The 243,793-nt window shown below is 38.5% G+C and overlaps 2 protein-coding genes across 9 annotated transcripts; both read right to left on the bottom strand.

The window, feature by feature from the left end:
* Positions 1 to 1,145: 1,145 nt before the first annotated feature.
* PDLIM3 (PDZ and LIM domain 3) lies at positions 1,146 to 24,969 on the bottom strand. 4 transcript variants are annotated; one of them, XM_054161844.1, is made up of 8 exons: positions 24,724 to 24,967; positions 18,925 to 19,076; positions 16,503 to 16,587; positions 10,531 to 10,718; positions 6,336 to 6,599; positions 4,148 to 4,275; positions 2,981 to 3,092; positions 1,146 to 2,067 (listed from the first exon to the last, which is right to left on the bottom strand). In XM_054161844.1, the coding sequence occupies exons 1-8, from the start codon at positions 24,814 to 24,816 to the stop codon at positions 1,878 to 1,880; spliced, it is 1,212 nt and encodes a 403-aa protein (XP_054017819.1). In that variant the 5' UTR covers positions 24,817 to 24,967; the 3' UTR covers positions 1,146 to 1,877. The 4 variants fall into 4 exon arrangements, 3 of the variants coding, with proteins under 3 accessions (XP_054017819.1, XP_009900514.1, XP_009900515.1); XM_009902212.2 differs by lacking the exon at positions 10,531 to 10,718 and adding an exon at positions 10,041 to 10,108 and having other exon boundaries at positions 24,724 to 24,966; XR_008462259.1 differs by having other exon boundaries at positions 1,952 to 2,067; positions 4,176 to 4,275; positions 24,724 to 24,969.
* A 12,825-nt stretch (positions 24,970 to 37,794) lies between these two features.
* Positions 37,795 to 181,317, bottom strand: SORBS2 (sorbin and SH3 domain containing 2). 5 transcript variants are annotated; one of them, XM_054161828.1, is made up of 26 exons: positions 180,700 to 181,317; positions 178,639 to 178,732; positions 161,022 to 161,146; positions 118,780 to 118,829; positions 111,240 to 111,332; positions 108,035 to 108,061; positions 106,608 to 106,732; positions 93,306 to 93,450; positions 90,476 to 90,651; positions 86,854 to 86,920; positions 85,720 to 85,764; positions 84,296 to 84,479; positions 81,089 to 81,203; positions 74,510 to 74,593; positions 72,343 to 72,399; positions 65,994 to 66,046; positions 65,152 to 65,339; positions 61,442 to 63,001; positions 58,543 to 58,631; positions 57,383 to 57,429; positions 55,992 to 56,106; positions 55,767 to 55,895; positions 54,635 to 54,838; positions 43,606 to 43,655; positions 40,587 to 40,693; positions 37,795 to 39,840 (listed from the first exon to the last, which is right to left on the bottom strand). In XM_054161828.1, exons 4-26 carry the CDS (start codon positions 118,787 to 118,789, stop codon positions 39,779 to 39,781), a joined length of 3,732 nt encoding a protein of 1,243 aa, XP_054017803.1. In that variant the 5' UTR covers positions 118,790 to 118,829; positions 161,022 to 161,146; positions 178,639 to 178,732; positions 180,700 to 181,317; the 3' UTR covers positions 37,795 to 39,778. The 5 variants fall into 5 exon arrangements, with proteins under 5 accessions (XP_054017803.1, XP_054017778.1, XP_054017810.1 ...); XM_054161803.1 differs by lacking the exons at positions 90,476 to 90,651; positions 93,306 to 93,450; positions 106,608 to 106,732; ... (4 more) ...; positions 178,639 to 178,732; positions 180,700 to 181,317 and adding an exon at positions 89,696 to 89,898 and having other exon boundaries at positions 58,543 to 58,634; XM_054161835.1 differs by lacking the exons at positions 90,476 to 90,651; positions 93,306 to 93,450; positions 106,608 to 106,732; ... (4 more) ...; positions 178,639 to 178,732; positions 180,700 to 181,317 and adding an exon at positions 89,696 to 89,898.
* Positions 181,318 to 243,793: the final 62,476 nt, after the last annotated feature.

The following is a 243,793-nucleotide window of genomic DNA, read 5'->3' as shown; positions in this document are numbered from 1 at the left end:
TTGCTTGATAAATCTGAAGCATATTCCTCTGTGGGGCTGAGAATGACAGACTTCTCTTGTTGTTGAGTCACTTGACACACTTCCTCATTTTTCATGCCAGTTGAAAAGAAATACAGAATCTTAATCATATGTAGTAGATTTATTTTCACCTTCAGTTACTCCCTGCTGAAATGATCATTAAGCAGATCTTCTAAAACACGGATGACATTTTAGGTTTGAAAAAAAATAATTATTTGTGTACCCTCACTTTGAGAAGGATTTTCAAATCCATTTTGTGGGCTTTACAAATGGAAAAGTATTAATGCTAATAGCCTCCATGATAAATGAGGAGCAGAATTATGTTTTGCGCCCCAAAATAATTCAGGAACTAACCTTTAAAGAGGGTGCAACACTTTAGGTCTTCTTTTGCTATGCAGATATAAATTAGAAATGCAGTGACACGGTGTAAAAGCATTCTGATTCTGAAATAATGCTTTGAGACATTTTGAAGAGTTTGAATATGTGGACACTGTATTTCAAGCTTTGTTACTTATCTGATTTTTTTAAAGTAGGTACAATTTATTTTGATTCCATATTTTTCTTACATCTAAAGCTTCATATATTGTAGAATGGGAAAAGCATGTGAGACGGTTTGCCACCGAGTTGTTAATTTCTGCTAGTCTTGTAGATGTACAGTTTTGTAGGTTTTTCTGCTTGGAAGTGGATTCAAGGTAAATAAATTACTTATGATTTGTGTTGATATGTTTTGGAAATTCTAAGTTTTGGGTTGTCTGGTGTGTGTGGGTAGCTGGCTACTTGAAAGCAATGTAGCCCTGGAAAAAGTTTCAGAAGTTGATGTAAAGTCTGTAGTATTTCAGGTTTTTTTTTCCCCCATTTTTGGAAAAAAAAGCCTGGACTTCACCAGGCTTTTTATAAAAAGATCTTTCCTTTCCGTGCTTTAATTAACATGCATTTTTAAAGTTGTCCAAGGTTTAGTTTACCAGCAATGAGGCTATTATCATGATGTTTCCCCATTTTCTCTGTTATGGAAATGGAAAGATGGAGATGCAAAAAACCAATACCCTTTTCTGCAGAAACGTTTTTAAATTTACTTTCGTTCTCAATTTGTGGTGTTTGTTATTTCACACCCCCCAAAAAAACGTGTGTGCATGCTTCAGAACAATTTTCTGCTAAGTGATTTGAACAGTGATTTCATTGCAAATCATTAAAACAATGTAGAACTTCTGCTTTGCTTCTTACTAATCAGCCATTTTATTGTGACTTAACATTTATTCTTTGTCACAGTTGCTGCATCAGCATATGAAGTCAATACAACCCCAAATTTGAAGTGAAGTAAGCATATCTATTTTTGGCACACATGAATGGCAGTTGTATAGTAGATGGTGGAAGCAGATGTGAACAACTTGTTTTGTGCTATCCATGTTAAATAGCGGCTTTTATAATGATCTGCCAGGTTTCTGAGTTCATTAGGGCCTAGCCTGTAACATTTTGACTTTGGTATTTGCACAGATACTTAGTTTATGTTAAAAATAGTGTCTTCATCACAGCACCTATCTGTATGCTGTAGTAATTATACCTCAGCTGTTTCACTTGTTTTATTTTTTATATTCCAGTACAGCTATTTTGGTTTATGTTGGTTTATAGATGGTTTATGGTAAGTTATACTGGCAACTCTACAGATAATGTTTTAGCAGAATTTTACTGGAATAGTATGCTACTGCTGGCTTACAGGGACTTCCACCTCCTTCAGGATCCCACAAGAAAAGGTTAAAAAGCTGCTATTATGGAATCAAGCAGGAGTCCTGACACTTGTACTGCAGTCCTAAACGGTTAATGGCTTTTTGTGTGCATGCATATATTTGTGTGTTACTGTAAGACTAGCACTTTGGATAAACTGTAACCGTTTCATATCCCTCTGGTGGCCTCATGCGAGCTCTTGCGTGAGCTTCACAGTACAGCTGGCCCTCCACAAAGAAGTAGCCTTTTTGCTTCAGGTTGAGATCACAGTCAGAGCACACAAAACATTCTGGGTGCCGGTATTTGTCGCGTGCCTTCACCACTGTTCCGCTATGTGGAAACAATGAAAAGAGAAAAGAAATTAGTTCATATGATTTTAAAGTAAGAAGGAGCTACACTATGACACAAAGCAAGTGTTAGGTATTTCTCTGAAGGCTTTTAGGCTGTTTGTCTTGTAGTTTTGCCAATTACTATAACAATTTGCAGTTGGAAGATAGTTTGACTAAGTGATATAAAATGCCACAGAGCTGATCGCGTAGTTCAGTACTTAACTTGAAAACTAGAGTTTGAAGAAATGTGTTAGTCTGCTTATAACAGGGAAAGAGCAGTCTAATCTATCAAAAGGGTGACAAAATGAGTTTTAAAAAAGAACATTTCTTTTCCTCATTGACTGTGTTCTCTGAGCTCATCATCCTCTGTGTTCTTTGCGGAAGTTAGTGATGTCATAGAATCATAGATTGGCTTGAGTTGGATAGGACCTTATCTCCAACACCTCTGTCATGGGCAGGGACACCTCCCACTAGACCAGGTTGCAGAAGGCCTCATCCAGCCTGGTCTTAAACACTTCCAGGGATCTTAAAAGAGAGCTTTTTGGATACTCCCACTGATACGGGAGAAGGATGTTTTTGAGAATTCACAGCCTGAGACAATGCAGCACAGGTAACTACTGGTTTCGGTCAGTATCTGTTAGTGATTGACTTGAAAAAATCCCTGGAAATGTTAATTAAAGCCTTGGCAGTATATTGTCAAAATGGAAATAATCTGTATCAAAAGTGTCTAAGGTATAGGTTAATAGTTTGGAATTTAGCACAATGTATTTTTGTATCTCTATTCTCTAGAAGCATTTTTACATTAGTGCAGGTGGAGACCAAGACCACCACTTGTAAAGCATTCTGTAGTCTGCAGTGGTGTTTGAGGACATGTGCTTGAAGTAGAGATTTGTCAAACTAAAAAGAAAACTTACAGAATCCCACTCCCACACTTGTCACACAGTGGCACTTTCTGGACACCAGGCATGGCAGAAGGCATCTTTGTTACAGGTGCTTTCACACTTCTGGTACCTGCAGGACGTCCATCTGAGAACCAAAACAAGGCTGTTATGTACAGGCTAATACAAAAACTTTTGGTACAGTTAAATACTTCTCCTGTGAATACAGTTCTGGGTGTGTTTACAGGCTTTCACTTATATTGACAAGTAATGATTCTCTGTAGAAGTTTAGTGGGGAAGATTCCACCTCTTTGGAATCAGGAAAATTACTGTGTGAATATAACCAAAAAGCAAATACAAAAGTAGTTAATATAGATTGTCCTCTCTATCTTATAGATGTCATCTAATTCCAAATCTGATAGTAGGTGTTGAGTATAGCAGAAGAGGGAGGAGGATTTGGCTTTAATACAGCAACATACTATAGTGAAGTCCGATTGTTAGCAAGTTTCTCATGCAACAATTCCAGAAAGATTAGTAATGTGACATGAATACAAAATTAGAGCAAAATGCCAGAAAATATTATGGAAAATCCCACAGTGATACATACAGAGAGAATCAGATGTATTTATCCTTTCTCTTCTAAATATTGAGATATAAAAATTATGTTAAATTTAGTTGCCATAGACACAGCAAACTTGTACCTTTTATTATTGGTATATTCAAAAACTCTTCATTTGAAGGCAATATGGTTGTAAGTTATATTGTCCTCTTTGATTTTTAACTAGAACAAAGAGGGAATGGGTGGAACTTATTTTAGGACCTGGTTTAAATTGCTCTTTTCCTGGGTGTGGAAGAGAGGATTTCTTTATGTTACAAATATCCACAGCTTGTTTCAAAAGTTCTCTCATGTAGAACTTATTATCATTCAATTAAAGTAAACTTTATACATTAATGACCTTAAAATCTGCAAAGAGATTCTGCAAAGTGTGGTTAACACCTTCATTTTATTCACACAGGAGCTTGCTGGCTTTAAAAGCAAGGGGCGAAAATGTTAGGATGCTGGGGTGCTCTCTGTAAGATTCAGAATGTCTTAGCCTTTCAGAGATTCTTACAGCTCTGATCTTATATTTTCTTCTCAGATTCTCTCTTCCCACATATATTTAAAAATGCTTTGAACAGGTAGAATATGTCATTATTAACCACCTTCATCGGAGACTAAATTCTGGAGCACCTTAAAGGAGCCAGACTGGCGAGGTTGACTGGGTTCCTCCTGGTTGGCATGCAGCATCTTGTACACATCAGACTGAGACAATGAGTTGGGAGATTGGTCACTGTACCATAGGGAAGAAAAGAGATAAAGTAGTTTAACAAAGATAACTTTGAAGTAATTGCTCTAAAGGGCATAGAATGATTCAGGAAACAAATGTCAAGACAATGAGTTTCTACAACTACTGAAAGACTCTAAAATGTGCTGAAAGAAAATAATAATCTGTGTAACTGTTAGTAAGGAAATATACAAACTCATGAAAGTATTTCCATCATCACCATTATGGCTCTAACATCATTTGGAAATAGGCCAGTATCTGTGTTTAACCTCAAAGCAGTTGCATTCCTGTAATCAGCTGCTATATTACTGGGTGCTCTTTGGTTAAAGTATCCAGAAGCTCAATTTTTCCATGAACTGGTCTCAAGAATGATGTTAAAAAATCACATTTCTCCAGTTTAAATTTTCTGTTACAGCTGTCCTCCTACTGTCTGTTAAACCTTAGGTAAATTTCCACTGGAAATAAGCAACAGATTCCTCAAGGAATTAGACTGGGATTTTGCTTGTATGGGTTGGTTTGTTTCCCAGTGTAGCATCTAAGTTGTCAAATGACACAGGAAAAACAGTGGCCTGTTGCTTATGTTAATTGTTTGCATCTTCATCTGTCAGTAGATTTTTTTTTTTTCTGAGCCATCTTCAAGATGGTGAAGAAACTAACCACCTTCTTCTCTTGTCCCAAGCTTTTAATGAACAGGAGGAGTTAGGTTTTACAGTTCTTACCAATGGTTAATTAGACTCTTGAATATCTCCTCTTTTCTAAGCATCAAACAAGTCATCATACATAATATATAGGGAAGGCAGAAAAAAAACAGGCACAAAGATGTGAGATAACATTTCTAAATGCATAGATTGTGAAAACCAACCTCACAACCAGAGAGACATGTATGTATAGTCAGTTCTCAAACTGGGAATGCCACAGGCATTTGTGAAATCTGACTACTCTGACTTTAATCCATGATTTCAGGGAAGAAAAAAAGTCAATTTTTCTTTTATTGTTCACTAGTTTTTGTGATTGAGGATCAGTATTCATGTAGTAGAGTTACATTGCTCTGCAAAGACTTAATGAACTATAGTTTTCATCAGATAGAGTTAGTAACAACCTAGTTTTGCAAGGTGCCAAAGAAGGCTTATTGGTGCCAGTGATTATTGTTTATTTAAAATATTAGTAATTGGCTTTAGTTTACGCCCTACATATTGTGTATTCGAAACTTAAGTTATGCAAAACTAAAGAGAGATGAAGCAATGTGGATGATGAATTGTCCCTTGAAAAAAATTAATAGTGCTCTAACATTTCTGTTTTTATGATCATCATTGTTTTCCAGAGCTATAAGGTTCCTATCTGGCCTTTAGTCATTGCAATGGGTAAAATCTGTAAGTCAGAGATGGATTGCAGGAGTTTGAAAGAGACTTAGATGTGATGCCAATGGACATAGTTTATCATCAGACTTGGTAGAGTTAAATAATGGTTTGACTCAATGATCTTAAATGTCATTTCCAACCAAAGCAATTCTATAATCAGTAGGCTTGAAAAGCCAGTTCTGGTTCTTGTTGGACAAAAGCAAGTCACACTGAGTTATCCTCAATGGGAGTTAAATGTCTACAACAGCATAAGTATCTATAAGATTTTTGTAACTTCATAACCTGAATGTTGACTGTTGAAATAAGTTAGAGTTAATAATTTATTAGCTATTAATACATGGAAATTATTAAATCGTTATGAAATAATTCTAACAATAATAAATAGGTTTGAATTTTGGAGGAAATCAGAATCTTGATTTGGAGAGGTCAGTCAAATAATAGTCCAGGTAGTCAGATCAGGTTTTATTTATTAGCTAAAAATATAAGATTATTTCCTATGAAGTCTTTATTTGTAAATTCTGAAAGACTCCTTTAATACTTTGGGCTAAAAATCATCAATTACTAATATATTAATGGTTTCAAATGACTTAGGATCTCTCTAACCCTTTTGCCCACTTTCAAAGAGAGAGTGGGGTATCATTAATGCTCCTAACTTTCAGTCTTGCAAGCGTGTGTATTCATAAGCATGGAAGATACTGCTCTAATTACCTTATTACGGGTGTTTCCCCCAGAGCTGTAGACACTTGGCCTTGCAATGTTTCCATGATATTGTCATCTGAGTACAACTGCATGGGTGTGTTAAACTGAGCATGTACAATCTTGACACCGGGAAGCTCCATTTCCAAGGGAATGTTAGGGGCCATCTTAGACACTGCTTTCAGCTCGGTGGGGCAGATAGAGCTAACCGTGCTAATTGAAGAGGGGGTGCTGCGTCCACTGCCACAGTCAATCCCTGAAGGAGTGCTGCATCCACTGTGTTAACAGCCAGATTACAGAAGAGTGTGCAGTGCATGTCGGATTATAGAGAATAAAGACAAAAGTACAGGAATAAAGTGATGTTAGCAGGGCTGGAAAGCATAAATAGAATAGCTAGAGAAAAGCAGAAACAAAGAAGGTAGAGAAAAGCAAAAGTATGTGCACTCACTGAAAAGTATTTTCCTGTAAAAAAAGTACCAATGCCAATTGTAAAGCAGTCCTTAAAATTCTGGCGTGCATTTTCTTTAAAGACAGCAAAAATTCTTTGGTAGGTTGAGTAGTTTGGAACATAGTCATCACCTTATTTTTTTTTTTATATAGCATTAATTAAGCCTCCTAAAATTCTTTGTTCTAGGTAAGTAATTCTTAACATCTGCAGAAGCGTTGCACGCACAGATGATGTGAGTTGTCCATGTCAGTGGCAGAATAAACACCTGCAGTACTAGAATCGCAGGCACATTGTTCCAGCCATGTACTTCACAATCATCTCAATCCACAGTCGAGCAGACTGCTATAAAGTAGTGTAAAATAATGAATGTGACATTTCCCAGATTTCCTTATATTCTACAGTAAGATATTACTATTTTCTAATTAATTCATAAATAATTTAAAAAATATTTATTGACTGTTTCGAAGAAGAAACAATACTACACCAGCTAGACTTACTTTTGCATTTCTTAATTACAAGTGTCTCCAGTAGCATGTAAAGTGGTCCTTCACAAGAACAATGGGTAGAAGTAATCCATAGAAGTAATTTTATTGCTTTGGAGGTTGATTTTACATATAATTTATATAAAATTTAAAAGATGCACTTTAAAAAATAAACAAATTAATGTTGCGTGGCATTACTGAAAGTAGAGTTACTGCACACCAATTCAACATCTCTGGAAAAGGATTTGGCTTAATGTTCACATTATTTTACTAAATTTTTTTCATGTCACTATTTTTGAGCACTTCATTTTTTTTCCCCATAGGACCTCAGAGAATTCTTTGTTATGGGATATTTCTTTGCTGTTGCTGTGCAACAACACATAACCCAGGCCTTTCACAGCTACTGGTTACCATTTGTGTGATATTTGGAGCTATGAGATGATAAATGCTCTATCTCTTACTTCTAACCTGCATGTCAGGGTTGTGGTTAGTTCTTTCCAAGTTAATGATTCTGTGTAAACCTTGGAGAATTTCCCAGTTTGGTAGTGCAGTGCTCTGCCAAGACACTTAATTCAGAGGGGAATTTGTGTAGGACCACTTTCACAAAAATATAATGGGAAATATATACTTTCTATCAAAGACATATGAAAAGAAAGATAAGCTGTAGCAAGCCTTAAAGCAAAGGTACATTTCTGCATCATCGCCTAGCATGAGCCAGCCAAATAATTCATGCAAAAGCAGCATATGTCTACAGTTTTTTTCTTTTAAAAGAATCAAGATCACCTTTGTGTCCTGCATTTGAGTAAGTTTTGTCAGTGTTGATAGGGTTAGTAAGTGGAAAACAATAGGAAAAGGATAGAAAAATCACAATGCTTGATATAAGCACCCAATGTTAAAACATAATAAATTAATCAGTAAAAATAAAATAAAATTTTAATTTTCCATACATTTTGCCAGAGGAGAGTCCAAAATCGTGGCTAATGTCCACTCTGTCAGCTCAAAACCACAGTTGAGTCAAGCCTACTTTTAGTCAGAGTCCTATTTAGCCTCAGCTGTTTATCCTAAAGGGGTATTTGTAGTCAAGGAGGCAGTTTGGGTTTTGCTCTATATAGAAGCAAAAATGATGGAAAAAGTAGCAGAAAAGCAGTTTGACAACCAGGGTTTTGTAGATGTAGCACCCTGTGTCAGAGATTAAGCAGTTTGTAAACACAGACTTCTCCAGTGCTACAACATCTGATAGACCTTGCCCACCCAAAGTTTTGAAACTACTGCATCAGTCAGGTTAATTTTTGCATGTTTTTTTGCCCATCTGCAATGGCCACTTATTTCAACATTTTCACAGAAAAGACTGTGTAATTGAGGTTCTGAATTAGGAGATTAACATCTTGATACACTCATTTGAATCTCCATAAATCCAATTAGATACCTATAAATGATATTTAGTGGTCCAAAAGTCAGTACAGTATGCAGGTGCTGCCTACAGCTAGAGGCCATGAATGTTTGCTAAGGACTGTTTTGTCATTCTGTATCAGCATCAGGCTGCAGGGAGAGATGGACAGTTTGCTGCAGTGGTGTTCAGCACAGGTCTTATTCAAAGGAGGGTGGGGTTCTATCCATATTCTACATTCTCTTTATCACTGTCTGAAAAATGTGACACAAATCACAAAACTGATAACCCATATGAGCTTGTCCTTTGTACACAGGAATCAATTATCATCTTGTTTTTCTGGTCTAGTTTGTCAGACTTTCATTAATATAATTGAAAAGCAGGCATTTTTAAATTGAAGAATGTAATGCCATTGGTGAAAAGTGCTACTATCAGTAAGGATAAAGGCTGGTGTGTTCACAATATATTGCATTGCTCAGGAACTTTTGAGCTTCCTTGCGTTTTTGCCACTGAGTTTGCATTGCTTTTCCCCTTCTGTGTTTGGTAATGTAAATAATGGTAGCTGAGGCATTTCATCCCCAGTTATGATAGAGGAATATTACACTAAAATGGTAGCTGTAAATACATAAGCTTTTCTGCATTTTACATATTCACAGATTGCATTGGTTTGGAAGGGACCTTTGAAGGTTATCTTGTCCAACTCCATTGTAGTCAGCAGGGACACCTTCAACTAGATCAGGCTGCTCAGGGCCACATCAAATCTGGTCTTGAATGTCTCCAGGGATGGGGCCTCAACCACATTCCTGGGCAACCTGTTCCAGTATTTGATCACTCTCAAAGAACTTCCTCCTTATGTCCAACCTAAATGCATGCTGCTCCAGTTTAAAACCATTGCCCTTTGCCCTGTGTCTAAACTTCTAAACAGTCCCTCCCGATGTCTGTGGCATGAGATAGTTTTACTTTATTTCTGCCTAGAGGTCTGCTGAGAAGCAAACTTGAAACCTCTGAGTGGCCTGTGTGCTGTTTAGCAAGTTGAAAAATCACATGTATTTGCATTTGGACTGATGAATTTCAGAGTGCCATTAATTTATAAGTATAAAATATTGGTGCCACACTGTATACTGGATCAGAGTCATGAATACAGTTACTTTGGACTCTTGTCAGTGTAACTGAGGTGGGACTGTGGATCTGCTATTCAGTTGGAAACAGAAACCTGAATTTCAAGCCTGATGTCTGCAAGTCAACCATCTATCTATTTATTTAAATTTCAGTGTTAGGCTGTATACTACTGTAAGTAAATCTCAGATGCATCAGTATGCTTAATTAATGTGAGTGGTGAGTATCCATCAAAAACCCAACACCATGCATACAAATCCAGCACAGCACTCAGAATTTATAACCTGCTTCGGCCTGAGACTATGAAAGGTTTGGGCCGAATATTATGCTTGTGTTCAAAGTAGTTCATATCCTGTAAAGAAAAGAGGGTTAAATTAACTTTCTTTGTCCTAGAAAAGTTTATTCCTAGTTAAAAACGGCTGGCAAAGTTTCAGAATTGTAACCATGATGTAACCATGTTTAGATTGTACCCTGGTACTGAAAACACAATCACTTTAGTGTTCAGAAACATTCAGACCAAAGTGTAGCTCAGAGAGGATGGTAGGTAGTTGTACAGCCCAACATAAAGGGCAAATTTTGGCTGTCTGCAGTGTTCCTACTCTGGAGCTGAGAGGATAGTTTTCTGTGCTGGAAAAAAAATTGCTTCATTTATCACAAATTTTTTTTGGTGATTGTCAGAAAAAAACAGCAAGAGCTGGACTTTTTAACTGAAAACAGAACAGATAGAGTTATACCACAAAAAAGGGTCTGGTATAAGTAAGTACCAATACTCACTTTTGCGATGAGTTAGGAATGAGACCCCTCAGTTGTCCATGAAGTGCATCTTGAATATTGCCAGATGAATACAGCCCAATTGGAGAATTATAGGAGGAGCTCACTACCTGTCTTTTGTCATCAATATTTGCTGCTGCAACAAAAGGCTGGGCCCTTCTGTTGTGAGCTGTACCAATAGGCTTGAATTCCTGTACATGATAGGCAGACAAAATACACAAAGCTACAATGCACACCAAAGCCAGTAATGAGTAAAACTGACACCAGTATTGTTAATCTCTGCATTTTTTACTTTTGCAACTTTGTTATTTTCCAGCTGGTGCAAGCATACTATAGTATTCCATGAATTTTCTGTGTTCTACTTAATACATACACAGAGACCATTTTGCTGTCCCAGGGCAAACAGGAGAGATTCCATGTTTGTAAACAGTGTGCAACTTTAAGATGGAATGGGAGGGATGAATATTATAGTAACTTCTTGTATTGTCCTCTAGATTTTGCACTGTTCATGATCATTGTTTAGAAACCTTTTATGTGTAGTTAGATTATTTGTTTTGCTTTAGTGCTAATCTTTGGCCTCTGCATTTTTGTCATATGCTGATGGAAGGACTTGCAAAAGCATGAATATTTTGTTGTAAATGCCTGGCCTAGAAAACATATTTTTTTTTTAACACTTCTTTTAACAGAAATAGTCTTGAATGTACATCAGATTGAGGACAAGCTTCTGAACTTATTCCATACTTCAAAGCATACCTGTGCATCAAATATTGTGATGCTCTACAATCTAAAGATAATGTGGAAGCATCACAAATAAGCAAAACCCAGAAATGAGTACATTGGAAATGTTGTGCCATTTGTTTATTTCTAGCATGTGGTTTTGCTTATTGTTGGCCTGTAAAAAATTTCCTTCAGCTGTGAAATCCACAGAGATAAGATCTGGAAAAATCTCTGATGACCCCCCTGAAAATTTAAATGTTCTGCTGCAGTGCTGGCCCAGGAATGATAAAGATTTTTGGCGGTGCTAAAATTAACTTGTCTTTACTATGCACATTTAGTACAGTCTCCTTTGAATCCCTGGAAGCTCAGGTCCATTCTTAATCCACAGAGGTACAGACTTTGGAAAAATAACATCAGGTGCTAAATGATTATTTTTTTCCCTTCTGTTGTAGTGCTTGAAGAATGTTTGTTGCTTGTAGTCCATTGTCTTGCCCTGATCTCTTACAGCCCTCTTTGGAGACCTGTGCCATAAGAGCACTTGATCTTCCATCCATATGGAATAAAAAAACACTTTTTCCCACCAAGCCTTGTTTCCATTTTTGAGTTGGTCTTTTCTTTATAGACTTTGATCTTGCAATGTTTAGGTTTAGCTGGCACAGGTCATTAATATTTAAACCTTCACAGAAATCTTTGTCACTTCCGATTTGACTTTGTTTTTGAGTGTGATTTCTGTATTAGGAACACATCCACAATAATAGAGACCATTTCTGTATTTATGTTGCTGTCTCACTGTGTTATATGACCTTTAGAGACAGTCTGGGTTTTGCGCTGCAGAATGAGGATTATTTCAAATGGCTGAAGCTTGTCTCTTAGGTACTGGGGCCTATTTTTAATGTTAACATACTCACCATCTTCAGCTTTAAAATTCTTTAGAGGCAGTTGTGGTTTTAATTTATGTCCTGCAAGCTGTACAGTCTCCTTGTTCTGCAGAAATGATTTGTTTGTTGTTTGTTTGTTTTAGATTACCTTAGCCTATAGGAATACTAGAAAAATTTCAGTTAGACAAAATGCCCAACTTATTACCAAAACCCAAAATAGATATTTGAATACTCAAGTCCACAGAATAAATAAGAAGAGCAAACTAGATAATCATGAATGTATTTTTGACATATGTAGATTTTTAATCATTCCTCAGAGCATAATTTCCTTTTTCAGACAGTAGTAAGTCTCTGTTCCAAGTTTTGGGGAGTAATTTATGAAAGTTAGGAAAGCCTGGATGTGATTCGACCCTTTGTTTACATCTAAACCAACAGTTTTAGAAATATATTCAGGAACCAACCTAGGGAAAAGTCATGGCTTTATAGAATGTGCAACCAGAAAATGCAAACAGGAAAAAGCAATTTTATTAAATGAAGAATATTTAGCAGCATTGCATTGTAAGAGGCTACTGAAAGCAGCAATCCCATGAATGAGCACAAAGATTTTACTTGCAGTTCCTTACTTCTGTATGACAGAACTGGGTTGCAGTTAACAAAATGTATTAGTAAAGGGAAATACTTTGCTAGTGATAATGTGCACTTAATGACAGATATTAATGTCAAAGTACTTAAAATTGATTTTAATCCACATATGGTACAACATGAGCAAAACTAACGGTGAGCATTGCAATTTCACCTGCTTTTAAAAACCAATTATTTCTTGTTGACAACAGTACAGGAGACACATGGCACCATAAGAGCAAGTTTGCAATATAACAGTGGTGAAACAAGTATTTGCAGTTAGTCAGACTTAAATTCCATTTTCTTTTAAACTCATCTATTCACATAAAATGTCAGTGACAGACCATACAGCAGCAAAAATAGTCCAGCTCTTGTGTTTCTTTGATCTCATTAAATCTGTGAAAAGTCCTCCTTTAGTTCAAAAGCTAAATGAGAACTGGAGGCTGTTGAAATGCCTAATCAGGAATATTTGAGAATTGTGGTATTTAATTTCTTTTTTTTTCCCCACCTACTGATGTCCCCTTTGTGGAGTTAACTACATTTTGCATTGGTACAGGTATCGGGATTAGAATGAATGTAGCCCCCGAAGTGCGTTGGATGCATGCAGCATGGACCATATGATGGCGTTCCTTGGGCATAATTGCTAGGACAGTACAGAGATGTTTACATTTTGGGGTTACCATGTGACCAAACTGCTTGTTTACCTCAGAGGGCTCTTATGGAAGAGTGTTTAGGTCCTTGAAACCAGACTAGCACAATCAAATTGTTTAAAAATTTGATTACAAGTGGCAACAGATTTTTAGACTTACTTTTTAGACTAGTGGGTTGGGGATTTTTATATATTTTTAGAATTATCTAATATATTTGTACCTCCTGGGAATGCATAATATCTGTCATGGCCAAAGCCTTTGTCGCAGAGAACAAAATAATCAAAGGTAAATACAGAAGGAAAAAGAAAAGCTCAAATAAAAACGGTTCAAAAAATGTGGTAACAGAAACAAAGTAATTTTAAATAAGGTTAAAAGGATTTGAACTGATAAAAATATCTACAGGTCATAGAATTGTTTTACGTTGACCACACAGCAGAAATTATTTTAAAATAATTTTATAAGATGCAGTTTGCCATTTAGATTGTTTTATTTCCCCTTCCTAATTATCTTCTTTGAGATCCTTATGTTCTAAAGTGTTTTTATGCAGGGTATGATGTAATGGTATTAGTAATACATTAAGTAATCTTTTATTTCCTGTTATTTATCCATCATGATTTGCTCCAGATGAATGAAATTAGGTGGCTGATTTTCATATGGGAATGGGTAGCTTTCAAGAGTGGCTCTCAGCCTTTTATTACTGTAAGGTATTTATTAGAATTGTTGCCTCCTCCCAGAGGAAAAGATAGTGTGAGCTTTTTTGGGATTGGACTTGACCTTAAAGGTCTTTTCCAGCCTGAATGATTCTGTGATTCTACGGCTGCCTAGATCAGCCCTCAAATGACTTTTTGGGAATGCTCAACCCAATGTGAAAGTTTGCTGTTGTGTAAATTTTCCTTGTTCCAGGGCTGCAAGTTGGCACAGAATTTAGTTGATTATCAGTTTTCACATAACCATTTCCAAGCATATGTGGAATAGTTTTCATTTACTGAAGCTGAGTAAGTGTTCTTTGGCCAAATAGCTGAACAATTTAAAGGAATGTTTTATTTTAATTTGTTACCATCTTTCATTAACTTGCAAATGGAAAATAGATACTTATCAAGAAGACTGTGTAAGTCTTCATTAATTATTGCTGTTTAGTTGGCTTATAATGTATTTTAAATTGTTGACTCCCCTTCATGAAACTTTTAGTGAACTTTAAAATGTGTATCTGGCAAGAGTGAAGAGTTGACTACATTTATAACATCTATGACCTTTTGAGAAATTTGGATAATTATATAAACGAAGGAAAAGCTTTTTATGGAACTCAGTGTTTTTCCATTTCTGCACACCACTCAGTGTGTCCAGTACTTTTGGATAAAAGGTTTTACATTTGAAATGAAGCTGCCTTTGGCTTTTCTCAATTCATGTGAGCTTCAATTCCTTTATTACTGGACTTCAGCAAACTCGTAATATGACAGCAGAGTTTATAGTTGTGCTGTAATTTGTCATCTGAGATGAAAGAAACTTTGGTGTTGTACTGTAGTTGTATACACGTTGCTGACTGTTTTGTGTTGTGACCATGCAGTAAAAGTTAAAATTTCAGCAACTGCAGAAAAATAGGCTATTTTATTTTTCCCATAGAGGGATCAGAATGATGGGTGTTCTTGGATAGAAGGATTTATTCTAAAATGTAAATCGTACTTAGAATGGTTTGACATATTCCTTTACAGGCATGGCTGATTTTCTGAGGCCTAGAATTTATTAAATATCCTCAGTACTCCTGATTTTCCTGTGAAGGGAGGAGAAAGTTTTACCAAAATGAAGAGGCTGGCTATTTAATCTAGGAAAAACAATTCTTCTGGTTGCTTTTCAGTAGTCTGCTGAGTAGCACTTAGTGAAAACTTGTGATATATTTTTAAGCAACTGACCTTTTAGGAGTGCAGCTTCCATGCTTCAGGATCACTCTCCTGTCCTACATAGTTTTCTTTATACCTTTTTTAGTGAATTTGTTCCGTGGCTATTTATTCTATGGGTATGCTAGGTATTCCACAAAAATATGCATCAAGAATAGTTTTTTCCCCTATTCTGTCTCCTACTGCTCAAGAAGATACCGTGTTTCCTGTGAAGTTTGCTGTGTCATTTAGAGCAAGTTTTTAGATTGGAAAGAATAGAACTGGAACACTGGAATGCCATCTTCATGTTTGGGAGTGTCTCAGTGAAAACAGATTTGGTGGAAGTATTTATTGCATAGGATTTACTGAGATGGAATCTGCACTTGCGTTTTTTTTCTAGCACAGAACAAATACTTTGACATACTTGCTTTGATCCTGGCTTTCCAGGATCAGCAGAATGCTCATCCTTCACCCAACTTGAGAGAACAACCAATATTTGTGTAGGTTAAAGTGTAATGACCAAGGAATAAAGCACTAGTTGCAGACAGTTTCTAGTTCATAAACAATATGGAGACTGTGGCTCATAGCTTTGCACAAGGGACTGGGAGTGAGTTTGAAGAGAGGAGGATTCCAAATGTTTGGATTTGCTTTGGTAGTATACAAGGATTAAGACTGCTGGTCAGAAGTGATGAATGATTTACTTATTGATCAGTAGATGGGTTTAGTGTAAATTTGTCTTTTGGTTCTGCTGTGTAGAGTGAAAATGTATGGAAATAGAGAGACTCATTATATATGGCTCTCTCTTTTTTAGCTGACTGTTAGATCAAAATGATTTTTGTAATGTGGAGTGAATTGCTTTGGTACTTGATATTTATTCCTTGTTGAAGAACTTCCCTATCATGAAGGAGATGAAGAATATCTAAAAGAGTTAAAGTAGCTTAAACTATGTCAGAATAAGAGGATTTGGGTTTTTGTTTACATAGAAATATGGTGATATATACAGTTTTAAAGAAAAAAAATGACACTATCTTGTAAATTTCTGATGTTTTTGTTTCAGTTTAGAAAATCAAACCCACACAGATAAAATGGTATTCATAAATATAATAGTGATGGCTTATATTAGCTTAAACTGGCAGATAATGGATGAAGTCCTGTTCAAAGAATTTTAGTGACAACAAGAGTCTTTAGAGTACCAAAAGGTGAATGAAAATGGTTAGGTAACTTTTAACAATTCATACCTGTGGTTCAGCTTCTAAATTTATCTTGAAGGGATGTGCTTTCCCATCTTCTGAAACTTGTGGGGACCACAATTTAGTCCCTGCCCTAGAAAGAAAGGAAGGCAGAACTTAAAAACCATGAATTCCTATAGAGCCCTATATGTCCTTGTAAAATATAATGCAGCTAGGAAATTTGCAGTTTGTTATATGCCTTCTTAATATTTTGACAGAAAAATACTCCCAACAAGTAGAATATGTACTAGATGTAAATAATATCCCATTGTATTAAAATTAGATGTAGAATAATGTTATGTTGTAATCTAGTACTGTTACAGAAATATGCACATATTTCATAGGAACAATTGCACTTATACTTTGAAAATGTCACCCTGTGAGAGGTGCTAAATGAATAGAATAGAATAGACCAGGTTGGAAGAGACCTTCAAGATCATCGCGTCCAACCTATCAACCAATCCAACCCACCTAATCAACTAAACCATGGCACCAAGCACCCCATCAAGTCTCCTCCTGAACACCTCCAATGACGGTGTTCTATCAACCTAGAGTTAATTAAAATGGTATCTATCAACCTAGAATTAAGTGTAGGAGTTTTTAACCGCAGTGTGTGCTTTAGGTGTGTGCACTCTAGACAATGCTCCTTTCAAAAAACCCTACACCTTCTGCATGTGGATCAGCTGCAATAAAGGGCTGTGCCTCCTTAAGGGCAGCCAGAGCTATCTGGTTCTTGGAGACAGCTGAAAGAATGTGCTAGGTAGCTCTGATTAAAGACTGAGCAAACTCAGGAGATGCAAAGACACAGGCTGTTTCTCATGCTGGCTTTAGCGGAGAGAAATGAATCAAAAAGTTTCTGGACTGCAGCTTAGGTAAGAGAGGGGCTTTTAGTTTTGTTTTGTTTTTAAAATTGCTCTGAGAATTTGGTTTAATAGCTTGTGATCAAAAAGGTTGGGTTTAAACCCCGTCCTTTGTAACCTTGTGTAGTGGTTTGAGCCTTAACTGGGACTTAAGAGCTCAGATGGGGGCAAGGCTGAGAATCCCTCCCCCACTCCCCCCTTCTCCCTCCCAACAGAGAGGAAAAAAAGAAAGGGAGGGAGCAAATCCACCAAGAAATAATTTGGAGTTGGCTTGGAAGTAGAGAGGTAGAGGTTTCTTTAAACAATATGTAACAATAACAGGTAAGGCTCACAGGGGCAAAGAACAAGAATGGATTGGGGCCGGGGGGGAGGGAAGGAGTACAAAACCAGTCTCTGAAGAGGCACAGAGGCAGCAGGGAGAAGGATCAGGCCTGACCATGTGGCAGAGGAGCAGGAAGGCAGCTGCAGTAACTCTCATTCAGGAAAGGCAGGAGCCAAAAAGAGAGCTAATGGCTGTAGTGTCCTCCCTCTTGTACCCTAGCTGGGCAGGGAGGGGGAGTGGAACAGACTCCGTTTCCCAAGGGGAGAATGCCCTGCAGGGAGGGAAAAGCACTCACAAGCCCTCCCCCTCTGTTTTCAGGATGGGCATAACCCATCACACCTGGTATGAAAGTGTGATGTAGTGTAGCTTTTCTTAAGTAGGAGGTTATACTAGCAGCTTCGTTACTGGGAGCAGGAGGCAAGGATAAGCACTTGTAGTTGAGGAATTGTTAGAAAAAGTGACAGCTAGCTGAGAGTTCTCTATTTTGGAGGAATAATAAAAAAACATGTGTTTATTGACAGCAAATGTAGGCAGAGGCAGCAGGTACAGTTCACAGCTCAATAAATGTGGTGAGTAGCCTGAGGGAAACTATTTTTGTGTTCCTGAAGGGATGTTCTGAGGAATGTTTCCTGAGCTGGAGTTGATGAGGCAGGTTTGTGTGCTCATAATTTTAAAGGTTTTGTGAAAGTCTTAAAATTATTGAAAATAACTACACTATGTAATAGTTGTACTGTGGAGTCAGTTGGGTAGTACCCTCTTTCAGAAGTAAGCAGACATGAGTGGGTCTAGAGGAGGGCTATGAAAAAGAATGGGGGACTGGAACACCTCCCCTACGAGGACAGGCTGAGGGTGCTGGGGTTGTGCAGCCTGGAGAAGAGAAAGCTCCAGGGAGACCTGATAGCATCCTTCCAGTACCTGAAGGGGCCCTACAAGAAGACTGGAGAGAGACTGTTTACAAAGGCCTCTAGTGATAGGACAAGGGACAATGGTTTCAAATTAGACAGGAGTAGATTTAGATTGGATGTTAGGAACAAGTTTTTTAATATGAAGGTGGTGAAATACTGGAAGAGGTTGCCTGGGGAAGTAGTTGAGGCCCCATTCCTGCAGATAATTCAAAGTGAGGCTCAACAAGGCTCTGAGAAACTTGCTCTAGTGAAGGATGTACCTGCTCACTGCAAGGGGATTGGACTAGATGACCTTTCAAGGTCCCTTCCAACCCAAACCATTCTGTGATTCTCTGTACACATACCTCTCTATTTTCAAACAAAGCTGATGTGCAGCTGCTTTAATTCTCTCCTGGGCTTCATTGTGTGTCATGTTCTCAGTGCCTAGACCATCAATAGCTACAATAACATCACCAGGGCATAAGTTGGCAGCTGAAGCCTTGCTTCCAGGTGTAATCTGAAAAAAAAACAACCAATCATAAATAAAAAAAATCTGCTTAAGCACCATGTATACTTGAAAACTGATAGAGAAAATAAGCTTCCCTGTATCCTGTTGGTTTGGAGGGGGAGGGAGTGGGTCTATAAACAACTGTATGATTGCTTACAAAGGAAGAGAGCTCTTGACCCTGCCAGACCCTTTGTAGTTCTGTTGTCAGATCACCATATAGAAATTCTTTATTCATCATAGCTTCAAACTAGATGAAAATTATCTTCACACTTCTGTAGTTACTGTAACTTGTCTTTGAATTTTCCATCTCAGCTCTCATTGTCTAAATTGCTTGAAAAGAGCAGTAAACGTTTTCCCCTGACAGCTCCAGGCAATAGCAGAAAAATAGAACTGTTAAGAAATTGTGCTACTTAATGGTCATGTGAATGATGTGCCATTGACTGGATAACATAGAAAGCCGCTTGTGGCCTTGAAAAGTTTAAGGACAAATACAGCAGTTAGTGTGTTTTCTGTTAGTCTGGCCTCATGTTATATTGCCAAGTAATCAGAAATATGCTAATAATACTGACATATTTATCTCTATTAATTTATAATTCAGATTCTTAACTCCTTGCAGTGTTTAGCTTTAAGTCTCGTTGAATTTGATTAACAGTGACCCTAATCCTTCAAGGTAGTCATTGTGGTGGAGTTCATGCCTCTCAGAAATGTACCACCACCAGTTACATTCATAGTAATAACCCTAAGCTTATCCTTCTATGCTTGCTTGCTAATTTATTTATTTAAGTCTTGTTGATAACCTTCCACATCATGGTTAAAATAATTGAAATGTAACATAATTGGAATGGGCTGCCCAGGGAGGTGGTAGAGTCACCATCACTGGAGGTGTTTAGGAAGAGACTGGATGGGGCACTTGGTGCCATTGTTTAGTTGATTAGATAGTGTTGGATGATAGGTTGGACTTGATGATCTCAAAGGTCCTTTCCAACCTGGTTTATTCTATTCTATAATTCTGTTTAAAAATAACTCTTGTAGAGAGGCTGTTACCTTAGATGCTACTGAGTTTGTTCTAGAAATTACAGGCCTTTATTTGCAAACAGGTGACTTCTCACACTATTTAAACAGGTCTTTGATATTGAAATTTTTGCACTATGGGTTCTGCTACTGCCAAGACAAGTACTATCTTAACTATTAAAGGTAATTGGGTATTACAGAAGACTGAAAAACATGCTAGGAGAGGTTCTTCAGTTCTGATGCTTCCCTCCAGTATGTTCTGAATCCTAGGGATGGTAAAGCTGGCAGACTCATTGCTTCTGAAGGTGACAGTACTGTCAGCATAAAAGCCAACTAGGAATATTATTTGCTATTATAATACAGTGCAACAGATACAAGAAAAATAATCAGCCAAGCATTCTCTCCTCTTTCCAGCTGCCTATCTCTGTTAGGTCAATCTGAGTGCTCAAAGAACTTTAAAGTCTGGTTTGTGGGCTTTTCCTACACTCCAGCAGGTGAACTTGGGTGTTGTGTTGGTTTTAATTTTTTGCTTGTTTGTTTTGGGGTTTTGTTTGTTTTCTTTTTAATTTCTCCATGGCAAACTGCAATGCATGTGCCCTTTTCAAGTCAGGCAAGCTTTCCAAGCGGCCAGCTGGAGGCTTTTACCCTCTCCCCCTCCAAAAAAAATAAATAATGGACTCATGTACTGTGTGTTTAGCAAAGTGTTAAGGTTTGAGTATGAATTAAGGAAATGGCTTACAAATTCTAAGTCAGAAGTCTCCAAAATCTGTCCATTTCTCAAACTTCAACATCTGTAAATGTAAATGAACTACACTGAGACCACTTACGTGATTGTGATAAGACAGAGGTAGAACTATGACCGTGCTTCTGCCTTTAACCTGGAATGGCTCCTGACATCATTTAGCATATTGTGGACACGTGTGTAATAAACTGCAGCAGAATTCCTAGTGTTTGAGTGTGACTGTTGTTGCACTAATACCCAAGATGGGCAAAACCAGCCTGCTTGAATAACCCTTATATAGGTTACTTGGTGGATTGTGTTTTACATGCCACTGCAAATCTGTGGCATACTGCAGCAAAGCACTGAGATGATCCTGCCTTATAAAGTAGTGTATCTGTCTAGCATGGTATGTTCCTTTGCAGCTGTGCTGCTAGTAGGATCTAACCCACTCCATGTTACTGGAAATAATGCACAATTGGCTTAGATTTTCTTAGCATAATGTCACCAGCTGCAGCAGTACCGCTGTATGATCGAGTGGAGTTACCATCATTTGGTGGGAGCAAGGAGGGAAAGCATCAGCAGTCTGTATGTCTATTCCTTTGCTGAAATGATTATTTCCAGGCTACTGGGATGTCTCTGCTGGGCCTTAACACCTTGATGGGGTGCTGAGCTCTATTTGCCAAGGCCTTTTGGGGTGCAGAACTGCCTGTCCTCATATAAGCTTTTTCTTCATCTGCTCTTTCTGGGTTTGATGGAAAGAGTTGGAGATCTGCTGCTTGGATGGGGTAGGAGGAATATGGCCAGGTGCCAGCTCTTCTTTCATCTCAATATTGCAGAGGGTGAAATCTTGACTGTTGCTTATAGGAAGTGGGAAGTCAAAAGTACTGCAGCCTACATTTTACAGAAAAGAAACAGGTTGTGCATTATACCATGGCATTGGTATAATATTGATATTCTGGGTTCCTCAATAATGTAAGTGATAATAATTCTTAAGGAGCCTATGAGTGACAGATTTTGTATTGTGAACACTTAGAATTGTATTATGACACCAAATTCTATTCAGTGCTTGCTCACCCTGGCTTCATGATGTAGATGTTACTGGTGCTTTGGGGTAGTTTTTGCCTTGCTCTTCAGGATGTGTCTGTATGACTTCAGTATCCTAGGTATCTCAGATTTGGATAAATGCAAGGATATATTTTGAGCATTCAGATTTTGTTAGAGACTAGATAGCTGCTTAACCACATAAGGAGCGATGTCTTCTATGAAACTTTGAAGAAAACCTCTCTGCATCTGTGATTAAGACTATTGAAGCTCATCTCAGCACACCTTCATAGATATTTCAGGTTCTGTGTTTTCAGTTATCTCATGGTCACTGGCCCTTCTGAAGAGAGTTATGAATGTCTGCAGATCAGAGTGGCTAAATACAATACTGAGTTAGTCTAAAGGTTTATAATAAAATAGAACTTAAGTCTAGAGTTGATATTTCACCATTCCTTCCAACCTCTAAAAGCTTCAGTTGTTCCTTGAATGCTTTATTCAATATAAGTTAATTTGTAGGATTGTATTCCTCTAAGCGCTTAACCCAAGATGTTATCTCCTCGACAGAATAAACTTAAATGTCTCATTGATGCAATTTTTTTGCATCTAAGTAAAGTTCCAAGGATTGCAACAAATGTTCTCATTATTTCTAGTTGACTTGTTGTTTCTGACCCTAACAGACTGTGAATATGTCTATTTTTAGTCTCCTCCTGTTCTTCCTAATCCCTCAGTGACCACAAACTGTGGTTTTTCGGGTTTTGCATTTGCTTGAAACAGTCAAAACAAACTGCAGATGAGTTTGAGGTGACATCTATTCTTTAGACAGGTGAATGATGATCTCATGTTGTCTGTCTCTCTTGACAAGTCCTGGTAAAAGCTTTCTCTTGCTGAAAAAGGACTATAGCTAACCAACCTTAATACCTCTCTGTTTATTTTATTCAAAAGGTGTTTAAAGGTGTTTTAAAACACATCTTTATTGGTGGTGGGGTTTTTGTTTGTTTGTTTGTTTTTGATCAGGACACTTAATCCAAAGGTGTTGGTAGCTTTTATGACAGGAACATCTAGGCCTCCTAAAGAAAGGCATACAGATCTTGTGAAATATTCACTAATTCTTAAGGGGTACTGCTTGTATACTCACTTAGGATACTCTTAAATGTATGCTGGGGCAACAAAATTATAAATTTCAAAGCAATCTACTATTAATATTCTTGAACTGCAGGAAAGTAAATGTAAACATGCCATTTCCCCCTATATGTATTTTATTTCATAGTTCTACTTGAAGTATGATTTTTCAAGCATTTCTATAATGTGCTGGAATTCAAAGGCTTAGGTCTTGTGAGGCATTTGGTAGGTATGAGTCAATTGCGAATCAGAAACTTTAGAAAGTTGCATTTATAGTAACACCCTTTGTTACTGCAGTTTTAAACTTCATTGCACTTAATCTAAACACAAAGAAAACACAAACCAGACACTGCTAAAATATTTTTCATTAGAGATAATGGAAACTATTTTTCTTTTGGAGGCCCATAAAAGGCAATGAAGGCCCAGAAACATACAGAGGTTTTTTTTTTTTTTCCTTCTTATTCTTTTTTTCCTTCAATGATTTTGTCTTTTGTTTCTCCAAAGGCTTTGCTATGTCCTATGAGTGTTTGTTATGAAGCTACATATAGTCAAATAATAGCATTTTGGTTTACTTCTGCTTAAAATGAGTGAAATATTTTATGCTTATGTAAATTTGGAATATGTGATTAAATGAAGTTAGGTTTTGCTAGTATAATATGTGTAATGTTGGTCCTTAAACGTCCTACAGACTGTTCTAAAGTCTTATGTTTAGAAGCATATTTGCCACAAGGCATCACCAGTGGGATCTATTCTTCATGGCTCTCGATGTTTACTTAATACCAGGCATAGTGTATATATTAAGTCATAGTGCAGGGCTTTCAAAAAGGAAAAAAAAAAAGGGGGGGGGGAGGGGGAACATGCAAAACGCCCCCCACCAGTGGAACACACAGTTGGTGTGTCTGAGGTTCTGAAAAGCAGCAAAAATATAAGGAGATGATACACACTTTTCAAAATATATACACCATCAAAATGCATATCCTGTCTTCTGAGCAGATCCATGTCTGTAGATGCAGGACAGCTGACAGTGTTTTATATGCTCCCTTCATCAAGTGTGGTTTCTTAAATAAATTGCAATTAGTAGCTCAAAAATATATGCAATATATGGATTCTTGCCCTTTATTAGGGGAGTGAGGTAAATTGTTTGTTTCTAAATATGGCAGAGACCCCTGAAGAACTCTCTCTTTCATGTTCAGGACTAGATAACTTGGTAATAGTTTGCCAATTACCAGTCATCAATGTTAAACGCTTACATATGTCAAACCAGGTGCTGTTGCCTTTTCTGCCAATAATTGGAGCTTGATTTAATTAAATGAGAGATTAATCTTGTAAAACTGGCAAGGAGTTTGCAAAGCACAAACTTCTAGACGTGAGCTGCTGCCAAGCAGTCTTCTCTCCCAGTGATCACAGGCTAGACATGAAAATGATAACAGTGGTCTTTAGTAGCCTCAAAACTTTTTTTTTCTTTTTTTCTTTTTTTTTTTTTTTTTTTTTAAATCTATATGTCTGGGGAAATCATACCAGCATTTTCCTGATGCAAGGCACAAGTGCCAATGCATTTGAAGTCTCCTAGGCCAATAAAACAGTCCCAGAAACACGTCGTACAAAACTTGTATAAACTTCAGATGGCTGTCATTAGAACTAGCAGCTGCTTGCTAATCTACTCGCACCTTCATCCCTATCTCTGAACTCCAGAAAAACAATGGGCAAAACCCACCAACTGCTGATAAATACAATAGGCAGAAAGGAAATTGAAAGGGTACATACCCTGGTTACGATTAAGGGTTGGTTAAAATCTATTCCTCCTGAGAGCCTGAATCCCCAGGGTGCCGGTCCTTGGAGTACGACATTTTGTGGCATTGTGGAATTACTTCTCTTGGTTACTGTTCCTTTTTCCTTAGGTCTGTGTGAGCTGCTGAGCTGCAGGAGGAAGGGTGCTGCCAGTAGAGCACCTGCCAGACAGGGCAGCCGTCCTTATATACCTCTTAGAAAGTTTTACTCATCCCACAGCTGCGGGCACTGCACTTTATCTCTGCTCTTTGGGTGACGTCAGCCAGTCCCTCAGCTTCTCCACCCACAGAGGGGAGTATCAAACTCTGACAAATAAAGCCTGAATGCTGGAAAGTTTACAACAAATACCTCAGCATTATTTGCTGCTTCACTGTACCCTCAGCCTGCAATCAGTAGGATTCAGGATGCAGAATCCTGGTTTCTTAAAGCAGCCTTGTTGCTCAGTTTATATCATGCTGATTACATTGCTGGTGTCAGTTTCAACTCTGCAGTGCAGTGCACTGACTGTACCTGACCCTATTTCATGCAAACAGAAATATTGATAAGGAGATTTCCCTCTCAAGCTCTTATTTTACATCTTGTCTTGCTTGTAATGTATTAGTTCATTGCACTAAAAAGTCCTTCTAGCCCTTTAGCTACAGTCACTTGAGACCGTGGCATGCACCAACTCTAATGGCTTGAAAAATCTGAACTGATGTCATGCATTTTTCTCATACTGAGGAGGAGAAATCCAATATTAGTTGATGATGTCTATTCTCTTTGTGGCAGTCTTAGCTCTTTTAAAGGTAGTTGTAGATGCCTTCTTTTGGTTGTTCATGTTACTGAATAAATACATTGCATTCCTTTTGGTTTTCTTGCACCAGCTTTATTCTGACTTCTGTGTCCTTTGTATTTTGTTAAAAAGGACACAGAGTTTTTTAGTAGTGTAGATGTTCACTTGCTTTCTTACCATGGTGTTACAGGTCTGTCTTTGTACATGATATTAACAAAACCGGTATGTGTATGGTAATGTTCTTTAAGCAACTCTGCTAATGTTTAGCCTATTCTAGGACAGTATCTACAGCTCTCATCTGGCACTGTGATGGGGGTTATTGGTTTTCTTTATTTGTTTCTTTGAGTGTTTTTGGTTTTAATTATTTTATTTTATATTTTCATTTTTTTCTCAACCCCTTACATGAGTCAACAGCAAGTCAGTGAGAGCTTGGAAAGAATAAAAACTGATTAGGATATATATATTTTAGTGTAATAACAGTACATATAATTTTTCTACCTTTGAGGAAAGTTTCTAGTTGGTGTTTTTGCGTGTTTTGTGGTTATGATGGCAGAGTTATGTGTGCCTTTTGGGGGGGGGGGGAGGGGAGAGGTGGGGTTTGAGGCTGTTTTAGTGTTTTGTTTAATTTTGTTTTGTTTTTTCCCTCCTTTCTTCCCAAAAGAGGATTTGTCCTATGTTATTTACTCTGTGCACTTTTCTTCCTTATTGGCTGTAGCATGCTTAGAAGTCTCTCTGATGGACAAGACAAAGCAGTGAGATGGAAGAATAAAATGCAGTTTTGTACCATTCAACTAATTTCTGTTATGTAAAATTTATTTATCTTTAGTTTTCAATAGAAAGTTGACTTCCATCGTTTATTTTCAATAATTGATTTCTTATGTGTGGTTAATGTCTGTATACTTAACAGTTCTCAGGAAGATATTGTGCATTGTGGTGGTGGTTGGCTGGGATTTTTTTAGGGTAGTTTGTGTGGGTTTGGGTGGTTTGGGCTTGTTAATAGTGTTCATCAGAGGCTCTTGTGTTTGTGTTCTTGTTCAGAGAATCTTTAAGATTCTGTATTTCACACTCTGAAGTAAAATAGAGCAGTAAGTCAAAGTAAACCAATGTATCTGTATGACAGTGAGCTTGCAGTGTGATAGTTGTCACAAACTTGTGAGGGCACAGCTTACATTAAGGATGTGAAGGAAGGATGGGCACATACAAAGAAACAATGCAAGGCAGGTGTTTAGATCAGGGGTATCTCAACCTTGATAGCTCAAATGTTCTGTATGTTTTGAGGCTAAGAAAAAATAAATTATCTCCTTATTGCTTGTGAGTCATGTATATACTCTGATAGTGCCTTCAATGTATTGACATGCCATGTGGTTCATCCTGATGGATTACATTGTGTAAGATCAGAATTTATCACTAAGTAGTACTTCAGTTGCTTACCTTTTCTCTTCTCTTTCTCTCTTTTTTTTTTTTTGTGTGTCTTTTTTAGTGAAAACACTCCTATGTTTGGTACCCTTTTTACCATTTCCCCCCCCTATTGAATACTGTAATGCCTTTTGATTTGTAGCTGAGAATACATGGCATATTTGAGGTCTGTGGAGACAGGTTGGACTCGATGATCCTCGAGTTAGTTATACTGTGATATTAGCTGTACTCATTTAAAGAACACTGTTATGTAAAATTTGCATTTTATTTTTAATTGAAAAGGCAGGCTTAGCCTTTTTCTAGGCAGGGGTGACTGCTGTTGATTTCAGTGGAAGTCATGCTTCTATGAGACTGAGCTCTAAATCAAGGATTTTGTGGTTTGGTTTGTTTTTTTTTCACCCTCTGGTTTACTTGCTCTCCAAGGTGCTGTTGTTCCAGACAGTGATTGCTAGATCTTCTTTTATTTATGTATTGCTGGTTGAGCTTTAGGTCTATGCTGTGTTAGTTCTGGCTGTGAAAGTGGACTTCTGTAAATATGTAGCAATGTGATATTTTAAGGGGTTTTTTGTTTGTTTGTTTTTGTTTTTTTTGGTGTTCCCCCCACTTCTTGTGCAACTGAAGCTTCTATATAAGAAAACAATTTGCTTTAATAGATGAGGAAATTTTTTTTCACTGTGAGGGTGACTGAGCACTGGAACAGGCTCCCCAAGGTGATTGTGGAGTCTCCCTCTCTGGAGATACTCAAAACTCGCCTGGATGCCTTCCTGTGTAATCTGGTGTAGGTGATCCTGCTCTGGCAGGGGGGTTGGGCTACATGATCTTTTGAGGTCCTTTGCAGCCCCTGAAATTCTGTGATTTTGTTGTACTATAAGATCATTGGTGTTACAACTTACCTGAAAATATACATTCTCTGCATTAAATGGCTGAGCTATGAATTTATGTATAAAGTAGCCTCCTGTTCGAGGCGGACTCTTGATCTCTATATTAGGATTTCCTTTGATTTTGGTGCTAAACGTTGTCTTTCTGCACAATGCAATCTGAAAGTACAACTGGTCTTTTTTTTTTTTTTTTTTTAAACTGGAGCAGGCATCAGTTAGGCATCAGAGTAGTAGCATGGTGCACAAATTCATTGTTGCATACCATTCCACCTCACTAACTTCGGACAATCAAACTCCTGTGCCTGTGGCATGGCATCACTTTCCTCTGGCATTAGTGAAAAACATGCTTCCTAACTCAAATCAGAATATTTTTGGACGTCATTTTCCCATTTTTGCTCTCAGTATGTCTTGATGAAGGAAATATTGCTTTCCTGACAATTTGTCAGACCAAGAGTTGAAAAATAAGTTGCAAACAGCCAATGTTCAAAACGAATTCGTCTTTCTGTAAGCTCCTGGAGTGCTCTGCTGCAGCCTGCAGAATTAGATAAAACCCTGGTGGAGAGAGAAGCAAGAAAACCTCTTCAAAGTATGCATTTAGAGCCACTTGGAGCTTACGGCCTGTCACAATAGACTATGTTGTACTAGGCCACTGTTTGTGAAGATTAGCAACAGCATGGGATACCAAATGGAGCTTGAAAATCAAATGTGGAACATCATGTACTTAAACTGTCTCTCCAGAGGCGAAAGGTCAAAGTATTCCCTACTGCACAATCTGTTTTCTATTTCAAAATGCAAGGGTATATGGGAAATCATCTTAATTTGAAACAATTTCCTAAAGCAGTAAGATAGGACTGTGTATGCACAGTTTGAAGTTTTTCCTAATTGCACAGGCAGGGAGAAGTAATGGATAACAACTTGGATCCTGGCAAACTTTTCATACCAGTTTTTGGTTAGTGGTTGTCTCATAAATTAGAAGTTACCATTATTTTTTCCTGGTGAAGGAGAAATCCTCTTTCCTTTTTCTGGCTGGTATGACAAGCAGCTCTGGTATTCTTCTCATGCACCTGGCAATGAGAGGAGGAGTAGGGCCCTGGTACTGCACCCCTCTCCCGGATGTTTGAGATTTCTTGACTGGAAATTCCTGTGAGGTGGAGAAGGACATTCCTAGAACTCCTGCCCACTTGCTTCAGCTTCGTAGTTCTTTTTAAATTGTGATTTGGATCATTTGTCTTTTCATTTTGAACTTTCAGTTATCCTTTTCACATAGCTCTGGTACTTTTCCCTGTAACTGATAAGCATTTCCTTAAATTTTCTGTCTGCAGGCTCAGGAAGCCAGGAATGTCCTGTCTTTTTTTTGTTGGTTTTTTCCTTCCCTCCCTTCTCATTAATCTTTCAAGGATGATAAATTTGTTCTGAGAATACTGCAGAAACTGAAAACTTAGAAGATAGGCAGTAGATGTCTTAGAGCCTTTTAAAGCCGACATTAAAAATTCTGATCTTAATTACAAGCGAGTAAGTGGAAAGTAATTTTTTTACTGAAATGGTGTATCTCAGAATTGTTTCATAAACTTCTAAGGAAGCTGAATGTAGAAATTGGAGTAGTCTTTTTTAATTACAGATGTGCTTTTTATTTGAAATTTTTATCTTATCTGAAATTTGTGCACTGATTTTTCTTGCTTCTATTTTAATTTTCAAGAAGTGTCAAGGAGGAGTTGGGATGCATACCACATAATGACTAGTGCTTCAAAATAATCTGAAGAGCATATTGAATGGCATGAGATGATTAAGTCACATGAAGGCATTGAAGAACTTTTGTTTTAAAAACTCATGTCTGTGACTAGTTTGATGACTGGCATATCACAGAAAATATATCTGGTTGGAAGAGACCTCTAAGATCATCCAGTTACACGTCTGACCCAGCACTGAAGAGTTAACACTAAACTGTGTCCCTAATTGCCGGGTCTGCATGCTGCTTGAACACCCCAAGGGATGGTGGCTCCATCACTGCTCTGGTCAGGCTGTTCCAGCTTTTGATAACCCTTTCAGTGAAGAAATATTTCCTAATATCTAGCCTGAACCTTCACTTGTGCAGCTTGAAACCAATTCTTCTAGTCCTGTTCTTTGTCATTAAGGAGAAGAGGGTGACTCCTTCATTACTCCAACCTCCAGAGCTTCAGGTAGTTGTTGAGAGCGATGAGGTCTCACCTCAGCCTCCTCTTCCCTAGACTGAACAACCCCAGCTCCCTCAGATGCTCCTCAGAGGCCACATGCTCCAGGCCATTCATGAGCCTCATTGCCTTTCTCTGGACATGCTACAGTATACCTCAATATCCCTTCTATAGTGAGGGCCCCAGAACTGAACACAGTACTTAACAGCTCTTCTGAGGGAGTGTGCTGTAATTCAGAAAACAGCAGTAATTTTAGATCCTTAGAAGCTGTTGGCTGACCGTTTCAGATGTGACCCAGCCAGCTTCTGATGTGTACATCTTGCTTAGACATTGCATCTTTAATTTTTGGGCATGCTTTTTGTCATTGCTATCCAAGCATCAGTCATGAGATATGCCTTACTGTATCCACACTATTCAGTGACTAAAACTGGTAGAGAATGCTGTGGTATGTCCCTGCTATTTTAGTGTATGGGAACATATGCTTTAATTTTAATAGTGTGATCTTTAATGAAGAGTGACTTCAAGGCCTGCAGAATTAGCTCCCCCTCAACAAATAATCAAGTAAGTGACAGGCAAGGAAATGTTTGTATGAAGATTACGTATGTTGCTACTGGAGAAGGAGCTGATTTTATTTAGTAGCCCTTGATGTGACAAAAAATTCAGAGAATTTTGTGAAGTCCACAATAAGAACAGATCCATAGTATAATTTGTGTGACTAGAGGAACCTGTCAGGCAGGAGGTAGTGGCAATACTACCTTAGGAAAAGCTGCTTTTTGAAGAGATTAACATTTCTTCTAGTCATTACTGAATGATAAGAGAAAGCTTTTTGGTTTTTTTTTGGTTCCCCAGGAGTGGAAAAGCTGTTCCACTCCAGGTCCTGTGTATAGTGTAAGTATGTCTCTCCCCATGGAAACACTGGCATGTGTGTACTTTTTTCTCCCTTCTCCTAGTTTATTTTTGTTAGTGAAGTTTATATCTGGAAAAAGATCTGAAAAGAAGTGGCAAGAAAAGAACAGTGATTATTGTAATTTTGGGGGTAAAGAATCAAAAGCTCATGCTTTTGTGATTGTGAGGAGTGCTTTATTCCTGGGCTAAGATTTAGCCTTCAAGATGTTCTTTAGAGCAGATTTGTTGTTGTTGTTTCTTTCTCTGCCTCTAACTTTTAAACCCTACTTTTGACTTGCTGAGAATGCCTTCCACTGGAAATAACAGATAATAAAAGTATTAGGATGCTATTACTATCTACAAGGTACCTTTATGTAAGACAGAAGTAAGGCAAAGCTGTCCTTTGTGACTGAGGCTTCTTGTGAAGTTTCTCCCAATTTTTATTCTAAACAGCTGTTTCTAGTCCATGTTTTTATCCTCTGCTGTAGAATAGTGCTCTTTTATAGAACTTGTCAGATTTAGCAGAGCAACGTGCTGGTATACAACTATACTCCAGCAGTGTGAATCCCATTGAGAGTGTGAAGCTGGTGTTTCCCTTTGGTTTGCTGCAGATTTTTGGAGGCATGCAGGCAATAGGAAACCATAAGGTCCGTGGTGGCTGCTTCTGTATCACTGAAGTTCACAAATCTTTCAATTAACAGCTCTCTGTGTTTGTATGTATTGAGGTGTATGAAAGAAATATACCTTTAGAAATAGGTATTTACAACTAGTTTACTGACCCCAAACCTTTACCTGGGAAGCTTAGAAGGAAGAACAACCCATTCTCTTAAGCCTGAAAGAATACATGGAATTTTCTAAACACAGAGCATTCCAATATGTGTCGAACTTTTAGATCAATACCTTGATGAGACTTTGTATGTGAGTTCACCTGTAGTGCCAAACCTTCTGAGAATTTTTCTCTAAGAAACAGGCATCAGAATGTCTTTTCATGTGCAATCATCTTATGTTCTATAAAGTAATCTATTCTACATCTATTTTCCTTTCACCTTGTGGCTTGAGTTTAGCATTTTAACAGCAGTTGCTATGGAAGAGTTAGCCATGTTTATTAGGTCATGACAAATTGCAACAGCTGAAAGACAAATATGGTATTCTGTTTTAAGTATAAGGTGGGCCCTGAGCCAGAGATTAGCAGCTTCAGAATGCAGCTAGCCACAAAGCTGGATCTTGTGGTTCTGACGCACACTGTAGTTACTCAGCCATAATGCTTAAATTTAGCTTTTACTTCAAGTATTTTCCTTGTCACAATTTTGATTACTTTCTTTCTTGTTAAAAGGGCTTGTCCACTCTTATTATTTAGTTTCTTAACAGCAAAAGACAATACTGAATGGAAGTGAAGAATTATGTATTTCACACCTTGTTCTGACTGGACATTTGACTTCCTTTTTTCTTTTTTCCCCTCTTTTCCCTCCCCCTTTTTTCTTTCCAGTGAATGTAGGAGTAAATGCACAGGTTTAAGCAAACATTTGCAAAAGCTGGCTGTATCATGAGAAAGGATACAGCTGCAGCAGGGACAAAACCAGCAGAAACTTAACTAGGACAAACTTCTCAGTTTTGTCAACATGTATTTACCTGATGCAAAATGATCAATGGGAAATCTGTCAGATATGTGTATACACAGAGAGCTCTAAATCTAGTATTCATACATCTGTTATTGCTACACTCCAGGATGCAGGGAGTCAATATAATTCATATCATAGCTGGGAACTTTTGCTCTTGTGGTTTTCTAGTACTGTAGAAATCCGGGCCAGAATATGAGTGTAATGCCTCCACAGCTTTTCAAAAGATAATCCTCTCTACAGCATGAAGACAGGTAAATCATGATATATACAGTCAGTGCTTTGAAATGTGAGTAACCCTCTCCTAACAAAAATCTGTCTGGAAATAAAGAGCTGGAAACTGTCCTACTTACAATCCTTAGCAACCCCTATCACCTGCCCTCTCCCCTCCCCCCAAAACCCGCAAACCCACCAAACCCCATGAAAACAAGAAAACATTCAGAAATGCAAAAGAAAGTCTCCCTGAAGGTCAAGGTTTTCTCTTGTCTGTCCATTTTTAGCAATTTCTGGTTTGTACTTCTCAGACCTTAGAAATAACTTTCCCAAGTCCCCTCAGGTGAGGGAATGTCAGAATGCTTAAAGTCAGGACCTTCTGATCAACACCAGCCATATGCTGTGGGAGCTGCTTGCTGGCATGCATTTTTGTGGCCTGATTCAGGAGGCCTCTTTGCACCTCTGGAAGTTCTGGATTTTCAGTAATGATGATCAAGGTACCACAGGTAATGCTTTTGATAGTCCTCTGGATTATGTTAAGGTGTGATCCATAGCACAAGACCTGGAATAGATTAGACCAGACCTCCAGTATTTTACAGCTGTAAAATGTTTCATGCTGGCTGCCATGAAGCCATGGCTGGCTGCTTTTCCTTCAATAATTCTCTTGTGTCTGGGGCTGACATGAACAGGAGTGGTAGAACAGAAGAGGTTGCCCATCACGGGAGGCAGTATAGGACCACAGATCCTGGAGAATTTCAGAAATGGCTTAACTTCTACTGAGCTTGCCATAGCAGTTTGTTTCTTCAACTGATCTTGCTCTCTTGTCTTCCTTGCCTGGTCTTACTTTACCAGTGGCCTTTCTAAGGGTTTCCTGGAGAGGCATTGCTCTTGGAAGCACAAGGTGTGTATGATGAAGGAAGAAGGCTGACAAGGCTGTTGCCTGATGTAGGCCAACTATCCTGTTTCCAGGATTTGAAACAGCTCTCCCTAGTCTTTGCCTGCATCAGATGTCCCAAATGGACTGTGCATTCTCCAGCAGTAATGACCCTACCATTTTGGTTTTGTAGGTTTTGTGCGTTTGGTTGGTGGGGCTTTTTTTTGTTTGGTTTGGTTTTGGGTTGGTTGGTTGGTTGGTTGGTTGGTTTGGTTTGGGTTTTGTGAGTGTGTGTGGGGTTTTGGTTGTTTTTTTTTTGTTTTGTTTCTGGGAAGGGGTTTAGGAGACTAACTTAACCTGTATTTCTGAAACATTTGCTGTTTCTGTGTCTGGGGTAGTGATTGTGCCTATGAGTATGTCTGTAAGTGTCACAATTTCAACTGAGGGGTGTTTTTCACCCTTACTGCATTACAGCGATGGCTAAGATCTTAAAGGACCAAAGACTTCCGAGCATGAGTTTTGTACAAATAAGTTGCAGAAGGCTGATTCCTGTCTTGAAATCTGCTCTATGACCACACTGAAATAGATAAAGGAAGACTGTGTTGCAAAAAATGAAGAGGGTTTCAGGATGCTGCCATTTATCAATGTGCTACTGAATTCTGTTTCTCTAACAGCTTAAAGCTTGGCAGTTTTGTAATTAAAACTGTGATAAGCAGAAATTATTGTCTGATGCTGATGTAGGCTTGGGCCATTTCCTTTCTATGACCATTACTTTTAGAGGTCCTTTTGACTTAAATGGTAGGTACAAAAATTTTGCACCCCTCTGTAGCAGTCTGCTTGCTAGCAGAAGGGTTCTTCTTCTGTGTTACCTAGTTGTTTCCATGTTGTGATAGCATGTGGCTTTCATACTTGTCTTCAGAATGTATGTTCCTTGAACATGGCTACAGAAGCACATGAAGTGAATCTATAAATAGGTCCTAGAACTCTTCCATGGCAGATAAGTATTGCCCTCTACTACCTCAGATGTACTGGGCACATTCATTTGTCCCCTTTTATGGGTTGATGAGGAGGGGATTTGTTTCTCACCTGTTCAAATATTTCCAGTTACACGTGAAAAAGCCCCTATCTATAACAGATGAATCTGTGGTAGTGTAAGAAAAGCTTTTAGCAGGCCTTAAGCCAGTCAGTATTTGTACATGTTTCACGTTACAGTTTGGAGCGCTGACCCGGGGAAGCATGAGTGGGGTCACTGCATGCTCGGGGTTTATCCAGCAAATCACAGCAGCAGCAGCAGAAGTGCAATGACCCACTTAGAACAACATGTTCAGTCTCTTTGGTGTTCCCCATTTGGTTTCAGTTGCATGCTTAACTCTGAGAGAGAAAAATAAACACTTGATGCAAACAGCACTCAGAGGTTTGATGATTATTTCAATATGCCAAGTCTGTTTCCTTGGTTCTGAAGTGACACTTGTAGGAAGTTTTGAAATAAAATGCCTCTATTTTACTGTAGTGTAAGATGCCCCCCTCAATCCCTCCCCCCCACAAAAAAAAAAAAAAAAAAGTCTTAAAGGACCAGCTCCTTTAAGGTATTTAAATAGCAAACTATGGTTCAAATCAGTTGGAGCTAGAGCCAGGCACCCAAAGTGGACTTAACATGATTATGGGACCCTCTTGCAAAACCAAGCAATGGTCTGTGACAGAGAAGTGTATCTCCTCCTCCTCTTTGGAGGGATTTATCAAGTCAGTATGTGTAACTATCTGGTCATTCTTCACTGGTAGGAATAGAATGGAATAGAATAGAATAGAATAAACCAGGTTGGAAGAGACCTTCAAGATCATCGTGTCCAACAAATAAATAATGACATTCCTCTTGGGGATGTTTTCTGAGGTGGTTTACTAATTTTTCTGATAGATGGAAAATGTAGGAGGATTACTTTGCTGTGCATGTATGTGAGTGATGAAATAATTGCTTCCAAGTTTGTTATTTGTGTTGGCAGCAAGAAACACAGACTGTTGAGATGCGAGTATCTGGGCTGGGGATAATACCTAGCAACGCATTTCTGGTTGTCAGTCAACACTTCCCCCCTAGCCCTGTGCCACTTGTGATGTAATGCCATTCTGCTGAGTGGAACCCTCTGTGCACCCTGCCTGCCATTGGATGTGATGTCACTGCTATACAAAGGCTGTCAGTAAATCGCCATGGGATAAATATTATAGTCTTAATATCTGTTTTAGGAAGAATGTTTTCTACTTTCTGGTAATATTAAAGAACCTGTTAACGCAGAACTTTGCTTTATCTCTGTGCCTCTTGAAGAAAGTGAAGTTATGTACCAGGAAGCATAATTCTGTAACACTTTATAAATGGGATTCAGGTTGATGCAAATGAAATGGGAGCTGGGAGTTTCAGCTACAAGCGCACAGTGTAACCAACAAGCAGCAACTAAGAATTGCACCTACAGGATTGCTCAGGCTCTTCCCTGATTTCACTACTGCACGTGAATCTAGAAGCTTCTGTTACTCTTTCTGTTCCAGAGGTGACTGAAAATACACGAATGAGAGCTTATGTGTCACCACTATCACTTTCTTTGGCCTAAATAGTAGCTGACTCAGGGTAGTGCAAGCAGGAATTAATTTCTTCTTTTGCTTCCCTTTCACTAGATTTCTGTCATATTTTGCTTTTATATATATATAGATATAGATATAGGACACAGTCTCAGGCTGCGCCAGGGGAGGTTCAAGCTGGATGTTAGGAAGAAGTTCTATACAGAGAGAGTGATTGCCCATTGGAATGGGCTGCCTGGGGAGGTGGTGGAGTCGCCAACATTGGAGGTGTTCAGGAGGAGACTTGATGGGGTGCTTGGTGCCGTGGGTTAGTTGTTTAGGTGGTGTTGGATTGGTTGATGGGTTGGACGCGATGATCTTGAGGGTCTCTTCCAACCTGGTTTATTCTATGTATTCTATATGTAAAAATATTTTTAAAGGAATAGGACTTCACTAGGTTGATAAGAATAATAGATTCTCTTGGGCAATTTTTAGCTAGGACTTAGGAACTTAAATATCTGTCCATGGGTGAGGAAGGTAAAAGTAAAATGGCATTCTTTGCACCCAGTCAAATAAATAGCATGGTGTTGATTACCTGCAGAGTTGCAGAAGAAAGCCTTATTAAATTCATCTTCCCTGCCTACTGCATATGGACAAGGTACCAATTTCTACATAGTGGTCTGGCAACTTTCCTGCTTATAAAATGTGTGGATTTGGGTCTCTGATCGGTATTTTCTGGATATAACAGAGAGTTTGGCTGTATAAATGTGTTAAAATCTGAATTATTGGCCATTTCAATATGCTTTTACAGCTTTGGAGCCAGCTAGGATTTGACTTCAAATTAACTTGCCAGTTAGGTGCTAGGGAAGGGACCTATCTGTGCAACGGGAGCACTTAAAGTGGTTTCAGGTCTCTGCCTGCACATATTCTTTTCTGGACATTGTTGCCTCAGTGCTTCTTTCTTGTGCAATTTCCTTTTCAAGCTAACATAGAAACTGTATTACCAGTACACACTGTGGGATATGTTGACTTCTGTTGACTTCAATGGACTTCGCTGTTAACTGACGCAAAGGCAGGTTTTCACCACGTAACTATAAATGCTGTAAGTGAATATACTTAGCAATGACCTAAGGTCCTTCTAGAGCTACTGACTTCATGTTTAGATTCCCATTGGGTTGTGCACTGCTTTTTGAAATGCACAGGAAGCACCTTGTGTTCCTGTCTGGGCTCTGTACATCAGCATTCCAAAGGCAACTAGTAAATACCAGGCATCGCAGAATGACAACATGCTTTGCTTTGGTGTAGGTGACAGAATGTGAAACCTGCTAGGATGACCCTTTGCCTGGTATGGGATATAGATCATTACCCTGAACTGCTCAGGGGTCGTTCTCCCTGGCTTGTTGGTGTCTTGTGTGTTTTCTTATTTCAAGAGGCCCTGGCTCCTACAGCAAACACTTGGCTTGCTGCAGGCTGGGCAGTGGAACCCACTTTCTTTTTCGAAACACACTATCTGTAATGCAGCACAACGCTGCCACAAACTTGACTTCATGTGGACTGACACAGACTCTTCTTAGTTTGCTAATTCAGCAAAACTATTTTCATATAAATTTATAAAGAGTTTAGTGCTTTGCAACGCTTGTTAGGTTATGTGTGTTTTGAGAAATGATGGGGGAAACAGTTGTGTAGTCCAAGCAAAATTTATTAGAAGTCTATCCAAGAAAAAAAAAAAAACCACAGAGACCTTTTGCTTGTAGGAATTCAAAGTCAGTTACCTGAAAGCCAGGTATGAAAAACCTGCATTTTTCTAAAATCAGATACAGAGTAGAAACAGTACTTTTTAAATATCACAGGCAACAGATATTTAAGTCTTCAATCATAAATGGCATCAAAGATAGTCATTAATCTCACAGCAAAGCTGCATGCAGATCTAGTTTAAAACTGAAAGCCTTTGAATATAAAGCTTTTGCCATGAAATCTGCAATAATAAAGGTATGCTGCACAAAGATGCTTCTTTACCTTTGTCTTAATGACATTTCTCAGTAATAAAGACATATGTACATTTAGATTTGGCTGGTAAACCATATTTTAATTAATAAAATTTTGCATAAAATGCTATCTTACAGAATTGCACTATCCAGGTGTGCTTCGGTAAATAGAGCAAGAAAGGAAAACCCATTGAAATGCTCTAGATGTGAAGAGGGCAAAGATCAAATAAGGAGCTTAATTTTTGTTTTAAAATCAACAATCAAATGGCTCTGTACAAAAAAAGCAAACCTATGTACAAAATGCTACAGCGACTACGTACATTGTGATCATTTTAATCCTTTACCCATGAGAAATGCTGTAGAAGCTTTTGCCATCTGTAAGGTGCTGAAGAAACCAAATCTGATTTATTTTTTTATTATTTTTTATAAAGCCATAGTCATTATCATCCTGTGCCTTAATTCCATTTGCTATTTATCCTTACCTTTGCACATAGAAAATGTATGCTTTCAAATACTTGGTTCATTCAGGGGGAAAAAAGAAAAACCCACCTCTACAACGTATGAGTTTTAATACTTGTGACTCTCTTTTCCATACTAAATTCCTTACAAGGGTGTGTAACTCAGGTTTTGCTAACATACATATATATATATATATAGTGAAGTAAATCAGTACATCATGATACCTGTGAATATTTTTCAGGTGGCTATGTTAGGAAAAAACCACAACCCAAACCAACCAACAACCCTTTGCACTAACACTGTTTAGTTCCTGCTTCTCAAAATTCCTGATACATAAAAACACTAACCTCCCACATTTCATGTTGCTTACTATTTCAACATTTTCATTGAAACCATTTAATTTCAGACACCAGTAACAGGTTATTATTGTCTATGCTTATATCATTGTCTGTCTCTTCATTAAATCCTCTTTTGTGAGGTTTTATGCCTCTTGCACTTCTTATCTTTTAACAAAAAAGCATTACAGCTTTATTGGGGGGAAAAAATAATAAAGGTTTAGCCAATACCATTGCACCTGCTCAGAACACTTGCAGCTCTTCCATTTTTCACTACACTTGCTCAAGATTTTACAATCACTGTGCATATGTTACAACATACAAGTGCAGGCAAAAAAATCTATATTGTAATTAGTCATACATTGTAAACCAGTACAATAGGCAAACCTGTGATACGGCAAAGTGAAAGCAACAAATGCTGCCAAGCTGGTAAGAATGTAGAAACCCAAACTACTGAAAAAGAGTAAACAGCAACTTCCCTCTGTATTACATGCATGCTGAAAAAAAATCCCATCAAACATCATGACAGTACCCCAAATGTCCAAACTATAAGCAGTTTCTCCCCCTCCCCCTGCCCCATGGCAATTCATCTGTGTACCTGTCATCAGGCTTTTCCTATTGTGTTTCAAACGAAAAGGCTTTAAAGCAGGGAGGATTTAAATGTTGAAACGATCCCTCTTGTTTCAGGAAAGCTTAGTTATTCATACCGTGGTTGTTGCTGTAACACTGGTGGAACGGTTTGGCGGGTGGGATGGGATGAGGATGAACTAGATGGCCTCTATTTGAGACTGCAAGCAAGAAAACAGAAGGCCAGTGGAGCATGTTTTCTAGCAGCCTTATGCAGATGTGTTGCAGAGATGCAGCATAAATAAGTAGGAAAAAAAATATTTCACAGCCTCTTGACATAGTTTCCAGGGAAAGTACCAAAGAATTTGGTTCTTCTTGAGGTTCCTGAAAGTAGAAGCAATAGATGAAAGATGGGAATAACAACAAGAAATCACGATGTAAGCAAGCATGGCTTTTACATTTGCATGTTTGATATTGCATAAACAGAAATATCTACAGTTCTTTGTAACTTCAGAAAGTTATTCTGAATTTTATTTGTGAGTTTCAACAAATTATAACTGTAGGAAGGAAAAAGCAAATAAAGGTAAGTATTTGATTAAACCATTAGGCCTGATTAAGAGCTGATTTGGTACACAGAAAAAATTTAATTTCAACAACATCAATTCTATTTTAATAATCTGGATTTTTGAAATGCTGTGGACTGTTTATAGATGATTGTTAGCCACTGTGTGCATGAAGGTTTATGAAAAGATGAGCCCATATCATTTAGGCCTAGGTATGAAATCTCTGTTCAGTAATACTTGGTTCTCACAAGTAGTCAGCTCATGCAGGTTGTATGTTACCTGGTCTTTATGAAGAGAGCAGCGATACATAGTCCACTTTGTACAACGCTGTTGTCATTCTCATGTGATACCACAAACTGGAGCTACATGGCAATTGTGTCCATTGATTCCAAAAGACACAAGTGGAAAATGGCCACTAATTTCAGTGGATTTAGTTTGGGATTTCTCCTGATAAAGCCAGGTTCAGGTTTGTTACACTGAATACTAAGAATTAATTTGCTTAAAAGATACCAAGCAAAGAGGGCAGCAAATGATAAAAAAGGAAAAAGCAACTGAATTAAAACATACCCACAAACCATCCATCATCACATTTTTCCATCACATCAATGACATCTCCCTCTCTGAGCTCCAATTCATCTTCATTCCTAGGAGTATAGTTATATAGAGCCTGAAACCTTAAATAGGACAAATGATGCATTTTAAAAAGAAGTAAGAGTTCTTTGCACCTTTGCTGAAGTAAAGGAGATGGTTTAAACATGAACTAGTAAGTAACACTCCTTGCAAATATAGGGTAAAAGGGTTTATTTTGCCTGGTGGACTGAAGGGCTAAGTACTTATAAGAGCAAATAAATAAAACTTTATTGTAAAAGTAACTCATCAGACACTAAAGACTGGGGGTTCCAGGCAAACTTAATGAACCTATTGCTTTAACCAGAGAATTCTAGTATTTTTATTTTAGTTTTAGCATTATTTTATATTTAAGTAACAAACCCAAAAGGTCTTCTAGAGTGAGTCTGAAGGTGTGCTATTTCCTAAGGCCCCATGATTGTACTTAAATCAGTGGCTCTGCCTTTAAGCTCTAGAAAGCTGATCCCAGTCTACTCATGCTCTGCCACAGCACAGCAAAATGCCACACAGCATAAGCAAGGTGTCTGGTGTCCTTCTATAGGTGGTGAAGGAGAGTGCCCAGGAGAGTGGCTCACAACCCTTTCTGCTGTGACTGGGGGGGGGGCCTTCCTGGGCTCCTCAGAACAACTGTTGGGATGAGACTTGGCATTATAGGAGCACTGCATGTAAAAGAGGCACCTACCTCTATGGGGAAGGTGGGGAGTATCTGCTGTTGGAAACACAGAGCTGTAACTTCTTTGGCTAAAACTACCCTTGCTATAGACATGAAAAAAAGCCCAAACCAAAAAAACCCCAAGAGATAATAATAATGGAAACTCAAATGGTCTCAGACACTGACTTGTGCCTCCACCCCGCCCAGAGGCTACAGAGTGAAGAATGTAAGTTGGATAAATGAAAAGAGGTAGGGGATTACTACATTTCTTTTCATTTCATTACATTTCATTTCTTGTCAAATTTTAACTGAATTTCTTGGAACTGAAAGAATGGCAATAAACCCTTAATAAGGGGAATTAAAGGTGCTTGTGCTGACAGTCCATGAGAAGATCTCTGTAAAAGCCTGAGAGTCCTGCAGAATCAGAATCTGCTTTTTTTCCCCCCCTCACCCCTTTGCCCCAGCTATGACTGTGTAAAGGAACAAGTAAAACTGCAGAAATTATATAAAGGAAATTGTTTTAATTTCAAAGTATTGAACCAGAAGATAATCATGTCCATTTCCCCCTCCTAACAAATTCACTAACTTTAAAACCTTAATGCCATTACTCTTTCCCCAATGAAACCAAACCCACTTCCCCTGTTTCTGTTCGCTCTCATTCAGGCAGAGTTTGTATGGCTTAAATGAGATAGATGCTTATTTCAGCAAAAAATTCCTGCTCCCGAAAGTCCCCTTTGAAAATCCTATATACAGATAGGATCATATACAATATGATTTTCTTGAATAAACTACAGTTATTTTTCACATTGCTGGCTTGAAAAGAGACTGTTAGAAGAAAGAATTGATTGTAACCTCATGTCTTGTGACTGGTAGTTATCTCCCCAAATCTGAAAAATCTATTTTTTTGTGTTTTGGTCACACTAACAAAATGGAAAGGGACTGGTTATTTAAACAACTCTGGTAACTTGTGTAGCAGGATTAGGAACAATCCGTGCAATAACATTTGTCATGTTTATCATCATTCCAGGGAAGCAAAACTATGATGATATTCTAAAACTGATAAAAATGCAGCTTCCAAAAGGTACAGGAGTTGCAGATGTCAAGTATCATAAATAGAATTCAGGCTTATTGCTTACTCAAATACAGGAATAAAAACCTCCTAATTAGCACTCTTTGTACTTTAGGTATCTAATTTTAGTCAGTTCCAGATAAGCCATTTTGATAACTCCTTTGTAATCTCATTGCTAATCTGAGCATTTCTTAAATACAAAACCTCCACTACCATTTACAACACTAACAAAATACATATGGCAATTTAAATAAATTTCTATTTCAATTTTAGGAATAAGTAAACTTAGCTACTTAAACTACATTGAACAAAACTAATTATTGCTTACAAACCAGAGCTAGGTGCTTCCGTGTGCTCAACAACAGGAGCTTGTGGTTTGAATGAGATTGAACCCAAAATGTTCTATCTGTGGTATAATTATTTTACAACTTTTTGCCCCTCTCTTTTACCATTTATTCAAGTGACTAACAGGTAAACTTTTAAATGTTTGTAGATGCTAAGCCTTAGTTACATTTAGGAGAATTCATCTCTCAGGTCATATTCTGAAGTGCACTGATGCTAGACGAAGGCTGTTGGTTTCAGTGATTGTTGAGCGCAAGACTGGCGTGGGGAGGATTTAAAAAATCAAACCAGTCTCGCACTGAACTTTCATTTCAACAGCACTATAATAGCCTTACATATTTTATCCAGGCTGCTTACATTGCTGGAGAAAATAAGACTTGAGATCTAGGTTCTTCTCCCGTTTTTGTAACAGCTTTCTTGTATCTAATTTTTAATTGCACGTGTGAATGACACCAAAAGGTGTGAGGCTGTGTTCCTGTGATCAGCATTAACAAGTTCATTTTTAACTCTGCTCACATTCAGAACTGTTTCTGAATAATTTGTGTCAAGTCATTAAAGGAGATGAGTTCAATCAATGTTATATCTCTAACTGGCAGTCTGCTGAGATGTAAAATTGGCGAGAACAAAGGAAGTAAAACTTTATAGTTTTACAAAATGGTTATCCCTTTAAGGTATAAATGATGATGAACTGTAAGTTGGCATGCCTATTTAACTTGCAATAAACTAAGGCTTTGCCTTCTGGGACCTTCTTGGATATCTTCCTACATCATGTGGCTATCTGTAAATTTCTGAAATCTCTTCTAAATTGTACTTGGCATATTAACAAATTATTTGATGATGTGCTGGCTATTGCTTAAATGTCAGGTTTTGGTTTAGTAGACAAGAAGTATACTTACGGTTTCCCCCCACCGTGTATGTTGTCATGAGCAAGCACAGGGTGTTGTGGCTGAAATGAAATGATTTGAAATGTAGTAAGGATTTATAGTCTGAGGTCCCAAAGAGTTGGATAGGGGTATGACAGACATGTAGTTGCTTGAGAGTTCATATTTTGCCTTGTGTATAATAACACCCTGCCCACCCTCCAGCTCAGAAATTCCTAAGAGACATGGTAAGCGACAGAATTTTGGCAGGTTTAAAGATCTGATTTTTGGAGGACATAACAAAACAAAAAACCTGTGAATTTCATCATCAATCTATTCTATTTATAGTATAATAGAAAATTTGAAAAGAACCCTGCTGCCTCTTCACTGTGAAACAGAAATAGCATTAGAGAAATCAGATGAAATTGATGAACAATAAACATTCCTTGGGTGAAGTCTGTACTTAGATAAGCAGAAGTAAAATCTCCAATATGTAATGGCAGAATTTAAGACTACTCAGAGACACAAAACATACCAATTTACATCAAACACACACAGAGAACTAACTTGACAAGCATCACATGCTCTGCTACAATTAATTCTGTTTCATTTCAAGGGGGAGCACAAAGCCATGCAGGCTGTTGAGAGGCAAAGAGCAGACAGAATTTTTAAAACGAATGCATGTAATTGTGTGAAAATAATTAACACTTTTACTTCTATGGAAAAAGTAGTTTGTATTTCCAGTGCAAAACTTCATGAAAGGAGCTACTTTTCTTCATGAAAATTATGCAGCATTGCCCACCACTAATCTCTACCAGCTCTGGATGCAGTGTAAATGAAAAATGTCAGCCTCCTATAGAAACCGTATCCTGCTTAGCAAGACATCGACTCACACCAATTAGAATCTGGCAGGGGCCAGAAACAGTGCGTGAGCAGCTGCTTGGGAGAGCTGTTGGTGTAAGCAGTGATCATATTCTCTGCTGACTGAGGAAGCCCTGTGGTCATGCTGTAGAGAGTGACAGTTTCATACAAGTCCGGGAACTCTATCTGTTCCAGGAGTGTGGATATCAAACACAGCTCCACAGCACTTTCTTTCATGAATTAAGTAAAATGAAACCTGCTCTCGAAGCCATGGGGTTTGTCTTGCTCTGTGCTTCTCTCTTTCCTGGGTTTGACTATGTCAGCTAATCTTGCTTCAGTTTGCTCTTGATGAAGCAGTCTTCCATTAGACAACACACAGCCTTTTTTCTTTTCTTCCCTCCCCCCGCCCTGGCATCTCCAGATGAAATTGAAGTAGTCAAATTTATTTTCATCATGTTTACACGTGTACATGCAGAAAATGCTGTGAACATTCACCAGCTCATTTTTACAGTATGTGGAGTGTAACTTTAAAAAGGTGCCTAAAGATGGCAGGCAGGTAGATTGCAGAAATTTTGTTCAAATTAATGAAAGCTAGGTGGGAAAGAGGTTTTAAAACAAAAAAAGTTTATACCCTCTGACTCTTTTGTCCCTCATTTAACTCTCCTCTGCCACTGTACAAGAAAGATAACACTGAAGCATCCAACAATAAGACTGCAAACTAGACATTTCAGTTCTCAGTAACCCCCCTTCAACAGTTGTCTTGTCAAGTAAGAAGAGAATATTCCACTGGACAGATTGCTTGGTATTTGGAGTTGAATCTGACCTTGTTCTAAGCTAATCTTTCATCAGGTCCATAACTGAGCTGAATGCTAAAGATAGTCAGAGATGCAAGAGAACTCGACTGAGGTTAAGGGTTTTTCTTGCAAACAGGGAAAGCCAGTGACCTAAAAAATACTACAAATGGTTTAATGCTTTGTACCTAGACAGAAGGAAATTAGGTATATCAGTACTATCTTCTTTTTCTGCATATGCTTCAATCCTTCAAACATTTTATTTCTAGATAGCTACTGCAAAAACAGATGACAGAAAAACAAGGTGAGTGAAAATTTTCAACTGTGTTATTGCTACAGAGAAAACTTTGATGGAATTACAATCTGGGAAAACTAGGGTGAAGTAATCTGTGCTGTCTGAATAGGGGGATCTTGAAGCTCTGTTTCAATGCATTCCTCAGTAGTGTCTCAGCTGACATCAAGAAGCTTTCTTGCCATTTTCTTTCACTAAGCTCTCATTCCCACATACAGCGGCACTGGCTAGAATGGAGACTGTTGCAAGGTCCAGCTAATTGTGCTCAAGATATCCCAAAATGCATCATCTCATGGGAAGCTCTTAATGCTTAGGGTTTGTAGTTTCTGACTATGGCTCAGTTCACTACACTATCCTCTTTTGTGGGGAAAATTGTAGGGCCTAATTCCAGGAACATGAAAAGACATGCAGTCAAGTCGTCAGTGGTCCTAGTTATTTATCTGATTTTCATGCAGGATTGATATGTGCTTGCATGTAACACTTCTGTATAGTCCTGAACATGCAAATTAGATACACAATTTGTGCTCTCGTAGTTTTGCAATTCAAGAAATAAATGCACTAAATATTGACCAATAGAGGCCTCTCAATATATCGTAATATATATTACATGCCATTCATTTGGAGTAAAACCAAAATAGGGCTTAATCCTCTTTTACTGATTTTATTCCCAGTTGGACTTTCTTTGGAATGATGTTGATCTGCCACTAGGTGAATTCTGGCCCTCCCCTTCAGTGAGGAAGAAAGTCCTGTCCCCTCACATACCTGGTAGCAAACAGAGGCCTGCCAAAAAGCCAACACTTCGGAAAGTTACACAAACCTGTCTATCCTAAATTAAAATTCAAGATTTAAAAAGGGAACCACCAGAAAGACTATATCCTAAAATCATCAGCAACAGCATGGGAGTAGTTCATCCTGTTTTCAATTTTAAGAGCTAAATGGCAAGCATAATTTAATGTTAAGCTGATAGTAAAAAATAAATTCTCATATGGTTTAGGTTGAAGGTTTTTTTTCCTTTGTACTTTAGATCATCTTTTTGTGCAAAACATGTACAAACTCGAAACTGACTTTCTGTCTAGGTAAAATTCTGTTATGTTACTGTGATACTACAGATAGGAAGGGAAAGGCTGAAGAGTATTAGAGTCTGGAATAACAGTACTTGGATAAAGATGACACTATTGAGTGAACATAATATAGCAGCAACAAAACCTTTTGCAAAGAAGGACATGAATTCAAAGCCAGGAATTCAGCCTGTATACATGCAATGAAGTATACATGTTTGACTCTGGGAAGTGGTAATCTTAATAAACTAGGAAGGTTTTGAAACAGAAGACTAATTTAGGAAAAGGAGGATGAATGTAAAGAACCTTGATCTCTTACATCCTGTAGCACTGGAAATACTACACAGTACTGCAGAGCTACAATACACTAAGGACTTTGTAAAATACATTTTGGCACAAACAGACCTGTTGGCTTTACTCAGACATAGCACAGAAGCACAACAGGGAGAAAACACAGCAAACTGATAGTGTTGAGACATCTTGGCAGGAGCAAAATACTGAAAGACTAGACACTGAGCTCCTTTTCCATGGAAATGCTGTTATTGCACACTGGGCATCCAGTACCATACCCTGTGTGAATAGCTGTGACCTCTGACAGGTGAGCTGCAGGATCTCCTAGTCATCACTGGGCTACGAGGAGGTTTACCAATAACAAATATCTCTCTCTTTAAATTAGCCTAGAAAAACCACAAAAACTGTGTCAAGTGAGAGTTTTAAGAATGAAGCATCATGGGATTGTTGTTGCTTCATTCATACATGCAAACTGAACATGCTTTCCATGACAACAAAAAAGGAAGTGTGTTACCGGTGCAAATCATGGTACTGTTAGCAGATGGTACTTTCACTGTTGCCACTGTATCTCTTTTCCAATGGCTTGCTGCTCTGGCACGTTGCAGTTAAAAGATTAATCTCACACAGTGTATGCAGTTGGAATAGGAACAGTTATTGCAAGTGTACCCACTGGAGTAGCTCAGTTAGAAATACAGAAAAGCTCAACAGCCCAGAGCAGAAATACTGTCTTAGAAACACCAATGACAAAAGTAATTCCTTGCTGTGAAGCAGAATATGGACCTTACGCTTGCATTTAGAAATCAAATAAATACTTGATGGTAAGTACTTCATAGAGAAATCCTTGCTTTGTGAATATCAGCATAAATCACTCAAAATATTTGTCAGAATCCAGCTCCTAAGTGGGGGGTATGCAGTGAATTCTCAGGGGCAGAGGTAAGTCAGAGGGAATGTTGAGAGGAGCAGAGTGGAAACATTTTCTTTGGTGTTTGACTGTTTGCTAGTAGAATGTGGAAAGAGAGGAGAACATAACCCTCTAGGAGCTGAGAGGGTGAATAAGAAAAAACATAAAAGGATACCAAGGGAGGACACTTCTCAGGAAGTGTCTTCAGAGGCCTTACTTGGAGGAGGACACATCCCTCCCACCAGCATGGTGCAAAGTGACACTCCCCACCTATATCCTCTTTTAATTCTGCTGCCCAATTCCTTGGTCATGCTTTAGATTTGAGTCACATTCCAAACACACACACACATATATATGTATGCATGTATTTTTTACATCAACAAAAATCTGGTACCAAAGTACCAGGATAAAGTTTCAAGGACATCTCCACCTGTGATACCTGAGTCTTGGAAATGTCTCGTGTTCTTTTTGCCATAGCAGTTTTGAGCAGACTTCAAGCATGGACAACATTCACAGAGAGGATAGGAGCTGTCCTTTCTTATCAAGTCTAGCCTGTAGACTAAGTAGGAAAAAATGACAGCCAAAACCCAGCTACACTTTAATCCCAATCTCTATCCTGGCAATGTAGTCATTGTTGATTGCTCAAAGAAACTTTTGCCCGCCCTTGGAAGGATATAAATCTTTACCTCCTTTTGGAAATACTGTACAAAAAAAAAGTCAAATCTGTTGTTGGCAGGAGTGTATCTAAACATTTCAAACAGGTAAGTCTAGGCTGATCAATTTATACAGGAATCTGTCCCCTAGACTTAAATAAAATTTCAAACTGGATATTGGTTTGAAAACAATAATTATGAGCTAGAACTCTGTAATCACCCCCAAGACCTCTAATTCTCAGTAATCAGTCTTTTGTCTGCAAGATGAAGTCATCTTACTTGTTTACTTAATGTCCTGCTTCCTGCTATGCAGTACACTGCCTAGGACATTCCCAGGAGCAGATATTTTAATTCTCAAACCAGGTGGTTTTTTTTTCTATTTATTTTCAGATGAGACTAACATGCCTTGTTCAAACAGATCAAGGTCACCTAAAAAGGATTTCAGCATAAAATGTTTTGAATTTCATGACTTTTTCTCATTTTCATGAGCAAGGGGACTCTGGGTGTTAGCACTGGAAACTGACTTTGTCTGTCTAGAGCAACTTTCCAGACTGCATTTTTTCTGCCCCAACACTGCAATGCTGACACAAAGTGTAGTCCTGAAGAGAGAACAATCTTTGTCCAGTTCTTGACTAACAGAATCAGTATTTAGAACATTACCCTCTGCAGTAGTGCTTTACTGTGACATTTCTGACTGCTCTCCCAGGCTTTGGATTGACAACACTAATTTACACTACAAATGTTTCTTAGTTTCTGCATATTTGAGTAAGATTCTGTCTCTTTCAATTAAATATGGGTTACTGATGTCCTGGTATGGACTTGAAATAGAGTTGAAGGTTTCGCCTTTCCTGTCACTGGTAACTCCTTAAGCTATTTCCTTGTAATCACAACTACTATAGTTTTACCTTGCATTTCATTTGAAGAAGGCCTATCTCAATACTCCATGTGCTATGTTATTTAATATTAGTAAAGGAAACAATACTTCCGAAAAGGTCAAACTCAGTGTTAGCCTTGCAGTTATTTCATATACACAAAGATTTGCAACAATCCATACTCAAGAGGTGCAGTTACCTTTAAGTTTGGTGAGTCTTTCTCCTGCTGATGTAAGGGTTTAGAAAGGAGAGGAGGTGAGAGGGAAGCAGCAGACGGGGATGTTGTAGGAACAGAGTGAGAAGTTGGTGCCTTGGCAGAATGAAATGGAAGATTAGAAGACAGGTGGAAAGGAGGATCAGAGTCTCCTGATGTTCCCCCAGAAAGCAGAGCTGGCTTAAGTGTTTAAGAAAAATTAGATGTAATTATGCTATAAACCCAGCTCTGAAGGATGTAAAATGCTCAACAAGGAGCCATGTAACCAACCTGAACAGTCGGAAACATGATGCTCATTTTATTATTTGTCTGCTTTTCTGGAAGAAAATTCTTCCCTTGAAACAAGTTGCCATTTGTGGCTGTGGATTTCACCTCTACTCTTACGGTTTCATCCTCTGTTTTTCAGGTTCAAGTAAGGGTAAAGGCAGCCTGCAAAATCTTTCTAATTAACTAGTTTTACATTTGGTCTAAAACATACTGTCCTAAGTATCTGATTGACATGTTTGCACGTGCCAGCCAAAGCCACTGCCTGAAAAGTCTGGAGAGAAAGAAATTGCAAACTGTGTAGTGATATTGTGGCATTTAATGGCTAGCACATATTTGGGATAGTTCAGTGCTGTACTGTCCCAAAGAGGAACTGGGAAGGGCTTTAGGGTAAAGCATTTGTGTAACTGCCAAACATAATCTGATCTGTTATTATTAAGTCACATTCTCGTAACAGTCTACTATAAATAAATCAGCTGGTGAAGTGACACATGTGAAGTACAAACCACTGAGTCTCTGCAGGAGGCATGTCCCTCCCTCTGAAGGCTGTTGATAGCATTTGTTTGCTGGGGCCTCTGGCTCAAAACGGGTGGTATATAATGGGACAGTGAGGAAAATGGTTCACTGGCATGTCACAGCTAAAGATCTACGGCAGCTAAGGATAGAAGGGAAAGAAGCAGTAGAATTGATACACCATAGAATTTACAATGGTGTATATGCCTGTGTATGAGAAGGAACTATCCCTTAACACTGCCAATTTTATCAAAGGCAATAGTATAAAACTGTGCCTGTGCACAATACAAACATGTCAGTACAAGAATAGGCAGAGAATTCTATTAAGTTACCTGAACACAGATGCCAGGTTTTTCAGAAATTAAAATACCTTATCCATAATTGGTGATGTGTATCCTTCATAACGTACCAGAGAGTCTCCTCCATTTGCTATTGGGAATTCTAAACTGTCACTTTCCAGATCCTCCTCTATATAGAGTCTTGTCAGTTCTTCTGTTGTGTCTTGTGGTTCTATGCAGAAATCTGATTCTTGAAGCTTTGACTGATCCCCTATATCAACTGAAAGATCTGCAGTACAGATTTCCTCTTCATTTTCAGCAGTTGCAGCTAGCACTCTGGAGATGTGGCCACCTTCATGTGGCAAAGGGATGTTACAGATAGCACCAATATTTTCACCTTCTCTTGTAGTATCTGACAAGTCTCTAGGGACTTCAATAACTAAGTCGTCAAATATACCACTCAAGTCTTTGTCTTTTCCTGATCTGGTGGTGTTGCTGGTATGCTTATATGCTATGTCAAGAGGTGAGCTGGCTGAAGATGAGACAGAGGCAGATACAAGAGTGGGTAGAGGAAGAGCTGAAGGAGAATTGGGAGACACCTCTGTATTTGGAATAAAGTGACCATCCTTAACTTGATGAAAGCTATTACCTGGAGACATTGCTACAGATTGGGATGTTGTTAATGCCAAAGAATTGAGTTCTTCTAAGTCACAAAGAAAACTGTCTGGAAATGGTGGAGGAGGCATGCTTGAAGGTGAAAAGCCAGCAGTCCTTGAAAACCAGTCACTAGTGGCGGCTGGGAGAATCTTTTGATCAGTGTGTGACCAAGAGGAGGAAAGGTGTCTGGAAAGTGGGGACAGTGCTTGAGAAGGCAACTTTGAAAATAAGAAAAACATGGGAATTTAAATAAATAAATAAGCATGACAGAGAAATAGGATATGAGTAGACTGGAGAAGAAAAATGTTTGTGGCATCATCTGGATTATAGGGTATCATTTCAGTGAGCACGAGTGTCTGAAATCATTACTACATGAATCAGAACAGCAGGAAAGACATTTGAAAGCTGAACCTGCATCAGGTTCTGGCTTGGGGCTTAAATGTCAAATATTATGACAGATCTGAATCACTACATTCATGAAGGCAACCTGCATTTGATCTGCTACATCTATGTTACTTATAGTACTCAGTTAGTGACCCTGTCATAAGTTATTAAATCATACAATTAATATTAATGTAAGTATCCCCCAACCATTGCTGTTGTTTTCAGAACAGTATTTTCAGAAGTACACTTCTGTGTCATTAAGTATTTCTTCTCAACTCTAACAACTCAGGTGATTTCTAATTATCCTAACATTAATTCTTCTACTGTTCCTTACTAATTCTGAGTAAATGTTTAAGAAACATCTTTAATACATTGCATACTTTTATTAAGGCATGAGCAGTCACAGAATCCTTTTTTTTTTTTTTCCCTTTTCAAAATGACATCAATATTTGTGGAAGGTACATTCAATTCTAACTGAATGTAGATAGTCAAATATGCTTTTAAAATAGTGACAGCACAGTACACAGGAGTATATTTTGAGTAGCATTACATAATATTGATTGAAGTATCCTTCTGGTAAAAGAAACATGCTTTGGTAAGAATGAGAGACTGGCGAGTCATACGTACACAGCATCAGTGGATATCCATTGCTTCAGTAAATACTGAAAATGCATTTTTGTTACTATTAATCACCAAAGTTAAAACTGAGTGAAAAATATTTTGATCTCATTGTTAGAGTTATCCAGAATACTTTAGCTGTACATCTCTTTACATTATCTAATTTAGACTTTAAGTATTATTCTAGAATAGGACAATAGTTGCAAAATGTCACAGAAGTGGAAGGTTCATTTACTTACCTTCTGCTTGAGTTTTCTTGAGGCAAATAGCTTTATTTTTTATTTAGACAAACCTTTGTTATAGAATCTTCTCTACCAAAGTAAACAGTATAGATTGATACAATGCAGTCTGCTAAAGAAGAGCGAGGCTGTTACAAGCAGTGTCTCTCTTTCACCTTTCTTCTTGAACAAGGGCCTCTAACCTGTGCTTTTAAGTTTAACGCTGAGGAGATGTAACCAGTTTTAGTTTCCTATGGCTACAGGCGACACTAGAGACAAAGATACAGATGGTCTAGGCCCAGTTGAGAGTGAAGTTTGCTCCTGACTTGTAGTGCCTACTTGGTTTTGTTGCCATTAGGCTGGTTTAATTTAGTGCAATTGCTCTAACAACAGGACTGGTATGTGCTAAAGAATTCCAAAGGAATAGGAAAAGTGGTATCAGTAATGATGGGACTGCTGAAGTTCTTCTATGCAGCCAGGAACAAGGTGTCTTCTTGCATGGAATTGCCACTTCTGAACACAGCTGAATTCAGAAACTTGGTGTCTGTTTAAGAGTGCCAGCAGAGGCTTTTCAAGTTTCCTATGCTACAAAGAAAGCTTTTACCACATTTTTACCCTATGGATCTGATGTAGTAGTAACTAACTTAACACAGGTGATAGGACAGTTTTGTAATCCAGGTGTAAATGGATTGAAGCATCACCTATGCTCAACAAGGGTTACAGTTGTAACACAGGCACCAGCATTAGCTATGGGGTGCATTAAGAGACAAGTGTGCTTTATGGAAAACAGGGAAGAGAGATCTCCAAATGCAGAGAGACAGCTATAATGTGGAGCACCTATGCTGACTCATGCTCTTGAATTCCCTGCAGGAACCCCTGGATTCCTGTAGTAATAAGGGGCATAAGCTTATGAATATCTCAGTTGGCAGCTAAAGAATTTGATGCTACTTCAATATTTCTTTCCAGCATGGAAAAGAGCTAGTTCTATGTTGTGACACATTCTGGGAAACTAGACAAAGCAACTACCCCAAACCAGCTAATAGGGTTTAGTTGTAAGCAGTATTTTCAGAGGCCACTGTTGTCTACAAATGACATCCTTTGGTAGCTGTCCCCAAAGCTGCAAATAAATGTGGAACTCTTCTCAAAGTTGAGGCATGCAAATGAGCACCAGTATGCAAGATTATGAAAGCAGAAAAGGAGATAAAACCGAATGAAACAAAGAAAGATTAATAGCAGGATAAGAAATTTATAATTGCATACAAAACCTACTGCCTATACTGAAGAGAGAAACAACAAAGAGGAATATTTAGAAAAGTTTTCAAAATCATTGATAGCATGTTGATGCTAGTCATGGTTTGCATGCAGAAACTTAGTTTCTACCACTCCCAAAGAGGTTAAGGTCCCTGCACAGGTGACTGAGATATCACGAGTGAATGATAAATAGGAATATAGGAATCTTTTTGCAGATCCTGTGGTATGATTTGTGGTGGTTACACAGACTAGGGAGGAAAAAAATTCAGAACCTATGAAAGACATTTGGTGTAAAAATTACAACTATAAGGGTCTGAATCCAAGTTCATTGACAATGTGATGACATTTGCCTTGCTGCTAAATGAAACAATAGTGCCACTGTTATACCACTCCAAAGAACCTCTGCTATACCAACTGCCTCCTCCTAGAGTGTGAATAGTAAGTGGAGGAAGGTTATAGTAAAGAATCATTATCTCTCTACTTTGAAAGGCACAGAACTGGTCTTGGCAAGCTGTGTGCCCACACAACTGCCCTCTCTTGCCCTTTTCATGCTTATAGGATGGCAGGCTTTTAGGACAGCTGTGCTATGGAAATTGCCTTCACATTGCACTATGAAAAGACTGCTAGGCATATCCTTAATGCTCAGATTCTAAGATTCCCAAATAAATGTTCTGTCAGTTGGTTTTTCTGCCCAGATTTTGCCTGGCCCTACTCTCAGTAATTTAAAAACTAATGAAGAGAAGAGCGAAAGTCCTGGCAGAATGTAAGATACACACTTAGCTATTAAAATACTTTAATTACAAGTTAGTCATGCAATTCTACCTATGCAGGAAAGAAAATGTAGTATACAAAATACATTAAATTATGCATTTTCTTACATTAATAAAGAAATTACATGTCCTTCTTAACCCACTCTAGGCAGGATAGGAAAGGAAAAAAACCTCCTTACCTTAGTTGAGCTTAAATGGTGTATTCTGTCACTAGAATAGCTTTGGGGGATTGGAGGATCAGGGTAGTCCTCAACACTTTTGGATGCATTCTTTTTCATGACTTCTACATAGGAAACAGGGAAGATGCCTTGTCTGTTGGTTCCTGGTATTTTACCTTCATACCAGTTTTGATCAACGCGCTTAAGAAGAATTACTCTGTCTCCCTGAAATGCATTAGGAGAATAAATTATCAGCAGATACATTGTAAGTTATTTTTTGAATAGCAGATATTTTAACACATAGCATTACTTCCCCTCCAGTGCAGTTTCCCATCAGTCTTGATAAGCATCTCTGCTTTCACATTTTTCCTCCCATTGATAAAAGTCATTGCAGCCACTTGCTGCACCATTCCAGCAAAACAGGAGGCTAGTCTTGGACTGCAAATGCTAATTGTTTTAGGTCAGGAGAATCTCATGTAGTCTTCTACTCTTGCTTGGGGGATTAACATTAACCCTTTTCTTTGGAACGTAGCCTGTTTTAATTTCTGGCCAAACTACTAGTTTACACCCTAACTTTGACATGCAATAGCATCTGCTATGCCCATTTTCCTTAAATGTGGTAAAACTTAATTAAATCCATGCAAAGACTTTCTTATAGATAAAACTGGAGTAAGTGGAGGTAGAAGCCTACTATTCCATGATTCTATCAAACTTATAAGATGAATTCATAGGAAATATAAGAGAAAGAGTAGCTCTTCCAACCTGGTTTATTCTATTATTATTCTATTCTATTTTCCTCTGCAAAAGAGACAGCAGTGGCTTCCTATCATTATGTTGCTTTGTGCACAGCAAATATTGAACACAGAGTGCACCAAAGAATAGAATAGAATAGAATAGACCAGGTTGGAAGAGACCTTCTAGATCATTGCGTCCAACCCATCAACCAATCCAACCCACCTAAACAACTAACCCATGGCACCAAGCACCCCATCAAGTCTCCTCCTGAACACCTCCAATGATGGTGACTCCACCACCTCCCCGGGCAGCCCATACCAATGGGCAATCACTCTCTGTACACTGTTTACCTCTATATTATTTCTGCATAGTAGTTGACTTGTAACAGTATTTTGATAAAGATAGTTCTAAGCTGTACCTTTCGAAGTGATAACTCCACATTTGTGTCTGCATTGAAATTGTATTTGGCAACAGCTTCTCCAATCTCTCCAATCTGTGCAGGGGGAGGTGGCCTGGCAGGCTGTGCTTTTTCTGGGGGAGAAAGTTTCTAAGAAACAAAAAAAGCCACAGATTTTAATAAATATCATGAAGTTTATTGACCTATTACCCAAACTAATTCAAGGAATTAAAACAGAGAACAAACCTCAACATAAGAAATTGGGAATATTCCAACTCTTCCATGGTGCTCACCCTCATACCAGTTTTGATCAATTTTCCTGAGGATATAGACAGTATCTCCTTTCTTAAAGGACAGCTCTCTGTAACAAATTTATTTAGATCAGGTATTTACAGCTTTACATGTACATGTAACTCTTTTACCTGCAAAGTTGCTGAGATCTTTACAGTTTGGAATTGAAACAGAATGCAGCAATTAAACATTTGAAGAAAAAGTGTCACAGCTGTGGTACTTTTATCAGTTGATTATATCATATAAAATGAAATTATTCAAGTTTATGAATCTCAGGTACTATCTGTACATTATTCAGGGCTATTTTACACTGTGATTCTAAGGAAGTATTGTTCTTACTACCAGCATTCTTGGTGTAGGATCTGCATGCAACTGTGATGTCTTTCTGATTGCCTGTGTAGATGCTGCTTTTCTAACAGGCCTCTGAGGGGTATTTGGTGCACTTTGTGAAAGCAACAGGGAAAACTACAGAATATATCCCATGTGTCTATGGCCTATTATTACCTTTTTGCAACAGCACTGCTTGGCTTGCTTCTGCTGTATGCATTTTTCTTCCAAGCTGTTCAGAAGTGTGAAGAACACAGGATTCTGTTCTCACTATTCCTGAAACTCAAGGCCTGTGATATTCTTAATATTGGATGTCAAAAAAGGAATTATCCAAATCATTAAGAATATTTTCAGACCCTGGACTGGGAGCTCTTTGTTGCATCATCCAGCTGGTTTTTCAAAAGCTAATCTGCTTTCTGATTATTCAAATTATGAATTTTCCACCAGATACAACTATTGTAATTCTAGTGTCCGTGTTTGGCCATTTCTAAATGCCCTGAATTATCAGAACAACAGCAGAAATTAAGTAACAGGCACTCTGCTGTGACTCTCTTATATCCTAAATCAGTGTTTCTTGACTTTCTTATGAACCACTGCAGTTTGTCTTGGTATGAGACATAACACATGCTGCAGAGAGCCTGTGTATGTTAAGACAGGAAGATGCTCAGCGACCCACACTGTAACAGTAGCATGGTACTTTGTGTCACCTAAATACAATTCACAACTAACTGTTCAGTAGATGACCCTCGGGACCTGTGCTGCAGAATGAATGGCTGTGTATTGCACAGCCATTCATGTGTTCAAACAAATACAATGGAGAATATAACATTGTTAGACATTTTGATTATAAACTAACTCCTCACACAGTCTGCTAATGGCAGACTGCTGTGACAGCAAGAAGAGACCTCTGCCTCCACAGCATTTGCTGTTGAAACTGGCTAAAACAGCAGTTAGCACAAGTGCTAGGAGGAATTTTCTTGAATTATGAATTCTTAAATGAACAAAAGTCTAGTACTTACTTAGAAGTCTGAGCTTTAAAGTCATACACAGCTCTAGCTGGCAGTTTCTGAAAAGCAGGCAAAGTGATTAATATATTCAGGCAGTATTACTATACAGTAAACGTGTTTCAGCTTTTAAAAAATGTGATCAAGATCCAATAGAAAAGGATGTGTGCCTTACAGGGCTTCTTGCAGTAACAGGTATGTAAATACACAGCTTCCCTTTTGAAGGCAGTTAGGTGTTTGCAATCAAACTCTTAACCAAACTGCAGCAACATAACCATTGTAAGTGGAGTGTAAGTGGATCTGAATTCAAATCTTGTAACCATTTCTAACCTGGAGCACCAAGGTAGATGGTGTTAAGAGGCCAAGGGCAAAAACCCTTAACTATTAGCAATATAAATACAGTAGTCTCTTATGCTGACAGTATTTTGTGCAATACAAATTAATGGACATTTTAAACGAACTATGATCTGTAGACAGGTGTTGCTTAATGTGCATTTACTGTATGATTGAATAAAATCCATGAAGCCTGCGTGGAGAACATTTATAGTTCTAGATCTAGAAATATTCTTGATATGCAGTCCATTTTATTTGTTGTTTATGCTATTCAGTGATACTCTCTGTCCCTTTAAATGCTGTATGCCTGCTTCCATTTCCTCTTCCAAAGCATTACTATAAGCAATCACCAACTGTTACAGAAATTAGGGGTTGCTCTTAGGGTAAGAGCTTTTGTCTAAAACACTAACAACAGTGGGTTTGCTTTTTCTAGATAAAAGCAATGGTGACATACAGATGACGTTTGCATCAGTTTTGAAACTACTGAGGCAGTTTCTTTGCGTAATGCTCTGGTTCTCAAAAGAGCCCTTCTCCAGTCTCATCTACTATTCTTTGTTCCCAGCACCCACTCCAGTCAACTTTGACAGAGCCTATCAATGCTTAGTAAATTTATCTCCACAAGTGGAAGATAGGACTTATCCTACAAAGCTTGATATCTCTTAATTCCTTGAAGTACCAATCTCCTTAGTAAAAAAAGATGCCGTCCCATCTGATGCTGTAAGTTCCTTTTTTTCCCCCCCCTGTATCATTACAGTGTCTTAAAAGCAACACAACTCTTGCCTCAGATGTGTTAGCAATTTTCCATAAGGATACTGCTGCATGATTTGTCCTTGTTTCACTACCTCTTTGTCTGTAGTTCCTCTTCTCTCCTTTGGAGTACATCTTCCCACATCAGTGAAAGCAGAAGAATAGCTTCCAGGAGATTCCTGGTCTACTGAAAACAGAAATCATGTGAAACCATGGTAAATGAAACAAAACTATTCAACTCTGTGATGCTGCTTGGTTTCATTCAGGGGGTGAAGAGATACTGAAATGTAGTATTTACCTTTAATAGAAATAGAGCACATATGATGGCTAAAGTGCACCTTCAAAGGAAAAAAGATTCTAACTCACACAGCAAAGGCAAGGCTGTCCTCTGATCCATGGTAGAAGAATATATGAGAGTCAGGACAGCAAAATTATGCCTCCCTGTATGAAGGGATGGATCCCTAATGGACCAGATGGGAGACATGACAGCAGTATCAGGACTTCATCAGGTTGCATGAAACTGTGTTGGAATGTCAGCAATATAAACACAATTACATGCACAAAACCACTATTGAAGCATGCTTCAATGAGAGAATAATGAACAAAAATTGTTTCCTCCTAAGTGATCTAAGATGCATTTCTACTTTAACAAGGGCACATGTTAGCTAGCACAATGGAAGGTAAAGGGATGTTATTCCATAAAAGCAATTCTGTTTTATGAGATGGAATACAAACCAGTACTCACCAATCTGTGTGGCAGATTTTCTCTAAAGCACAGTTTACCAATGTTTATTTCAGGGAAGTATATTATAGGATGGTGAATACATATTTTCATGTTTTAGTGAAAATAAAATAGTCTTATACTCTTTATAGCTCTGCAAATTGCCAAGGTGACAAGAAAACACAATGGAATGACTTCAGACTAGAGGATGAAATGAAATGCCTCTTAACTTCTGGGATTTACTGTTTTGGTTTGCTACTGCTACAGTGGTACCTGTTAGTGTAAACATATGACTGGTGTTTGCCTGTCTTTGACTTCTTTCACACAACCTCTTCTTACCAAGCTCATACAAGTTCTAGAGAAATACAAATGGAAACCCAAAGAATTGAAAGCATCTCATCCATTATGTTGGGTAAGAAAGATGTTGGCCAAGGCAGAACTTGAGGCTATTGATAAATTACAGTGGAGGCAAAAAAATGAAATAATTGCATTATTTATGTCACTGGTTGCAAGCATGTCATCACTAATAAATATATCACAGTCCTACTTCTGGACAGCTTTCTTGATATGGCATGTATCTGTGCTCTATCGTCTATGCTTGCTGCACAACCCTAAAGATGTAGTGTCTCCAAATACATTGTCTCTTTTTACTTCTTTAAACTCTAGCAGAAAGAGAAGGACGTGGGAGGGAAGAAGTGAAAATGAAACAGCTTTAGGAAAAACAATTTCCTTTATTTCTAAGCAGCTCCTTACACCCTCAATATTGGTAGTTTTCAGTGCTTTTTGCTATATCTGTGGGGGATCTCTGTGTGGTGCTGTGAGAGACACACAGAGATGCAACAAAACATGAAACTTCATTAGAAGTAGACTCAGCCATGTCTGGTGTTGATGGAAGTCAATGCAACATTCTGCTACACTCATGCTCCATGCTACATGACCAGTACAATTTCCAACAACTTCAGTCTCATTGTGTAGTACTATCTGCCAGGATTCATCATGATCAGACTTCATATATGGCTAATTCAGTTCTGGACTGCATTTTATAGCTGTTTTTTTCACCAAATTCTCTGTTCTCATTATGTGTATTTTAACTAGTCAAGACAAGGTGGTAACACCTTCAGCTCTGATTTGCCTCAAAATACATATTTACTAGAGTGAACGTCAAAGATTAAAAGTAAGAAAGATGTGTCTGATTGAATATTGTATAACTGATACAGTATAGATCTCACATCCATTTGTGATTTTAATAGCAGCTTTGTAACATCATTAAATTCTCACAGATGCTCAGTCACAGAGGACAGAAGGTCTGGAAGCAGAATTCTTTAACGTGTAAAAGTTGCCATTGGAAGAGAAAAATAATCACACACTTGCCAAAGACATTAAACGGCATCACCTGGCATAGGCCCTTGTGCATTCCTGCTATGAATCTAGTTTGCTGCTTCTCATATCTCAAGGTTAAACTTTAAAAGCATTTTAAGCTCAAGCAGTTTACTTGGAAAACAAAAGCAGAGCAATGAAGAACTCAAAGCAGTGACTTTGAAATCAGATGACTGCCAAGACAGGTTTTTTCCAAAACGTTACGCTCTTCCTGACAATTTCATTCCAGTTTTGATTATTGCACATTTCTGCTCTAAGAGAATAGGAAACGTCTCAGAACTACAGAGATATATTAAAATTCTGTGAGAAGAACTACTCTTGTTGCCACAGAAATTGGAAACTGTATTGTTTGAACGATGAAAATGGAGACTTAATAAAATGACCTTAAGGTCTATTCACAAAAAGTAATATAAAGCAGCAGCAGCAGCAGCAGTGTATTTTGATAAGACAACAGAATCAGCTGTCTGTGACACTGGCAGAATTAACAGCACTTTCGTCACTCACATGTTACAAAACTGTCTGGTGTAGCACAGTTTAGGTGCAGATTTTCATTTTAGTTTTTTAATCATAAAGGAAAAGCTATCTGCAAGGTCTTCTTCTCAGGGGGGAAAAAAGCACCCCACATTGCTTAATTTAACGACACCATTGGAATCTACAGCACTAACAATCTGTTAATTGAAATACAGCATTATTCTAGTCGTCCAAAGAACTGTATTTTGTGAATAGACAGCAAATTTATTCGTTCTCATCACCTATGTCAAAATGACATCATTAAGAATTTTGTGGGGTGAATATCTCTTACAGACGACACAGAAATGGAATGAGAAAGGGTGGAAAATACAGGGAGTAAGGTTGGATACGTAAATCACAAAGACAGAGGAAGAAAGTTAATCCACCTTCGAAACACAGTGCACTATCATTGTTGTTAGTTGCATCCATGTCTGGAAAAGAGGCACTAAGAGGTAATCTTCCACAATCATTCTGGTATAGTGGGCAATGGATAGCACCATCTTGAGGCAGTGGATGAAAAGGCTGGTGCGTTGGTCTCTTTTTCAGAGCTTTAAGGGAGGAATTCCTTTCTGGAATATCTGGAAGCAGCTCAGTAATAAGTCTGTGTAATATGCTGTTGTCAGGCAAGCTTCCCCTTCTTTTCTCAGCTTTAATTTGGTCACAGATGTCTTTAAGTGCAGAATCTAGTGCTTCAAATACAGATGACTTGCCTTTTTTCTTTTCAGTTTGTTTTTTAGGAGCTGCACTTTTTTTCCTCCGGAAAGGCACTGGACTGACTAGGAATGCTATCTTAGAGAGGCCAGATTCTGCTTCCTGTCTCCTTGGATCCTCAGGGATTTCTTGTTTAGCCCTTTCATGTTTTAGCATGGTGGTGAAGCGAGTGTAGGATGCTGGACATCGTCCTTTGCAGGAGCTGATGAGATGCCTGTGGTGGTGGTGGTGGTGGTGGTGGTGATGGCCTGATCCGTAAAAGCTTTCAGATGATGTGAAGGAAAAGTGGTCAAAGTCACTTTCACTGCAAAAAGATGAACCCTCTATTTGGATAAAGTCACTGAGGTCAGAAACCATTCCATCTTGGTCACTGTCTGAAAAATCCATATGCGATCGTGGTGGCTCATCACTAGTCACTTCAATATGAATTGGCACCAGAGTTTTAGATTTATAGCTCTGTTGTACCTGAGTAGGATGTCTGCCTTGATTTTCTTCTTCCAGCAAGGATTCAATAGAAAATCTCCTCTTTGGACACAAGCCATTTTTAGGAGGCTCTAGTGTAACAGTTGACAACATTTCGTCACCTAGGTTCGGCATTGATTTTGACTTCTGAATTAATTTTTCAAATTCAGATATTCTGGTTGGCACCATGTCCCTGGGCACCTCTTCAGTAGAAGACTCCCTCCAGCCTTGAAGAATACCTTTGTGCTGCTCTTTTTCATACTGCAGTATTCTGGACTTCACAGAACAAATCACCTCAGAATTCATCAAGTCCTTGCGATTGATGCGGTGCATCTTTTTGTACATTTTTAGGAAGCCTGGGGCATCGTGTGCAGATCTGTGACGAACTCTTGACCTGCTACTACCGTGGCCCTCAACATATGGGGAGGCCCAGTTCATAGAGCAAACTTCTTTGGAGTCCTCCTCACATAACAGAGAGCCCATGCTTTCAGACTTGGCCTGTGCGTCGGGAAAGCTATCGCGGTCATCTGTTAAAAGATCATCGCAGCTACGAGATTTTCTCTTTGGAGAAGCAGTTTCTTCTGTGCTGCTCCAGACTTCTGCATTTTGACGAGTCATTTGCCAGCCATTCTTGTAGCTGACCGCCCTTCTTGAATCATTTGGAACAGCTAAATGCTGTCTGTAAGTGCTACAGTAATCTAATTCATTTGAGGTGTTGTGGTTGTGCACTGAATAACTTAAAAGGGATGGATATACTTTGCTAATATCCCCACCTTTATAATCCACAGAGCAGCATGGTAAAAAAGAGACATTGCCAGAAATTAAAAGATTCAGAAAACTGAAGTTAACATCAGTAAGTATTAGAAAGACAAGAAAAGAGACAGCAATTCATGCATCTATCTGCTTAGGTCAGTATATAGGTTGCTTCAGCCTGAGGCATCAAAGTTAAAAACTGTTTTACATATGTAAAATTCTACTCATGGTAATTGGAATATCAAAAAGAATTCTGCATGAATTATAGAGATGGTATCCCCTCCACACCCCCACTTCCAACCATACCCTGTCCCTCCCCACTTCCATCCCTGCTAAAGTAACAAGCATTAATACTGATTTTGAAGCAGGTCAACAGACAATGGAAGCTGCAGAGGATTTAAAGATGAAGCCAAACATCAGATCTAGACCACATTAAATTTTCCACCTGTCCATTCTGAAAGAAGCTGTTTGAAATTTTTGAGCTGAATAACGCTCAGAGAGTTCACAGCAACTGCATATTCTAAGATAATTAAGATCAAGATAAATCTTTATATAAAATCAAATGGAAAATGTCTCCTGGGTGTTCACAGGTAGCTGCACTTCCCCTGTGTGATTGAAATGAAGGGAATGGTCTTTTCTACAGCCTCTGGAGGGCAGCTGAGGAACTGCTATATGGGCGCAAAGGAAGGTGTATCAATTTACTGAACCTAACCAGCATGTAGAAGAAACAATGACCCCAAAACTGTCTTCTGTAACAAAGCCCAAGTTTTCAAGCCAGTTTTAAAAGGTTTTAATCATCTAGAAGTCACTATGAGACAAATTTGGAACTATGGCCTCTCATACTTGCACTGAAGTTTCAGAAATGGCCTCAAGTGGAAACACTCGATTGAGGACATATGATTCAAACAGCTCAATCTGCTTTCTACAACAGCTTGAATCTGGGTCTGAATCTGAATCAAGCTGATCAAGTTTATAATGTGCTGGCTCATTAACAAAAAGGGTTAATTCCAAGAAAAATTAACATTGCAATGGGTGTTACAATGCTAGAAGAGGACAGAGTGACACAGCTAGGTCATCATCTGAAAGTTAATTAGCTCTGGTGGGGGCTAAGGAAATCTTCAAACACAGTAAGTGTTTAAGTCATGGTAAGTGCTTATTATTGGTGGTGCAGTCAAAAGTAAATCCAGGTAAATGGAGTTTACCAACTTGTCACTGTGAGACTTGTTATGAATGAGTTTAAACACTTAAATTACCTCTGTAACACTGGGTTTAAAATTAAGTTGCTTTTCTATCACCTAACTCTTAATATTCCTCACTGCTTTTCTTTATCTGATGTTGGTTCTTTTCAGTGGGAATTTACTTGTACAAAGGTTGATACAGTCTCAAAACAACCACTATAGGCTGATTAATATAACTATGGGATACAGCAATTAAGTGAGTAATAACAACTTAACCAGGAGACATATTGTATTCAGTATTACTCTGTATATTACTTAAATTGTATGTTATACTGGAAACTTTTGTCTTGCTAAAAAACCTCATCCAATCCCCCAGCAATTGATTTATGTTCTCTCTTTTGTGGAGACACAGGGAGAACAGCAACAGAATGGCGAGTTACTTGGAAAAAGAAGCTGATTACATTGTACATGCTGTACTAAATACTTCAAGGACTTACAAAATAAAACACCAGACTATGGATGTTTGCTTGATTAAGTTAGGTCCTGATAACTGGCAACGTGGAAGACATCAGATATGGACTTGAAGGATACGCTATCCTGGAAACATATCCTTAACATTATATGCCATCTATCTTGATTTACTTTCTGTATATACTGAAAGCAGTTTCATGATAATCTAATAAAACTTGATTGGTTTATATACTGTGATACAAGTCATAGTTTTCTTTTAGTCCTTCTTTTTTTTTTTTTTTCTTCTGGTTAGAATAAGCAGTTGAAACTGGAAAATCCCTGTTACAAATCCAGCTTTTCATCTTAAAATTACATGTGCAAGAAAAAAACCGAGTTAGCCTTTCAAGAAAAGCCCAAAGCTGTGGCTTCATGTGGTAATTCACCCAGTGAAGTCCACTGAGCAACAGTGGGAAGCTGCATTTACTACCAACGTATTGTAGAGCAAGCCATCAGTACTTTTCTGCTAACAAATAACCTCTTACCTTTTGCTCTTGATGGAGAAGAAGGAGATGAACTAGTTAAAGGCTTTCTAAGAGTGGTATATGGGCCTTGCATATCTGTACGGCCCGGGCTAGGCCTGTTTGCATTCTGATCACCGTGGACCCTCTGGTGACTTACAGCAGGTTCTGACTTCCTTCTTTTTCTGTAGTCACTCGCAGTACTCGCAGAACTACAGAAATAAGCAGTATTAGCAGCAGTCTAGTTCTCAGACCAGCATTCAAGCATTTGAAAAGTCAGCTCATCATTATATTACTGGTTTATAGATTAAACAATGACAGAACAAATACATCAAAAACCTGTAAAGGGCAGAAGCACTGGTCTCAGATATCTGAAAGCGTATTTTACAGAGAAAAGCTGAATTTATTCTTCACATGATTGTTTCAAAGTTGTGTTCAAAATTGCTATGCTCTTTTCATAGTTAAGGCTTTGAAATAAATACATCAAGTTTTGTTAGACTACTTTTTGGTCTTAGAAGTTCAGTTCAAATATAGGAAAAAGAAAAAGAATGAGAATAGATGCGGTAGAACCTTAGGGAAACAGCACTGAAAGCACTGCAGGCAGAAGGGTTAAATGACAGATCGCAACAGTTGAGACAAGCTAAGCAATGTTAATGGAAAGATCTGGAATGTAATCAATACATCCTTGTAAAACAAAAGCAAAATTTACACTTTGGTATCAAAATACAAACACTCTCTCCATGCATCTCTAGTTTGTCAGCAGGTCACAAGGTTGAGTGTTAAAAACCTCACTGGTTTCAGGTCACAAAGAAAAGCCTCAGGCTGTATAATCCCTGTCCACTGAAACCATACATTGCTTTTCTTACCTAGAGGGCCTGTCCAGGCCTTTGTCTGTTGAATAGTGATGATACAAGGAAGTCTGTGAAAACAAATACAGGAATTTGTTACATGTCTGTATTTGAAAAAAACACTGTCAATTTCTGCTTGTGGTGTTTGATTATCATCTGTTATTCTGTTACAAATCCTATATACATAGAATACATAGAATAAACCAAGTTGGAAGAGACCTTCAAGATCATTGTGTCCAATCCATCATCCAATCCAACCCACCTAAACAACTAACCCATGGCACCAAGCACCCCATCAAGTCTCCTCCTGAACACCTCCAATGATGGCGATTCCAGCACCTCCCCGGGCAGCCCATTCCAATGGGCAATCACTCTCTCTGTGTAGAACTTCTTCCTAACATCCAACCTAAACCTCCTCTGGTGCAGCCTGAGACTGTGTCCTCTTGTTCTGGTACTGGCTGCCTGGGAGAAGAGACCAACATCCGTCTGTCTACAACCTCCCTTCAGGTAGTTTTAGAGAGCAATAAGGTCACCCCTGAGTCTCCTCTTCTCCAGGCTAAGCAACCCCAGCTCCCTCAGCCTCTCCTCATAAGGCTTGTGTTCCAAACCCCTCACCAACTTCGTTGCTCTTCTCTGGACTCATTCCAGCAAGTAAACCTCCTTCCTAAACTGAGGGGCCCAGAACTGGACACAGTACTCAAGGTGCGGCCTAACCAGTGCAGTGTACAGGGGCAGAATGACCTCCCTGCTCCTGCTGGCTACACTGTTCCTGATGCAGGAACCGTATATATATATATATAAAACCAGACTATCATGATTAACATCCTGGGCACCCAAGCAGAGATACTGCAATATTTCATCAGCATAGTTATGCATTTATTTTTTTTTTTTTTTTTTACAAAAAGCATCACTAGATTTAATTTCATATTCTACTTTAGGAATGTTTCTTCTCGTAAAGCACTGCTAAAAAAATAATCTTATTTGTTAAGTTATATATCATATTATAAATTTCTGCTTCTCTATACCATTTTACAAAATGGGTACAGAACAGCTGAAACAAACTTTACTACAAAAGCATAAAAATCTGAAAGTAATTCCATTGTGTGTGGAAGTGAGGTCTGCAGAGCTTCTCCTCCTCTAAGTTACCAAAATCATCAGTTACAGCCAAAAGCTTTTGTAAATCCCATGATGTTTGTGGCTAATTGTTGACCACCTTATATTTCTGGTGAGAACAGTTCTTGTCACAGGACATTAGTTGTTGCTTATGGAGTTACAGAAACTACTGCATGAATCCTGGAGGATGGAATGGAGTACTGCTCCATAACATTATTAATACAAAGTCAACCTTAACTATCTACTAATTTTACATCAACTATTTCATACATTTCAAGCCTGCAGTCAGAATTAAGTAATCCTACAATTCTGGTAACTAGTTATGAATCTAGAACAAACTGCATGGTCCTTGGGGTGTTTCTTTATGGGTACAAAGCAACATGGTTTAGAAGTCAAACTTGTTTCAAGTTCCTTGTACGTCCTTTCAGAGCTAACCTGATAGACTGGAAACTGAACCATCATACAGATTGTAAGCTGCTGGAGCATTTTTCTCTCTACAGAAATCTAGACTTTGAATGGAAAAACCTTTATAAACTTTTCTCTGCATAGAAGGACCGCAGAAGTAATAGCACTCATGACCTATGCAAGTGCTTTTTTTGGTTAGATGATAGTCCAGTGATTTGAATTGCAAGTTCATGACTAGGACTTCACATAGATTTGTTAACTGAGACTTATGCGCACCTGTAGATTTCACCTGTAGTCTAAGACTAGATTACTTGGAACAGATTTCCTGAGACTTTATATTTTAAATAACATTCTAGAATAAATGTTTTAACTACTTTTACAGATGGAGCACTACGAAGACGAAACGATTGTTCCATCAAGAGTTCTTTTGTCACTAAGTTTTGTTGTGACCTGTATCATGTACCAAATGACCCCATTAGAAGAACAACTGAAGTTTCAATTTCTGGATTTTACTGAAAGTTACTATACTGTGAGGCAGGCAGAATCACACAAACAATAGAATAGAATAGAACAATAGAAAAATCAGGTTGGAAGAGACCTTCAAGGTCATCGCGTCCAACCCATCAACCAATCCAACCCACCAAGCACCCCATCAAGTCTCCTCCTGAAAACCTCCAATGACGGCGACTCCACCACCTCCCCGGGCAGCCCATTCCAATGGGCAATCACTCTCTCTGTATAGAACTTCTTCCTAACATCCAGCCTAAACCTCCCCTGGTGCAGCCTGAGACTGTGTCCTCTTGTTAAGCTGGTACAATTTGCAACAGATGTTATCTGAAACTCAAGCGAAGATCATTCCAATTTTCTCAGTAGCTTTTGACTGTGGTTTAATTCAAATGGCATTAAAAATCAGGTTAAAGCGTCCTGCTTTTGGAAAGAATGACAGCTAAGATGTAAACAGTTAAAGAAAATTAATAATTCAAAGACTTTAAAGTTACTTTCTGTAGCAAATGTCTTCTATGAACCTGTTTCAGGTGATCTCTGCAAAGGGTTTCAAAATGTGCTTTTCTAAAAGGAAAGTTTTCTTTGCGGGCAAGTATTGAAGTATTTCTTCTGAATTACCATGTATTACTACTATTCTCACTCCTGTCGGCTCGTGTCAGAGCTCAATTAGCCCAAACACTCTGAAACCACTTCCAAACAACTAGTGTGATTGCACATTGTAACGTGCTACATTGTTCTGTGTGACAAATATTTTATTTTATAATAAAATGAGAAACCAAAAGAATAGATTTGCTCTTTTTCTCATCCTTAGCCTTTTCATGTAGATGGATTTTCAGGTTGGTGAAACTGATGCTCCAGTTCTGGCAACATACAACTCTGTTTCAATGACTTAGGCTATGGATGAAAGAAAGGAGTTTGAAATAAAAGCTCCAAAAATTTATTGTAGTGTTATGCTTAAAAGAAAAAAAAAGGGGTGGGGGCTACTTGTCATGGAGCTATTTAGGTGTTCAAGGGGGGATTGGACATGGCACTTGAAGCCACGGTTTAGTAGTCATGAGGTGTTGGGTGACAGGTTGGACCTGATGATCTTTGAGGTCTTTCCCAACCTTATTGATTCTATGATTCTATTTTCAGCTCATCCAATACAGCCTCCAGACACATTAGAGGAGACATAATCTCCCTATTCATCTGCAACTCATTTACAGTAAAGAATGAATTACCTGCAACCCTCTGGTGTGTGCACTACACTAGGAAGGAGAAAGTGGCATTAAAAAAGTGTCAATGGCAGTATGTCCACCTGCTAGGAACTGCTGTTGTGTTTGGTTTTTTTTCCCCCTAAGTTAACATGTCTCAAGCAGCTTCCAGCCTGCATATGAAATACCTTCACACAATCTGGAATTTAAGCTGTTACCGAGAGAAGAAAGCTGAGGTAGTGTGACATAGTCCTCATTCTCAGGGAATAGTGATGTCACCAGGATGGCTTTCTCAGTGGGGCAAGTACTCTTTTGGAAGAAGACTACCAACATTAATGATCATGTGCCCAGCTTCCCCCAAGTGTCAGATGTTTCCATCAGTGAAGGTTTACCTCACTCATTCAATGATATACCCCTTTTCCAGGTGGCTTGCTGTGCAGTGGTGCTTCACATATGTTTTTTTCCCCATGATGGGGAGGTGGTGGAGTCACCATCACTGGAGGTGTTTAGGAAGAGACTGGATGGGGTGCTTGGTGCCATGGTTTAGTTGATTAGATAGTGCTGGATGATAGGGTGGACTTGATGATCTCAGAGGTCTTTTCTAACCTGGTTAATTCTATTCTATTCTTAAGTATAGAAAACCATGCAATACCCTCAGGTTTCGTAACAGCATCTCATTTTTATTTCCTAAATCTGCTAAAGCCAACCTACTTTTCTGCAAACAAATGTGAAGTTACTTTTACAAGTTTCATTTTCCTAAATCACAAGGTTTAGAGGTTTTTTTAAAAATCATCTGTCATTGCAATGTTCTTAGGTGATCAAAGAAAACTACATATGACACCTCAAAGTAGAATGCTTTGTGGATTCAAATGTGAAGAACAGAAACAGATAATTGTTAACTGATGTATTTTAAGTACTGTAACCTAGCTCATAAGGTTAAACATTAGAAGAGGTACTGTGAAACAAAACCATACATCTGCTCTAGGAAAAGATTAAAGAATCAGACCTCCTTTCTACAGGCAAATTAAATAGAAGCCAGTTCTGTAATGGGGCTGTATCAGATATTTTCAGACCAACAATAAACCTGCCATCAGCACTTAGGAAATTATTCCTACTTTATGTCAGTATTTGGAAGGTGTGTGGGGCTCATAATGACTGCATGACAATTTACCTATTCAGTCTGAGCAAAATATTATGGTATTTGTCTTATTAAAAGATATTCTGAAGAAGGCATCTTTCTCAAGTCTTTACTGTTCGTAGTTGAAATTGTCAAGTTTTTCTATACAACCTCTCAAAGCAGAAAACTATGACAATTCTCCAGCCACTATCCAACTACAATGATTTTAAGAGAAGTACCTAATATTATGAGGTCTGTCTGCAATAAACTTGTGGAAGCCAGCAGCAGATTTACTGACACCAACAATTAGAGCAATCACAGTTTTCATATTTCTAGACAACAGTGAAACAAAGACCTCAGGTCTGCATGGTTCCCTGCACTACCCACAACACACACATTGGGTCTGTTTCGGGAAGTGTTTGAGTCTTAGTTAAAAACTGGCCACAAATATCAACCAAGTCATTGTTGACCAGCTACCACCACAGTTTAGTACCAGCAGAGGAAGGAAACTCAGGCTTACAGAGAGTCTCAGAACTGTTGCATAAGTTGATACAATCATTGCAGACAAATTGTCATTGTGGGGTTTCTTGTGCAGGTGCCAACTCCTTCCGTTAGAGACAGAAACGAGACCATCTGTCACGATACTGGCTAAATAACCATGACACAGTGATTACTCTCCACCACTTGTAATGGCTCCTGGGCTATACAGACCACAATGTAAATCCCCAGGGCAGTGAAGCCAAACTGAAGCCAAACCAGAGAGGACCTCTTCCACATCATTGCCTAGGCCATAAGTAGTGTGCTAGTGATCAGCCTAAGGCTGCAAGAAGTATGTGCCATGCCAAAACTGACTGCTGGGTAAATATATATATTTAGCTTTCTGTCCTTTAAGATACCCCTATCACCCTGAATGTGACTTGCCCCATGCTCACAACTCCAAAGCTAATTAGGCATCTTCCAGAATATTCAACACTACCCTATAAAGACAAAGGCTCCCTGACAAAAACAACTAAATATTGAAGACAACCATCCAAACTACCGAATGTACACTTTGTTGAATACTCTGGTTTAGTTCTACTCAACCAACAGATAAATATTTAATAACCAACCCAATGTTTTAAATGTTTTTATGAATCAAGGCTTTAATGCTAACTGAAAATGGAGTTAGGAAAAGCTTATTGTCTTGGAGAACTGAGCCCAAATATCATAACCATGAGGTTTTTCCAGATTTATTGAGACTAAAACCAGACCAGAGTAACTTTCAAACAACTAACAATTTCAGACCACAAGTTAAGCTTTATTTTCTGAGAGACTATGAAACATGAGAGTGAATCACAAATATGAAGTAAAGCCACAACAGGAAGTAAAGCTGAATTACAGGATTCACTGACTTTTTGGACTAACACTCTAAAAATGGGGATGAAAGAGGCAACAAATGAAAGCCTCAATGTCTCCCTTTCAGAGTAGGGCAATGACAGCCCACTACCTGATCTTAATGCATTTTATTTGGAGTAATGGCAGTGACTGGCTATCCTGCAGTTAGAAACTTACAACAGGATTATTGTTTCACCTGATTATCAACCTCAGTAGTAAATATTTTTTGGAGAAATGACAGCTTAGCTGCAAAGACTTTCACTTGACAAAGAATTTGCAGTCAGAGATTTTAATTTAAAATAAATAAATAAATACTACTGTGCTGATGTAGTGTGTCTGAAAGCAACACCCTTGCCCTACTCTGAAGAAGTGAGAATTTGTCCAAGAGTTAAAGTCGTATGGGCTGTTGTGTGATTCTGAATGTTAATCTCTGAGAAATTTTGGGGATAAGGACTCTCAGTTTCTAGGATAATAAGACCAACATCCAAATGCACTAGTGATCTGGAAAGATATGAAGACAAAGATACAGTGATTGTGAATTAGAAACATCTTACAGCTATCGGAAGGAAACCACTGAATTTTAATGAACTTGAGACGTAAATGGCGAGCACTCCAACCCTTCTTCCCAAGAGAATTATCTGAACGAGAATCATTCATTTACCTCATTGGAAACACCAGAAGAACTGTCTTGAACATAGTCCAAAAGCTTTTTAGGTGGCTGCATCATAAAATCAGAAGTGCAGAGGTGAAATGGAGTAGAATCAATGGCAGCAAGGAATGAAACATGTGGAGAAGGCGACACAGTTAGAAACTAAGTGTTGACAACATCAGATACAAAGAGTGACACATATGGGTAGAATAGAAGGAAGAATGTGTTACAAAAAAAATTTAAATTATAAGCATCTTAATAAAATGTTAGTAACTTGAGGTGCTAAAATGTACAACTGGAATGGCTGACTCAATACTAGCAGTTTTTAATACTGATGTGACAGAAGAGTGCAAAGCATCACAGTTGCATTCTTCAGGGGAAATCTGAATATATTTTATCTTGCAGGAGACACTATTCTTACAGGAGACACTACTCTCAGATTATCATTCTCAGTAAAATATTCCTGACATATTGTTCATCAGAAGAATGCATCTGGACTTTTCTGCCCACCTAGAGGGAGGAATGACAAAGCAGCTGGAATGGCTAGATAAAAAGAGATAAAAGGTAATTGGTGAAAATGTGATACATTGGAGATCACTGGACAACAAATTAAACCCAGAGAGAGAAAATATTTGGTGAAATTGTTTTCAGTTGGTATTCCATGGCTATTTCTTTTTTAAAGTTTATGATTAAAAAATCATTTTCAAATAGATTGTATATGGTTTTCTTTCTCTTCTGCTCTCATTGAAGTAGTTGGGAGTTCTGATTTTGGCTTATGGCTAGCTACAAAAAGTGACTAAGGTACCTGGTTCCCAGAATGCCCTCCAGGGCCCTGTGTCAAGTGCTCAGGCTCCTCACGTAGCCCAGCATGTCAGTAATTGGCGTGCTGAGGGAGGCTTCAGAGAATTGCTAGCTAACAGGAAAAGATAAGAATGGGAATGTTGTAAATCCTGATATTCTCAAGCTCAAGTGTCATGTCTATCTGGGATTTCCTGCTTGTGGGCAGGTAGCTTTTTCTTCAAGCTACCCAGGATCCTGGGGAGCTGTGAGAATACTTAACCCAGCTGAGAGAATGCTTGTGTTTACTACCCTCCTTTTTCTAAGAGGATTTGAGCTCTCATCTTCTACCTGTCTGGAAAGTACTCTCTGACTACCATGTCAGACATTCTTCCAGGATGAAGACTTCCTTTTCCTAAAGATGTTAGAGGGTACAGGGAAGATTATGAGCATCATGGAACCAGAGAGGGTGTGTGCAAAAGCAAGAGCAGGTGCATCTCCAACCTATTCATTAAGGCACTCTGCAGGGAAGCAGTGAAACCTAGTTCTCAGCCTTGCTTTGAGCGCAGTGCTACTGTTTAATCCTTGTATGAAATAAACAGCCCTTGGTGCTTACATGCAATTAAGTCTGGTATTGGCAGAAGAACTGCAAGTGCCTAGGTAACCAAAGGGGACAAACTGATGTATCTCTGATATTTAAGTGCTTCAAAAAATTGGAACTTTTCAGGTTTATAATGTTAAAAGTTTGTCATAGGAGTCAAGTGGCATCTATTTGCCTGAGTCCTTTTTTTTGGACCTGGCTATTTGGGGAAATCAGAGCAGAACTGAAATCTCTCTGTTCAAGCAGATAGCAGATTGAAAACAGAGCAAAGCAGTATCTTTGCGTTCAGGCACAAAATATGTATTCTGCACATACACATACGAGAGGTAAAAAAACTCTCAGTATTTACTGCTATAAGCAATTTGTGTATGGCTGCATGCATTTAAAACTAGACACATTCCTTCAAGTCAAATACATTATTTGTAACTTAGCATCCCTAATGCAAACTGGACATGTTCTCTCTTCAGAAACAATATAGCCAAATGCAAAAGATTTAGAGAGACCAGCCAACATCTCTGTTGAACATGTAGTTTGTCTTGTTCTTAAATATTTACACACTGCTGTTTGTCTAATATGTAGTCCAAATTCAAGCTATGAATGCCACTTCTCTGTCAAGCTAAGGGTCCACTTGAAAAATAATACTTACACAAGATTACTTTAATGACCTTCCTCAAAAAAATAAACAATAATAATAATAATAATAAAACTTCCCAGCAGATTAACTTTACTGCCTTATGTTTGCTGAATTTGGTAATTTGTACAGTCCTAATGTTTAAAGGTTAATATTCTGTCCTCACTTACCGGACGTCCAAACTCCAGCTCTGAAAAGAATTTATACCAGGGCTCATTTTCTAAATCTATGTCATCTGGGTTTATGCGATCAGTCTGGAGCAGTTGTGAAGGAAAAGGGAAGGAAAAGGCACACACTGAGCAAAGTGCTAGAAATGCTGTGTCACTTTAACAAGAAACACACACAAACACAAAACAAATATGGGGAAAGGAGTGGAGTAAAAATCAAAGAATGAAGATGGTACTGAAGACAGAAAATTGTTGTTCAAGAGCAGTCACTGACGGGCAGCTTTAATGCTTTTCTTTTTTGTTGCTGTTCTTCCACTGACTGGAAGATGTTTTTCAGTACTCTTTTCATTACTCTTTTGAAGCTAGGAGGGCTCCTTGACCACTTCTGTAAACATCACTGTATTACTTAAGTACATTTACTGCTACTAAAGATTCCTCATTATAAAGATGGTTTAAATGATTGCCATTTTCAGTATAGGCAAGAAATTGCCCATCTGATCAGCAAGAAAGACACAACTTTATCAGTATCGCTTTTGGCCATTCCTCGTCTTCTCACAAAGCATCTTAATTCGGATCTTGCTGTCTTGAAGCAAGCACTTAACAGAGATAAGCAATATGCACCATGCAGGCAAAATCTTAAAAAGCCATTTCAGCACATGAAGTGCAACTGTTATATTTTAAATTCTATGGTCAAAAAAAGAGGTAACAAAAAAATTATGCATTGCCTAATATTCATTTTAGCAGTGTTTTGTAGCGCTTTCTCTCCCGCAGCCTTGTTGACACACTGAAGCATTTTTTCCACAGCGAGAGACACTGTTTTCATCTGAAAATTCTCACAGCAAAAGGATAAAGTAGCAATTGAAGATAGCAGTAGGAAAATTCTTCAGTGAGTAGAAGAATAATTGACAGATTTATTCAAGTACCATGAAAACATGACAGTGCAAAACAGTGGAGCTCCTGAAGGGGTATCTAATCAACTGTAAACTTGGCTGCATTAATTATTTACTAAATAGCTCCAGTTCCTTTGTAGGAACTGATGCAAGCTGTCAGGCAGCACAGAATTCCAGTGAACTGTTCAGTTAAAGCTCTCTGAAACAGAGAAAGACTCTTATTGAAGATATTTCTGGATTTAAAATCTGGTCCTCTACAACTGTAATTATCAGAACTTAGACACTAATTATGGTGTGACCTAGAATGCAATCCTCAATGAAGACATGGTCCTTCTTAAAGAATGATACTGATGATTAAGCATGCAACACTTTTTCCTCTTTAGCCAAGCTGTCGCCAATATACCAGAGCACAAGGCTGGGAACTACAAATCCAGAGCTATTGACGTTAGTTGTTTGGGTAGTAAGCATCAGCCATGTTCCTTGGCTAGCAGCAGCCCCCCAGAACACACTGTCAGATCAGGTGGTCTTCCACACAGCTAGCCAAGGAGATAAAAATGAGAATAGGAGTTGACTCCCATTTTATCTTTGGATAATCTTGCAACTACCTGACAGCTGAAACCACTCACATTTCTGCTTGTAAAGGAAAAGCTACAAATAGTGCATTTTACATAGATTCTAAGTTTTGGAGTTCTCCCCGTGTAGTAGTGTGTGAAAACAAAATGAGAGCATAAGAAAGTGTTTAAAGCCAGCTCCACGCGCACAAGTGCTACTTCTGTTTACAACTTGAACTGCAGAGGGCAGCAGACAGAAAGAAACTGAGCACTGAAGGCTGCAAGTCCACTGCTGCCTGGCAGAGGCGTCTGAAAGCCCCGTGCCACCAAGCTCATCACGCCCGCAAACTGAGTTCTCTTGGCTTTCAGATTCAGTTTTGCTGATGGACTTTTCCCTCTTATTTCCTCTTCTAAGCGACTTAAAATAAACAATTAATTTTAACTAAAAAAAAACCCTGAACGTGGCTTGGTTTCACTCAGTATCTTCCAAACTGCTTCAACAGAAGGTAAAAGCAATGAAGTAAATTCCCTTTTTATGACTTGTCAGTCAAACCAAGCCATGTTCCTGTTATCTACCCTTCATGTAGTCATCTAGTAATATTTTCATTACTTGTTGAAAATATTCTACTAAAGACCAGTAACTTCATCCTTTTGCCATTTGCATCAGATGGCCAGCACAGCACAGCATCAACGTACTCGCAGAAGAACACTGCCATGAAATAATATTTGCATCTATAGCGTTGCATGCAGCTTTGCCAGTGATTGATCATGTATAGGCAAGTAGAAGTCAACAGGTAATAATCAAAAGTGAGCATTTAAACTGGTAAGTTAAATGGCTCTTACATGACCTGCATGGTCAAATTAGTATTTTGCATCTGCAAGTTCAGACACCATACTGAAGCCTCTTTGGAACAATGGAATGAGATGTCTGTCACAAAGAGTTTGCTTTTGTTTTTCCTTTTCTCTCTCTCATTTTATTTGTTTGTTTGGTTTGGTTTTTGAGCATTTTTACTGAGCTGTTTTAGCTCTGTTCAGTCTGGATGTGAGCAGGAAGTTCTTCACCATGAGAGTGGTGAAGCCCTGGAATGGTTTGTCCAGGGAGGTGGTTGAGGCCCTGTCCCTGGAGGTGTTTAAGACCAGGCTGGATGAGGCTCTGGCCAGCTTGATCTAGTGTGGAGTGTCCCTGCCCATGGCAGGGGGGTTGGAACTAGATGATCTTTGTGGTCCCTTCCAACCCTGACTGATACTATGATAGCTCTGTCCACTACAAGATTAACTTAGGTCTCTGCATATCTTATAAAAAGACATATTTTTTTTAATGTTATCTCAAAAGACACTTACATGCAGAATTCCCAATTTCTTGTTAAAACATGCTGAGAAAAATCCTTCAGCTCAAAATACCAAAGGCAACTAAACTTGCACAGTCTAAAGAAAATGTCAAATGTTTCACTACGGCACAAACCCCAAACAAATCCAACCAATGCACATCATGGTGCAAGCCCAGTCTGCTTCTGGTATCTGAAAAACAGTAAAGTTTTTAATTTATTCTGATCATGAAATCATCTTACACAGAAACTCAGTAGTGTACTGAATATATATATGTAAGTATATACATATATACACATAAAAATATAAGTCTAGACTTAAATTCTAACCTCACAGTTTTATCTGAGTAGCACATGTGTACTTTCATGCTTAGACTAAAATACCTAATGAAAATAAACACATCTGTTGCTTGTCCCAATTTTGAAGTCTTTCTTTACAGCAACACTAAGATTTTTCCCTACTTGCTTTACTGCAGAAACAGAGAAGTGTACACGTAACAAGGAATTACTTCACATATCACAGGAAGAGTGATTGGCCATTGGAATGGGCTGCCCAGGGCGGTGGGGGAGTCACCATCACTGGAAGTGTTTAAAATAAGACTGGATGAGGCACTTAGTGCCATGGTTTAGTTCATTAGATGATGTTGGGTGATAGGTTGGACATGGTGATCTCAAAGGTCTTTTCCAACCTGGTTAATTCTGTATTCTATTCTTCAGGTTGAAACTAGTAAAGAATAAAAAAATCTAAGTTCTTATTCATACAAGTAAGATTAAATTATTACACTGCCAGTATTCACTGAGAGTAAACATCCATTTTGGGAAACAATTCTATGATTCAGATGATATTACAGAAAACAAAAGAGCGTTTTATTGAATTGCAGACATTGAAGATGGAAACATACAGCAGAGCAACTCATGCACCACCTTAGGAAAAAAGAAAAGTAACATTTTATGGGCTTAATGAAATAAGAAAAAAGGTGCTGCTGCACCATTGCTTGGAAGACAGCTTGATGTCACTTCATTGGGATCTGAAAGGATCAACCTCCAGCCTCTCCTTTTTGCTGATGTTTTATATGCTTACATATTTAAATTACAGAAGAAAAACCATTAATTCCCTGCTTCATGACAGAAGGCTGATACATGACACTGCAGCTTGAAATTGCAGTCATCTTTTTTATATTCATAGCAAAGATACCAAGCTACCAATTTAATGTAGTTGCCACAGTTGGTGGCAATGTAGTCCTCTAAGTCAATAAAGGGAATGTTGATCTTTCTACATCACCTGTCCTGTTTATCATCATATAAGGTAGCTATTAACACTTTTTTGTCCTCAGATCATTTTGTCATCAAAACTGCAATCCTGTAAACATGAAAGTGACTTCATTTGGAGGTGTTTAGGAGGAGACTTGAGAGGGTGCTTGGTTGCATGGTTTAGTTGATTAGGTGGTGTTGGATGATGGGTTGGACACGATGATCTTGAAGGTCTCTTCCAACCTGGTCTGGTCTGGTCTGGTCTATTCTATTCTATTCTATTCTACTTCAACAAAATATTATAAGATTTGGAATGTTGAAGTAAGTCCCTTTGACTTCTTGATTTTGGCAAAACTAAAACCTGCTAACTATTAGAAAAGTGAAGCCATTCTTGAAACAGCACTGTAGTTTTCTTATTTTTGACTTGCATCTGATGTTATTTGTTTGGAATTGGGAAGGCAGGTAAATAAAACCTCAGTGTGTAAAATGTGTAAGTGCTCAGAAGAAATGCTATCACCTTTTCAATAAAAATATTTGTTAAGTTAATCTTCCCAGTAAATACAAAAACTTGTTTAATTATATTAATTAGTAGAATAGAATAGAATAGAATAGACCAGACCAGGTTGGAAGAGACCTTCAAGATCATCGTGTCCAACCTATCATCCAACACCACCTAATCAACTAAACCATGCAACCAAGCACCCCATCAAGTCTCCTCCTGAACACCTCCAATGATGGTGACTCCACCACCTCCCCGGGCAGCCTATTCCAATGGGCAATCACTCCCTCTGTGTAAAACTTCCTCCTAACCTCCAGCCTAAACCTCCCCTGGTGCAGCCTGAAACTGTGTCCTCTTGTTCTGGTGCTGTTTGCTTGGGAGAAGAGACCAACCTCTGCCTGTCTACAACCTCCCTTAAGGTAGTTGTAGAGAGCAATAAGGTCACCCCTGAGCCTCCTCCTCTCCAGGCTAAGCAACCCCAGCTCCCTCAGCCTCTCCTCATAGGGCTTGTGTTCCAAACCCCTCACCAACTTCGTTGCCCTTCTCTGGACTCGTTCCAGCAAGTCAACATCCTTCCTAAACTGAGGGGCCCAGAACTGGACACAGTACTCAAGGTGCGGCCTAACCAGTGCAGTGTACAGGGGCAGAATGACCTCCCTGCTCCTGCTGGCCACACTGTTCCTGATGCAGGCCAGGATGCCATTGGCCCTCTTGGCTGCCTGGGCACATTGCAGGCTCATGTTCAGCCTACCATCGACCAGCACCCCCAGGTCCCTTTCTGCCTGGCCGCTCTCCAGCCACTCTGACCCCAGCCTGTAGCACTGCATGGGGTCGTTGTGGCCAATGTAGTGTCAATTTCTTCTCTGAAAAATGCATCACTTCTGCAAAGACTTAATATATATATATGAAAAAAAGCTTAGTGTTTTCTAGCTATCAAAAATTATATTCCTGCAAAGACCACAAAAACACAAAGGAAAGGAGTTGAGTACAGATGTTTCACGCTGTTGACTAGCTATTCTGGAATTAAATTGTTTGCTTTATTTATTCTAATTTGTAAAATAAACTCTGTGGATAAGCATGTGATACAGTAACAAACAATAATCCAGTACTGTGCTCATAAACTCCTTTAAAACTGGACTCCCTCAATCACTTCAACCTCAAAAGTAAAGGACCAAGAAGAGAAAATACTGTCACAGATACACAACAGTTTTCCTAAACTAAGTGTTGAGCTAGCACAGAGGTAAATTAGGAAGCCTGGATTGAATGTGTCTTTCAGCAGATGAAAACTTCCGTCAATGGCCATTTTGCACGAATAAGCCCAGCTCTATCAGACATGCTTGCAAAAAATTCCACAACCGCAGTCATTATTTAGAAAGGAGGAATGAAGACTTTTAAATACACATTAATGTACACTTAGAAATCACAGAATCACAGGGGTTGGAAGGGACCTTTGGAGATCATCTAGTCCAACCCCTCCTGCCAGAGGAGATTCACCTAGGGCAGATGGCAGAGTAATTGAGGCTGGAAAGGACCTCCAGAGGTTACCTAGTCCAACCTTCTGCTATGAGCAGGTCTAATCAGGTCATGTTGCTCATGGCTTCCTCCAGATGAGACTTGATCACCTGGAGAAATGGAGATTCCACAGCCTTTCTGGGCAACTGACCAAAATCTCCTTATGTATACAATTAGACACATCTTGCAAATGTAATTAGCTTATTTTTATGCATTAATTAATCAGATGTCACGTGTGCTGTTAATACTACTGAAATGGAGATATGTGCCAATTAAAAAAAAGCATTTTCTATTAATTCACAGTTCTGCCCAGCATCCATTACACAGTGGCAGTTTGATTTCTTGGAAATACCAGAAGATATCAGCCTAACAAATAAGCCAAGTCCACATTTTCAACAGGACCGTCAGGAAACGGCAAGGACAAATTGCTGCAAAGTCACAGTTGAAAAGGGACCTTCAATATTAATCTAAATAGCTATCATCAGTGGTAAAGAACAAAAAGATAACTTCTCACCAAACCTTTCACTGTATTAGACATTTCACTCGTGTCTTACCGGTCTTTCATGTTCAAGGATTGATGACTTTCCTGGCTCATACTCAAAAATACTTCTTGGTTCAGAACGGAACTTGCGGGTGTCTACCTTTCTGTCAGGGGGATCCCAGTCATTTCTAAACAACAAATAGGAGCAATTGAGTTAATTTACTGTCATTGCCATTTGCTTTACAGATCCATGTAAGAGAAACATGCAAAACCAAATGAACCTCAGCATAGTTTCTCCTTCCAGATTTCAGCTGGGCAATGTCTGCCCTTGCACCTCCATTTTTTACCACTGTGCCATTTTAACCTGTTTATAGCAGGTATACTCAGTACAGCACCAAAAATACTAGAGATGTCCAGCCTATGTGACCACTCATACTTTTGTTCTAACTACTAGAACAACTGAAAAACTTCCCTGATATATTGTGTCAAAATACCTGGACGTGCCTTCACAAATGTCAGCTTTATTATACTTGTTGTATGCACCATACTAATATAGACAACTAGTAGATAACTTTGTCATCCCACAATATGATAGTAAGTCCATAATGAAAAAGTTAACAAAATTTTATGAGACAAAAAATGAAGTGTTATGTATAAGACACTGTGAAAAATCTGATAGATGTTCTTTTTCCTGATCTCTAAGTGGAACTCCTCTTGGATATCATAGAATCATGGAATCATAGAATCAACAAGGTTGGAAAAGACCTCGAAGATCATCAAGTCCAACCTGTCACCCAAGACCTCATGCCTTCTAGACCATAGCACCAAGTGCCATGTCCAATCCCCTCTTGAACACCTCCAGGGATGGCGACTGCACCACCTCCCTGGGCAGCACATTCCAATGGCTAACGCCTCTGTGAAGAACTTTCTCCTCACCTTGAGCCTAAAATTCCCCTGGCACAGCTTGAGTCTGTGTCCTCTTGTTCTGGTGCTGGTTGCCTGGGAGAAGAGCCCAACCCCCTCCTGGCTACAACCACCCTTCAGGTAGTTGTAGACAGCAATAAGGTCTCCCCTGAGCCTCCTCTTCTCCAGGATATCCCTGCAGGATATCCCTTGCAGGATATCCCTGCAAGCACTGTACTGTTTCCTTGGAAATTTGAATAGATAAACAAGAATTTGGCAATTGACTTAGGGGAACAAATTTGTCCATTCTCTTAAATTATAAATTTGCTTTCAATTTAATAGTTGACAGGTTGGACTTGATGATCTTTGAGGTCTTTTCCAACCTTATTGATTCTATGATTCTACTGTATCTCTTCAGTCATTTACCATTTTATATGAATAGCTAGCTATACATTCTTGGGGGATAGTTAGCTGGTTACTATCACAGTGAGAGTTACCTTTTCCTGGCAAGTCACTACTTACTTTTGCAGTCACTTACTTACATTTGGAAAACTGTACCTAGCATCTTTTTATTTACCTCCATGTAGAACAACCCACTGCTAAGTCAAAGAATGGGGGAAAGGAAAGACAAAATCCTATCTGTTACTGTCTGCATTTACAAGATGAAAGGGAATACACTGACTAAATTCCATCAGTTCTGTCAGCCTTTCTGATGTGACTTGGTTTGATTTGACCTGACATCATAATGCTTATGTCACATGTCTTTAAAAAAAAAAATCTATGGGGCAGTTTTTGTTTATGGTGTAATTTCTGGGACACAGACATCTCTATTTACACAATGTCCTACATTTCAGGGGAAGTAGTTCTACAAGGCACTATTTTTTTTTGTTCTTCTCAGTGAAAACATTAGCTGCAGTGCAGAAAATTTTGTATTTTTTGAGAATGAACAGGAAAATGGAAGTGTTCCATTATACTGCAAGCCACTGCAGAAAAAGGAGTGCTGCTGAAAATCTGGTTCACACTCAGCTCATCCTAATTTAAAGCACTTAGCCTGTAATCGTTTATGGACTATATTTTTGAGCCTGTTAATGCAAACCATATCTTGCCTCCCAGCAAGACACATGTGGACCTAAGCCTTTTATGTGAGATTTTTAAAGACTCAGGCTTTACTGGCAATAAAAAAAAAAGTATCTCCCAATGTCAGGAAAAGATTGACAAGTTACAGCTGTCAGCAGCAGGCAAAGCATAACTAATGTGTTTGCCATCCCCTGGCCTGGAGAACACAGTTTCACTGCCTGTCTTATCATGCAGGAGATTAAAAGGAGAGGCTAAACTTCCCAATTCTGTGACCAAGGCATCTGGCCTAGCACAGGATGGTGACTCACATAACTTCAGAGATCAAAGCTAAGCAGATCTACATTTTGGTGTCTTGCCACACAGTTCCGTATGACAAGCTAAAGAAACTCAAGCTTCACGCCCTTTGTGAGGTAGGTTCATCTGTAACCCCTAGCAGCCCCAAGCCTCTTGACAACTTGCCTTCAGCAGTACAAGTAAACAAAATCAGTAATCACTGAGCAATCCCATTTCCCCCTGCAAATTCTGTTGTTGGTTGAGGGTAACTGAAAGGGGTGTTCTTGTAGCCAAAAATGGGACAAAAAATGGACCCTTTTCTTATATTAAAAATATACACAAATACACACACATATAAATGTATAATAACATAGTATTATATTAACACACAGTATTAATGAATGTAATTACACACTATAGAAAAAGCTTCTCCCTTGAGCTAGTAGTTCTATGGTGAAGAGTCTGTAGAGTTTGTGTGCAGCTGGGAAACTGAGAAATTTGAAATGCTCACTTAATCCATGAGCACTTTCTTGGTCTACCAAACTGGAGATGGAGGTTGGAAAAACGGGGATATTGAACTCTTCTGAGCTCTGGGGAAAACATGGGTTGAGTGCTACACTATTATGGCTTTGCTCTCCCATGAACTTCAATTTACACTTTTTGGATCCTTTGTCTTTGCCACCAAATACAATAAATAGCCTTGCCTACTCAGAAACTAACAAGTCAAGACTGCTGCTAAAGCACAGATTAATCTGAAACACAACAAGCAGGACAATTCCACTAATGAGAATGAACAATATTAAATGCTTGTGGTGGTAGCAGCTGTAAGAATAAGAACTTCCTAGTTGTTGAAGAAATGGCAGCACCATGCATGACACTCATACTATTCATCATTATCACCAGGCTGTCCCTTGAATAAAGCCCTTTAAGTTATATTCTTTTATAGCTGCTATTTCATCCTTTGTGGTACCTTGCAAGTGGATTTCTGTATATACCAAGAATACTTCTTGAAAATACTCTGACTTACTTTTCTGTAGACCTTTCCCTCATACGATGTGGTGGTACTGGAGGTGGCACATGTGGAGGTGGTACAGGGGATGAAACCTTAAAGGCGTCAGAACTACTGTCAGAAGCGCTTTTAGACAACGGCCTGTATGTCTGTGTCTTTGCAGCTGGGTGTGCCTGAGCAGAGAAGGATGGACTGTAGCTACCTAATATAAAGCAAACCCAGAAACAGTCACAGCATGAGAATGAGTTTAATTAAGGAAAAGAAAAAAAAAATAAATAAAAGAACAAGAAAGAAAGCTACAAGAACCCCCAGATTCAATAAAGCTGAAAGTTTAGAAAAATGTGTAAATGCAGTCTTAAAAGTACTTTGCTATACATTATGTAGCTCATTAGAATAGTTTCAATATATCTCTGTACAGACATACAAATGCACAGATGAAGTGCAGTATAGTTAAATAAATCATTAATCAGGGGGGGTGGAGGGGGAGGGGACACACACACACACACTTAATTGGTGCTTACATCCATCAGAGCTGTTAATGACAGCTTGTAATTAATCCCTAGGCTCACTCTTCTTTTCAGTTATTCCATGTCCAGACATTAGAGGAAAGGTATGAAATGTACACATTTTTCATTGTTAGTCTGGGTCAGCAGGCAATAGTGTATCTTGAGGAGGATCAAAGGAGTCCAGACATCTCAAACAACTGACCCACAACAAGTGCTCTCAACAGTACGGAAAAAGACAGTATGAGAGCAGGTTGAATGAAGCAAACACTGAAATGGGAGAATTCTGAATGACATTTTTGAACAAGGCACTAGGGCTTTCTGCACATATACTTTGTTCACACTTGAATTTTAGTTTTTACATATAATTTTACCATGGTTACAATCATCTGAAAGACACAACAACTGCATATCCTACATTAATATGCCTTGTTCTTGCAGCTAAATAACATCAACACCCGTGCCTACAGCAACAGTGAACAAGACCATAAATTGACATAATTTTTATTAGGCACTCTTACTGCATATGTTGAAAGGTGTTTTCAGAATAACCTTTTTGTCAGTAATTAGCATCTGTGCTTTCACACAGTAGCTGCCTTTTCATTTCAATAGGAAAAGGCTGTGTTACTCACAATCGCTAGTGAAAATGAATGTAACATAACTGAGAAGCTACAGTATTACAATGTACCCCATCTGCAGTAAGAGGCCTACAGCTGGAATTCATTTCTGTGGTAAGAATGAAACCAAAATTAAACTTTGTTTCATTTAGGGGTGGGAGGGTGGGGGTAGAAAGGCATGAAAAAACACCAACTGCGATGCAACAAGAGGATAGGAAGCGTTTCTATAAACATTATAAAAGCAAGCATGAATATTTAACTACCCTTGTTACTTGCTGACATTAACAAAAGACTCATTTTGAAGTGAGGGAATAATTCCTACCAGCACTGTATGCATATGCAGTATTATACACATCTGTGTCGTCATCTACAAAAACAAACAGACATGTTTCAGTCATGCAATACGTGCCAGTTTATCACAGCAATGCAGCTTTGCTTTTGCAAATACAAACAGAAGATTGGTAGGGCAATCAATCACTGTCTTTGCCTCATTTCACGGGTGTTTTCTCAAAACTGTCTCTTCCCATTATATTTGTTATAGGCTATTTTTATAATCTTACTGGTAAAATAGTACCTTCTGGTCATGACACCCATGTTGTGTACTTACTGGTTAGCACTGAACTGCAAACAATAGCTTTTTGTCTGTTCTTTCCCCTTTTCTGAGCTCAATTCCTTCCTTTTGTCAGCTCTCCTCTACTAGAGACTATTAAGTGGTTCTTATCATAAAAAGCAACCTCAAACATCTACAATGTGACTAGCATTAAAAATAGATTTCTAAGCCAAAAATTTCTGGCTTACAGTTTTTTATTCTCCCACTAAAATTCTTTGTGGCCATACTGAATGCAAGCCCTACCTAAGATGAATCAAACCTTCTTCCTTCCAGAGGAGTAATGAGCATTAATTATAATAACCCTTTATACAGTTTCTTGACATCCTTGGTGACAACCATAATAAAGGACATTAACTCTAAAACTAGTAATGTCAACAAAGCTCCTCTTCAGCTATATCAAATATGACATTCTATGGATAAAAATGAAGTAATTCAGAGGGAGAAAGTGTTCTCAGAACAGCCTGTTTACTAGCTCAGTCTCCTCCAGTACATGAGCTCTCCAAAAGAGAGATGACATGGAAGGAGACTTACAGTGGTCAGTTTCTCATCCCTCAAACCAGAGATGAGGATCACTTCATTGAGCACTTCCGTGGCACAGAATCATGCTGGTTGCATTTATATCCTAATCACTTTAGGTTTTACTTATTTTTTGCAATAAAATAAGTTCACTATAAATGTTCAGCCTTTATCAGAGGCAAACAGCTCTCTCTGCAGTGAAACCTATCATTCAATGTACCTGTTTGATCTGATTAGTTACCTGCCACTTGGCGAACACTTTTATTTTCACATAGCAGACAATCAAAGTACATTTGGTGAATGACCCAACCAAGATTGAAGTATACTTACCAGGCCTATGAACCATGTGGATTTGCTTGAACATTGTCTTGTACCAATCCTTTGGCCTGTCAACTGTCTAAATAAAATGCAGTTTTTAAAAGTTAAAACACAACAACTCAGAAAATCAGTGTGTATAAATTTGATCAGACATTTAATGCTATTCTGGACGTCAAGTCCATTATGTTTTGTCCCCTATGTAACATAATGATTTTCATACAATCTGTTTTAAAGGTGTGTTTATGCTTTTCATCTCAGAACTCCTGTAACAAGTTCTAGAAGACACTGAAGAGACTGCAATGGTCCCATGATACTACAACTGCCTTCTGATTGTATTGTGCCAAGAAGAGCCTTTCAACAGAGCTTGACTCATTGATAGGTAAATAGATTGCAAACAGTGCATAAACCTTACTACGGTGACCCTACTGTTTGTCCAAGGACAAAGTGAATAGATATCTCTACGATGGACTCCCCTTATCCTCCACAAATCAACAGGATGCTTCCACATAGATATCAGGTATAGGAAGCTCCTACCTGACCAGAGAAAGCAGTCATTTGACTTTACATTATGAGTCAGATAGGATTAGTTGTGTTACAGAATAAATTAATATAAAAATCCATTTTCAGAATTTACATTCACTAATCTGACATAGCAACACCTGCTTGAGGATTGAGCAATATTCACAATGCACCAAGCCATTCAAATGCCATCCTGCTTTGCATACATTATAACTGTTACAATCAAATCTTGGAACATGGCATTGTCATATATGAATGAACAATCAGTCAAATAGTGTGAAGAGGACATAAGAAGTCCCTACAGTTGGTACTTAACAGAGTCCAAAATCAATGCAGCATTCTAATAATCAATCAGGAAGTATGCAATTAAAGGAGGCATTTATGACTTTCAGTGGACCTTCTCGTTAGTTTGCTTGTTTGTTTCCTAGCTGAAATATTACTTCACTACATATGGTAAAGAAGTTTGTATGGACTTGATTTCCCCCCAGCCCCCATTTTTAGTACAAATCGGTCTTTTTCAGTCTATAGAATAATTTTGACAGTGAGGCACAGAGCAAACTTTCTGAACAGTCTAAAGCAGTGCAGTCATACTGCTCTGCTTTCCATTGATCTGGTTTTTCCTTTCCTGGGATCCTGTCAGGGGTAAATTCTGGCAGTGCCAGCTGACTGAATGCTTTTTGTAAGGGAACAGCACTTTCTCTTTTCCAAAGACTTCATTTTTAATGCCTCAGAATTTCACCGTCTTTGGGGCAGGGCTTGGCATTGTGACAGAACTTAACAATGATCTGAATTTTTTCAGGCTTCAGACTTGTACTTCCCAGAGCTGGCAGGAGCTCAAGTTGTATGGAAGGAACATGCTTACATGGGATGAAGGTTCTGAGAGAAGGAAAAGCTTTATACTAATCCTTCCCCTCTCAGCAGCTTTGGACAGAGAGGGTTTGCAGGAATAGAAAGAGAACATCTCTGCTTTCCCTGGCTAAACAGCCATCACAAACAGCGTAAAGACAAGCTTGGAAGAAATAACTACAGCCTGAATAACCTCTCTACTCCTGAAAAGCACTTCAAATCCAAAATACAGATACTCGCCGGTTCTAGTTTACAAGCTTATTGAATAGCATAGTGTTTTGGAACACAGCATGTATGTTGCCTACCACCTGTGTATCTGCATTTACTGCCTTTTTGTGATAGATTGTTGCCATTTTCATAAAGATAGAGTAACAAGAAACTTTTAAAGTTTACACAGAATGACGAACTCAAATAATTTGGAAACTTCTTTCTCTCTTCAGACGGAGCGAGGCTGAACTTCCTGGGAGAAGATGCCTGTTTGGACTGCTCACTGACCTTGGAGAAAGAGTGAGTGATATCTCCTTCCTTTTACTGTTCATGGGAAATGCAATTATAGCACTTTTGCATGTTTCTGCATAGCACTGCACTTCTGAGGGGTGTCAAGTTGCAGCGTATTTGAGTCTTTTGCTGACAATTACACCTGTGTTCTTACATGACGGGGATACACGAGGCTCAGATAAGTTTGTGCACATCTAAGACGTAATCTCAAATACGTATCTTGAAAACAATCTCACTTTCAGCTAAATCCCAAAGAAGCAAAATAAGGACACAAAGTGGCACATGAGACACTCACATGCGTGTGCCAGCGTAACTTTTTAACCGTCTCACTGCAAGAATCCTTTCTATAATACGAAGTTTACAAGCTGTGAGATATTTTGAAATTGGAACATAACAAAAAATCAGAGCAAATCCAGCTGAAAAATGTTCTAACTCAAACTGCATTACGCTTTCAGGAGAAAATCTGAGACACACAGACAACACAATTTGAAAGTCAAATATCGGCTGGCAAATTGCCAACGCTGTTAAACGCACTTGAGGAAGATTTCTCTTAGATCCTTATATAACTGATAATGCATCCTGTTAGATCAATCAGCCAAACCCCCAACACCTAAACAGAACAAACCCAGTTACTTTATCCTATTTAAAGCATAAGGGCATATTTATTTTAAAAAGGGGTAGGAAACTAGAGCATTGTTGCAAAGAAGTCTCTTCATTTTTAAGATTCTGTTTGCATTACTCTCAATGTAAAAATAAAGCAAGAAATGCCAGAGTTTCCCCCCAATCTTATGAAAATTGTCTCCATCTTACCACTTACTCTGATTTTTTCCTATTGCTTTTCTCCATCAGTTCCTTATGCCCCCCCCCCCCCCCCCAATTTTTGAATCCATTGAAGCAGTTCTTGGCAATACAACACAGCCCCATACATCAGTATTAGCAGAGAGGACACATCCAACAGCTGCTACATCCTTCCACCTCACAAAGACTTCACCTGCAAGGGCTCTGCCGCTTTCATCCTGGCTCCAACTCTTCTCACTCTTTCCCCGTCTAGCACAGCAGTTCTTCTCTGGCTGGGAAGGCCAGTAAGCACTTCCTTTACAGACCTAGTGCAGCTGCCACTGTGCTCTCTGGACCAGCCAGAAGAGGCTGCCCTGAGAGCAGTGGAAAGAATGCTTCATCAAAGTGAAAACAAAACTCTTCAGTTCGACATCCTCGGACCACTCAAGCCACTGACTAGTGGCAGATGATCAAAATTGGGCCATTCACAATGGAAGGGCTTCCAGCCTATTCGTGTCACTCTGGGGCACAATGATCATATATTGCACTTCCATGAAAATGCCAGTCACATTATTATCAGAACAAAAGTATTCATCTCCACACTACCCTGATAACACGAGAACCACTGTGCCAAAAAATGCAGAAGCATGAGATTTACATGCACACCCCCACATATGTGCGCACAAATACACACCTATAGTACGCATAAAATTTGGTTTAGAAATCACAAAACAAATGCAATTACTGCATCTCTCCAAAAGGCAAGAGAGAGAAAATTTTGGCTGCTTCTAATTAAAACTAGAAACATGAGGTTGCCCAATTATGCTCCCGTCAGCACTCTCCTTTTCTGTCAACACACAATATTATATTCATGAGCTCGCTGATTACGCACACTGTATTCCACATTATATAAGACCAGAAGAATGTGAAAAACCCATTACCAACAATCAAATCATTGTAAGAGTTCATACACAGATTCCCCAGAATTTCCTACCGTTCTAATTGCTGTAGGGATTCCAGATTCATCTACCGGGCCAATCCCTGCATAATGTGGAGCTTTAATGACTGTAATTTTTTTTTCCTCTTCTGAGGATCTACAGATTGGTATTGTACTGCTGGTGGTGGTGCTGCCAACGGTCTGAACATGCTGTGAGTATGTCTCTGTGGACTCTGTAAAGATAACATGACAGAATATTGTGTAAAATACAACAATCATACTTCGTGCTTCCCTATTTACTTATGCTATGCTTAGACTGACAATAGCCTTAACCACATACATACACAACGCTGCAAAAAAACTTATCCAGTGCTTTGCTCTAGTTAGTGTTACATTAGCAGAACAAAAAGTTTTTTAAGGGCCAGAGAGGCTATTTCATCCAGATATTTTTATATTAGGGGTACTTTTTCACAGCATTGTGCTGACAAATATCCCAGAAAAAAAAAGAAAGAAAAAAAACAGATGGAATTCTCAGCAAATCTATCCAGAAATAGTGGCAGATTTTTTTTCCCCCCGTAGAAGTCACACTCTTGCACCTTTCCTATAAATTCACTGAAACTAGTGATATAATGTCAAAACTTCTCCCTCCTTCTCACCCTAGCAAACTGCTGTTCTGAAAGCACAGGAAATGATTCCATACAGCCCTCCACAAACACTTAGGTGATGTGTTTAGAAACATTAAGTTTTGATGAATAGATTTTTGGGGTGCTTGGTGCCGTGGGTTAGTTGTTTAGGTGGTGTTGGATTGGTTGATGGGTTGGACGCGATGATCTTGAATGATCTTGAATGTCTCTTCCAACCTGGTTTATTCTATGATTATTCTATGTTTAAATAATAATAAATTGTATATAGTAACAATAATAATAAATAAATTCTGATATACAATTTCACCTCTAAAAGTTAGCATGTTTGAGCACTTCCACACCTAAAGCAGAAAAACGGATCTCGGTAGCTTGACATCTGTAGCGCAACCTGATGATCTACCTACAGTACTTTACTACAGTACTTTAGGCTTGTGGTGACTTGCAATATTTATACCCCCTCCCCAAATCTCCCTTCACAATTAATGAAATTAAAACCCTCTAAAATGCGGAGTAATTAATTTAACAAAAATGCTGGAATGTGTCATCGCTGGAATTTGTACTGCTGCAGACAATGTACTTCTTTCCTGCATGCAGGAAAACCAGCCCCATCTCTTCAGGCAGCATGTTTCAGTAGACCAGTGGGCTGTTATGACAAAGCATCTTTTTTTTTTTTGTTTTGTTTTTTGTTTTTTGTTTGCAGTGCTTGTGAGACATTTCCAATGCAAGAGTGGAAAATAAATATTCCAGCAGTACTGGTGAAGATTACAACTGTCTGTGGACATTAACATCTGTTGATTCTTCTGATGCAGAGTATTTGAATTGTAATCTACATCAGCAAAAGGAGCTCTAGTGACTGAAAGCTCTAATTTTTATTTGAGTATTTCTGCACTCACTCCTGCTGCAGAGAGCTTGATTTGGCAAGGCTGTTTCAGTTGTTTACTCAAGTTTGAAATCCTGCACACATATATGGCGAGGGGCAACTCTGTGTGGCAAATGTCTGAATATTTGGGCCTTTGTCCCAAAATGCACAGTGCTAAATTTGGAAAAAATTTTGGATTTGATCCTTCATTCTTCATAGGTCTTAAACTGAGGCCATCAATGGGATTTTCACATGAGCAAAGAGAACAAAACCAGTCATTGTGGAACCTGGGACTTCCACACCACGTAGGAATAAAAATAACAGGAAAATGCTTTACTTATTTCAGGTACACCCAAGTCAGAACTGTCAGACCTTTAGATCAGCAAAGTGGAAGCATAAAAGGTTCTATAATTCTGGGAATGTGGGATGTGGAGAAGCCCACATGTACAGTTTTTGTACTTATTAATGTGATAGAATAATAGAGTAATAGAATAAACCAGGTTGGAAGAGACCTTCAAGATCATCGCATCCAACCCATCAACCAATCCAACCCACCTAAACAACTAAACCATGGCACCAAGCACCCCAGCAAGTCTCCTCCTGAACACCTCCAATGATGGTGACTCCACCACCTCCCCGGGCAGCCCATTCCAAAGGGCAATAGTGATAGCAGCATTTCTTGAAGCTGAGTCTCAAGACTGAGAGAACTGTCATCTAATTTCCATGCATACACAACAAAAACGTAAGTTCCAGGATCACATTCAAATTATTTTGCATGTATATTCTTATCTGAATATGCAAAAACCTGATAGGAAAAGCAGCAAGCAAATGACTGTGCTGGAAAACCTGGATTATACTGAGAAAGTGCCTTTCTAAGGCTGATTCACATTTTTTTTTCCAGATAAAATTAACAATGCCCTACCAAAAAAAAAAAAAATAAAATCACTATAAGCAAAGTGCAGATTGACATGGCTGTAGGCATGTAAAAGTCCAGAACTCCTCCCTTTGTTGGCAGCATTTCTACTGAAGATTATGAAAGTTATGGGGAGAACAACTGTACAAAGTTGGCCCTTGGTTTCTTAATGAAGGCAAAATCTGAAGGGGTTGCACAGGTTGAGCTGTTTTGACATACACTCTTTCCTCAGTGAAGTCAGTAGGAAGGGGGTAAGAGGTCACTGTCACACATGTAATAAAACTTAATAAAACTCCAGATCAGGATTGCTATTGTATCTAACAATAAATACTATTCCTTTTTGCATTTACTTCCCAAGGTAGATGAATGGACAATACCTTCATTATGGATGTGAAGCACTCTGCAATTGTTTGCATGTGAATTGGAATATGTTGCATAATGTTTAAAGCAAACATTCTGTGTGAGGCTTACCCATCATCCTGCCATGCTGCATGATAACAATGTTGGAATTGAGCGAAGCTGGTGGAGGGTAAGCTGAAGAAGGGGAAAAAGGCCTTTGAAAGTGACTCACTGGGCTGGCAGCAGTGCCAGAGTTCCCATTCACGGTGATCTGAGCCTGAGAGAAACAAAACAATATCCCATTAAATTACACACAAAGCCTTCCAACTGCAATCCCTACAAAGAATGATGTAAGACTCATCCAAACAACAATTGCCAGTTGTCAGGTACCTAGCCATAACAGCATCTGCATTCACTGAAATATAAAACTTGTAGCAAGGGGAGCAGAGTGTTTCTTATGTACCTTGTACCTCTCCCTTTTCTCTCCTCCTATGCGCTGTTTGTAAAGCATGCTGGAGTCATGGCGAGGTGACAGAATGACCATGGTCAAGGCAATCAAGATGGCACAAAAAAGGTCTGCAGAGGTCTGACAGCAATAAAAAGTGGCAGTAAAAGTTCCTCTCATTGTGTGACAAAGGCTGCCTGCCACAGATGGCTCACTCTTGGAGAAATATTCCCTTAATGCACATGCTCAAGCCCTGGTGATATTAATGGGAATTTGAATGCAGATAGAAGGGAGAAGTCTTATTAAGACTAGCTGAAGCAAGCCAAATCTCCTTTAAAAAATGGAAGCCAGCTGGAGTGACTATGGAATGCTGCTATGTAATCAATCACAATAAAAATAAATTGCACCAATAGAAAAAAAAAAATCCACAACCACAAAACAACAGAATAAAATCAAATTAATAAGATGGGAAAGCTAAGGCAGTGTAGCAGCATCACAAACCATCTGTTTTAGTCACAAGAGGTACTTCTGAAACAATCTGCTTCCCTGCCCCCAGGGTTAGAATCCCCACATGTGGACATGAGCGAGCACTTTTATGAGGAGTGTTGCAAGGATTAAAATAGAGATATTGAGAAAGCACTGGATGAAACAAGGGGGTAGTATTTCAGCAGAAAAGGGAGAGAAGCTCTCTGAAGCATCTCTTTTGATGCAGAACTCCTTCAGCAGAGAATCGGAAGTGCTACAAAGTGCTTAATTGTATATAACAAAAGAGAACTAAACCACGCTGTAAATGTAAAATATTAAAGTATCTGAAGCAGCAAAACAGATTAAAAACATATTAAAAACCATGTTATTTTTACATTTAAAAATGTAAAGTGTTTCATGATCTCTCACATATGTTTGTATTTTGATAATTATGGATTTGATTCAACTTTTTAACATCTTGGCCTCCAATAGCTAAGAGAGCAAAACAAATTCTATATAGACATGTGAACTCTTAGATGCATTCAGCGGGTTCTCATTTTAAAGATGCCTGTTTTCAGAACTGAGCTGAAAAGTTTGTGCTGTGGTCATGTCTCCATGAAAACTTTTGGGTTTAAATGTTTCTTCTCTCAACAAAGTCAAGAGCCAAAACGTACACTAAGTTGGCTCACACCATCCCCCCTTCCAAAAGAACTTGGAGCTGTAAGAATACAAAAGCTACATGAGCTCAAAGATAGCAATTCAAGAGGTACGAAGCCTTATTTTCAGATCAGGTTCCTAGGCCAGACACCTCTAGGCTACTTCAGGGTTTCACCCATTCTCTTCTGCCATCATCTTCTTGGGAAACTTGTTTCCAGGGACCTCCCCCACCAAAGTCCTGAATCTTACACCTTATTAGTCATTTAATATAACTTTTGTTTCTCTGAAGAGAGGAACAGAACTAGTGCGAGTTCTTTATGGGTTGGTAAACTATTTCTCTGAATTTCTGTAATAAAAAAGTCAAGATAATTTTGTGATGGACTTTATCAAATAGCTGAGTTAGATAGTAAGGCTCCTATGCTATATAATATACACTATTATGAAAACAAAATCCACACAGGTAGCTGATGTACATCAGTCATAAATGTGTATGTGGCACATCCATATATGAATTTTCTGAGGTTCCTTCTAAAGATTTCAGTGTGTATCAGCTCAGCTATAATTTCTTAGCTCCTAATGACTTTCTGTTTGCTCACAGTTTCCATGAAGGTGGCTCTTGGATTCGTTTATGTAACGCATTTTGCACTGGGGAGAGTTTGCTACAAAAGATAGTTTTGTGAAGTTTTGAGTTTCAAGGGCCTTTTCTGCCCTTGGAATCCTTTGGAAGTTACTGACATTTCAATCTGAGAATGTAATGCTTTAGTTCACATGACAGAGCTTCTTCTCAGATTTTACAAGGAAGTGAAATCTTTAAGATGCCTATTCATGAATCAGATCTGTTACTTTCCTAGGTAATCTCTTTTGTGGGAAAATAAGATGATACAGAAAAGACTAATTTCACCAAAATGCACTTTCCTCCCAGCTTACTAAGCAAATAAACTTTCTCTCTTTCAAGCTATTCATTTCCCTAGGGTCCTCCAGTTAACTTTTCTTTTTTCTTCTCTAGTATACTTTACCCGTTCTCCACTGGTGGCAGAGCCACCTACTATTTGTGCCAGCTAATCAACCTCTTGTAAAGATTCCTTCTAGATACTTGGCTTTAATGTCCTTTTGTTTTCCTGTGCATCTGAAAGACCAGCTCTCTGGACTTCTGAATCAGAGCAGAAAGCATTCATTTGGGACTGCAGCTGCTTTCCAACTTTTTTCCTGCTGAGGCAGGTGGCAAAGGGAAAGAAATCCCACTACAGGTGTCTAAACAGTTTTGTGCAACAATGCTGCACAGCACAGCACACTCCTAGCCTCAACACTGAAGTAGGCTAAAATACCCAGGATCAATTCGTGAAGCTCGAGACAGTCTTGGAACTCAGGAAAGAGGAAAAAAAAGTCTAATGTGTACCTTCCACTTCCAAGTTTCCATTCAATTCCACAATTTAAAACTACATAAACAAAAAGAACCCATGAAAATTACTTCATAAGGCAAATGTTTATAATGGGAATAGAATCAGAAAAACCTAGTGTTTAAAAACAGCTGTTTCCCAATTTTAACTCCAGTTCTAAGCATAAACCCAAATAAGAATTACAATTCTCATACTTCCTGTTTTCAAAGAAGTCATAATCTTTGACTAGAAGTATGGCAAATTAACTATGGTTTTAGGTCTGCCTTTTGCTTGGTATATTTTAAAGTTTTGTTGATTCAGCTCTTCCTAACGCTGTTTCTCCTAGTATCTGTTGTAGCATCTTTTTGCCTAAGCTCTCATGAAGTACCTCAAGAATAATCAAACATCCCCAATGTGGGCATAATGTCTTTGAAAGCGTAATTCTTATGGAGACACAGTGCTGGATGGCACAATCCTGTACTACTTTCACTGTTCACTCAGTGATTTTCATCTACAAAACCAATAGGAGCCTCCTTTGAGAATGAAGATCATTACAGAGTAGAGCACAAGTCTCTGCCACCAGCTTCCCCATCATCTTCTCATTTCACAGACCCATTTATAGTCACCTGGCCCTCCTCTACACAGGATGGGAGACTAAGCCTTTTCTACACAGCAAAGGTGGGTCTTGCCAGCAGCTTATTTTCTATGGGGCTCTTAGGACTGAGGATATTTCTCCTCTGATGGGATACTCATCCTTCCTCTTTGGCCACTAGTGATGTACAACGGCTACGCTCACCCCTGTCTGGTCTAAGAGAGAAAGTGGTGGTCAGACCTGACCTTAACATATATTTCTATAGGAAGACAACCCAAAAATGGAAAGAAGGAAGGACTGTTCACTTTAGCTTACAAAAGCAGTGCTCAAAGAAAACAAATACAGTTAGCTGATTATTTCAGAAGCTGGTTAGAAGAAAAGCTAAGTGTTCTATTCCATGCTTCCCACAGCTAGTAAACAGTCACGTGTTGATTATGCCTTATTTACACATTGCAGTCCATACTGATTATGCTATCTTTGGTTAGAGCTACTGGGCTATATGTAGATTCACAGTGAAGATTCCTTAAAATACATAAACAGATAAATAAATAAATAAATGGTTTCAGAGCTGTGTTACAAGAGTTAGGAATTATGGATTTTACATGCCTGTTATTAATGTGTTGTTTTTTTTTAACAGCATCCAGAGCACACAGAGACAACAGCTTTCCAGGTGACTATGTGCGAGTTTGAGCTCAAAATACTTCACATAAAATATACATGAAACTTTTAAAAAGATATTGTTTGTTCTTTTCAGATGTGAAAATTATTGCATGCTGAAGTATTTGTGCAAAGTTTGAACACTGTCATGACCCTGTAAAACTTTGATCTCAGAACATCTCTCTGTTCTGTAATTCAGCAATGAATTGATCCATCTAAATGAAGGCTTTGTTCTGACTCATTTTAATACTGCAGATAATCTCAAGAGAAATAGGAAGTGATCCGGATTTGACCCACATTCCATACTTTCTTTCTGCCCATATATGATTGTATTGAGATACAGAAAAGTGAACTGCATGTATAAAATACGTATAAAATAGCGAACTGCAAGACAGATTGTTTCCTTAACAAAAAGTAGCGGGACACTTGTGTACTGTAAGATTATTTATGAAGTTCCCTCCTGTAAGAAACAGTGCTTGGGACAGGAAAAAGGTTAGTTGAGAGAAGAAATATAGCTTTGTGCAGTCAGTGGTCACAGCTGGGGAAAAAACCCAACAACCTGTGTTAAATAGTGCCAACATTTACTATGAATGAAAAAAGTTATATTATGGAAATCTGTACTTCAGTATAAAACAAGAATAGTGGTAGTGCCCAGAGGCTATAAACTCACAAACCTGTATGTTACTAACAACACTTTAAATTAATGTCTTCAAACTCTACAGAACACTCGCTTTTAATGCATTTGGAACAGTTATGTATAGAATTTATTCTTTTAGTTTCAGCAAAGTGTTCAATACACCTCAGCTGAGCATACAACTGTGCAACAGTTTAATACCATCTTCCCATTACCAAATCTGCTATGATATATTTTTTTCCCCACAACTGTTGCAAATAAATACTGTCAGACTGAACACAGCAAAATAATAACAACTGTCCATGCAATGGGATGACAGACAAGTTTGAATTCTGTTCCACTTTGACAACCTGTTTGAACAAAATGGAGGAGGAAAAAAGGAAGCATAATTACATGAGAAGTGGCAGCAGTGTTGGTTAAGGTGGTGCCATCTGACACAGCAGACATCTGGCTCAAGGTTGGGGAAGGTGTTTCAGAGCAGTCAGTAGTATCATAGCTACAAGTCTGCAGCTCATCTAGAATGGCTGTGGAGGACTCACTCACTGTGCGGGAGGAGCACTCACTCATGGCAGAATCTGTGCTTACAGAGGCTGTTTCATTCCTGTGGATAACACTTTCAGAAGCTAGGTATGGGCATTTACAGGAAAATTGTGAAAGGGCTGGGGTTTTATAAAAGCGTGAAGGCAAAAATTCATCAAACATTGGTAAAGAATATGGTACTAGGTGGGTGCCACTGTCTGGTGAGAAAGAGGCTCTGTTAACTGGTACCACAGGATGAGGAAGAGGCAGTGGAGAAGCTTCTGTTGCTGTTTGTCTGTGTGTCTGTGAAGCATTTACCTCCATCACAGGGGCAGTTACTTTCTGGTTTCCAAGCTGAGATTTGAGGGAAAAAAAAAATAAGAAGAGAAACAGATTACCAAATGAATAAAAAACTTCCCTTTGCCTCTTGCTGTGTGTAGGAGATTTACAAAAGTGTTAAGTTTTTCAGTAGCCTGAGGAAGTTCACATTCACATGGATTAGGAAATAAATCAACCATGCTCTATATTACAGCAGAAAAACACAAAAGGGATGAATGCACCAAATACTAGTGGAAGCAATGCCAGAAACCATAGTGTGCTGGGTATGAATATATGCATAAGGTACTGCATCTATTAATGATTGCAGTTATGTGTCAGGAAGGTTCACACTATTTTATACTTTACATAAACATGACAATAGAGAATGCCATGCTCACTTTGTTTCTAAAACCAAAAGAGGATATACAAGTCTGATCTCTCTAAACATTGCTCTCTTTTTTTTTGGTCAAAAACCAGGTATAATTTTGAAATTAACTGCAATACACAGGACTTGCAGGGCTACAAGTTAAATGGAAATGCTGATATTGAATAGTCATATGATCTGCAAGCAGGAAGTTGTGTTGCCTCTTGTGATAGAATAGATCTTCTCCATTGTCTCTCTAATAAAAACATTTGGATGACCTTAGATTTTCCAAGCACCCTGGAGGCACCCTTTCAGCCTACTGGATAACATGTACACACAGGAGCCTTTTCAACATTAGAGGACACAAGGATTGTTAGGGTGACGGGTATAAATCTGAGGATCAACAAAGACTGGCAACACAAGAACAGGACAGAGATGACTTTGAACCAAACCAAAACACACTAGGTATTTCCCTTCAGCGTAATTCCTTAAAAGTATAAGGGAATATCCTCATAGAACTGCTTCTGAAAACTGCCCCAGAATGTACAAGCTGTACATTCTTTTTACTTCAAAATAGTCACAGGCCTCTGTGTTTAAACTAGTCCTGAAACTGGCTTTTTGCATCTGCAACTTCTTTTTGAATTAAAGATGTATGAAAAGCATGTTGGCATCCAATCTTTGTTAAACAGCTGCACAAATCCTACACTCTTAGCCACAAGCTTTAAAATCAGTTCCTGAAGTACATCAAAATACTGCCTACTTCAGCACTAATGGTTTCACTTTTAATAGGGCTGAGGAACTCTGGAATAGCTGCAGGGAAAATGTGCAGGATTTATATAAAATAGAGGATGGTATGATACCACATGCAGTAATTACCACTTAAAAAAGCCGTATTTACTCACAGGTATCCCATTGTTACCAATAATATCATGGCTATTTCCTACACTTGAAATAGGCAGATCTTGTTAATCATTCAAAAAAATGTGCCAAGCCATCAGATTAAAATGCCATTTTGGCATTTTAATCCAAAAATCTCAAAATATCTTCTAAAGCCCTTATGGAAGACATGGAACACAACCCAGACTCTGCTACTTATGAGAGGGTCACTAGGGGTCTGGTTCCATAATTCTTGCTGAAATCAATGAGATGAGGCCAGTGGAACCATCCCTTTGAAACAGAATTTCAGAAAAGAATCTTAAGCATGTTATCTATCACTTGCTCCAAATCTATCCATCACTTGCTCCAAATGGCTCAAAAGAACTCTTTGGCATTACTGGACCTCTAGGGGTACATAAAATTAGCCAGAAGCTGCAGCCAAAATCTGCAGTTAGAACAGCGAAGACACTTAATTGAACAGCTTAAAACCCAAATCTTAGTCACAGCAGTATTTCAAATTTACAATTGAAAAGATGAAAAATAATAATAAAGGAAACCTTTCCCTAGAGTAAATCTGAGCAGATTACTTCTTAATCAGAAAATCAATAACAGTGAAAATCGACAACAGATAATTGACTGGAAAAGGAGATATGATTTTTAGAGATAACAAATTTGTCAATGGGAACTTCAAAGGACCAATGGAAAATGATGACAATAATTTTATGAAAAAGAATCCTATGCAGACGTGAAGCAGACATCATTTTAATGCAAGATCTGTGGGGAGTAGTATGAGTTTACTAATGACACCAAAGTGCTGGCCATGCTTCAACAGTCAAGGCACAGATAAGGAGACTCAGTGATGAGTGAACAAACTCATTCTGTTAATACACACAGCATAGGGTATCAAGGGTTCAAGATGTGTGGATTACATACACATAAGCAGTAATTTCACCTCACAGATACATACAGGGAAGACAGAACCATAATTCATGATTAATTTGATCACCCGTGTCACAACTCAAGAACTCCAGGAAAAGACATGAATCAAGAGATCACAATGCAATTATGAGGCAGAGCCAGTATGAAGCTCTGAAGGCCTTGATACCAGATATTCTCCCAGCATTCCCAAAAGAAAAGCTGCATATGACTGAATCAAAATACGTAAATTGATCTCTAAATTGTTAAAATAACAGGAAATTTGTTCAGATTTGAGAAATCTAGGAAGCCTTCTGGATTTAAACTGATAAGACAGCCTGGATGCTTGAGAAAAGAAGGGATGGACAACACAAGAACAGAAATTCAGGGTGCATCCAGAGAGCTAATGAAACTGAGTTCTTAAAGAATTAAGTTCGTTGTGAGTGGCAAATAATAGCTAATTCTGTCAAGCCAAATTCTTACAAATAATAGAAGTTATTCTTACAGCTTGGGTAGAAGGAATGCAGTAATTCTAGGTACTGATTCCCAACATGGAGTTTTTCAGCTGTATAGACTAAAATGGCTGAAATGGTGATTTAAATCATAATTATAATACAAAAATGATTACATCAGTTAAAAAACCATGGAGTGTTGGTAAACTCTAAACCAGTTTGGCTATTACCAAGCCATAAGTTTCATTGCTGTGAAAAATATGAGGAAAAGTCTGAATACAATCCAAAAAACTTATTAATACCAGTTGCACTCAGTGTGCTTCAGATTAAGGTTGGTACAGTTATTATAGCACAAGAAATTTTAGCAGAAGTGAGGCAGATTAAATGTCAAACAGGTACTTAATTAGAATGATGAAAAACTAGTTAGACTACATATTTATGTTGAGCTGCAGAGCAACACTTGAGGAAGAGAGGTAAATGTCATCACAGCCTGGAAGGAAAATGAAGGTCTCAAGTGCAGCTTTCTGCTGGTCCTTAGTAATGTTCACCTTTCAGCAAATCATAAAATGTCAGCCTGAAGAATATGGCTGCTACCCAAGTCCCATGAAGTAGATATGTGACCATAGTATTAGCTTCAAAACCAGTTAACTATCCTTTTAATGCAAGGTCTGTGGGGAGTGGTATGAGGATACTTCTGACACCAAAGTGCTGGCCTTGCTTCAACAGTCAAGACACAGGTAAGGAAACTCAGAGATAAGTGAATAAACTCATTTTGTTAATACATAAGCAGAGTTTAGTAGTCAACAATCAAATTGCACTCATACACTTGCACAGATGGGTAAAAATACCTCTGTTTTTAATTGTTAAAAGCTGATGTCAAAATGTCCAAACTGATGCTGCAAGTTAAAATCCTATGCCCATTTTTACTACCTAGCCAGATGGAATTCAGCCCTTCTGCAATACTATGCTAGTGATACAGAACTTAAAATGACAATTATGTGCTTGATTTGCTTTGCTTGGCATCTGTCCCCAAACACTGAAACCTATCTTCTCTCTCTTCTACATAATTCAAAGTATTGTCAATACCTAACAAACAGTAATGTATGGGATAACCCCTCCACTATTCCTGAATCAGTTTAATTCCAGGCTTATTTTCCTTGATTTATTGGTCTACAGCTGCAAGGCTGACAAATGAACGCTTTCATAAACAGCTAGAATAGCAGTTTTTATTCCTCCAGGACACTAGGACTAAACCAAGTGTTCACTCATCCATGGAATTAAAAAAGCCCCAACAGGACAAATGTCTTGCATTCTCTGTTTTAGAAAGCAGTATCTAGAACAGGAGGACCTTTATGAACCCAGAAACAAAATGAATACAGCAATACGGGTTGTTTTGTTTAGAAGATGCAGCTCAGAATTCTTCAGAACGTCTTCCCATATGAGACTTGGCCAACAGAATTAGTCTTCATTAGTCTCATACTTACAAATGCTAATGGCTCTGTTGAAATTGATTAGGTTATTTCTGCCGTATCTGCAGTAAGGTATAGAGCAGTCTCTCTTGAGTCTGCAATAATGTAAACTAATATTGAGTAACTTGAACGCTTCTCTTGTCATATATACTTTTAAAGGCTTTAACCTTTCTCTACAAACAAGTATTTACAAAACATCACTTGGTGAGTTACACCACACTTCTGCTTGCTCAAAAAGCTTCAGCAGACAAGATCTGAAATGAAGCACAAACAGGAACACAAAAGTAAAAAGATGCATTAAAAATGTTGTGCATGGGCTCGGATCATACGAGCTCTCTTGGTTGTATTTGCCCGTGCTTTGTGACGCAATATATGTGTTCCCTACACATGTAGATAGTATTGCTCATCCACCACCTCTTAAGAAGTGATGAGTAGCCAGTCTTCCCTCGTTTTCCTCCACATACATAAACCCAGATGCAGAGGGAGAGCTGTTTGTTTTTACAGGGCTTAACTTAATATATTTAGTTTTGAGTGTTTGTGTGTCTGTTCTGCACATTGCTAATCCTAATCTACAATCTGAGATCATACCTAGAGGATATCGTTTAACACAACAACATATGAGCTCCCTATATTTTAACTGGGGCAGAAAATCCTGTAGAGCTTCCAAACCTAAAACAATTTAAAAAATGAAAGCATCATCATACATAGTATACTGAGAGTTGATGTGTCTATGTGAGAGAAATTGAGAATTTCACAAATACCATGAGACATAGTTCTAAAAGTGATCATAATTTGGGGGATTGGTTAGAACAGTTCCAAGATTTCAACTAGATATCTGAGTAAAAAATTAGATCTTGAAAGACACATACCTGTAGCCTTCATTTCTAACTCTAACCCGAGGCATTCTGTCTTTGGGACCTCCTCTGATACAGAATTTTACATCATCTCGTGCTGATTTGTACTCTAGTTTTAGCTATGTAACATAAAGTTAGTTCAACATCAGGGAGTATGTCAGCTGAATTTTGTGAGCAAGAGATGAAATATGAATGCAGTTTGAAAAGCTGGCTACATTCCTTAATGATCCCTGTGATCAGCTGAGATGTTATTATTTTATTCAAAAAACCCCAGCTGTCAAATTTCTGGTCCTTCTTCCCACACATGGAAATCAAGAAGGCAGAAAAATAAGGGTAGAATTACCAAACCAGTCATAGCTACTCCTCTAACTTTTGTCAGCTCATAGTGAAACTAAAACAGATTCTAAAATAAAAATCAATTGCAAAATGTGTTTTGACTTTTGATTTGTTGAAAAAAAAAAATAGGCAGCTAAAAGAGAAATTATTTTTAGTCATTCTGATTTGTGTATTGTTTTGGATCATAAAAAAAGAGAAAAGGTATTTCCCCTAATTCTTCCTAGCCGTCTTCCCCTAATTCTTCCTTCCGACCCTTTGATTTATCTGAGCATATATAAAGCATCGTATTGCTAACAGGCTGAATAACTGGTTTTCAGCAAAAAGAAAGACACACAAGTTGTATTGGTCACACCTACACCTGTCCTATTGTCTGACCATATCCCTTGATGCCTGTATTTAAAAGGCTTGTGCCTTGTGATGCTTCGTGATGGTTGAGAAAGGATTTTATTAACTCACTTTGTTTCAAAAGCACTGTTGCACAGGACACATAGGAGACAGCAATGATCAGCCTTGCAGAAAACACCAACTACCAACATATATTTTCTGGTGGAGCTAGCAAACTGGTAGAGGGCCATTTGTAGAACTCCCCCAACCCAATCCTCTTCTATCTATACTTTATCCTTCCAGCACCTGTGGCAGCATACCACTCCTAATGCAACCCCGTCTAGGAAAAAACGCTTAAGCAGGTGCATCACCTACAACTACATAACGTGTTCACCTGGGACCAAAGAAGTCTGCCTCCAGCTCAGCTGGATTAATTTTTTTTTTTTCCCAGTACCCTTACAAAAACTTCAGGTTTTATTCAGTTTTGTTTTGATCCGTGTGACAGGTAGTTTTACCCAGGAAACACAAAGTCTAACTTTGATAACATAAGTATCACTAAACAGACGGTTATTAAGTGATTCAGGAATGATCTAAAATAAAAGATGGAAAATTAAATATACCACATGGCATTCTGCAGCCTGTGAAGAAGGAAGAACTGTAGATTTTTGTCCCAAATCCTTTGAAGACATCTTTGAAGTGTCTGGAGAAATACTAGGTGGATGTTCTTGGATTTCAGGCTCTGCTTTATTGTCAGGGGTGGGAGCTATCTGAATGGAAAGAGATGCTGTGTGTACCTCAGGCACAGGGGTGCAGGCAGGCGAGAAAGGCCTTTGTGGAAACACTGGCACTTCAACAGGCTTCAGCTGTTGCTGTGTATTACAATCAATGGTACTTGCTGGATCATGTGTCCGGGTTAATTTCAGGGTAGACACCTTACGTTTTTGAGACTGCTGCCTTTGACCTTGATGGAGAGTAGTGCTAATACCAGCTACTGTGCTTGTGCCTGCACTGGACGCTGAGGTCAGCGGTTTAATGATTTTTTGTGCATAGGACACACTTGTGTTAGATATTTGAGAAGACATTGTCTTCTGGAAAGATGTCTCATTAGTGTAACAGGCAGTGTTTGTGGGAAGGTGTTTAGCTGGATCAGTTGTTACTGCCTGGAGATTAATTTCATTCTTGTGATTAGTTACTCTTGCTTTCCAAAAACTTTCTTTTCTAGGGGGTGGCAGAGGTGCCTTATTTGCCAAAAGCATCCACACACAGCAAAATAACATTGAAGAAGAAACAGAAAGAAAGTAAATATTAGTGTGAGATAACTCAGTTTTTCTTTCACCTATATAAAGGAAATAGCAACTTAAGGGGTTTAATCCCAACATTGCTCTGTTCAAGGGGCAACTGAATTTGTCAGGTTCCCACTACCTTTTGCTGTGCAGGGCTGTACAGCTTGTGCCTAGAAAGCCAGATGTTCCATTTGATTGGGGTAAACTGGGATCAGAAGAAGCCCACAATAGTACCTTTTCTTTTAAAAAACCAATTATTATATTGAACAAGAATTATGACTGTGAGATTATTTAGATGTGTAAGTACTCCATAATCTTAGATAACAAGCTATTATTCACAGGTAGCACACATATATAACACACTTTTGAATTAAAATAGTAGCAGAGACAGTACTGACACTGATACAGTTATCTCTCTGAGAGACAAATACGTTTCCAAGTTAAGTTGGTTGTTTTAGTTTTGTTTGGTTTTTTTTAGTGTACTCTAATTATATTGTTCTGCAAAACTGGCAGAAATACTCTCTTTCTCATAATTAATAAACCTCTACCCTCAGATATTATTTTGATGACTGATGCATTTCTGAGTGTAAAATATTAATAAATACTCTTTGAAGTATGAGACTACTCCTGAAAGCTTTTATCTGTGTATGAACTCCTTTTACTTAGCTGGCTGTCTTGTTCATTAGAAGCAATTTCTGGTAATTAACCTGGGGGTTTGTATCCTGTGTGGAGTATACTTTATCTATGCAGTAAAACAGTTCATAATGACCCATATGAACACGTGACTCACACTGTCTGGAAGATATCAGGACAACATTCCACAGAGGTATCCCACCCATATATGCCAATGACACCCACACAAATGCCAAAGCGTGAACCTTGGTGCGTTCAGTTTTACCTGAGTTGGTGATTTTTTATCCTGCAGATTTGGCCGCACACTCCTAAAACCTTTTGCTGTAAGGGATGAACTGCAGGCATCTCCATTCAGTGTCTCTCTACTTCCATCATTGTAAGATCTCCAAGCTTTTGTGAGGAAAAATAGATTAGTATCTCTCTATTGCTATCTATCATCGTAGCTAACCTGCTGTTTTAAAAACTTGTGGAAAAGTTTAGCTGCTATACAACTAACACTGCTGCTGTTATCATCATGGAAGTTAAAAAACAGGGCTAAAGCTACCACTTCACAAAATACTATCTTTAAAATTTAGAAAATTCAAGCACTGACAGTATTAGTGGTAGTAGTCTGATATATCTCTCCATGACATTCCTACAGACTATGGATTTTTAACCTTGGGGGGTCCTTTAGAGATGCTGGTGCTTTAGCCCGTGTGTATAGCAGAATGAAGAACTTTCATAGATTAGGTTCTTGAACTTTACAGCTATACTGACTTGAAAATCATCCCAACTCACGTAAACTTAGTTGGTCATGGCAGTTTCACCAAATTTCACCATAATAGCTGACTACTTGTTCCAATCATAGAATATCAGGTTGGAAAGGACCTCAAGGATTATCTGGTCCAACCTTTCTTGGGGGGAAGCACAGTCTAGACAAGATGGTCCAGCACCCTGTCCAGCCAAATCTTAAGCATGTCCAATGCAGGGGAATCCACCACTTCCCTGAAAAGATTATTCCAGTGGCTGATTGTTTTCATTGTGAAAAAAAATTCCACTGGATCCAATTGGCATCTGCCCAGGAGTAACTGGCACCCATTACTCGCCATCCTTTCCATGCAATTCCTTGCAAAAAGGGAGTCTCCATCTTTATGGCCACCCTTTAAATACTGAAACATGGTGATAAAGTCTCCTTTAATAATGCATCTTATTTCCTAATCTGAATGACACCTTGATTTTCCAACCAACCAACCACGTATTGTCTCTATCCTCAGAGCTGTAAAAGCCCTCAAGGCATTGTCCAAACACAGAGGGAGCTACTATCCTGTCTCCACAAGTTAAAGATTTGAAGACAAAGTATTGTAAAAAGGTTGGGAAAAGTAACACATTATGTGAATAGGCTGCTAAGTGGGGTGGGCAGAAAAAGGGATTTAAATAGCAAGTGCTACTGAAGTGAAAGGCGGAAAATAAGCAGTCTGTATTCTACAACACAATTTTTTTTGGACAACATATACTGTGTTACAGGAAATAATGCTTTCAAATGAGCCTGAATTTGTGGTCTTAATCACTTACAATTATTGTAATTTCAGCAGTGCTTTCCTTAAAGAATGTTGATGAAGGAAGTAATAAAAATATCAAATAAATGGAAGATTGTTATAATTCATTCACTTACATAGTATTACACTGATGCATGAATAACAGTGATTTATTTACCTGAATCTGGTGATTGAGGATCAGACCCTGAAAAAGAAATATCCAACATTAACTTCTGTTAGGAATAAAAACACAATGATGCAACTTGACAAATATGTAGGAGTCTTTCAGTTCAGTAAACTAATACCCTCCTGTTACCTAAGCACACCTCAGTACGTTAGACCACAGGTTAACTGTACAATGTTTATTGTACAAATTCTGTGGAAGGTTATACTGTGCTGAAAGCTGCTGTTATTTTAATCACTGCTATTTCAGCATTTGCGGTGCTTTTCTCCCAGTAAATGAGCCAGCAGTGTGCCCAGGTAGCCAAGAAGGCCAGCAGCATCCTGGCCTGCATTAGGAATAGTGTGGCCAGCAGGAGCAGGGAAGTCATTCTGCCCCTGTACTCTGCATTGGTTAGGCTGCACCTTGAGTACTGTGTCCAGTTCTGGGCCCCTCAGTTTAAGAAGGACATCGAGACACTTGAATGTGTCCAGAGAAGGGCAACAAGGCTGGGGAGAGGCCTTGAGCACAAGCCCTATGAGGAGAGGCTGAGGGAGCTGGGATTGTTTAGCCTGGAGAAGAGGAGTCTCAGGGGAGACCTCATTGCTCTCTACAACTACCTGAAAGGTGGTTGTAGCCAGGAAGGGGTTGGTCTCTTCTCCCAGGCAACCAGCACCAGAACAAGGGGACACAGTCTCAAGCTGCACCAGGGGAAGTTTAGGCTCGAGGTGAGGAGGAAGTTCTTCACCGAGAGAGTTGTTCGTCGTTGGAATGGACTGCCCAGGGAGGTGGTGGAGTCATCGTCCCTGGAGGTGTTCAAGAGGGGATTGGACGTGGCACTTGGTGCCATGGTCTAGTCATGAGGTCTGTGGTGACAGGTTGGACTCAATGATCTTTGAGGTCTCCTCCAACCTTGCTGATACTGTGATAGACTACCATCTAAAATCTAGATATTGAAAGAAATACAACTCATTTCGGATGATCTGGAAAGGTTTAATTCAAAACCAAGAAAGATGCCTACAGATTCTGCGGGGATTTTCTCTCCCCTTCACACCAGATGCTTTCTTCATCACTTCAAAGCAAAACAGAAAAACTGACACATATATACTGCCAGCACAGAGCAGGATTGAAATTCTGGTGTGGGTTGGTTTTTTATTATTATTTTTTAAATTACTTGCAGAAATATTAGGTATATTTTTAATCCTGAAGAAATTAAAATTATGACATCTCTAAACAAATTAAAAATATTTTTAGTGTACAGGAATGATAGTACCAAAAGCACTCATCGCTAATTTTAAGGGCAAAAAAGCAAGAGATTAAAAGGCTTGTATTGCATGCTTAAAAAATAATTCTTGGAAGAGTTGCTAAGAAATAAGAACCCAATCTTTCTTCAAATTTATGTACAGAAGTTCAAAGAACCCTTTTAGAATAGAATAAAATAGAATAAACCAGGTTGGAAGAGACCTTCAAGATCATCGCGTCCAACCCATCAACCAATCCAACACCACCTAAACAACTAACCCATGGCACCAAGCACCCCAGCAAGTCTTCTCCTGAACACCTCCAATGACGGCGACTCCACCACCTCCCCGGGCAGCCCATTCCAATGGGCAATAACTCTCTCTGTATAGAGCTTCTTCCTAACATCCAGCCTAAACCTCCCCTGGCGCAGCCTGAGACTGTGTCCTCTTGTTCTGGTACTGGCTGCCTGTCTACAACCTCCCTTCAGGTAGTTGTAGAGAGCAATAAGGTCACCCCTGAGTCTCCTCCTCTCCAAGCTAAGCAACCCCAGCTTCCTCAGCCTCTCCTCATAGGGCTTGTGTTCCAAACCCCTCACCAACTTCGTTGCCCTTCTCTGGAGACGTTCCAGCAAGTCAACATCCTTCCTAAACTGAGGGGCCCAGAACTGGACACAGTACTCGAGGTGCAGCCTCACAAAGAGTAGCAACCAATTTTTTTAATTGCTTCACAAATTCTTACAGTTCCTCTTCCTGGGGATTAGTATTATATTTGAAAAGACCTGCAAAACAAAGACATGATCTTGCAGTTATTTTTGGGGCTCATTCTTTATCCAGCTTCCTCCATTATACTTGTTTGGTATGGAGGCTGCATGTTCAGATTGCTGTAAATTATTCTACATCTCTCAAGATTCTTTACTGATTTATACCTACAACTACTTGATTCGCCAGTGAACCTGGGCAGCAGACATAGACGCCCATTAAGATTTCATTTTGCAAAACCAGACATGAATATTGCTAGGAAGCAGTTCTGGCTAAGAGGAGAAAGCTCCAGGGAGACCTTAAAATGACATTTTAATATCTGAAGTGCATCTACAGGTATGCTGGGGAAGGACTGTTTAAAAGGGCTTGTAGCGATGATCTTGAAGGTCTCTTCCAACCTGGTCTAGTCTGGTCTGGTCTGGTCTATTCTATTCTATTCTATTCTATGTGAATAGGATGAGGGGCAATGGTTTTAGATTGGAGCAGGGTAGATTCCACCACCTGAGGAGGTGGTAGAGTCACCATCACTGGAGGTCTTCAGGAGGAGACTTGATAGGGTGATTGGTTGCATGGTTTAGTTGATTAGGTGGTGTTGGATGATAGGTTGGACACAATGATCTTGAAGGTCTCTTCCAACCTGGTCTGGTCTATTCTATTCTATTCTATTCTATTCTATTCTATTCTATTCTATTCTATTCAGGTTAGAAGTAAGGAAAAAGCCCTTTACAATGAGAATGGTAAAATACTGGAACAGGTTGCCCAGAGATGTGGTTGAGTGCCAGTTCTTGGAGACATTCAAGATCAAACTTCATGTGGCTCTGGGCAGCCTGACCTAGTCAGAGGTGTCCCTGCTCTCTGCAGGAGGGTTAGACAAATGAGCTTTGAGGGTTCTTCCCAACCCAATGCAATCTGTGAATATTCTGTATCTTTTTAAAAATTATTTTACACATTTTTAGGCAAACACTTGAAAAATTATTTTTTCAAAGTTAATCTGGCTTTGTAATATACAAAGCATAGTTTTCATGCCATGTTATACTGAAAAAACCCCAGGGGACACAAGACCTAATATATATATATCAAAGGCAAAATTGTTTTGTAAATAATTGCTTTTTCCTACAAGAAAATATGGTTAACCTTCTCCTTGCAGAGTAATATTGCATGAATGCATAACACTACAGAAAAGCCATTCAAGAGTAGTACATGTCACTGGTTAGTGGTTATACCTGAGGCCAATAGGTTTGGAGAACTCTGAACTCTCTTCACAGCTGTTAATGTGACAGACATTGCAGCACGTTTGCGAGCACACCCACCGCTATCTGGAAGCACAAAACAGTACAGACAGCAGCCCCAGACAAAAGGAGCAAGCACATGCAACATATCACAGTGAGGTATGGCAAACATACATGAAAATAAGCGTGCAGTTAGGGAACTGCTGCAGGAATGTGTCAATTTGCAAATTTTGCAGATTAGCAGAATGCATAAAATTTCACAAGCTTTAAACAACAATAAACCTCGGAAAAAAACATGAAAGCAGTATTTAATACTTAATTGACTAGAGAAATATATACATTCTGTTACCTGAAACATCACCTCAATATAGCTTATTAGTAAAACCAAACAACTAATCAAGGTGAAGGATTAAATATTCCAGAGTAATATTAATCAGTGTTCACTGTAAAATAATTTCATTGTATGCATTAGAAAGACACCATTCATAGACTAAGCTCACATTTGATCAGCTGACAAAGTGCTTTTGTTCAGCCTTTTGGGTCCCTTAAGCTCAAGAAACAAATTTACCAAAGATTGCATAATTATTTTTTTTTGGTAGGACATCCTTCTTTTCCCTTCCCCACCTTCTTTTGTATCTAATAGAAGACTGAAAATAAAAGTATGTCTGGAACCCAATGACACGCTGAAGGAATGACGAGAAATCTAAAACCACTCTGAACAACCAGGAATGGAAAGAACCTTTCCTCTGAATGTTGCATGACTCCTTTCCTTCCTTCCTTTCTACTTCTCTCACTTGGTGCTGTTGTTCTATTTCATAAATTTGTTGTTCTTATTAGAAGGTAGCTCTCCCGCAACTTAGCTTTTTAGCACCTTTATCATAGCTGTAAAAGCAAGTTAGTAAATATTCTGCAGCTAGAATAGTTTCCTCCTCTTCACTACTGTAATTATTTTCATTCTAATATTTGATATTAATTAAAGTCAAGAAGAACTACAACTATGATAGAGACTCTGGTTTTGTATGTGTGACTGATGACAAGGAGTTTTTTAAAACTTATGATTAAGGAAGACCTGCAACTTATTAGTAGAAGTTATTCTTTATGATAGCAATAATTTCAGACACAGAGACATCCTTAACCCACACATGCAAGAGACATGAGCTCCTGGTATTCCTTTGTTCATCCTAGTATTCCCCTGAAATAGCAGAGCCCTCTGGCCACAGCTCTTGCAGGACATGCATTAAATAGTTGTTAATGCTTGCAAACATCTGAGCCACTGCCCTACGTGTACATTGTTCCAAAGACTCATTGCCAATTTGAGGCCTCAAGGGAAAGGGCCAAATGGTTTCAGACAGCAACAGTTGAAAGCAGTGCATTACCTGCAATTAATTATCAGTGCTGTACATATGAAACACATACAATGGCTATAAAATCTGCACATTTATTTTGATTTGCTTACACAAACAGAGTGGCAGTGGTAATTAAAGTCACTAATGCATTCCTGCACTCACTCCCCCACCCCCAACATACACCAGAAGTAATTTCAAGGAGATTTGATGATGTGTTGATATTGAGGTTCTGTTTGTATCCGAATACTGCCAGACTTTGACAGCTTACTTTGATTAATGCAAGCTAGGAGGCAAACAATTTTGTAACACTGTCACATCTTTTATTAAAACAAAGCAATGCTTTATTTGTATTTTTTTCAAGAGTTACCTTCCTGGAATTTCAGGATAGAGAAATGAAGTGGGAGAAAGACAACGAGAAAGCTGACTATGAATATTTCATTATTGTAACCTGAAGAAATTCTGCTTCAAAATAATCTTTATTGTCACTAAACTGGGTTTTATAGTGGACCTATTATCTAGGAAAGTGTTTGATGCAGGCTCATACAAGACAGCTAAAACAGCTGTTGTAAATTGCCTATGTATGTATATGCATATCCTTCTATATACAAGCCCATATGCAAACCCCTGTCTGCAATAATGTTCTCACTATCTGTACAAAATGATGAGACTCAGTTTCCACTCAGTTAAGACACAATGGCACAAATACACCATACTGAATTGTGCAAAATTTCCAATAAAGTACAAATGTGTACAGGAAAGCACATATTTATGCATGATGGACCCCCATCATTTCATCTTCGTTCAGGCCAGGTTCCCATTAACTCAAAGGCATTATATCTAAACAAGGATCAGAAGAATCTGCAAGCCACCCTATAAAAGAATTTCAGACTGTTTCCCTTATCTGCACAGCCTTACACAGTTGAATTTCAAGCAGCTTATTCCAGCCTGTATTCCTTTTTCATACTCCATCAAATTTCCAGCAAATACTAGCTATATTCACCCAGATGCTCGAAGTCCAAATAACACCAAAAAGCTCTAAGTCTAAAGAACAAAGAATTCAAAAACAGCAAGCAAGGCTGAATTTATAATCACCTGTCCATTGCATTTGCAAACTATAACTGCTGATACTCAAGGACTGTGAAATGATCTATACAAAGTGTAGGCATGTACAAAAAAATGAAATGTGTGGAAATAGGTATACACATATGCACAATTCTCTGGGACTTTGACATGAGAAAGTCTTCAGGGTTTAGAGTCTTATTTTCCTAGGTTTTGTTTAAACATTGAAGCAAAGGAGACCTCAATCAGCTAAGGTCTGCAGGTAATAATGGAATCTGAAGTTGAATAATAATTCACAATCAAAACAGCTGCCTAACATGCAAATGCAGTTCAGGTAAGGACCTAGCACAGTTGGTGCCTAGATATTCTTTTGCAAGTCCTACAAATCCCTTCAAATCAGGAAAAGACAAATAAGCATCCCTAGTCGGTATTGCAGGAAATGAAGGAGACAGGAGAGATAAGGATTATCTGACAAGATGTTTCTGACAGTACCTTGCAGAATAAAGGCCATGTAGGGGCAAACTCCTGAATGCTAGGACCAATGTTGCTGACTTACAGTTAGAGAGAGAAAAATAAAGAGCTACCCACCAACTGGAAAAGACAGGTGAAGTGCTGGCTTGCCCTCTAGCTAGGAGGGTTCATATCGGCATATGTATCCTGACACTCTCTTTGGTGGGGCTTTCTTCCTCTTGTTAGCACACCGTTCAGCTCCTCTCCTTTTGCTAATTCTCCTCCTACAATTTTTCTCTTCAGCCTTTCTCCATTCCTCACCTGTCCTCACTTTCTTCTCTCTCCCTCCCTTAATTCTGCTTCTCTCCACAAGTAAGTACTTTAACCCTTTCTCCCTAGATCCACAATAAAGATCGCAACACTGAGCTGTATCTCTGTTTTACAAATAATCTAGTGGTCAGGTCCTGCTCCAGAGCAGAATAGATCCCATTCAAAACACACTGCTTTCTTTTAGCAACATGGGGTGTTTGTTTTTTATTTTTAAAAGGTTGTTTCAAAGAGTCAGTGGAAGCATTAGCATAAACCAAAGGTGAAAGGATGGTAACCTCTTGTGAAGAAGTGAGAGAGAGAGCAGCCAGGGGGCGGAAACATTTTTATCAGCTCTTACTGCTCAAACAAAAGAAAAAAGGCTCCCCAACAAAATGCTTGCTAATCATTATTCTGCCCACTCTACTAGTGAACAGTCTAATTTTCCCCTTTGTCTGCACAGGGAATTCAGGTTAGGAGTCTTCAGACCAGGGATTCTTCTCCCTGTCTGCATTCTGACTTTTTGAGCCAAACAGAGAGCATGGGGGTCAAACCAAGACAGATGAAGCAGCTGCCTCTCCATGTTGTCAGATCCTACCAGTAGGGAGTCTGAAGATGTGTTGCCAGCAGACACATGAACAAGAGCAGACATGTATATACCACATACATACACGGCTAGCCACGTGTATCACAGACACTCAGGGTGCTCACACAAACACAGACAGCACAAAGGTCTCATCTCCCTCCCCTCTCTAGCTTATCAGGATGAGAGTCCACCAGTGAGGATATATATGCATACTTGTACAAGGTGGCAACTGGGCTCAGACATTGATCATACCACACCTGTGCCCCAGGCTGCTCAAACAGTTCAGTGAGTCCCTTATGCCTCCCTCAATCCCTTAATTTGGGTTCCTGCCTGCCCTACTGCCCATCTGGGCTTGTGGAGATGGGCCTTTGATGGCTTCCGTGATGGACCTGGGAGTAGTCTAGTAGGGCAGGCTACTATTTGGGCTTGCTCTCCTGACAGTGTTTCTCTGCACTCCTTTGTGGTTGTTCAGACGAGCCTTTATCACATAACCCAACACTGACTACACAGGCCAATACACTATTATTTGGTTCTGTAATGCTGCTAAATTACAACAAATAATGATTTTAAAAGGGTTTTTTCCTTTTTTTTTTTTTTTGGTAGAATGCCTGAAACACTCAACCCCACCTAATTTGGGAAGCCACTTTTAGATCACTAAATCAATCTATTTAAGAACTCTGCTGGGACCAAAGAATTTCTATTCTTGTCTCCCAGACAAAATGTAAGAGATTAGTCCATGTGATGACTTTAACAATTTTAACAAACAAAATAGTTTCAGTCTTCCAGAATTACATACTTTTTCACTCTTGGCTGCTCTTTATGTGTTTCATCTAATGCAAACAGTTCACTTGTTTAGTAATTTTAAAATAAGATGGATTTATCAAGAATTGTCTGTCTCAAACTCAGCCAAAATATTTGCAGATGGACACTAAGAATCTGTTTTCGCATAGTAACATATATTAATTCATTATTCCTCAAGAGAATTACCGCTCCCCTCATATCAGCTATGCATGCACATGTGTAGTATCAACAGTAAGCACATTCATCCTGTGTTTTAATCTGATGTGAGCTTCAAGTACAGCTCAGGTTTTCCACTGACTTAGTTTCTCAAAGTGTCTCATCAAGTTCATGATGTTCATCAGGTTTGTAAATTACTTGAAGACTTGTTGATGAAAACCCCTGTATATAGTTTATAACACTACTTTGTTGATGATTGCTTAGTCTGGGTTTAAAAAGGCCCACATTCTATTAAGACTGTTTTTAAATTATGACAGCATTTCAACACCAGAAGGAACCACGAGCCAAAGTACCTTTGTACTTCTGAAACCCTCCCCTTATATCATAGGTCTACTTATTTGCTTCTGCTAACATGTTTTCTTGCCTTGTGCTGTCGAATAATCCTTGCTAACATGTGGTATATAATTAACATTGAATGCTAAAAAATCCCTCCCATATATGGTAGGGTATTGAAAACCAAAGCTCTTCAAAACATTTTCTCTGTAGACAAAAATATCTTCCACAGGGTTTGTTGAGACAGACTGCCAAGTCTGCAGCCACAGGGAACACTGGATTAGGGGAGCCAGCTCTAAGCAGCAGACTCACTTTATGTTTTCAAAGCTACATATTGCTAGCTTTGCCACTTCAGCAGTTACTGGCATTGAATTAGAGTGTTCATTTATCTGTAGAAGTAATTAATGACAAGCCTATTTTAAAAACAAACTAGTGGCAAATCAATTGTATCTGAGATTCTACCATTGTGTCACGTGCAAATTCCTGTTATAAAAAGTGAAAAACCCACCCTGCAGGACTCATTTTATGTTCAAAGGCAACAGTGTAAAAAAGCCCAACAAAACACTAGACCAGAAGATGACCATACAGAACAGCCTCCACCTCAGTCACTCTTCTGTAGTAAAGTGCTGGTTTGCTATTTTAGTGTTTGCATTTTTTCTTTAAATTATTTTTTATAGTCAGGAAATAATCTGCAGCACAAAAACTGATAAAAAATAACACATATTTTACCCGTATCTTCTTTTAGTGCAGCTGGTAACGTGTTACTATCAAGCATACACAAGGTGAAAAAATGTTTTCACTGTGGAAGTGCAGAGTAAATTAAAGTTGAAGCTTACAATTGTGATTACCTTGGGTAACTGGAAAGGATTTCAGGTGTGATCAGGTCTGTTTTCAAGGCTCCTGTGCAATCAGAAGACGCCCAATCCCCAGAAGTCATTCAGCCTAATAGGTTACTTAAATCTTACATCTATTTCTCTTAAGAATTTCTAGCTTATATGAAACATTTCAGTGCAACATAGAACAAAGTCATACTTCAGAGATGCAGTGGCACAAACTGGCAGTTTACCATTCTATCCACATTTTTCAGAGTAGAAGCTATAAAACTCGTATGTTTGCAACGCACAATGTAATCATAGTGAAATGTGTGATTAGCTGAGTTACTTCAGCTACTCAGAAATTGCAGTTCTATGAGGCAAGCAGTATTTCAGTACTATCTTAATTATACAGTCTGACATGTTTAGGAAAGAAGTCTTCACTAAAAATGCAAAAGCATAGGAGAAATTTCAAATAGTAGTTCCACAAAAGAAAAAAACAGACCACCCTGCATTGTGCCTGTAAAATAAGTAAGAACGACCACAACTTTGGGGAAAAAAACCCAACCATAAACTTAACAGAGAAATTTAATTTCTCCTGATTAATGTATGATTCTCCTGGCTTAAAGTGAGCCATTGAACTTTGTATTAAAAAGCTCTGTCCAAGAACCTGGTCTTACTGAGTTCTAGTAACTGTCTGGGATAACAGGAAGCCAGGAAGTCCGATTAATACAGTGGTCTAGATAATGGTAAAAAAAACCCCACCTAATGCCTTCAATTTAGAGCATGCTGCCAAAACACACGAACTGGCTTCAAATGTGAATCAGGTTCTCAGGGCCCACATAACACATACTGCTTGTTTCAAGTTGTCGAGTCAGTTGTCATGGTGCCGCAATATGGTCAGTGATAAAACCAATTGGTTTGGAGAGGATGAAAGTGTCTCATGCCACAGGTAATTTGCAGACCAGGCATAAAAAACGTTGACTACAACTGAAAATTTACAGCTGACATAAGTGAGGTCCGGATTTCACCAGTCTGCTCTTGAGAGGCCTATTCCTACCTCCAGCAAAACTAGCAGCACCATCAATGATTCAGGAGCGAGTATTAGTACCTTGTCACAGGTCACGAAGAAAACTTCCTACAGAGCGCTTCATTTAGTTGATATCACAACACCATGAGAGAAAACACAAATCCCTATAAGTACAAAATAATTATCCTCATCTGATTGGGCCGTCACAACTAATAACACAGGGTAGTAGCTATATGCCCCTTCACTTAATGACAATAGAGAAGGAAAACATTGCATTTTAAAAGTATGTGCATTTACTTAGCAAAATGTAATGCTTTGACACCACTTTTCCATAACTGTTATGTCCTCACACTACATACTTTTACATAAAACACACACATAGCAAATCTGATACTTAACAACTTAAGCACAGAAAGCTAAACGTGCATGTAATATTTCACATAACCATATACATCCATACACAGAAAACCACGTATGGAAATTCTATATATGGGATATAAACACACATAAGCACACGCACTGTTAAAATATCTTGCTTAATTTGAGTTCAGCATCAACTAAAACACCATTTGTTCACGAAAATGAAAAGAAATTTGTGTCACTGCTTGCTAAACAACACACAAGAGTAAACAAAAATCTCACAGAAGCAGCATACCTGTGTTCATTTTGACAGTGGAGGATTTGCTATAAAAGTCTTCAGATTGCCTGCGGGAAATAAAATGATCTATTAATTTGCACAAGACAGGAATGTGTGGTACAAAATGGCAGCAAGGCTTCTCACAGGGGTGGAGAATCACTGTGATACAAATGGCTGTCCTATTTTAACACAGCTTTAATTAAATCAGTACTGCCTGTCCTTCCAAAGTTAAAGATGAGCTGTTGCTTCCATTATAAGCTACTCTATTTTCGAGCGTTGAGTATCTCTGTTGTAAACATTTTCTCCATTATAAAAAATCCCTATTGATTGATTTTTAATCTTGAAAGTACGAAATGAAAATTTCTCCCATACAGGAATGAGGAAATATTTTTAAAGGCTGTTCACAAGCTTTATCTACTCCTCTGTGCAATCTGAAAGACAGAAAGAGTAGGTATCTCCAAGTATTTTTTAAGCAGTTACCATGTCTTTCTCAATGGTTTGTAAGTAGCAGAGGTGGTTGTTTTCATCCAGTGGTATAATGTGTCTCTACAGACAACACTGACACTTTTAAGGTTGCTCACTGTATTGCTACATACAAAGAATGTGCCGTGGCATCTACAGGAATTAATTTCAAAACTCCCAATGGAGTCAATAGGTACGGAATTAAATCACTATACATCAATGTGCTTTATAAAGGTAGTAATTTGCACAAAAAACCCCAACATAAAATGCATGCAGACATTGAATCTCTTTATTTAGGTATCCCAACTTTATACAGTATTTACAAACAAATAGCAACACTCCACCAAACCAAACTACAGGTGTAGAAAATTTTAAACCACTGATGGTATGTCACAAGACAGACAATTTCCATCTACTACCAGTTTATGTCATAGCCTTATCTTAGGATCAAAAGCTTTAATACCACTTCTATTCAGGCTGATAAACAGATAAATGCAGAAAAGGTTTCTAATGGCATTCTGAATACTGGCCAATGTCAGTTGTACCATTACATATATGCTGCCCACCTTAATTCTGCTGAGCAGGCAGACACACTAGACACCAAAACACTGAGCTAAAAAAAAAAAAGTCATTCTCGCGTTGCACTGTTCCTGCATCAAGTTCAGGAGAAAAACAAAGGGGAAAATCAGAATTTTTAATGTAACATAGCTTCAAAAATTAAATTAAAAGTATAAACTGCCCTATGTTGGAGTAAGTTAGAAGGCATGCATGAAGGACCCTTTTTATCAAGAGAGACTTAAGATACTAATTAATACAAGTAAGCAAAATATTGAAACAGGATTGCAGCTCAACTCAGCAGGAACCCTTACTTAATAATACACATATTGCCATATTCTCTTGTATTCACAAAGAGGCCAGATTCTCCACTGCTTAAAAAAATTACTGGTTTTCAGAAACTATCTGGACTCTGTTACTATTCAGTTTTGTCACAAAAAAAGAAAAAAAAAATAGGAAAAAAAAAAAGAAAGTTGGTTAAACTTCTTGAGAGCTATGGACATAGATATGTAGGAGTAAATAAAGTTTAATTACATTCTTTTTATGCTACAGCTATCAGCAAACTAACTCTATTTCTAAAAGAGCTTTTAAAAATAAGGTAAATTCTATTTTTTTTTTTTTTAATATAAATTGACTGAAATTGTGGATTTCTAGAACAGTTACAGAATATGCTTAAAAGCCTTTAATTCCTACAGTGTTTTCAGGCAGCTAGAGGAGAAACCATTTTCAAGCCTTCTTTAAGCTTGAAACTGACTCACTGATGGTACTGCAAGCAAGCTACAAAATGCAACATGATATTTTATTTTCAGACCCAACAAGTACAGAAATCTTAGAACATTGCAGAGCCAAAATGATTTCCAGCAGGTGGCTTTGGTATAATTACGTAAAGCATGCTTAAGTCTTCTGCCAGCTTTAACAGACAACACTCAATTTTAGCACTACAGCTATGTCCTCCTAAGGGATTTTCTGTCTGAACAGCTTAAACTGCAGTGTTGACACTCAGAGAGGGATTGTATACAAATCACTAACGTTTCCACATTAATCTCATTTTGCTGAAGAGCAAATTAGTCTTGCATACCTGAAAAGTATGCACGTAAGTAAGGCAATATTAGCTGCACTCAAACACTTAACATGAAAATTACCTGGAATTCTCTGCTTCTAAGAAGCTAAAGTAGCATTAAAATACTTAATGATGCTTGCAGTAGGCTCCAAATGAATGAAATGAACTTAATATCTGAAAACATTTTACTCAGCATTGTTATAAGATCTTTAAGATCCTTTCAAGATCTTTAAAGATCCTTACTTCAAGAAAGTTGCAGGTGTCAGAAGGGGGAAGAGAAGGGCTTTCATGCTTTGTCCTTCTGTTCTTCATTGTCTACTGAAAATTGGTTTTTTTTGTGAACGGGTCTGTAAGCAGCAGTAACAGCCCCTGACAGAGGTGAGATAAATGTTCCACTGGAAGCATCAGACACTCTTCACTGCCAAAAATGATGATCAATGATCCTCTCTTAGATAGCTAACGCTGCATTGGAAGGAATGCCCATAATCATTGTGTAGACACAAAGCACTACTGCACTGTGAGTTCCAATAAAAGTGTGCAGATGCATGAGGTTGCAAAGTCAGAAACTGCTGCTCAGTTACCTAGATCAGGCAGGTTTGCTACTAAGCTCCCACCTGATCTTAGCAGCTTAAGAACACTTAAGTTTAACCACGGTAGCATGGCTAACTTTTGCAGAGGGAGATGCAAGATTAACCTTCCTGGCATTCTTCTATAGTTGGCTTCATCTGACAGAGGTAACAGTGCAGGAAATGATCAGATGCTCTAATGCACAAAAATGGCTGTCAGGTTGAATACAGTTTCACTAAAGACATAATATATTATTGTGTATATGTATGTATTATATAACACTACAAAGATTACCTCAGATCAGCAATACTTGGATTGAGAGAGGCTGCTGTAAAGACTTGCGGGAATCTCATTGACACCTGCTCTATTTTCTCCAGGAGACCCTGATAGCTAGCTGTGATCGTTTCTTCCGTTCTCTGTAAGTTCTGAAGTGTGGGGTGCTGCAGGAAGCCATTCTGTCACCCCTTCTGTTCCACATTTATATGGATCTATAAAAAGGGTTAGTGAGAAGTCAAGTAAGGTTTCCCCACCCTCAGTTTGTTCATGAATGCAAGGCATATGTTTTTAATGTTAGACATTTAATTCCATCATCGATCAGACGTAGGAGCACCTACAGATAGATGTAAGGCAAGAGTCCTAACATCCAACCAAACATCAACTAAGTAGGTCCTTTGTGAATCAAAGCCTAACTGAATAGTTAGATGCTTGCACCTCATTCAAAGAATTAAGTGAAACAGATTAACAACTATATACTATAACTACCTATGAATAGAGAACCACCTATCAAAAGTTAGAATTTTCATTAGAATAGCCTTTCCATCTAAAATTCTGGATTATTCTTTTTAAAGCACACATAGAAACTCCTGAAATCATTATAGCTTTATTAATAACTTAACATATTGAAAATTCCTAAATGCCATATAGGAGCATGAGATCAAGGGCATCCAAGCTCATGGTAACTGGTGAGGGGTTTGGAACACAAGCCCTATGAGGACAGGCTGAGGGAGCTGGGGTTGCTTAGCCTGGAGAGGAGGAGGCTCAGAGGAGACCTTATTGCTCTCTACAACTACCTGAAGGGAGGTTGTAGACAGGTCAGGGCTGGTCTCTTCTCCCAGGCAGCCAGCAACAGAACAAGAGCACACAGTCTCAAGCTGCACCAGGGGAAGTTTCAGCTGGATGTTAGGAAGAAGTTTTTCACAGAAAGAGTGATTGTCTATTGGAATGGGCTGCCCAGGGAGGTGGCGGAGTCACCATCACTAGAGGTGTTTAGGAAGAGACTGGATGAGGCACTTGGTGCCATGGTTTAGTTGATTAGATAGTGTTGGATGATAGGTTGGACTTAATGATCTCAAAGGTCTTTTCCAACCTGGTTAATTCTATTCTGTTCTATAAGTCCCACAGACCTATTTCTATGCTTATTGCTAAACATAAGCATAAATATTTTTTCCCCACATGACACTGCCTCACCTTATCAGCAGATGAATACCCCAGTTGTAATTAAAGTGTTTTCAGATAGACAACCAAAGAACAAAACACAGACACACAAGGGCCTTCATGGTTTCTGTAATTTCTACTTTGAATTTGGCTTGCAGGATTGTGAGAACACCTTAATGTTAAATGCAGCAGTCTTTCATATTGCATACAGTTTCAGTAGAAAATGTTCTAAGACTTCCATTTAAATTGGTAGCAACTTAAAAGTCTCTAGACAAACACCTTGAAGCTTCAAATTTCTCCTGACGTTGCATGATTTTTACTAGATATTCTTTTGATTAGATGTGTACTGAAAAACAAACTTGAGTCAAACGTTCACTTAGTTTTTACTTGCTGTCATCTCAAAACACCTCTCAGACAATTCAATATTATTTTCCTAAAATTCAACTGGAAAAGTATACCAACAAAGCTGTTCAAGCTGACAACATGAATTTCACTGCAAAAGAAAGGAGGAGAACAGACTACTTATTTTCTATTCTGGATCTCCATAAAGCTTTATCACTAGAGGAAATTTTATTAATAATTCCAGTCATGCTTATATTATTTTTCCCCTGTTATTTTTGTTTAAATATAATTTTTTAAAAGTCCTATTCACTGCTGACTGTAATTCACATTCCTTACCCTTTTCTCTACTGGCTTCTATAATACAAAATTGTGCATTTCTATAGCTGTTAATAGTGGTTATTTTGTTCCCTGCTTTTGTCTTCTTCTTTCAACATTGTTTTACAGGGACTGTATGTTCAAATTAACTCATTCTCTAGTCTGGAAATTATTTCAGATTACTGTATCAGGGCATGTCACTAAAGCAGTACATTAGTGTCCACAGACACAAAAAGTTCAAGATTCAAGACAAGAGTGCCTAAAACACATACATCTTCTCAGTCCTTCTGCGTCTTCCCTATCAGGAAGGCTTAGATGTCACAGGCACACAAAAGACCCCATATCAGGTAGCCAAAGCCCATACAGAAGAGAGATACCATTGGTGTTCATTTACACATTACTTCACTTTGGTGGGTAGCATGGCACTTCTGATCAGGCACAGATGCTAGGGAAGAGATGTCAGTATTTGGAACCCAGAAGAGAGTATTCATTATGACCCCTAGCTTAGTACGCCAGTAGACACAGCCTGCCTACTTTTCTCCCTAATGGAACAAGGAACTATGTAGCAATCTAGATCACTCTGGAAATGTAGCAACTAGTGACAGAAAAGAAGCCTGATTAAGAAGTGCCAACCATGAAGAAGCATCTATCTTTTAGAAAATACAATTGGTACCCAGAATTCACCTTGAAGTCAGTCTTTGAGACATTCTTTAAAATTTTTCCTCTGATTTTGATTTTTCCAGAAGATCTAAACATTCCTAGAACATCTACAGAGGAGCTTGACTTCCTATCAGCTCTACTCTGGATCTGCAGAACAGGTACCTCTCAGTAGTGAAGCAATATCAAGCACTTTCCTTGGGTCCATCTTAGATTTATTGGTGTTTATGAAGACCTACTCCTGTGAACCCACAATGACATAAAGAACCCACAAAGAGCAATAAAATAGGGAATGATCAGAAGATTTTAGTTCAGATTAAGAAGCATGGCTGTGAAGCAAAAGCTGAAGCAGATTTACTCCATGTTGACCTGAACAGACATATGGTTTCTTCAGTTCTGCTGTTGAAGGAACCACACATCAAAATAATGCAACTTGTACTGTTTACAACACTAGTACATGCACTGTATTATCACCTGGTTTTATATCTAATGAAGTCCAACATGCCTCAATGTTATATAAAGCAAAAAAGCTACAATTCTTACTAATATAAATAGCCAAAGAAAGCACTACTAACCATTGTAATTTGTAACACAGGTAAACTCATGGAATTAAGAGCCATTAACACCAGTTATCTGTAGCTGATAAGGGAATTTCAAAAGTTCTATAGCCATGGTTAATTTTTAAAGACTGAGTTCTGATCTTTTCTTTTCTAAACTGTGAAAAAATGTCAGTATTTGACAGAAACAGATGGAAAGAGAAGAAGCAAGCACACAAAAACCTGAATGATACTGCCTGATATTTAAGGGGCTGAGAAATGACTCAAAGGCAAGCATTAATCTACAAAGCAACTCAAAACACATTTGAGAACATGAAGGAAAAAAAAAAAACCAAACAGTTATTTTCCATGTTCTACTCTTTCCTGCTATTTCACCTTGAACTTATACTAAATTGTCAATGCATTTTATTTAAATATATTCCAGAGATTTCCATCTTGCAATTTCAGTTCTAAAGGTAGACTGTTCTAACATTCTTGGTCCTGATCATGAAGCAGGAAATCAGGAAAACTTGAGGACATTGAAAAAAACCACAACAAAACCTTTAAAAATAAAAGTGAAAAATCAGGCATCAAAAGGGATGTGGAATCTGCCCATACAGGAGAGAGACTTCAGGCCCTTGTTACTAAATTCTGTTGCTGAAGAACACTCATGAGAAAAGGTCTCATCTCAGAACTGTCCAATGACCCACAAAGCAAAAAAGATCAGGCAAACAAAGGATATTCATAACAATTGATTCCTTTTCAGTTGTGGCATTCACCTGTTACTTTTTAATTTTATATTATAAATTCTTGGGAACAGAGACTAATTTAGATCTGTCTCTGCATGCCTTATAGAGCAATGCCATGCTGGTCCTTGATTTGAAGTCCTTGTGTACTGCGATGCCACATACAATACGGTACAGTACAAAATACTATAGCAAACAATGTTAAGTGAGGACACGTCAAAAGTTCAGTCAAACCAAGAGAGGCTGCTTAACCAGAGAACATGAGGTCCAGATATATGCAATACCAGTCAAAAGAATAACAATGAAACCAACTAAATTATAGAAAGAATTTTTTTTTTTAAAATGTTGATCAAATACAGCATCTGAAGTTTCATTAACTATACCTACTCATTGTTTTGTGTCACAGGATACACTGCAGCTGCTAAGATAAAAAACACTGCAAAATTCTACAACCACAAAACTGCTCCAATGCTGCCACAAATAATTATTTAAAACCTGGTATTTTCCAAGATAATTATTGTTACATTTCCATAGACAAGAATTCATCTAACCACTACCCATAGAGTACATGGCCTCTACTACAGAAATTGTTATCCATATAACCATACAACTGTTATCTATTAGAATGTATAAAGGCTGTATTTTCTGCCTGCAAGTAGCATTCATTTCTGTAAAAGGCTAATTTTACAATTACCAGATTTAACTTTAGTAATCAGAGGACTTATTTTTCCCTCTCAGTTTTGTCCAGGAAATACAGATAATATATTCTTACTCCTTTGGTTAAGTATGCTAATCATTGATCATGCTATTCCGTTATCCCTTGCTCAGTTCATGCTTTCATATGCCCCTGTCTGAACATAATAGTCCAATATCTGATTTTCCAGTGTGGGGATAAAGCACTGATATGCTACTCTCACTCCTGTTATACTTTCTGCACTTAAATGAGAAAGAAATCACTCAGACAGTGAAGAGCAGAGACAAGATCATCCTATACCAACACAGAAGATTGTATCTTCCCAATTCTGATTGTATAATAACAGCAGGTTGAATAATAGATAATTCTATGAGCCACACCATGTATTCAGAATAACCACAAGAGCATCTAAATGGAATTTACATTTGGCTCAGAACTTCACTGACTAGACTCATTCTGCAAAATTAGAAAGATTTGTCTCTAAGGAATACTTATAAGTCTTTTTTTTGAACCTAGAATAACCCTCAGCATTTCTTACTGAAAAAATGTGCTCAGGGAAAACAAAGTGCCTGTGCATGTACATGCCCACATGCCTGTGTCTTTCACCTGCAATCTACACATATATGTAGCTTTTAATAAATAATAACTAAAGAATTGTTATGGTGTAAAAACAACAACAACAAAACCCCCAAACCAACAAACAAAAACCACAGCAGAATTAATTTACTTGTGTACAGAAAAAAAAATACATTCTTTGGGTAAGGTGCTATGCCATGTTTGACCATTATCCAGCATGCAGCCTTGAACCTTATTTACGGCTGTTAGTTTTCCCTCAAGGTTTGCCTTAAAAATTGACCATTGTAACAGTTATGCAGGTCAAACAAACTAACACTGGGTCAGAAAGCCACTGCTCCCTCACTAAAATAATAAGTAGACTGATGATGAAGATTTCGTTAAGTTTGGGTAACTGAATTGGTCAGGATACTTTGAATATTAACAGTGCTAATCAAACTCACCCCTCGTTTGCAGCTGTGGGCATGCATGTTTAGCACTTTAACAGATCAGAGGTTTGTTCCAGGCATGCAGCCAATGTGGAACAAAGTCAGGAACCACCTGAGAGGCAGCTGGGTGCCTGTACAGCACTGTGAAGTGTAATATGGGCTGCCTGCACAGGTGGGAGTTTTCCATACTCTTCCACAACAATGCACAACAGCCACTACCACTGGGAACAAACCAGCAGGAGCACAAACCAAGATGAAGACTTAAGTCTTCCACTCTCCCAAACCTACTTCTGCATCGCATGAGATGATCCAACTTGTGGTCTGGATAAGGCCACAGATTTGCACAAACAAACAGCTATAAAACTATTGAAATAACTGCATCTGCATGGAGGGAACAAATGGAAGCAACAAAGGCAACTTTAATTGGCATTTCCTACCCATATCCTTCTCAGTGTTAATGTAATTAGTTCTTTTGTCACTGTCTAGATTTGCTTTCCTTCAGAAAGGAAGGGAGAAATCTGGAGTCTCTATCTGTCACCACAGGGACATTTTTCTAGTCACTAGACAAACCTCTGCCTTTTCAGCTAAAGAACTTAGGTAGCTGCAGTGATCTTGCAGCTCTCAGCCTCAGAGTCCTTCCTAGTCAGTCGTACCTTCATCTGACTTAAATCCCACTTTTCCTGGCACAACTCTCCAAACCAAACTCCCCTTCCCCTACCAGAGGCATTTTGTCACAATCTGCTGCTTTTATTCCCTCAGTCTTCAAGCCAGGCTGACTTTTCCTCTGCAAAGAGTGGTCTCTAGTAGATCTGAAAACCAGCAAACACCATCACCGTATTTTCAGCTTGCTCTAGTATTCATTGCAGTAGCAACCACATGAATGGTCCCACTCATTCCCTCTAGCATCCCTGGCACTTGAAAGCATTTATGCACTCAATTCTAATTTTCAATTCATGTGTGATGGGAATGAATTTTCAGATATTCTGATTTTGCCAAATCTCTACTGAACACTTTCAAACAGATTTTTCAGCAATGCACAGATTTTTCAGCAGTTTTTTTTACAGGTGTTAAGAGTCACATTCCTAACAAAGTTCTGTTAAAGTTCATGACTGTACTCCGCCCACCAAGTCCAAACCTTGCTAAGCCCTGGGTGACCACAATTTTCAATGTGACAAAATGACTACATTGTGGAATCACGACCTCTGCCTTTCCACAAGAAACTTGACACAAGATCTTAAAAAAGGAAATTACAAATGAGTTCATGACTAACAGGTGCCACCAGGTCACCCCAGCTAGTTTACCAAGGTTAGTAATGCAGTTCTACAGAAAAAAACCACAAAAAACCACCAAACACTTCAATGTTTGGAAGTTTTAATAAACAGGTTGTTTCCTTACTCTCATGATGTCTTCCCTGTTTTGCTTTCTAAACCACCTAGTGAAGTTTTGCCATGGGTACAATCCTCCGGACTGCTGACACCAACAGGAATCCTGAATTGACTGTATGGGTTTAATACTGGTCCCAAATAAAATGTTACTTTGAAGTTATCAGATTATTTTAAATGTACCTGCAGCAGCCACAGTTCTAACACCACCGCAGGTGCTGTTCAGGGCTGCATTGTTCTGCACTGTAAGCATCACTCAACTAATTCCTGGAGTGCTAGCACAGGAGATGGTATCTGTTTCATGAAAATGTGTAGATCAGTTACATGCCTTGCTGTAATACCAGCTACTCAACCTCATCAAATGCAGTGTGACTAACAAAAAGAGGATAGAGAATATAATGGAGCATGATAGGAAACTTTCCTTCACGAACCAGTCCTCAGTTTACTTAATTACTAAAATGATGTCCTCAGCTTAATGTAGTGTATGTAATATTTTAATGCAGGTTTTCACAGTATTTGGCTTAGTTACTTTTAAAATTTGCAACAGTAAATGCAGTTCACTTAGCAGACGTTCTCAGCTCCCACACAATTATAGTATTATATAACTGCAGTCACCTACCACACAGCGCACTGCAGTGTGCCATTTTAAAAGTCACTGCTAGCTGCTCATTAAGTTCCTCTACTACACAGAGTGCAACTGAGTTCAACTGCATGCCAACCCACACTTATGCATTACTTGAAGCATGGCTCCTTCTCACATATATTTCACATGAATGTATACAAGGTAACATGGTGGTGTACTGATTTTGTTTAGCATTGTTCAGAAACAGAAAATAACATGACATTCCATGACTCTAACTAATACACTGGCTGTTTAATCACAGAATAATCTGGTTGGAAGACACCTCAAAGATCATCCAGTCCAATCCTCAACCCAGCACTGAAGGGGCAAGATGCAGTAATTTTTCAAATATTGCAAATACCTTCAAAAATGGAAATTTAGCTGCAAAAAAGGCTCAGCATCAACAGAGACTGAGAAAAAACACGAGTAAAATAGTTGTCTTTCTGTACCTTTCACCCCTAACTGTATAAAAATGAGACATTTTAAATAGGGTTGAGACCTTCCTTTACTGATCAGTGAGGGGAACAACATTTGCTTCAATAGGGATTGGATGTAGCACTTGGTGCCATGGTTTAGTCATGAGGTCTGTGGTGATGGGTTGGACTTGATGATCTTTGAGGTCTCTTCCAACCTTGGTGATTCTGTGAATGTTGTCATGGCAGCCTGTCATCCCTTCCTTTCAGCTTAGCCATATGAAAACCCATGAGACTTATGCCAGGAAGAAGTGTCAGGGAGCTCTGGCATTTCTCAGCACAGCAGCTTTCTGAGATGCTTCCAGCAGAAGCAGCAGTTCAGCAGTCCCCACAGTGGAGCACAACATCTTTAGAATTTCCATTTTCAGATGTTTCTGCAGACAGAATAGTACTGGCTAGATCTGGAGAAGTAATTGGTAAATTTCAATTGCTTTGCAAATGGTGGCCCAATATAGGAGACATAAGTTTTTTAACATCTGTCACAAATTTCGAGGCTTAAAGCATGAAAATATCGTAACAGTGGGACTCACCAATAAGTTCACCTTCTCCTTTTTAATTACTTTTATATTTAATAGTGTGGCTTAGAGGAACATTATTTAGATTTTTTTTTTACTTAACTATAATTCAATTCCAAAAATAAATTTATGGAGTTTGCATTTAAACTTTCACATTAAAAAAGTAAGACAGAATTGTATGGCAGATGGATGGAGAATAATGCTTTTTGTTTCTTAAACCAATCACTCAACATTTGAAGGACCAACATCAAATCAGATCTAAGAATTTAGAGTGGCAAGTTACTGATACTTCACCTAAACTTTCTGAGGGAAAAGGAAGAAACCACACTGTACTTATTTTTTCTTAACCATCATCTCTGTTGCTAAAGAATGGATGCTTCTTTTTTGTAAACATGTTTGAAGCCTTTGAGGATACCTATGGAAGCCTATAAACCGGATCTGTGCTCTAGTGCAGGACTGCTCCATACAGTCTTCAGCACAAAGAAAAGTAGAGTGGAAGAGAAGACCTTACATATAATCAGCAGTGAATTATTAATTAGGGCCATACCATCCAAAACCAATTGCATTTTTATGAAGTGCACAAACTCTGAAACAGCAAATGCTTCCGAATATTAAGTGAACCAGAACTGTAGGTTTAAAGAGAGATTATCTGCTCCCTTGTGCCCTTGGCACTTCTATTTTATATTGAATATTCTACTGTCTTTTGGCCTCAGTGCTGGCTGGCAAACACAATTCCTCCTTCCACTCCAGCCAGCATTTTTAGAGACTATATAATTTGCTTCAGTTCAGTAGATTTTAGAAGTACTGATGCTAGCTGAAACTAAAAAGCTAGTTAATGAGCAAGAAAGATACAAATACACCTCGGTCATATCCTCCATCACAATTCATTGGCTGGAGAAGGCAGCTATTATGTACCCCATTTTTAGCGACTATCAGGCAAACCTCTTCTACATATCTGCACTTGGACAAAAGCTGCCCATGCATGCATAAAATCTGTTCATTTCCATAAGCATATAGAACTAAATGCTGCATGCTAGGTTCCTCTGAGGAGACACTTTGTGCTTAGTGCAAGCATGCAGCAACAAGTCCTCTACTTTTCTGCTAAAAATGTAAGGAAGTTGTGCTTAAACTCAATGGTTTAAAAAGTTTTGCACAAGAGTAGCACAGCAGTCTCATGTAAACGGTACCAAATCAATGATTAAATGAATTCAGAGCAAAAAGTGAGTCAGACTTAACAATGTATTCTATTTGGATAATATTATTAATAGAAAGAGTCCTACCACAAACTAAAAGGAACAATTTTCTTTAACACTTCTGTATTTTTTTCTGCTTGTCCTCTACTCACAGCTCCTGTCTCATTCTTCTAATCTTAGAAATAGTGAAGAATGCAAATACTTCCTGCTATTTCCTTAGCTATTATAAACCAGTGCAGTTCAATGATGCATCTTTAGTTTAGGATCCAACCCCTTAACCACCACACGTCTATTAAAAAAGTGTTTTAGACAAAATAGCCCTGTGTAATAGACACTACATGCTACAGAATTTCTTTCAACACTTATGGCACAAAACATAATACAAGTGTTCTTGGTTTTGTTGGTGTTTTTTCCTTTTTTATTTCTTTCCTTCCAATTAAAGCCTTAGGAGACTACGGAAATAGAAACTACTCCTAAGCATTAATAAGTCACCTATGAGTATCCACTGAACCTACATTGCTGCAGTTAATGTTCTTGGGTAAATCACAATTTGCAGTGGCCTGTCAACATTAAATGGAGAATGGTATATATTATTGTATTACCATACATCAAGTGGAAGGCGACAGAACAACTATTATGATGTAAAAGTTCTACCTGTCTGCCTACACAAAGCAGATATAGGATGTACGTGTGGTATTATGAATGCTTTCCTATGAGGACTTGTCTGCAGAAGCACCACAAAGCAGATGCAAGCTGTTCAGTGGCTCTAAGATGATTCTTGGGTTTTATAATTTCAGATAATTCACAATTTTAGTTTGTGATAACTACATCTGTCTTAAATTTTCACACATGAAGCATGCTCAGTGATTTAATACAAGTTCCAGATAGATCATCAAGTCCAACCTATCACGCAACACCATCTAATCAATTAAACCATGACTCTGAAGTGCCTCATCCAGTCTCTTTTTAAACACTTCAAGTGATGGTGACTCCACCACCTCCCTGGGCAGCCCATTCCAATGGAGACTCACTCTTTCTGTGAAGAATTTCTTCCTAACATCCAGTCTAAACCTCCCCTAGTGGAGCTTGAGACTGTGTCCTCTAAAAAACCCAAAAGTCTCCAAAGTACCACCTCATTGTGAAATTCCAATGACCAGTATCGGCAAACAGTTTTGTCACCTTTTATTCCCCTATACAGTTAAGTTTTTCATATGGTTTGCAAGCACAAAATACATTGTACTTATGAAAAAATAATCAAATCCATGCAAATTTCTTATGCTAGTTTAATCTTGTCACGTTACAGAAGCACTATTTCTATGACACCAAATATATTTTAGTGGCTTCCCGACTTCACAGCATGAACACAGCTTGACCCAGAGGCAAAAAAATTTTTGTTCATTCTATCTCAAAGCAACAGAACTTATCACTCCATTTTCTCCACTAAATGTAACTCCACAGCTAAAGATGCAGTTTTTAACTGAATGTAGTTGTACAAGCGGGGACTTGAAATAGACAAGCAAGGTTCTTGCATTGCTGCATTTTGTCAGTTTCTGTGCTCTGAAAATCTAACCACAGTGGCTTATTTTAAGAACTTCACCTGCCCTTTTACTATACAAATTCACTCTTTTGAAGAGCTAAGCATTATTAGCAGGACTTCACTGGTAAAAACATCATTTTACTGAAGTAACCATGACTGGTCTTTCTGGTTGTGTTGCTGTGCTGAGTTACGAAAGATTTGTGTCCTGTGGTTTACTTGATTTAATTTTGTGTTCCACTTTTAGAATAGAATAGAATTAACCAGGTTGGAAGAGACCTTTGAGATCAAGTCCAATCTATCATCCAACACTATCTAATCAACTAAACCATGGCACCAAGCACCCCATCCAGTCTCTTCCTAAACACCCTCAGTGATAGTGACTCCACCACCTCCCTGGGCAGCCCATTCCAATGGCCAATCACTCTTTCTTATAAAGAACTTCTTCCTAACATCCAACCTAAACTTCCCCTGGTGCAGCTTGAGACTGTGTCCTCTTGTTCTGTTGCTGGTTGCCTGGGAAAAGAGACCAGCCCCCACCTGGCTACAACTTCCCTTCAGGTAGTTGTAGACAGCAATAAGGTCTCCTCTGAGCCTCCTCTTCTCCAGTCTAAGCAACCTCAGCTCTAACAGCCTCTCCTCATAGGGCTTGTTGCCACTTACATAAACATCACCGCATGTGGAAGTAAAAAGCACTTTTTTTATCCATGTCTTCTTCCAAGACATGGGAGGACAAAGAGACACCCTTTCTACTGACCTCAATCTATGATTTGTACTCAAGACCTCCTATCTGTGAGAATTTTTGTACGACATGTGAGCTGATGTGACTTTAAGAAAGTAGGTATGTCTAAAAGGCTCACAGTATCTACTAATCTGAAGGACTCTAACACACTTGAGTTGCAGAGTCACAGGAAAGCAGTCCTTACCTTTGCCAAAATTATACTTTTGACATTTTTTCTTGTAAAAAGTTATGCACCACAGGCCTTTGAGCTTGCAATTCATTCCCATAGTGGTGAGAAGATTATTACTTGCTTCTTTCTTTGAGGAGGCTAAACTAGGTGAATACAAACCTGAATTACAGCAAACTGCCTCTTGGCTAACTATGTTTAGCAAGTTATTTCACACAGATTTGCCTTCATGACTCATACACAAAGTGGGTGGGTATTACCACTGGTAAGTCGCACTGTTTTCAACCGCTACTCTTTGGCTGCTGTAGAACATTTTGCAAGCTGCTGTCCCACACAGAGCAGATTTCCTTGAAGTATGACAGCAGGAAACAACTCTGGGCGTAGCTGGACAGGCACTCATTGTTTTGAGCTTCCACTGTATGCAAAATTAGCAAGTCATTCAGAGGTCAGAGGCATCATAGTATTCCACTGGCTGAGCAGTGCTACTCTATTGCATGTTTGATTCATCTTTGCAGCTCTTGGAGCTGTTTCCCAGCAGACAGACATGGGAAGTGTTTAATAACAGAGAAGGCATGAAGTGGTTTTATAAGATCAGTTTCTCTGCACTGCTTTTGATGAGACCTTTTAGAAGGCATTTGAGAGGAGCCTGGAAAATTCTTCCTGGGGGAAAAGAAGTGGTAATACTGAGCCATGAACTAAATCACAGTAGCCACAAGGGACAATGCAGAGCACATGCTAAAGAGCTTTTCACTGATAAGGCATTCTTAAAACAAACAAACAAATTTATAAAATATGTCAGAATAAATTCATCATCTGGACTCTACCTCAGGGTACCTGGACACATTTCTCAACATGAGAACAAAGAATCAGTATGAACTCTGGCAAAGTGTCATTTGTTAAATATATGAAACAAACTATACTGCAAGGGAGCATGAAAACATGCTTGGCAGAAATTTTGTACTGAACTTTTTGGAGCTTCATGTATGTTTAGCGCAAAAAAACCCCAGGTAACCAGTCTTACAACTTTGGCTTTCCTTAAATTCACTATACTTCTCTAAGGTCCAATCTAAATTTCATGGTAAAAGTACTCCAGTAATCACTCCTTTTGTTGCTCTCCAATTCTGACTGAAATCATGCAAACTCCTCTTTAACTATTTATCCAGTGAGTAACTCACACTGATGTTACCCGTCACAGCGATGTGGAATGAATTTAAACGTTGTCAAACTCTTTTGAGAGTAAGCAATCTTTATTCTGAGGTAGTTTGCTTTTATTTCCATTTCTTTGTAAACAGATGGCACGTGTCCCACCTAACACACAAATCATCCATGTCTCCCAATCAGCTCCTGTTGAACGGCGTACCATAACTGACAGTGTTTTCACCCTTTGTCGTGTTTTCACACAGCTGAGCCCAAAGGGGTGCTGGAGGAGGACTTAAGATACCCAGAAACCTCACCTTCAGGAACAATAGTATTTGGAACCTCCTGGTATTGTAAACTAACCAGACATAGGTTTGTATTTTGCAAACTATGAAACAATATAACAGTATACACCAAACATTCAATCCTACAAGATCACGACAAAAGAGTTGTTTGGGCGGTGTTGGATTGGTTGATGGGTTGGACGCGATGATCTTGAAGGTCTCTTCCAACCTGGTTTATTCTATGTATTCTATGTATTCTATATCATAAAGCTATAAGCAGACCACCTCCGTTTTGAATTTTTTTACAGCTTTACAGTCACTGCAAGATTAGTTCTATTATGCATGAAAGAAAAACATTGGGCTTGTTTTTTTTTTCCCCCCCTATTTTCACTTGTTTTACATCTAGATTCTCAGCACCTAATTAAAAGAAAGAAATATTTTAGGCAGGCTTTACAGAAAGGCCTTGTGCTATGCAATTATCTTTTTAATGGAAAATTTTCAGCAGGGATCTCTTGTCCTTGGACTAGTGCTGTGAGTACTACAAATGCCCACTAATACCATGCGTGCCTAATTAGATGACTGTGGGTCCTATTCAGAAACATCCCCAGCCTGCATAAGTGCAAATAGCTTTTTGTATGTAAACAATTATTTCATGAGATTCATTGAACCCTTTCATTAAAATCTTTTCATCCTTCATGTACTAAGAAGAAATGTTCAGTTCAAAGTCCCAGCCCCATATAATTTTAAAAGTATGCACTTAAAAGAAAAAAAATCAGGGAAGTATGTTTTGAATTTTTTACTTCATTATGAAACAAGAAATTAAATCTGTGTAGAGGAAGGGCAGAAGGCACCAGCAGCAAGATTTGAAGCCATGCTGAGGTATGTATGCTAATTACTTTATAATTTGCTGTCCTTCCTAGAGTAAATATTGAATTACAGAAAAGATATTGATACCAAGTGCTACAGAAACTCTATGGTTGACTTTGTCACAATTTGACTTGACACAGAACTTGACTTTGTCACAAATTATGAACTAACTGACAACTATTGTAGCAATTTCCAGGCTTTGTTTCCTGGCATACAATGCCTTCGGCAGATATTTTCCATAAGCATCGACTAAACAATGCAGTGCTTTTTACACGCTGGCCAGAGAGGTGAGCTCCTGCCTCGTCTGCAGCCTGCACGGCTCAGGCAGCACAGTTTGTAGGCAGATTATCTCCTTTCAAAGGCACAGGAGCCTCAGATCAAGGTAGGTAGGCAAAGAGGGTACTTGAGAGCTTCATGATAGAAAGGCCTGAAGCAAATTTCCTTTGCTATCTTAAGACAGATGAGGCTGTTATACATGTTATAAAACATATCTGAAGTCTGCAAAGATCCCCAAATAACCTTTGATTTCCACAGGTTATCAAATGAGGTCACTAGCTTCAAGGCTTTGTACTTGACTGTCATGCTGCTGTGTTACATTATGATGCCATATTACAGTAACAGCATAGTACTGAGCTTGCACCAGATCTGAAGCCACAGCAGCAGAGTATTATCTCAGCCTTTGTGCACCCTCTGTTAGGCATCTCGCAGTCCCTAGGCACAGTATGTGGAATTTGTACACAGAATAAGATGGCCAAGGGTGATCTTTGCTCCCAAAGTGGTAAACAGAATCATCAGCCTAAAACCTGCCTACTTACCATTTTTTAGCCTCATTAAAAAAGCTTAGAGTGAAAAAATTGTTCCATGTGACACAAACAATTTTCTGATGAAAGACAATCTGCAAGAAGTTGACAAATTAAGAAAATCAAGCCAAAGAAAAACCACTACCATCAGACGCTTTCTTTTTCTCTTAAAAATTGTGCTGATATATTCCCAGTTACAGATATTGCTGTGGTGTATTTAGAAGACACAGATGCTGTGCATATTGTGGAGGAATTCAGTTTTCTGATTCAAATATTTGAGGCTGAAATACTGGCTAATACCAGACCTGCAGTAGATTTCCACTCTTAGCTTTCTCATTTAAAAATATTAGGGCTCTGATTCACAGTCCTTAATGTATGCTAACAAAATCCAGGGTCTTCTGTGAGATGAAAGCACATGCTTTTCTGTATAAGGATAGGATTATTCCCAAGCTGAAAGTAAGCATCCACTGTAGAAACCTGCTAGATTCAGGCCTAAGAAGGAAACCTCCTGTTAAGCAGATTTCCATTATTGGTTTTGCATATTAGAAAACAGACATTTTCTTCTTGCACACAGTTAACTGAGCACAGTTAGCTTATCTTAGAAGCAGCCCAAAATTTCTGTGGCTACTGTAGGAACTGGAAAAGCATTGACTGGAAAACTGTAATTTTGTAACAGAGCAAGTTCAGGGATATTTTTATACTTTCTGCTTTGACCAGCATTTTATACATGGCATTTCTTGTCTTTAATTCATTCCAAAAATGTCCTCTCCAAATATTTTTTCCATATCTAGCCACGAGATGCTGTTTCTTTTCTAAGAATAAACAATATTTCCGTTTACAAAAATGTCAGTCAAAATCCTGGACGTGAACATATCTTTATATAGTAAAAGCACCCAAAGCTTTCTTGTCTGGTATGTGGTTACAAACAGGCAGCCATATTAGGTGGGAACCTATAAAGTCAGATTTCCCTACATACCTGATTGGTCATACTTATAGAAATATCCAGTGGAAACAGCAAGTTTATTTTTCCTTTGCTTCTTTTCTCTCTGTTCCCCCACCCCCACACCCCCTGTTTGCATTAAATGGAAACTCATTTATATCTTTGACATCTAATATACTGAATATGGTTGCTTGTGCAAAAGAATCCTGTTGATACCATATTAAATTTGCATTTCAAGCTGGAGTCAGAGCATTACATGAGGTGAGTGGGGGAAACTTGAAAATTAGCTACAAAATTGAAGAAGAAGAATGGCAGTTAACATTTGAGAGTATATTATGTACACCATGTGGTGAGGATTAAATGGTGTTAAATTTGAAAACCTGTTTGTATCCCTTGCAAAATAAACGCATTAAAAAAAACAACCCACAAAGCAGCTCTGAATTCAGAAGGTGTGAAAGTCTTCCTCTCAGAATAATAAATATGTTAGGCATTAAAAAGTAATTAATTTCAATTACTTTCAACGTTGGGCACAGCCTAATAAATGGTTTTTAAAGGAAGACAGCATGCATATTGCAGGCTATTTATGTTTGTAGCTGTGCTCTGCCAACAAATGAACTACTACCAGTTTTATAAATGAAGCATTTAGGATACACAACAAAATAAAGGAAAATTGTACCAAATACTCTGTAGATTCTTTTATTAGTATTTTTTTGCCCCCCAAAAAAATCTCTCAAAACCAAAATCCTTTACTACTGGTTTGCATGGTTCTGCCTCACTTCTGCCTTTATAAAATGTATATTAAAAGTGGTAATAGGAAAAGAAGCAGATGCAGATGAGGGTCCCTGGCTCATTTGAAGAGCTGAACAAAAACCAAACAAATAATTTTTTAAAAAAAATTAAAAATCCTTAAGACCCTTCCCCCACCTTATTTCATCTCACAACATCAATGATAAGGTGAAAAAACCCAAGCCTGAACTGTGATGGCTTGCTAAGATCCAATATTGTCTGCCTCTGATCAATTCCAAATGCCAGATTTCATTGATACATTCCCTTTTATCCAGTCTCTTCCTTTTTGCATATAGGAATTATTCATTATACACATTGAAACACCAGGCTCTACAGATGCTTAACTGTATGTTGACTGCTCTTTCTTATTAGAAGAAAAAAATATCAGCAGTATACTTCTCATGAGATGAGCAAGCACCCTGGTGCTTGCAAAACAGACACCCCTCCCCCTCCTTTACTGTCTGCAATGGGTTAAGTAACAGCACTTATAAAATATACATGGCAGAAAACTCAAGCCTTTGAGAGAACAAGATGATGGCAGCATATGCAGCATATAATATTTGTGGGAACAAAGCATATGAACACAGCTCATTCTGTATATTCAGTATTCTCCTTTTTTTCTTTTCCTTCTGCATACCAGTATTTCACTATCTGCTAAAAAAAAGGGATAAATCAAAACAAGAAGAATTGCTCATTTTTAAAAAGAGAAACAAATATTTTACAATAAAGAACTGATCTGTTTCTTGTGCATCAGCTTTCAATATTATGTGGTGAGAGGAGGCTTGAGCTTTTATGTATATTTTGGTGCTGCTTTCTGTAACTGATCAATGTCATGGATAAGCTTGTGAGAGAATTCAGGGGAAACAAATAAGAAGACCACTGAAAAACTCTTGCTGAATAAAACCAAATTCAAAACATAATAGCCAACACAAGTAAACAAATATTTGACTAAATCTTTACTATTAGGAACAGAGATACGGTGCAGTCTGTTGGTGAGATAGAGTATGCAGAATTATCTTTAACAAGAGATGTAGGTGCAAGTGCCAACACCTGCTAGCCAACTGCAGAATTTCCAGGAAGGTTAAGCATGTAAATACAGAAACAAGAGAACTAGGATACAACCTTCAGACTGGGGATCCACATCACTTGAAGAACCCAGACATATAATAATTGTACTGCTGAGTTTAGTGTATCTACCTCTCTAAGTGTATTTGTAGCATTCAATTGCCATAGCACAGAAACCCCAAGCTGGTGTCACTGCAGACTCCCAGGCTTCTAAAGCATACTACAGCACAAAAGTTAATTTTATCCTAAGAGTAGCATAGCTCCACACTGCATTTTACCCAAGCACATCTTCTTAGCTCAGGTATGGTGCCATGTTTACATGTTGTCTGTTTCAGAACAAATATCCACTGCTTCTGAATCCTCATTGCACATACACTTGTCTTCCATAGGCCCTTAAGGAATTTGAGAAAATTCAAGCTCACTGGCCCACCCAGGCTCCCTACAGAATACAGCAGAGGTTAGACTTCTATACTGAAGTGAATTATAGCAGCAGCAACTTAGATGCTGAAAGCAGTCTTGTCTGTCACACAGGGAAGAATGCCTATACCCTGAGCAGCAGAGCCTAAGAGGGAAGTGCCTGCAAATGCATCGCAGCTAAACTGCAGAGCTCTTTTCTTCCTCTTTGTTTACATTTTTCATTAAGGTTGAAGATGCAGATGTCCAATGTCTAGCCAAATTCTTTACTAAGATTGTTGAATCAAAGGCAAATCTAGGAGTTTGGACAAGTGTTTTTAAAACAAACAAAATCCACAGCTCACTCATCTTCTTGTACTGCATGGCTTTTTGAAGCTAAGGAAAATTATGCATCTCCCTGCATACAGCAGAAACACAGAAATGTGTGGGAATGTCAACAAACTCTGTTAGATGATTCCATGGATTCATACTAGTGAGATTTCATCTAAGGGCTTTGAAGTCAGTCTCTGTAAATAGTATAAATTAAACCAGGTCATGTTTAACAGTTACATGTATTACTCAGTGTAGTTAACTGTATGACTATAGCATCTACATGTATCCTGCAACTCTTAAGCATATAAAATATTTATAGATATTTCCCAAGGGAAACATGCATAAAAGCAATGTAATAAGTCTATACACAGCATACCAGTATCAGACTTGCCTGAAAGACAACAGAAAACAAAGCCACATGTAGTGCATTATTGGAAAACACCCAACCCTCTGATCATGTTAGGGAAACCTCTGGATACAATTATGAACTCTAATTGAGGTTTTAAGACTTTCACAGCACAGACCAAGTTAACGTGACACATATCTTCCAGATAAGGGATAACACACAACCACAAAGACTTGATGGATCCCAGGAAGGTGAGAGCCATCAAATCTCATGGAATGGTAAAGCTCAGGATTCACTTCTCTTCTGCCTCTAAAGTGCCTAGAGATAGAAGTGGTGAAAAATGTTTAAATAATAGGTCACCTAGTGAAGTGGTGAAAAGAGTAACTGAGAATTGCTTTCAGTTGCTTTTTTTAGAACAAAATATCTTGGAAAGAGGCTGAGTAGGAGTAAAAGGTTTGCTTAAGAGTACAATAAATCACAAATTTGGAAACCAGATTGTTACAGAGCAGGGATACCCAGATATCAAGGCTAATCTAAGACATAAAGATGATTGGGGAAAGAGCTGATGAAGAGACCAGGTGTGTAGACCAAATTTGTTATTCTTGGGCTAGCTCTGCAGTCCACTGAGACCAGGAAATGTTTAAGAGCATATTTAACTTCACTTAATAGTATTTAAGTACAGTAGTATAATAAGAGCTTTAGTAGAGGCTGCTGCAGCACTTTCTGGAAAGATAATAGAAGTCTAGACTTGCTCAGCAATTATTCCCTCAGAGCTGCTCAAATGCTTCAAATTGGGCAGAAGAGTTAAAGCCAATATCTGCCAAGAAAAAGCACAGACCTAAAGATTCCACCTAGAAGGCAGTAAGGAGCAACACACTTAAAAAAACAGCAGCAACCCCCACAGATAGTAACTATTACTGTAACAAACTCCAAGATCTCAACAGCAGAGGTATGGTCAAAATACACTAAGTTTTGAAAGTGGAGTAAAAAAAAACACGGAGAAGGTTTTTATCTTTGTATTTATTTTAGTGAGACTCAAAATAATTGCCACAAACTGAGTGAAGGCATGTACATGGACAGGAGGTTTTTAAAATCTATTGTCTTTACCTTCTTGACTGATGTAACTTTTGGGACACAAGAATTTAAAGTTAATTCAGCTATAAACTGCATTGTCATATCAAGAATTTTGTTTTAAATTATATGTTTCCATCACAATTAATGTATTACCCAGTTATTTCAGGAACAGGGGCATACTTAAAAAGATTAGTGTATTCTAAAAAGTATCTCAGAACCAAACATGTAAAAATGCTATTTCAAACAGTTTCAAAGTTTTATAATGAGTCACCTATTCCGAATGTAAAATAGAAATGAAAAGTTAATGCACTACTCCAGAGCTGTTCCCATTGTTTATTTTAAGTTATCAACAGAGCTACAACAGCGGAGGCCTCAATTTTTATCATCAAAGCTGTTCTTTTCCCCAAAATTTGAAGCAACTTCCTTTGAGATGACCAGGAAGTTATTCCACAAAGGTAAAAGGCTTTACAATGAACTGTATCTTGCTAGAATCAAGTATTACTAGACTATATATGCATCTATTCCATTAATCACTTGAAAGGATTATCCAGCCCCCCCAATATATACACAGCTTCCCTACAGAGGGTGTTTTTGTACAGTAGCAAATGGAAATGTACAGTTTACTTGGACATTTTAACAGTGCTAAGTCACTTTTCAGCTTTTATTTCTCTTTGTGTTTGGGAACATAGTATTTCTGTGACTATATTGGATTACATACTGTAGTCATTTTCTATTGACTAGTTCATTGTAAAGGAAAAAGCATGTCAAGGTCATATTTTTATGCCCAGCCACAGCTATAGCCCCGAAGGTAACATATAATGCTTCATTAGCCACATTGAGTTGTACAGAATATTACCAATACCTAGTTGAAGAATCTGCTTTAAATCAATGCAGTATCTGAGGTACTCTTACTGGAATACAGTAGAACTGAGAAAATTAGTTATTTAAAACATTATGGTTTGATCATGCTGAGTATTTTGTCCAATAATCTCTTTCATAACCAAAACACATCCCCTTCCCATGCTGTAAGAGCTGAGTATTATTCTGGGACAGCCTTCACCCAGCCCATAGATGAATACACTCTGGTACATAAAATAACGTGCCTTTCTCTGGTTTTCAGATTCTTGTGTGTGGAAGTGATAAAATTTGCATACACACAAAGAAAAGTCATATGCAAATTCCTTACTTGGGTAAACATGAGGAGCAGCATGCCAGAAATTATGTACACAATTAGTATCACATACATGAAATGGTGCGTATAATTATAATCCACGTTTGAATATGCATCCTGTGTCTTCTGTACGCTTCTGTGCTCCCTATCTGCCCACCAGGACCTAAAGTGTACTTTGCTTAGTACAGTAAGCATTAGTGTCTTTATATTCACTGGTCCAGCGGTCATGAGATTGCCCTCCAGCTATCATACTCAGATGCTCATCAGACATGCTTATGCCAATTAAGCCTAGTGGTTCAGCTGCTGTCCTCTGGGTGGAGTTTTTAGGCAGCAGCTGTTGGGCAGTGATGGTATGAACTCCATATTCCTAATGGAAAATAAATTATTGCAGAAAGAATCAACATGTCCGCTCTCAGTTTTACAGAGGTCACGGTTCTCACATTTTTCTGGTCCTAAGGCTGCCAGATCAAAAACTGTAACACTTTCTTTTGTGTAGAAAGAATCTGTATGTCCCCAAATGTAGAGAAGACCATTTCCTCTAGATTTATACAGGCATATAGTATTTGGCTGACTGTGAGGTTCCAATATATAGATTTGTTTGTTTGTTTAAAAAGAAAGAATACTTATTACTATTATCTACTGAATGGCACTTTTACCATAAATACGTGCTCAGGGTTATTTACCTGTACATAATTCTACTTAAAAGTACTTTTGGCCAATATTTAGAATGTTTGGGTTTTTTTCCCCTTGATAAAAACTGTAGATTTTTCATTTAAATTCTCTTTAAGGTCAATACAGCAAAAGATACTTACAAGATGCCATAAAGATATTATAGATGGCTGCAACTAATCTCCCCTCAGAACTCCTGTTCTGAGATCATCTTGCTGATCACAGAAATCTCAAGTTTGGTATAAAGAGAATAAGTTACAAGCGGGAGCTTAATCAGAAAGGAACCATTTCCAAAATGACTGAGAGAACTGGAGCTTCATAACCTAATGTGCACAGGAAGGAATTAGGAAATTGGTAACAAACATAATTTATACAGAAAAATCTCTTATAAGCTTCACTCTGGTAAAAATGAAAAGGAATGGAATATGGTTGTATTTAGCACTAAGCAGCCAACAACTCCAACAGGAGTAGCTTCCAGATGCACATGAAATTCCAAGATTTGAGCTGTCTCTTAAAAGGTCCTTCATCCCCAAACTGAAGATGGTAGAGAAGTCACAGAACACAAAATTCTTGCCATTATTAGTACAAAGCAATAGGCTCTGCACTGACCTGTTTTAACTGAATTTAAAACATTGACAGACTAACAATAAATTCCTGTTTCTGCACACATAACCTTTTGGCTGTAAAAGTAAATCTTAAGTATGACACCAGGAGCTATGAAGTATTTGCCTAGGCTTGGAAGACGTGGCAAGCTTCTGAGTAATTGCTGTTCTGTATTGCCCAAATACTATCCCCAAATACAATCAAAATTTCCACACACAAATCTTTACCCCTACTATTAGCATTCATGAAGCTTCTGCATTTTATAAGTTTGTCATTGACAAATGCCCAAACCCTGTTTTGAGTGGCACCACTACTAAGTCACAAAGCAAATATCCACTGCATTTCAGGTAGAGTTTACCAAGTAGAATAATATTTATATAAAACTTAATAAAAACCATTCACATCCTGTGGAAGAACGCTTTTTTGGAAATACCTATCCCTCAACAACCAGAAAAAACTGCCCATGCTCATTTTTTCATTAGCAATTACCTTTTTCTACCAGGTTTAGGTCTGGGGAGTTCTTCACATCACTAGCCTGGTGCTCTAGGAGAAAGTTAATACAATTGACTGGAAAGCACTCAGGAATCAGACACATCAGGATGGAAAGCACTACACAAAAACTTGGGTTGGGGTTTCTTGAGTATCTAGGAACACCTAGTTAACAAAGAATCCCCATTGACTTAACATTGCCAAGCACTTTTATCCTGGCTTGCTAACAATCACCTCATGGTAACGTTCTGCCTGTCCTTGTGCTTAATCAGTTAACAGATTGCATGCATTTGGGGGATCTGAATGCAAACAGCTAGGCTACTGTCACAAACAGACCACAAAGAATGTATTCAGAGATGACATCTAAGGCTTTGTATGCATTGGTCCATCCAAAGATAGCATTTATATTACAGTGCCCTTATTACACTTCAAAAATTGCAGCCTCTTCTCACCTGTTAAACACTGAACAGGGCTGCTATTGGGATTACAAGCACTAATCACAGTGGGTTGTTGACAGGTATAGATGTTACTCAGAAATTACCTTAACAGCTAACACTTCAGTGTCTTTCATGTGTGGATTCTCCAGTTTTCAGACTCATCAATTTGCTAGCATCGATGAAACTACCCCATTACCCTTTTTCAATCATACAATGGTTTGAGTTGGAAGGAACCTCTAATGGTCACCTAGTCCACTCCCCCTGCAGTAAGCAGGGATGTCTTCAACTAGATCAGGTTGCTGAGTCCCATCCAATGTGACCATGAATATTTCCTGGGATGGGGCTTCTACCACCTCTCTACACAATCAGGCAACCTGTTTCAGTGTTTCACTACGTTAACTGGTAAAAAAAACCAAAAAATGTCTTCTTTATATCTAGTCTAAATCTCCCCTCTTTTAATTTAAACCTGTTATTCCTTGTCCTATTGCAACAATCCCTAGCAAAATTATTGTACTCATCTTTCTTATAGGCGCCCTTTAAGTATTGAAAGGCCACAAAAAGGTCTCCCCACAGTCTTCTCCAATCTGAACAAACCCAACTCTTAGCCTGTTCTCATAAGTGGGGTGTCCTAGTCCTTTGATAATGTTTGTGGCCCTCCTTTGGATCCAGTCCACCAGCTTCATGTCTTTCTTGTGCTGAGGACTCCAGAGATGTACTCCAGGTGTGTCTCACTAGAGTGGAGGGGCAAATAATCTTAACCTCCTGGCCACACTTTTGATGCAGCCCAGGACATGGTTGGCCTTCTAGGCTGTGAGCACACAGCTCATTGCTGGCTCATGTCCAGTTTTTCCTCCACCAGTACCCTAAGTCCTCCTCCAAAAGGCTGTTCTCAATTCCTTCAACCCCCAGCCTATACTGACACTGGAGATTGCCCTGACCCAGGGGCAGAACCCTGCACTTGGCCTTGTTGAACTTCATGAGGTTCACCCAGGCCCACTTCTCAAGCTTGTCCAGGTCCCTCAGTGATGACCAAGACATTGAAATGTCAACAAGCTGCACTCTCAGCCATCAAGGCACTATCAAATGGCTTTTACCTTCCACTGTTCCTCAGCAATCTTAGAGAGAAAGGAACAACTGTTCTCTGTAGCATCAGTAATATACCAAGCACTATTAGGAAAGTATAGCCTGAAAATCGTTGACCTAATTCCAACATTTCCATTTACGTTTAAAGTTTTGAAGGGTGTGCTACAAGCTACAATGCTTAATTTTACCTTCATTCATTTGCAAAGATAATTTCTTTGGGCTTTGGAGACTAAGCAGAGAAACTAACCTTCTTTGAACAGTGCTTCTTGCTTTTTGGAAAACTTCAGCCCTAATTTTGAAACTTGTTTTTTGAAAGAAACCAGACTGCCCTATAATCACTGCTTACAGTTATTAATCTAGTTCCTATTCTAGAACTAAGAAAAAAAAAAAGATTAAAATTCTTTCTGCATCAAGAGAAGTATAACCAGCAGGTCAAGGGAGGTGATTCTCCCCTCTACTCTGCTCTGGTGAGACCCCACCTGGAGTACTGAAAGGATCTGGACGTGTTGGTGCATGTCCAGAGAAGGGCCACAAGGATGATTAGAAGGCTGGAGCACCTCTCCTATGAGTACAGACTGAGGGAGTTGGGGCTATTCAGTCTGGAGAACAGAAGGCTCCAAGGAGACCTCATTGTGGCCTTCCAGTATCTGAAGGGGGCCTACAAGAAAGCTGGGGGAGGGACTTTTTAGGGTGTCAGGTAAGGATAGGACTAGGGGGAATAGGAAAAAAAATAGAAATGGGTAGATTCAGATTGGATGTTAGAAAGAAGTTCTTCCCCATGAGGGTGGTGAGACTCTGGAACAGGTTGCCCAGGGAAGTGGTAGAAGCCCCATCCTTGGAGGTTTTTAAGGCCAGGTTGGACATGGCTCTGAACAACCTGATCTAGTGTGAGGGGCCCCTGCCTATGGCAGTGGGGTTGGAACTAGATGATCCTTGAGGTTCCTTCCAACCCGGTGATTCTATGACTCTATGATTTCATCTGAAATCTTGTAATGTAGGTAAAGCTTTAGCACACATCTACAGAATGTTACACACTTGGGTTCTTACATGCTACTTGTTTGGTTCACGATCATACTGGTATACTTGGACACTAAAGATGCAGTGCACAAACTCTTTACAAGTAGACTTGTTTCTCGTCACACTAACTTCCCGTGCTTTCACTTATTACAGCTGAAAAATGACAGTTAAGAATGCATGAGGAGATGCAATGCCCTTAGACATCTTAATCTATTAATTTAACAAGATAGTCTTTGAAATAAATTTTTATTCAGATATCCAAGAATGATTTAAAAATATATACTATGTAAAAAATAAAAATACACTCTAGATGAAAAATGATCCAAAGGAAGAAATTCTCTGTGCAGATTTATTCAATCATGCATGCCTCATGTGTTACTACTACAGCAAATTACCCACAAACAATTTCTCCACTACTGAATACACTCAATTCATCTACCAGTGCATAACAAATATTTGATCCTAATTAAGCCTAATGATTTCCTCTGCTTCCATGATGCTGTCACAGATCAACTAAAAACTTCTTTTTCTTTTCTTTTGGCACAGCAATTGATTTAAAAACAAAATTCTGAGATCCTGGTGTGAATTCTGTTTAAAGAGAAGTGAAAGCAGAAAAAAAATATGTTTTCTCTATCAAGAGATTCTAAAAGGGGAATGCTAGTTATGCAAGCCATGATGCTTCCCAGACTGCATGAGATTCATCCTTGCCACCAAAAAACTGTAACTGATCATCAAAAGCCACTTGAAATGAAACTTTAGCGGCATTTATTCACACACAAAACAGTTTCTCAACATATTCTATACTTGATTACACATTTGTAACTGAATAGCTAGCTTGTCACCTGAAGCTGTTCTGCTAGGTTATATTTTTAATTAAGGAAGAAATGTTGGAGTCTGCATGTTTATTTTAGCATTCACTTGCAATGTTCAGCATTCTGTCTAAACAGGAAATTAGGGAGGGTTCTTTTTAGTTTCCTACCATTGCATAAAGAAGATTTTTCAATTTTCTTTAAGCCCAAGAAGGCTTTGTTCCAGCTTTTTGGTAATTCATCTGTTTCCCTTCAGAGCAGGAAGGTTACCATTAAGACTAGAAAGTTCATTCAACCAAGCCAAGCACACAGGAGTTAGCAGGCCAGCACTGCATGTTGGAGGTGGAAATGGAGTAAGAAATTCCAAAGCCTGAAGTTTTCTTGTATCAAAAGAAATGTTAACATATTGCTTTGAGCACTTTCCAGGGATGGCTCTGCCACCATAAAGTCAAATATAATGCAATAAGTATTCTGTAACATGTTAAGCTAATTCCAAAGCTGTCCTGATGTTATTTTACACCTCACACTCGGGTTCAGAACAATTTTGAGCAATTACTGATACCTCCCCCACTTAAAAGTATTCACAGTTTTTCACATTGTAGAACGGGTTTGTCTGTACACAGTTTATTTCCAAGTTATCAAATAAGGAACCACCACCTTAATTGGCACTAATTGGTGGCCCCAGCACAGAAGGGATTTGTATGCTTGCCCAGATAATCAGTTTCCACTCAGACAAGTACTGTAGTGGTGGCATGCCAAGTGAGAAGCATCATATGTTTCTGTGATTTCTGGTGTTGCTTGAGAGAACTTTTATTTGGGGAACTTGATCCTGTACCCTTCCAAGAGGGTGTATTTCACACATTTTCCTCTGGTCAACCAAAGAAGATAACTGGAGGCAAACATTTTTCCCCTCAAGCTGAATCCACACCTGAAAATTAGAACCTTAATCATATATGTAGAATAATACTGGTAAGAATGAATGCTAAAATTAGTTTCAACTTAAATAGCTTCAGCAGAAACCTGGAGGATTTCTAATTTATTTTAATGCATGCATCTAGCAATTCCACAAACAGCACATTTGAGCTGTATTGCCAATATTTACTATCTATGTGAAGGCTATTCAAAACTTCAAAAGGGCATTAACAGGAAATTTTGTTTCTTCTCTACCTGGAGCTAAACTAAGGATTAAGGGACAACTGGGATGTCTATTTCAAGCTTTGGCTAGATATTTCAAATCTATACAAAGCTGAAATTCTCAGATAATACCAGGAGATACACTTCATGCACAAATGTCTATTTGTGTTCCATTAAATGACAAGATAGAGCAGCACAGACTAAGGGCTGGATTGATTGCACTTATTTAAGCTGGAATGATTACCTCAGGAACTCCTGTTTATTTGAGCAAACCCTATAGGCACTTGTAAGGAGTGACTAAGCCCATTCAAGATCAAATTCCCTTCTGACTGTGCTTCTGTTGGCTACATATGAAATACCAATACTGGCTCATTATTAATACATTTCCAGTATTTATTTTCTTCTGAATTTCTTTAGTCTTTCACCTACTGCAGAACATGTTAGATTCCCTACTTCCTGCATCTTCTCACCAGGGTAGAAGTCTGCAGCAGAAAACACTACTATGATTGATACAGGTAAGCAAATTAAGAATGCATAGTACAAGTATAAAAAGTTGTGTGGTTTTTATGTGGGTTTTTTTTGGTGTGTCTGTTTCTTAATAAAAAAAAAAAAAACCACAGTCAAATGCTATGGCACTAGTGAGCTATGTATCAGTATAGTAGTAGTATAGTAGTACAGTATAACTAAGGTTGGAAGAGACCCCAAGGATCATCGAGTCCAACCTGTCTCCACAGACCTCATGACTAGACCATGGCACCAAGTGCCACGTCCAATTTCCTCTTGAACACCTCCAGGGACGGTGACTCCACCACCTCCCTGGGCAGCACATTCCAATGACGAATGACTCGCTCAGTGAAGAACTTTCTCCTCACTTTGAGTCTAAACCTCCCCTGTCGCAGCTTGAGACTGTGTCCTCTTGTTCTGGTGCTGGTTGCCTGGGAGAAGAGACCAACCCCTTCCTGGCTACAACCACCTTTCAGGTAGTTGTAGAGGGCAATGAGGTCACCCCTGAGCCTTCTCTTCTCCAGGCTAAACAATCCCAGCTCCCTCAGCCTCTCCTCATAGGGCTTGTGCTCAAGGCCTCTCCCCAGCCTTGCTGCCCTTCTCTGGACATGTTCGAGTTTCTTGACGTCCTTCTTAAACTGAGGGGCCCAGAACTGGACATAGTACTCAAGGTGCAGCCTAACCAATGCAGAGTACAGGGGCACAATGACCTCCCTGCTTTTGCATATATATATTTTATGATTTGCTACAGAAGCCAGCTAAAATTTTGTTGTTAAGGAAGCGGCATAAGAAGCACCACATTTAGGACTAATTAGCAGCCTAATAACTAAGCTAGTTTATGGGGTAGCACACAGTCACCTTGATAGAAGAATAAATGGATACTTATCTCTGCTCAGGGGACTAGGAAAGCTGACAATCATCTGTTACCTAGTGTGAAGAATATCCCGTTGCTTCCCACCTGCCTACTAATTTTTGATGTGCAGTGATGCAAAATGACTGTCTAGACCAGGTATTCTTCCATCATATTAATTCACTCAGTTCACCTGAGCAGCTTAAAGGCAGCACTTCACATCAAACACCATCACTGTGATCACTTCTAATTTACAATTGCAGCAGAAAAACACAGTATTCAACAATGTGTTCTTTTTGGAGGGCTCCTCTGCTTAATCCAGTGTGCTTCTATTGACTTTCTGTAACCCTGTACCTCATGATTGCTTTTTTTCTGTGCACTGCACTTGTGCTTTTTTGCTGAAGCAGAGAAAGGAGTTGTGATGGCAATTTTATTTATGTGTAGGTCAAACTACATAGGGTTATCAGCATCCAAAAAGAACAAGGGAGCAACACCAATTTACTGTGTATTTCCTTAGATACAACACTCTGGGGAAAAACATGGTCTTCCAATGGGAAAACAAAACAAAACAAAACAATCAAACAAAAAAAACCCCAACAAAACCCCACAGTTAAATAATGGACTTGTTTTGCTGGAAAAACTACTGGAAAGGTGTCTACCTTCCCAGTTATTCCAATTCGGTTCTGGTGTTCATCACCTTCTTAACTGATGTAACATAACCTTATGAAATCTGATTCTAACGTTATTACTGAAATGAGCTGCATTCAAAGTACTGCACTGTCCAAACCCAGCTTTTACTGACAAAACTTTTAACAGTATTAAGAATGAGTATTTCCTTACCTTCTGTTATAAAAGTTAACATCTTTTTAGGCAATGAAATTGCTTCCTGGCAACTAATGAGCAGAGTATTTGACAGTATCACTAAAGTCTATTTTAGTATTTTCTAGGATAGGGCTTCCATTACAGAAACAATGGGTTATGCCAAAATTAAAGGTGATTTAGCCCAAAACCTCAAACAGTCTGAGAGAGAAGCATTCTCTGCTCATGTTTATCACTGTCCTGATCAACATTTCTGCTACTTCATGACCTCATTGGTATCAATAAAGTCCATTAAACTATGTTGAAGTACAGGACACAGTTTTCCCATGACTGACTCAATTTTTAATAATGATTTTACACATCTTACAGGACACTCTTGCAAAGACATTTATTTCACAAGAGTGAATGCACTGATAACAACTACATATAATTTTTAGCACTTTTTAGTTTTAGTTTTGCACTTGTGCATTTTCCTTCAAAAACAGAATTAACGTATTAGATGAATGAAAAGAATGATAGAGCTTTAAGCTACTAAGTAGTACCACTGTCAGCTCTCTTCATTAGCCATTTCAAGCATTAGAGATAACACACACTTGCAACAACCTGACCTACAACAGGGTAAGTTTATTGTCCTTCCTACCATCTCTCCGGTGATAATCCAACACTTGTAGAAATTAACTACTAGGCAAGTATATAATTGTTAAATGAAACAGCTGGGCTCTAGATTGCTATTCATCTGGTTCTGCAGCATTCCACCACATTTAAATAAAGCAGCTAACAGTAACATCTCTGGTAAAATTCTCTATCAGAACAATGTATTTTTCTTGCTTATAATAATAATAAGTAGGCACAGCAAATATGAACATGAAGGAAATCTTTTATATTATCAAAAGAAGTCTAAATATTAGAATAGAATAGAACAGAGCAGAATAGAACAGAGCAGAATAGAATAGAATAGAATAGACCAGGTTGGCAGCGACCTTCAAGATCATCTACCAGTTGAAATGCAAAGAGCCAGAATTATTAACAGTTAAAGATCTGTGGTAGGCTTTTTCAGCAGGTAGTGTACTTGTGATCCAAGGACTGAAACTGTCACTGGTCACTCACCAGTAGTGGTAACACTGAGAGAAAATGAAGTCAGCAGTTAAGTTAGGGCACTGACTTGCCTCTGGACCCTGACCTGCCTCTACAATGGAAATTATAGAGACCTAGTTTGACCTTTCATAGCTTTCAGTGTGAACAGAGACCAAAACCAAACTATCAATGCCTTCAATGGGGATGAGAAAATGCAGTGTGCATATGACCAATAATATTTAATACTGGAAATACTCCTGAAATTCATTACTCGTTAGGGAAAAAAAAAACCACAGTTATTCAGGGAATTAAAAAAACAAAAAATATATATCATTTCACCCACAACATTGATGTGTTGGTTTTGTTGGTGTGTGTTTTTTTTTTTTTTGTCTAACTATCATACCCATGGAATGATAAACACTATCAAAACAGCTGAGCCTTCACACACGCCCTCAAATAGTTTTGTCTTGTTATGGCTTCAGCTAGTCAAGTTATTTTCAGCAAAGGTCATCAAGTTCTGGAGTCCATTAGAAATTAAGAAAAACTAAAGATCCAAGCCTTTGTTATTTTTCATCTGCCACAGCTGTCAAGGCACAATTATTCTAAAAAGATATTTGATGAGCAGCCTGAATTGAAATGTCAAGATAAGCACATTCTTATGAAGAAATGGAATTTGTTGTTGTTGTTCTAGCTTGTTGTCCTTTTCTCTTCCTGTAAGTCCATATCCATGGCTAAATCCATGCCCTAATTCAGAAATATGGTAATTCTCATGCAGGTCATTATGATCAGAAATAAATCTATTTACAAAAATCCAAAGACATATGTTTCACAAGGAGACTTTATAATGCAGATTTTGAGGTATGCCTATCATCTAGTGTGAAGCTTTACTCAATCATAATTAATCCAACATATGTCTTGCAAATGTGCACTTCAATTTTGAAATGTAATGTTGCCTCATATATTGCCTAGAAAAAAACATTAAGTGCTGTATTTTTTCTACATAAAATGTTTGGAATGAGTAGTAAAGCCAATTCACTTGATAATTATACCTTGGGCTGGCCTTGTAGAAACAGATAAGTAGTTTAAATTCCTTGCTTATTCCAAACACAATAGAGGCCATGGCCAGACTGGAACACAAAGAGGTTTTACCTCAGAAAATGCTGCTTTGCCAGCAGAGAAATGAGGTTTCACCTCAGAAAATGCTGCTTTGCCAGCAGAGAAATGCCTGTGTCAAATGAACCAAATTGGTATGTTCTTGTAAACTGCGTGAGATCATTACTTGCCTGGAGTAGCCTGAAACCTAGGCCTGTATATGCTATTATGTGGTTTATTTGCCTGGTTGCTTCCCCATACACCATTTACAGTCAAAACATTTGTTAATTAAAATGCTGCAATCCATGGTTAGTAATTCTCTTATTCTCCGATTCCAAGTAACATCATTTGTCATTCCTTGCTTCTGTTTGTGTGGAACAGAATAATTCTACTACACAGTACAAGCAAATGCTACACAGGAAAGAATCACACAGTATCAATAGCACAAAATGGAAGATAATGACAGAAAACCAAAGTAAACCACCCACAACAAAACCCCCACAAACTAAGATGCTCATGTTAATAGCACAGTTATATTTGAATGGCAAAGCCAGCTACCATGGTGTAAAGGGAATGGCCTTACACTAAATTCTGAGCTTGTCTTTATTTATCCACTTGCCCAAAGCAGGACAGTGATTTCCATGGTTATGCTTGCCATCTTGATATTGATTATTAGCATTAGTAGCTCTCAGTTCCAGAGCTACCATCACTGCTTCACTCCACTTGGTCCCCTCCAAAAAAGAGCATACCAGTTTTCTTTGTTCATCGCCTTTAAAACAGTGACAGACTGAATGCATATTTCCTTAATTGTGTATTGCTACAAAGTTCCAGGAATAATTTCCATTTAATACAAGGGATATGAAACTATCTGCATCATTTGAATAACCATGCCAGAATCAATGCATTTCCATTTACTTAGAAGTACACTTAGGAGATATTATCATGATTGCTTCTTACACAATGTAATGAAAAGTTAATCCATGCAACTCCCCTCCCCTTCCCCCCTTCACTTGAGGAAGACAGTCACTGCTGTGAGTGTTCAGAAAATAATTTAGAAGTGTTAAGTGTTACAGTGTTTAACTCATGCAAAGGAACATGAAAGCTGTTTACAAAAAAAATGTGAAATTACACAGTAATAACAGAGAAAGAACTATTGAACAAACATGCCTTATTAAGATACTGCAGTTACAAAGGGAAAAGAAAATGTGAAAGTTTACATGCAGAAAGGTTACTGCTAGAAAAATCAATGAGTAGATGAGGTGCACACATCTTTAACTTTTCGACATTTTGCCTGTGTCCTATTGATTTCAGCAGTGTTTATTCATCCTTAAAGATCAAATATTGAGTAATGTAATTTGTGACCATGTAGGTAGAGTTTGTAACACTGAATACTCAAGTGTTCTGCAAGTGCATAATAGCAGCTGTTTATGACAGCCCAATAGGCTCAGGAATGTACAGGAATCTTTTAAGGCCTTAAGAATAAGAACAACCTTTATCCAGGTCACTTAGGGTTTCCAGATAATAGACAGACAATCAAATACCTAAACATTTTGTAATAAGTTCAACCAGCTGACTCAAAGGTCTTTCAAACTTGTACTGTCATGTTTGCTGTTCTCTAAAATATTTACTTACGGGAGCCCAGAATTCCACTGGAGACAGATCTTTAAATAGTTTTGACCAGGCATATACTATTGCTAAGAGTGGAATAGACTTCAAAATTTAGAGCTTTACTTTGACACTACTATGCTTTTAACTCTAACTGGATCCAGGGAATAAAAGATCTGAGCATTTAACAAAAGCATATTCCTTACCAATACCACAGAATAACAGTATTTTCAATCTGAATTAAGTTGGCAGGTTTTATTCAAAGTCTGATTAGGAGTCAACTCTTGGTTATTTTCAGCTGTTCTACCCATCGTTTATTACTACTACAGAGATTTTAATGCACACCTAGACAGAGGCAAATGTTTGTTGATCAATCATTTGGTTTCACAAGCAAGTATCTGGCATAGCTCACTACAAAAATCTAGGCATTTAAGTCATTTGGATGAGACTTCCAAGATCACAGGAAGACAGATCAACACCATGCTGACCTGCCGCCTGTCATTTAAGTGTTTTGCTAGAAAACCACCATGCATTCAGCTGCTACAAAGCAAGAAAGCACACAATTATTTCCAAGTCAGTAGATTCCTGTTTATCCTATTTACATGAAGAGGGAAATGCAGATAAGAGTTGGGGAGTTCAGAGTATAACAACCTTTGCACCTAGCATATAAAAACTTCACAGGATATCGGGCTCTAGAGTTCAAAGTAATTCAGTATGGCCCATTTGCAGTACACCTATACCTAAACATCTTTAAAAATTCCACTGTGTTTGTCTAGTTACATTTTTTGAAATGAAAAACTGAATTCCACTTCAAACAGTACATGAAACTGTTGATCAGTTGAATTTTAATACAGCATCTTTTCTTGCATGCCAAGCCTTAACTGTAAATTCTTTGTGAGAACGTATTACTGTTAGTTACGTATCAGTACGAAGATGTGATTTAGGTTTAAACATTCAGCTGTTACATTACAGATAGGCTTCCAGGAACCTGCCTGCAGACATACTTTAAAGACTTTTCAAAAGCTTTCAGTATTAGTTTAATTCTGCTTGCAGAAGTCTAAGGTAACTATAGATCAATGGTTCTGTCACAGGCAAGAGCAGTCTTTCAGCACATCGGAATGTACCCAGACTTTAACCCATAGCATGCCAGTTTTTTGTTTAGCACCTGGATATTTCATATATCCATTTCTAATAAAGTCTTACATACAGTCTTAAACTGTTGCTTTGGGCCTGAGCTGTTACGTTCCAAAAATCAGCAGTCAACTTCCCTTTTCAGTACTGGAAAGCTTAGTGCACAACTCAGAGGGGAAGTAGAAACAAAGGGATTCTATATCATTTGAAATCCAAGGGCCCTCTGATGACAAGTTACAGCTGCTTTTATATGGTGTGCCATCACTGTGGAAAGATCAAATAATTCTATGCATTGAAGGCCAAGAAAGCTATTGAAAAATACCTGCTACTGACAAGAACTCACCTGCACTGGAAGACTAAGCATCAAGACCGAGGAACTGGCTCTCCAAATGAACTGTGCCTTCACATAAGTAACATAGCTTATCTTCCCATTCTCATAAACTCTGCTTCCTTCCCTCCCAAGAAGCAAGACACTAGCATCTTATCAGAAATATAGTGTTTACCTCCACTGTTCTCACTTGTACTTCCTTTGACTACAAAAGAAATCTGATACTTTCCAGAAGATCCAGAGACATGACAGAGATTCAGGGTCATACACACAGTTCTACCACATCCAGCTGCACCTCACCTCTTAGTTCACTTTGAGCTATTGAGATGAATCACACAAGTGAGTCAATCCTGTACAGGTGCTTCATGGAGTACTTCCAAGGCTGTTTACGTTCTTCCACCCAAACATTCAGCCAGAGTGTTCCAGCAACTGTCCCTTTCTTAAAGGCACAGCCTAAAACGGTCACAAAGGCTGAGAGGCTTTTTGCACACAAGAGCTTCATAGTCACACTTTTTTAAATTCAAAAGGAAAGAACTGCTACTACATCTGTCACCTTTTGTTTTTGCACAGACCAGGGAATGAAACATACTAATTCTTAAGCCAATAATACACAGAGATAAATGCAGCCTTACATACAAACACAAGCAGGAAATGCCTTATGCAAGCCACCTTTAAAATAGATTACTGCATACTTACATATATAGTGAAGTACTTAGGAAGAGACAGAGCATAAGCACACTTTTCTTGTGCAAGTGAACAGGTGGCTAAATAGCCAAATTGTCTACTATGTATCATGCCATTTTGTTAAATTAAAAAATCAGTATTTTTCACACTCAAACAAGTCAGAATCAAACAAAACCCAAAGATCAAAGCAGAAGCAGAAATTAAACTACTGTATGTTTCATGTGCAAAAAAGATCTGCTTTTGACTGTCCACTTTTACTTTTTTTTAAGATGGCAAATGCATACTGCTGAGGTTGCAGAACCTGAAAAAAAATCTTCATCTCAAATGACAGGGATTGGGTTGGTTTTTTTTAAGAAAGGTTAAGCAACTAAAGGCTTGGACATTACAGCTAAAATTAGTAATCCTGACAGAAGATACTGATTATTAAAAATGTAATTCATTTTACCCTCTTTCCCCAAACCAGATGTTAATGATGATGAGCAGAAGATTCCGTGAGAATCTGGGAATCCTGCCCATTACTAGTTCATTTGGATCTGTCAAAAGGTCAAGCACAGCCTAAGCTCTGGAGCCAATAGACATCGCCATCTTTTGTTACTCAGACAGGAGCTAATCAAGATGCCATAAAAGCTGCACCTCTTTAAAGCAGATAGTTACATACAGAATGACATCACAGAGCTATCTATTGCTATCTGAGAATAGCACATGACCAGGTAAGTCCAGTGCAGACACACCTCATAGGTCTCACATGATGCTCTCAGCACTTCTAATTTGGTATATTCCAATTTAAGGCTAATGCAAGGAGGAGGCATCTGCATGACAGCCTCGAACTCAGATTTATTTTCTCTATTACCAGGTCTTGCTCTCCATATTTCAAAACTTTTTTTTTAATTATTATCATCTGCTGATACAATCCTGTCACTTTGGAATTCTACTTGTGGATCGGAACAGATACCATAAAACCCTGTTGCCATGAATAAGTGAAATGAACTTTGACCACATCGTGGAAGCAACATTGACACGTCACGACTAAACAGCATATTAACTTAAGATCTTAAGCTCAGTAATGCAATATGTTGTTTGGAAAGCACCTGTCCTGGCAAGAAGGAAACATTTAATGATGGAATTGCTTGATCAGTAACTCAGAAAATGATTATAGATACACTTGCCTCCCACTCCTCTATTTGAGCTCCCAAAGACAATGAGGATGAAGCATGTTTACCTAAATTGCTCCGAGCAAGCTTGTATTCTTCACACAAAGAATTCTGTTAGGCTGCTCCAAGCTTAGTGGGTTCTCTGAGACCATATCATTAAGTGAAATGAAAAATCCAAATAAGAAAATTTTTTTAAAGTATTTGACACCACCTTTGGGAAGTGAACAAAGACACACTGTCAAAAGTGGAAACCTGCACAAACTGTTAACGTTTGTTCCCCGTGGATGCTGAGGTCTGCTTACTCAATGAAAGAAATTATACTGCTCTCCTGAGATTTTCTCCCTTTAATTGAATTTAGTGCCAAGTTCACTGAGCTAAAGTTTGGGTTGTATTAGCACAGCAGACACAAGTTCCTGTAAGTCAGTTATGGTACTCAAGCTGAAAATTAAGTGCCAAGCAAAAACTTGGTCTTACAGAGGAACTTTAAAGTTAAATGAGTTTTTAAAAAGACCTCTATTAGACCTTATTGCTGTCTACAACTACCTGAAGGGAGGTTGTAGAGAAGTGGAGGTTGGTCTCTTCTCCCAGGCAACCAGTACCAGAACAAGAGGACACAGTCTCAAGCTGTGACAGGGGAGGTTTAGGCTGGAGGTTAGGAAGACATTCTACACAGAGAGAGTGATTGTCCATTGGAATGGGCTGCCCAGGGAGGTGATGGAGTCACCATCACTGGAGGTGTTTAGAAGGAGACTTGATAGGGTGCTTGGTTGCATGGTTTAGTTGATTAGGTGGGTTGGATAATAGGTTGGACACAATGATCATGAAGGTCTCTTCCAACCAGGTTTACTCTATTCTATTCTCTAATAGACCATTGTTGGCAATTCAAGCACTGGTTTTAATTGAAAATACTTGGTAAATATTTTGTCTATTATGCAGGCTAATTTTGTGCAACTTCTTCTTCAGATACCTCTTTAAGACATGTTAAGGGATCCCAAATTTCTACATTGCTCAAAACAGAAACTACAGCATAGCCTTTAAATTGTCTTAAGCTCTTTCAGAAGCTTCAGTTTCTTCTGAAGTAAGTCTCAAGATGGCAAATTATTTTTACATGAAAATATTCAATGTAAAACAAATTCCAGAGTGTCAGCTAAAGAACTTAGGAAATACAAGGACAGAGTGAACTGCTGGATCATGGAAGCAGCTTTACGTGTGACAATGAGACAGGAATAGGGAAGATCTTAAACTAAGAGATATAATGTATTTAAAAATGAGAGGAGAAAAAGAATAGAAACTGTCTCATTCGAAACAAAGTATGCCTGGTACCAAAATTCCCATGGTTTCAATTGAATACCTACACTGTATCAATATGCTACTGTAAGGAAACCCAGGCAGAATTAGATCCATGATTCTCAAATATGAGAATAAAACAGCATTGTAAATATTGCAAGAGAACCAGATTTCATTTTACTTTAAAAAAACCATAAAAAGTGTGGAAGTTCTCATTTCAAATGAATTGGAAGGCTCCCAAAGAGCTCCTATGTAAAAGCACTGATTTTTTTTTTTCTATGAAAAACTAATGCATAACTACTGCTTTGCATTAAATATAGAACTGCTTTTAAATACAATGCAAGTTTTCAATACATTGAAAAATAACACAACTCAAACAAATCCAAACAGTAGAGAAATAACAAAGCCTGCCAAATGAACTATGCAGAATCAGAGCATGCAATATGTAAGTGCACAGTAATTGTGGTAAGCCAAAGCACCACAGCATAGTGATCAGATGGCCTACATATATATATAGGTTCCCATTTAGTGCTAGCCAATTGCTCAGAAGAGACAAAGCACAGAGCAAAAAATGTTTAGCTCTTCTGAGATTTTCTTCTTTTCAGTCTTGGTAACGAAGAGGTAGATGAAAAAAAACCCTTCCTTTTGTTTGGGTTGTACTCAGTTAAAACTTCACAATCAAGGAAAAGAAGTTTCAAGGAGTACAACCAAACCCCAGAAAACCTCTGCAAGCCAGAAATGTCTTTATTAGAACTCCTACAGGCTTACTGTTCTATGAAATAGGCTCATCACCAAGAAAAATATACAAGTGAATCAATAGCATGAATCAATTTTATCTACACAAGATGAAACCAGTAAGCAAATAGATATGAATGAATTCCTGGGGAAGTTAATTTCTGAAACTCTGACTTGACACAGAATGTAATTTCCAACACAAATTCTGAAGCTGATGCATTAAATTCAGAACATTCAAATAGGTAAATAATTTCAGGACAGAACAACCACCACTTTTGCCTTAAAACATTTAGTTATTTCATTACAGCAAACTGAGGAAAAACTACTAGATGAACAACTAAACCCCCACTTCTACCAAAGCAGCATAATGAATCAAATGTTCTACTCTTAAGTTTGTAAAAGCAGCACAGCCATACTTTTGCAGATTGGTCTTCGTACTTCATATGGTGCATGCAGCTGAACAATCAGCAAGCAGAAGCTGTTTTTTCTGAACACTAATTAGAAACTCAAGAATGCAAGTCGTAAGGGCAAGAAGAAAGACAAATCCTTAAGAAAAATATGACTTACCAGACGGACAAGTTCAGCTGTGTCTCAAATGCGAGGGAAGTAAGAAATTTCTCTATATGTAGGTCTTTATTTAGCCCTTTATGAAGGTTTCTCTAAAGAAATTAATTTAGCTCACATGCAAGAGTCTGCAAAAGAAAAAGAGAAAGAATCTCAGCTGATGCCTGATGATGTGGCTTTTTTTTTTTCCCCTAAGAAAATTTGAGCTATTTTAAGCAGCAAGCAATACAAATAATCAGCCTCCCAACCCAAGTTTAAAAAAAAAAAAAAAAAAAATAAAAAAAAACAATCTGGAAAACCACAACAAAAAACTTTGTTCACTGTCCAAACTTTTATTTAAAGTAACAGAAGGAGCAAGGAACAACCACTGTGGAAGATGAACAAAATTACTATTAAAAGGAAAACTGGGACCTTGGAGACACCTGTGACACAGGAAATGAACCACATGGATTTTTATTTTTATGTGCAAAACACATTCTGCCTTCTTAACAGAAGGGCTTGTCTGAGAGGGAAGTTCTATTTGCATTTGATTGCGTCATTATCTGTCTTGGATATACATCCAAGGACTGGACAAATCAGTTTACCAATAGTGAAGCCAATAGATTATTAAATTTCCACTTTCAGCACCAGTGTTATTGTGGAAGTTTAGTGACCTGAAGCTGCTGGCACTCCATTTTATTACCAGAGCTATTCAGTGACACCATAAAGATCTTCCTGCCCTCTCCTGTTGCATGCCTGACCAGCCAGCTTACCCTCCCATACTGAAAAAATACTGGGAAACATAAAGCATGAATACAGATTAATGACTATAGGAAAATACTCCAAAACATCTTGATAGGTATATAAAAGCTAATTATCTTGACGTTTCAGACATCACAGGTAAACTAAGTCATAGGAAAACCACCACTGTTCTTTAACTTTTTGCAGCATCTTCTGGTATGGGGATAAGCTTCCAAGATGCCCTTCCCTATAGCTTAACAATTCTGACAGACACAACTTTGCTTCACCAGAAACAACTTTTCATGCATTCCCACACCATTAGGCACTGCCACTGAAAAATGTGTTTCTTAGTGCAAGTTATGTGATTCAAAGTTATTCACTAATAGAAACCCTACAATGACTCAGTGTGGCACAATTAGAAAATGTTTCAGTATCTATTACATTTCCAATATTTCTAGCACACTTATTTGAAAATGTTTGGGCCACCTTAAATTCTGATTTTTTTCTGAACAGTACTATTTGAAAGTTTTGGTGACACGTGCACCAGGATGCCAGAAACACAGGCTGTTTAGTAAGCCATTAATATATTAAAGCAATGCTCATTGTTAAAAAACAAACACAAAAAGCATATTTGTTCCTGGAGACTCCTATAAAAATCATTAGCTATAGTACACTTACAACAATAACGAAAATGCTGCCAAGTGTGAAAATATAGCACAAATTCTTTCTAGATTACCTCAAAAGCATCCCTTCCATTTGATCCCAAAAATTTGCTGTGTTACTGCAGGTAAAAGCAGCTACAACAAAAAAAGACAACCCCACGAACTGCAAATACCAACCCATGAAAGAGATAATTATTGCTGCTTCATTCCTAATGACTGGTTTAGGGCCATTATTTTGCCACACAGATTGCACGTAGATCTAAAGGTAAATACAAAGAGATTCAAGGACTCCAATAGCTTAAAATTCATAAAATGTGTGAATTGTAGCCAGCTTGAGAGTCATGATGCTCAGGTGGAACATGAATATAGTCAAGAAATACAAGACCTGTATTTCAAGACCAGACCACTAATTTCAGATGTTATGTCATTACCTTACTATCTGTCACGCTTTCATCTAGTGGTTAGAAGCTAAATCAACAAATATCTCTATGCTAAATACTAATACTATGCAAATGTGAAATAGAAGAAAGCATTAAAATCATTACTAGCAGTGTGAATTTATTGCTGAAGTCACTCAATACACCATGCTTTGCAGCACAGCATTTCTTTTATGAAGCAATTTCTAAAAAGGCTAAGCTACCACTGACTGATTTACCACAAGCACTTTAACCCATTTTGGTACCTTGTTTCTGCATACAATCTTTGCAACTCTTTGTGTGTAAATAATAATTTACCTATTGGTATTTATAACATTTACTAAATGTCACAAAAGCACTGCTTCAGTGTATACTGAGATGTACTTTAACTACTGGATCATGTGATCTTTATCTACAAAAAACAAGACATAAATGTCATATGCACCATTTAGGTCTCAAAGAGAATATATCTATATGTTTTAGTCATAAACAAATATGTCACTACTACCAAGTTCATCACCATATGCTTTTCATAGACTGATGATACTCGTATCTCCTATGTTGTGGCTATCAGTAACACTAAATCAGGCATACAATTAGTGGCACACTGAAGCATTGTTCAATCCATGGTTGGTAATAAGCAATTTGAACATAACCAAGAAGTATACCATTCACAGTACTACAAATCTAGTACAAAAAAGTCTAGACAAAAAAGTCTTTATAGGTGGCTATCATGTGGACAACCAGGCTGATAGGAAAAAGAGCTGTGTACTTGCTCCACTACACAGATTCACAGAAATGAAATCTCAGCTTTTCTAGACCTAATCTTTCAAACGGTTGAGTCACATGAAATGCCTCTTTACGAGAAGTTGCCCTGTGTACATTTCAAGATATTTAGATGAACGCTGCAGAACCATGTGTAAATAACTTCATCATTCTAACATTATTCTATACATGTTTCTATTCAGATCTTTTAATAGCAGTGGAATACCTTATAGTAACATGATAATGTTTTTAAATGAACTGCATGTTGCCTGCTCCAGGAAGAAACAAGGATTATGAAACATACTTTTCAGTATTATTTTTTTTCCCAAGTAGCCATCTTTCTTGAATTTGAACTGAACTATGACAGGTAACATTAAATGCGTTTAAAAGTAGGGAATGTGAGCACAATGCATACACTCTGCATTTGCAGAAGTCTCTGAAGAGAGGTGTTTCACAGAAATGACCATTTCAGTTTCTCAAATGAGTATTTCCTAGCTTACAGGGAAAAACCCAAACATATCACAGTATCACAGTATAACCAAGGTTGGAAGAGACCCCAAGGATCATCAAGTCCAACCTGTCCCAACAGACCCCACGACTAGACCATGACACCAAGTGCCATGTGCAATCTCCCCTTGAACACCTCCAGGGACGGCGATTCCACCACCTCCCTGGGCAGCCCATTCCAATGACGAATGACTCGCTCAGTGAAGAACTTTCTCCTCACCTCGAGTCTAAACCTCCCCTGGCACAGCTTGAGACTGTGTCCCCTTGTTCTGGTGCTGGTTGCCTGGGAGAAGAGACCAACCCCTTCCTGTCTACAACCACCTTTCAGGTAGTTGTAGAGGGCAATGAGGTCACCCCTGAGCCTTCTCTTCTCCAGGCTAAACAATCCCAGCTCCCTCAGCCTCTCCTCATAGGGCTTGTGCTCAAGGCCTCTCAGCAGCCTTGTTGCCCTTCTCTGGACACGTTCAAGTGTCTTGATGTCCTTCTTAAACTGAGGGGCCCAGAACTGGACACAGTATATACAGAAGGACAGGAGGGAAGTTGTCAATCACATGCTTTATCCTGGACTTTGGCTAGTCTTGTGAATATCCTAGACACACATGAACCTGAAGAATCTTAAAATAAGAATGAACCTTTTCTCAGTGTCTCAGGTGTGCTTTCAGTAGTTTCCACTGCTGAAAGCAATGGAGCTATGAAGAGTGGCCATTCTCCTGGACAGGACGGAATGCCTAGTTAAAGGTAGATCACAGAAACCATTACTTGTGGTTGTTCCTACATAATGTAAAACGAATTAAAAAATGCATGGACACACGTTAACCTACTGTCAGGAATGCCTGTGTTCAGATAAATGCATCCTATGCCTATAATGTTGAAAATTAAAGTAGATGGGAAAATATTTGGTTTAGTGGCATAAGTTTAATTTCTAAAGTTCAACTGGGTGTTAGTGTTTTAGGTGTGACATCAGCAGAGGAGTTGTAATCATCCTTCAGCTATGCTCAGGTTCATTTCTTTGATAAAAATAGTCAGCACTTCACTTAGAACATTTCTGTCTATTTAACTCATATCAGACACAAGATATTTACAGTTACCACAAAATGACCAAAAAGATATTTACTGATGGTTAAACCTTTACTTAATATATTAGGATAAATCATTATGACTTAGCACAGGAAACTTGACATAAATTTCCCACCAATAAAGCTTCATTTTTAGATAGAAGCTCCTTTAGAAAATAATAATTAAAAAAAAAAATCACATCAGTGCCTTACTCCTCCTTCAAAATTCCTATGGCCTCACTTACCATACAAGCATCTTAAATTCTCCCTAGGGCAAACCAATGCACTGATCAAAAATGTCCATTAAGAACAACAATGAAGATTTGCCCCAGGATTAACAGGCGAGATTTTGGTTTCAGGTGGAAAAGCACTGCAGACAGCTTGCTTCTATATTAACATCTCTCCCCGTCCCTCCTATCAATAAATGCACTTGGCATTCTAGCCAGGTTGCTTCTAAACACATATTGATGTCCTATATCATCGTTCTTGCCGCAGCCTCCTCCAATAGCAGTAGCTTAAGAATTGTCCTATTAGAATGACAACACGTATCACAATGGCTACAAATACCTACGTGGTTTTCTTTAGTTGGATGTGTATAAAAAGGTATTTCAGAAACTTTCTAGACCATCATATGAGATAGAAGATTTGAAAAACCTTCAACATTAAAAGCCCCCATAAATAACCAATCCCGAATTTCAGTTTCATCGGAGCCACACCTTGAAAAAAGTGTATCATCTAACAAAAAATAGACTCAAGCTTTCAGAACATGGGATTCTACATTGCAAGAATGTTTAACAAGGCTTTCAAAGAACAGTGATGTTTGTTGAAGTTCACACAATAGAATTGTATTTTTTAATTGCTCTGCTAACACATTAGTTTTCTGCATGACCGGCTGTGTTCTCCAGTACTGCAGTGTATCTCAAAATAGCTCTCCATATTAAAACACAAGCACAGAGCTTCACTCTGCCTTAAGATTCCTCCCCTCCCCGCCCCCAACCCCCAATCATTTCCTTTAAACAGTTAATCATGGATGGCCCACCTTGCTAATAATACCATTAGGAAATAAAAAAAGTTATTAAACTTTTCTCTGCAGGTTTGGTAGGAGAATGTTTCATCTCTAGAGAACTCTTCAGGAAAACTTGGAAGCTGGGAAGGAAGATTAAAAAGAGGAAGCTTGGAATCAGTTGGGTTTTTTTCACTTACATATGTCAAAAAACCCACTAAAGAGCCAGCCAAGAGTTATCAGGCAATCTCTGATCCAGCAGAGTATCCAAGAAGCCTTCTGAATTTGTTACAGAAGTGTGTTAGTGATAACTCACATATTTGAACAGGACAAGACATGAAGTATGAAGAATCAAACTCTCACTTCATTCACACCAACTGATGTTTGTGCAAAATGAGATGTTTGATGAGGAGTTGCCTCTAATGTTCTCTAGAACAGCAGATCTGCGTTCTCTTTAAAAGACACCATCTGTCTTGAGCTATATTCGGTTCTCATTTTTCACTCTGGAATTTGTTAAGTCTGTGCACCCATCCCCAGTTATAACAAACTTCTGTCTGGTGACAGAAAAAAAGTAATTATGTAAGACTGAAGTCTCTACCCAGATATTTTGTGAAAGACATTTTGTAAATAAGTAGCTCTGCTGTCACAGTAAGTCATGGTTACCGTACAACTTAAAATTTGCTTTTCAGGATCCCTGATCTCAGAACTTCTAAAAATCCATAAAATGTCAGGGACTGTCTTTATGGTGAGATGTTTCTGAAGATGCAAAAGGCTTTGATGCAGAGTCAGCCCCTATGAACTTCTGACATTCTTTATGCTTCTTTGAGATCTAATATACTAAACCCAAACCAACATGACAATACACCTCTGGAAAGATGACTAGTACCAGATTTTTTGCCCAATTTTCACTTTTGACAAAACTGGATTGAATTTCATTGCTGCAGATTCAATTTGATATCTAAGGACTCAAACTCAATGTTTTGACAGCTATTGTAATTGTTATAATCTTTTAATATGTTTAATCTTTAACTGAGCACCAAATAAATACATTAGAGCATAAGCAGACTCCAAACCCTGAAGGGAAATCACATGTAGTTAAACCGCCCCTCCACTATTAAATTATCTAAATATTTATTTGATCATCTGTTGTAACCAATTCCAATACTTACTCCAATTTCATTTCACTGTCAACAAACCATATAGCTGCTCTCCTAACAATGTGAAAAGCAACTAGAGTCACTGCAGCTATCACTATAAAATCAGGAGAATGGTATGCTTGCTAAGAGCACTATTTTGCTGGTAAAGTTAACTTCCTCTGTTCCAAGAGTAAACAGTTAAGAATGTATGGGGAAATAAATATGAAAAGTCTGTTTCAGGAAATGGAGAACAGAAGCTTATTGTTTATCTTGCTCTTGATACACACCACATTGTTTCAAGCACTTTGTACAAGGTTATTTGTCTGGTTTTTGCTAGAATATGTTCAACTACCATGTAAGATTCTGGAAGGTTTGCTGTTTTCTCTTGGAGGGAGAAGGGTTTTCCTAAAGGCCTAAACCTCAGACATCTGAACAAGCTAGGACACTTAATCTGCAACACTTATTGTGACTTATCAACTCAAATGACTGATCTAAAGAATTTTTTAGCCCAAATCCAAAGTTAAAAATCTTCAAAACAGCCATTTTACATATACCCAAATTCCTAAGCATTTATATAGCTTTTAACAGTGAAGTTCCCAATTGCCTAGAATTCTCCTGTTGGAATAAAAGCAAGCAGTGTGTCACCTTGAAAACACTTTAGTGGGAGCTGTCATACACAAACTTGTATTTTAACAACCTTGTGTCTGAGGCACAAACATCGACAAGGTATCCTCAGGTTATTTTCACTCCTCAAAAACCATGAAATATGTCACTCCATCACATTTGAAACAAAACAAAACAGACAAACAAAAAACCAACCCCAAACCAAAAAACCAAACATAACAACATTGTACTGATGGTCATCAGAACATCTACCACAGTTACTGTAAACCTGGATTGAATTTCCATAGGGATTTACAGTCACACCTCCCACTTCACTGATACAAAATACTAAGCACCAAGCTGCTGTCTGGTCTTTTGAGGACACTGGCCCATCTTTCAGACATGAATTACAGACTTCACATGTCTCACAGAGCAAGAGCTTGACCCTCTCTTCAGCTTAATTAAGAGAAACACTGAGTGCCTCTCCACCAGTTATTCTGAAATATTAACAAGTGAAGAATATACTCTGAACAATCTATCTGAACAATTAACGCCTTCTAACAGCTGTCCTTGGATCACCAAGGGGCTCTGAGGCTGCATATGGTTCTTTGCACAGCTGCCACTCTCAATCTCAAGTTAGCTGGTCCATAAAAAGAAAAAAGAAATGCACAGAAGAAACACACGTCCCAGTCCCTCATTTCATGTCATAAAGACTTATGTTACAGAGCACACAAGGCCTAATGCTATTCTGTTCCTTCTTAGCACACCAGATTATGGGCAGGCTGGCTTTACACCTCCGCATTCTGTATTGAGTTCCTATTCCAAGTACCATGACTAAATCCACCAAGGAATTTAGGCTTCTCAATAATTAACACAATATTGTTTAGTGTTCAGTCAGTTTGCTAAGCTTCCAATTTAGTAAAGAAAAAAAAGAACCTATATGAAAAATAGTCCTTAGTTTTATCAATCATGTAGCTTCAATGTTATTTGCTATTCATAGTACAGAGGGTAGGGAACAGGACACCTACTGTAATTGAAAGCAATGAATACAAAACTTCTTACTAGAAGTCACAAAAGAGATAAAAGCACTGTAGAGAATACTCTTCCCTTAAAAGTTAGTTCAGTCAGTTTATCCATTTTGCTACTACAATCAACTTCACTGGGAATATCAACTAAAGACATGAAACAATTGTGCAAAGAAAGACTTCTAGATAAGGGCAAATAATGCAGCTCCAATACCTAAAGTGTAATTTTCCTAAGGACTTGGGGATACTGGTGGATGAAAAACTGAATGAGAGCTGACAATCCACGCACAGCCCAGAAAGCCAAACATCCTGGACTCTATCAAAAGAAGTGTGGCCAGAAGCTGCCTCATTCCACTCACACATCAACAAATAAATGCAACATGCAAGTTCACCTGCAACTGGTCAGAGCAGTATCACCACTGGATGTTATCACATAGAACCATGCTCCTAGTGTCTTGATGGGCCAAAGCTAGAGTGTGTTAACTGCATACATTTAACTCAACTGCACAGGAAAATTTCATGTCCTGGAAAACTTGCAGCTGATTTTTTTTTTAACATGAAAATCTTGAAACTCCATATTATTGCCTATACTATTATCCAGGCAATCCAGACACAAGTTGTTGAGGACACGTAAATTAGATGAGTATGTTAAAGACAGGGAACAATGTAGCAGCAGGAAGCTGCTAAATGGTGTGGGGTATTTGTTTTGTTTTATTTCTTCTGGTGATGGTAAATCAGCTGGGAAATCTCTTCTGCAGTGTGACGTATCATGATCAACAGAAAATCCCTAAAGTAGAAAACTGATCCTTCCTGTTCAAACCTCTTTATTCCTGAAGATGTAATTTCCTCAGAGATTTTACAATTCTTCACACCAGTAACTTAGAGGGAAAGGAGGACTTGGCTTCTAGGAAGTTCTTCAGTTTCAGCTTCCAAAGGTGAAGTTCTAGCACAATGACAACATCTGCTAGTGGATGTCTTACACTGAGATTAGGTTTACCCCACTAGGAGAATAGCTCAGGAGACTGGTGCTGATCTTTAACTCGGTTTGCCTTTTTGTTAACTGAAGCACTTTAGTCTATAGTAATTTATCATTGCATTGCTTCAGCTAAGTGAAAACGAGCTCTTCTACAGTTTTTGTTTGCTATCTGTGTTCTCAATACTGCCATTAATTGCAGAACAGGCTTGTTTGAACTACATTCATACTTTTCCTAAATGGGGAAAGACAAGTTGGTGTTGGCTGTGTTTATGGCAACTTAGAATGTTACAGGTTTATTGCCAGTTAATTGCCATATGTGGATGCATCTGCAGACCAGAACTACATTTTCAACTAACAAAATTAGACTGTTGTTTAAGTGGCAAGTACAGTGATAATACAGAATTTGAGTGGGTGACATTAATTAAAGGATTGTTATCAATTTCCTAATTCTCTTCCACTAGTACACCAATCAGTGAACATCACTAATTAAACCTACAGCCATGTTTTCCAGTAAAGGTTTTCTCCCTGCATAGAAAAAGAGAGTCTACAGACATCATTCTAAAATAACACTTCCTACCTCTGTTTTTGGTAGCCAGTATGACACATGAAGGTCTACACACTCTTTTGAAGAGATTCAGTATATAACTTACAAAAATCAGGCCTTTTAAGAGATCCCAGTTCACATAATAAAGGCCAATTATAACTAGGAAGATGGAGAGAAGAGTGCTCAGAAATGTGTTCAGATAGTAATAAACTGACAGTTGGAACAATGTAGTTTGCATGCCAGGTAAAGGAAGCAGCACCTGCATCCATAGCATAAACCTAAATCCATGGCAGGTGAAGTTCTACAGAAAAGGACTTGAAGAGCCAAAATGCAAACATCACAATCACATTCAAGCAGATTTTAAGATACATGAGAACTGCAAGTCAAAGGCAATGTAACTTGAAGTAGATATTCTATTTTGTATCCCTGACGTTTTACACTTATTAGATAATTTCCTCTCTTTGAAAACTAAGCATATGGAAAGGCAGATTTCCCTTCCTAGAAACTGTTTACTTCCTTAGAACTTTAACATCCTCTGTTTTCCGAAGTCCTCCAACTATTAATCACATAACAACTTTCCTCCTATCCCAGGCAGCTCAAAAGACCCATTTTCACCTCAAGGCTTTTCAATTTTTTTTATCAGCTTTTTTCTTTCCATAACAGAAATTCTCAATCCTAACCCATAGACAAAGATCACTATAAGCAACAATGGAGTCATTTTGCACTTAAGAAAACTGAGGGATGAAGGCAGTGACTTTCTGGTATCCTCTGCTTTTAAAATGTCTTGAAAGCTTTACATGTAAGGAAAAACAAAATGGAGAAGCTGAAAGGTAAATTATCTCTCCTAAATTTATAGAGGAGAGTTAATCATTTCAGTTTTCTATCCTGTATTTCTGTCTCTCCTGAAAGAGAATGTAAAGTTGCCAATTTTGTTGTACTTAAATACATTGAAAGAAGACTTATTAAATATATATATAATATAAATATATTATATATAAATATATTTATTAAATATCCTTTCAAAACCACATGGAAGTCCTTGCATTGTCTTCTGCTAACAAACCCAATGACTTGCAATTTAAGCTCACAAACATTTGTTTCCTATAGCAATTAAACAAACTGTTCATAAGGAAAACATGAGAAAAACATTTAGCATTAATTCTTCTAGCCTTTGTATTCTGACCATCAGGGGGAAGATAAATGACATATGACCAACAGCTATGTGAGGTTTAGAATTTAAAACCAGAGTACAACAAAGTGCAGAAAAACACTAATAGTTTTAGGTGCTATCTGTACAGCTTTTGGTTATTTATAACAAAATCAGCTTACGATAGACAGGTGGCATGAACCAGAAACATGTGAGTTGAGATCGAAGTCTAACTGTCCCTATGCTGAGTACTTCAAACGATTTTTATAATACTTTTAATAACAGAAAGAACACTGAAATACAAACAAAACCCTGTGCCAACAACTCTCACGTATTCCATACCTACAGGTGTCAACATATAAAATCTTTTCATGATACAACATCAAAACACGGCTGCCTTTGTAACAACAAATATATTTCTGTTTCCTGATTCATTTTCCTGAAACTAAGGTGACCCCTTACCTTGATGTAGATGGTGAGATTTCAAACTTTCAGTTATGTCTGATACAGACATCACAGGAAACTAAGTGTGATAAAACACCACAACCACACTGACCTCAATTTTCAAGTCTGGCTAGCATTTGTAGGATCACACCTTGAAATGTAGAGCATAATTTGAAAGTAACTTCTGATGTTCATCAAGGTTTAGGAGTCAGAACTAATTATGTATCTGTCAGGACATGAAAAAAATGATAAAGTATGTGTATATACATCCTGTAATACATAAACTGTAAATAAGGACAGCAGATTCATTCAGATGGTGCCAACCTTTTCAGCACAGATCTTACTAATGAGAGCTAAATGTCTCTGTAAATAAACTTTAAAAAATAATTTTAAAAAATTAATTATTTCAAGAAATAGACAAAAGTATAACAATTTTCTCACCTTTAAGTATTTCAAATAGTCTCCAAAAAGTATTTACTAGGCACTTAAGTCTGAACCTAAAACTAGAGAAGCTGCTCCCAAAAAAGTGGAAGATAAAACCCCTAGAGGTCCAACTAAAATTTATACAATGTTGAAGATCACAGTAGAGATTTCTGAGATGAGTACACACAAGAAAACTTGCAATACAATTATGCTTTTAAGCCATGTTTGAACTCAAGCCACCTTCAAACTTCCCGCTTGGCCAGTAATTTGAAATCCAAGCACCGAGGAACACCATCCATAAAGAATCTGAGGCCTAATAGAGACGTGTATACAAAGCAAAACACACAAGATAACCCACTAACATTCTAAGACAATTTGCCCCTATTAAAATTAGAATTAAAAGACTTAGAATGGAGAATTGTTCCTCAAACTCTTTCAAATATTCATTTTTGTATAGGAAATCAGGAAAACACTGGTATCATGGTCAAGTAGAGATCAAAGACACCTGTTAATAAACCTGCTCTTCAATTTATCTTTGCAATCACGTGCCTCCTACGCCAAAGACTGCAATCATTTCTTTTCATGGTGATGATCTAATATTGATAGAAACAATCACTTAAACATAAGAATTTCCTTTCAAATTGCAACTCAGATGACAGTTTTTGCATCTGCTCATAAGGAAATAATTCCTGTGCCCTTTCTCTTCTGATGGCTAATTCACAGAGAGTGAAACCAGAACTGAGTGGAACACATCTACACAGAAATAGCGTAATAACTCTTTGCTATTTTACTTTTTGTAGGTCTTAGTCATATTGACATGTTTATTGTCAGTTGTGGGTTTTAATCTAAGCAGTGATGGGTTTTAGAGAACTATGTTTAAAATAATTACACCACTAAATATTAAAAAAAACAGCAAACAAATTCACACCTGGATTGATTCAGTGTAACACTGCTGCAATTAATTTTGCCTTGCTCATAAGAAAGCTATTACCTCAAGCATCCTTCTAATGCATTAACTAGAACAGGGGCAGACTGCCCAACAGCTCTTCTGGAATTTACTGTCTTGACAATGAAGAGTGAACTGAATCTGGCCTTTGCTCAGGACCATAAATCAGTCATCTGTGAGTCAAATGTCACTGTCAAAACCATGTCAACATGTAAATCTACATGTATGCAAATAAGGAATTAAAATCCTCCCTCTCGTGCTTGTTTAAAAGTAGAATGATAATCTGCAATGCTTAGATGACATGATTCATACCTGTAATATGACCCTTATAGAAGAGGTCTCTTGACAGATTTGAGTTTGCCTGATTATCTGCACATATGTCAACCCAAAACCTTTGGTTTGGTCTTTATTCTACTGTCAAACCTGTCAGCACTGCACTTAGCTCTCACATGGTGGCACTTCATTTGATTAGCCTCTTTTATATTTTACTTATTCAAAGTAAACCATTTTACTGCATCAGTCACACTGAAATTATTATTTCTTCAAGATTCCCCAACCCCACAAATTTCTCCATAAGCAACACCATGCAATCACCATGCCATTGCCAATCTGGGAGAATGTCACTGCTTAGAGTTTCCTGTTCCTAAGAAGAAGTAAAATTAAATAAAAAATTGCTGGCAACTAACCAGCTTCTGTCAGGATTTGCTTATGATAATGTGTAAAGTGAGTAGCTAGCTAGAAGGAACAGGGTGATATACACGATCAATACATGCCTTAAATGAGACATACTGAATTTTTCCATTGGTATCCCTTCGAGTTGCTACTGCTTGTTTGTCTCTAAAATCATTACTATTCATAGGAAAAAATACAGTGTTGGTGCCTAAATCAGGCAATAGCAACTTAAGATTTTAAGAAGTGCAAGGTGCAAAATGCACAGAAGTCAGTAGTGTCACCCCTATCTTCTGAAGGGAATTATTTATTACACATTTCATCACTACAGTTTAGGATTACCTCAAAGGACACAGTCTTTCTGAAATTCAAACACTGCACAAATGCCTCATAATGTTTGAAAACAGCAGCTGAGATACCAATCCAAAACTAAGGCCATCTAATCCATTAACCCACCCTTATGATGGCCTATACTAGCAGTTCTGCTAGATAGAGCAAAACATTTTGTGCTAGAGATTTACTAAACAATCTTAGTCAAACACACGTCTTTGTAAATCTCACCCCACTGATAATCACATCATACCAATTGTTTTGTCAGCCTTATTTATGAGAGTTCAAGGTACTGCAAAAGCTCTTATTCATGTAACTGAACAAAAGAATTTGAGGTTCTCAAATGAACATGAAATTAAGCAAGAAACAGGCCTTTAGTAACTCACAAACGTAGTTTTGCACCTGCTTGATAAACTTGGTGCTAACAATATCTGGATTTCATCTTGTATTTACAAAAATGTTAAATATTTTTGGATTTAGAATCATGTGTAGGTTTCTGAAGCTTTTATTTTGGTTTTTTGTTTGGTTGGTTTTGATTTTTGCATGTGTGTGGTTTTTGTTCTTGGTTTGTGTTTTTTTATATTAAGAGAAAATGAGCATTCAAGGACAGGCAACATTCAAGCACCCAATTTAACTGTCTACTCCACACTTTATTCTGTTGCCCTGAATAGCTATTTTTCCCCTGTGGTCACTTCAAATAGTGAAAATACTGTTCATATGTGCAGAGGCCACTGTAGTAACAGGCACTTTCTAGTTCACACATTTTTCAGACATCAAAACTCATCCAGATAATTGAATTATGAATATCCTCCCCCCTATCATTTGCTAAATTTAAGCTTTAGCACAGTATAAGCTTTTAGGAAGCCAGTCATAGTGGATTCAAATCAGTTTGTGAGATTAGCTGCAAACAGCCACAAAACATTTGGTTTATATGTGCATTTCATTACAATCAAAAGATCAAAAACAGTCAATCCTAACTGTTATGGATTAGAATTTGTACTTTTACAGAGTTTGTGGCATAGCCTACTCTGCATTTGCAGTTAATCTCATTATTCATAGCAAAAATATAAATCTGACCACTCTGCTTTCATAAATCTTTCTGACTTTATATCACAAACTTAAGTACTAATAACTCTTCTACAGTCTACAGAAATCCCTATTCCTGTTCTTTTACTGGCATTCCTTAATGCTGAATTGAGAGAAGTTTCACTGTATTTCATCAAGAACACAAATTCACAGATTGCATTGGGATAGAAGAGACCGTCAAAGATCCCCAACCTGCCTGCAGTCAGCAGGGACATTTCCAACTAGATCAGGCTGCCCAGTGCCCACATCAAGTCTGATCTTGAATGACTCCAGGAACACAGCCTAAACTACATCCTTGGGCAGCCTGTCCAGTGTTTTACAATTCTAATTGTAAAGAACTTCTTCCTTATGTCCAACCTAAATCTACCCTGCTCCACCTGGTCTCCTACAAATAACTATTTTCTCTCTCAAATCCTTACCTCAAGTACAAACATTTATAACTTCTTAACACATGAAAACTTGTTGCACCTTCATCACTTACTGTTCACATTAGGTAATACTTATGAACTTCTGTAAGGTGGCACATACTGTGTTTTCTGTGGCATCACACACTTGTGCCTATCCTATTAAGAAATATGTGGCTTTATTAGGCATGACAATGTTCAAGGAGCACTATAATGATGAAGCTTTCCATTCAGGCAACAGTTAATGAGTCCTCAAATGGCATTGTTAACATGCTGGAAAGAAGACTATGGCTGTCCTGCTTTAGACAGGACAGTCCTTACCCCATCTCAACATAACTACACCATGCAACCCTAAGCTTTTTAGGAAGCACTCAATTGCAGTTCAGTCTTGCTGCAATTGAAATGGGTCTTCACATACTGATGCTGCTCAAAAAAAAATAAAATAAAATTATAAAGAGCAGTAAGGCACTGGATCCATTTGAAAAACCATGAAGATCCTTCCACATATTTTGGCCTTCAGGCACAACTACAGATTTCCTATGCGTAACATTGCTCCTATAAACAAATGTAACCTTTAGAAACCAATGCCTTTTATTGTTTTTACAAGCCTCAATGAATTTGATTTTCAGCTATAAGAATTGGAGTTACTGATTCCATTTCCCTTGGAATTCCTTTCCCTAGTGCACCCCTGACTTTTCTTCTGGGTCCTGAAGAAGCAAAGGAGTAAAACCACTATATTTTTGGACAAACTTGGCTAATCAGCAACTGCTGCTAACTAAGGATAGCTTTAGTTACCCATCAAAGAGTTCAGTTGTACACTCCTTTAAAACTTGCACATCAAGTGCAAGACAAGTACCTAAAAACAAGCTTAGCTTTCACTATTCTATGTCTCAGCATTATTTACCAGGTATTTTCTGAAAGGGCTAACAAAAAATTTAACTGTATAGTTTGATCATGGTAAAGCTTGAGAGAAAGGATCACTTTTCCTGCCACAGTATTTTTTTAACCCCCCCCCATCCTTTCGGGCGTGGGATCCTCAGCACCAACTCTTTAAAAAGTGTACTTGGATTACTTAAGAACACAGAACATCTATGCTACTCAATGCCCTGATGGTGGTTGGTGAGGTTTTTAAGGGTGGATGAATCAGAACACTATCTTTATTCAGTACAGTAAGATGAAAAAAAATCCATCTATTTAGGGAAAGAAGTTAGAAATAGCTGAAGAAAAGGCTCCGTCTTTGGAATTTCCTGCTTTACAGCATTACCTGTAATGTATTGCTGTTATGGAACAATAGATCTGAACAGAAAAATACATTTCATGCTTAGAAATAGATCTTCATGTGATCATCTAGTGTGCCTTTACTCAAAGACACATGCTGCCCTTTTACATATTTACTTCTTTCCTTTCTCCTGCCCCCACATGAAGTTTCCCGTTACATCTGTCCCTTTAAATGCCTTTTAAGCTTTTGTTTTAGCCCTAGAATGTTAAGAATCCTCACGACTTCAGAAAGATCAACTTTTGTTAAAACATTTTCATGAAAAGACACCACACTATTTAAGGAAAAATGAACACAGATTATCTGTGGTACTGTATACTACATTCAACAGCACAGAATGAAAACACAAAGTTGGCAATGAGTAACATGCTTAATGCAGTGCTGAAATAATAACATGGGAAAGGATCAACACTATAGTAGAACATAATGCCAGAGCATACCTTTGTAAGAGTCTCGTTTACAAACAAGTAGGAATTGTCAACTTTTATTTCTGTGTTTTTGCAGACAGCATCACTGGAGCAGAAATACTATTCTAAGGTCGTATCTGATACAATTTGCATACTCAAGATGCAGCTTCATCATTGCTGTATTGTAGTGAATACCTGATCCTTCTGATACAGAAGTGACACTGAGCCACTGCACTGTGTAACATTATACAACATACCTCAGTTTGATATCTGAGCATGTTCCTTGGGCACATGCCATCTGTATTGTTACACATGGGTTGGGCATATATGTAAGTATGCAGAGAACAAGTCCATATGTTGAGGGTAGGAAACACATTCCCACACTAGCTCTCTTGTCAGGTTACTGTGCTCCACAAACTGCATAGTGGTTTGATGCTTATCACTGTTTGCTCAAAGTTGATTATTTTAAGCAAACAACATACCAAAAAACTATTGCACCACTTGATTCTACCTTCTTTGGTCATCCTATTCTCCCATTATTACTTGCACCTGCTACTATGATACTGCATTTTAGGACTCATCTGCCTGCTTTTGCTTTGTTGGTATCTTGTTTATGAGCACAACACATGGGCCCAGAGTCACCTTTGAAGGTCATCCACCCAAAAAAATGTTTGAAGTGATTGTAATGTTAAAGCATGACAGCTGATGTTACTTACTGCTGAACATGAAAGGGCTTGATTTTGCATAACTTACAGATTTCCAAATCATGTATAATCATCTCTTGGATAATAAACATGGCTCTAGTGAAACATTACAATTTCTAGACTTCAGTTGGAACTTGATGCTGTCCTTGCCAGTGCAAAAATACCAAATTTGTCTTGTGTCATATTATTGTCAAGATCTTACTGTAAACCTTCCATTTATAAGTACATTTTTGCTCATCATGAGCTGAAAAATGTCTCTCTGCCTTCACACCCATTTGATTTCTACATCAGTGGCCCATTCCTATGCCTTTATACTTTACATCATGTGGAATTCATACTGGAGACACACTTCACTTCATTACTGTTTCTTACCTCTAACTCATTTAAATTCTTCCTCCACACCAGATTCTATTGCAGCACCTCCACAGCCATTACTGACAGTCACTGATTTGATTTACAAATAGCTCTGAGGGGATCGGATGTTGCCAAAGAGACAGTAAAGAAACAGAGAGAAGATGGGAACTGATATGAGAATAAAGACAAAGGGAGAAAAACAGAACATAAAGAATGCAGAATATGCCTTTAAATAATGGAGACTAGTAAGGTGCACCTATTAGTACTTAATGGGTGCACACTGTTTAGTGATTAGTCATAGCTAGTCTTCCATCATGTTTTCTTACACCATAAATTCTTCATAGTGAGACTATGTCCACCTTGAACTGCCAGATCCTTCACCTTTTGCATACTGGTACATTTGTATTTTTTACTGTTAAAACAGAAGCTCTCCCTTTGTTAAAGCCTTACAATCACTTTAAAGGAAATAGCAGCTCTGCTTGTAATTACAGACTCAATCATAAATATTCATATCACACTGTAAATGCGCATTCCACTTCAGAGAACTGCTTTCATCTGTGTTCTTTAGAACAGCTTACTCTGTGGACCCCTACACAGAGGTACAGAGAAAGAAGTTCCCCGAGTAACAAAATCATGGAATGATTCCAGTAAAATGGAGCTTTTCTAATGGAGAAAAGGCATTAGTAGCAATGCATTTATATACTGCTGCTTCCAAATGTGTTGTCTTATTTGGGGGAGAGCTGCTGAACATGCTTGTCCAAATACATTTGCAGGATATATATAGATAGATAGATAGATAGATATAGAGAGAAATAACACATTGGAATTTGGCTCCTAATTACAGAGCACTGGTTACTAATTTAACTGTAAAGACACCAGACCTCAAATTCTTGATTTCATGCCCACTCAACTGTCCAAACAAATGGATTACCTCAGTGTGATTTAAATCCACATAATTATTAAATAAGAGTTAAGGCCAAAATACTATTTCATTTTCTATAGATTTGAGGTCAATCAGTATTTGGTTCTCTTATCTGATAAATTTCATGCACTTCAGTATTAGCTAATTCAGAAATTGCATTACTCAGTGAGAAGACAGTAGTTCATAAAACACTGTTTCTAATACAAACACTACCTGAATTAAGAGATTGAAGTTTTATTGACCTAGGTCTAACTTCAGTTTTCATCCCCAAACCAGATGTGTTGTAACTAGTAACTATTCAGAACAATCCATGATGCAATTCTACAGCGTTAACACATAGACTCAATTAAACCTCTCCCATTTCTATTATTCCCTTACTTTTGTTCTCATGGTTTTATTTTCTCTATTTACTCTAGACTATCTCAGAATCACTGAGATTGTTCAATAAAAGTTTAACTGTCTTGTGCTATTAAGGCGCTCGTGCTCCATGTGGAGTGCTCGTTTCCTTCCTTTTATTCAACGCCAAACGGAGGGACACAATGGGTGTGTTGTGCTCTGTCTAGCACGGTATGTGCGATATCTTTAAAAAGGAGGTGTGAGCTGGCTGTAATACCACTACTCTTAGCAGTTCAAGTACCACAAACTAATCAACCACAGCACTGGGTCATGCAGTCCATTGAAAGCTTGTGAAAAAGCTGCTTTTTATTATGACCTACATACTGCACAGCAGCAGTTAGACAATTTAAATCTAGTTACATTGAGGCTGAACACAATGCATGAATTTCAGCAATGATGAACTCAATTATGTAAGGCTTTTCAAATATGCTTTCAAGTTCTATAATAATTTATTTCACCCATATTACCTAGATAGTAAAAAGCCCAATGATAAATAAAGAATATTTTCCTTTCGGTAGAAAATGCAAACATACCATTTTGCCAAGTAGTGGAAAGCCTCCTTCTGAATCAGTAACCATATGGAACATCACAATGAAATGTTTTAATAGAAATGCAATCAATGAATTTAGCAACCTCTCTAAACAAGCCACGGGCTAAAGGCAGCCTGTAATTGTAACAATACCTAAATAATCTTATTTCTTGCATGAAGTTTTGCCCAGGTCTAATTTACAAAATCGATATAAGACCGTGCAAAGGCGTACCTCTCTCACACAAGCCGAGATGCACAGCAGCTTCCTTTTGTGGGGGTGTCCAGAGGCGTTTAAGCGCTCCTAAGCCAATCTGCTAATAAGCAGCACCTAAGCCTGAGAAAGGGCTCCTGCCCAGTCCGCAGTGCCGAGCCCAGATGAACCGCACACCTGCCTTTCCCGTAGCGCCCGTTTCCCGGAGCCAGCAGCGCACAAGAGCAGCAGAAGGAAGGGCAACACCCTTCTCCTGGATCACAGGCTTTCACTCGGAGCAGCTAGCGAGCCGCCGAGATAACATTGCAGAGAAACCTTGCCTTTACAAGACAAAACCCCACTCCGCTGCCTGACAGCAGATATGCAGCATTATCACGCTGCATTCCACCTCCTCCGGTCAGCTAGCAGGAGCGGCAGTCACCCGCTTGTCAAAATGGCAGCTTGTAAGCAGGCTAAGCCACTCTAATTACTCACTAATATGCCCGTTTCTTTTGGTCCCTCCGACGAGATTTGTGTTTATTCCCCGGTAAAGCACAGCATAACGTGTCACATTGTTTTCCATAAGCAAAATGGCTGGTCCTTTCAGCACTGCTGCAGACAGCTCATTGGGCTCCCCCGGCTTTCCGGAGCCATGGCAACAGCCAACAGCCGGCACGGCACGGCGGCGGCAGCAGGCGCGGCGGCAGCGGGCGCGGCCCCTCCACCCGCGACCCTGCCCAGAGCTGCCGCGCCCGCGGGCGCTGGCCCTGCCGCCGTGGGTCTTTACCCGCGCTCTCGGCCTGCGGGGCTCGCTGCGTGAGGCTGCTGCAGCAGTGGGCACCTCCTGTAAGCAACCCAGGCCGACAGGCTGCAAATTACCTTGTGAACACCAGGAGAGTGGTTCATTATACATGTATTTGACAGGGCACGGCACATGCTCTCAGGGTAAATTATTGTACAGTGGTTACCCTTGCTTCCTAAATAAAGGTAGTCAGCTGTTTTTTTCTATCAGTAGTGCTCCAACAAAAAAGCCCCAACCCCCTTTCAATTTCAAAATGCTAACCCCTGAATTTACCACATTTACTCCCAGTGTTTATAAACACATTTCTTGATCTTAGTGGGTTAAAGGTTGCTCTTTATTAGATGGGCTTCAAAGGTCGTACATTGCAATAATCTTGTAAACCTATTTCACCCTATTTAGAATAACACAGTATCCTAACTAGAATAACACAATAACACTTTGATTAGGAGTAGGAAGAACAGATCTTTGTGAACAATTTAAAACTGCTTATAAAATCCCTACTCTTCAAGAGCTGTCATTATCTCATATCTCAGCTGTCAGGATCAGGAATAAAAACCAGAAGGGCACATGCAGCACTCTTCAACCTAAAGTTCTTCACAAATCATTTGGAAACATTAAATGTATCAACTGGGCATGCTGAATTTCATGCACAAAAAAATACAAGTACTGGTGTGAGGAAGAATTTTCCACCCCTTTCCAGTCATTAACAGTGATTGGCTTAGTATGTATGACAAATCATGGCATTTCCTTGTTTAGTGTCATTCTTTTCTAGGGCTACAGCAGGTTTTTCACCTCTGAGTACAGGTTGCACACAAAGCTCTGCTGCTCCACTACTCCCAGTGGAATTTTTGCTCTCAGGGTCTAAGGGCAGTGGTGTCTTGTGGCGTCCCAGGCAGAGAACTAAAGTCCACTGTGGTGGATTGAACACATTTCTTCACCATGCTTTCATTGCGTCAGCATTAATTTCTCTGAAAGACAGTATTGCAAGACAGAAAGAGCCTGCAGAGGCTCACCAGGAAATAAGCAGATAAATTCTATTTAGATTTCTGATGTATTAGAGCTGAAACATTCAAATACATATAAATAGGTGCTTTGACAGTAACAGTAGTTTAATCTTATTTCTTCCTCTTTTAGCCTTCTTTTAAAAGGTGAGTGGGTGTCCACACCTCCAAAATGGCATTTGAGACTAACAGTCTGTGCTCACATCAGTGAAGTACTCCCAGCTCCCATGAGTCAAGCATGTACTTTTTGCGCCACCATAACTGTCCAACAGTACTTTTGATCAAAAAAGGATGTCGGCTGATTTGGTAACCTGATTCTGAAGTAATTATTTACACATAAATTAAGTATTAAAACAAAGCCAGTCTGCATTACAAGAATACCATTTCACCATGACTAGTTCACTAACTTTTTTTTGTTAATAAACAACATGAAACAGACTGCACATCCAGTTGCTTGCCTCTTAATGCATTGATGCAGTCATTGACTCTTAAAAACATAAAATAAGTCTTCTTTAGTAAGTGAATACACATGTAGGTTTTCTGTCACTTTAGCACAGTAACCTACTATGGTTACTGTTATAATATTCTCTACAGCAGGCTAAAACCTTGGCTTTTGAAGTACAGGTCATGGGTTTTTAAAGAATAGGTTAGAGCTTGGAAAGGTTTCAAGGTGTTTGTCTAGGTCTATGTATCTATATATAAACAAGTAACACACAGTGGAAGCATAGCATTTTTATTAAAATATGCTTAAAGTTTGTTTCTTTAAACAAGAAAACTGTTTAAAGACTACAACTTCATAGTTCAGTCTTTAGGGACCTAGAACTGTTTATAACTGTTTGTCAGTATGACCTCAGTGACAGGGCAGGTTGTGGAGCAGGTTATCCTGAGTGCCATCACACAGCACATACAAGACAACCAGGCAATCAGGCCCAGTCAGCATGGGTTTATGAAAGGTGGGTCCTGTCTGACTAATCTGATCTCCTTCTACAACAAGGTGACCCACCTAGCGGATGAGGGAAGGGCTGTGGACATTGTCTACCTGAACTTTAGTAAATCCTTTGACACTGTTTCCCACAGCATTCTCTTTCAGGAACCAGTGGCACAAGGTTTGGATAAGTGCACATCATTTGATTAAAAACTGTGTGGATGGCTGGGCTCAAAGAGTAGTGATGAATGGAGCTAAATCTGGCTGGTGCCCAGTCACTAGTGGTGTCCCCAAGGGTTCGGTACTGGGGCTTGTCCTCTGTAATGTCTTTATTAATGATCTGGATGAGGGGATTGAGTGCATTCCCAGTAAGATTTCAGATGACAGAGCTGGATGGCTGTAGATCTGCTAGAGGGGAACAAGTTTTACAATGGAATCTGAATAGGTTAGACTGATCCGCCAAGGCTAATTGTATGAAGTCCAACAAGGCCAAGTGCCAGGTCCTGCACCACGATCACAACAACCTCATGGTAAACTACAGACTTGTGGACAGACTTGTGGATGTGTGGCTGGAAAGCTGCAGCTTGGAGAGGGACCTGAGGGTACTGGTTGACAGTCAACTGACCATGAGTCAGCAGTGTGCTCTAGGTGGCTGAGAAAGCCAATGCCATCCTGGCTTGTTTTGAAACAGTAGCCAGCAGGAACAGGGAAATGATCATCTCCCTGTACTCAGCACTGGTGATGCCACACCTCGAGTATTGTGCTCAGTTCTGGGTCTCTCACTATAGGAAGGACAGTGAGGGACTGTAATGTGTCCAGAGAAGGGCAACAAGGCTTGTGAAAGGTCTGGAACACATGACCTACAAGAAGTATCTGAGGGAGCTGGTTGTGTTCAATCTGGAGGAGAGGAGGCTGAGGGGAAACCTCATTGCTCTCTACAGCTCCCTGGAGGGAGGCTGCAGTGAAGGCGGGGGGGTCAGCTGCTTCTCCTTGGTGGCATGCAACAGGACTAGAGGAAATGGTTACAAGCTGCACCAGGGGAAGTTTAGGCTGGATATTAGGAAATAATTCTTCATTGAAATGGTTATCAAACATTGCAATGGTCTGCCCAGGACAGTGGTGGAGTCACCATCCTTGGGGGTGTTCATGCAGCATATGGACCTGGTGCTTAGGGACATGGTTTAATGTTGACCCTTCAGTGCTGGGTCAAAGGCTGGACTCAGTCTTTGGGGTCTCTTCCATCCAGATATGTTCTGTGACTCTGTAATACAGGCACACTTCCATCTGGCTAAGAGTGGTGGAGCTTTGGCCTGCAGTATGGACAAAGGGCTTAACAATATACATGCATGTGCAATGTTTCCTTCTGTGCAGTGATCTGCTAGGTAGAAGTTAGAAGAAGTTAAATTCAAATGCAGATTATGGTTCCAATTTAGCATGAGGAGATAATTTTATTCAGGGTCAGTCTTGTTTGTAGCTGTTCCAGCCACTGAGCACTGAGTAGATCTCCAGCTATTGGCTTCATATTTTCAGGTTCTAATCAATAACAACTTTGATCAATTTTCTGTACTGTGGATTCAATCAGATACTTGGCAAAGATGCTGACAAAGAATTCTATCATGATTGCATAGAGTAATGAGTTGATTTAAGTATTTAAGATGTGACATTTAAATAAAACAATCACTAAAGCATTTTACAAACATTTATAAAGGTGCACTTACAAACATTTTTAAAACTCTAAGACAGAAAGTACTTTTTGCCCCCCCCGAGCTGCCCTTTGAATCATGTTACTCATCACAAGCAGTACAGCCATAAAATGGGATAGAAAAGATGAAAAAACTAACTCTGATTTTCTTAAAAGCAAATATTTAAAAGTTTTAAGAGGAAACCCTGGAGCCTTTTTGTAATTAGAGATGAAAGTGTCTTAACCTAGTAAGACTAGATCCCTCATGTGTTACAGCAGTGTTAAAGATGCTGCAGAATTCCTGGAGCAATTTCCACACTATTTCCCATTTCATATTTAGTATTTTACTTTCTGATATAATTTAGTAAAAAAAGCATAATCTCAAATATTAAATATTACTAAAGTTACACTTTTTAGCAGCTTTTTAGCTGTTTTAGATTAATTTTAGGTGCATTTTAAGTAAATTTGAAAAGGAATCTGTAACTGAGAGACTCATTATTTTCCTTTTCTATTTGTGTGGTTACCAATTGGTTTATTAGCATATCATGAATTATAACATCTATATACTTTATTGTCATTTATCCCAGGAAAACAAAAATTTTGTGCTATGTTGAGCCAACATTAATCATGTGAACAAGTAGAATAGATAAGTGTTCAGTTTTCAGATCTTTACTACAGTATTTCAGAGAAAAAGGTGAACTCGACACACAAAGACACAATATACAATGCTCTCCCAAATCAAGTGCTTAAATGTCCATTTTAAACAGAAAACAAACTTTCAAAACAAAACTAACACACAGATGAGCAAGTGCCTTAAAAGTTATCCTCCTCGTCCTTGAAATACCAAGGAATCAACTCTAACTAAAACCAAACAAAAAATGAGAATCTGCTACTGAACTGTGCTATGCTTTCAGAGTATGCCAAGAATATTGATGAGACAATTAATAGTTCATCTATTTAATTTGTACTTGAAAAATTTCCAGTCCTGATTGTGCAATGCACTGACAGTTCCAAGAAATAACTACATGAACTCATAGGCCTAAGAAGGAATTCAGATTAAGTTGCTTTAAGTTCTGAAGAACACCCCAGGCCAGCTAGTTTCCAGCACCTGCCAAAACTCAAGCTTTGTCTGCATTCTGAACTGGAGATCGCTACACCCTGAGTTCCTGTGAACATCAACTAGCAGTCTCATCAGTAAAGTTCTGTCAAAATGCATTGAGGCTTGAACTCATGCTAACAGTGCTCAAACATCACCGTTAGATATTTAGGAAAATGAGCTGTCATTCAGTCTACATCCTCTTCTTTCCTCCGTTCATAATGTATAAATCCAAAGCTTCCACTTCTCCTCTGCTTTTATTGTTCATTGTCATCCCCTTACCTGTAGCCATAAGCCTAAAGCCATATCCCTAAGGCCAGTGCATTTGCTGCCAAGTGCAGCTTCTCTTTTCCTCTTCTCTAAACCACTGATTCAGATTTGCAACTCCTTGAGAGCAGCTGCCATAAAGGTCCAGGCCCCATGTATCCCAAATTTGGCAGTGTACTGCTGTCCCTTCTTTTCAAAGCCTGCTTGATATAATTTCTTTGCATACACCATATTACCACTATATTTATAGACTATTCTTTCATACTCTAGTAATTGGAGCATGCCTGCCTTTTTTCCTATTTGAGAAAAGATTTGTAACTTCCAACTACTAAATGTATAGAATATGAATGTAACAATAACAAAAAATTGGTAGGAAGAAAAGTGGGAAAATGGAGCCAGAGTGTGATTTTCATGTTGCTCACAATTCTCAGCAAAAATGATTTGCAAAAGGCTTCTACAGCACACTCAGGGCTATACATCAATCATCGGGCCTGCTTGGAACAAAAGCCCAAACCAACAAGAATCCATTTGAGCTATTCCATGTCTACGCAGCTTTAAATATATATATATAGATATCTGAATCATTGCTATTAATTAGGGTGTGTGGCTTGTGGTTTTTGTTTTGATTTGGTCTTTGGTTTGGTATGTTTTGGTTTTTTATTTGTTTGGGATTTTGTCTTGTTTATCCCCAAAGATCCATTTGTCCATGTCTGTATTCCCTTTTCCCTGTAGCCTCAATCTCTTTCAGCCACTTGCATGTTTTTTGCATTTTCTACTGCACACATTACTACCTAACAAGTCTGTTTCTTAATATGCCTCCTTGAGCAATCTAATTTTGTTCAGTCTGACATAGGAAAACCAAAGAAGTAATAAAACCAGCCCCAAGTGAGCTTTTTCCAGCTCTCCACCTCATACTTTCAACATTGCATGATGCTGATAATCAGCTTACTAAAAATAGAGGACACTACTGCAGGCACAGAGCCATACTTGTGGCTCTCAAGTAAAAAAAAAAAGTTGTTCTTGCCTGATTAGATTGGCTTAGGAGTGATAGAAAGCTTGCCGGGCTAGCCCTATCTGTGTCTGACACTCCTCAGCCAACCAGAGGACATTTGAAAGTTCACCCTTCCTTGCAGATTGGAATTCAGACACCTTGCATGCAGGATTTTGCTCTCCTGCACAAAGCTCCTGGAAAAAGAACTGTTCAAAACTTAAGCTCAAAGGCATCAGCTATGATACCTGTTAAAAGCAGTAAGACTTGGGAAGAGCAGATGAGTAAGAACATCACTACCAGATAAGCATGCTAAAGCTAGAAAACCATCATGGTTTCAAAAGTTCTTTGAGGCCAGGAAGTTTTAAATAAACTCCTTGTAAAGCAGGCTTACATTTTATCAATTCTGAGAACTTAGCAGCACCTCTCTATGCCAAATGAGGTCACAAATCAATCTCAAAACACCTCTGACAAAGTATAAATACCATAGCAGAGTATGTCTAAGGCACAGTAACATGTCTGGCTGGTTATAACTACAACAGCAAAGCTGATAAGGTACCAACCAGCTTATCCACAGCATTCTTTTCATGAAGAGGTCATTTCTTCTTTTGTGCTAGGAAGTGAAACAATGCCAAAGCATTCCAGAACTGCTTATACAAATAACAGTAGCATCTACCTCCACTTAGAGGTTTGGAATTTGTACTTTTTTTTGGTAGCTTATTTGTTTTCTTTAAAGTATAACATAACACATTAGGAATTTAAATGGATCACCTGCCAAATACATCCTTTATTCTAGAAAGTGAATCAACTTTTTGTGGCAAAGACTTCTAAGATTCCAGTTGCCTTCTGGTTTAAGACATGAATTGGCTTCTTAAACTTAACATTTGCCTCCCTTTTTCCTTAAGTGACGTTCAGCCCTGTCTTTATTTTTGGTCTTGAACAGTGTTAGCATAGTAGGTATAAAATTACGAAACAGCATTGTTTTGAAAAGTTTTCCATCAAGTATCCCACTCAGATTTGAGGAAATTATCCTAGAGACATAAACTGCACTTATCACTAAAGAAGGGATGGAGTCACTGTCCCTGGAGGTGTTCAAGAAACACACGGACACAGCACTTGGGAACATCATTTAATGGCCATTGTGGTCTTAGGTTGACAGTTGGCCTTGATGATCTTAGAGGTTTTTTTCCAACCAAAACAATTCTATGACTATAAGAACATGACCTTTCCCTTCTATGCAGTGCTGGTGAGGCCATACCTGCAGTGATGCAGTATTATCCCCAAAGAGACACTTATATACTAGCGTCCAACAGAAGAGCACAAAGATGACTATGGAACTGGAGCATCTCTCCCACAAGGTACAGCTGACATAGCCTGAGACTGTTTAGCCCAGAGAAACCTTGGGTGGTGAGGGATTGGGGGTGGGGGGAATCCAATCAAAGTGTACACATACCTGAAGGAAGGTGTGAAGAAGAATAAGCCAGCTTACTTCTAGTGGTGTCTACTGACAGGCTTAGAGACACTAGGCACAAACTGAAACAGAGGAGAGCTGGCCTGAACACCAGAAAACACTTCTTTTAAATGTGAGGGTGACTTAGCACTGCTACAGGTTGCCTAGAGAGGTTCTGGAGTCTCTGTCACAGGAAACATTCAAAAGTCTTCTGGATATCATCCTGTAAATTGGCTTTAAGTGGCCCTGTCTGAGCAGTGGGGTTGGACCAGACAATCTCTAGAGGTCCCTTCCAACCACAAGTATTCTCTGATACAATAAAACCCAATTGCCTATGTTTTTGCTTTTCAATTAATATTCATATTTATTTCTCTCTGGCACAAAACCTTAGATACTTGATTTCTCTAAAAAAGAATCACACTCAGATCAGAAGAAACAAGAAAGGTGGTATCAGAATCTCCAATATGAGAATGTTCAGATATTACAATCTCCTAGCATTTAACTTTAAGGACATAGGAGTGAAGAGTTTGCTCAGCATTACTTCTTGAAACAAGCTACAGATACAGTGTGGGAGGAAAAGAACAACTGTATTCACACACAAGAGGAAGGAAAAACAAAGTGATCCAAATGTATTCAAATGTATAAACTCATAATACAGATGTTGTTTCCACAGTAATACACTCTGAAACAGGAAAAAACCAGGGTCAAGATTTTAAAGGATAGCCCCATGTACAGACTAAAAGCAGATTCTACCTACCAATGAGCTAATGTTTGGACTCATAAATTTACAATTTATTACACAAAGTATCACTTGTTGAGAAGTTAGGATCCAGTGGAACTATGCTGCCAGCAAAGTCAGAAAGAGTGAAACCAGCGCAGTAAAATAGCCCTGATATTTGACAGCTTGCCTCTCAGCTCTTTAGCTGTACCACTACCAGTTGATGTAGTTTTGTCTTTGCACTCACTGCTCACTGTTAAAGGTAGTGTTATCTCCCTCCTTTGTAAGAATAAATGACCTTTGTGACCCAAAGGAAAGACAATATACAGTAGGTAAGAAACAGCATGCATTTCACTAAGTTGGACAAGATTATCCGATTTGCTTTCAGTGCTTACCTTTTTGTAATTTCCTTGCCCATAAATTGGCCTTTATATCAGGATTTACATTTAATTGAGCTTAAGTAAGACAAAGAAAGACAATACCTGTTCTAGAAATAATATTTAGCATTGGAAAAATGGCTGGCACAGAGAAGATAGAAATATAATTCTGCTGGATCAAGGCTTTAATCAACCTCTTCCACAGCAAACAGTAAATGACAGGCATATGACACCCAAGTACTTTAATATCCACTTGAAACTATCCACCTGGAAAACTAACCCCCTGCATGCAATTCTCCCATTTATCACCATTTCTGAGAGATGAAACAACAACATAAGCTTGAAAGTTAAGTGCTGCCCAGACCAAATAAATGGCTTTTGCACCAAGGACAGAAAAACATTATGAACCGTAGATTTCTATACTTCACCAGGCTCCATCTGATGCACAGTACTACTTCAGAATTTTAAATCACACAAAAAGTTATTTGAGAGGCAAAAATCCAATTTCAAGTTACTTTGCCACTTAGTACAGCTGTATGCATCCAGTTTCACTCTCACACTCGGCAAGAGATGTGGCCAAAGGAATTTAGAATTACAAGTACCAGAGTTCTACCCTTTGTAACTGACTTCCTCAAGAATAGGATCACAAATAATGTCTTGCTTATCATGAAAAGGAAACATCATGGAAGTATCAGTCTGAAGCTAAGTTTCAGAATGGTGTTAACAACACTTAGGATCTTGAGAGCTACCCAGTTAATGTCTGTGAAGGTAAATAAGTCCAGTAAGCTACTTTCAAATACTTGGCTTTGTTTAACTGTAGTTTTCAAGTGTTGAGCCAATAATCAACAGGAAAAGTCAACACCTCCCCAAGACCAAGAAATTCCTTATATGGAATTTCTTTCAAGTACCATTTCTTTTTTTGAAATCAGTACCCTAACATTCATGCAAGAGATTCAATAGCTAAAACCTAAAGTACAGTAGTTTCCAAGCTGATATAATTCAGTTTTCAATTTATGTAGAAAATTCTGGCACTTGGCTGCTAATTTTACTTATGTCACCAGAACAAAATAAGGAAAAACGTGGTGTTGTTTTTTTCCCCACAGTGGAGAAAAGGATGTAGGTGGGGAGTACAATTGACACTAATTATTTGTAGGAAAGGTCAGGGTTACCTTTTACCAACTGCATGAGGCAGCTGATTATCTGTCACATCTCTTGGAGCACAGTCATGAAACCGTCAGTGACTAAAGGACAAACAGGCCTTGGCTAGCAATCAGACTTGGCAGCGTTCAACAACACAGCACAGCAGATGTCTTTTAAAAATAGGTAGATTGTAAGACATTAGATAGTGTAACACTGGATACCTGCAATGCTGAAAAAAACTTCAATAAAGACTACTGTTTAAGTGCCTAATAGGTGATGTGGAGGGATTGATCTTCCCTGCATTCGAAAAACTCAAAAAGAACACAAAATTCCATCTCAGTTTTGAACTCTCTCAGAAAGTCTTCAGTTTCTACAGGGCATGTATTCAAATTTTTTTAAATATATATATTATAAACTTCATTTTGAGCAAAAAAACAGGTATAGAAAGTCATCTGAGTGAAGCTACCCTGCAGATAGAGAACAGATCATGCAGTTTTAAAAACTGTAATAACTCAAAAACTGGGAATTTGCTTGCCAATCTCAGGAACTTTTATACAATATTATAATTACTATTGTTGCTGAAAACCCCAAACTGATATCTGATATATCTTATTTGATAACTGATTTGTTACCAGGATACTCACAGTACTGAGAAAAACAACTGCTTGTTATTTAGTATGTCCCTTGAGAAGTTTGCTGTGCTTTAAGAGAAATGAAAATTCCATCCCTGAGTTCCACTGACTTCAGTTTTGATCTTGGAACTATGAGAATGGAAAAAATCTATATACTCATGTACCTGTAACTTAATTTGTTAACTTTTTCTGAAAAATAAAATAAAATATTAATACAAGAAATTAAATGGGATTTTTCATTATGTGATTTGGATACACAGATCATAACTTCTGCAAAACAAGGTTATTTGCACTTTTCTAGTCAGTTAAGATACTGCAGAAATATTATGTGTAGGACTTAATTTGGTTTTGGAGCACAGACAGTTAATTCACAGTTAGGCAGTTCTGCATCTGTCAGTTTAAATGCTGTCAGCTCTGGCTTTTGCCTACACATACAGACAGTACTCAAACAATACTTAGAGACTGCAGTGGACAGTCCCCACAAGCAGTGGACCACTGCTCTTCTTGATGCTGAGAATGCCCAGGAGATTCTAACAGCCATCTGGGCATTTCCATTCTCAGAAATTCTTTAAGTAATATAGAAGTTCCATGGCAGAGCATCAGTTCTAGGGAAAATTTCTGGTTTCCTCAAATGTTTCAGTCATATTTCTAAAGATGCATTTTACTAGGGAAAAATCAAAGGCTTGGGCCCTCCAGATCACAAAGACAGTTTTGGTTAGTGAGATTTCAGGCTAGCAAAACAAAGAGAAAAATGTAGCCCTGGTGCACAACGGCTGTCAGCTTTCCTTCCTTTTCTTGCCTAAATACACTGCGTAATTGTGCTGTTCCAGCTTCACAAAGCACACTGAACTCTGGCTCCTGTTTTTACTGAAGTTAATAAGCAGCAGCTTGCAAAATGATACTCCTGAAAGGAAACACTACATCTTTTCTTAGCTCTCCTCAGCATAGCCTCAAAGATACTGTGAACAAGTCCACAAGCAGTTTTAAGTAAAATCTCAGTAATCACGGTGAACTGAAAAAGAAAACAAAAATCCCAACTATGCTACTTCCAACTGACCACCTTTGGCTGCAGTGTTTTCATTCCTTGTGGAAGCTACAGCACTCTCATGCTTATTAAAGAAGAGTAATTACTGTCAGTTTCACTGCAAAATTATTAAAAGATAGAAAGGTTAACAATCTTTCTGGCTCTGACTATAGACAGTGGCACAGGATACAATACTGTATTGTTACTGGCTCGTAAATTTACCCATAAACTGTCAAATTAGCAATGATTTATTTGGTTTCTATTGAGTACTTTTGAACTAGGAGGGAATTATTATACCTCCTCTTCACAGGGGGTCACAAAACAGGACAAGAAAATAAAAATCTTAGTATCCTTAGTGAATAGATTCTTTTTCATTCAGAAACAGAGAGAAAGAGGTGTCTCAGTGCCAAAAATGAGCAGAAAAGCTTGACTTTAAATCTTACAGCAAGAGATGACAATTAGGAAAAGGAACTAGGCATAATATTTCTTAAATTGTAATGACTGTCACATAGAGAAATCTGAGCTCCCAGCATCTTTCACCATTTTTCTGTCTCCTCAGATAATCCCTGCAATCTGACACTATACAACCGCCAAACTCAGGTCCGTTCAATCAGTCTATACAGTGAGACGCATGAACTCTGCTACTACCTCTTTTGGTCAACAGATCTCTCTATCCTGGACAAGACCTTATTCAGTAGTCCTGGTTGCTTGCCTTTAAAATCATCACTGTTTCCAGTGGCAGCTCTCTGCATTTTAATTTTCCATTCAAAAATTCTGATGCACAGTCAATAAACCTGACTTTATATTCAACATGACTTCTGCAATAGACAGAAGAAATCCACATTTCATCCTGAAGGAGAATTCCAAATATTTTCCTCCCTTTTAATTATTTATTGAGTTATATGAAAGCTTGATGACTTATCTCTTCCTTCTCCTCCCAGTAGTCTGTTTGGTTTTTTAAAAAAAATAAACTCAGAACACCCTATCACTTTTACAAATACCAAGGTTGGGTTTTTTCTTCATTGCCCCAAACTGAAGAAATGTTCAAGCTTCTAAATGAAAAAAAAAAAAAAGAGCTTAGAGTTTTGAAAGTGCACGAGGAGACAGAACACAGCATTTTCATCATACCAGTCCTAGTTTAAATAGAACTTAGTTTCCCAATGTGGAGCACATAGCTAGTTTGATTTTACACAGTTTAACTGCAGGCTGCACTCCCAGTTCCCATTCCAGTGTGCAGAACTTCAAACTACCAGATTCTGACTCTAAATTCAAAGATACAGAAGGGAGACAGAGGGTATGTTATCTCTCTCCACGTCTTACGTACAAGTTCTTGCATGCACAGAAAACAGGAACCACTTCTTTTCTTCACCCCTTCTCAGCATTCCAGAAGAGGGAAGGAGAATGATGTTGTACAGTCACTGTTCACCTTGAATTTGCCAGCAGGGTGCAAACCCAAACACTGACTGCATTGTTAATGGCAGCAACGAAGCACATGACAGTACTCCATCACACTACCACTTTTTCACTGCAAAGGCACAAGTAATTGCCATATGTTAAGAGCAGGTCAGCTTTGGAACTTGAACCACAGCTGTATGGTTCCAGACCATTTACAATTTATGCCAGGAAAGCCCTAAAGGTTGGGGGCCACAGCCCCCAGCTTGAAGAAAGCAGTCTGGCACTAAGGATGCACATATTCTACCCGTGTTCTAATCTTGTTCCACTTATTAAACACTGCTCTATCAAATTGGTCCAAGTCAGATTAGATCTATGATTTACATGCATTTGCAGAACAGGAATAGACTAGACTAGACTAGACTAGAATGGAATAGAAAAACCAGGTTGGAAAAGACCTTCAAGATCATCAAGTCCAACCCATCACCCAACACCATCTAATCAACTAAACCATGGAACCAAGTGCCTCATCCAGTCTCTTCTTAAACACCTCCAGTGATGGTGACTCCACCACTTCCCTGGGCAGCCCATTCCAAAGGGCAATCACTCTTTCTATGAAGAACTTCTTCCTGACATCCAGCTGAAATGTCCCCTGGTGCAGCTTGAGACTGTGTCCTCTTGTTCTGGTGCTGGTTGCCTGGGAGAAGAGACCAACCTCCACCTGGCTACAACTTCCCTTCAGGTAGTTCTAGACAGCAATAAGGTATCCTCTGCTGGCACAGGGCCTGTAAATTCATCTTACATCTCTTTTATTTTATTTATTTTTTTTTTCAAATTTAAAATCACGTGAAACAAGCTTCCACTTTTAAAAAGCAGTTTGTGACCTCGCTGGGACAGAGTGGCCATGGCTCAAAATAAAAAGATAGTGGTGGAAGCTGAACTTTTCCCCAACATCTAGGATTGTTATGGATAAAGATGTATCAACATGGTTTGTTGTCTATTGATTAGCCATATCTTATCATGAGCTATTTGCTCCTTTTTCCTTGAATAGGAACAGCTAGCATCAGACCTTGCACAAAATATGTGAAGCAATAATATAGCCATTCATCTCTATTCTCTTACATACTACCAAAAAAAAAAAAAGATTCTGCCCCAAGTTCCACCAGCAGGATGCCAGTGACCAAACCTGCCTATAAGCATCTGCTTCAAGGACTTGAGGATTTAGACTGCAGTGATGTATACACTTTGAGAACACTGCTGAAAGTCAAGCACTTGCAGAAACACAGCACATAGCTGTCTTCTAACACTTCCAGTGGGACCTGGAATACACTTCGAGAGAGTTTCCCTGCATAAGGACTCCAACAGGCATTCTACAATGAAGGAATAAAGTTGGAGTGATAGTATACACCTTTCTCATAAGGAGCTGTTACTGTGGTCCTTGAACAAATGGAAAGATTTAGTGTTTTGAAGGTGATAGCAATCTAGAGATAAACAAGGAATTTTCAAGACAGCAAAGTCTGTCAAATAAAATTGCAAGCTTGTAAAGAGCTAGCCTTACTGAAATATTTATTGTATTTTCTTCACTTTCTGTGGTTTGCCTCACACTCATGTTCTTTTAGAATACTAGCTCTTTAAGCATCCATTTATTATTAGCCACACACTGAGGAACAAGTGTCCATTGTATCAGCTTACTTAAAAGATGCTGCTGCTCTCAAGCACTGAGACTTTAAGGAATAGCAACTTTAAAGATTTTCCTGTCTTCTTGTTCTTGAAATATACTGTCTCATCTTTGATACCTGGATTACTACAAACAGAAATTATAGCCAGAAATGTAGCTTTTTTGATTGGTCATCAGTGACATCACCTGTTCAGCAAGTTATGTAATCACATACTGTACATTCCAGTCGAAAGAGCAGACACAGTTTTTTGGATAAAAAGCTACAATTTCACACTTTGTCAATGATTTAGCATTCAATGAAAGTCTATAAACAAAGCAATATGCACATTACTGAGACTTATCAGCTTAATTTTATATATAGTCTGTTGAAAGACTGGCTTGCTAAGAGCACACTTTAGAAGAGAACAGAAAAACAGCTCAGCCTCTTCTACTGGTAGGTCTCCCACCTACAGGGGATGCCAGAATTAGCACTAACATTTGGTTACGTGATAGGTAGGAGTCTTAACTGGGTAAGTAGCTAGTTCAATGTATAGAAAGAAAGCTATGACGAGAAGATGATGTTTGATGTGCTAAACACAAAAGGACCTGTTCTGAATTTCTGCAAAAGCCTTGCACTAGTTCAGTGCAAGTTTCACACACTTCAGAATAATGTTAACTGATGTTTATCATTAACCTCTCAAAATTCCTCTCAGCGTCATTTCAGCAAAAGCAATCAGTCTCCTTTTACACCCACCTGTAAGCCTTCTGGTTACTGTAAAAGACTACCATCATATTTGCCTTGCATAATCTTGTGCTGATTTACATATATATCACTATAAGGATGCTCAGATTGTAATTCAATAGCTGATGATACAGTTAAGATCCCTTCTGCCAGTTATTAGAAGCTATTGAAAAGTCTCTGCTCTCCTGATGTCTTCCTACGTTGACTTGACAGTCAAAACTAAATTCAAGTGCAGAAAAGCACTTTAAAAGGAAACATAGCCATAACAAAATCTCATTGTGCCTCATCTGTTTCAAAAAGACTTTAGTTCCACCCTAATAAACTATCCATAAAATTACACTCTCAAACATTTTATCATCTCAAAGCTTGCAGCAAATACAGCAATATAATCAGATACCTTACCAGCACAACAAGTCTTCTCTCGTATTCTTGGTGTTTTTTTGTTTATTTGCTATTTTGCTTTGGGTTTGTTTTGGGTTTTTTTTGTATGGATGAGGCGGGGCACAAAACAGGACACCATGGACTTCAGAACTTCAGCATAGCTGTCAACCCGGTCAGAGCAGCACAGTAACCTTTCCCTACCTGTGTCAAACTAAGCTAACAGTAGTCAGCCAAAGAGACAGTACTTCTAAGCTCCCAAAATCCACTTACCTGCTTTAAAGGAGTTATCCAGATCTCACTGCACCAATTCTAAAATTTCCTTGTACAAATAGATTTGTCCATTCTCCACCCCAACCCCGCTCCCAAGGGAACTCTGATATCCTTGACAGCAGTAGTGCTTCTGTTGCCTGCACTATATATGGTCTGTACAGAGAACTCAAAATACTGGTGGTATTTTTGGTCACATTGCATTGTATCTGTCTCACTTAAGTGTTTTGAAAAATAAGAGAGTGCATACTTTTTTGCTAAAGAAGTTCTACACAGCCTGATTATGATGTTCTGCAATGATTTAAAAAACCACACCAAAAAAGCAGATTATAATTCTATTGTAGTTATTTGGTTGAATAAGATAAGACGAAGCACAGAGTGGTAACTTCTTCCACTGCTGTTAATTTTAACCACCATATCAATTATGAGCTGCCATTCAAGTTAATCAAGGGATTCCATGACTATTATCATCAGGTTAAGAGAATGAGATCATTAGCACTAGTCAAGCTATAAAAAGCTGTGGCATGACTGAAAGCTGACGCAATCCTAAAACATACTTAGAAATAAGTTTGCCTTTTCCCAAAGAGATAATTTAATTATCTAAAGTATAATTGTGTGCACACTTGAAACAGCTACAGTTCCATAAAAAAATCTGGATTAGTAATACAATGAAAAGCATTCACTGGGTACTCAGAATTAATAATGGTAATGTTCTGTAGGTGGAAGTTATGAAAAATACTTGCAGAAATAATATTGTAAGTTTCCATTTCTATTCTGGATCACTTCCACCACGTTTACCCACTATATTTGTTTTATAAAATGCTAGGTCTTATGAGACCTGTAATGAGACTGAAAGCTACAGTTACATTCAAACAGATTTGCATGGCCACAGAAGACATCCCACAGGTCAAATAGCATCCCAGCTCCTATCTGTGCAGAATCACTGTCTTTAGACAGTGTGAGGATTTACCCTTTTTCTCAGTAGTGTATAATTAGAGGTAATGTGAGTGATAAATGAAAGAATGGAACTGTGTGGCGTCCACCTTATCCCTCCATTCTCCCCAGTGCCATGGCAATATAGACCACCGAGTGTCCACCCAGCCTGTGTCTGCTTTGGCCACCACATGTTTATCAGCAATACTGAGCTTTGTAATTTTACCACCGTTTTGTGCATCCAACAATACAGAATCACACATAAACCCTCCACCTCCCATTTTTGGGAGAGTTTGTACACTCAGAATGAACTGAAAATGAACATTAAACTTCAGCTCTGACATTAATTCTTCTCTTTGAAACAATCAAGTCACTTTTTTTGCTCCTCTGCTTCTCTCAAGAGGTTAAGGCCCAACCATAGAATCATAGACACATAGAATCTCATTGACCTCAAAGATCATCAAGTCCAAACTGTCGCCCAAGACCTCATAACTACCAGACCTTGGCACCAAGTGCCACATCCAATCCCTTCTTGAACACCTCCTGGGATGATGACTCCACCACCTCCCTGGGCAGCCCATTCCAATGGCTAACAACTTTAACCTTAATATGCTTAGCTGTAAGAAATTACTAAGAATTTGAACTATAATTCCTTTTTCTCAGTACCTGTTAAGGGTCAGAAAACTATGAGGCTACAAAGCTTTTCTTATTATGCTTTCTAGTATACCAAATAGCTTCACTGAGCATTACTGTGTAGCAATTGTCTTACAGACATTGTAGCTTTCTGTGCTTCAGGAAATAGAATATGTTTGGGAAGAGTAGCAAAACCACCTCTCTTTCATCTTGAACTTCCAGCATAAAGGTAAGTTCCCCCCCTCACTGATTATTTCAGCATAGCCTGTCTTGAATCAGAATTAAAATATCTTAATCTGAAAGTTAAAAAACAGCATGTAAAATGTTACCAGAAATCCTGCTTAACAGAAACTCCCATCAGAAGTACCATTTTCTATGGATTTTAGGTAACAGGATTTCCAGTATTATGATAATTGATACTGCCACAGTGGTACAATCCATCACAAATATGACTACTACTTAGGATTTTTTCATTGGTAAATTTTATTGGCAAGAGCCATAAAAATGTTAAGAGCCTTTCTTTCAGATACAGCTGAAAACTGCCCTGATCACAGATTCTCATCTCATGTAATTGGATTGCTGAAGTCATAGTTTATAACAGGTATCTCCAACCAGTGATCACCATAAGCCATAGTTATGGCCATTCTGTCTATGGCTTGGCATCATAAACCCACAGCGTACTGACACAGCAGGTGTTAACAATTTCCTCAATCAAAATGGATCATCATGGCTCCCCTCCAATCATGCTAATATTTCAAGATCTTTATAAGGAAGCATTTTCTAATCAAGCATAGATGCTATTTCTAAATCAATTTAATCTCTGAGATATGTTTACAAACAAGCTTCAGCCCTCGGCAAGCATCCAGTACTGAGAGATGCACATGAAAATGAAGCTATCCTGAAGGCATTCAACAATCATTAGAACACAAGGATATTAGACCACTCAAAATATATTTTTAAAAGAATGTGCACATTTCAGAACACTGAAGTACAAGTATTAAGCACGCTAAAATCTGTGGGGTTTTATGCTCAAGTGATGACTCATATGAAAGCAGATAGTGCCTGTTTTGCCTTCTATAGCATCAGTCTATTTGAACCTTCAAGTTAAGACAAATTTAGCATGAATTGAGGAAAGTCAGCACATACAGAGAAGTATTCACATCTTTGTAGGACTAAAATGTAGCTCTGTAGGTCAAAAAGGTTTGTAATCATGTCAGATCCTTTGACAAACTGGCTTCTTTTATTTTTTCACTGTTTTATTTTGACTATGCAAAATGTGTTGCATTTTAAGGGAGAAATACTTAAATAAGTAGCTGACAATGAGTATTAGGTGTCTTCCAAAAATTTCTTATCTGTGTTAATCTACATCCCTTAGACACAATGGCAGCTTTTCTAGGAAGTGTATTGCTGTACTAGGGAAATCAGCATTTCTGGCCAAGCAGCTCATTCCTGCCATTGTCAGAAGCACAGCTTTTACAAGAAGCAGTTCCAAGAATGAAGGCAATTGTACGCCAGGTTTCATAGCAGGTAGTCACTAGCATGACAGCAACTCCACTTCTCAACTTGTTATCCTGAAAACACCACCCACATCTGAAATCCTGGGTGTATTTCTATGTGTGACTGCCTCAGTGATAGTGTGAGAAATCCAACAAAGTTAATAACAGAAGATGAAGTCATGGTTGCACTGCTTCAGCTTTCGTATATATTATATCTTAATTCTCTTTACTTAGTTATTGAATATGATATACCATATTCACTCCCACCAAAACAAGTTAGATTTTTGGGGACAAAATGCATAAAAATACACCAGCACACCCATTTTACTATCTCCTAAGTCCATCTCTAAGGTCTCCTGCCATGATACAATGTTTCGGTTTGCTCTTCCATTTGGCCTGTTATTTTTATGCAGTGTATCATCTCAAAAAGTACAACATGAAATTTGCAGTCCTTACCTTGGAAGCCATTAGAAAAGAACGTGGTTGCCTACCAGCTCTACCATAAACAAATTTATCTAATATTCTTGCTAACACAATTTGAGTTTACTAAATACAGTTTTTAAAAGGAACTTTTCAAATAGCATTTGTTATTCCACTTCTGTTCTACTGTTGGTTCTTATTATGGAGCCACTTAGACATTAGCCATGTGTTAAAAGGAACACCTACTGCACACAGATGTACATTAGTCACCTATGGTATCTATTGGTTACAGTATATTCATTGCTGTAGGAATTTTTTTCAAGTTAGAAATACATGCTCATTTTTACCACTTTGCTTATTTGGGTGAATCTCTTCCAGATTAAAAGTTGCAGGCTACAGGATTCAGCCAAAACTTGCATAAAAGCCTACTTTATTGTTCCCAGAGTTAGCTACACATTAGCATTTCGCCTTGTTAGCTGTAACAAGTTCAGGATCCCACCATGAAAATGTGGATTTATGATACGCAAAAAGTATCTACATCCTAGGCTCTGCACGAGAAAATGTGGTAATTGTCTTTGCTGTGATGGTGGATGAAAAAATTAATCTACATCACAGGGCAGGCATTGCTCTTCTTTTAAAAAACAGCAAATTCTCTGTCATAAAGATGAAGCCTGCATGACTGAGATAAATTGGTCAGTTGAGTCCACAAGACAGGAAACATTGTACTGGAAGTATTTCAGACATTACAGATAGCTTTTGTAAATTACCATTAAAATACATAAACATAAACCCAGCATGGTTTATAAACATAACAAGGCTAACCAGGCTAAATCTATAGTTGTGGAGAATATGGCTTGTCAAACCACAGAGGATGAAAGACATCTCAGTCTCTCTTCCCTTTGTCTCTTGCTTATAAATAACTGAAGGGCAAGGGTTAAGAGGATGGGGCTGGACTCCTTTCAGTGGTGCCCAGTGATAGAACCAGGGGTAACAAGCACAAACTAGAACACAGGAAGTTCCACCTAAGCATGAGGAAAAACTTCATTACTTTGAGGGTGACAGAGCACTGGAACAGGCTGCCCAGAGATGTTGTGGAGTCTCCTCTGGAGACTTTCAAAACTTTCCTGGGTGTGTTCCTGTGCAATCTAATCCATGTAAACCTGCTTTAGCAGGAGTGTTGGACTATGTGATCTCCAGAGGTCTCTTCCAACTCCTACCATTCTGTGATTCTCAGTGGTATTCAATTAAAGAATCATAAATTAACAGGCACAAATTGAAACACAGGGAACTTAACATAAAATTTCACTGTGAATGAATGGTGGAGGAGGGTGCCCTGAGAGATTTTGGAATTTCTAAATTTAGTGATGCTCAGAATTATTCTGAATATGGTTCTGAGCAACCTGCTTTATCTTAACATATTTTCAGAAGAGTGGATTGGACAGGGCAGTCTCCAAAGGTCCTTTTAAATATTAGTTATGTTGCAATCCTGTTATTCTGCAGGTTGGGTTAGAGGAATACTGGCATAAAAACAAACAGAACTTCCATTGGCATTTTATGTACTAATCAAACTGTATGGAACTTTCAATGCCCTGGAAAACTCTGAATGACTGCATTCTAACAACTGCCTTAATGGCCTGCCATTTTGTAAGGGCTAGCAAGAGGGCAGAAAAGGTCTGACAAAAAGCAGTGTCTATATGTTGTTGACAGTAAAACAATCCCTCATTTCCTTTCAGAGGCAATCAACCAAGCAAGTCCAGCTAGTGGATAATGAAGTTCATGACCTATATTCTATCAGAAAAACCCTAAATAAACAGAATCTACTAAACACTCAACAAGCACTCCTGATTTCACACAACAAGAATACCACTGTCCCATTATTTAATGCTAAGCATTCCAAGACAAATGAGATGTGGGTCAGGGAGAAGAAATGCCCTTACATTTAAAGTTCAGGTAGCCATTTAACCAAACTGATAATAAACAAAGAAAAAACTAACTTTACTACATCTGTTGCACGATCTGCAGGTGATTATCTTAGTTCCCAAAGCAAGCATATGTTGCACAGAAGTAATCTAGGAAAAGTAAGACTGCCTTTAATATTTCACAGCAGCCTTAGCCAGATTTTCCTTTTATGTAACCAGTTAATACAGCATTAAGTAGTAAAAACCGCTTCTGAGAAACTAACTTTTAACACTTTCATACTTATTTACATTAGACAGAAAAATCAAAGACCCTTTCAGAGAATGAAGTACTTGTCAAGCCTGACTACAAGTCAGATTCAGGGGAAATCTCAGACAATTATTCTTTCCACTTTCTATGAAACCAGAAATCCCAGTATTATCCAGTTGTGTTGCTAAAAATTTTTGTATCATCACAAAGTCAAGTTTTAAACATTTCTTGATTAGTCTGCACAAGTATGCTAAAAGTCTTTTTAAAAGGGGGGAAAAATTAACAAAACCAGTTCCTAGCACAGCAGGTAGGAGGTGCCTGTGGAAAAAGCCCACCCTCAAGGGGTTATCTGATGTTGAAGCACTGCCTTTACTTTATCTTTATAAAACTAATTTCAGATGAGGTAGTGGTACACTTGAAGACACAATACAAGCAATAAAACCCCATCCCACTTCCTTGCTCAGAAGAAAGGCAGTCTAGGTGGTTTAGAATAACAAAGTGGGATTTGTGCCATGCATTCAAAGAATGATTTCTAGCTCAATCTTTACTGAAACCTTCATTTGGATTAATAAAAAGTAGTTTCTGAATTGTGGTAATGCACAGGGCACAAATCAAACAATTATACCAGAAAACTTTTGCTAAATGTCACTAGGAATGACAGGTGAAGTTGAAGTGACTGAGTCAGGTGCAGGCATGGGAAGAGATGCTCAATTTGAGAAACCACAATCCAAATTACCTTTCAGGCTAATCAGCACCCAGGATAATTACAGAAAACATAGGTATTTCCTCAGTAGAGAGATTCTTCATGTAGGAATATATTCCAGATCAGAGATAAACATATTCTATGTATTCTATGTATAAACAGATCTTTGGGTCTTGTAACTTCTGTGACTCAAAAAAAACCAGCACTACCTTTAAAAACTGGAAGTGCTTAAAAGACTCAGGGGTGACCTTATTACTCTCTACAACTACCTGAAGGGAGGTTGTAGACAGACGGATATTGGTCTCTTCTCCCAGGCAGCCAGTACCAGAACAAGAGGACACAGTCTCAGGCTGCGCCAGGGGAGGTTCAGGCTACATGTTAGGAAAAAGTTCTATACAGAAAGAGTGATTGCACATTGGAATGGGCTGCCTGGGGAGGTGGTGGAGTCGCCATCATTGGAGGTTTTCAGGAGAAGACTTGCTGGGGTGCTTGGTGCCATGGTTTAGTTGTTTAGGTGGTGTTGGATTGGTTGATGGGTTGGACGTGATGATCTTGAAGGTCTCTTCCAACCTGGTTTATTCTATGTATGTATATATGTATTCTATGTATGTAAATGGTAGGCTGAAATCCTACTGGAAACTGGTAAAATGCCAATTGCTTCTCTGAAGAAATCCACATTAAACTCCCCTTGATAAGTGTCTCCTGAGTGTGGGAATAAGTCACTTGGAGTATCTTCATAATTTACACTGTTCCTGTATTGTCACAAAACTACTCAGCTCAACAGAAGATTTGGTCTGGTTACCTTAGCCCAATTTAGGGTAGAAAAGGCAGAGAGAAAAATATGAGAATGTCTGAATTCTGGAAACCATAGACAGGAGGGTTTTTACTGAGGGAGCTTGAGGCACTACAGAACTTTAGAATGACTGAAGAGCAATGGATTTCTTTTGAACTTCAGCAATACTTTTTCCTTGCTATTTCTCTTCCCATCTGCAAGACCCAAGCCAATACCTGGAAATTTCAAAAGGATCCTAATGTTCTAGAGTCAGTTGGTTGTTCACATAGCTTATAAAATATATAGGCTAGGCAAGGCACCTTAAACCAGAGTTTACAGGGTACTTGACACCAGAGATATTCCTTACCCTCAGGGATCCTGATATTCTTGCTACCAATTGCCACTGTCCCTTTGTCTGGAGAGAAAACAGATTAGATACTGTAAATCACTAAACATTTATTAATAAGCTCTGTTATTATACTGGCATAGTCTGAGCTTAAACTAATCAGATGCACTCTCAGTGAGTTTTACTTGCTTAGGCTAGTGATAAACTTATCCCACTGATGCTATAAGTAGCATTCTTTAGCTTGTACTGTGCCTGTCATTCTTTAAAAGCAAAACCTGGGATTCATCAGAAGTTTGTGACAAATGCTAGATTGAGCTGAAATACGTGACACTAGATGCTTTCACTCAACAGCTTAATGATCTAAAATGACACATAAATTACACATTACACAGTTCCTATGGTAAGTACAAGGCAGAGTGACAGCCAACCTGGAAATAGGTGTTCTCTGAGGAATCCCTACCAGAAGTATCAGAAAGATGACTTCAGCTTGTGATCTGTGTATGAGAAGGATCCAGGGAATTCACTTAAGACCCAACAGTAGTATCCTGACCTGCATCAGGAATACTGTGGCCAGCAGAACTAAATAGGTAATTGTCCCATTGTACTCAGCACTGATGAGGCCAAACCTTGAGTACTGTGTTCAGTTTTGGGTGCTGCAGTATAATGGAGATGTTGAGGTGTTGGAGAAGGTCCAGAGAAGGGCAATGAAGTTGGTGAAGGGTCTTGAGAAGTCTTATGGGGAGTATTTGAGGAGTCTGGGGTTGTTTAACCTGAAGAAAAGGCGGCTGAGGAAGCTGAGGTGAGACCTTATTGCTGCCTATGACTACCTGAAAGGAGGTTATAGAGAGGTGGGTGTTGGGTCTCTTCTCACAAGTTACAACTGATAGGATGAGCAAATGGCATCAAGTTATCCCAGGGGAGGTTTAGGTTAGACATTAGGAAAAACTTCTATACTGAAAAGGTCTGCCCAGGGAAGTGGTTGAATCACCATCCCTGGGTGTATTTAAAAGCCATCTAGGTATGGGCTCAAGGATGTGTCATAGTAGTGGCCTTCGTAGAGTTAGATAATGATAGGACTTGATCTTAGAAGTCTTTTCCAACCATAGGGATTCTGTCTCTTCTCCCCTTTCTGCTGTTATTCAGCTATTATAACTGGATACAGTTGAGCCCTATGTGAAAATTAACTCGCAGTGGTGGCAATATTTGAATTTAAACACTTGCTCAAGTGTATGGAGATGAACTATCTCCACCCTTTCTATTTATTCTGATATATATCCATAAACAGAAACAACAATTTAAGCTGCAAAAACTAACAGAAAGCTATGATTAGCTGTGTGTACAAATAATCAACCATTGTTTCCACCTGCCTCTGCTTTGTACATAGAACATGGATTAAACTATCCCTGTATTCAACTGCTCATACTTACTAAACTTCTAGTGATGATTATTATAAACTACACACTTGATCCAAAGAATTGACAAATATCTGTTTCCAGGATTAGTGATTAAAGCCTCTATTACCCATAAAAGCTTATTACTTTAAATCTTTATTTTTTTATTAAGAAATCATGTTCTTGAGCATATTGATAAGGTAGATATGCTCTCAAAAAGTACTGCTTGCTACAGAAGCTTTAGAGCTTTTGAGTTTGTAGCTGAAAACACCGAGTTGACATATAAGTGATTAATGAACTGAAGAAAGGAAAATCAATTTTTTTTGAGTGTGTGTGTGTGTGTGTGTGTGTGTGTGTGTGTGTGTGAAGAATATGCTCGTCACTATCAGGAATTCCAGTTAGCTACACTAAGCATGAAGAGTAGAAAAGAAAGATTCTACAAACTATGGAAACAGAGCTACTACTTCAGACAACTAACTGTTAAAATGCACCTCAGGGGAAGTACAATCAAGGTCGGAGCAAGCGCCTGCCTACTCACAGACTGTCAAGAGGTTGTACAGGCAGTGTTCTCCTGTATCCTTGTGCAGCTATGTACAATAGCCTGTATACAATCTGTACTGGAATATGAGTAAGCACAAGGGCACAAGCTGCCTCACTTGGGAATCATTTCAGCCATACTCCAATAGAAACAACATTTGATAATTACATTTTTAAAGCACAGTACATGCTCACAAAGGCCTTGGGCTTTATGAACTAGAGGCAGCACTTTCCTGGAATGAACACACTTTGTATTAACAAGTTTTTCAGTCTCTCACTATATTCCTTGGGGTGATCAGTGCAGAAAACACCATTTCTGTTAATTCCTAAACAGCTGAGTAGATTTGCATTTTATTTAAATATTACACAAGAATTATCACAGCTGCATCAAATTTGGCTTTTATATCCTTAAAGTTATTACAACCAAGCAATATAATCAGGCCTTATACATTAGGAGATGCCTGCCCAAGAGAAGAAAGTGGTGATAGAAAAAAACAAACCTGCAAAGCACAAGAGTACTTATGTCCCTCCCTGTTTCATGCATCAGCATTTCCTTCCTAGCTATTACAGAAGCCTCAGAACCCACACAGGAATTACTGATTGCGTAGGCAGAATTGAAATACTTCATCTTTGGGGAACTAAGAAATGCTTATTCTTTTAAACATAAAATTTGCATAAAGTAGGCTATCTTTCTTGGAAAATGAGTGTGAAGTCAGTCCCCTACAGGTTTGACTCAGTGAAGGAACAACTTAATTAGGTAAAGACACACTAATCTATAACCAAAAACACAACTGATAAGAATAGTCAAACTACAGATTGACCGCACCAGAAATAATGCATCTCCAGAAGCTTGCCTACAGAAATATGTCATGAAGAAAGGAGTACCAGCAATTTCTAAGTGAAGAAAACCCCAAACAACAAAACCACAGAATCATTTGCTTTTCCCGAATGATGTAAACTGTGATTACAACTTACTGTAAAAGCATAGTGGCAGAGAACTGCTCAGCAAGTCAATATCCAGTAGCCAGGAATGTTTTAGATTTAAAGCAGAATTCATAAAAATGTTCCATACTTGACCAGAGAAGGAGGGAAGTGACATGTCTTTGGTAATTAGGCTGATTCCCATTACCAGTACAAGGGGGGAAAAAATAATTCCTGAAAGACTTCAGTGAAAACTTTGCTGAATATCTTAAACATAATAATGTCCCACTTCTAGAAGTGTAAGGTGTTCTAAAACAGCTCATACCATTTGTGTCACTTTCTCATGTGCAACATGGGTGCACATCTCATTTGTATTTAAAAATGCATACAGAAGAGTCTCCAAGGAAGAAGGGAAATAAATAAGCAGCAAGGCAAGATGTACATGCAAGGGAGGTTTAGGTTGGATGTTAGGAAGAAGTTCTTTACAGAGAGAGTGATTGCCCATTGGAATGGGCTGCCTAGGGAGGTGGTGGAGTCGCCGTCATTGGAGGTGTTCAGGAGGAGACTTGATGGGGTGCTTGGTGCCACGGGTTAGTTGTTTAGGTGGGTTGGATTGGTTGATGGGTTGGACACAACTATCTTGAAGGTCTCTTCCAACCTGGTTTGTTCTATTCTATGTAAATACTATGTATTTTGTACATATTTTGTACAATGCAAAGATGTAAAATCCCAGGCAGAATTCCACCCCTGTTTTGGAGAATGGAATTCATTCTCTTGTCCCTATCAGTCTTTTCCTATAATTAAATGGTTGCTTTAGGCTGAGATTCTGATGGTTTAGTGTATTTGAGGAATACTAACAGCTTTGAAAACTATTCTAAGTGGCAAGGTTACAAATGTTGGCTAAAATTTGGTCCAGTCATTCAGATACTGTAGTTTCTTTAAACAAAAATAATTTTGGTTCTGGTTTAATCAGGCTTGCTTAGGCAAGTTTTGTAATTAATTTTTTGTCTGACTCGAAGACAAATATAACTTGACTTAGTAGGTTAATGCTCCTCTGTAAGCATGCTTTCACACACTCAAAAGAAATAGCTATGGTCACAGTATTTCACTAGCCTTTTGTGGGAAGAGTGGGAATATTTCACTATGACAGGCTAGGTTTCTTGCTGTTAGCGTCCAAACAAAAATATTTCTGAGGTTAACTAGCAGAGTCACCTTGCAGAAGTCTATATCAAACTATGTTTAAAACTGTACTTTGTAAAATTAAGGCCTGCATCTTCTCATTTTAGAAGAGTGCATGTTGCTGCGTTGAGCAAATTTGCTACACAGAAGCTAAATTCAAATTATTTATATGCATTCACAGAACCAGTGTAACTGGATCTGAAATTTGTCTCAAGATACACTAAAATGAATGATTTAAAGTTGGCTGACTATCACTGCATATAAATTCTTCAACTTAGCATCCTTCTCACAAGTGCTCTAAAAAAAAAATCAAGCTTGAACATACTTTTTCCTGCCTGTTTACATTACAAATCCTTGACGATTATTTAACTCTGAATCTATATAGACTACTGAGTATCGAGAACATGCTTGTTATGGTACAAAAAAAAAATTATCTGGGCCATCCCCAAGAGGCTTGTAATGTAATTTAGATGAAGTACTAGCATGATACATCAATTATATTGTCAAAAATGCATAGTAGTACCACACTGTAAAGTTTGATGTGTAAGGAAATACATTCCAGCATTGCCTTTAGAAATGAGGCAACACAGCTATCAACTGCTTGAAATTCATATGCAACAAAATAGCTAGAAAAAGTAAGATTACATGATTTGAAAATGAGAGCTCAAAGGATTAGAAACCGAGGAGTGATTTAACTAATTTAATTTCTTGTGTAACCGTTTTACTGTTGAATATTCCCTCCAGTAAGTCTACAGCTTCTTTGAGCTGGAAAAAAGTATCCTGGAGTATACGTTACTGCAATTTAGAAAGTACATTGCACCCCCTAAGGTTTAAGGATTCTTTGATATCCTTAATTTGTAAAATTCCAACCTAATATGCAAAGTTGGTTTAGAAATTGTCCTGCAGTGCTTGAGAGCATTGTAGGTACAATGATGTTTTGTGCTTACCAGTTTTAAAGCTGTTATTCCTGATATTTAATTATGTTGTTTGCCCAGAGGAAAATAATAATAATAAAATCAGTATCTGAAAGAACATGTGCTGTATTTTTTTGGGCAAACATTACCATGCAGTTCATCCCCACATGAAGATATTGCAGTGTTTGCTTTATTGCCATATCGTCTTTATTCATTTTGTTTCTAGCACAACTAAGATTTTAAGCAAGAGCAAATACAGGAGCGACTACAAGCAGCAATTGAATTTCTCTGACACACTACATTCCTCTCTTCTGCTCTTTCTTTGACTCTGAAGATTTCTGTAATTCTGTATTTCATGAAATCACACAGAATTGAGAATGGAAGGGACTCCTAGAGCTCAATAAGAACAACCTCCTTAAGGAGGGTCAGCTACAGCTGGTTGCTCAGGACTATGTCTGGTTGGGTCTACCAGCTACAAGAGTGGAGATTTGCAGCCTCTCTGTGTTTAATAATTCTCATTAAATCAATTTTCTTGTGTTCAGACAGCATTTCAAACGCAGCAGCTTGTGCCTGTTGAATCTTCACAGTATCACAGTATAACCAAGGTTGGAAGAGACCCCAAGGATCATCAAGTCCAACCTGTCCCAACAGACCCCACAACTAGACCATGGCACCAAGCGCCACGTCCAATCTCCTCTTGAACACCTCCAGGGACGGTGACTCCACCACCTCCCTGGGCAGCACATTCCAATGATGAACGACTCGCTCGGTGAAGAACTTTTTCCTCACCTCGAGTCTAAACCTCCCCTGGCACAGCTTGAGACTGTGTCCCCTTGTTCTTGACCTGTTCACAAGAATTACCAGGAAAATTCTTTACTAATTGTTTACACATATTGGTAAGATCCCCTAACATGAACATTACCTTCTCCTGACTAAACAGTGTCAACTCTCTCAGCCTCTCCTTACATGGAAAGTGCTCCAGTTTCTTAATCTTCATGCACTAATTTGAGCAAGTCCATACCTTTCATGCAACTAAGGAGCCCAGAACTGGACCCAATACTCCATGTGTGACTTCCACTACTGAGTGGAAGGATCACCTCCCTTTTTCTTTCTAATGCAGCCAAGGATGCTGTTAGCTGTGACTGCACTTGTGGTGGCTCATGGTCAGCTTGCTGACCACCAGTACACTAAGGTAGTTCTGTAGAGATGCTCTTGAGCTATTTGGCCCCCAGTGTGTCCATGAGGTTATTCCTCCATCATTGCAGGACTTTGCATTTCCCTTTGTTGAACTTCAACTGCTTTCTCCCCTGCCCAGTTCTCCATCCTGCCCAGGTCTCTTATCACTCTTCCTATGGTCAGCTCTTGTTCTAGACTGAATTTCTTACTCTTTTAATAGTTTGTACAGTTTGAAATGATATGTAATACTGAAGCAAACTTGCTTGCTAGCTGTACTAGTACTTGGGGCACAGGATGCATATGACAAGGCTTGACTCAGAACAAAGTGTGGGCAAAATTTGTGACCCAAACTGTCATCCTTACCTGTCATCTGAGCCTCAAAGAGCATAAATTATCTAATAATATTAGGTTTTGCCAGTTAAAAAGTCACAGGCACCTAATATGGTTTGGGAAATGATCAGAAATCTTGGCAATTGAACATCTCACTTACTTCACAGTGGATTTCAGTCAGGAATCAGTAACTAAGTATTTCTGTTTATTACCCATGGGGCTAGAGACAGCATGATCTGAAACACTTGTAGCACGGTTAGCTGAAGCCCAAAGGGCAGCACAATAGCACTGCCTTTTGAGGTGTCAGCCTCTTATAGAACAGATCAATAATTAGGCACTGGCTATGGGAGGCACCTACTTAGTATGCTCATTTACCAGAGATTAAAGGCTACCACATTTACACAGAAGCAGAATGAAACCTGGAGTGCCCCTCCCAGGTAAGTGCTCTTGCTCATGTTCCTTTGCTGATGCATGCAATTGTGAAAGACCACTCTAAGGAACACAGAAAGGCACACGTGCCTTGCAGTGAAAGTCAATTATTATTCTGTTAGATGAAATACTGGACTAAAATCCATGGCATGGGAGGCTGATTCCAGTTCTTTCATTTCCTGATATTTTATCATGCTGCTACACATAAGGAAAATATACATTATTTAACTGTGTATAGGTAGATGCTCACTGCCAGAAAACCCTCAGAGTAATAAGCCTTGAATTTGTCCCCACTGAGAACTGCAGGGAAGCAAGCAAGCATGCTTCTGCCCTTGGTACTCTCCATTGGGTAGCTCTCCCTAGAAAACAATATACGGTTCTTTGACAGATAAGTATCTGTTCTAGCACATACTGTAGAACTGACTTTTGTACATGCCTAGAAATCAAGTTGTTCCAAGTCTTACTGTTTATTTGGCCTTAAAGATCTGCCTTGTTTTATTCACCCTGCTGCCTTCCCTCACTGACGTTACCTGATAATGAAAGGCTGTCTTTCCAAAGGCCTAGATAAAACAAGGACACAGCAAATGCTATTATTGGCTCTCTGGAGTAAACAACTGAAGGAGAAAGGCTCTTTCTCTCTTTGTGTAGATAATCATATTGATCTGTATAAAGCAGACAGAACTTGAATGAATAAAAATAGAGTTTATTCCCCACAAAAAGTCTGTGACCAAGAGGTTTGGCAAGTGATTCTTTGTAGCAGTGTAAAAACCAGCAATGCTTGAATAGACAAATCATAATTTCAAGAAAACAACTACAACCTTCTTCAGGGTGTAGTCTTAAGTATTCAGTATTCTTGGACTGAGAGGCACTGAACTAGAAAAGCTGCAATACAATTTGAACAATGGTCATAACAGCGTGGCATTTCTGAAGTAGCACTATTGATAAGTCAAAGAAATCAGTACATTTCCAAATAGTGTGAAGAACACAAAATCTCAAGATCCAGACTGATGTATAAACATCCAGCAGAAAATGCAGTTAAAAAAAAAAATAAAATCAAGGGCGCCTTCCCTGCATATCTTGAAACAATTACGGTAGACAAAATTTAGCCGACCTTGTCAATGACATACAGTCAAGATAGCTCTGAAGTTATGGATTCTAATATCACAAGACCACAATTCTGAACTGCAACATGTTAGAAGAAGCAGCATGAGGATACCAAAGCATTTATGAAAAAAAAATTGATTAGACAGCACTACATACAATTTTTAATTCAACATTTAAAGTCCAGAGAGGAATAATAATTTTATCCTCTGAGCTGTTCACATGGAAGGTATCTTAAGGATCGATGTACCTTTATATAAGCTCTCCAAGCTGTATAGCACATTATGTCCAACAGACTGTACATCCAGAAGATGACAGAAAAAGCAATTAAATATATGCATGTTAAGTACTTGTCTGATAAAATTCATTAGGTAACCAAACCCATTGCTGCTGATACCAGAATGGTTTCCTCCAGTTATGGATTTTACACAAAAGTAAATGGAATCATACTTTTGCAGACTACAGCCCTCAAGCTTCATTATATTTGACACATAAGGTTACATTTCCACTAACTGCCCAGGAAAAATTAAGATTAAGATACCTCACAGCATGGCTGACTGTTCCACTTACAATTCTGTGTCAGAAGAAAGGAAACAGAGGTGCTTGCTGCTGAAGTATTTATAAAGGAGAATTTAATCTTCCATTCACTGAATGTGTGTATTATACCATTACACATGTGATATAAACCAAGAATTGTTGCTGTGGAGAGACTGTGTATATTTAAACAAAACCATCATCATTTAGTCTGTTCTTTAGTTTACTGCAGGTTTCACATACCAGCACCTTCTGCATAAGCAACCGATCCACAACTGCTAGTAAAGGCATTTAAACATGACTTAACACTTTCCTCAGGGTAGAGAATTTGCTATTTGCATTTCTGAGTAGCCCACTGTAGGGTATGTTCTTATTATTTTGGTACATATATAGAAGCATAGAATGGTTTAGGTTGAAAGACCTCTAAAATCATCAGGTCCAACTGTTAACCTAGCACTGCCAAGTCCACTGGTAAACCATGGTCCTAAGTGCCACATCTACAAGTTTTTTAAATACCTCCAAGGACAATGACTCAACCACATTCCTGGTGGCCTGTGCTTATGCTTGATAACCCTTCTAGTAAAAAAAAAAAAAACAACCATATTTTTAAATATCCAGCCTAAGCCTCCCCTGGTTTCCCTTGAGGGTATTTCCTCTTGCCCTATCACTTGTTACTTGGGAGAAGAGACTGACACCAGACTCACTAAAACCTCCTTTCAGGTAATTGTGGAGATCAATAAGGTCTCCCCTCAGTCTTGTCTTCTTGAGACTAAACAACCCCGGTTCCCTCAGTTGCTCCTCATAAGACTTGCTCTCCAAATGCTTCATCAACTTAATTGCCCTTCTCTGGACACACTTCAGTATGTCAATGTCCTTCTTCTTGTGAAGGGATAAAAAATTGAACACAGTATTTGAAGTGTGGCCTCTTCAGTGCTGAGCATAGGGGGACAATCCCTAGTCCTGCTGGCTGCGCTACTCCTGATAGAGGCCAGGATGCTGTTGACCTTCTTGACCAACCAGGAACACTGCTCACCTGACTGCTGATCGACTCCACCAGGTCTTTCTCTGCCCGGCAGCTTTCTAGCCACTCTCTGCCAAGTCTATAGCATTGTATGAGGTTGTCGTGACCCAAGCATAGGACCTGGCACCTGGCCTTTTAGATCCTCATACCACTGGCTACAGCCCACTGATCCATCCTGCTTAGATCCCTCTGTAGAGCCTCCTTACCCTCAAGCAGATCAACACTTCTGCCAAGTTTTGTGTAGTGACTTATATGGGCAATATTTGTCACATATTTGTTATACTTTGCACAGTCCATTTGAATAATTTTTGCAACAGTGCTCTGGGCCCCATTAATTTCCAGGATTATTTAAAAGCTGAACCACTAACAAATATCAGCCCCCATCAAGACACAGTCAATTCACACATAAGGCTGTGCCATATGTCTGAGACAAAAGACTTCCCACTATACTTTACATTATCTCTTTTCTAGAATCTGTCTATTCTAGTTTAAGGGCTATAAGAAATAGTTTGTGACTGACCTTGGAAAATCACCTGAAGAATGATTAGATAAGAATAGTAGTCTATGTGTTCAAGCACTTAAAATAGTTACAGATCAAAGTTCACTTTCCTAGCTTTTCAGAAACTACTCCACAATTTTTGATGCTGTGAATCACTCTGCTATTCTGCTATGTGAATTTTCATCATTCTATTCAGCTATAGATCCGCATACGACATAAGGTGTAGTTGTGCTGCAGTTGGGAGACTATTTCAGCAGTGTACACACGAGAAGTGTTACTGGCTTTACCTGGATAAAATTTGGGGGTTTTAAACATGTTTTTCAGAAGCTGCAGATATATTTTTACATGAAATTAAGTTTAGAAGGCCTTCACCATCACAGAAATAAGCAGAAATTCAGGTTCCCATGCTGACCACAGATACTATCTTGAAAACACTGTTGGTGTGACCTATACAGTTTACGAAACTCAAACCAGCACCATCAAAAAGAACAGTGAGCAAACATTTTACTCAAGTACCAAAAGTACAGTTTTCATGTTGCTTTTCCAGAGATTTTAGGACTAAGAGCAAATTAGAGTGGATGGCCAAAGAACTGACGGTTCAGAATTTTGCCTTGTAAAGTTAATTTTGAAAGCCAAAGGGAGTGTTATAGCTGTATAGAAACCACAGATGAAAAGAAAGTTCTCCCATTTATTTAAATAAATGGAAGGAGAGAGGTACAGAATGGAATACACAGAGTGTTCAGGCTGGAATGAAAGAGCTACACAGTGCCAGAAGCAGAGATGTTTGACTTACGATAAAGAACAAAGTGTAACTTTGCAAAGTTTAGTAAATACAAAGAAATAGCTCTTTAGAAAGAAAACTGGAGTCAAAGTCAAAGCTTTTAATGCAACTAGCCTGAAAGCAATTAATTGAAATTCAGGGTAGTCAAACATAAGGCATGATAAAAAGAACAGGAGTCATGCTTAATGCAATTATTTCTGAAGAATTCATATATGAGTACTTTAATCAATTGTTCTACATTCCTGTGCATTTTCCACTTAGTGATGCATTTAATACTCTTCTCCTGTCTTTGTTATATTGACCAATTATAGCTCCTCATAAATATTAACTTGAACAGTACTGTCCCATCCTTCAAAGCATCATTCCTCATTAATCACAAAACTTGATGAAGGCACTTTGTAGCACAAATGTCAAGATGTGTGAGCTTTTTTGGATCAAGACAGCAACAACATGCAAAAATTTCTCCTTGGGAACTATCCTTCTAAAATAATTTTATCAGGTTAGAATCAGCTCAGTGTTTATTAATTATCCATACCATAGATCCTTAGCTTGAAGAAAAACCCAAACCCAAACCCAAAACCAAAACCATGTCTATTTCATCTGCAAGTCACTTTCCTCAATCCATTTCAATTTTAGTTAAATGTTCAGTGAGTAAACTCTCTATATAGTTAGTAAACCAGGTACAAATTTGAAATAATCATTAAGCAAATGGTACAATACTGCAATACAGTAGAGGTTGAGTGCTCAGAGAAAAGAGCATTTGCTCTTTGTTTTCTTTTTCTTTGTAGCATTTACAACAGCAAATGGGGTTCACAGGGAAGTGTAAGGTCCCATACCTGGGAAGGACCACTTTCTTTCGTGCACACTATGGACCAACCAGATTGAAAGCAGCTCTTTAGACAGTCACCTTGTGATCCCAGTGGAAAACATCTGAACACAAACCAGCAAGTCATTCTTTCAAATAAGGCCAACAACATCCCTGATTGCATTAGGAAGAACATTGTTAGTAGGCTAAAGAGAGATGATCCTTCCCCTCAACATTGGTCAGACAATGTCTGGAATACTGGGTCCAGTTCTGACACTCACACACACACAAAAATCCCCACCACTATCAAAAAAACCCAGACCCAAACCAACCAAACTCCCCAACACTTTGGAGGTAAAAATGCCACCCACTGAAGATTTCAGAGTTCTTTTCCTATTAAAATTGTGAATCTCATTCTGTGTTTGTATTACCTACACAACAGTGATTTGAGTATATTGCATGCAACAAAGTGAATGAGAGTTAAGGGTAAGGAAGAAAGGCAGTCTTCATGCACATGTGCTGTTATTAGGTAGAGACAATATTGTTTATAACACGATATGACATTTTATACTGCTATTTTATTGTAAAGTATCTTTGTGAACCACCTATTATTGCAATCCATTGTTTTCTTATAATTGTAGAAAATACAAACCAGCAAATTAATGATACATTAAGTCCATTCTTACAAAGTTATTATCATTTAGATTCTTTTTGGATCTATGAACTTCAGATTTTGCTGCATGAGAATAAAAAATAACACAGGAACACACTGTAAAGTTACATAGAAGTACTACAGAAAGGTGTTATCACAACTGAATTAGACCATGAAGTAACTTTACTAGCACACTACAGTGCTGTTTTTATGTATCTGTCCTCACTTGATTCAGTATTCAAATGCAGGAAGGGCAAATACATCAAACTAACTGGTTAACCAGCCATCCTTTCAAATGAAAATCCTTGCCTAGGCTGAAATATTTTTATTAGCCTTAGCGATCCTGTTTTCTTTTCAGACTCCAAAAGGCTCTTTGTACCAAATCCCTGCAGCAACATTTGGTGAACTGGCCTAGACTGCAATGACTGCTTCCTTAATGTGTTTTTATTCAGGAGCTACTTTCATTAAACTAGTCACTGCTCTTAACTCACTAAGCAAAACAATTCCTCAAGTACAGTGAAAACAAAAACAATTACCATATGCTTCATCACCAGCTACCTGCTCAGAAGAAAAATCCAGAGAATTAGCAATGGTAGTCATACCAGACATCTATGTCCCTCAGCAGCAGTTCTCATTTTGTAAGGCCTGTTCCTTCTAGCCACCCCAATATCTGTGTTCTACCTTGTGAAGAAGCATGCACTGGCAAATTAGCCATCTTGCTTGAAGTGAACTGTTTCTATAAGCTGTGTGTAATAGGATTATTTTCTTCCTTCAAATCTGCACACAAGCTGTAACAGTACACAGCTGGGTCAACATAACCAAGAACATAGTTTGACCCATTGATTATAACAGCTGCCAAGTTCACTGCCTATGTATATAAGAAACAATTTAACTGAAGCTGGCAAATTATTCTTTCAGCTTCATCCTTTAGGATAAAGAAACTGTACCCTAATAGCCCAGCTACTAATGCATCCTGCTATGCTGATATTAATTAAACTCATTTGAATAAGTATTTTAAACTAAACAGCAAGTCAGAATCCAATCTTTTTGAAAGAAGCAGATTGAGTTACAGTAAAAAGCTGACATGATTATCAACACAAAATGAAATTCTGGACAATTTCTAAAATGTTAAGAGTCATTGCAGGAACTGTGCAATAAACAGAACATGAGAAAAATACTTGTTTTGCATCCACTTTTATGCTAGAGGTGAACTAACACATGAGGATGAGCAACTGCAGTTATCCAATTCAGAAATAGTTTTTGGAATGAGAAGTGCTACACAAAACAGCATGCAAGCTCACAGAAACACAACTATCACTAAAACCAAGTTTCCCAGGGAGGTGGTGGAGGTCCCATCCCTGGAGTCATTCAAGGTCAAGCTTGATAGACCTCTGAGCAACCTGATATAGTTGGGGATGGCCCTGCTTACTGCAGGGGAGTTGGACTAGATGACCTCTAGAGGTCCCTTCCAATGCAGTGTATTCTATGATTCTGTGATTAAGAAGGCACACACACCTTTGAAGTAGAAAAGTATAAAAAGTATAAAAGTAGAAACTGTATTTACATGTACTTCTTATGCTCTTTGCAGGGAAAAGACCCCTCAGCATGGATGGCAGTACTCTCAGGAGGTTTTTAAAAAATCAACTCCTTTAAGAACCTTCATATTTATGAAGAAAATCAAAATTATGTTAATTTCACCACAAAATTTGAAACGGAGATCTGACTTATAATCATGGCTTTCTTGGTCACATCCCCAATGTCAACACTCTGTAAAGAGTCATAATATTGTATCTTGTATCAAAATATGCTCTGTTGCTTTTTGCTCTGAGAACAGTCAGCTTTAGAGATAAAGCCACAAAGGAGGCTGAGGAGAGAATTTATCATTCTCTATGACTACCTGGAAGAAGGTTGCAGCGAGGTGAAGGTTAGTGCCTTCTCCCAAGGAAGGAGTGATAGAACACAATGAAATGGCTTCAAACTGTGACATCAGAAGTTTAAACTGGAATTTAGGAATAATTTTTTCACTGAAAGGGTTTTCAAGCACTGGAACAAGCTGCCTAGGGAAGTGGTTGAGTCACTTTCCCTGAAAGTATTTAAAAGATATATAGGGTCATGGCTAAGTGGTGGACTTGGCAGTCCTAGGTTCACAGTTGGACTTGATGATCTTAAAGGTCTTTTATAATCTGAATGATTCTATGATCACTCAATACTGTTAGTTTTAGAAATCAAATAAGCTTAGAATTCAATTTAAAGGTGATTTTTCTCTTCAGAAAATGTCAGGTTTCTAGTGCTTTCTTTTCCCTTTTCAACCCCAGGATTAGGAGAACATGGAAATTATTCCATCTCACAAATAATTTTGGCTTTGACCAGTCAATATACAGTTCAAGTATCACAGAAAACTGGTAATTAGCATAAGGAACTGGTGTAGCACCATTTGAATGGTTTTAGCTGGTCTTTCATGTAAAAAAACCTAAGCATGGTTAAGGGACAGACATCTAATCTGTTGCACATTCCAATAATAGCCAAAATAGTTGATCATAAAAGTCTCAGCACCAAAATGAAACCCATATGATTGTCTGCACATCCAGGTTTTGACTATAAAATGCCAATTGTTAATTCTGTTTGAAAGAATCATAGCAATAGTTCTATTGTTGTAAGTGAATTCTTCTTACTATTGAAATAATTTAATGGCTTGCCTTAAAAACTGCATTGAAAAGGCTGTGCAGAAAAGCATCATTAGAAATATTCAGAGCAAAATAAACTGGTTCTCGGAGGACCTGCATTCAGGGATTGGATGCAACCTGATTGTCTTAATAAAACTAAGTGGTCTATCAGAAGTACAGTATAAAATCTGTTTAAGTGCTTCTAGTCCTGTGGTAGCTTGTATGAAGTTAGGTCAGTTTGAGTTTATCTGAACACCAACATAAGCTAAAAGATGCTTATTACCATCAGTCTGAAAGGCATGTGTATTTTCATTCATTCAACTCAATTCAATAAATCTTTATTCATGTTTTCATACCTTCTGGGTAAACCATTACACCACATACAAAAGAGTTTCTCTCAATCCATCCCTTTCACAAAATATGAATAGACAAGAACAAAACTGTGAATGCAAGCCAGTTCCCACCATTTCTGATGCTAGCTCAGGTCTTTTCAGGGGAATCATTTAATGGAAGCTGGAGAATATCAGTTTACTGCAACACACAGTATCTTCTGTCCTGGAATCCATGTATTCATTAGCACTCCACCTTTGCAACATATTACATCGCTACTTAAAGTAATCTGAATCCAACAATTCTCAGTGCACTGAAAGCAGTAAATTCTTTTCAGCCTCAGCTTTCTAATATGCCCTCTCTCATTTAATAAGAGCCTGCAAAACATCATTTCTGTCTGGTCTTTTAAAGTGAAATAGCCAGAGGAAATTACAGCAGTTATGACAACCCTAATTTAAAACAGCAAGCATGAAATTTTAAGAGAGATCAAAAATCTGTGAGCAACAGCTATGAAAAAGCCTGAATTCTAAAAAATAGTGCTTGGGGTTTTGTTGTTTGGTTTTGTGTGGGGTTTTTGTTCTTTTGGTTTGGTTTTGGTTTTGTTTGCTTGTGGGTGGTTTGGGGTTTTTGTTGTTTTTATTTTTTAAACCCAAACCTGAGCTACTGAGAACTGTTTAAAATATGAAGTTTTATAATCCAGTACAGACATATTAATGGACAGTATTTGTGCACATGTTCACTGATACCCTTCAGCTTCAGTTATTTGTATATTTCAACATTTCTGGTCAAAAGATCCTAATCAGTTTCAGGTGAGGTTCGGGATGTGTTTACATCACTAACACATTGGCAGGATGCCAAGCTTGTTTATTTGAAACAAAAACATTTCTATTAGGTCTTCAGAAGAAATCATCCCCTCCACCTTACTTCTTACAATTGTAAACCAGCTTTTCTGGGGTATGCCTTAGGTCATAGGTCAAGATACTCTCCTATCATCCTAGCAAATGCTTAACTAATAGTTCCAGGCAGCAGCTTAATGTAGTATCTACTTTTAGATCTCCTTCTAAGGTCTTAAGGTCTCCCTTATACACTGTGAAGTAAGACTAAGCACAGAGCACTAAATATAATGGCATTAGAGTAAATAGTATGGTGTTTAAAGTAACAAAGTCCTTTGTGGGATTTTAATCCTAAACAGGTTTAGATCCAAAATTTGTTGTTGGAGGTGGAACTGACCTCTATATTTTTCTACCGCACTATTCTAATTCTAAACTGTTATCTAACTTAATCTTATAGAATCTTTGAACAAGCCATTTAGGGGAGTTGGTTACCATGTATTCCTTACTCCATCAGGCAAATTGATCATTGAATTTGTAGGCATTTTTAATTATTATATATATGAACACCATACTGTATCACTTTGATATTGTTATCTCTAATAATGTGGCAGAGAAGACAAGACATTATTACTTATTTTATCTTCCTATGCTTCACAGCAACTGGTAATAGACCCCTGAACATAGTATAAGGAAAAAATATTCTTGGGAAAATGTAAAATAATAAACAATTTGATTATTAGGATACTACAAAAGCCCTTTTACCATTAATTTGACAAGATGTAATTGCATTCAATGTACAGCAAATGAATTATAAAATGTATTGTAATTATATGATGCAGGTTCAGTCTAATTTAGCTTTTCTCAGCAATACTGCAATGATTGTGACTATTTAATTTATCTCAAGAGTCTGAGCTAACAAAGCAAGCTAACACAGAAGGCATCTCATTTTAGTGGAGATCGGTTAGAATTTTCTTGTTGCGAAGAACTGAGGTGCATACCAAGGAAATACATACCTTCAGCCTGCCCCTCCTCCCCACAGCACAACTCTCATGTAAGCAGCAGCTTTCGCTTTTTCACCAAGTTATGCCAACACCTTATGTCACATTAGAATCATTCTCCACATGACTTATGTCTCAGGATAACCTCATCAACTTTCACATGGGAAAACTGAACGAAGTCCTGCACTATTCATCAAGAACACCATTCATTCACTGCCTACTGCTCCAATAGAGCAAGTGATCCAACAATAAAGAAATATTTTGAGAATCCCTAGACACAGATAATTTTCTGACCAACACTGGCAAGCTTCCTCATGGTTTCAGCTCAAGTAGGGCACATTGCATAGAATTCTGTGAATATTAAAGCAGATTTGTTCTTATAGATGCCAGATTATTGTTTAATTCTTTATGATGGATCAAAGTTTTCATCTGTACAGTGGATAGTGATATTAATATTCATACATTATTTCTAATACTTATTCCATAAAATAATCTTGAGGATTAATTCCCCCAAAATCTAAAATGCTGGTTTGACACTTAGAGCACTACATAGTCACTAGTGCCAAATGCAAACAGGATTTTATGAAAGGACTCCCAGAAGCACTAGAACTTTAGGTCTACATAAATATTATTCACATTTGTGAACTATTTGGTGTGTTTCACAGACGTTTTGGCAAGAGCTACAAACCTCTGCTTCCCCATGTCTGTTGCCATGAAACACAGGGCCTAGTTTTCAAGCTTTTATAGCACAGTTGTAAGTGCTACCTTCATCTAAAAATAGCTTGGCATATTTTGTATGCCATACCAGTCACACTTGCAAGCAATCACGTTTCTACAGAAAGAGAATGTGTGTCCAATATCCAAGTAAGTATACATAAAATATATGTCTATAAAAACACTTTTTTAAAGTCTAACAAGCACAAGAAAAAAGAAAATGGAAGTTTTATAAAAATTTGGGTTCATCTTGATTGAGGCAACATTATCAGGCATTGGAACAAGCTGCCCTGAGAACTGGTAGAGTCACCATCCCTGGAGGTATTAAAAAAATCTGTACAGATGGCATTTTGGGACATGGCTTAGTGGTCATGGTAGTGTTGGGTTGATGGTTGGACTTTGTAGTCTTAGAGGTCTTTTCCAACCATAATGATTCTATGATTCTGTATTTGTGATAGCTTTGAGGCATTCAATTACATCAATTGATCCTTCACTGCTCTAGCTAAGGATTAATCATTCTCTCCCGACATGATCCTTTCTCCTAACTAGAAACAGGACAAATTACCTAAAGATTATACATTTTTCAAGTAAGGCATTTAATAGCAACTCTGTATCTGATAGTAGGCTATTCAAGCAGCTAAAACCCAGTAAATATGAAAAATTACCAGATGAAACAGCTATTTTGTTCATTTCTATAGACCATTCTATTAGTGTTGTGCCTCAGACAATGTAGCTACCACAAGGGCTTTCTGGTATTCCATTTTTAGCAAGCATTCTAATTTATTGTTTTCACATATATTGTAAGACTGATTTTAGTCTCTGATATCATATATATATGTAAATATAAAGATCCAAGTAATAATTTTGAGGGACTAGGCAAACAAGAAAAACACACAAAAATCCAAAAAGTCCACCCTCTTACCAGAACTATGATTACTTTGAGACTGACATGCTCTGAAGGCTGAACTTTGTTTGTTAGCTAATAGTGATAAGTATCTCTCAAGAACACCAATTACACAGTTTTCTGGGTAAATGCATCATCCTGGCTTATATTTTTCCTGAAAAGACAGTTTCTTTAGTTTGCTATACAAAGATATAAATGACGCAAGTGCATTATTAAAAGCAAATCTAAAGTCTAACTATAATCCTAATTTCACAAATTTCTAAATGGCAAACCCCAAAATAACAGTTGCTAAGGAAACCAGTTTTTATATATATCTATGGGACACTGATACCATTGATCCTGTGGCACACCACATTGGACTAGGCCAGTGAAGTACAGCACACCCTCAATATTTGGCTCAGGCTAGTTCTAGCATGATCCTATAAAGTATTTCCTCCACCTTTCCTGTGGGTAATAGGTCCATGGAATCACATATATTATTCTGCAGATCTAGCTGTATTCCTTGTTAATGGATACATAGCCAAAGCCTCTCTATAAATTATTTTAAAAATACCTTTAATACTGGGATCTTAAATTTGTGTTGATATTCACTAGACCTATAAAGTGACATTGTTGGTCTTCATATTTACTTTACAGATCAAAGGGGGAAAGACAAAGGAGAATTTTGCACAACTGATTAAAAGTGGATACAGATATATTAACCTAGTGGTTCAGAGAATCATGGATGCAAGCAGTTAACCAATTAATTCCTGCATTTCATATCAGGACTTAGAAACTGTGATATGATGCAAGTTAGCAAAGCTCAAAGGTCTGATTTATCCCTATCATTTTAGAACATGCCATCACAGTCTGTGTATTATATCTATGCTCACTGCTCACAGCCTCATGCTGTGACACATGTAAATAGATTTAATTAACCATGTATGAGATTGTATTTATAGACACTTCAATACAATTACCATTGCTTTCCAGCATTGCAACAACAAAACTATCAAAACAAGAATTGCAGTCTCAGTGCCTTAGTTTGGAAGTACTGTGTTATTTACACATGCTACACTTATCTGTGCTGATGTGTGCTACAGACTGAAGAGTAATGACATTCACTGAGAGAAAAAAGAACAACAAACTCTCTAGAGCTCCTGGTCAAATAAATTTCTGTGGATGTTCAGCTTCAGCTCATTGAATTGTATTTTAAATTGCCCTGCAATAAATGGAGGTAAAGCACTAATATCTGCTTGCTCTTTATATCTCTTAACTACAATATTATGACAGACCTCACACTCCTACTCAATGTTATCCTAGAGCATACTTAATGCAGTCCATTTCCACAGAACTTCCATTTACATTACGGTAATGCACTGCACAATCATGATTCAATTCAGCCATTAGTCTGCAGTTTGCAGTCTCCCTGTCTCCATTCCTTAAATACACTCATGTAGATCAGCAGCATGATAAATCTTTTTGCAGCACCAGCAGTTTCTTTTTGATTCTTTTGGTTACACATCCACACACTAATACACAAAACCAAGCTATAGAAGCAACAGGAACAAGAGACTTCTCTGATTATTCAGCTCTTCCAACCTTATTTTAAAACTCAAGAGCTAAAACAAACAATGGAAAAGAGTTAGCAATACATATAATACAATACAACAACAACAACAATAATAATAAACAACCAGGTTGGAAGAGACCTTCAAGATCATCACATCCAACCCATCAACCAATCCAACACCACCTAAACAACTAAATCATGGCACCAAGCACCCCATCAAGTCTCCTCCTGAACACCTCCAATGATTGTGACTCCACCACCTCCCCGCCCCCATTCCAATGGGCAATCACTCTCTCTGTAAAGAACTTCTTCCTAACATCTAACCTAAACCTCCCCTGGCGCAGCCAGTATCACACAGTATCACCAAGGCTGGAAGAGACCTCAAAGATCATCAAGTCCAACCCGTCACCTCAGACCTTAACTTAGCCATTTAACAAAAAAAAAATGGTAGTTGAAATAGCAGAAGTGTTTCCTTGACATGCATCATACATCAATACTACAGCAGTCCCTCTAAATTATCTATTTTGGATGAGAAATTCAATTCCAATGAAAATATCAAAACATTGAAATGAGAATGCTCCAGTGTAGAAGTATTGCAGTCTGTTGCCAAATACTGTATAAAGTTAAAATACAGCAGTGCTGGCCTTTCTTCTCTGACCTGTATAGTAGCCTTTATTACCACATAAGGCATTCACAACATGTGTATTGCATTCATGCACAATGAAGAAGAAGAATCAAATCTGTTACTTGTTGGGAAGCATCAAGTCTGACAGGATGGCTGCTGAGCTCACTGTTCCCATCTTACCCTTTAGTTAGGCCCAGTTATCTCCCAGGGGACACTTGCAGAAAACTGAAAGTCACAAGAACAGTAGCAGGTTAGCAAAAGCTGGTTTTGGGGAGGGGAAATTCCAAACCAAGAAAAGCTTCTTGAAAAAGGTTAATAGCTTTCCAAGCTTACATGTAGACTAAACAAGGACAAGGCTAATAAAATTAACTGCTTCACAATAGTGAGCTTTGTGTTTATATTCTGAAAATACTGTAAGCTGTATCTGCTTAAAACAATATTGAATGGTCAGGTGGTTACCAGTTTTAAGGCATGTTAGCATAATCAGCCTTAAATTAAAACAGATGGGAATGACAGATATGTTAAGGTTATTACAGACCTCTAGAAGATAGGGTTAAATAGGGTTACCTAATCCATCTTAAAAGGGTATTATGAATTGCATCACTTAAACGAGAATAGCATTCTTGCATCTATTTTAGATTTTACAAGACTAGGTAAAATTTCCAACACGATGTAACTAATGGCATGCACATAACATGTATCTACTACTCTCAGTTTGAAAGAACAATCAGAATGTTTCCTGATGTTAGCAGGTATTCACACAGAGCTTTCAACAACGAAGACGATCATTCTCCTGATGTTGCAGTACATAGCAAATGCTCACCAATGAAGACCATATCTCAGCAAATTGTGTCTCTTTAGAGATTATGAGAATTCTGCCACTAAAACCCTTAAGTATTCTGGTATAGACTTATCAGGGATTCTTTTAAATCAGGTCTCAAAAAAATCCAAGCCCTTCAAAGCTTGCAACACATTGCTGTTGGGCATCTGTGCAAAGTGAAATCCAAATGTCAGTATTGATTTAATCTCATCTTCATATACGCAACAGTTACTAGCGCATATTTTAAGCACTTATTCTTGCCACAGTAGCAACAATAAAAACATCTATGATAGCCATTGGTTGAGGTACACAAGTGGAGTAGGAAGCAGGCATCCATTCCTGTAGTGATATCCTGTTTCCTACCAGTGAGAAGTTTTTCAGCTCAGTAAAGCGTTATTAACAGCTTATAGCCTGCTAGAGCATGGAATCATGAATGAACTGAGACATGTGGTTATGAGACTTCTCACATCAGAGGGAGAAAACCTCAACCTATATGCACTAAATAAATTCTTAGCACCAGACTATCTTGCAAAGGCATCTTCATGCACCTTTTCCTATGAAAGACAACTGCATATCGAGAAACTTAACTAGGTAGTAATGTTAAACAAAGTGTAGGAACAGAGATGCCAGAGCAAGCTTCCAGACAGAGAAACATTTGAGAAGCTTTTGATGTGAATTGGTGCTAACACCAATCAGACTTGCCCAAGTTACAGTGTCTTCTCACAGTATATGCAAAAGCTATATGATATCCCTTTTTAACCCTTCCCCTGCCTCCACTTTATAATCCCCAGACTAACAAATCCCAGTTCCCAAGGTTAGCCGAAGATCAAGTAACAGTTGAGCTCTGGCTTCCAGAATCACTTTCCTGAGTTTAGATGCCTATACCCAAATTATGGTTTGCAATCAGCTTGGAAATTCCTTTCAAGGATTCCTGACATCAAGGTCAAGGGTTAAAGAATGAGACTCTCTGATATTCTTCAATATCTACAGATTTAAAAAACCCTCATTTTATTCAACTACAAGTTACATTGAAATATTTAAAGAAACCTAGATAATTGACATTTTCCTTGTGCATTTCTGTATAAACAAAGCTGTGTTAAGGGCAGCTATCAATCACTCAAAACTCTCTCTGCATTTTTCCAACTGCAGGGCAGTGACAATAGCTGGGCACATTCTAACCATCTGGCAGAGTTTAAAGTAGCAACTGAAATTTAACAGCAGTACAATTCACTAGGGTTAAATTCAATGAGCACTCAGAAGTGGGATTAGAATTAACACTCTAAATTCGTGTTTGGTAGATTATATATACACTTTTATATTCAGTAAAGAAAGTTGCTGTGCAGAACACAAGGTGGGATTTCCCCCAGTGATAAAAGATATAATGCCGAAGCAAGTACCTTAAGTTGAATTTAAATGTACAGCTCAGATAACATTAGCATTTACAGAACCAGAAGAAAAAGTTACTCACAGGTGCATTTGAGAGATCAAACATCAAGAGAAAAGAAGACCTTTATCTATAAAAGCCTTACTATAAGCTTTAATATAAGGAGAGCTATTACATTCATCTCAGCCCACTGCTACTTTCCATTGCTCTAGTTGAGATGTTTTGCAAGCTAGATGTTTTTGCACCAGTATTTTCTAGGCAGTACAGATATATACCAGTTTGCAAATAGCATAAGGTCATTGGTAAGTGACTCCTGACAAACTATGGCAATGTTTCTCATGAAGTTCCCCTAAACCTGCCTTGTAAAAAAGGCAACTAAAAGGTTCCACAGAAAGCTGTTTGTTGTAGAGCAATAGCTAACTTGAAGGACAGCACAAAACAGTGAAGGGGAACCCATAATCATCATGGATTCTGAAAGCACACAGGAAACATCTTTCAAGTCACAACAAATGCATAGCAGGAACAAGGAAGACCATGTGGCACAATAAAATTGTCTTGCACTGTTAAATAAAAATCCCCAAATTAAACCCAAAGATCAGCTATTTCCCTTTGCCAAATAGGGCAAGTTAATAACTGGGGTATAATAATGCAAAAAAGTCTTTGCATCACCTTTAAAATGAACTTCAGTTCAAATTTTCAGTGTAGCCATAGAACTAGAAATTGCTTTTTAAGACAGAAAGCGAGTAGCAAAAGTCATGATTCTAGCAGCTTTGGCTATTAAAAAAAATAATTGCTTCCAGTTAAAGCAAGATTTATCATATGTTAGCAGGGTGCTGAGTTGAAACAAGCATTGACCATGTAAATGTAACAAATACTAAATGTGAAAATGAGGTCATTTTCATCATTCCAGTTTAAAACCATTACATACCGAAGGGCACTTGAAAAATACCTTCTAGTGTGTTACACAGGCTAAAAGCCATACCGACATGCTGCTGCAATCTGAAGCATCAGTCCTACAGCAGACTCAGCTTTGTACAGGAATTAGCTCAACTTGCAGACTTGGAGCACTGTCAGGGCTTGGAGGACAAGATGCAGTTGGGCTTCAAGAAAGTGCAGACAGATCTATCTGCAGTGTATTTGTAGCAGAGAATTAGTTGCCTCTTTTCACAGCTGTAGCCTTCTCTTGCAAATTTAGTCCCACAAACAGTTTGTCAAGTCCCCTGCCCAAGCAGGATCACTTAGGGTAGTCTGCACAGGAATGCATCCAGGTGGGTTTTGAAAGTCTCTAGAGAAGGAGACTCCACAAGCTCTCTGGGCAGCTTGTTCCAGTGTTCTGTCACCCTCACTGTAAAGTTTCTCCTCATGTTGAGGTGAAATCTTCTATGTTCAAGCTTGAACCTATTGTTTCTTGTCTTATTGTTGCACACCACCAAAAAGAGCTTGGCCCCCTCCACTTGACACCCACCCCTCAGATATTTATACACATTGACGAGATCCCCTCTCAGTCTTCTCAAGACTAAACAGCCCCAGGTTTCTTAGTCTCTCTTTGTAGGGGAGGTGCTCAAGTCCCCTAATCATCCTCATGGCTCTCCATTGGATTCTCTCCAGCAGGTCTCTGTCTCTCTTTAACTGGGAAACCCAAAACTGGATGCGGTATTCCAGGTGTGGTCTCACCAGGGCAGAGCAGACAGGCAGAGGAACCTCCCTAGACCTGCTGGACACACTTTTCTTGATGCACACTTTTCTTAAATGGCAAGCTCTTCTAAAGGATCCTTGATTATTTTCATAGCACCTACCATTCAAAAAATTAAATAGCTAATGGACCTAGCACCCTACTACTAAGCTATCCAGTCAGCCTCAAAGTACATACTATACATAGCGCCACTTCAATGCTGCTGGAAAGCAAAGCCTTGAGCAGAGACCTGTATTAGCATTCACACCTTGAGTACTGTGTCCAGGTCCGGGCCCCTCAGTTTAAGAAGGACATTGAGACACTTGAACGTGTCCAGAGAAGGGCAACAAGGCTGGGGAGAGGCCTTGAGCACAAGCCCTGTGAGGAGAGGGGCTGAGGGAGCTGGGATTGTTTAGCCTGGAGAAGAGGAGGCTCAGGTGAGACCTCATTGCCCTCTACAACTACCTGAAAGGTGGTGGTAGCCAGGAAGGGGTTGGTCTCTTCTCCCAGGCAACCAGCACCAGAACAAGGGGACACAGTCTCAAGCTGTGCCAGGGGAGGTTTAGACTCGAGGTGAGGAGAAAGTTCTTCACCGAGAGAGTCATTTGTCATTGGAATGGGCTGCCCAGGGAGGCGGTGGAGTCACCATCTCTGGAGGTGGTCAAGAGGAGATTGCACGTGGCACTTGGTGCCACTGTCTAGTCATGAGATCTGTGGTGACAGGTTGGACTTGATGAGCCTCAAGGTCTCTTCCAACCTTAGTGGTACTGTGATACTGTGATCTTACATGTCAAAATGAAAACAAACAAACAAACAAACATCAACAAACAAAAACCAACAACAAAACTAAAACTCCCATCAGCTACTTGAATAACATTTTAGATTAAGGAATCTGAGCAATCTGAGCAACTCTCACTAGCACATTCAAATACAACATGTGGGCCTATACAAGGCTACACTGTAGAAAGCAAACCTGAGAAAGACTTTAATCTCCATTAAAAAAGCTTAAGAGCATAACATCCATTTTTAAAAATGTAATATGCCAAGGTTTTACAAACTCACTCTAAAGAGGGCTTTCAGAAACTATCAACCAATTTGGAAGGCTGCTAGGGAATTACGATAGCATTAACTATATTTCAGTTTATATTGGCAACGGCACACCGTTTTGAATAACGTTATTGTGCAAGCTTCCAGTTGTTCATTATATCCCACCACTTATTATTAGTCAGAGCTCAGTACTGAATGGCAAAAGGGAAGCAGCTGTGTAGAGCAGAACAAAGCACCAATAATATCACTGCCTACTTCAAAACTGACAGAGACTTGCAAGCTCTTGTCTCAGAGAAAAATGGAGACAAAGCCTGGAACAAAAAGGTTTATGAATCTCTGTGCCCTGCCTCAGAAGTATCTCTACTCTCAGTTCAGTAGGCAGAAGCACTACACATGATACTTGCTCTCCCCCTGGTCTTGCTTGTTCAAAGGACACTTGGCATTAATTTCACTCAGAACTGTTATTTCCCAACTTCAGAGTAGGAATATTTTTCCACCTCTTTTCTCTGCAACAGTATTTCTATGGGAAGTTTCTAGGAGACAGGTGATTTTCAAAAGAAGGGATTAAAGCAGTGTAAAGCAGTGTATTAGAAAGAAGGAAAGAGACACAGAAGTGGACTACCTGAGATTACCAGGACTTCAAAATCTGCTTTAGTCTCCATCTTTACCTGTGAGCAGATACCATGGTAGATTTCAGGATTTAATGGAAACTGCTTATACTACCACATTATTTTATCGTTGTAGTTTTAATCCTTGCTGTCTCAAATGCTCACTGTGGATCATACCAAGACAATTGTTAACTCCAGGATTATAGCCCCAAGACGGGTAACCAGTTTTGTTACTGAATCAGCATTCCCAGTGAAGAGAATCTTCATTTAAGCCACCAAGACCCAGACAAATCTGAGAATAACTACTCTAAGTGCTACTACAGAGGATTTTCACTTCTGATGTTTTTTGAAAGGTCTCTTTTACATTTCTTGCAGTAACTTTAGTTACAACTTGTAGTTGTAACTTTAGTTTAACTTGGCATCTTGTTGGTATTTGATTGGCTTGATATTTTTACACATATACTACATTTCGAAATCTGCACTGAAACAATTCACTGTTTCCTCAAAACTGAAGCTATTAAAGATATATGACTTTTCCAGAAACTGAGTTCTGTATCTCTGCCAAAGTTGATACAGTTTCCACAAAAAGCAAACTCCCCTCTAGCCTTGAGCCAATAAGGCTGTGCAAACAACTCCAGTTCACTCTCCACTCCACTAGGATTTAGCTACTTCATGATAAATGGGCTACACTAACTGGAGGTGTTCAAGAGGGGATTGGACATGGCACTTGGTGCCATGGTTTAGTAGTCATGAGGTCTTGGGTGACAGGTTGGACTTGATAATCTTTGAGGTATTTTCCAACCTTATTGATTCTATGATTCTATGATTTTTGTGTCTTGCACAGCAGCACTAGGCAGAGGATTTATGCTGAGATCAATCCTGATGGCTAACTTCTATATTAAAAGCTAAGCATAGTTTGCATTTTCACTAACATGCCACGGTAAAAGAGTTAGTGCTTGGGTAGTTTTCCCTCAGTTTTGTTACAAGCACCACAAATGTACAAAACATTCTCTGAACTACTCAACAACCACAGGCACAAAGAACACTTTACTAGAAATCAACTAGTTTTAAAAACAGAATTGCTGCAACTATTTCATAGTGGCAAAACTAAACTGTCTACAGGTGCTTTATGCAAGATCACGTCAGCTCTAGCTCTTAATACAACTTATTTCTTAACAGATTGCAGTGAGTTGATCTGTACTAAGTTCTTGCTAGTGTGAAGCTTAGTCTTGTTCTATGCAGCATTTTTTCCTTCAGTGTTTGGATTAGTGTATTATGGTGAGCATAAAATTAGTGGTGCTTTATTTGACTCTGCTGTCTATAATCCAATATTATGACAGCAATAAAACACTTGGAAAAAGTCTAGAAGAGATACAGAAATAGGCCTTGTCCTCAGCAGTAAACATACAAGCCATGCTTGTTTAAAAAAAAAAAAGACATCTTGATTATATTTCCAACTCAGTTTAAAGCTTCTATCAATAATTCAATTCAGCACTGAAATGAAAATTCACATAAATAATTTCTCAGTGATTGACTTCAATAAAGCATTTGAAAGTTAAGTAGGTGACAAATTAGCAGGGCAAGCACATTAAAGAAAAATAATAGTATGCATTTAGTGTTTCTTTCATAAGGTTTTTTTCTTCTTTCAAGGAAAAAATAGACTCTATTCAAGCTCATCAACACCATATTTAGAAAGATGTGGTTAAAAAAAAACCCCAAATGTAAATGTCATACAGCTGTATAACTTGAAAAACATCAGGTAATAAGAGGAAATTGGGCAGAAACAAGCTTGCCTCATTCACACCACAGAATTCACTTTTAGCAACATGTAAGGTTATGTTTTTAATCACACCCGCCATTCAGACACAAGGTCCACAGTTTTTATGGTTTATAGGTTTGAAAACAAGGTTTTTATAGATTTGAAAACAAGCCTTCATAGCTGTTACTCTGGAACCTATGCGCTATCAGGCAGATAGTGCAGCAAACAGCTGAACTCATTTCCACAAGGAACAAATACTGCAGACTTAAATGCCCTGCTTTATGGTAGAGTAGAACAGCTGCTCTATTTTAACACTGAGCAACACTCATTAAGTTCTCAGTAAGAAAGTAAGATTCTTTAGAGGATAAGATGTTTGACTTCTCCTTAAAGATATCCAAAGCTAGTTTCCTTCATTTTGTAGAAAGTAAAGGATAGAGCTGGTTTGTTGAAACTGGTGTGGCTTTGTATCTCAAGTAATAGCTGCATGATATCTTTCTCCATATTTAAGTTTCTTATAAGCTTAGCCTCTCATATCAATACTGGATTCAAGCTTTTAAGAAAAGCATAAAAGGCTAGGAAAGAATGCTTTCTAACAAAAGCCAGTGTTTTTAGCCTTGGCACATGACTACTAAAGAAACAGTTAAAAACTTGACAAAACAAGTTATAGACTAAAGCATGGTTGAAATCTTTTTATGAAGATAAAATACTCTCCAAAATACTCTCCTTGCTGCTTCCTTATAGCTGATAGCTAGCAAAACAATGGCTTAATAATAGTCATCAAGGAGCTACTCCACTTTGAGGTTCTTAGGCCTATATTCAAAGTTTTTAAGGAGGAGGTGTAAAACATTAAGAATTAATCACTAGCAACCCAAGAAGAGATGAAAAAAAACAGTTAGATCACTTCTTGTGGGTGTGGGGGTTTTGTTTCTTTGTTTTGTTGGGTTTGTTTGGTTTTTGGTTTTTTGTTCTTTTTAATAGGTACAAGTATTTCATAATGGCACACACTGAAAGTAATAATGAAATAGTCTGGCATAACTATTTTTGCATTCAAGCTTTTCCTCAAGGAGTTCAACAGTTTGGACATTAAAACTGGGGCATCAAACATGAAAAAACCCACCACTGAAACCAGCTGCCCATTTAAGCCAATAGTTTGGATTTTTAATTATGATTTTAAATTACAGCCACATTCATAGAGCTGTAAGACTAAAGTAGTTATAAGAAGTATCTCTCTGATAACCATGGGCATTTTCTTACCAGAAACAGTTGGTCTGCCTTCCCATACAATCCAAACTATTTTTAGCACCACAGACTCCTATGTCTTGTATTGCCATACTATACTAAACATAAAACATCCTACACAATAAAAAACCACATGACATACCAGCAAAAGATCCATGAGGCTTGGGTGCCTGTGCAGAATCCCACCAGAAGGAAGAGAGGCAGGGTGGGACCAGGCCTTCTGGAAAGTAATTTAAAGCATGAGAAGCCTTCATAGAAATGGTGACTTTAAGAGTGGTGCTGGTAGGGAGAGTGTGCATGAGGAGTGATGTGCATGAGCAAAGCTTCTTGTATTGGGAGCTCTTGGAGTGGACCTTGTTGATTCTATGATTCTACAAGAGCTGTCCTTGGGGGGGTGTGTGTGCATGTGTGTGTGATTCTGCTTGCTAGGGTGTGGTGGGTCTCAAGCACCTTTCAGAAAGTCTTGTAATAATGCAAAAAGGTGCCTTGTGGAGGGGAGGTTGGTGGGTGCTCTGCCTTAGAGCTTTGCCTCTGTTTGCTGGTGAAGGTGATGCAGGCTTGCTTGTGGAAGAGACCAGGTGGGAGGTAGTATAAGGGCAGGTCTCCTTATGAAGGGGCAGATGCATGTGGGCATCTCCTGTGTTTGGTGGAGGTGGTGGGCTAAAGGGAATGTGCAGTGGGAGTTGTATTGAGAAATAGCATGCCTTGTGTTTGAGAGATGTCTTGGCAGCTAGGATCCTTGCAAAAAACACCCTGTGATATGGAGGAGTCATCCCCAGGGATGGTAAGAGACCCAGTGAGTGCTGCTGGCACAGTTTGATGTAAAGCTTATGTTCTTGAGCTAAGGCCCTCTTGCTGGGAAGCATCATTGTGGGCATGTGTTAAGGGAGAAGGGAACCCTAGGGATGCAGAGTGTCACGTAGGGTAGAAACCTCTGTGTGGCCTATATTGTCTGTGGGGTTGGCAGGAGGGTGGTGATGGTTTCACAACTGAAGTAAACTCTGGAGTTACAGAAATAAAAAAAGAAATGGAGAAAGGAGCATTGTCTAGGAGCTGTGTGTGTGTGTGAGGGTGATGCATGAGGCAGGAGCATGCAGTGCTGCCAGCAGCTTATAAAGTGTTTGGGTTGTGGAAGGGAAAGTGGGGGGTAAGCAGCGGTACGCATCTGCGCACAGCTTCTGCGTGCTGGGTATGGTGCAAGGTTAACCTGAATTAAATGCTTTGGGTCTAGCGGGTATATGGTCTGGTGAAAAGCAACTTGGAGGGGGACGGTGTCTTGTTGGACAGAAACAGATGTCTAATATGCAGTTTGCTGCGGATGTGGCATGAGTGTCTAAATCTCTTTTGTCCAGAAGGGCTCATGCCCTACATTTATGAGCTTAAAAGCCTGAGGGGAATTTACAGTCTAGAGAATAGTCATGTGCAGTGGGGGCAGGGGAGAATCCTTCTTAAAGACTGGCAGATGCTTCTGTGGGAGTTGCAGATGGAAAGACTATAAGGTGGGATTCATAAGGTAAAGGACTAATTTTGGGGCAGGCTTGCACTCTTGTGAGAAGTGAGCTAATAGTGAGGAGTGCAGCCTTACCCAACTGTGTCACATGCTTGTGAGCAGTTTTCAGTTTCTCTAGGACCTATAGGAATGTGACTGCAGTAGCATTCAGAGGTTCAGTGTCTCTTGCTTAAAGCAGACTTGTAGATTTGTGGAGAAAATACTCACTGGAGGATGGTGGGAAAGTTTTGCACAGGAAAGACACACTAGTATAACATCTTCCAATGCAGGGAGGCACCATTCTGAAGCAGAGGTTGTGATGGTATTTCCAAGTGCAGTTCCTCAGGTTTGAGAAGCATTTGGATGAGCTGAGTCTCCCAAGATATGAACTGCTTGTGGGATGGAGAAAGCCCAGGAACAGCAGTTGCCTGTGTGCCTTCCATATGCTGTGAGTGACAGGGTGAGCAAGAGCACACAATTCTGTTTGCAGGCTGAAAGTCTCATATTTGGGTGACCTCATGTCAGCAGAAGGGACCTGTTGTAGGGGTTGGAGCCCTAGGTGGGGAGGGGGCAGGGGCCTACGTGTTGCTGCCGTTTGTGGAAATGGCAGGAGTCTGGCTGCAATGAAGTTTGTGAACTAAGTAGTGTTTGTATGGGGTTGTACTGTGAAAGTTACCACTGCAGAAAAAATTGGAGAGGTAAATGCGTGTGTGAGGCTTCCTTGGGTTGTGAGGGCAGCAGAGCTTGCAGGAGTGCATAATGTGATGGTGTTAAATTGCAAAGTGCCTTATATGAGAGGCATTTGGGTGGGCTTGCAGTCTGGTTTTGAATAGGGATTGGGGGAGGTGGGTATTTGCCCAGAAGGAGCAGATCCCTTTGAGGAGGGCAAGATCAAGTGTGCTGCAGTAGCAGAAGTTCATGGACCGAGGTATTCAGGGAGGCTTGCAATCTTGTTGGGAGTTGTTTGGGGCAGGGCAGCCTTCTGTAAAACTTGCACATGCATGTGTGCAGCTTCCATATGGTGTGAGGGTGGTGGGGGTGGCAGGAATACAGTGATGATTTCATGAGCTGAATGCCTCATATTTGGGTGGGTTTGTCTTCCAAGAGAGGTCCTTACCTGTGATCTTTATGTTTAGGCATGTTTGTAATTTTGTGAAAAATGACCCTTTGGAGGAGTGAGTAGTCACCCCAGGCACCCCAGCTACTCTGTATGTAGCTTCCCCATTCTGTGAAGTTGACATAGGTGGCAGGAATGTGTGTCAGCACTAAGGAGCAAAGGGAGTAGTTTTTATGGAAGCTCAACAGGGGACCCTGTTAAGGGCCAAATCTTTCCCCCAGGAACAGTAGATCTCTGAGGGGGAGGAAGCAATCCAGAGCATGCACTGTTAGTGGTATTCACAAGGAAAATACTTCATGTCCAATTCTGTTTGAACGGTTTTGTGAGAAAGAACCACTGTAGGAGAGTTGTGTTCAGATGTGAATGCCAGTGCAAGGATTCTGGTTGCTTTAGCGTGTGGCAGCTTGAATGCTTTATCTGAGTAGGCTTGTAGTCCTAGGAAAAGAGGTTGTCAGGTGGGGGTAGCCTCCTCTAAAAAGGGCTGGGGGTGTGCTGAGAAGAAGTTTATTTAAGGTGGCAGGAGACTGAGGTGAGATAGGGGAGGTAAGAACTTGTGGTGATGGCATCATGAACAAAGCGAAGACTGTAGCAGGCAGGCTTGTAGCTATGCAAAAAGGCATGTTCTATGGGGTAAGGAAAAAGCCTTGTTCTGGAATGACCACTGCCTTTGAGCAAATTCTGTTGCTGTGTGGACCTTGTAGGCAGCAGGAGTGTAGTGCAGTGATTTATGCTTGGGGAGCAGGGTGGTGGCGTCATCTTGAAAAAATGCCATTGCAGCAAGTGAGGATGGGTGGTGGACAGCCCCTTGCCTGTGAGAGGCAGGGGCCTGCAATGATGGCATAAGCTGCAGGAGGGGTGACTTGACTTTCTTACTAAGGAGCAACTTCTACCTGCTTTTCCAACATTTTAGGTTTATTTACCTGGAGAAGTGAAGCAAAGAAGAATTTTAGCAGCAGTTAACATCCTATGTTATCTTACCCTCTGTGGGCTCTTTCAGTGTCTTTCAGTACTTTTCAGACTGAGACAGCTCTCTGGAGTCTTCCAACCCCTTGAGAACCTCTTTAAAACAAATTCACAGAAAATTACTGCAGCCTACCTCAGGCTTTAGCTTCTGCTCTGACTTTTCTCCTCTGACTCATTGCTTTAGAATACCTCTTTTCAGGACTGTTACAATTTGATTTGTGAGTTCTCTTTTGTATCATTCTTTATTTTATTACTACCTGGCTGAGGAACAAGGTCCACGTTGCTTAGTCATCTCACATCCCCTCTCAGCACCTACCCATTTCCAGTCTCTCCAACTCACCAGGAGTTTCTGTTCACTGGTGCCTTTATGCTACATCCAGATGGAGCCAGGAGAATGAACAGGAGCAATTCAGCTTTTGCAAGCTTTTTCTCTGAAGCTGCAAGTCCTTTTGTGTGGAAGGCTCTACTAATGTACTATTGCTGCTTGGAATTCCTGGGTTGTGAATCTCTGACTTTGTTCTGTCTAATGCTGGTGATCTTTTTAGAATTTGGAATAAGGTTACTCTAGGTTGTAATTTAACTTGGTTGGCATGAAACTACTTTCATTCCAAATATTGTCCCCTGTACCAAGTGCACTGTTATACTTGGGATAGTCAGGGCAAAGGTGACTGATTAATGTCCAAATTTTTGTTTGCTGTAGAGGAAAGAGATGGTGGGAGAAAGCTAACATGAAAAAAAAGAGGGTAAAAAAATCTGGCAAGTATGGTACTCTAACACCGAAATCTATTTCACTTGTGATGTAGGTTGTAAGTTCATCCTGGAAAGCTGCTAACTATAATAGTGGGGAAGGAATGTTTACAAAGTGTCTTTATGCTGAAAGCTGACATTTTGGTGTTCTTGTCTTAATAGTACTATTTTGAAGACCTCTATCAGCTACGCTGTTACTCAGCAATGCTGAGTTTGTAGATCTCAGTTAGATCTGCAGCTACCGACTCAGTTTATTGACTGAAGGAACTGTCCTCTGACGTGCTAAGCTTGATTCTGTCTGGTCTTATACACTCTGGACTGCTGTGATGTTGACATGCACTGTTAAATTTCTGTTCCACCTAAACTGGATTTCTCTTTAAATGCCTTAAGGTAGTACTTCTAGGAGCTGTAATTGCTATGGTAATTTTGCTCATACAGTAGGCCTGTGAGTACACCCACACCCAAAACTACTCAGGCAACTTTAGTGGCTGCAGATGTTCATGATACAGCAATCTGTAGAAAGAGATGCAAAGGCCATTTGAGAATTTATTAAAAAGAAATAGATTTATAGTCTCATCCAGAATTTTATATCTGAAAAGCAGTGGAGTGAACAAACTGTTGCCTTTCTAATACCCTTAAGGGTTTCAGTGAGTTGGGTAGAAAGTTGTGAGCCAGCTGTTGAGAGCCAGCTGTTGATAGTCTACCCTTTGCAGTCTTGTGAATGACTCATTTGGAACCACAGTGAAGAGGAGCTTAGGAAAAGGAGCTATTGCTGCCATCAGGAGTCCTGTCTTGGTGAACAGTTCAGAAGAAGGTAAATGTGTAGTCCTGGACATGCCTAAATACCTTTACCTTTTTACTGTGGCTAGGATGAAGCATAAGGTGCAGAGGTCACCTTTTAACATGCTTTGAGGCAATTCAGCAATCTAGTCCATCTTATAAATGTATTTTTCCTCCTCAAAGTAGCTCAATTTCCTATTTTTCATGTGCTATTCTTTGCTATGTATGAAAGTGGCTCTGTTTTGTCTTTCTCTGAAGCTGTTCTAGTTTTGTTGATACCAAATGAGATTAGAAGAATCCTTTCTGAGTTTTGTAACGTAGACTTTGAGATTCTTTATATATGCAGTAATACAGCTTCCTTAGAAAAGCTTTGGTCATCTTCTGTTTTAACTGAAAAGTCTCCTGTCTTCTGCCCTGCTTAATCTTTTAGTAGCATTTGGATGAAAGGAATGATTGCCCTTAAATGCATCATGTATTATTTTCAGCTTGACCTTTTTGTACCACAATCAGTAAGTCACCTAAAGAGAAATGGTGGATTGTATTGCACTGTGATAGTTTTTCCAAGCATGATCTTTCAGTGGATATATTGCCTTACACATAGAGGATTTCAGAAGCCAATAGATTTAAGTGAGATTTTAAATGTAGTGTTCAGAGTTATAAGTGTTTGAGTAAAGATTTTTACCTGGTAACTAAATAATATTTTTGCATGAACTTCATGACACAAAAGAAGGATGCAGTGATGTGTTATTGCAGATAAAATCTGTAGAATGTATTTAGTTACATCTTCACAAAGTAGTGGATCCTTTTCCTCCAATTCCAGATTACTTTTCTTGTCTTTTCTAGTAGCTGCCACCTAGTGTGAGCAGTAATAAGAAAGAGACCAGAAGTACACGAGGGGAAAAAGGTGAATAAACATCATATGGATTTGACCTTTATGTTGCTGTCCCTTTTCTTTACCGGGACTCCCTTAGTTGTACATTGGCTTTGAAAGACAAAGTAAACTCTAAAACACACCTAGTGTTTGCTTAACAGTTGGAGTGCTGTGTTTTGCTGAGATACAGCTAAAAATGTGGCACTTGGCAACACGGTTCGGGGATTTTCAGACCGGTAACGTGACTGTTGGTGTTGATATATTTGAAGACAATTGACCTTCTCACCATGAAAGATAAAGATGACTTTGCTATAACTTGGTCTCAATAAAAATTTTCTATAGATGGTAGATGAATCTTGAGTGGTGTCTTGCAAATATCCTACTAAAGAGTAACAGGACACATTTGGTTCTTCTTTTTGGTAATAAGTTACATTCTAATTTTACCTCTTGTCCATCTTGACTCAATTTAGCAGCTTCATTTCCTTTCTTTAGAAAACCTAGTGGAGCTTCCATAATTTACTCCTTCTTTTCTTTACAGTATACCCATAGGCATGACTCACAATATCATCTGAGAATTATACGTGAAATTATTACCTAATACACAGCTAGGCATATTGCCCTCAAAATATTTTCCAGAATGATTGCTGGCCCAGAAAAACAAAACAGATTAAATGTCGTTCATACTGGATTGCTTCAAAGATGGTGTTACTTTTTCAAATTGCTTTGTCTTATTTTTAAAGTGAAGTGAGATTAATCTCACTAAATAAAGCAGTTCTCACAATTTGCTTCTGGATGGAGTTGAAGATCCTGATATGTAGAACAGGTATGCAAAGTTCTGGTAGGGTGAGATACCCTGTAATGCAAACTTTATGCATGAGCAATCTGTTTCCATGAAACTCTTCTTGGACAAGATTTAATCTGACATCAAGCACTCTGAATGAAATTCTGAATGAAATGTAATTATCTTCAGACATAGAAGCAGCAGATTAAGTATGACAATTCAGTAAATGTATGTTCATATTTTTTGGATAGGAAAGGGTTTTTTTGCACACCGCTTAATTTGATAGATGCCATTTCAGAAGAAATAATTCAAGTGCTGTGAAAGTAATGGAAAGCAAAATCGTTTTCATAAGATTTAGTACTGAAATCTGGAGATTGTAAATATTTTGGTAATGGAAACATAAGAAAGCTCTGAGTACAGCAAAAAGTGAAAGACCACGTTAGATTTTATCAGGCTTCATCTATGCACAGATGTTTGCTTTTGCCTCCTGCATAACATTGCTCTTGCATAGAGCAATATACTAGCCTGTGGGCCATATCTCATGCTGCAAATGCAATTTGCCTGACCCACACTGTGCTTTTGAGCATCCAAGAATTTCTTGGCCTGGCAAAGGAATGAGTCACCGAACAAACCAATATTCTGACAGTAGCTGCTTATTTTCAGATGCCATTTTGAGAGTGTTGGTCTTCTCTCCCTGCCAAAGACCAAAAGGAAGTTGGCAAAGTAAGCAAGTTGGTACAGTAAGTGCATTGCTTCTGAAAAGTGCTATTGCCTACAGTACCTGTTAGTTTATGATAAGAGACAAATAGGTATATGAATCTGTACTCCCTAAATGGCAAACTTAGCAGGAAGGTGGGTGCTTGGATAGAATTCTTACCACACTGAAACTGTGTTCATGATAGGGGAATGTACCTACACAGCACTCTTGGAGTGGGGAGGGGTGAGGAGTTCATATACATAGTGAAATAACTAACAATAAAAACTTACGGTTTAGACTAGAGCATTATTCTGAACCAGATTTTTAATCAGCTTCTAACCCAACAGAAATCCATCTGAGTATCAGTGTCTGAATTGCACTATAAACCAAAGCATTATTCTTAATCAGGATTGAAAAAAAGATAGATGCCAGGCAAAGGACTGTTACACTAATGAAGATGAGAAGAAGCTTTAAGGCCAAGCAAACTGCCAGTGTCTTTCACTTAAACCCATGAGGTTACTATGTCCCGTTGGGCGTATCTAGATGCTGAAAGCCAGACAGCAGGGAGCACTAAACCACAGGGGTGGCAGTGAAATTTAGCCTGGGCAACATTGTTTACATATTACAGTGACTGGAAAAACAAAGTATTGAAACCCAAACTTCATCTGGTACTTTGTGGTAGCATATTTTCTTATAGTATGGAAGCCTGGATTTAAAATATGGAGCAGAAGAGATGTTTTGTGAGAACTGTCATCAGAAAATACTAAGCTTAAAAAATTTGAAAGAACTGTTTCAGTGAATTTGGTTCTTTAGAAAGTATTTGAGTAGCAATGAAAGAAGTCTGAAAGCCAAGACAGCACTGCAGTCAGAAATGACATAATGGCTGATGAGCATAATGAGCATTGCAAGGTCTTTCTAGGGTTCTGTATATTGACAGTTGTCTTTCCTGCTGGAGAGGTTTAGTTACTTAGACAAGTATAATAGTTCCAGAATATGACATGGGAAGAAACTCCACCCAAGTGTGAGACATAAGACCATCCTGCCTTGTGGCAGGCACAGGCTGCTGTCCTCGGTGATGCAAAAATCAAAGGAAGGCTGCCTGTCTGTTTCTTCTGGCTTAAATCCCTTTCCCCCAGAAGAACTGGAAGTCTGATTTATGCTTCTGCTCAAGGAAAATGCAATACATAGACATGACCTTAAGAGTTAATGTTTGACAGCATCCTCAGTTACTGTGGGCATTACTATGAAAGATTATTTCCACTCAAACCCTTTGCAGTATTGCTTTTAAGCAGAAATTTGACAATTTTCCAGACCACTTTTCATGTCCACCTGACTTGTAATATTGTACTTGATAACACACACTGAAACATTTGTTAGGCTTATTAGGATCTTTTTGGTTTCCAACCAATGCAACTAAGTATTTATAAAGTTTCTTGCAGGAAAAGACAATAATAAATGGTGCAAGTATGTGCACCATAATAACATTGCTGCATTGTTGGTCATCAGTTCTTCTTGTGCTCGGAAGTGTGTGCGTTTCTTGAACATGTTGTAACTCATTGCTATTCTATATTGGTGCAAATTCCTGAAAGTCAAGCAAGCATGCTTTTTAAACAGAATCCTTGGCAACAAGAAGAAAGGGGGAAAAGAAAAAAATCCAAAGGGTTTATTTTTTTCTAAAGATCAACAGAGGCTACAAGTTGAGAGGTGAATCAAGTAAGCTGGATAATGTCCAGAAAGTGAGATTAAGAAGAAAGGAAAGAATCTTAGGCTCAGGCAGCAGAATGCTAGAGTAATTTTCTAGGACTTAATAGTGTGACACCAGTGAGCCTTTTAGTCCTGTCTGCCAGTGTATTTATGTCCATTCTAACTTAAGTTCAGTTTGCTTTACTTTTAATGCTGTTCCCAGCAAAAGAATGAGTCACCCCTTGCAAGCAGATCCATGTTCCAGAACAATGCAAGTTTTTATACTTGAACTGAACAGTTTTCAAAGTCAGGAGAATGCAAAACAAGCAGGTTCTTTAGAATATACTTGAACCGCTGGTGATCACTAAATAGTTGTAGCCAGATCCTTTGCTATTGCAAATAGGCATAGCTTCCATTGATTCCATTAGGGCTGAGTTGAACCTTTATAAGAAGAATTGGGTAGGAAAAAGTAAACCATCCTATTTTCAGGTTTTGTTGTAAATGAATCTTACAATATTTTGTCTTGAGTGGCTATCATATTATTGCTTGCAACAGGCTTTGGATGCTGAATAAATTAAATT

Source organism: Dryobates pubescens, chromosome 1 (genome assembly GCF_014839835.1).
Source record: "Dryobates pubescens isolate bDryPub1 chromosome 1, bDryPub1.pri, whole genome shotgun sequence".
Taxonomy (NCBI): domain Eukaryota; kingdom Metazoa; phylum Chordata; class Aves; order Piciformes; family Picidae; genus Dryobates; species Dryobates pubescens.
This window is presented reverse-complemented; position numbering and strand designations above follow the sequence as displayed.

Coding starts and splice junctions, on each gene's coding strand:
- PDLIM3 (XM_054161844.1), bottom strand. CDS start 24,816: ATGCCACAAAATGTCGTACTCCAAGGACCGGCACCCTGGGGATTCAGG. Junction 10,719..16,502: donor ATTTAGAAGCTGAACCACAG/GTATGAATTGTT, acceptor TATCATGTACAG/GAATTCAAGCCTATTGGTAC. Junction 4,276..6,335: donor GGGGAAACACCCGTAATAAG/GTAATTAGAGCA, acceptor CCTATGGTACAG/TGACCAATCTCCCAACTCAT.
- SORBS2 (XM_054161828.1), bottom strand. Junction 74,594..81,088: donor TCCTTGAACATGAAAGACCG/GTAAGACACGAG, acceptor CAACTGCTCCAG/ACTGATCGCATAAACCCAGA. Junction 56,107..57,382: donor TTTAAAGCTCAGACTTCTAA/GTAAGTACTAGA, acceptor AATTTGTTACAG/AGAGCTGTCCTTTAAGAAAG.